General features: G+C 41.0%; 5 protein-coding genes across 7 annotated transcripts; 2 read left to right on the forward strand and 3 right to left on the reverse strand.

Moving 5' to 3' along the window:
* Positions 1-18,344: 18,344 nt before the first annotated feature.
* Positions 18,345-77,863, reverse strand: WDR27 (WD repeat domain 27). Its single transcript, XM_057406973.1, has 24 exons — positions 77,447-77,863; positions 76,430-76,571; positions 74,441-74,565; positions 73,866-73,979; positions 73,226-73,277; positions 72,070-72,140; positions 71,059-71,173; positions 69,552-69,684; positions 67,342-67,445; positions 66,803-66,870; positions 65,715-65,848; positions 64,678-64,754; positions 59,817-59,895; positions 59,227-59,298; positions 58,401-58,504; positions 57,949-58,038; positions 54,723-54,844; positions 53,992-54,125; positions 49,857-49,954; positions 49,430-49,551; positions 42,172-42,269; positions 30,642-30,744; positions 18,785-18,883; positions 18,345-18,687 (listed from the first exon to the last, which is right to left on the reverse strand). Exons 1-24 carry the CDS (start codon positions 77,627-77,629, stop codon positions 18,628-18,630), a joined length of 2,499 nt encoding a protein of 832 aa, XP_057262956.1. The 5' UTR covers positions 77,630-77,863; the 3' UTR covers positions 18,345-18,627.
* Positions 77,864-81,015: 3,152 nt separating this feature from the next.
* CUNH6orf120 (chromosome unknown C6orf120 homolog) lies at positions 81,016-84,375 on the forward strand. The gene is made up of 2 exons (XM_057406972.1): positions 81,016-81,169; positions 82,546-84,375. The coding sequence occupies exon 2, from the start codon at positions 82,598-82,600 to the stop codon at positions 83,153-83,155; it is 558 nt and encodes a 185-aa protein (XP_057262955.1). The 5' UTR covers positions 81,016-81,169; positions 82,546-82,597; the 3' UTR covers positions 83,156-84,375.
* A 97-nt stretch (positions 84,376-84,472) lies between these two features.
* PHF10 (PHD finger protein 10) lies at positions 84,473-103,423 on the reverse strand. 3 transcript variants are annotated; one of them, XM_057406968.1, is made up of 12 exons: positions 102,764-103,423; positions 100,092-100,198; positions 99,415-99,545; positions 98,590-98,673; positions 97,064-97,197; positions 96,800-96,949; positions 95,499-95,608; positions 93,821-93,974; positions 91,275-91,430; positions 86,445-86,553; positions 85,973-86,161; positions 84,473-84,561 (listed from the first exon to the last, which is right to left on the reverse strand). In XM_057406968.1, the coding sequence occupies exons 1-12, from the start codon at positions 103,406-103,408 to the stop codon at positions 84,476-84,478; spliced, it is 2,055 nt and encodes a 684-aa protein (XP_057262951.1). In that variant the 5' UTR covers positions 103,409-103,423; the 3' UTR covers positions 84,473-84,475. The 3 variants fall into 3 exon arrangements, with proteins under 3 accessions (XP_057262951.1, XP_057262953.1, XP_057262952.1); XM_057406970.1 differs by having other exon boundaries at positions 98,590-98,667; positions 102,764-102,942; XM_057406969.1 differs by lacking the exon at positions 91,275-91,430.
* Positions 103,424-104,664: 1,241 nt separating this feature from the next.
* Positions 104,665-112,187, reverse strand: DYNLT2 (dynein light chain Tctex-type 2). The gene is made up of 4 exons (XM_057406974.1): positions 112,116-112,187; positions 107,747-107,950; positions 106,160-106,318; positions 104,665-104,828 (listed from the first exon to the last, which is right to left on the reverse strand). Exons 1-4 carry the CDS (start codon positions 112,146-112,148, stop codon positions 104,718-104,720), a joined length of 507 nt encoding a protein of 168 aa, XP_057262957.1. The 5' UTR covers positions 112,149-112,187; the 3' UTR covers positions 104,665-104,717.
* Positions 112,188-113,209: 1,022 nt separating this feature from the next.
* Positions 113,210-128,890, forward strand: ERMARD (ER membrane associated RNA degradation). The gene is made up of 18 exons (XM_057406975.1): positions 113,210-113,303; positions 113,621-113,789; positions 114,984-115,123; positions 115,635-115,736; positions 116,217-116,306; positions 117,399-117,496; positions 118,080-118,216; positions 120,073-120,187; positions 120,708-120,810; positions 121,251-121,280; positions 121,802-121,870; positions 122,173-122,343; positions 123,218-123,301; positions 124,090-124,169; positions 124,980-125,108; positions 126,576-126,785; positions 127,713-127,826; positions 128,481-128,890. The coding sequence occupies exons 2-18, from the start codon at positions 113,621-113,623 to the stop codon at positions 128,638-128,640; spliced, it is 2,001 nt and encodes a 666-aa protein (XP_057262958.1). The 5' UTR covers positions 113,210-113,303; the 3' UTR covers positions 128,641-128,890.
* Positions 128,891-288,358: the final 159,468 nt, after the last annotated feature.

Consider the following 288,358-nt stretch of genomic DNA (forward strand, 5'->3'; position numbering starts at 1 on the left):
TACATCAGCTATAATAATATGCGTTTCTTGTCTCAAAAAAATAGCCTAAAATAAGCATTCAACACAAATTGCTAATGTTAAACAGAGATTAAGTTTCTTTGGAACTTGGAATATTTAGCTTCAGGAATGCCGAATGTGGGTCTAATGTGAAATTCCAGTACTTACAGTTGCCCACACATTGACCATAGAATCCCTTTATAGCACAAGGACAAACTATAACAAGGCAGGGTAAGCAATCTCTGGATTTTCTTTAACTACATGCTATGGCAGGAAACTTTCTTACTCAAGCAGACACACAACGGATGCTCATGAAGTCATTTCTTTAAAAATACATTCTTACCTTGTTGCAAACTCTCTGTCTCATTCGTTGGAAGTTTAGAAAATTCCCTAGTGGGTTGGTCCCAAAGAAATACATCCTTAAAACATGTCAGGAATTCACTCAAAATAGGTAATTTTGCCTTTTTTTTTTTTAATTTTTTGTGGCTCCCTTTGTTTTCTCTCTCCTGTTACTCCTTCTTTATCCACATGCAATTCACTCTCATCAGCCTATTTCCATCTCTCTTCTCTCCAGCTCCACTCCTGACTCAGGATCCATGCAGTTTCTAAAGGGCACAGTTTCCTTGCAGATCAAATGCTGTGCAGAAGCCTAGATGGTGACTATATTTCGGGCAATCTCACTGCCCTGTCAAAGCTTTTCATGTCTGCAACTCTTGACATAAAGCAATTTCTTGAGACATGGACAACTTACCAGTTTTCCATTATTACAATTTTTACAAAGAAAGTTGTTAAATAGAAACCAGAAGTGATGGAGGTAACAGGTTGGTTTTGTTGCAAATACTTTAATGATTGATCTTGTTCTGTCACTTGTTATAAGCAAAGAACAAAAGTACAGACTGTTGATAACATCAAACTACCATTCATTACTCATTCTAAGCACCCAAAGTCCATTAAAATGAGATAGAGACATATGAGCCATTCTGCAGATGCTTCACTTTCTGAAAAATTAGTTAGCGTGATATCCCTTAAAAATCCACAGGTGAATTGAATCAAAGCAAAGTAGTGTGCGGGGTTGTCCAGCAGAGCCAACAGATAATCACAGACTATTTGAAATGGTGATAGAGCAGCTCAGTTAAGGACACAGAGAAATCAAAAAGAGCTGCCAACAGTTCTGCAAGATTTAATTATCCCCGGCCTGTTCACCTCAGCACGGTATCAGATCATATATGGGATCTAGCTGTGTAAAAATATTTTTTCAGCTGTAATGACAGGAAAAGATTGCTGCCTAAATTAAATTTCCATTTAGAAGTGTTCAAGAACATGTAAAAGCACAAACAGGTCATTAATTTGCTTTCATTTTCTGCAATCCCAGAAAGATTTCTCTGTCATTACCAATCAGGAAAAAAAACAAAACAAAACCAAACAAACAAACAAAGAAAAAAACAAAACAAAACAAAACAAAACAAAAAAAAAAAAAGAAAGGTTTTCATTATGCCCAAATAATTAATTTACTTTTAAAAAATACCTGCATTTCTTAAATAGCATGAAGGAATAAATGTCTTCAGTGACAACTGACAATATTTATAGCACCATAGTTATAAGCAGGCTGTAATGGCAGCCACAAACAGAAACATAGAATAGTTAGGGTTGGAAAAGACCTTAAGATCATCAAGTTCCAACTCCCCTACCATGGGCAGGGACACCTCACACTAAACCATGTCACCCAAGAGTGTTCAGCCTGGCCTTGAACACTGCCAGGGATGAAGCATTTACCACTTCTTTGGGCAACCCATTCCAGTGCCTCACCACCCTCACAGTAAAGAACTTCTTCCTAATATCCAATCTAAACTTCCCCTGTTTAAGTTTTAACCCGTTACCCCTTGTCCTATCACTACAGTCCCTAATGAAGAGTCCCTCCCCAGCATCCCTATAGGCCCCCTTCAGATACTGGAAGGCTGCTATGAGGTCTCCATGCAGCCTTCTCTTCTCCAGGCTCAACAGCCCCAACTTCCTCAGCCTATCTTCATACGGGAGGTGCTCCAGTCCCCTGATCACCCTCGTGGCCCTTCTCTGGCCTTGTTCCAACAGTTCCATGTCCCTTTTATGTTGAGGGCACCAGAACTGCACACAATACTCTAAGTGAGGTCTCACAAGAGCAGAGTAGAGGGGCAGGATCACCTCCTTCGACCTGCTGGTCATGCTCCTTTTGATGCGGCCCAGGATACGGTTGGCTTCCACACAATCGAGGAACCTCCTGGATTGCTTAGTCCAGGCCATGTCATCCCTCCAACAGATATCAGGGCGGTTGAAGTACCCCATGAGGACAAGGGACTGTGAGCCTGAGGCTGCTCCTATCTGTCTATAGAGTGCTTCATCCACGCAGTCCTCCTGACTGGGTGGTCTGTAGCAGACCTCCACAGTAATGTCCCCCATTGCAGTTCTCCCTTTGACCCTGACCCACAAGCTCTCTGTTGACTGATCACCTGTGCTCAGACAGAGTTCCATACTCTCTAGCCAATCACTGACATAAATAGCACTCCCCCTCCCCGTCTGTCAGGCCTGTCTTTCCTAAAGAGCCTATAACCTTCCATTCCAACACTCCAGCCATAGGAGCCATCCCACCATGTTTCATAAATAGCATACTTAACATAAATAGCAACTTCCTTGCCCCATCTGCCTGGCCTGTCTTTCCTAAAAAGCCTATAACCTTCCATTCCAACACTCCAGTCTTATTTACTCACATTCCAAACGACAGCAATGTGAATTCAAAAATGAAAAAGGGATAGTTTATTCTGTCATAAACACTAATATGCAGAGAAGTGACCATACCATTCAAGAAATCAGCTGTGAAATTAACCTGTTGTTAATTTATTTGGTTTCAGGTTCACATGAGGAATTTTGAAAACAAAAGACACCAAGAGCCAATTCTTCTGAAATCACCAGGCAAACTTGAAGTGAATTCAAAATGCTGTCAAATGCACTTGCAAAATCAATTATCAGTGTTTATCTTGGAATAACCTTCATGTTTCTAGCCTAATTAGGTATGGATTTCTAAACAGCAAGATGACAAAGAACCCTAATTACAGCTAAAAGAAAGACTTCAGTAGTCTGTTTCTATTTTCGTATTATCAGAGTAGTAGAGGGATAAGAACAGAGACATAGCGCAGATTTCAGAAACTAGTCTGATTCATATGCTTGCATAACTAACCATAAAATTACCAATAGCTCATTCTGAGCTGTCCTTAATGCTGTTTTCTGTGACAGAATTAACTAATACTAATGCAGTGTAGTTTATTGTTTCTTTCTTTGTGATCCTTTTTTCTCCCCACAAAATTAAGCAGCTTAAAGGCTCATGTCAGGTTTGTTGTACATGTGAAACATGATGCAGCAGACAACTGCAACTGTCTCTTCTCCTAAGCCAATGAAAGACACTTCATGAAAATACTAGATCCTTGTTATGATTTTAGTCTCTATTTCATGCTGCTGAAGTATTCATATTTTTCAAGACAGACAAGAACAAGCACAGAAAACGTGCAAATAAGAAGTCTTTTTGCTCACATTAAAAATACTGAAACTTTTTTCTTGAGAGCTGAGAAGAAAAACAGGTGTTATTAATTTGCCCAAAAAGCAAAAAAAAAGTCAGAAATTAATAAACAACTGATGTGCTAAAATGAAAACATTCACAAAACTCTAGTATGATTCAACCTTAATAGCTGTTTATAGCAACATGCTTCTTCTGTTTTTATTTCGTTTCACTTAGCATAATTGTTTTTTATTATTGGAGGATTGACATTTTACAAAAAGACATGAGACTACTACAGTTTATGCGGAATAAACATACATTACTCAGACTGCTGGAATGAAAAAAAATAAAAAATGCTACTTTGCTGATTTGTCATTGCTGAATTTTACAGTTTACCATCTCTGACATAAATATGTTGATATAAACCACTGAGAATGGATAAATACACTGACATATGGGCAACCGATAGAAGAATTGAAACAATTAACAGTAGCACCACTGATTTTTTAAACAAAAGGAACTGTACTACTGGAGGTAGTATCATTCTTAAGAAACAGTCAGCAAAAAGAAACTGCTCTAACAACAAGGCAATCAAAGTGATTCACTCCCATACTAAGCAAACAATTCAAATCAACATTTCCCTACAGAAGTCTGGCACACAAATTCCCTTCAGCTTCAAGGTCTGGAAAAGTTCTGTAGCTTGACAAGAAAGAAGCACAAGGGTGCAACTGTATACAGTATTAAGAAGCAAAACTGTATTCTTTCAGAAGAGTGTCACTATGATAATTAATGCAAAGAGTTTATCTATTTTACAGATATTACAAAGTGTGTAATCAGATGTTCTGATCTTTCACTATCTTACCACAATCCAGTAATTATGCCTGCCTCTCTAGTTATAAATTCAGATTTGCAAACTCTGATTTTCTTCACTGAAAAATAAAAATACAGTTAAACACAGCATGCCCTGAGACTGTGACCTATAAGACCATTTCATACGGAGTTATTATGTACGCAGAATCTCCTTTTCCACATTTTCTATAACGTTTCTCTCCTTCCCAGTGGAGTGGCTGTCACAAGGTCAGCCATGCTTAGGAGAATAAATGGAGAACACATCTATGACCAGAAAGCGTTACTCCCATTCTAAGCAGTGTATTCCTGAAACTGTCCCTCCCAGGAAACCCTTGGACCACCCATGATACATGCTATTGAGAGCTATTTGTTGTTGACGGACTCTCCCAGACCGCCAGTGTATTATGACCACCCATTGTGGGTTTGCTTGAGGAATGCAATTCAGGCCATTCAACAAAACTGGGAAGAGTCTCCATGAGTTAAGCTAAAGGACTAAAAGCTCAAACCCCGAATAAAAGATCTAACAAATTAATAAATGATAGCTAAAATATGACAATCCCATCTTCAAAAGGATCTTAAAAAAGCACTCAGAAGCCTGAATCACTTGAGCATCTTTATGTCATGTGACTTAGTCTTTCAGCCAACATGTGTAGTAGATGTCTTGCACTCTTACGTATAAAATCCTGGAACAGTACAAAAGCCTCTGATACATTAATATGGATTGTATGTTCTTGCAACCTACTTATATTTCCAGACTGCAATATTACTACTGATAAGGTGTCTCTTTATCCATATGAATAGTTGTCTCATGAGTATGTCATGAATATTGGCATATGACCTATTCTAGCTATAAACCAAAATACTGTCCCTACCATGCACTGAATAAATCTCAGTCACTTTTGATGTTCTGTTAGTTTTAATTGTAGCAGTATTTATTTTTACTTTTAAATCGTTCCAATTTTTAGTCTAGGAATTTGTAAGGTAGAAGCATAGTGGAAATGTAAATGGAACAAGAGGATGCACAGTGGATATGGTTTGAATATTGACCATTAATGACCTGTAACTTAAGTTTAGCTCTTAGGTAGCCCTTCATTCTAGGTCTTGAATATAATTCTGATAGACCCTCTCATTTGTTCTTCTCTTGAACTGTGAGGCCATACTTTGTAGTCATCAGGCACAAAAGAGCAAACAGTAAATCAAGTAATGTCAGAGAAACGGTATACATGTCTAAGTTGAAAGGCACTTTGAAACTAGTATACACTATTCTACTAAATTAAAGTAAATGCATTTCATATATGCTTTTTATACTCTGCTCACTGGCATCACTTCTTTCAAATCACTGCCCATCAAAACTCCTAAAATAACTCAGTGGAACAGGAAGTGCTTACAGAAGTGGAAGCTTAAAAGCTATGACTGTTTTTCAGTTCAGCTGTAAGCACTGTAACAGGTGGGCCAGCTGTAGTGGTGTCAGTCAAATGGATTCGAGACCTGATATCATATAGATAGTTACAAAACTATTTAATGAAATATATAAAAATCTCTTGTTTCTTTACAATTTCCCATATAGTGCAATAGATTAAAGAAAATCATCTCTTCTCTAATACAAGTCTGAATTAGTCTTTACTAATATTAGTCTTTACTAATATTAGTCTTTACTAATACAAGTCTGAATTAGGCAATTAAGCAAATATATTAACATTTGTTTTCCTTATCTTGGTCCTCGAGAATCAAAAAAAAAGTCTCTTCCTCCAGACTCCATCATGGTCTGTTTTGTTTGCATCTCTTTTTTGAAGAGGCCAAAAATGCTAGCTCTAGTCCAGGGCTCCTTTGCATGCACACAGGAGATAATATGGCTCATTTCACTGTATAAAATTCCCTCACACTGATCAGTTTTTATTGGTTATATAATAGTCATATTTTCATGAAATGTTAATAGCGATTTGCCTTTTAAAATAACCTATCTGAAAGAAATATTTCTGCCATTCTAACACACCCTGTAGTTCTTAATTCGCAACCTCATCATTCCATCTGAATGACTTAGATAACAACTGGTTTTATTAAAAAAGTACTGTTTCCTTTTTTTAGAGGTTTTGTTTTACTCTGGGTGGTACTCACTTATTCTCTGTGGCTGAGAGTTTTATAAAGTATTTATGTGCCTGGATGATATAGCCTGGGACCCAAAATATATTTTATTTCTGAATTATTCCTCCCCATATCTATCTACTGACAGAAAGTTAATTTTATTTTTGGGTATTCCACCTTTTCCTCAGGAAAATATTTGCAGATCATAGCAAATTCAAAAGCCAAACCATGGTCTTAATTGACATACTGCATATTTAAACATTTTCAAGAGAAAGGGATATTCTGTTGTAAAATAATAAAGGCATATAACTGACACTTACAGAAAGTGGAGTCATACTTATTCCATACAGACCTTTGTAACACTTACAGGAACCTTGAAATAATGCATTTCATTTTCAAGATGGGCCTTATTATTTACAAGATGTTCTGAAACCTCTGTTTCTGTATCTAAAGTAAAAGTAACAGGAGCTGTTAAAGTCATGAGATAGCAATGCTTGCATAACACTTGGTAAAACAGTGGGAAAACCAGCGAAACCTGCCAGATTAGCAGCTTCCCAATGGAGAGTATATCATATTCTGCAGTGCAAACAAAACATTTTGAAGTTGAGTCATTCATAGACAGAATTTGTTCCAACCTTCAAATATAGAGTAAATCTGACATTTGGAAAGAGAATGCACTGAGAAGTGAAAAACACTTCACTCAATAAGTATCATAACTGCATGCACACATTATTGATGGAAGAACCTCAAAAGTTCGATTTCTGAGCAGATGCCAGCTAGCTAGCTAGAATTTGTTCAAAACTTTCAGATCTAATATAGATTACAAGGAAAACAAAGTGGTAGTGTGTGTTCATACTTCATACTAAAAATCCAATATTCTGCCACACAGAGAAGGAATTTTGGAAATCCTCATGAATTTTGAAAGTAATCACAGTTTGGGTGTCCTTTATTAGGTTTTTTTTTAACCTTAGGATGAGTTCTAATAGATATTTAACTAAAATAGCAAAATGAAAAGGTTATTTTTCCCAAATAGCACCTTTTTTTGCAAGTATTATTACTTGTCAGTAGGTAAATTACATATGATAGGTGTTTATAGGCATCTATCGTTATCATTGTGTTCCTCTAGACTTTTGAACTGCTTTGTAAGCGAAACCAAAAAAGATATTTCTTAATTTTGTATCCGACTTCATAGTAAAAAGGCCCTGAAAATAAAATGGAAGCAATGCAATTTTTAGTTAGAATCACAGGAGAAAATGTCACGTGCTCCAGATGCAACAGAATGCTGCCAGATGTAGTGTGATATTTGGTTTACAGTACAATTGCTTGGAAGTTCTCAAGATTCATCTGATGGCTCTATATCTACTACTTTTAAGAAATTCTAAAACAAATATTAACACTTGAAAAAGTAACCTTCATGTCATATTCTTCATAAATTTGTAAGAACTGTAATCTTACTTTATGCCTTCTCTTAGAATGACAGCTCTGAGATTTATTTCCTTTTCCTTATTGTATTATTAATTATATTTGGATCTATATATATATTTTTTTAAAATCTCTACTATAGCAAAGTTAGCTAAAATCTGATAACTGGAATCAGCTGTTGCTTTTCACTACTGCAGGCTTTTCAACCCTAGTTCAGTTCAAATTCAACCTGGGCAGCTCAATTCTGATTATTCTGTTCTACAAAGGCTCCTCTACTACACTCCTCATCACATCTCAAAACCAGAATTTTGATTGTAAAAAACATAATCTGCACTGGCACATGCTACATTTTAATGTAAACTAAATGAGTGAAGAACAACCGGTGACTTTGCAGGGCTACTGCTGAGACAGAGCTAGTAAAGTCTAATGGACTCAAGCTGCCTCCATGTGATCAGTATCTGTACCAGAATCCCTGGCCTATAATAAGTGTCCATATTACATAAACTTTTTCATTGCCTGCAGTATGCCAGACCTTATAGAACTAAAAGAAGAAACTGGTGTGGAATAGCTGCCTTTCAAAACTTTTGAACTGCAGTAGATGCATGATAACAATTCTCTCTATGAGGTCCATCACTTATACTGGATAATATGCTGTTAGCATATGAATCATTTTACTTTTAACATTTTTACTAGCAAAGGATGTTTCATATCGATAGTAGAAGTATTTTCACCTTACCTGTGAGGCTTACAAGTGTTAAAATAAATCCAGAAAATTCCAGTGTTCTGAAAGGTCCCTTTTAATTTTTCTCAAATGCTTAAAAGGAGACAAAAGCCAAACCACAGACCAACAGAAAACTCAAAGGTGACAAAACCAGAACTGCATGATGAAAGATCTAGTGTTCCCAAAGTTAAAGCATGTTATTAATGGCATTGTCCAAATGCCTCTTAAACACTGACAGGTTGGGACATCGATCAGTTCTCCAGGAAGCCTGTTCCAATGTTTGACTACTGTCTCTTTAGTGAAATGTCTCCTCACATCAAGTCCAAACCTCCCCTGACGGATGAAGCTTTGAGCCATTCACACATGTCCTGTCACTGGATACAAGGGAGAAGAGGTCAGAACTGTGTCCACATCCCCATCTCAGGAAGTTGTAGAGAGCAATGAGGTCATCCCTCAGCCTCTTTTCCCACACTTGACAAACCCAAAGGCCTTAGCCACTCCTCGTAGGAGATGAGCTTAAATGAAAGTCATGAATGTTGAAGTCCCATATGTGGATCTATGGTAAGGTATGGCATGGTAAGATACGGTATGGTATGTCAGTTGGAAAATGATCTATTTCTTTCAGGTAAGGCTCTTGACTGACTAAGCAACTAGCTGGATTGAATACAGCTACAGTTCTGTAAAAAAACTTGTCACAGGGTGTCTCAGCTACTATGATATTCTAGACGAAGTAGATATATTGCATCTGAATTATGAAAAAGCTTAGATGAACCAATCCCCTCAGATTACAATGCCAGTATTTTAATGCATGAATTAATGTAATCATTAAGCATCTCAAATACCACTCTTTAGAAACACAGTGGCTAGGAACAATGGTGATTCCAGCTGCTGAATTTTTCTACGGGGTAGGAAAAAGGATCACAGGATCCCCTTCCCAGCCTTCTCCAGTTCACACTGCAAGCCTGAAAGGAAGAAGGCAAAGGAGAAGTCCCCACAGCTGCCAGATCAGCTCACAGGGGTAAACTTGTTAGGGAGTGCAGAACCAAGCACGTATGAGCCTGCTGTACTTTATGCAGTGAACTGGAAAAAAGAGGCACAAAAGGTAGCTTTAAAGAATTTTTGCTTCCCTCCTTCCCCTCACTATGCTGTACACAGTTCACATACAGCTAGGAGCTGGGCCAAAATGCTTGGTGTGGCTATCATACTCCTTCTGACAGCTGGAATCATTCTATGTTGCTATTTTAATTTGAGACAGAAGAAGTTGTGTCTGTTTTTCTTTTCATATTTAATCTGTTAGCTAAGACTCTTCCCTTTCCAAAAGCTCATTTAGAATGCAGTTCATTCCATATTTTCTTTCCCTTATATTTTAACTAATTGTATATTTAATGGCTGAACTCTGCTTTTTATACATCCTCTATACATTTACATCATAATTGCCAAGCATTTTGGCCCTAAGTTTCTTAAAGACCGTGTAAAAAGGAAGAATCTTCTTGGAATGCGAGTACTTGAATTTTATCTAAGTGGGAAAGTGAAACCTACTCCAGAATGGCTTTTAGTATCAGCAAATGTCCAACTGCATTCTATGAATGTTGAGCAAGAGAAACGCATGATAGACACTTTTCAAGATGGCAAAAAAAAGAAATGAGATACTGTAAGGACACCTTCTTAGAGGGCTACGTGAGATAATTAAATTCTAATTTATACTTCTATATAAAAGGCATAACTGAACAAACTCCTAGTGATTTGTCCTTTATCTCTTCCCATTTGGCAAACCTTCCTCACTTTAGCTTCTCAGGACAGAAGAGGAGACTGTATTCAAAATTCAAAGTACACAACATATATTTCTACATGCCCCTTCATAGAGCATGCTCACTTATCCCTTTCAATAGCGTATTACTGGCTCCTGGAAGACAGTTGTGTAGTGTGTGAAGGGAGTAAGAGAGGTTTATTTTGTCTGGCAGTTCTCTTCATGCCCTTTGAAAAAGCATTTTTTTTTCTGAGGCATTGAATACACTGATTTGCAGAACTGTTAATTCAAGAGCAACCTCTTCTAGCTCTCAGGAAGTCTGAAAACCAGGCCACGGGCATCTCAGTTTTCAGAAAAAAAGGCTTAACTAAAAGTGCAGAAAATACAGTTCGCAACCTTGCAGCTATCTTCTCTCTGCAGAGCCTTCAATCCCTCCCTCTAGTCACTCTCGTGATCTCTTCATTATCATCACTTCTCTCCCCACACATGATCTTTCCATCCAGTTCTTACATAGTTAGTCTCCGCCATTTGCTCTTCACTCTCATTTTCTATCATCTGATGATTTCCAAGAAGCTGTCTGTTCTCCAAATTATCCCTATGACTACAGTTAGTGCCTTTCCTTCCTACTCCCAGCCAATACTTTCTTTTCAGTCCACAGGGGACCCCCGCCCTTCATGTGTAGATACTTAGTAAACAGAATTTACATTAAACAGCTGAGTAATCAACTGTTTAGTACCACCCCTTTCAACCTAGTAGTACCATTCAATAAAGTATACCCTTGTAAGAAATGCAGTAAAGATTTTATAACAAACCTGCTATGAATTGAGAAGCATGCCACTGCAAGATTAATCTAAAATCATGTGGTGTACAGCTGTTATTTGTTGGCGACACACTTAGAATGGCCAGAGTATCCCATGATTAAGCTGAATTATAATATCCCTTTTACTTTACAGAAGGCTTTTTCTTTCTTTTGTAAAAATCTGCCATCCTTCTTCAGAGTTGTCATACGTATTGACAAGAATTTCTTTGGTACAAACAATTTTTTCCACTAAACATCAATTCCTATATTAATTGGCACACAGCACCACAGGGTTTTCTTAGAAACTGCAGAAGAAATGATCTTCCTGCTATAAGTAGAGATATACATGTGCAGTGAGGAGCTCTGATTCTGAATTCTCAGGGATTGGAATAAATTCAGTAGGACTATCTGTTGTGTGACATCAATAGGTTCTCCACAGGCTTGACCACTGTCATAGCAAGAGTATGATACAACCCAAAGCCCTACACTGTTTTCCATCAAAGCAGCTTTTAAGAAAGCTTGGCAAGGGCCAAGATTTCCAAATGTAACCAGTGACTCAAACACAGCAGCTAAATGAGGCACTGTAAGAAACCAAGTCCACTTTGAGAATCTCTCAAAGGTGAGTAAAGATGAAGCCCCTCTGTTCCCAGAAGCCACATAGGGTAGGATTAAATTTAGGATAAAAGACAAACTATACCTCTGTGCTTTGCCTGAATTTCTAAATTCATTTAGCTGTTGAAAGTTGAAAGGTTATGCAATTCTCTAGATTTGAAGACTATCTCACAGGTTATTAACAAGTTACAGCCTTGTAAACCACACAGTGGCATCAGTGAGTGACTGCTAATGATTTTTTTAAAAGTCCTGTCTTACATAAAAAAACCCAAAGGTCTCACTCACTGTCATAATGATTTATTTGCTCACAAGCACTCAGCATGCTGTTACCTTTTGCAGAGATCTTTTTTACTGCAGTGCTTGGTCCAGGGAATCCAACTTCTCCCTCTGATAAGTCTTATTTATGAGAATTATAAGAATAAGAAAGGGCACATGAATCTGCCTTAGACTGCATTATGTTAGTATCTTAGTACCATTTACAAGTTGATCAAACTGGAACAGCCTTTAGCCCATGAAAATTAAGATAAATTGTATTAAGTTCCATCTCAGGTGTTTTTTTGTTTACAATTAATACCAAGATAATAAATCTGCACATTTGAGGATAAATGAAGTATATTGAACATGATGGTGAATGAAAACAGAATGTTAATAAAATTAAGGCAGACTGTGATTTCAGTAAATTGGATAGAAAAATTAAACTTATATGTTCATTAAATTTAAGATATGTGTACTCCAAATCCTTGTTTAATTCCCTGAGGTTACACAAATGAGAGTACAAAATCTGGCTAAAAGACAAGGAAATACATTCGGAAACCTCAGAAAGCATGCATATGAGGTCAGCAGCAGGCTTTTTTTCTTTTTAATGCAGCTGTCTTCTTTGGCTGGACATAGGTAAAGGAAATAATTTCTCAGCAGACACAAGCTGCAGCACAGCCTTTGGCTGTGACGGTCTGCATACAAAGCCTGCATTACTGCACACTACTGCTCATAAAGACAACTGATGAAATTTCTTCCTCAGCACCTTAAAGTAGTACATAGAAAGAGAACAGGTTTGTGAAATAAGTGAAGAGTTGAAAACTCGATGTTAAGAAGCATAAGGATGTGCTAAAAAACCACTAGTCTCTCTCTTTTGCAGTCTGCTCTGTTTTGTCATTTAATTTGAATCACACTCTGCACTTGAAGATTCTCAGCCAAGCCAGCTGAGTGACTGCATATACAGCAACAGACAATCAAAAGAATTAAGTCAAACATGCTAGCTTAAACTGCTATAGTTGCAAGCATGCTTTATTTAACATGTAACCTACATTTTCATAGGAGTACAAACCCTTAAGATGGCAGCACAGCAAATACTTGAAGGTCTCTACAGTAGAAAGTCCTAAAGTAAAAAAAAAAAAGAGTAGGTTTGGGAATTCTTGTACTCAAGAATAATTAACAACTCAACAGTCCATTTCTGATGAAAAAAACCCACATCTTTGCTTCTTCTTTATCAATAATTCCTGAGCAGGACATTACTGCATTTAGAGAACTATGTTTCATTAACTGTATATTATGTATTATGTAAATTAACTGTAGCTGTTTAACATGCATAGTAGAGGTATATTGAGTTCCAGCTCAGGAAATCTGTGAATTTTCTCAAATTCCAGGAAAGTATGTTTTCTGAGATGAATAGTAACCTACTTGCAAAAGCCTATTACTTCTGAAGATATTTAAAATCCTAAAGAAAGTAATCTGTCTTCAGAGTTTTAGCAGGTGTCCTTTTCCACAGATACGCTTACACCCCTAGCCTCAGTTCCTAACTTTCTGAGGCTTCAGAAAACCCATTCTAGCCTTTATATATGTGGATCTTTTTATTTTCTGAGACAGTACAAGAGGATCTCTGCCCATTGGCTGCTACAGAGTTGACAGATTTTTGTTTAAGTGAGGTATTAACTCTGATCCTGACTGCTTTTCTCAGACTTCATCTCAAGCCTTTTCATTGCTACCTCGCTGCTTTCTTGTTCCTTATGAGAGCACTCACACACTCCTGAAGTTTTTCTGACATGACAACAGCTTCCCCTCAGATGTCCAAGCTAGCTTTATTTTCCATCTTCTACTTGTTTCATGAATATATAGGTTGCTCAATCCAAAGGTAGTAAATAAGACAAAGGTATTTTACCAAGTAAGTTTTCAACAAGTATCTATAGAAAACTTTTTAAAACCAGATTCTTGAAAGTTATTCTCATCTTCAAGCAGAATTAATTTTTTTTAAAATACATTTCAGAAAAGCAAAAGAAAAAATTGAATTTTAAGAATCTGATAGCATTTTCTGGCCTTTGAATTTGATCTTATGGAATAGAAGATCAGAAAAGCTGATAGCTGGCTCCTTATTCCTCTCAGAGATAAAATTACAGGAGAGATAAAACCAAAAATTATGAAACTACATTTACAACTAGCTTTGATGTACTTATGGATTATGAGAGGGAGTAATTGGGATCGGCTGGGACAAACAGTAGGGTCAAAAGAACCATGCGAAAGAGATTTCCTAACTTCTGTGATACCATATTAGAGGTCAAACCGGTCACAAGTTTTAAATCCACATGATCTAGTCTGTGACAAGATGGCCCTGAATCCTAAGGAAGAATATCATGCTGGAAAAAATGTGCTCTACACAGGAATCAGGAGAGACTAATACAATACTAAAGCCAAAACTCAGCAAATTAAAGTCTGAAAAAGAGTTTTCCACATCACTACAAAAGCTACCTCCATTGTGGAAAATCTTACGATTAAGTGAACCATCAATGGTGAACCAAAATTGCAACAGAATGGAGTTTTCATACAAGTTGATTTAAAGTGAAATCTCCAGATGTGACCCCCAGGAAAAATATACTTTGTTAGGAGCTAGTAAAAGGTGATAACTCATATTTCCAGACACATCCAAAACCACCTGTAGCCAACTCTGACTAAGCTGTGGTTTTAGTGTGAAATCGTATTACTATCTACCTGAGACCCACAAGCAAACATCCTGACTGGGAACACGAAATATGTCCCTCTTCAAGCAGGTCAGCAGAAAATCAGTATGAAATTTTCAGTGGCTCCCACGCAAATCTAGTCTGTGAGAGTTTCCAGATCTCTACTATTCATTTAACTTTCTCCAGCTGCCAAGTAATACACATGTGGTGAATTAGTATCTAATCTAAATGTGCCACAATATAATAACACCTAAAACTACTGTTATTTGAAATAGCTGTACTTCTAAACATAAAATCAGACTTATAAATCAATACAAAATAGATATATTCTATTGAGTATAAATTTTCATTAATAACTACCACACATGTAAATTAGATATTTTATGCATAAACAAGCCACTAGCTGAGCGTACATGGTAATCACAAGATGTTAATATTTACTACACAGCAATTTTAAATTGTCATGTCTCCAGTAACAAGAGATTTATGGAGCTTGTATATATAGCACAGAGAATAATTCAATTTGCAGGAATAACATGAAACCTTATCATCCAGTCTGCTCGAAGGTGAACACTGAACTCAGACCAGGTTGCTGAGGACTTTGTATATTTTAGTCTAGTTTTGATCTGTGGAGTTTTTTTAATCTTGAAGCTATCTCTCGGGATATCAGTTGGATGGTTACATCATACTGTCAGATATTTACTTCCTTTAAATCTATAGACAAAGAGAATAGAACAGATCTTCCATATTTCATATAATGCAAATTATATTTTTGATTATTTTTCATCAAATGCCCTTCAACGACTTATCGAGCATGTGTTTAAATACCTGCATACTTCAAACAGGAAACCTTCTGAGGACTTGAGGAAATGGTCTCATTCAATCTTCCACTCAAAATAAGGTCAATGCTGAACTCAGATCAGATTGCTCAGGGCTTGCTCTATTTAAGTGTAGTTTCTGGTGGGTTTTCTTTCCCTCTCTCAAAGCTACATCTGAGTGTATCAATATGGTGGTAGCAATTGCATACTGAATCTAAAGTTGTGATTCTGTCATAAAACATTAAATTCCAGCACATTATACTGGCTCAGAGTTTGGAGCTTTTTTCTTCTTCTCTGCATTTTTTAAAATTATTTTTCTTAAGCAGCTACTGATGAGGGTAATAATATGCAAGAGTGTACTTGGGCAGTTTTGCCACACAGTGTTCACTCAGCTTGTACAAAGATGAAACCAATACTCAACTACAAGCCACCAAAACCCAGCTGATGACAGTAGTATCCCCATTTGTTTTTATCTTGCTTCAAAAATATTTCAAAGAAAGATGATTTATTGTTCCCATATTTGGAAGATAAGACTCCCACCCTATTTTAACTTAGATTGACTCAAATGTATTATAGTTATCACAATTAAACACTATAATACCCCTTAATGCATTTTCCCTAAAATAGATTGAATTTCAATTAATATTTTTGATAAGATAAATGCTTTGTGCTATGTAAGTTTTGGACAATAAGTGAAAATGAGGAAGTGACAATGAGAATAATGAAACAGATAAATCATCTTGAAAATAAATCTAAGATAATTGCAAAGCTTCTATCTTATTTCTCTTGTCCAGCTTTCATAGCAACCATTTGATAAATCATTCCAGAGTATTATATGATGAAAGCAACAATGCCCCCCATCAGTTAAAAAAAATTGTTATTATACCCATCCAGGTTTTTTCCCTTTTCTTGAAGAACACTTATGCAAGTGAGAGTTATAATAATGGCTGGAACAAACTACCTCATGGACAGGTGCTGGGCAAGCAACCACTGAACTGGAGTTCTGCCAGTACACCTCACTCTTGGCTGGATCTTTCCACAGCAGAAAGCTTAACCGTAATGTTTGAATTTCACTCCTCAGCCACTTCCCTTTTTTCACCCCTTACTTCTTCCCTGCCAGTGTCTCCCATTGAATGTAATGGGGCTTTGTGCAGAGGTTATTCAGAATCCAATATAATTCTTGGTCATATTCATTCAAACTTTGGATGAAACAGGAACAGTGTCAACTTTAAACCCCTCACTAGTGGTAGGTATAAAAATCTTCTAGTTTTGGAAACTCTGGTTGCCTAATGAAGTCTTTCTTTCAAGTCATGGCATTATTCTTCACTGATTTAATAGAAGTTTTCTTCCTTTCCACTCCACAAGCTTACCATTTCTTAGCTTCTATTCCTAACTTCATGCTACATCCTATGTTGGAAAGTCCAGGTGATTTTTCTTCTTTTTTTTTTTTTTTTGTGGTTCTGCAACTCCCCAAAAGTACTTATTTAGAAAACATTTAGGAGTACTTATTATACAGATTGACTTGATTAATGGAATTTACAATGCAACTGTAACCCTTCTAAGGAGCAGTTTCTGCACATTCCTTGCTTTTTAGTAAAGTCTTCCTACTAGCATCAGCTTCAAAATCTTCCCCCAAACCATATCTACAGGGAAATTTGTCAGCTGCTTCAAATCCACAGCTCTTGCTTCCCAGGAAAGCTCTTCAAGAAAAGGGTTTCTGGTCCTTGAACTTCAAATTTGGCTCTTAACCAAACTGACTCTACTTCATACAGTTCAGTATTATGGGCTTTGAGCCCCAAGGAACACTTTGCATTTAGACCAGTATGGCTTGTAACCACAGCCACTGTTTACTTTATACCACTTATGGATTCTACCCACCTGATCAACAACTTATTTGCCTGAACATAGTTACTTCAAAGTCTTGATTCACAGCATTATTGCAATTGAGCCTCTAGGCTTTTAACAGTTAAACTTTAATAAGATATTTTCCACTAAAATGCATTACAACAGCTGGACCACAGATCAGGATGCTGCAAGACTACAGATAGCTCTATTACTTGGTATATAATATAACATATTTTTTGCAGAACTCCTTCCAGTGTTAAACCTCAAACTAATTTTTATCTGGGTGCAAAATTTAATAAACTATACCATTTGGTTGAACATAGCATTGCTGAATCCAAAGAACAGAAATTCATAATGCTCACTACAAGATAGCAATTAACAGTTTCTCAGTTCAAACAACACATCGTACACAAGCAATAAAGCTTCCAGCAATTCTAAAATCACAGGAATGCTAGCATCTTTATTTACAAATGAAAGGAGATATGTAAATGTGACAATATTCCCGCATGTAAAGAAATTATGATTCCTCCATAAACATTTTTTGATAGTAACCAGTACAGCCAGTGTTGAGGATGTAAAGAGCTACTGTACACTCTTTTGTATGCAATGACCACTCTTGTCTTTTTAAAATAAGAAGTATAGAAAGCATCAATCCTTCAATGTATTTTCATGTTTCAATGAATGAAAACAAAGAGGGTAAGTCTATAGGATTCAAAACAATATGCAAAAAATTCATGCTGTGGGGAAGCTATTGTTCCAAGAGAAAACATATATACGCAGAAGTCTGTTTTCTACTGCTGCACTATAATTAAACCGTTACATTGAAATACAATGCTGTTAACACAGTTTAGTATTAATGATCAATAAAAAATATGAACTGTCATTGCCTAATACCTAACTTCTTTGGAGTACTTCTTACTTATGATATCTGAAAGGCTCAAAACACAACAGCGTTCAAAACATTGTGATAAAGTTATTACATTATTTATTCTGACATGGCATAATTTAAAATAACATTGCTTTTTAAATCTTTCAGGCCTTTGAGTAACTACAGCACGCCTAAGCCCCTTGCTATTTCCCTGCCCCTACTTACTTCTCTCTTATACTTTCTGAATTAATAGTCCAGTCAGGTAATTTGAGGCAGATGTACATTTTCCCAACATTCAACAAGTACAGTTGTGCAACAGTTCCCATGCCAGAATTCTTCTTTGTAGGCACTTAGTCAAAGCATTTGTCTCTGTAGCATGCAGCATTTTGTATGAGTTTATAATTGACACAATAACCACAGTGGAAGTAGATGAACAACCCCTACAGCCACACAGCACTTTGGCAGGTGAATAAAAGAGTAGTAAAAAGCAAGCTTATAGTGAAGATTTTGCATATTTTAATTACAAATAGGGGGAAAAAAAGCAATGACTTACCTGTGGAGACGAGGGACTAAAAGTCACATTGATAACAGATTCTGTGTGTCCACCCAGTTTATGTGAAAAAGTGCTTGAACGCATTTCATATATGTAAGCCTAAAAAAAACAGTAAAATTGTATTCACATTTAAAAAAAAAAAAAAAAACCACAAAATATTTTGGAAGAAAGAAGTTATAGTATATGAAGACTAAAGATTCAGCCTACAGAGAAGTTAGAAAAATTTCGTAATAGCTAAACAGATAGAAAAGTCACCAACATCTTAAAACTGATTTCTATAATTCAGGATAATTTAGCAAATGCTTAAGTTCAATCAAAAAAAAAAATATTTAGAGAGAGTAACACAATCTTTTCCCCTTAAATAACAAAACATTAGTTACATTTCACATAGGCAGGTAAAATGACCCTTTAAAAGTGTATTTTAAAGGGTGTCCTTCAGAATTTAAACCATTTATTTTAAGTAGAAATATGTATAATCTAAACCCAAGGTTTAGAAACCTTAGTTTCTAAATTAAAAAACTCTTAAGTTTGTTGTTACACTAAAGAATATTTTTCAGTCTCTACACAGGTCTTTGCAGTTTTTAATTAAACAGTATTGAATTCAATAACAAGTCAATAATATTACAAGTGATGTGGATATCAAAAATGAGAAAAAGCATACTCTCTGCTTTTCTCCTTGAAGGAGAAAGGGAAAAGTACTTTCCAAGGAGTAAATTAATTTCAAAGCAAAATAATTATATTCTTTAATGAAAAAGTACTAATGCAAAACTGCATTAAGAAACGAATCCAGAATTCAGTGGAAGTCATAGACATACTGATGAAAATGGCTGCATTGTGGTATTAAATTAGCATTATCATACATAAATAAAACAGAAAATTATTCAAAATAAATCCTGTAGTATAAGTCCTCCACATAAGAAACACTTGAGAGAGTCATATACAGGCACATAAGATTGTTTTAGACTATGCCTTATCTAGTAAAAATAACAATTATTTGCAGGATACAGTCAGTATGCATACACAAGGCATAGCAAAAAAGACACAAATGTAGATGCAGACTTACTTTGTACATTCTAAATAAAATGTGCCTCTCAAAATAACATATTGTAAAGCATGCAAAAAATAGTCAAATACAACAATCCAAACTTTTCAGTCACAACAAAAAAAAATAAAATATTCCCTTGTCTTTACTAAATCTCTGCAGTTAAGACTATGAACATGGAATTAGGAGCACAGCCTAACATATATTAACCCAAACTGCATAGACACTGTAACAACAATATATCACTCTGTGACATTTTTTCATTGATACCACCCTTAACTTAGTCATCATTCAGAACCAAGGCAGCTGAGCTTCCCATAGCAGATGGCAAACTGCTACAAGATGTGTGTCCCAAAAACCTGTGGACTCAATAGACAGTCTTCCCAATTTATTAAAAGATTCATGGACCAGTGTAGGTCCTGAAAAACACTTAATGCCTCACTCGGAAAACAAATCTTATCAGTCAACTCCAAAGATTATCTAGTCCAAGCCAGCACTGAAAAAGCACTGGATAGTCCTCAGCGTCAAATATTCCATTCGTGACTATATTGACTGAGAGGTAAACCAACAGGCCAACTGTAAATCTACTTAATTGCATTCAGTTTATATACCTCACATATGCTGGATTCAGTCCAGGGTATAAAATTAAAGACAACTACTGGCATAAATGAAGTACTTAAAAACAGACAGAAACATAGGTATCCCTTTTTAACCTCTTGATTTTATGTAGCATTCCACAATTCCCAGTAATGTGTTAAAATCATTGAGTCCTTCCTAAAAGGATACAGCAAATGCTTGGTAATTGAAATTCTCCCTTAAAAAGTAAGACCCTCCTCCCTACTTTTCAGACGTCTCAGGAAACTGGTCATAATAATGAGTATTTGATTGCTAGTAATAAGAAAGCAGATTTTTTTTTATGTTTGTTTTAAAGCATACGGCCCCACCACAATGCCATGACTTATACCATCTGGGACATGATCAGTTCACAAGGGAACAGATAGGAAAGGGGAACCCCAACAAGATAAAAGTGATAGATATGATGCCACAAAGAAAACCATTCTGCTGTGTTTCTACGACATGAAATTATTTTTCCTGATGGAAAGTACAGAATTAAAAAGAACTGAATGAGGAAAATACTGGAGATAATTGAATCAACTCCAAAATTTATAGATTTATGAAACTCCTATTGCAAACAATTACTTCCATTCATAAGCTAATTACTCTGCAATTGCAAGTTGTTTGAATGCCTGAATCGGTTCTTCTGCATATACTAAGACCAGTCTTTCGCAAACAGGTATAGGCACCAGACAGCACTGTGCTGTCTATCGCACATCATCTTTTCCCTTTCTGACCCCAAACTGCCCTACATTTACTTTTCAATCCTACTTTCCTCCCTCCCTTTCATATAATTAGGCACAAAGAAGAGGGAAAGTCAAGGACAGCAGGAGTCAAAGCACCAAATGCTCAGAATTACAGATCTACAATGCCTTCCAACAATTTCTGAGCTAAGAAGAAACATGGCTTCATGTTTTAACCAAGGGAACATACCACAGAGAGACATCGTTAGTGAAGCTGAAATTTTTCCATCCTAATCTAGTGGCTTATAGACCTTTGCCAAACTTATCCAATAAAAATTAATTTTCCATTCCAGGTTCTCAGTTTAATTTTGGGAATACATTCATTTTTGGCTTAATCTCTATGTCCCCATTCCTCTCTGTAAAGTAGATGTGATAATATTTCAATGTTGGGTTGGTTTTTTTTTTTCAAGACAAATCCAATGCTTGTGAAACCCAGGTATTCTAGTAATTTATGCTCTTCCACACAGTTTCTAAATCAACCATTTGGCTCATACATTTCTTTCAAAAATAGCTATGCAGCAGTTGTGCAGCTTCAATAGAATCTAGCAAGCATGTATTCAGTTGTCTAAAAGAGATGACATCTAATCACACCTCTCAACCTAAAAAGCACTGAAGGTCTTACAGAAATTATTTCAAGGCCTGAGCTGGAGGGTTGACTGGGATGCAGCACTCTTGTGAGTCATCACATTGTGTAACAAGATTCACTTAGACAGAAAAATAATGACAAGCAAGTACTGAGAGATGCCCACCTGTAGCTAACCACTGAAGCATTCATCAGCTAGACAAAACACAGAACATGAGTGGGAACACAACTTTCCCTTGTACTTTATTCATACAATTCTATCCTAACAGAACTAGTGTTAAGCTTCTTTCTGATACTGAATTTCTAGCCCTATAAACATGAAATATTTAGGGTTGGCGGTTCAGCTTAACAAAAAAAAAAAAAAGTGGTAGATTCCCTAACATCCCAGAATAGTTTATTATGTAGTGGCAGCTATCATCTTCTCTTCCACTTACGGTAGCTTTAAGGAAAGTATAGCAAATATTTTAAATTGGAGAAATCTTGATGTGTAACACAATAAAATGTGATTAAAAGAAAAATATCACCATTAAAAAGTATATAAAAACAGATTCTATTTAAGTAACTCTGGTCACAGATGTTTAAGCTAGCCAGTGATAGTCTTAAACTCTGAGAATAAAAGTCAACTTGGAGCAAGATTGAAAATAAACTTTTCAGTAAATTTATTTTTAACTTCAATTAAAAAAAAAGGAAATTGTATTTTAACAGAAATTACATTCAGGTATTCATAAAAAGTGGAATAACTCCAGTATAAACATTCTCTTACTGTAGCCTGCCATCATTCTAGTTTTACTACATTTTGAAGTCATTCAAACTGGTTTTCTATTCTATACTTACGAGATATTTTTTTTTAGCATATTCTTCTCTACAGAAAAAAACTTAAAGAACAGTAAGTGGATTATAAATGATACCATAACACTAGCCAAAGAAGAAAAAAAAATTAAAGTTGAAAATATAAATTCAATGACAGAGGAAGAACAGATTTTCAGCAAACCAGATGTAATAAAAAAGAAAGCAAAACAGTCTAGGAAGTACTCAGCAATCCCCAAAACACATATGTGCACATAATCTGTTATAGGCTTTAGCCAAAGTCAATCCCTTTTTTTTATATTAAGACCAATTTCTTGTAATAAAAATACTGCTTCAGTAGATATTGGCATTTCCTTTCCATTTCTGTCCAAGGGTCAGCCAAAAGTAAAAATCGTTTACCTGTACCAATAGCTTCCAAACAAGTTTCCTGCACCTATAACCACGTACATATTTCTGTTTCTTTTCTCTTGAAGTTTGAAGAAAATTTGGAGTAGTCAGTTTTCATTAACCCACAGTGTAAGAGCATATTTAGCACCTTACACATACATACAAACTTGTGCTTTCTTCTTTAAGTTTGTAGCAAGAGACAAGGAAAAAGGGTGAAGATCCCTTCTTAAGGGGAAGGATTGATATCAACATGGAAAACTACTTAATTGTACTGCACTGGTAGAGAGACTATGCTATATAAATTGACTCTTTATCTGCAGAGTTTCACTAGACATTTTTTCCACTGTTTCTTATACTCTGTCTTCAAACGAAACTTGTCCCCATCTGTTCCCACAGCACCCTAGTCCAATCTATTGCCATATGCATTTGAGTCAAACTACTTGTACTCCTACTCCCTCCTGGGAAGGGAAAGAAAGGGAAGGAAATCACAGAACCATAGAATCATAGTATGGTTCGGGTTGGAAAGGATCTTAAGATCATCTATTTCCAACTCCCTTGCCAAGGGCAGGGACACCTCACCCTAGACCATGCTGCCAAAGACTGTCCAACCTGGCATTCAACACCGCCAGGGATGGAGCATTTACCACTTCTTTGGGCAACCTGTTCCAGTGCCTCACTACACTCACAGTAAAGAACTTCTTCCTTATATCTAACCTGAACTTCCGCTGTTTAAGTTTAAACCCATTACTCCCTTGTCTTAAATCAAGCAAAGAGAAATACTGAAAGCATAACAGAAAAATTCTCCTTTTTATCAGCTCTTGCACAGGGACCAGAAAAGCAACAGCAGTTTCAAGAAAAGACATTTATAATTGCTTTGGCTTTAAACTGCAGCACATATTTTACAAACAAATCACAAAAAAAAAAAAAGAAAAAAAAAAGAAAAAAGAAAAAGAAAAAAAGAGACACTGGTATCCAGGACACTTAATTGGACTTTACAAAAATAAAGCTTTTTTTTAGTTCAGTAGTTTTGCATGGATTGGCCAGCCATCCCTTTCCTATGATTATTTTTACTAATATTTCAAATGAGCTACAGAAGATGGAGGCTTTAAAACCTCTTGATAGAAAAATAATTAATCTTACTTACACTTTTATGAAAGATATCTGGATTCACTAATAAGGTATTAGTCTCCATTACTTCCATTAATGCCAGCAAACCTGATGCACATTCCCACACTACATGATATAATTGTTTGGCTTGCACTCCACCACCATCCCCTGTTTACACTGGGGCACATCTCCCACTGAACCATGTATTTTTCCTCAATCTCATGCTGAAAAAGCACCTGAACTACTAACACTAAAACAAAAAATAACAATCAGCCTAAAGCAGACACCCAGCATGGAAAGTTTCAGCCCAAAATGTTCTCAATTATAAGCAACTGAAAACAGAATTATAGTGGAAAGTGTTAGACTACGGTAACCATAGGCATCAGTGCCAAACCCACACATAATAAAACAGATTTCACAAGTATCCTAAGTGCTGATTAACTTTCTTTAGTCCCAGGACATCTTATACACTTGCCACATGGTAGCATGGAAAGTCTATTCAACCCTGTCACCAAAATGTTGAGCACAGTATGCCCTCTGAAAGGCCCTTCCCCTTCTAAATGCCTCTTGTAGAGGCTGTCTTTGTGGTAGTCACAGGAAGCTGCCCACTATACTAAGATCCAAGTTTCCATCTGAGTTCTTTCGACATACCTACAAAAGGAGTAAGTGAAAATTAATAATGCTCTTTATTATTAAGAAGTTAATATTATCAAGATTGGTCATCTTTCAATTTGCAGGGGTTACTTTTCAATTGTATCAGTGTGCTGGTAGTTATAGTTAAAGGAGTTTGAATTTTCCTCACTAAAAAAATGATTACATAAACCAATCTAAACCATATCTCTGTAAGCCACCCTTTTTAGAAGCTTCCAATTTATATTTTTCCTTATTTTACTTTCTATTTAATTAGTCAATTTCAAAGCCTCATGTATAAGACCAACTTTACTTATCTGCCTGTGGAATTTGTGTAGCACCAAACACTGTTGTATTTAGGTTCCTTTTACTTTTACAACATACTTAGGTTTGGCAGAGTGCAGAATTATTACCTGAAGATTTTGTTCTAAGAACATAGAAAATTTCACTTATCATTACAAAGCAGCATGGTTGGATCACACCCGCTCTGGCCATGCCTCTTTCTGACTGCTGCTGAGATTCTTCTCTATTAACTGAACCAATAATTACATTCCCTGCTTACATGCCAGTGTTGACTGGCAGAAATACTGCAAGATTTACATGATGCAGAGGATCTTCATTCAGATCTTCAGGTATAATAGGAAATCTCATTAGCTTTACAAAGGATTACCCCATCTTAATAAATTTGCAAGCACAATGCAATCAACTTGTAGGTTTATAGGGATATGTACCAATGACACAAAATTCAGCAGCAGTCAAATTTGTGGAGTAGGAGGTATACATATAGAAAACACAAGCCCTCTGGGTATAACTCTATACATATCCGCTTTTGGCACTTCAGTGCTACATGCATTCCAAATGAAATTTGGGTATTTATATCTACTTTGGGTTCCTGTTATGCTTACGTTTGAATATGGGGTATTTTTCAGTAAAGTTATTTTTCTTTAGCAAAAAAGGCTAAGTTCTCATGCTTTCACTCAGCTCTCTAATTACCAAAATTAAAGGTTAACACAGTAACACACTGCAGCCTCATAAAATTCAGTTTAACAGGCCACTAGAAAAAAAAATGTTCTGTAGTGGTTAAATATGCACACATCTATAGCCAGCAGAAAATCCTCCCATAATCTCAACTGCCAGTCTGTTTTCTTGGTGGTCACTTCAGAGGTGCAGAGGCTTAGATAAAGCAATAGTCTGATCCAATCAAGAAGCAAACAAGAACAACTGATGTGCTCAAGCTCACATAATATCATGGTTCATAAAATAATCTCCCAAGGCTAAGATCTGCAATCATCTTTAAAGTTATACCCAAGAGACAACCAAGTAACAGCACTCTGTAAAGTCATGACTGTATTAATAAGAAATCAATATTTATTTCTTCCCTCCTAGGATAATAGGTCTAAGAGACAATCACACTACCAAAGAATCCAAGAAACTGGAGTTCAAGAGTAACACAAAGTTGTATTCTCGTTTGGAAAGGGATAGATTTTCTCCAGCTGGCAGAGAGGTAGTTGCAGTATCTATCATTCGTTCTCTGCCATGGTTTTCCTTCTGCCAAGCAATGTCAGTCATGGTCTTTCCACAGTAAACATTACCAGTGTTATCTTCTCCAGATGTTTTCCCTTAAAGAGTATCTTAGTTAAACAATATGGACATATGAAATAAAACTTGAGCAATATATCATTGGGATACCAAAGACACTGTAAACCAAAACACCCCAAATAGTCCCCGACACTGCTTCATACAGTACATTGTGTTCTGCAAGCCTTCTGGTTTGAAGGATAGACCAGACAATATATACTACGCAACACCACTATCAGACATTTCTAGAAGTAATTTCCCAGTAAAGAAGCTATCCTCATAGTTTTCAAACCCTGTATTAAAGTCAACACTACAGCATACTCTACTGTATCAAAGATACCTAATTTAAATATCAATGATACCTCCAAATACTCTCAAGAATAATGAACTACTATTAAACTACTTCAAGTTATAGAGCTCCTTTCACTACGGCTTCTCAAAGCCAAAACATATGTGGCTCAGTAAAGTAGATGACGAGTTTGACAGACAGCAGCGCTGAATTTTGAATGCATTTGTGATTGACAAAATAAGAAATAATATATTTAAAGATAGTTATCCTGATGTAAGAATCAATAAAAATAAAACTAAGAGTTCTATTATACGTATTTTTCTTGTCCTTATAAGTTATTTTCCTAATCCAAGAGGGAAAATAATAAAGATATTATGCTATTTGAGACAATGAATAATGAGACAACTAAATAAATATATCGTAGCAAAATATTAAAATATATTGCTCAGTAGGACTGACACTCTATTTGGAATATCAGCCTCTGTAACTAACAGTTCTAACAGTTTGTATTATGGCAGATGCAGAATCCTGTATCTGAAAACAACTGAGTCTGCAAGCACTATCAGGCCCAGGTTTGCACCCAGCCAGAACTCACAGGTTTGCAGAATTCTTTGGATCTGTCCTCTGATCAGTATGTTTTCAGCATCACTTGTATAATGGAAATTTACTCTAAAACCAGTTTTGTCCAGATGTTAACATTCAGGGATTAACATGTGGTTAGAACTCTAGCGTTATGTATAAGCATCAAATTGCCTTATCCTGCCTCCCGTTACTTCTTTCAGTGCTGATGCCCTCTGGAGAAGACTTCATCTTACTCTCTCTAGATTTGTTGCCCTCACAGTTAGAAAGCATAAATTTAATCCTGGATTTAGAATGTGCTTCAAAGACAGCGTTTTAGACAAGATCCTTTACTTTGATATAAAGCATAAATAAAATGGAAGACGATTGCATACATTACCTGTTATGGTGAAAAATGTCTGGGTTTGCAATATGCGTCAGTCAGTGTGAACTGTAAGCCCAGGTCTGAGATTTGACATGGACAGTTTTATGTTAGCAAATTCCATTTCAGCACTAGGATCAAACATGCCCCTTAAAGACTACAGTTCAAAGAGAGCTAGCAAGAATAAATTTGTAAACAACTAAAGAGCCAAATCTTGATTTCTGAACTCCCTGCTTTATTTTCTGGAAACTTGGAATTTAATCAGAGAACCCTAAGGTCTTCAGAAACAGAAATGAAGAACCTAATTAGATGTGAAGCAAACCAGCTAACTAGTACTACATGGAGCACAGGAAAAGTTTAGCAATTTCTATTTTTAAAGGTAGCATTTAACATCCTCCAGATATTTTTGTCCTTTTAAGACTAAGATTGCTTTGGCCAACAAATGTTTAGGTAAACATAATTGTACAGAGCCCAGGAAAATAGAAATCTAAATCAAATCAGAGTATTTGTCCAGTATCCTTAATGCTATTGTCTGATAAACAGAAACCTCACACTGCCTTTTTGCACAATGGTTAGAAATTAAAATATTATGTGCATTCATTTAAGAAAATGTCACCCATGTCATTTGCAACCTTAGGCTATTTAAGATAAAGAGAAGATATTAGAAGTGTTGACTTTCTGTGTTTTCTAATCACAATGAATTATGGAAAGGGTAATCACAGTTCAAAGCCAGGATACTGCAGGTACCTGCCTTGATCACACTGTCAGGACCTACACGTGTCTTGACAAAGGTTCTCTTAAAGAAGTTGCAGTAATCAGTTAGGGGAACACTTCCAACATGTGAATTACAATATGTACAAATCTCATACTAACACACACAAAAGCAGTTCAAATAAAAACAAGCAGCTGCTTCAGCCACAGAGAAGTTGTACCAAGTTGTTCTCATATAAAATAGGTCACCTACTTTGTAAGTAGAGAAAAAGGCAGACAGAATTTGCATCTCTTTGTTTACAATAGCATATTTCAGTTTTCTAATTCTATGCCCTGTGGAAATACGGTTTTGACTTTTATATTAATCAGTGCAGCCAAAATATTCCCCTCCGTCAAACACTTCAAATATTTTGAAATAAAAAAGGCAGTTTAAGATTAATGTCTCTCAATTATATTCCAATTCTGCCTCCTTAGTTGTAAATTCAATCACATTTGTTAATCACAGGGTTCAAGCATTGCACTTGATAAATTAATCTCTGAGATGATTGAAGATGCAGTTGCTGGTCAGTGGAAAGATACGTAATGTATTTCCAGAATGCATTATTTTGAGGCAACACTTTGCATCCACACTGCTGAAGTTTTGTGCAGCTTTTTGAATTCCAGTGGACATTCACTCATAAAATACAATCTGCAAAAATATGTGGCTTCTTGATGCTCTTAAAACAGTTCCAGTTGCACATCAGTCCATCTGTAAGGATATTATTAGTTTAGCAATGTGAATGAACTATTCAGTGCCATGTTCAATTTTCTTTTTCAATAGGAAACACAAAAGTACATCCAGTCTCAATATTTCAAAGAGAAGCCTCTGAAAAATGCCCTCAAACTGTATTATGTCCTAACAGTACAGATGTAGCAAGAGTCTGAAACTTGACTCCATTTTCCTAAGGGGACAACAACAAGAACAATGAAAGAGCTTTACAGACATACGATGAAAATTATGCAAAATTCCAACCGAAGAGCCATACTAAAAAGTGTTGACTGGCACAGCGCCCACCAGGGACCACATGCCAACTGGAGCAGGATGCAGTCCAGATATTCAGCTTCCTTTGACAAGCAGCCAAGTGCCAAGAAATTTGGAGTAATGGCAAAATCAAGTTTTATGCCTTCCTTTTCTTGAATCAGCAGTAATTCCAAATGACTTTAATGCAAAAGAGGAGACAGAAGGTCTTGTGACTGCACCTCTTTATACTAATCAAAATCAACTTTAATTAGCAATCTCAACTAAATATATTTATATCATATGTCATGAGCTGAGATCAATATTAGATGCATTTTGTTTCGCAAACAAAGCAACAAGTCTTTCTTTTGTATTGCAAGCTACATTTTGAAATGCAAATTACCAAAAACTTGAAAAAAGAAATTTATCATGGAAATGTCAAGAACACATTAGGTATTGCCAAACCTCTAGCAATATGCCAATAAAATCTCTAATCTTCACATGATCGGAGCCAGTATTTCAAAACTAGCCACAACAATAAATTCCTCTTGTTCTGAATTTGAAGTTGACCAAAAAACGCTGTGTCATGGTCCTGGTGAGTCACCAAGAAATACGTAGAGGTTAAATAGCTTTCCTACCTAGTTGTTTTGGAAGGATGTGTTTACAGTGAAACCAACCCTAACCTAGTTTCAAAGGCATATATTACAAGCTAGAAGTCATCTACCTCTTAGAAAACACCAAGAAACTGAGGCAACAATGCAGGACTTACTGAATTAAAAATAAGTGCATAGTCAAAAAGGTAGCAACACACATTTACTCAGGACTTTTCACTAAGTGTAATAATTTAAATACAGCTGACACTGAATGAGAAGAGAACCTGTCTGAGGAGGAAACACACACACAAAATTACACCATGAATTATCAAAAGTTCTAATTACAGTTGAATGACTTTTTATTTTGTATTCAGCTGATGGGTTCATACAAAACAAGTAATTAAAGATTCATCATGCTGCATTTGGTAGCTTAAGTAAAATAATGTGTAGTTGATACATAGTTCCTAGTGGTCAGATATGTACACACTACATAAAGCTGTGCTACAGAGGTATCATTCCCATCTTTGATAGCACGTGACAATTCAGAGTCAAAAAACTATGAAAACATTCAGAAACAAACTTTTAACAATTACTTTGAACACTAAGATTTGGTTGTTCAGGGATTTTTTTCAGGCAAAATAATGAACATACATTATGTATATCTGTATACCTGCTAATCATGCATAACTGCTACATAAAAATTAAAGATATGAAAGTATAATAGACCTGTTTTGCATCAAGCTGAATCCTAGAAACATGCATAAAAAGACTCCTTTGCGTACAGTAGGAGTAGTTCCTATGATTTAAGAGGAAAATAAGGAGAAACATTACTTACATATTTGTCATCTGATCCACTGGCTATAAACCGTCCACAAGGAGACACTGCAATTCCACATGGATAGCAGCGGCTACTGTGCCCTTCAAAACGACGTTCACACCTTCAGAGAAATTTCAGTCTTATTAAAACCAGCGGAAAACTAGCTCCTTTACTGCCATTTTCATGAAATGCTGCTGAAGTGTCATCTATTTCTCTTAGTCTACAAACTTACCGGAGCAAATCCACCACTTAAATTCTAAATATCTGTGCAGTAGGATTTTGTCAAAACTGAAAGTCATTAAAGAATATTAACAACTAAAAAGAAAACAAACACACAAAATTGCCACAGGTAAATGCCCAAAAACATACTTGGGCATTGTTTAGTTTACAAAGATCGAAGAATCATTCCTATTTAAAAATGAGAAGCTGCGATGCCTACCACTAAGTTACTGTTAGTTAGCCATCACAGCAGGGAAAGCCAAACTCCCCTGCATTAAAGGTAAGGTGCTGTGAAAGCCAGTCTGCCCTGTGACACTTCAGAAATCTCCCTTGAGTAATTTATAATACCAAATGAAAATCCAGTATGTGGAATCATAACATAGATAATTACTGTTTGCTTTTCTTATACCCAAATCTGGATATTTAATCTGTGCTACTCTATTTACATTCCTACTCCATGTACTAATTTATCTTGTAAATTCAAGAAAGACAATATCCAAATGACAATCAAACTGATAAGTCTAGCTATCTTCCCTACAGCTGTAGATAACTTCTTACCTATCTGTGTTAATATAGTCTAAAGGAAAGAATGCATTTAAATTTAATACAAAGAATTAATTTCCTACTTTACATGTTAACATTGCAAGGCACTATTGTAGAATGAGTTCTTGATAGCTGAGCACACTTGGAACATTTAAAAAGAATGTTTTTAATGAAATGAAGATTAATATCTAAAAAAAAATCCATGGTTGTAAAGATAACCTGGTAGCCACTACAAAACTAAGGAAAAAAGTAGTGTTTAAGAGTTGCTTCTATGTTAAAAGACATTTTAATAAAAGTTTCAACCCCATTCAGAATTATTGTTTACATGTGAATAACTCCTTTCAGAGCTTTATTTCTGTAGCCATGAGGTATTATTTCAAAAGAGGCATAATAAACTGTTTTCTTCTTTTGCCTTTATTATGAATGTTATCAACTTCACCATAATGCAGCTGTTACACATTCTTTTTTTTTTATGCATGCTAGGTCCAGGAACAAATCTGGAAGAGTAAGATCTCCTGCCAACACCTGCGATACACAATTTTTCCTGGCCAGTGAAATCACAGTTGCTGTGTTAATGTGATTGACTGAACCCATATGCAGGAATCTCTAAATCTTTATACCACGTCGTTCTGTTTTAGACACACATGTATATGTAAGAATGCACTGAATACCAAGTTGATTTTGTTCACCCAGGTGAAACAGGCATACTTCAACAAAAACATCACTTTATGACTGATCCAATGGCTATCATGCAGTAAAACATAAAAAAAAGACACATCATTTTACAGAGTCTAACTTTGAACCTTCACAGATAGTACACATTAATTTCTGTATAACAAAACTACTGATACTAATGGACAATTTCAGTATACAGTAACTGGACCTTTCATCTCAGACTAGTTCTACACTAAAACTGTTGAAGAAAACACTACAGTTCAGAGAAGTAATTTCTAAAGACTGTCAATTACTGTGACTAAGGTGTAAAAGTATTCTTTAACTTCAGTTTGCACATAGCTCTGCAAGAATATTCAGAGACTTTGACTAATCGATGGCCACATTCGGGTCATTGAATAACCTACTTCAATTCAAGCTTCCTGTTGACACTAAATGAGGATATTAGCTACCTCAGTCTCTTCTCAAATGCAGCAGTCTAACATATACAACCCCAAATTTTAGGCAGTTTATGACAAGCCACATATTTGATTTATACTTTCAAAAAACTTTTTTTTTTCTTGACGATAATCTAAAAGAAAACATAAAGGGTAAGACACGCTTCTCACACCTCATTCTTCTCACAACACAATCATAATGATTGAGGTTTGAAGGCACCTCTGGAGGTCACCTTATCCAGCCCCCCTCCCCACCTAGACTGTTACTGAGGACCATGTCTGGACGAGTTTTGAATATCTCCAAGGTACAAAACTCAACAACCTCACTGGGCAACCTGTGCCAGTGCTCAGTCACTGGAAATGGTTTTCAGAATTAGTTGTTCCATCACCTTCCCAGGGACCAAAACGAAACTGACCAGTCTCTACTTCCATGGGATCTTCTTCTTGGCCTTTCTGAAGATAGGATTAACATCTACTTTCTTTCAGTCTTCAGATACCTCTCCTGACTACCGTGATCTTTCAGAGACAATTGAGAGTGGCCTCACAATGACAGCAGCCATCAATGAGCTGAAGGTTGGCTTTAAAGAAAACAGACTTAGCTCTTTTCAGCAGTGCCCAGTGACAGGACAAGAGGCAATGGAAAAAATTGAAATACAGGAGATTCAGTCTTATCAGGAAACACTTTATTACTGTGAGGGTGACTGAGCACTGGCACAGGTTACCCAAGAGAGATCACAGAATCTCTATCCTTAGAGATATTCAAGGGCCATCTGGATGCAACGGCAGACAACTAGCTGTAGGGAACCCTGCTTGAGCAGGGAAGTTAGACAATACCTCCAAAGGTACCTTCCAACCATCATCATTACATAATTCTGTGACTAAGCAGCAAAGGTATTATTGTAACTTTGGGCAATCCTTTCAAACTATTTAGGCAGAAATAAAAACAAAGCATGACGTGTTGCACCTGTCAGCTGTTCCCCTTTGTGGTCTGATTTGACATTGCAAGATTTTGCCCTCAGGCTCCCACCAAATATTCACTGCATACAGTAGATCTCTCCCACAACTTAGCCTCAATCATGTTTTTTTATTGTCTCTGCCAGTCTCAGTTGCACTGTTTGTGAACCAGAGTACCACCCCAAGAGAAAGTTCTTGTCAGTGTCGCTGCTCACTGTCACATGTGGAAAACTTTCATAGAAATGTTTGAAGGAAAAGTTTCTTTTTAATCTTATACTTGTACCATTCAAGGGCATCCCACGAAAGAAATTTCCTCATAAGAAAAATAAACAAAATTCATATATCCTCTGTCCCTCCTGAATATGCCTTCAGGATGACCATTAAGTAGAGCTCTGGCCAAACAGGACTAGTCCTCAGTGTTTAAGACCTTGGTCTCAAGGCCTGTAAAAGCTAACTTCCTCAATGAGGTGTTTCTTCTTCACAGAATGGTCGCCTAATAAATCACTGCAAACAACTTCTTTTCACAGGAATCTGACTCCTCCACATTTCTGACCAATAACTCAATTACTCCACCTAGAAATAGATGCATAAGAACTAACAGGATTCCAGTGCTTTCACTGATCATTTCTCTGCTATACTACAGCAACATAAAACAATGTCTGGGTGACAGAACAGTGTCACTTTTCCTTGTGCTAGTATGGTCGTAGTAATAACTAACATCCTGGATTCTATTTTCTTAATTGTTTTACTGTTCAACTTTTCCATTACAATCAGGATGTAAGTATTACAACTACAGCCCCACCTCCTCAAAACCCCGCTTTAAAAAGGCATTTAAAAAATTGATTCCAATTAAACTTTCCACAGAATCAAGCAGAAACTTTGTTATGCAATTAACTTCAGATATCTCCAGACAATGGAAAAAAGTGGATAAAATATCTCAGAATAAATAGATATTCTGCATATAATTTTAGCTTATTCTAGGAGTTCTCATTTCAATCTTCTTTTTTTTTTTTCCCCTGTTATTTTTTAAGTAGCAACAGGTGGTGATTGAACTGATTTTGGATTTTGTAAGCTTTACATAGCCAACTGGCATGATGTCCAGCCTCCTAAGAATGCTTCTCTGGTTAAAGCTTTTCAGGGGTTACCATGACAAACATGTGGTAATTGCATGGGACAGCAAACAGCCAAGTTTTCCCTATGTTCTCCATTGTATAGCTCCATTCCACATTCCAAAATATGTATCTTTTTATGTTGCAAACAAGTTGTAGAATATTAGAAAAAAAAAAATGTTTTCTGTCTTTTTAAGAAAAAGATACTGGAATGGTGTAGACTTTATAAAATACTCTCACAAATAAGTCTATTTCATTCTACTTGCTGCATTAAAAACCATAACTTGACAGCAAACCAAATTTTTTTTTCAACCAGTTTTCCTTGTATTCTACTGCTTTGTCTTAGTGTTCTGGTAATTGTTCATTGACCATTCAGTACTAAAAGATCCACTGAGGCTCTATGAAATCCAAGTAGAACTTTACAGCTGTAGAAGCTTTGTGAAATGTACATGTTTAATTTTAAACACACAGCAACCTTTCACGTAGGAGCTCAGCATGTTTTCGCCAATGGCATGCATCAGGTACTGCATGTTCTCCACCCTATATACTTTCATGCATCCCCAGTTCCAAAATTGGAGGAACTCCAGCCACTACTTTCTCCCTTTTTACCCTCAGAATCCACATAACAAGACTGAAAGCTCCAGGAAAAAAAAAAGAGATGACAAATCATGGGATCCTCATGTTCAGAAGAGACCAAGAAGTAATCAAATTCTGAGTATGTATATATGCATATCTAAGGATGATGTCAAGCAGTTAGTTCACAGTGGAGACACAAACTGGAAAGTATCTGAAAATTTAAGGGCCACTCACTCAAACTGCATGTCTGACCCTATGGCTCTCAAAGGGTAATTCTTAGAAAACGTATGAGATAAGCTCCATGCGGCTGCAGGAATTCTACTAAAATATGTGGCCAGGGAAGTTTATGATCTAGTTGCACAAGATGATAATGCTAGTTGGAGATTTTACCTTAATGCCTGAAACCATCTATATATGACTGGCAAATCTTCTCAGAGTCTGAGAGAGGGTAAAATTGATTTTCCCTGGGATCATGCATCAAAGCACTATCATGCATCTAAGTTTCTGCAGAAGAAATTCACTATGTCCAAGTAGCCCAATGTTTTTTAGGTATCTTTCCTGTGGCCCAGTAAGCTGCCTTTTTTGCAGAAAGAGATGAGGAATGGTTATTTCAGCAGTAATCAGCATTAGGGCAGCTGAACTTCTATTCCTCAACTGTTCAGACCATGCATCAGAGGGAGGCTGCTTCTGCCACCAAAGGTAATAGTATGGTGGCGGTTGGGAGCTCCTCCCAGCAATTTGTCCCTGCCAATCCCATTACTTACACCAGCAGTCTAGCAGCTTTCACATCTACCTTCCCGCACCTACTGTAGTAGCAGCTCAGACCTCTAAATTGAGCAGTAAGAACTTTTCCCTGCTCTCCCCACCTCTCAGTAGATGACAAGCACATCTGACAGCATGTCTCATGTCTTCTTCCTAAATTTATTTCCAGTTTCATAGAAACATAGAATGGTTTGGGTTGGAAGGGACCTGAAACAGCATCCCGTTTCAACCCCCCTGCCATGGGCAGGGACACCTAACACTAGACCACCAGCTTCTCTGGTCAACCAGTTGGCAGTGCCTCACAGCCCTCACAGAAAAGAATTTCTTGTTAGTATCTATTCTGAATCTTCCCTCTTTCAGTTTAAAACCATTGCCCCTGCCCTAACAGTATGTGTCCTTGTAAAAAGTCACTCTCCAGCTTTCTTATACACCTCCTTAAGGTACTGGAAAGCTGCTCTAAGGTCTCCCCTGAATCTTCTTTCATACTGCTTTCTTACTTAAGATTATATCTGTTCTCCCAGCAAGTTTCCTATTTTTGTATTTCCGTTGGAAGTAGAGAAGACCAAATGTTAATTTCATAGAATCACAATGTCATGTTAAGGTTGAGGTTGCTAGGCAGCTCTGGAGGTCGTCCTGATCTAATTTCCCTGCTCACATAGAGCCAGTGTTGCTTCACCAATGCTAAGGAGAGGGGGACCATCACCTCCTTCAGTCTGCTGTCAACATTCCTTCAATGCAGCCCAGAGCATCCTCAGCCTTCTTTGCCACAAAGGCACATTTCTGACTCATGTTCATCTTGGTGTCTTTTTCTGCAGAGCTGCTTTCCAGCTATTCAATCCCCACCCCCAAGCATATACTGGTGCCTGGGGATTTCACTTTTTGCCAAGGGGACTTTGCACTTCCCCTTGCTGAACACACGAGGCACCTGTCAGCCCATTTCTCCAGAGTGTTGAGGTCCTAGATCACAGCACAACCCTCCAGTGTATCAGAAACTCCTCCCAGTTTTGTGTCACCATAAAACTTCTTACTCTCTGCCCCATCATCCAGATACTTAATGAAGATGTCAAACAGGATTGTTTGGAACCAGTACTGATCCCAGAGGTACACTGCTAAATACTGGCCTCCAATTAGACTTCATGCCACTGATCAACCCTCCTCAATGTCTGCTCATCCAACCCATACTTCATCAGCTTCAACATGAGGATGTTATGGAAGACTGTGAAAGCCTTATTGAAGTCACAGTAGACAATACCCACTGCTCTCCCCTCATCTACACAGCCAGTAATTTCATCATAGATGTTTATCTCATTGGTCAAGCATGACCAATGAAAATAATTTTCAGAATTAAAATTGGTGAATGAAGTTAATTTTACAGACCTATGCACCTTATGTGAGAAATAAATATAATGGTGAATATGCATGTCAGAATGGAGCAAAAGCAGGGCTGCTACAAGAGGGAAAATGAATGAGAAGCCGGTGGTGGTCATGGCACAGTTTTGTCACTGACCAGGGCACTGTCTGACCATATCTAAATAAGGTGAGCAGAGTAGCATACTGATAACAAGGTCCACCGACAGTCCCAGAAAAAAACAACGTGACAAACCAGGTCCAGGGGCATCCTGGGAGTCCATTCAGGTGTAGCAGGAGGTGAAGGCAGATACAGGGCTGAAGGCAAGATTGCAGCATGGGTCCACTGAAGACAGAATTCAAGGCAAACTACCAGCAAGATAGGTCAATGTCCATACAGAAAACAAGGCCAGAGGCAGGACCTGAGACAGGTACACAGCATAGTTCAGAAAAGGACTAAAAGTCCAGGCCCAAGCTTAAAAAGAGTGCCTGAACCACAGAACAGAGAGTGCATGTGTGGGGTTTCAGGGCTGATCAGGGCACTTAGGACCCAGTAGTGCACTCAGGGCTCTTAGAGTGCAGTCTGTAGCATCAGTAAAGATATATCCGAAAACCTGAGACCAACGAGGCCATACAATGTCAAAAGAAGGATGAAGCTTGACTGCACCATGACTTCAGCTGCATTTTACTGATGAGCAAGGAAGGTCCACATCAGTGCCTAAAAGCTTTACAGAAAACCTGAAATTTGCCTTGGAGAAGAAAAACTTCCATTACTTCACATACAAGAACATCTCTTAGGAAAGTGGCTCTTTGGAATGAATCATGCAAGGGAAACAGCAAGCTACGGCAGAAATCTGGACAGCTGTTTTTTCTCAATATCAGTCAGTCATGAAGAGGAGGCTATTCATGTAACTTTACCAGCAAAGGTGAGCTGGTGCTATAACTAGGTGTTTAGTCAGCATTCTAAATGTCTTTATCAATGTGAAGAGGACAACACATTGAATTTATAATTTCCTTTAACATAATTAATGAAGGAAACTTCCTTTCTCCTAGATGTTTTAATATACTGAATTATCTGATCAACAAGTGGGAGGAAATGAGAAACTAGAAGGATCCAGACAGAATTAAAACCTGTCATGTGAAATTTAACTGACATACGAACATATTACATCAGCTAGTATTTAGTCTAGTCTGTCATTTTACGTTCTTATGGGTTTACTGTGTAAGGGAATGGACTTTTCCTAATTCCCAAATTTCTACGCTCTTTCTATGCCTTGGTTTTACAGAAATAGGATGCTGAAATATCTGTCTCTCATTGTCCTACATGTTAATGAACATATTCAATATAAACAGGGAGTACTGGCAGATGAGGAGGCTTAGTGTACTGGAATTTTCTGATGTGTCTAGTCTGGGTGATCTGTAGACTCACCAACTTGTGCCATTCCAATCCAGACTTTCTCAAAAGACTAAAATTAATTGGTGGAGATAACCGGTACAGATCCCTATGAATCATTGTTAGATTCCAGACTTCAGAAGTTGTGATGTTTCTAAAAGACATTCAATAGACGGACAGCAGACAGAGGTAGAACAGTAAAGTTTCTTGCACATTATGGACAATTAAGAGTCTACTGCATCTTCTGTATGATTCATCATACAGAACACAAACTCCTTCAAAACATGTAAGCATGCATCAAGCTTTTGTACCTCCCAAAAACTAAATGTTTGTCAGGCTCTTTCTTGGTAATCCTGAAGATGGTAACTGTAATGATCTTCTCATTCAGTTTCCCATTGCACCTCAGTCTAACTCCTGTGTTCTGCTTCCACTTTGGACCCCAGAGAAAGTATTTTCCTTTGTTCTCCAAGTAGCTATTCTTTTAGACAATCTACTTAAATTCTTCTTCACAATTTCTTGGAATCTGATCAAAGGTCATTATCTTACCCTAATGTATTTATTCATGAAGCCTCACAGTTTATTATCCTAACCTGGAAGAAAAGTAGTCACCCTTCTTCTTCCAAAAAGATCTATTCTCCTTGGTTCTTTATTCATAAGTGTGCATTGTAGATTGTCTAGATCTTTTCTTAGCTGCAGTTACAAACGAGGAGAATGCAAGAGAAGTATAAAAACATTTGAAATATTGAGATGAACTTTTATAAATTCATGCATTTCAAAGCAAATGAAGCAGAAGTCTGAGTAAATCCAAAAGCCACTAGCAGTGTCCAAGATTCCCTCATTTATTGGCAAGATGACCTGGCTGCATGAGATTGGCTGACAAGATCAGAAAGCTAAAACATCTTTTCTTGTACCACCTCCAGAGGAGCCCATAAGATTTTCTGGCATTCTCTGAAGAAATCCTGGAATGCCTCCAGATCATGAATAGTGAAAGAGAGAGACAGATCCATAGCTTTATCCAGTAAGGGTGATGAAAATGGAAGTTGCAAAATACTCTCACCAACTTATACATATAGAAAGAAAAAAAAAGTTAAATTATTTCCACTGGGGAAAAAAAAAGTAGGTTGATAACACAGACCGAGTGGAAAAAATCTTGCAGAACTCAGAGAAAACAAAAAAAAAAAGAAAAAAATCAATATATTCAAAACCTCTAAAGCCACAGGCCAGGATAACAAGTCTGAAGATTTACTCTAAGCAAAGATCAGAAAAGAACCTGAGAGTCCTGCTGTGATTCCTGAGCCAATTAAGAGAACAGGAACACATGTCAGAAGAATAAAAAAAAGCAGCCATCATCAATGAAATTAAATAAAGAAACAACTAAAGAGTCCCAGGAAACTCAGCAGTATTACTCTGAAAATTATTTCCCATGCTTTCAACTGCAGCTTTCTAGAGCACCATGCTGGAGATTTTTTCCCCCTATTTAATCAGAATTTTGTACTTTACAGAATTATTAAATACAGTAACAATGAATTGAAATCATGAAGTGCAACAAGCAAATTAAAACAAAAAGCAAAACAATTTTCACTGTGGATGTTTAGGGCAAATATTTAGAACAAAAATCAACAAACAATAAAGTTGAGATCTTGCAGTTAGTGTTATTAGCCACAACACTGCAAACAGTATAAATGAGAAGGTGGACTTACCTTTGCTATATTTCAAGAACACTGGACAAACATTTCGCTAAACAAACCCTATTCTGGCAAACCCAAAGCAGAAACAAAAAGAGGTCATTCCAGAAGGACCATTCAAAACACAGCAATGGCTGATGCACCAACTTTACAAATCAACAGCTTTAAGAGATTAAAGGTACTGGCCCACCATAAGATTGTATAGGAACTAATCTCCCCTTTAAGCACCCAACAGTGCAAGGGATGGACTAGATTTGATTGGACAAGACTATGAACAAAGAAAAAAAAAAGAAAGAAACTGTACAGTAACTGTACAGTAGACCTAACACTTCAGGGGAGACTCATTCCAAGTTCAGATAGATCTTTCCAAACTCAGCCATTTCAATTTTATTTATGTGTAAAACACCTGGTGAACACATTAGGAAAAAGTGAACAGTTTTCTTCCTTCTGAGAACTCAAGAATAGATTTTAAAATGCAGAAGATTTGATCTCTGTTCTGAATAATGAGTGAAAATTTTGGTTTTAAATATTTATCTTTTTTTTTCCTGAAAGGTGAAGTGAAAGGGAAAAGTAATCATTTGTTTTCATCATTTCTTCTCCACAACAGTTACTACCACTGCGTAATGTGTAACAAACACACACATATACATAATACTTAACACCCTTGAAATATATGTCATTAAGGACTTGAACTACTTCTTTGAAGTTTGGCTAATAGAACTCAGGGGACATTGGAATACACCAACTTTGCCAAATTAAATATAGAGCAATAACATACATAAATTATTCCTCTCTTCCCAGGACATACTCATATAATTGATTGCCCAGATTTTACACTTTAACTATTTTACCATTCACCTGCTCTACTTATATTAACATTTAGAAACAAAGAGAAAGATAAGTGATCTGTGAAAAGCTTTCTACTTTTTCATTACTCTTCAGCAACACAGTTTGAGTGGCTTATTAGAAAAACATAAAAAGGTAACAGATTCCAACCCCAGCAGTCTCTAGTTTCAATACTTTTTGACATTCAGTGCAGGTAATACAGCAATGTTTTTGGCAAGAACATATATGCCCCCTATAAATTTAATGTATTCTTTCCACAGAAAGAGGGAAATACATGAAATACTCATTAAGCATTTCCTAAATAGAAAATTCAGTACTAAAAAAAAAAAAAAAAAGTTACATCTTTCAATAAACTTATGCATACATACACACAAATCAAATATAAAATTATTCTTTAAAATATAAACATTCCCCTATCCAAACCCCTTTGCTTTTAAACAAAATTCTTTCAGCTTCTTCAACAGGGATTACCCAAGTATTTCCTTTCCTGACCAACGTTCCCTTCCCACCACTATCTCTCTTTGTCCCACGGCTTTCCCAAGTACAACACTGAAACGTTTTTGGCAAGTGTAGCATTTTATTCTGAGTTTATGATAATGTATTATGCAAATTCATTGCACTACATACATAATTTCTCATTTCATACAATTACTTTTGTATTTTAAAAGCTGGATCATAAATTTTACCTCCTCTAGCAGTAATGAAATGCCATCAGCATTCAGTTCAAAATACTATTTTATATATACAATTAGATGTACAAAGGTAGGTAAACATGGGTGATAAATCTTGAACATTTAGTGGTACAAAACTAACCACTACTGAGGAAGCAGCATTTTATCTGGTCTGTTGAAATTAGTAAATTCCAATTAGCCTTTAATTTTCTTTTATAAAGACCTGACTGTAGATTTTATTCCACATCCAAATTGCTACTGGTATATCACAGCAAGTACGACAATTCTGAATATAGCATGGAGTTTTATTCCAAGGTATCTAATTCAGCCTTACCTCAGAGTTCTTAAATCCCATAGTTTGATGCCATCACCTGCAGCTGTGGTCATGAAGAGATTATAAGCTTCGGGTTGTTGAGTACTGAAGGATGACCCCTGTAAAATATGAAGTCAGCTTCAGATAACTATTCTTGTGGCACTAAATATATATAGAATTAAAGAATCGTAGAATACCTCAAGTTGGAAGGGACCCACAGGGATCAACAAGTCCAACTCCGTGCTCCTCACAAGACTACCTAAAACTAAACCATTTGACTACAAGCATCATCCAGACACTCCTTGAACTCTTATAGGCTCGGTGCTGTGACCACTTCCTGGAGAGTCTGTTCCAGTGACCAAGCACTGTCTCAGTGAAGAATTTAGTCTATTTAAAAAACAAACAAAAGCTGTTTGTTAGACTATGTGTAAAAAAGCTTGTCTGCCCACACATAAAGGAGTGCAGAGGCAAGCTAGCATGTGGAGAAACCTCCATAATGCAGTCAGAGAAATGGAGCACTGCCTTGACTCTTTGACTGCCTCAACTCTTTGACTGCCTCGACTCTTTGCAGTGTTGTCCCAGGACAGCCATGTGAGCCCTTTGGTCCAGGAGTGACACCCACCATGATGAGTCAACGGGAGAGGCTCTCCAGGTCATCTCACAAACTGATGGGGATTACTACCTATTGGGGTATGGGATCCTTTATAGGATGCACGGGAAGATAATTTTGTGATTGCACAAGACAATCATAGAATCATAGAATCAGAATAGTTAGGGTTGGAAAGGACCTTAAGATCATGTAGTTCCAACCCCCCTGCCATGGGGAGGGACACCTCACACTAAACCATGCCACCCAAGGCTTCGTCCAACCTGGCCTTGAACACTGCCAGGGATAGAGCATTCACAACCTCCCTGGGCAACCCATTCCAGTGCCTCACCACCCTAACAGGAAAGAATTTCCTCCTTATATCTAATCTAAACTTCCCCTGTTTAAGTTTTAACCCATTACCCTTTGTCCTGTCACTACAGTGCCTAATGAAGAGTCCCTCCCCAGCATCCCTATAGGCCCCATTCAGGTACTGGAAGGCTGCTATGAGGTCTCCACGCAGCCTTCTCTTCTCCAGGCTAAACAGCCCCAACTTCCTCAGCCTGTCTTCACATGGGAGGTGCTCCAGTCCCCTGATCATCCTTGTGGCCCTCCTCTGGGCTTGTTCCAACAGTTCCATGTCCTTCTTATGTTGAGGACACCAGAACTGCACACAGTACTACACGTGAGGTCTCACAAGAGCAGAGTAGAGGGGCAGGATCACCTCCTTCGACCTGCTGGTCACGCTCCTTTTGATGCAACCCAGGATACGGTTGGCTTTCTGGGCTGCAAGCGCATTCATTTAAGGCAGGAAATAAGGGCAGGAAAAGAGGGAGGGATCAAACAGTAGTCTAACAGTTAATTATAAGCCATGTTTAACCTTGGCATAAGTGGGCATATTTTCATTGACTTCAGTAGCAATTTCATTCATTCATAACAGGACTGATTTTGGCTTTGTACCTTTAAATAATTAAATTCAGCCTATATTTAAAACTCTGCTTTTTTAACATCCATGTTGGCAAATCCTGTGGCCTTTTCACTGGCTACAAACTTGTTTCTCCAGGGAACTAAATATAAACAGTTAAAACTCCTTCTTTCCTTTCCCCACTGTTCACATTCTTGTTCTGGCTGAATACACCACAGAAACCTCAAGGCCATTTCCCGCAATCAGTGCTTCATTGCCAGGAATCTTCTATTTGTTATGAAAACTGGCATATAACTGGAAAATGCTTTAGTATTTAGTCAATAGAATTCCCCAAATGGCAAAACAAAGTGGCATACTCAGCATTAAAAAGACTATAGGAGCTTTCATTTATTTTGCTTTAAGTGGGTTTCCTTTCTAAACTGAGGATTACCACAGCCTGCTCTAACAGATGAACTAAAATGTACCATATTTCCCAACAAAGTCTATATAATTTCACATTAGCTGTATCTGTTAAAAAAAGAAAAAAAGGAAAAAAGAGTAATTGTAAAAGAGAAAGACAGTAGTTGTCCAAAGGATAGTACCCATTAAAAGTTACAGAACACCTTTTTTTGCTTTTGTAACTTTTCCTCACCATCCCTTTCTTCACTCAGCCATGACCTCAGAGTCCAATACAAAAAGTTCTAAACATACATACACGTTCACTTCATGAACTAGTTGGAAATCACTGTTTGAATTTGATTCCATCAAATTTGAGTCTATCAATACAACAGTGTCAACACTGTTGACATACAGCAGTGTCAACACCAGCCTGTCACTGAAAAGTGGGAGATTTCCACCAGTTGCCTCAGGCTAGAGAGGAACAATAAACCTCTTTCCCCCAGCTGCTAAGTACCCAGAGAAGTAAGCTATTACATGAACCTGCAGCAGTATCACCACCACATCTCCACAGGACCATGTATTTAGCCCACTTTCCCAATGAAATTATGCGTATGCAAGTGTACTGTCTGCTGATTCCCATCCAGAACTTTTTTAACCTGCTTCACTATTTAAAACCAACCTGACAGAGGGATAATGGTCTTACGATGTTTCCACAATATACATATAATTAGCAGACAAGTTAAAACCAGCACAGCCATTAAGAAAAGGGATTTTCTTTGACAAGTCATTAACCAGCCAACATAAGAATAATTTAGAACAGGCATGGAGTATGGCATGCCTCTCAGTCAGCTAGCAATAAGGACAGCACAAGAAGATAAGGCTGTGATAGGGGAGAGTCTTTAGGGAACACAGGGAACAAAACTGAAAGTGCATGTGGTGGGAGCTGAAGGTTATAAAGAACACAACAGTAAAGTTTCTGTGGTGGATTTGGAAGGCGATATTTGAGAAAGCAGGCTTTAGAAAGAATGCTCAGTTTTATTACTGCTGCAAGAACCTGCACACAAAGACAGACAAGCTTTGTATCATCATCATATGGTATGCCCTATATTTCAGGGGAAATTGGTGCCAAAAAGTTTTTTAAGGAAACTAAAATACACTGAGGTTTAGAATAATGAACATTAATATGCTTAATTAGATTAAGATTATAGATGTTTTAAGCAAGCAGTATAAGGCCTGAAGTTCTGCAAGGAATTTAATTGAGTAAACTCTAATCATACGTGGAGGTTCAAGAACTAGGCATGTTTTTTGTGGTTTCCTCTGATGGACTTCGATAAACTAAATTGCATTATTGTAATTCCAGGATTAAGGGTTCTTCATATATCAAATCCTAAATAACTGTACTAATCTAAATTAAATGTCAAATGGAAAGTAATGTGCCACATGTAATACAAATATATAGACAAAAATCTGGTGGTAAGCATACTACCCAGAACAACTTCTTCCCAAGGTGAAGATTTTGTTGCTACAATTTTGCCCAGTTTTCTCTTTTCCTTTTACTGACTTATTTTGTCCAGTACTTTAGATTTGTCACAGCCCCATATACGTAGATCTAAAATGGCCTTTTTATAAGTTTCAGAATATCTATTTCTCATCAGAGAGATGCTTGCTGCATTCTTGCTCTGATTTCCCTTCCCTTATGTTGACAAAATAACAAAAATTCACAACACAAAATACTGTTCTGTAGAATATAAGCAAAGACCCGAGGAAAACATAATCAAGTCAATGAAAACTATAGATGGAAAGGTAAAGTGTGAAAATGTTTATATATCCTTGGCAGACATATATATATATATAGAGTGTATATAGAGAGACATACATTACTTTCAACCACTGCTGTAATTTAAGGTTTTCAAATTAAGCAGGCTGGTATTAAGACCTTTGGCTATTCCTACAGTTAACAGAGATAAAGAAGGAAAGATAAAGCACAGCAATGTATACTTTCCATCATGATGTGATGTTAGTGTGCAGATATATTTTCATTGTATTCATTACTCTTCATCTCACGATAAACATGTAACAACACAGCAGAGCTTCTTGTGCAAATGTGGAAACTACTGATTTTTAAGATTTACCAGCTAAGACTTTTTTCTTACATTTCCGTCTGCTCTGAGTCACAGTAACAACTATTTTCCTCCAGCTTCCATGCAATTTTTATAATTTGTTTTCAGCATTATACTGTTGAATTTTTTGTTTCTGAAATAAACCTTTGCATTCAAAGCTGGGTGTAAAATGAGACTTTCTAATTGTGCTACTGCCTTTAATTTAAAGATGCTTAGAATTATTCTTTATACTAAAGCAGAAATCTCAACCTTCTGGGAGTGAGCTTTACTGATGCTGCTCTCTTCGCCTCCCTGCATCCTTCTCCTCATGGCCATTACCTCTTTAAACTTAGTTTCTTCCAGTCCCTGCATATGTGTCCTCTGGACCCTTGCAAGATACTGAGGTTCAAGGAGGTGAGAAGGGAAGATGTAATAAGGAGCTCTGGAACAACAGTAATTAACGTGTGCTTATGACTGGAACAGTATGGGGCAGGGGTAGTGGGGGAAAGATTTTACTAGAGTGAGGGAATTAAGTATGAGAAGTAGCAGAAAGGAAAGAGGTTTTAAGAGGTGAAGACTCAGTTGCAGAAACAAAGCACCTGTAATGATATAGAGAGATACAGCCTAGCTTCAACTGGTGAAACAGGTGTGGAGATGCAAACTGGCCAAGCGACACAGAATCAGAGGTGCAGGCTTCAGCCATATGTTGGTTGCTCTGGAGCTCCAGCAAATTGTAAAGAAGCTTGAGGCAGTACAGTCATCCCAGAGGCTGCCAATGAGAAAGGGAGAAGAGCGACAAGATAGAAGACAAGCTGGAAGCCCCATCTGGTTGCTGCCACTGTTCTTGTCTCCAGCAAAGGAGAAGAGTCAGTAAGAATGGGCAGAACCACTGCCAGGTTGACACAGCTGAAAAGAACCATCGCAGCAATTTGCTAGCCTACAACAGCAAACACTCCATGTACCTATTTTACAAATGTACACTGTATAGCTATGTACTCTATGTTCATCGGCAATATATCACAAAGTGATAACAAGAACAGAAATTATTTTGCATAATTCAAGCTTCAAGTAAGGGACAAGTATTCATCAACTCTACTTATATCTGTACATAGGCTGCAGATTTAATATCTCAGGCAAGGATACAGTCTGATTTTACAACCTTTTTACAGTTAGGAAGATTTAAAACATTCCTTTGTGATAAGCTAAGCCATAGCAAGTGATTCAGCAGGGTGGTTTATCATCTTCAGCATTCCATTACTGGATACAGGCTTCATCACATCATTGTAACTGCCACTGCAACAAGGGATGTGCTACTAAATGTAAAGTGATGGTTTGGACTACCTATGGTCATGGCACAGTGTGGGTGAACTCAATTATTTTAGCCAGCATAATTTGCACAGATTTAACGAAGGGCAACTATACTGCAGATTTTGACAAAGCAAGACAGGAATTACACACAGCCATTAAAACAGGTGTCCCACCTCATCATCTTCTAAGAGATATACTTTATAATAGTTCAGCCAAATCTTTAATATGTGTATATATATATGTATACATATGCATATATATACATATTTGCAATATTCCTGCTAAACTATTATGGAAGAAGATTCAGAATACTGCTTATTATATATCAGACAATGCTGTAAAGAGAGCTCATTCAAAATTATACAATAAACTTATCAAGTAGATATTGACAGTTCTTGCAAATAATCCCTAAAATAGACCAAAAGACAGTTTAAAATTGAATTCATTACATTGCAAGTTACATAGACTTGCTTACAGCTGCTGCTGTCCAAAACCAGAAAAAACAAGAATGTCCTGCTCTTCACCTTTTTCCAGAATACCCTATGTATTTAATCATTTGCTAACAAGTTTTTCCCACACTTAATCAGAACATATCTTCCTTAGTGTTTTACAAGACCTTCTAAATAGATTTTCCTTTTTTTATTTATTTAAAGAATATATCTGATCATCCCGACTTACTACTGCCCAGGTAGCATCAAAAAGCAGTCTTGGAACATGGGGACTAATTTTAATGAATCTAAACCAGAAAATGCACTGCAAGAATATACATATGGCAACCATCAATGAGCATTCAGTCCACAAGGCAAAACTAGGGCTATTCAAAAGGAAAGCCTTCATAAATTTTGTTGTGTAGGCACTGGATCTTCAGCATCAACTGCTTCACTCCACAGATTTACTTCTATTGCACTATCCTTCATGACTACCTAGCCTTAGACTCCAATATGTTTCACACTTCAAACAGAATGTAATTTATACACAGCATTCTGCATATTTTTCAAGGTCTATAAAATTTGTAGGGTATTTTCTTAATGTAAATTCACTGGCTTATATTTATGCTAACAGATATAAACTATACAACTGTAACAAAACGGTGTGTAATTTTCCTATTGACTTATCTAAAGTATTAATTTCATATAACAAAAAATAGAGAACCTTGATCTATAATATTCACAAAATTGTCAGTTTTCTTTGCTATACCACATACCTCTAGGCTTTTTCCCAAGTGAATACTTGCCCACAGCTTTAAAGTTTTTCTTGATTAAATAACCTGAAGACACTAAGCTGACCAAGCAAAAAGAAAAGCCAGAAACTTAAGCCTATGTGTTACAAACAGTACTGAAATAGTTAGCAAAAATTTAAGTGTTTTACCAGATCACAGTTCCCAGGAAAACCCACAAAAGTTCTACAAAAGTAGTAATAAGGAATTCTTTTAAACCCACAGAAGCAAGGACTTTCTAAATGGGGATGAGGAGCCATATTCAACCAAACCTAACGCAGTAGGCTTTCCAGCATGTATGGTACCATGAGACCCCCAAACATTCAAATTAATCTTCAAGCAAGAGAAAACAAAAAAAGAGCAAGGATGAGGGATTTTAAGTCATCTGTTTTGGTGCAGTAGTAAGCAATTTTTTTTTTTTTGGTTGCTGTTTCTGAAGTTTCAGAGTAAACCAGATGACTTCAGATTCAACTTTAGAGGAGAAAAATTACATTAGGAAAAGTTCCCACTGAACTACAGTATTATAGTCAAGTAAAGCCAAGGGCAATATACAATCCCCTGATAGCAAGCTTGTTCATTTATTTTCACTGCTCCCTGCTTTCCATTAGACATCAAATGATATCTGGGTGCCTTCATCACACAGACTTATAACCTTGCCCATCCTTCGAACATATAAATACTCTATTACTATCAACAATATTTTTAGCCTCCAATTTCTTCTTTGATGGAGTTGTGGTACTACAAATAAAATTCAATAAAGTATATACCTTATTTTGACAGATCTGATGAACTGATCTAGTATGAACTTCTGGTATCGCTGCTGCACTGCAGCCTGCATTGAGGTCAAAAACTTCCAGTGCTCGGTTGCTACCGGCTGTAAGTACAATATCTGTACAGTTCTCTGTGTTAAAGTTAATCTGATCTAAAGGTACAAAGGCACAGATAGACAACAAGACAGACATACAGGTATCAAGAGCCCGTTGTATTTACTGCTTTATGAATAGCATCAAAAATTTTACAGTCCAAAAATATTTATGTCCAGTTCTGAATTTCAATACCACAAAAAAAAAGCAGCATTTTTACTCTGATAGAAAAACAGTAGTAAAGAACCAAATTGCAATTACTTTAACTGAAGTTATTTCCATGTAATTAAGTCCAAAGAACTATAAAGAATATAAGAAATATAAAGGATACAAGAGTAGAATTCATTTACTGCTGAAAGGCTGGTGATCTCCATTGTTGAAGCCATGGGAAATGTCTGTACCAATTTGCAAACACTTCTCTGTTTATATCTGCAAAAAATATCCAGTGACTGCTAGTGTTAATGAAATAAGTCATGATTTGTGGCCACCAGTAAACTCCTATTGGAATCACAAAGCAAATCAAGATGCTCTCCTTCATTATTAAAAATAAAAGCCATAAACCTTTTGACTTGTTGCTGAACTATATTAAAAACTTGGGAACAAAACTCATTTGGATGAAAAGAAACACGATATTCATATACATTAGATAGATCTTCCGTCAACGTGAAACACTGAAATAATCATGTATGTATATTGAATCTTAAATACACCAGTTTCAGTTACATAAAAAGAATCACTTCATCTTCTGGAATGTTTAGAATTTATCATAACTGAAAAACTATTCTCTCTCTTACACCAAGGAGAAGAGTGGATGTCATTCAATGACCCTCTAAAATGAATCTTATATATAGCAAAAGATAAGCACCAGAAAATCTAAAGCAGTTAGAGATGGTTGCCGTTAGAATCTTGTTAGAATTTGTCTTATGACTTAGGTACTTCTTATCTAGTTTCTCATAAAAAGCAAAGAGCGTTTCAGTTCTTTGATCTAAATGCTAAAGCTCTAAGGAACCAAGCTCAGAATATTTTTGTTATTATACTGCCAAATCAGGTTTGTGTAGCCCAATTATGAAAAAAGTTTAAACTGGCCTAAAGTGGCTTGCATGAAAATAATTATTTTCTTAAACATTAACTTTCCAGAAGTACCTGAAATAATCACTCCCCTATGTATGATTAGCATGCTACATTTTAAACCCACTTAGCATGGCCTTTGCTCTATCCATCTATAATATGCTCTATTATAGTTTCCCATTTAATCAGCGTAGGGATTTTCTCATTACTTCCCTTGCTGTATGTATAATCACTACAACTAGCTGCTAAATATAAATGACTTTTAAAGGCATTATTTCTGTGAATGGAACACATTTTCCCCTTTTCAAACTCCTTTCAATTTGCTCATGCTGATCTTTAAAAGAACATATAAAACTAAAAATGAGATAACCCAAATATGCTTTGTTCCGCACATATTCATACGTGAATTAAAAATAATTAAGAAACAAACAAAAGATAAACAGCACATTATATTTCATAACAGCATGCACAACTACTGATGAGTATGGAAATTCAATAGTTAGTAATTTTGGAGAATGTAATAATAACTTAGGTTGTGGATAGTTTTCAGATTAATCGTAGAAACAGAAGTCAGGGCATCTGTATCCTATCCCCAGGACTGCAATAAATCTCCTCTATGGCATTTGTAAATAAGGATATATTTAAATACGGCAATAAGAAATATAACATTTTTTTTTCTTTTTTTCCACTTCTCAGTTTACCTTTAAAACTGAATCAATATTTAACCATTTTATTAAGTCGTTGTGATGCTTTAGTTAATTAGTTCTTTGAAAACTCTGCACAGAGAAACAGTGATTTCTCATTGTACTGTCTTCACCTCTGAAATACAGTAGCAATCTATTGGTTAGCCAGACTACACTGCCATGCCCTTCTAATTAAGGGTATAAAGCATGCTTTTGGGTTAGAAGTAGCATCTTCTTGAATTAGTTCCATTCAAACATTCTTCCAAACTTGACTCAGAAGGCAGAATGACAAGAGCTGTGAGGAAAAAAAGAAGGAATGCTGCAGTGTTCCATAAAACAAATGCTGGGAAATTAACTCAATTCACAAGAAAATGTCAAAGCAAATTAACCTTTAATACCTTTTTTATAGATAGATATACATAAGGCCTCAAACTATTTTGTGGATTTGTTGTAATGCCTACAATTGTGTGTTTGGTATTTTGGTATTACACTAACATCTCAGAGTATAAATGCACTTTTTTGAGGTAGTGTTAATAACATCAAGAAATACTGACAGCATGACAACAAAATTCTGCCATAAGCACAACCCTGCATACATACTTTGACAGCTTTAAACCAAGATTCTATATGGTCCTAACAAAGAAACTGGAACAACACAGAACACAGTACAAGTTCACTGCCCAAGTCCTTGGAAAACTGCTTGAGTGGATTCTACAATTACATCAAGTTCCATACTACTTTAAGTTTCTGAACTAACTAGCTTAAAGGTGGTTTAGACAAGTCTCCCATAACAGTAAATGCAGCATGGATTTTCCTCAGGTTCCTGGATACCTTCTCCTGGGAGGCATAGGTATTTGTTAATAAATAAATAAATAAGATACCTAGAGCCAGCACATTATATACTGCAATATCAGCTCCTTACTGAACCCTAAGCCCACACAAATACAAGGAAAAAATAAATTAACTAAATCTTAAATCTGAAAATCATTCTGATCTGAAAGATCAGAATATGGTTTTCCATCTTCTTTTTCTAAGTTCTTCCACAATCGCTTCTATAAATTTTAAGACTTATGAATGGTATGAGAGAAGCAATTGCCTGCTTCAGTTTCCAAATATTACTTGTCTGCACTATGAATAGATTTCTAGCAAAACTGGGAAAAGGAATCACTTTTCTACCCTTTCAGGTTCCTCCTGTACTGTTACACTTTGGGTTTCAGGGTTTGGGTTTGGGGTTTGTTTTGGTTTTTTTTTTCATTTTATTCTGTTAGTTTTACCCTCCTAATGTAATGTATATACTATAAAATCAAAGCAGAAAATTATCTATTTCTTAGTATTTATATTCTATCCTATTTGCTATATTCCCATTCCAAATAGAGCATATGGCTAAAATAAGAGCAACGACACCTCCTTCTATTAAGGATTTTGACCAGAAATGTAAGGTGAAGAATCACAAGTGAGAGTGGATTAACTGAAAAACCAAGCAGGTGCCTGAAAACCACAATTAGTTAGCCATTTTGAAGAATTTTTAAAAATAATTTAGATCATAATCTATTAGCTACTTTTTCAAATAAGAAGGAATTTCTGTTCTTTAAGAAGTATATATTAAAGGAGAGAGATAATTTGCCATTTTTTCTCCTTTTGTTTTATTGATAAGCATTTAACATTTCAGTGGTTGTACCTACCAGGTTCATACCTCAGTCCAGGAAAGCACTCTTATTCAAAAATGTACTTAACGCTGCGCTTAGTATGGTTTTCTGTACACTGGCCAAACTACCAAGGATATAGGCCAGTTTTTCCATCTAAGGCTGCAGCACAGTTATTTTTAATATCATGAACAGACAGAACACACCATTCACAATACTAATAGACTTCAGTGTCGCAACCTTAATTCTGTTTGTCCTTCCAGTCAAAATCTGAGGTCATAATATCAGGCAAATATCTCTTTGAGGTGTTTTTAAATGTTACTGTATTTAAACATACACATGTGTATATATATTTGAACGTAATAAAGTCTCATGTACACAAATACTGCTGAAAACCAGCAAGAGCAAATTAAGAGAAACTTAGTAAAAGGATACAAGGAGAATTTTAGCTCCAGTTAAAAACTAAAACATAGAACATATATCAGACATTCAATAAAAGAACTGATTTCAAGTGGGAAAGAAGGAACAGGACAGTAATAGGAAAAAGTGTATGAACTGTGACTCATAATCAAGAAATACAGGGACAAAATAGGATAATAAGTAATTTGATGCAACGGTTGGAAAGTCAGTGAAAATTATAAAAAAGTGATTACTTCCATTTTACAGAGAAGGAAGAAAAGTGTCAGAGCATGTTGGTGTCTCTGAAGGAAAATGTATATACAATATTCCCACAAGAGAAAGTTTTGCAACAGCTACTCAAACATAACTTCAGACATTAATTCACACTGGGACGTAAACAGGCAAAAGGTAAAGCTCAGAAGTTCCCAAATGGTAACACTAATAGTAAAATAGTATTTGCAGCAGTTAAGCTATGCACTATAAAAAAAAAATACTATATGTTTTTTCTATTATGCCAGAACAAATATGTTTTTACAATTGGCTTTTACTATTTGGTTGAGGTTTTTTTCCTTCTTTAATATTCTTGCCCCCAAGCCAATCTCACCACACACAAAATCCCAGATCAAACAGTACAAGTACTTTCACTAGTTTGTTAATGAAAAATTGTACTCGCCTTTTGAGGTCATCCTTGGTTGTGTCTGGATGGAAACTTAATACATGAAATTCAGCTCCACAACACAGCAATATAAATGCATCTATAAAATAAAACTGTGCAAAGCGTACAGTCTTATGGAACTTTTCTTTACCCTGAAATGTGAAGAAAATTATTAAGATTGGATTCTAAGATAATTAATATTTTTCCTGAGATTCCTACTGTTAAGGCATAGTTTCCCTGTTTATCCTGATCATATGCCAGGAGGTTAACCTATTGTGTAGTGGCACTTCCTATTTCTGAGATGTTAATCTCAAAGTTTTCATTCTACTTAAATTAGTTGGCAGTAAATTCAATAGTATCTGTAGTTTATTGAATCTAACACAGTCTAGCTTCACACTCAACTTCCATTTGAATTGGGGAGTAGATTACACAGTCAAGTAGAGATGAGCCAATGAATGTAGAATAAACAGAGAAGAAAATAAACCCAGAACTTCCAGACATGTCCTCTAGTTTTGTCCACCAAGGTTGGTTTCTCATTTTCATAAATTAGCATGATAAAAGCTCAATTTGAAGCCATAAGGATCACCTGGATTGTAGTATCAGTTGGAATCACCACCATTCAGTAGCTCTGAAAATGAGGCTGCATGTTTCTTCTACAGAGCTGTTAAAATGGAAGTAGATGAAAGTGCAAAACAGTGCCCTTTTAATAAAGTGCCCTATGAACCAAACCATACAAAGTTTCTCATTACCAGAATTAAGGCAGGTTCATTACTGCAGACTGACCAGACTCTTAAAGTTCTGTCTTCTGATGCAGAAACTAACCACTTCTTGTCATGACTCCAGCCAACAGAGTTAACAGCACCATCATGACCTAATAAAAATAATAATGGAAATGTCATAAAGGTTGTTTCTTCTGTTTATATGTTTTTCCAGATTTAATTACATTGTTTTAATATAATTATACACAATATTAAAACACATTTTAAATACAGGCTTCAAATGGTTGGATTAAAACTGGTAACAGTAAACCAGGTATTGATTTTTTTTTTCCACCAAAAATCATGGAAAAAATCTCTCTCATTAATAATCAGACAATGATAATTCTGACATTTTCCGAAGTTATTTGAAGAGCATTTCCAAGAAACATCCGTGATGTACGATTTAAGCAAAGATACAATATTACTTGAACAGAGAAAGCGGGTATTATATTATGATGAAATTTTATATTAAACATGATCTGGAAACAAGAACTTGCAAATACTTGCAATACTTTATTTTATTCATCAGGCTTTTACTACTGAGTTATCTGTTTTTAAAAAAAAACACAAAATGAACATGCCACAACAGGTTCTGCAGGATTGCCTCATTAGATTAAAAAAAAAAACAGAAATATAACTGCCTGTTTAAAATCATATTTTAAAATATTATAATCTCCAGTTAATAGCAAAAAGCTTCTGCAACAGACTTTTCCCCTTTGGTGTCACACAGTTAAAAACAAGATTAGAAACTTTCAAAGGAAGAACTTCAAAAGCCAGAAACATCATCGAGAAGCTAAAATTATTAATGTGATATAAAATTATGCTGATAAAAAAGGCTAAGAAGAACAACATACGTTAAACATGTTTAACAAACTTTGGCCCATGTTATTCAAATTTGTCCAGATGAAGTCTGATGAATTTCACCTAGCCTTAAAGCATTCAAAGTTCTTATGCTGCCCTCTTGTGCACATTTTCTCTTTAGTCAACTGAAGTTTTATATTGCTTTAAATTACAGGAAGGCTAATCAATTTATCTCAGCAATTAAGATCATCTGCGGTAATACATATCTATAAAAATGCTTATAAACAAGTTTTTTTTTAATTCCCAGTTACGGAAGTGCTGTAGAATTTTCAACAGGAAACTACACAGGTGCTTGGTAAATACATATGTAAGTACTATACTTCTTTTATTCTCAACAAAAGCATTTATTTGGAAGCTTTGGTTTTGTAAAACCATTTGGAAGCCTTGAATTACCTGCATAAAAAAAAAAAAAAGAAAGAAAACAAAAAAACAGGAACATCAACAAAAAAACCTTACTAAAATACACAAAACAATAACACAAAAAGGGGTAAGGAACATGAGAAACTTCAGGAAAATCTGAGATTTGGAAAATGGAAGAGCCATGCAAAAAAAAAAAGGCTTAAGAATCTCTACACTCTAGGCCCCCCAAACCCAAAGCACGTAGAGGGAGATAACTGCATGCCGGCTGGCTTGCAAGAGGCCAGTAAGCTTCCAAATAGGCATTTCTCAGGGTCCCCAGTGCTGAAGCACACTGAGAAGGACAGCAGCTGCCTTTGTAGAAAGACTTCTTCAAAAAGGCCATGCTGACTGCAACTCTTTTAAAGCTGGTCAGCATTACCTGCACTTCACTATAAGGCACACACACTTGAAGAGCCAACAGTGAACAGGAATGCAAAACTACTTAAAACTGTAACTGAGCACTTCACAGAACAAAACTGGATAGATCAGGCTTATAGCAAAACTGCTGCTGTTATACCACTGCTCTAAGGTGCACTATAAAAATGATTTTCAATAAACGGCTATATTCAGATATCAATGCTGCCTCAAAACCAATTTTTTTTTTAGAGTACATATCAGCTATTTCTTGAAAAAGGAAAGTTTTACATTACCACTGATTGCAGCTCTGAATAAGAGTAATGCATTCTCATTTTTAATGAACAGAAAATACATTTATTATGACACTTCAAAACCAAAAGTATCTGAAGTAGAAAATAGGTGATTTCATGATAATTTGAACTATACAGAACGACATGAATGACATAAGCATGTAACTGGTGGTTTGCAGTTCCTACTGCCCTACAGAACACTATCTGACATAAGCATGCAACTGATGGTTTGCATTTCCTACTGCCCTACAGAACACTATCTAACAGTGTCACATTTACGTGGCTTTTGAAAAAAACTGTATGCACAGGTTGTACTCTTATGCTACCTAAAAAGGACAAATTAGAATTTGGCTTACACCAAATTTATGTTCTACTTCATGTTCAGAGTAGCACTGCTACAAACAAAACGACAAAGTTCTTGAAAATGATTTACATTTTAGTTTCTTCAGATTACTTAAAAAGACGTATTAATAATCTGAAGAAACAAAAAAAAATTCTTTGGGCACGACTGTTAATCTGTTGTGTGCCACTGCTGTAGTATTATTTTTACAGATGCTTGTAACAAGTAAGGGAAGGAAATACAGAATTTTTGATCTCTTTTGGTTTATTGCATTTTTTTTAAAATCCTGATCTTCTTCAGAATAATGTTCAATATATTCAAGATATATGGGGTCCCTTCAGATAAAATTACTGCTTTTGTTCCAATAAAACCTCACAACACTATTCCTGTGTGTTGTTTATATAAAATTGCACCATGAATTTGCTCAAATTAGTCTGTGATACATAAGAAAGAATAACTTCAAATAGTCTAATTCTATATTTGTTAAGGTCTGCTAGTAAATTATAGGCATCTTCCATTATGAAATTACACAGGAAGTTCATTTAATTGGATTGAGATAAAACCGTAAGATTTACTGTTCTTAAAAATTTAACAGTTCTTGCAGAAATTTAGAATTAATTTTTAAGGCTCATTTGCAATGCTAACTAATGCAATATACACAAGAATTACCATTACAACTGCCTTTATTATTTCTATTTAATTATTGTCATATACATATGCAAGCCAGATCGCATACATTGTGATAGATTATTATTTACCTCCTAAAAAATAAGAAAACCTAGTAGGCAGTTTAATTCTAGAACAAAATTAACCAATCACAGAAATTACTTCTACATCTTGAATCAGCACTATCCCCTCTCCCTTGTTCTTCTCAGGGTGATATAAATGAAAACTTTTGGTTACTATGCTATTTTAGGTTAAACTTGATCATATTAAATAATTTATTAAATAATATAGTTCATAACTCTACCTGAAAAAACATTATATGTATCAGTGAGATTGGAACTGAAGATCAGCACACTTTTGTCAGCCAGGCCGCAAGCCAGCATCTCTCCATCCCCTGTAAAGAAGAGTGTCTGATGATTTACGTTTGAAAGCAAAAGACCTAATATGCTGTTTCTTTTATAATAAAAGTCACACATCAACAAAATACAGAACAGATACTTATTTCATACATTTAATACTTATTTTGTATGGACATCACAAACTCATGTTACAGAATTTGGTAGGAATTTGTACACAATTAATTTATTGTCCTGGCATATTCTGAAAATAGTTATCCATCACACGGGATAATTTCACTTTTCACCAAAAAAAGGCTAAAAAATTTAAGTGCCATGGTCCTAATAAACCATGTCAAACAATTACTTGTTTTCTTTCTGCACACTGACAGAATTGTACATTTTATAAACCTGTACATACCAGAATACTGAATGGAACAAATTGGGGTTGGTTTACAGGTTACAGATATCTCTTTCTCATACTTGATTGGAGGACAACTTTCCAATGGATATTCGTTATTTTTACTTCAAAGAAGGAAAAAAGACAAAGAGAATAAAAATATTAAGATATCTAAACCCAGAACACTTTCATTTCACTTACAAAATAAATGTGCTTTGGGTGTTATTCTAAGCATCTTTATATAAATATTTCCAGGGAAAAATATGTTAAATCCAACATAAGAGGCAGGGCTAATTTTAAATCATCATAATTAAATTACTCCTGTTATGAATTCATGAGAATAAGAATTAACATAGATTGGTACATAAAACCGCTTAATTTTCATATCTATCTAATAAAAGTATTTAAAGAATGCAAACTCTACCTTGTTGTGACAAAAAGCAATTTGAAAATATCTTCATATGTAAAAATAAGAATTACATTGATCATTTAATCAAGATACTGAAAGAACACCACACAAAAAATACTAAGTAGCTTAACCTGTCATAAAATACCACAAACCAACCTTGAAATTATCTGAAGTGCTTATCTAATATGTGCAAGGATTATAAAAACTTAGTTTTAAGATATGGAGCAGTTTTTAACACACTAACAGGTTGCTGTTTCTTTTTTTAAGAGCATAATGATGGCACTAATTATTCTTTACATGTATATTTGTAGTACATAGATCAAAGTCTTTATATAATGCTAAAGAGAAATAAAAAGTTCCAATGGGACCTTCCAACAGACTTGTATTTATCCTCATTTTAATTTTTTCCTCCTCTAATGGAATTGTTAAATAATCTACCGTTTACAACTGGTCTTCCACTTCGATAGCCTATTTTTCTTCAGATTATTAACAGGGGAAAACATGGTCATCCTAGAAAAAAATGAACACAGATTCTCCTATATGAAATATGAAACACTGCACGAGAGAAACAGTTTATTTCAAACAAAAACCAATCCTGCTTCATTCTTACTATTCATGTCTACATGCAGTGTCAGTAATTAAGATAATGTACTCATTGATGACAACATAACTTTCTAAAGATCTAATGCTCACACTTGCACCTAAGTTTTGTTTTCTGCATGTTATTTGTCGAATAATTCATTCTGAAGGTCAAAATCCATTGACATAAAGTTCTCAGATACTTCTTTCTGCAAGCTGAAGGAACAAGAGTTTAATTATGTGAAAGAGACAGAACACCTAATACAGCTATTGAAAGGAGGTTGAACACCGGCCAGAAGCTGTGAATTTTTTTTTTACAACATACTTTTTAAATTGTTTGATAACATATCTGCTTTTCATGAGTGATTAATTTTACAGTCACTAGACTACGTGTCTTTAACGTGACAAAACATCACACACCAATAAAACATAGTAATGCATCTACTCACCATGGTGCGGCTGTATAACCTGATGACTTAATTTTATTATGGAAAACTAATGGCTGATCTTTCACTGTCCTTTTCGTTCCTACAGTAAAATAATTTAATTTACATTAAAATGAGGGGGGTTTAACATCATTTTTTTACAGTTATGTAGATAAGCTAGTACAGTAGAAATATCTGATGTCTCCTTACGTTACAAAACATTTATTATCAGTCACTCTAAAATAAAGATTACTGAGGAAAGAAATATGAACTGTTACACTGCATAATAGTTCTCCTCCAATAATATCAATGAGAAAGAACTTCTTTAAACTTTGAATTAACAAGAATATAATTCTGTGGAACTTTTTTCATCATTCTGTCACAAATGTGTTTTCTCAAGGCCTACTTTATGCTTTGACTTTATACACACTACCCATACTGTATTCAGACCTTATACTTGGAATATGGGATTGGTAAAAGATCATTAAAATACTGTCAGTGGGTACACATAGATGCCTGAGGTTTTATGTGACTTAAGTCATTAATAATGTCTGCATTCACACTACTGTACTAAGAAGCCTGAAGGACAGCCTCTAGCCCAAAACTAATTATGAGTACTTCACACCAGCACAGTGGATGAAATGGTTCATAAACTCCGAGAGTTCGAAGACAATCTCACTCCTTCCATCATCTCAGCTGTGAAAAAACTGTCCCAGGACCTCGACAAATTGAGGGACGATGTATCTGATTTATCCAGCTCCTCATGTGTACCAACACGCGTCTCAGCTATTAACAAAAGACGTCCTATTGTTCAAGAGAGGAGATACAGAAGGTATACGCCACGGGGTACCCTATGGTTTTACCTGCTGGATCACGGAGAAGACATGGCAAAGTGGGATGGAAAACCTACTTCAGCTTTGGAGGAACAGGTGAGTGAACTGAAGAGGGGAGCAAGGGCCAAGACTGATCGTCCCATGAGAGCTACGGCTTCAGTCTCTGGTGAGCAGTTTCCCAGATGGAGTGGAAGAGCTGATTTTACTCCAGCTCCTGTGATAACGAAGAATAATCCCTTTCAACACGACTTAAGTGTCCAATGCTGTGACGACCATTAGAGGGGCCCTGCCTCCAGCCAGGTGGAGGTAGGGGACAATCGGATTTACTGGACTGTGTGGATCAGATGGCCTGGCACATCAGTCCCACAGAAGTATAAGGCTCTAGTAGATACCGGTGCACAGTGTACCCTGATGCCATCAAGCTGTCAAGGGGTGGAACCCATCTATATTTCTGGAGTAACAGGAGGATCCCAAGAGTTGACTGTGCTGGAGGCTGAAATCAGCCTGACTGAGAGGGAGTGGCAAAAGCGCCCTATTGTGACTGGTCCAGAGGCTCCATGCATCCTCGGCATAGACTACCTCAAGAGAGGGTACTTCAAAGACCCAAAAGGGTACCGGTGGGCTTTTGGTATTGCTGCTTTGGAGACTGAGGAAATTGAGCAGCTGTCCACCTTGCCTGGTCTCTCAGAAGATCCCTCTGCTGTGGGGTTGCTGAAAGTTGAAGAACAACAAGTGCCAATTGCGACCACAACAGTGCACCGGCGGCAATATCGCACCAACCGAGACTCCCTGATTCCCATCCATCAGCTGATCCGTAGACTGGAGAGTCAGGGGGTGATCAGCAGGACCCGCTCACCCTTCAATAGCCCCATATGGCCAGTGCGAAAGTCTAATGGAGAATGGAGACTAACAGTAGACTATCGTGGCCTGAATGAAGTCACACCACCATTGAGTGCTGCCGTACCGGACATGCTAGAACTTCAGTATGAACTAGAGTCAAAGGCAGCCAAGTGGTATGCCACGATTGATATTGCCAATGCATTTTTCTCCATTCCTTTGGCAGCAGAGTGCAGGCCACAGTTTGCTTTTACTTGGAGGGGTGTCCAGTTCACTTGGAACCGACTGCCCCAGGGGTGGAAACACAGCCCTACCATTTGCCATGGACTGATCCAGACTGCACTGGAACAGGGGCAAGCTCCAGAACACCTGCAATACATTGATGACATTATTGTGTGGGGCGATACAGCGGAAGAAGTCTTTGAGAAAGGGAGGAAAATAATCCAAATCCTGCTGAAAGCCGGTTTTGCCATAAAATGGAGTAAGGTCAAGGGACCTGCACAGGAGATTCAATTTTGGGGAATAAAATGGCAAGATGGACGTAGACAGATCCCCACAGATGTGATCAACAAGATAACAGCAATGTCTCCACCAACTAATAAGAAAGAAACGCAAGCTTTCTTGGGTGCAGTGGGGTTCTGGAGAATGCACATCCCAAATTACAGTTCGATTGTAAGCCCTCTCTATCATGTGACCCGGAAGAAGAATGATTTTAAATGGGGCCCTGAGCAGCAACAAGCCTTTGAGCAAATTAAACGCGAGATAGTTCATGCAGTAGCCCTTGGACCAGTCCGGACCGGGCCAGATGTAAAAAATGTGCTGTACACTGCAGCTGGGGAGAACGGTCCTACCTGGAGCCTCTGGCAGAAAGCTCCAGGGGAGACTCGAGGTCGACCCCTCGGCTTTTGGAGTCGGGGATACAAAGGATCTGAGGCCAGCTATACCCCAACTGAGAAAGAGATACTGGCAGCCTATGAAGGGGTTCGAGCTGCTTCGGAAGTGATTGGCACTGAAGCACAGCTCCTCCTGGCACCCCGGCTGCCCGTGCTGGGCTGGATGTTCAAAGGCAGGGTCTCCTCTACACATCATGCAACTGATGCTACATGGAGTAAATGGGCTGCACTAATTACACAACGAACTCGAATAGGAAATCCCAGTCGTCCAGGCATTCTAGAAGTCATCATGGACTGGCCAGAGGGCAAAGATTTCGGAATGTCACCAGAGGAGGAGGTGGTGCGTGCTGAAGAGGCCCCACCATATAATAAACTGTCAGAAAGTGAAAAGCAGTATGCCTTGTTTACTGATGGTTCTTGCCGTATTGTGGGAAAGCATCGGAGATGGAAGGCAGCTGTATGGAGTCCTGGATGACAAGTTGCAGAAACTGCTGAAGGAGAGGGTGAATCGAGTCAATTTGCCGAGGTGAAAGCCATCCAGCTGGCCCTGGACATTGCTGAACGAGAAAAGTGGCCAGTACTTTATCTCTATACTGACCATAGGACTTCCTCAGAACACCTAATCTATCTGAGAATGAGGTCTCAACATGGGTAGTACAGGTGTCAGTGCTGGGTGTCCAAAGCAGACAAATTCTGTAGATGCATTCTTGGAAAATCATACAACATTAAAGATAAAACCTTTGACATTTTAATAGGTCCAACAAGTGGAATTAGTGTAGTAAAAATCAATTATTTCTACATGTCTACAGCTGCCAGTATTTTTACACCTCTCCTAAAGAAACAGTGATGAAGATAGTTATTTTGTAAGTACTTTTTGGACTTTGCTTAACTATTGCTAAGCAAACAAGCTACAGGTGTTTCAACAGCAACTGGAAGTCAGATTTTTATTTTTTTTTTAAACAGGAGGACAATGAGGCCAAAATTAACTTCCTAAACTTGCAGGTATTGACAAAAGACTATTCAGGACAATAAAATTAACCATAAAAGGTAATCAAAGTCAAGAAAAAAACAACAAATTATAAGGAATAGAGTGCATGCCATGGAAAAAGAAATGAAAAAAAAATGAAAGAAATGACTTATGAAAAATCTAAACATTCTACACCTTAACTCATTTAAAAACCACATAAAGTTCTTAAAGTATTATTTTTTAAATAAGTAAAATACCTTACTACCATCATTTTCACTACAATTATATATGTATGTGTCGTGCTCAGGGACCTGGATATACTTGGTGGGTAATGCGGGAAGATGGGGAAGTCCGATGTATACCTCAAGGGGATTTGATTTTAGGGGAAAACAGCCAGTGAACTCAATTGTATGCCGTTGCCTGCTGTGTAATGCTTTTATAGCCCATCAACTAGATGTCTCCAGGTCACCAGCGACTGGCCCTGACTTCCCTCCAGCCATCATCCCAACAGAGAATGAACTTGGAACATCATGGACCGAATGGACTCGGCAGCATTATAGGGATTGGTCCATGCACTAAGAAAATGATTTTTTTCCTCTTGGTCTGTATGTATATGGATGTATATATGTGGGAGAGCGATGGTGTATTGAAAATGTGGAATCTGAGCACAACGTGAATGGTATGGAATAAGGGGTGGATAATGTCCTGGGTTCAGCAGTAGCAGTCATGTTTTTTTTTCCTTTGTGTTAACTGGTGCAGTGCTGTGTTTTGACTTCTAGTTTGAGAACAGTGTTGGTGAAGCCGATGTTGTCGGTTGTTGCTAAGTGATGTTTACCCTGACCAAGGACTCTGTGAGGCTCATGCTCTGCCAGGGAGGAGGGGAGGCTGTGAGGAAGCAGAGACGGGGCATGACGTGCTGTGGTATGGAATACCTCCCCGGCTAGCCCGGGTCAGGCTCCCCGTCTCTGCTTCCTCACAGCTTCCCCTCCTCCCTGGCAGAGCATGAGCCTCACAGAGTCCTTGGTCAGGGTAAACATCACTTAGCAACAACCGAAAACATCGGCTTCACCAACACTGTTCTCAAACTAGAAGTCAAAACACAGCACTGCACCAGTTAACACAAAGGAAAAAAAAACATGACTGCTACTGCTGAACCCAGGACAGTATGCTATGAAACACTGCTAGAAGTATAAAATTCTTCCGACTAAAATAAAAATATAATGCAAGATATATTTAAAACAGAAATCAATATACTAGTTGTATTAGGCACCAGCCAGATGTGACTCAGTTGTTTTTAATTAAAAAAAAAAAAAATATAACTGTATTAATTAATTTCAAGATTGGTTTATACTTACCAAGTTTTTTACTAGAAGGTTCTTTCATGTTTTTCTTTAAACCTTTACACAATGGAGAACTTTTCAGTAAAGAACACCTGAGTTATAAAACCAAGCACAAAAAAACAATCAACATAATGAACAAAAGCATCATATTAGGAAAAGGTGCCAAAAATTATTTTTAGTTATTTGTGTGCTTGCGTGTATGTATATGTGTGGTACCAGTGAGATATCATAAATATAGATAAGACAGTGTATTAGTTATCAGCTCAGATATCCAGCAGCACAGGCAAGCCTTGGCCCCAAGTAGATTCATAGACCATTGCATTTACATGTTAAATCCCATTTCTGTGACTATTACCTGATGATTTTACTATAAGTACTGAAATCCACACTTCAATCACAGAAAACTTAGGGTTGGAAAGGACCTTATAGTTCCAACCCCCCCACCGTGGGCAGGGACACCTCTCATTAAATCATGTCACCCAAGGCTTTGTCCAACCTGGCCTTGAACACCACCAGGGATGGAGCATTCACAGCTTCCTTGGGCAGCCCATTCCAGTGCATCACCACCCTAACAGTAAAGAATGTCTTCCTCATATCCAATCTAAACTTCCCCTATTTAAGTTTTAACCCATTACCCCTTGTCCTATCACTACAGTCCCTAACGAAGACTCCCTCCCCAGCATTTGTTTTCCTGACAATGAAGTGCATCAGATGGTTTTGTACAGTGCTATCTGTTGGCAAGATTTTATTTTACTTCTTTTTCTGTCATGCCTTAGTTGCATTGAGTGGGAGAAGTCACAGAATGGTTGAAATTGCAAGGCATCCATGAAATGGATGGTCATCTTGCCCAACTGCCCTGCTCAAGCAAGGATACCTGGAGTCAATTGCCAAGCACCGTGTCCAAATGAGTTTTGAATTTCTCCAAGGAGGGAGACAACACAACCTCTCTAGGCAACCTGTCTGTGCAAGTGCTCAGTCACCCTCACAGTAAAAAAGCGTTAAAAAAAAAGTAAAAAAAAAAAAAAAAAAAAAGGCATTTAGTTATTTTGTACCTGGCAATAACTGATAGACTCTTCTCATTTCCACATGGGAGAAAAGCCCTCTGCTGAGTTCTCACCAATGCAGTAAGGTTAACTTCCAACACAGCAATCATATCTTCGAACATTGATGTGACCAAGCATAAAACCTGCACCAATTACGCCATCAGATCTATTTAATTCATAATTGAAGCTTCAACACTGTATGGATGTGTATGAATTATATGGAGTATTTATAATGAAAAATTAAATCACTTTGTCACTTATGAAAATTAGCAAAAAAATCCACGAGTTTAATCTTGCAGAGCATTAAAGAGCAGGAAGTCCTTCAAAATATGCTTATGTTGCTTAAATATGTGCCTTATATCTGGAAGTCACAGAAATTCCAAAATGTTCCACAATAGAGATATTTCTGCAGTAAGAGTTGTGAGAAAAGCAGCAAACGTTGAAGAAAGATTGCATTCAGAGACATGCCAAGAACATGGTAAGAGCCGAATTTCAAACAAAATCCATCTTTAAAAAAAAACACTGGTATGCTAAATATGTAGAAAGGCCTAGATTGAGCTCAGTTCTATAGGAAAACTCAGTTCTACAGGAAAACATCAAAAATGGACTAATCAGACAAGAATGCCTTTCAATTCCTTAAAAGCACTTTTAGTGACTTTTCACAAACATTTTTCACAACTCAAATAGTTTTCACAGATTTTTTGGAAGGATTCAAAAGTAGTTCATCCTAATATTTGTTTGAACAGGGTGTAACAGTGCTTATATCTTTTTTCTCCCCCTAAAAGATTGCCTCTGCTTCCCCAGTGGTCATTCTTGAAATTCAAGGTACACACCAAACACTATAAAAAACAATACACCTTTTGCTTATTAATCACTTTGGACAGTACACAAATTATGACAGCTTTAAATCTACGCAGCTATTGAAAATAGCAGATCCCATAAAGAAGAATCAACCCTCTCCAGAGAAGCTACTGTGTAATTCACATCAAGAAAAAGAAACGTGTACATCAATCTGCAAACAAAATGCATAAGTGGTAATTACTGAAAATGAATAGAAATGTAAACATTCATTAAATAGATATTTATTGTATACTCACCTTTCCATTAACTGACTTCCTTGTTAATGAACATGATCTGACAAATCGAATGCTGAGGTCACTGAAATCTTTATCAAAAAGAACATAGTGCTATAAAACTGTATTTGCATTTCAAAAGAAAAAGCTATCATCTCTAAGAGTGGAAAAAAAAAATTACTCACACCGATTTTACACCATTATAATTCACCATCTTCAGTGTACATCCTGCTAGCTTACTTATACATTATAAAGTGGTAGAATAACATTCCTTGTGCTTAACACTCATGAACTGCAAAATTGAAATAAAAATTCATTGCTAGCCAGTACCAAAATCTAGTGCCAACACATCTTCTGAGACAAGTCAGCAATGCCAGAAAAACACAGAAATTAATTAGAATGAACATTTAGGGAAAAGAAAACAAAAACCAACCAAACACAAAACCCACACACAGTTTCTACCGTATTCTGCTATTTTGCAAACCAAATTGTTATACTATTTGTATCAGGTAACAAAGCAAAGCAATCACATTATGGTATGGTCAGATACCTTATAATCATACCTTTGTAAGATAAAAAAGCTTCTAATTCAAAGTTTGCCAAATTAAGTATTAACAAGCCAGTGGAGCTTCCTATCCAAAAGTACCTAGTATTCAGGGCTGAACACCTGTTAAGAAAGGAGGGAAAAAAAAAATAAATCTAAGTATGATGATGAAGCTTTCCTTATTACCATATAGGACACAGCAATTGCTTTTTTTTATTACTTGTTACCTAGTCCCAATAAAACACCAATAAACACCAAAAAGGGATTTTAAATTTACAGCATTTTTATGAAATCTGTAGCACAAAGTAAAATCTTTCAATCAAAACTGACGAAGCTTTGAAAACTAAAAACAGGACACAATCATTGATTTTATGAAAGTGCTCGTGGCAAGTCTAAACCAGCATAGGAAATACTTTTCAAAAAATACTGTGGTTTGTAACAGCTGGGAGGTACTGTAAAAGCATTCTATATACAGAGAGTAAATTCAAACAAAGAGGTAAGTCCATATCTATTCTTACTTTCACCACCTGTAACATGAACATGTAAAAAATGGTGAAATTTAAAGTGTCTTTGTACATAGTTAAAGTACTAGAGAAAAAACAGCACAAACTAAGGGGGAAAAACAAACCAGGCAAGCCTGGAACATCTGTCTCAGTCTCTGCTTAGTGGCAGTAGTACTGCTGTTAAGTAATGAAACCCAGTCTTCACAAACACCAGAGTAAACCAACCGGTTACAATTTCAGTCAACACCCTCACAGAAAAAAAATGTTATCAAGCAGAAGATGATTATTACAAAATAACAGTTGTCCTTCTCAAAACTCAAAAATGTTTTGATGCCACAGTAAATAAAAATTGACATCAACATTTTAATAGATTTTCCAAACAAGAGTGAGTAAACTTATTAGTTTGATTTCTAAAGTCAGACCACAAGAGCAGAATCAAGGGTATGAAAAAATAATCAAGCTGAAACTTGGCATGAAAAGACTCACCACAGTGGCTTTTTTCTTTTCTTTTTTTTTCCCCCCTTATACAAAAAAAGGGAAGAGAAACAGTCGGATACTTTATAAAGCAGACTGGGAAAGAGTTTCAGTTCTGGTCTGTGATACTTTTATGTGCTTCATATAGTTTTATTTGTGGTTTATGTTACTTTCATGCACGGTGGTAACAGACTGATTTAATTTGTGAATCCTTTGAATTATTTCAAAGTGGCATTATAAAGTTATTATAAACAATGATATCAAGTGATAGATACAGGAAGTTGATCTCACACCCACTTTACAATAATGAAAGGCTGCGATGAAATTACTCAATGTCAAAAAGTTTATAGAAGACACATAATTTTTTGGACATCAGTGTTGCAAAAATATTTCATTGTTGCATTTCATTTCAGGCAGAAAAAGTGGTAAATCAGGGATTGTTCAGTTGTCCAGAAGAATCTGAGCCACCTGCTAAAACCAATACATGGTAATTTTAAAAGTGAACAGAAAAATATTATAAAAACAGAAACATAAAACCAGAAGACAATGGAACTCAATTAATAATAAGATTTTTATTGTCATGGTTGTTTATAAGCAGAACAAAACCTCCAACTGTGATGCAATAACTGAAAGGGTAAATAGTCCTTAGATGTACAATGCTAGGCAGCACCAGGTGGGTATTGGAAATTGATGTTATCTGAACTCAGAAAATTATTTCAATTAACGTATTACCAGGGGTCAATTTCAGGCAACCATGTCCAGAAAAAAAGCATTGAAAAAGAAACGAGACTGAGTCTGCCAAAAGTTTGCCTAGAACAGGTTATGTAATTTAGAAGTTATTTACATTTAGAAAGCAAACAGGCACAGGCACACAGTGACTGCATCCGACATATTTCCATGGGAATGCAAACTAAAATAAATTTGGCTTTTTAATTCTAACGGGCTTCTTCATTATTTTTTAATTGTTATTTCCCTGATCAACTGGCATCAATAGATGCTAAAACGGATATTCCCAATGCCATTTTTATAAAATTACTTTGCAAACAAGAAACCAGTTTTAACTGTGTATCACTTTGTGTATATTATCTCCCCAAACCAGACCACCAAAACTTGCAGATCACTAAAAATATTCTTTTATTCTTCCTATTGCATGTTTAAAAGAGAAAGCTGCAATGAAAATAATCCAAGAACCAATGGGAATTCCTAGGAATAGATTCCATCCAAGTATTTGGTGGTATTTTAAGGGACTTACATGTTCTCTTCATTATGGAAACACACCAAAAAGTCACAGTGTTCAATTAAGAGGATAGGTAATGATGTTTCCACTGATCCTTCTGGTCTCATGGGTTTTGCTCTGCAAAGCTTGGAAGTATTTTGCCCTTCACCTAAGAAATATAATCAACACTAGCTATCAAAAAACAATGGACTAAGGGAAAGAGTTAGGATTTAATAGAGAATTTGAAGGAATAAAGTACTATAAATAAATATAGCACTATAAATATAAAAATAAATTACTATAAAGGAATAAGGTAGCACGAACTAACTCCACACTCCAGAAGTTTCTATTTCAACAGACTGATATAGCCTAAGACAGCCCTCTTGAAATATCCTCATTACTATGCTTTTTTTAGTACAGTCTTCTTTCAAATACCTAGAGATACAAATCTAAAGAGCCTACTTATGTACCAAAAAGCAGTTGGCAAAATTCAGATGTGTCCATCTCAAAAAGCCATATTCTAACAACCCTTAAATATGCTGGGCAACTTTCCACTTAGTCTGAAAACTCCCTTGACCCTAAAGTTATAACATAATCCAAAACCAAGTTGGAAAGTCACCACTATTTTCATCCTCCCAAGAAGTCTCCATCGATTATGCATACGCAGTTAAAACCTAGGAATGACTAGCACTGAATTCATCATTAGACACAGCCACTATATCACTCTCTTTCAAACATCCAAATATGAAAGTGCCATCCATATATTTTAAATAATCACAAGAAATGTAGCAGTCTTTCTCATTAGATCAGGACCTTAGAATTGTTGAAGCTGGACCGCTAAGAACGCAACAGTCATTGAATCCAGAAAAAGAGCAAGCAAGGAAAACCAGATCTCCCTTTCCCTAAAGAAAGCTTCCTCTTGCTTGCCTTTCAGAGGACCTGATCTCACTTCATGTGGGGTGCAGGTAGTCTGAATGCCTCATTTGGGAACATGAAATCACCTTGCTGAGGTGACCAAATGCAGTCTTTTGTAAGTACTCTGCATTATACCACCGGAAATACCACAGCCAGAGAAATATCATACCATGGAGGCGTTAGTATGGATTTAAACAAAAAAAAAAAAAAAAAAAGAAAAGAAAAGGAAAGTTTCCTAGAAGTATCAAATGTAGCTGAGAAATGGTATCCCACTTAGACAACAGATTAATTTTTAGGCACCCATTCTGTTCTCACTAAAGTCTTGGTCAATTAATTCAGTAAAAACCAAATACTTTATAGTTCACATCCTGCAATGTTTTATAAGCAGATGCATTACCCAAGATTTTATTACACACATACAAGCTTAATTCTTTCCAGATATGTCATATAATTCTTTCCAGATACGCGAATACCCCACTTCACATCAGCTTCAGTAAGAATTCCATGCCACAGTCTGAGACTCATAACTATCACTTATAAAAAATTCTCGTTGTATGAAAAGCATACAGTCAGTAGCCAATAACAACTAGACTATACCATAAACAGCATTCTAAAAGCAATGTGCTACCTATTTCTTTTCCAGATTTCAATATTTCAGTATAGAATTTCTCTTGCTTTTTCTTTAAGTTGATATGTGTTACACAACGGTAATTATGATCACTGATTAAACTGAAGATCCAAAGCTGCAAAAAAAAAGAAAAAGCAATTGCAATAACCTTTTGACAGTAAACATAAAGCTTACATGAATACAAACTAAAGGTCAGATATAAAACTATACATGTAACTGTTGAATTTTTGTATCTGTAAGCTGAACTTGGATGAAAAATTCAATTATATGCATTTTTAAGATTATTAAAGAAGATATTCAATATTAGCAGAAGCAGTCATTATAAAGCTCATTATATGAGCTGCACATCTAATTCCCATATTTATGTCTTTGGAAAAAAAAAGCCTCACAGGCTATTTTCCACATTAAAAAGAACAAGTAATCTGCATGTAATTGTTCACTGAATAATGTACAACAATATTTCATTTATACCTCTCTGATTTTAGGCAGCACTATAGTTAAATCTTTAACTTCCTTCACAATTCACTGAACAATAACACTGAAGGAAAGTAACTGGAAAATCTTATGTAAATATATTCTTAACATTAAATTAAAGAGCAGGTAAAATGCATATTCATATTTATCACATTTTTATTAGAATTTCAACATGCAGAAATCATAGTCTCTTCCATTTACTGTCATGTGTTTCATTCCTTAGCTAGAACAGAAGAATCCTATTTTTCACCTTTTTGATTTTGAAACAGATATATTTATAGCCTGTCAGTGTACTCTTCTTATATAAACACTGACTGTGCTCTTAAACACTTTCCTGGTTTTCAGAAGAAAGTTTCCATTTTGTAATAGAAGTCTTATATGCCATTTATGGTTTGTGCTCAAAGCATTGAATTATACCTAAAAAAGTAACTGTTGTAACAATTCAAAACAAATATGCAGATTATGAAGCTTTTTTATAGACAGATACATTAACAGTAGATGACTATTTTGACAGAGACTTTTCTGGGTAATTCTCACCTGTCCCTCAGAACATCCAGTGATAATTTGTTTATTTTCTTCATCAACCAGCAGACTTAGCAAAGGAAATGCTGGTTCAAAAAAAGATGATAGAATTATTTCCAGAGTAGACACAAATCAGATATGCAACTCAAATTGAATCCTCCTGTTTATAAAAATGAGTAGAAAAAAAACTCTTACTGCAATTCCTATGGTTGCACAATACTTTGTCCGGCTAAGGGCTTTCCATTCACAGGTCTACAGTCTGCTTTCCACCCACACTGCCACAGCAGTGATTTTCTGCAACCTTTCACCCATGCTGCTGTGGTATGGTTTTCAGAGCCCCATGTGGCAGCTTTCATTCCCCTGCTGTTCCTCTCAAGGCCTCCACCTGCAAACCCTGATTGCAGTTGGGGCAGGTTTTCAAGGGAAGCAACTGCCACAGCCAACCAGGGTAGAATCCCCCCTTCTTCCTCTCCTTTCCTACCATGTGGTGTTAGCTTTTAGTTTACATGAGACAGCTCAATAATACATATGCACAAAGCTTAACAACCAGTCTCCTCACAGCTCATGCCCCAGAATGTGCTCCAATAACCACTAGCAGCACCACAATCAGGCACAATCAAAGGCGAGTTGGCTCAAATCCCATTGAAAACTACATGTTTCTTATGTGGAAAGTACTATTGGAGGATGAAGTCCTGCTGCACTGGAAACAATGCTTGTCCTCCTCCTCCTCTTATCTTGCCACAAAAGTAGCTTTCACCTTTAAAGTCAACATATGCCATCAGCTGCAGACACTGCTAATAGATCTACATATGACATAGTATTTCTTTCTATGTCATATATAAGACTGAAAGAAAACAAGCACATAGTACTCAGAGAGCAGAACTGTACCTACAAATAGACAGCTTCATTTGCTTATCTCAGTAAAATGGCAACAGCTACATGCACACCCTGTACAAAAAGAGCTGTTTATAAAAGTATACTAAATCTACCCAGAAGTACACATTAAAGGAAAATATATTTACTACTGGCTTTAAAGGATATGTTTACTACTACCTAGTCTACTAGAATTATTTTCACTAAATCATCTAAATACTTCTATAATAATTGTGTGTTATTGTTTAGGGAAAACAATTTTTTGCTATGAAAAAGCATATATAAAAATAAAACTTACCTGTTAATACTCCTGACTGATGTATTAACTGGCCGGTGGCATAGTCCCACACCTTTAGGAAAAAAAAATATATAGTCAACTACTTAGATCCTTAAGGAAAACAAACTTCAAAGGCCATCGTGTGGTGAAAACGGAAAAATGCAGCCACTAAAGGTGATGCAACACGGTAAGGGCTTCTTTCAGCATTTTTTAATAACTACAAAGAGATTTGCTTAATTGCTAAGTATCTACAGTGGAAAAGGTGAAACTCACCTGGTAAGGATACACAAAGTACTTAGAATACTTATCATCTTTGCTTAGGTGACTTAAGCTAAATCAATGAAAATACACACTTGAACTGGTTCTAAATTTCACACAGGGACCTTGCATAATGTCATAGTTTTCATACTGAGCTCAGGAATAACAGCTATAGACACATATAAGTCAGATTTCTTTATTAACAAGACAAAGTGATGAATTCTGTGCTTAATAGTCAATTAAGACAGCCAAATAAAACCAAATTTTTCCTCTTGTTACCTCTACGAGCCTTCCTCTCCACAAATACTTTCACTACATTATTATAGTTATCACAGCTGCGATTGAAAAAGTCACAGCCAGACAGTCCCTGCTCTTTTAAAGTGCAACTATGCAATTTCCTTACCTTAAAGGTTCTGTCTTCTGACACTGATATAAGCATACTTTTCTCCCATGTACAAAACTCAGCAGCAGTCACTGGAGCCAGGTGGCCATCCAGTTCAGCTAGTATAGCTTCCTTCTGTGATAAGTCAAAACAAAAAGAGATTATATTTCAAACTAAAAATTAGAATTAGTTAAACATTTTAATAATTAATAACAGTTGCTAAGAATTGTGAGATTTGGATACAAAATATTATATCAATAAGATTTTTCTTTTGAAACTGCAGCCCTGTATATTATCCTGTGAGAAAACCACACATTTACATTTTCTTCTTCAGAATGAATGATATAGGAGTAACTTTTCAGATCTCCTCAGAATGTTTTCTTCTTGTAAGTTACTGCAACACAAATTCAATTTTTTAATCTAGTCTTCTACCTGGTGTATGATGCATTATGAAGCATTAGTTCATACTTATTGTCATCTATATGAGAAAAAATGAATGCTTTTGCTTAATTATGCTAATATTTCCGTATCATGATTTTATTTGAAAGTAAGTTTAAAAAATACCAGCACCATATCGACAAAGAATGGAGTCTCACCTTTGCACTTAACATGCAGATCTGATTTCCAGCACATACTGCCACTTGTTGATCATCCAGACTAAATCTTACATGAAGTACCGTTCCCAGAAGAGTTCCAATAACAACTCCTTGAGGTGTTAATCCTGCAGCAATTTCATTGTTAGGGAGACTCACTGAAATATAAAACTCTAGTGCAGTGAGATTCTTAGAAACTTTTGCCTAACCACAGTGCTACCCCAGTGTGTGTCAGGAAGCTCTACCGAACAAACCACAGCTTTATTGTACCAGACTATTGGAAAGCAAAGCACAGTACTATGTACCAGTAAGATTCCTCCGTTTGCCCTGTTGCCTGGACATGACGTGGTACTCTTTGAAACACTAATAAAAAGTGTGCCTATCAAATCATACTTCCATGGAAGATTGCCAGGGACAGGACTTTTGGAGTAGGGTTATATGCCCAAGGAACCTGATAGTACCATGTTCATTTTAAAGGCAAGAAATCCTGACCGGCATCATCATATAAAATGACTGAAGCCCAGGAAAACAGGCATTTGAAAAATACTTCTTCCAGTACAATATCCCAGACATTCAGCTATCAAGCAAGGGAGACTTTCCTTTTCCTGGTTTTAATTCTTCTGTGCGCTGAAAGAGGAAGTACACCACTAAATATCATTACAGACTCAGATGGTAAGACTAGTTTTGAGAACAGGCTCATGTTTCATCCCTCTCTTCATAGTTTCATTCTGGTCATCTCACTTCTTCAAACAGCCTGGTTTCTGCAGTTCCCAGTTTTAGGATGCTACCTTTAAGAGTGTGAAAAGGTTTCAGACATCTCATTAAATTTCAGGATTTCACAGGCAACAAATTAACTAGGATACAGGCACAACAACTATAGGTGTCCTTTTATAGGTTTTATTCTAGATGCTATGGAGTGCTTCTACAGCTGATTAATAAGTCAAGATATAGCAGGATGGAGAGATGGATCAAACACCTCGATACAGTTGTTAAGAATATGGTCAGAGAAAACATGCCAAGATTGTGTAGAACACAGTCTGGGGAAAGAAAGCCTGTAGATAGAAAAAAAGAAAAAGAAGCAAGCCAGAAGCAGAGAATCTGGCTTTCAAAAGTCTTCGTGCTAAAACTACATGACTCCTTTTCTTTGTTTTTCAGCATTCCCCTACTTTCCAAACAATTTAAGCTTGAAGAGGGGTTAGAACTGATCCTTAGAATCTAACTCCATTGGCTGAGGCTCCAAACCAAGCCAGTAGTTAGGACACTAGAACTTCGGCTTCCTTTGTTTAATGCCATCACAGCTCTCTTTCATGCATGCACTCTGCTCCCAGATCCCTGCATTGCTCACACACACACACCAGTGTTCCAGAGAGAGGCAGAACGAGAGACAAAGCAGAATGTAAAACACTAGTTCTATAGATATTCCAGAAAAGGCAGCATTCGGTTATTCTGGCATTTTATGTTCAGTTACGCAGTGCTACTGTGATTAATTTTTTTTCCCGTCCGTGTTCTTCCACAGTGGCAGAACTCCCTCCCGTTTCCCCGCCTGTCTCCAGCGATCGTCTACTCCTGCCCAGCACCTCGGCCAGCTCCCGGGGTCGCCCCGGCCGTGCACGGCGTCCACCGCAGGGCTGCACGGCCCAGCGGCCGCGAGGGGTGACCCCGGCAGTTCCAGAAGGTACAGTGAGCAGGCTAGCTGGGCCGCTGCCCTGATGGCGCTTGGAACTGCCGGAGAGAAGCAGCAGAGAAGTAAGCACTCTTTATTGGTGCTGGGGCTGCTGAACCTGAGTGGCTAACACCTGCTCCTCAGAAATAACCATCTCTTTATACAAGTAGTACTGGAAGAAAGGGTGGTACTGGGGGGTCATCTTATAACGTGGCCATTGCTCAGAGACTGGCTGGGCCTTGGTCTGTTTGTAGGAGGTGGTGAGTTATTGCTTTTGCACTTCTTTTTTATATATACAACATGTATAGATTATATAAACAGTACTCTACCTTCTTGCACCTTCTGTGTGCATTCATCAAGATTCCACACTATCACACGTTCACGAGATGCAGAGCAGACAAGAAGGGGGTTGGTTTTACTTCCAAATGACAATGCAGAAATTGGGTAATGATGTCCTGACAAAAGTAATGGCTGACAAATGTACATAAAGAAGAGTTAAATGAGTCACCTCAAACAAAGGTTATGACAAAATTACAAATGGATCATGTACATGCAATTAACAAGACAACAACTATTTTTCTTTATTGTTTCAAAACCACTTAATCAGCTGCAGTGTACAGGGTTTGGCTGGGATGGGGCTCACTTTCTTCATAGCAGCTTGCATGGTGCAGTGCTTTGGATTTTGTAATGAAACCCAGTGATAACCTGAAACAGAGTTTTGGCTGTTGCACAGCATGAAGACTTTATGAAGGCTTTCTCTTTTCCCACTCTGTCCCAGCCCCAAACTGCCCCAGCAAATAGGAGGGAGGGAGGGAAAACAGCTTTAACAGCTTACCCAAACTGGCAAAGGGATAATCCCTATGATATGATGTTGTGCTCAGCAATAAAACTGGGGTATTGGATAAAGAAGGTGTTGGGGACAGGAGGGAGTGTGTCTTCTAAGGTGGCCATTGCTTGAAACTTGTATGGGGATTGGTCTGCTTGTAGGAACTGGTGAGTGACTGCCTTTGTATCACTTTTTCCCTCTTTCCTTCACTCGTTAAACTAGCTTCCGTAGTTTATCATGGGGGCCCATGACTTCTCACTTCTGCCTATCTGGTTCTCCCTCCAAGCCTGCTGGGAAGGAGTGAGCCTGAGACTGGCTGGTAGTTTAGCTGCCAGACACCACAGTTTACATTATTCTCATCACGGAAACAAAGCTTTATAACAAAAGCTAGTCTCTTTACAGCACTAGAGTCAAACCCTCACTCCTACACTGCCCTCAGATATTTTTATACCTTCCTTAAGAGGTATAAACAGCCACCTTCTGAAATAGCAGCCTGTGGAGGGATGTGGTTTGGGTTTACCTGAGCAGTCACTGTATTCCAGACGCATAACTCATTTTGATTCAAAGGGAAAGCGCAGTGATGGTGACTACACGCCAGCTGAACGAGGGACTCTGACAGTTCGGACCTAAACAACTGTTTTTCGCAGACAACGTCAGGATCGCAGCTTCCTCCAGAAGCACATCCGTCCCAGTCGCTTTCCATCCTACGGCGGGGCACCGGATTCGCCTCACCGGCTGTGTCCTGATCCCCTAGTAGCGGCACCCTTACACGGGGAGGCGGAGGGGCCCGCCCGGCTCCGCGCCCCGCCGACAGCACAACACGGGCTCCGCTTCACCGGCCCCGCCGCACAACAGCCGGCCCGTAACCAGGGCAGCGGCTCCGCCGACGGGTCGCCGAGCGGGACAAAACCTCCCTCGCCCGCAGACCGCGATGGGCCCAGGCGGCCGCCTCCCTCGGGGACCTCTAGCCCATCTGCGGCACCGGGCAAAGTCCCCTTGCCTGGGCCAACTGTCCTTTTTACAAGGACATGTAGGGATAGGACAAGGGGGAACGGCTTTAAACTGACAGAAGGAAGATTTATATTAGACATTAGGAATAAATTCTTCATTGTGAGGGTAGTGGGGCACTGGCACAGGTTGCCCAGAGAACCTGTGGCTGCCCCATCCCTGGCAGTGCTCAAGGCCAGGTTGGATGGGGTTTTGAGCAATCTGGTCTAGTGGAAGGTGTCGCTGCCCGAGGCAGGGGGCGTGGAACTGGATAAACTTTAAAGTCCCTTCCAACCCAAACCATTCTGTGGTTCTTTGTTACAGTGGGCACAGCATGGACCAGCTCATGACAGTGTGTGAAGCATCACTGAGAAGAAAAACAAACCTCTTGCTCTCACCAAGTTTGTGGGTGATGGGAAGCAGTCACCAAGGGGGTGGGCAGGGCTGGCAGTCAGAGGGACTCATCAGGCATGAGAAATTGCTAACAAAAATCTCATGGAGTCCAACAATAGTAAATGCAGAGTCCTGCATCTGGCACAGGGTAGACCATGCAGGAGGGCAAGCTGAAGGCTGTCTGTCTGGGAAGAAGCTCTCCAGAAAATGATCCAAAGATCCTGCTGGACAAGCTGAATATGAGTCATCTCTGCACCCTTGCAGCAGAGGCAGCCAGCTGCATCCTTCAGCCTGGAGAAGAGACCTTACTGGTCCCTACCTAATGGGAGGATGCAGGGAAGCTGGAGCTAGACTCTTTTCAGAGGCAATCAGTGGTAAGACAAGCTGGAACCTGGGAAAATCCAATTAGATGTCAGGAATTTTTATTTACTTATTTATTTTAAATACCATGAGGGTGGTTGAATATTCAAACAAGTTTCTAAAGAGAGGTGGTGGATCTCTAAACCTGGAGTTGTCCAAGAGTCACATGGACATGGCCTTGAGCAACCTGATTTAATTAGACCTGTTCTGAACAGGAAGTTGGAGAAGTCTGAAAGTCCCCTTCATCCCAAGTTATGATTCTATGATCAAGATTTTGATCCACCAACTTAAACCATTTTGGTGCAGGTCAATCTGCAGACTCAGCATCCACCTCAACTGCATTTCAAACAGATACTTTCTACAGGAATGTCTTTCTTGTAACTGTCTGTAATTAACAGTACAAGCATTTTTGCACTGTATGACCACCTAATTTATATTATCATTGACAATACAACCCCCTTTTATTAGTTTTGCCTGGAGAAAGTACCTATCCAAATTCTCTTTCACGTGTCCTTGTGAATTTGGATAAAACCACCATACTGAGCACTGGCCACAAAGCAGTAACTCAGTGTACTGCATAGGACAGTATTTCTTTTCTGAACTGTAACTCATGGATAAGAATACTAGTGAAAAAAATTCACTGTAATTTGCTGATGACAGTTTCCATGACTGATACAGTCATGAATGTGTCATGACAGTTTAGGTATCAGTATAGAAAAATAAACACCAGTAGAGAAAAAAAGGTGTTGTTCAGACAGGGAAACAACCCTTAGGAGTAAAGAACTTGTTCTGAAACATGGTGTGCCTTTGTCCATAACTGTTTCTAGGCAGTTTAGCATGTTTCTCCCCAGTTCTTTTCACTATGGTTTATTTTCATGTTAAAAGTATTGTAGCTACAACAACCCCCTGTCCATAACAACTAGGGAACTAGTAAGATCAAAAAAAGTATTTGAGACCTTGGTCTGATTTCTTGACTGATCAAACAGGGGTTAGAATACCAGCTCCTTTCCTGCAGCTGGACCCTCAGCCAGCAGCATCAACCTCATGGAGACAGATTCAGACAGGTGCAAATCATCAGTGATTTTTGCTTTCCAATAGATGCTGTTACTTCTCAGTGGCTAAAACACCACTCATCCAAGAATGACAAGAAGCAGATTTCTGCCCTTTTGGCACAAGGTGACAGCTGCATGTGAATACTAGTGATAGTGTGAGCGTGCAGTGAGAAATTTATATCACACGCCCATAAAGCACACTTCCTGCCACATCCCTTTTCTGTGCAACAGGATGCTCAAAGATCTTGGCTCCGGCATGTTCCCTCAGCTCGGCTATCCATCCATTTCTGATTGAACTGACAGACATGTGAAAAAAGGGTCATTTTAGCCAAACAGCAGTTCACTATCATAGCAGTTTTTTCTATCATAGCATATTTCTATTGGTCTCAATATTCTTCAAAGCTCTCTAACTTCATAAACACTAGGTAACACATCCTATCAAATCATACGTCAAACTAACAGGCTGCATAAACTTGCCAAATGTAGATTCTGTTACATCTGAGTTTTATTAAATCAATTTAAATCTTTCAAACAGGCTTATCAACTGCTTAGTACACACTGAAATATTAAACCTGGTAAATTTCATTATTTAAAGTTGTTCTATCACTGGTTACTTAGGTAAAGAGACCAGCCATCTCTTCACTCCGTCCCCCCTTCAGGTAGCTCTAGAGAATAATAAGGTCGCCCCTGAGCCTTCTCTTCTTCAGCTCTCCCCAGCTGCCTCAGCCGGTCCTCATAAGACTTGTGCACCAGGCCCTCCACCAGCTTCGTTGCCCTCCCTGGACCTGCTCCACCAACTCTATGTCTGTCTTGCGGTGAGGGTGAGCACAGTATCTGAGGTGCAGCCTCCCCAATACAAAGTACGGGGGATGGTCATTACCCTAGTCCTGCCACAGCCCACCGACCCAGCCTGCCCAGACTCCTCTGCAGAGCCTTCCAACCGCCGCACTCCGCCACAGCTCCGCACCGAGGGGGCGCAGCAGCATCCCTGCGGCCCGCGGCCCCGCCGGCTCTGTGGGCGCGTATGTGTGCACCGGGTAGTGCGCGTTGCCGTGGGGACGCCCCCCGCCGTCCGCTCTCGCGATAGCTGGGAGAGGTGGGAACGCTCCTCCCCGCCCCTTCGGGGAGGTAGGGCGGGCTGGGGCTGGAGTGCTCGGCGGTGCGGGCTGAGCGCCGGGCCTCGTTGGTCTGTGAGGGGGGGCGGTGCGGAGGCCTTGTCCCGTCCGTCTCCAGCCAGCCTCCTCCGCTGGTAGCCGCCCTTGCGGGGCCGGGCTCGGCTCCGGGGTGTGCAGGGGCCGGCCGGCGCCTCGGGGGCCGCCTCAGTGCCAGCCCGCCCCGGGGAGGGGCTCTTCCGCGGCGCCCCGGCCGCGCTGTGCTGCCGCACGTCCGCGGAGCCCGCTGCTGTGCCTCGCCGCGGCCTCGCCGTGCCGGAGCCCCTCGGCCGGTCAGAGGTGAGCCGTGCCCCAGCTGTCTGTCGGCGGAGGGTGGCGGGGGTCAGCGGGGCGGGCAGCTCTCCAAACCGCGGCCCTTCGCAGGTGCTGTTGCACTCCGGAGCGGCGCCTGGTGTCCTTCGGTAACTTCATCGTTCGCCGCTCAGGAGCGGAGCCGTGCGTCTCCCCGCGCGGGTACCTCACCGTCGCTTCGGTTTGAAAGTGGCCGAGGGTCAGTCCCCCGATATGGGGAGGCAGAAGAGTGTTTTTTAATGTCGCTGTTGAGGGTGTTGTGTCGTCTGGGCAAGTTCTGCGAATGCTGTGAGGATTGCTTTTATGCCGTCTGTGCTCAATTGTGGCCTTGTATAGAGGCCTCCGGGGCAGCAAATGCGGAGCTAAAGAAATACTCTCAGCTTTTTCCCTTGTTGTGTTTAGCTGTAAAACCTCTTAAGGTTTAAGTGACATCGCAGTGGAAGCAGTTTGTTTCGATGCCAGCAGGGTACAAAACAGGCTTGCAGCTTTCATGTTTGACACTGTAGTGTCCTAATGGAAGGAATGAAGGGATGAGAAGCTTCCTCTTAAACCTGGAAGTGTGTATGTCTACGTGTGGCTGTTGGACTTGAGTGTGACCGCATGTCACAGTCAAGTACACAGTCAGCTGTGTACTTTGGAAGCTGTCAGAAGGGTTCACAAGTTGCGTCTGAACAGTTGCATTAAGTTTCTGCTGCAAAGAGCTGAGTGCTTGTGCGGCAACAGGATCTCTAGGAAACTCCTCTTTTCACGGGTAATATGCCAAGTTTAGTCCTAGAAACAATCACACAGTAGCATCATATCTGAATGTGTTAATTCAGTAGATAACTCGGTTTTATTTCTAATTCCATTCCCGGTGCAAGTCAGAGTACGTATTGCTTCTTGTGTGTGCCCAGGTTTACACCTTTACTGCCCTTGGAAGTTAAGATGAGTGGATGGGGGAACAAATAGGATCCTCTGAACACCTGAACAGGTTGAACTTCTTCAAGCATACAACAGCATTCTTTTTAACTGCTTTTTTTTTTTAAACAGGCTAAAATCATTATTGGGTTTCATCTCAGTCAAATGTATCAGCTATGCAGGTAGAATAAAACTAATGGCCCTGTGTCAGTCCTGGATGATAAAACATCTACCTGCTTGATTAATTCCTGTTTAACTTCATTAAGAAATTCAGGCCACTTTAATCCAACAGAGCTCTGAATCTTAGCAATGAGGTTTTCTTACTAAAACCAGAAAAGTTAATGAACATACTTAATTAAAGTTGCTTAACTGTGTGTGGACTAGAGAACTTATAAAAATTACCAAGTTAAATTTGATTCCTTCCAAGAAGGGTATATACTGAAATCTGAATTATGTTTTGTATTCAGAAGGAGGAGACAAGAACAGGAGAAAGGAAGAGTCTGAATATAGCTCCAGACCATGGCGGCACGCTGGAAAAGAATCCTGATGATTTTTGTAGCAGCTCAAGTACTCGTTGTGGTAAATGCCTTCGAGGAAGAGGATGTACCTGAAGAATGGGTCCTTCTCCATGTTGTTCAGGGTCAGATTGGAGCAGGCAACTACAGCTATTTGAGACTAAATCATGAGGGAAAGATCGTGCTTCAGATGCGGAGTTTAAAAGGTGATGCAGACTTGTACGTATCTGACATGACACTTCACCCCAGCTTTGACGAGTACGAGTTACAGTCTGTAACCTGTGGCCAGGATGTTGTCCACGTACCGGCGCACTTCCGCCGCCCAGTGGGAATAGGGATTTATGGCCACCCCTCTCACTTGGAGAGCGAGTTTGAAATGAAAGTGTACTATGATCGGACAGTTGTACAGTACCCATCTGGTGAGGCTTCTTACAACCCTGAGGAGATGGAGGCCAACCAGAAATACTCACAGTCTACAGAAGATGAGTCTCAGGACGAGGAGTCTGTTTTCTGGACTATACTGATTGGAATCTTGAAATTAATACTTGAAATTCTTTTTTAAATTGACGCACACTGGGCTAAGTCACATTTCAGCCTGTGAAATTGAACATGAATGACTTGCTGTGATATTTAATACACTTTGTAATGGTTCCTGAAGAGGTATTCAGGTTATTTTTCCTAAACCATAAAGGAAGTGGGGGAAAAAGCCATATTTAATTTTATATTGTAAATCCTCCCTCCCCTATACATAAAATGAGCAGTGAGTACAGTATTTGCAGTGTTCTTCAGAGATCAGGGCTTAAAAACAAATGTACAGTTGGGATCTTGTTAACTTTGAACAGGTGCTTAGGAAAATCAACTCTGATTCAGTATTTTCTATTCTTTTTATAAAGAAAAGTAAAATTAAGTGCTGTACTTCAGGGCCACTCTCAATCTAGTGCATGGTTAAAAATAAAATCTACTTCTGAGCAAGGATCTCCAGTATAATTAGCAATGAGGCTTGAGTACATTGAAGCTGAGGAGCCGAGGGCGAAGGGAGGAAAAACCTCTCAATCGTCTAGGGGGATAGATGATCTGTATTTTGCCTGCTTGTGCTCTACATCATGCCAAGCAGAGATCTGTCCAGTCACTCATCACTTCTGCAAAGCCACCACCCAAACTGAATGCGTGTCACTTCTCTGCTGTCACTGTGAGCTGTCAGCTGTTGTTGTCAGTAGGGTGGTTTTGTTCCTCCTTAAAAGCGATGCACTGTAAGGTATCTTGAACTTGGGAGGTGTTTTCTTACACCTCCCCTGATAGCTTGTTGTGATTGATTGTTTGGTTTTCTTTTTTTAGAACATCTTTATGAATAAGTCATGAGCTTGCAAAGAAAACTTCTGCTGAGTGTGCAGTCGGCTGTAAGAAGGTCAGGCTGTGCCCACTCTTTGTTGAAAATCGGTTTTGCCAGGAATAGTTTTTGCCTTGGTTGAGTCTTTCAGAATAACCAGTTGCTATGCAAATAGTGGGTATTGAAGTTGCTCTGTAATTTTCTCTTCACAGAGCTTACTGATGAGTGCACTGAGATAAACAAGTACATTACTATAACTTTATGCAAACGGTGCATGTACAATTTAAATTTCATTACCAAAAGCCTTCTCTTTTTGAGTGGGAATTTGATTTGTCTGTCTCTATCCAGACATCCGACAGGATGGGATTAGTGATTTGTATCACAAAAAAAAGTCATTATATAGACAAAATTAAGAGTTTATTTGGTAAAAAGCTAAAAAAAAAAAAAACACAACACCAAAAAGAAGTGGTATTGTTCCTCTTAGAGTGGTTGGTTAAATAGCACCAAAGTATTACTTCAGTTTGTGCAGTTTTGGACAGCAAGGTTTTGGGGGTTTTAGCCCTCCTTGCTGGTTTTCCCCCTTCTTCCTCCTCTTCTTGGTACGGGAGAGTCTTTCTGACAACAATCACAAATCCAGCGACCTAAGAAAAGAAAGTTATCAATTATTGGGAAACTTTGTTACTCACCCGCCTAGTTATGCACCTTTCACCACTCTTTATCAGTGCTCATCTGTTGGCAGTACTTCCTTCAGTGTAAACAGCCAGTGCTTTGCTTTGAAATGCAAACACCTTTGGAGAAGGTGCTGAAAGCAGTGTGTGCAGTGTGCCCTCCCTTGTGGATTCTTGATGTGCAACAACTGGCTACACCGATCTGTGGACCTCAGGAAGCTCCAGCACTGCTAAGGAGGTGGATTATTAGGAAAGAACCTGATGAACGATGCTTCGCGTTTGTGGATTGTTTTGACGTGAATGACCCATGGCCCAAGGTGAATGAACAGCAGCTGGGGAGCATTGCTCTCCTGCTGCAGGTATGCGGTCCTGTTCCTCAAACCAGTGCCTGTTATTTGAGCGCAGTCAGGCAGCAGAGACAACTGCTGGCAGGGCTTCATTACTAGACCTTGTACTGAAAATTACTGACCCTCAAAAAAGGGTTGAGCAAAGAGCAGAAGTATTTAACTGTTTGTATTACAGCAGCTGCAATCATAAGGGCTGCTTTGGTAATTTCATTGTCTAGCAGGCGTATAATCTGTTTCGTTTAGATTCTGTCCTTACGTCAGCCTGAAATGGGCCACAGAACCTATACTAAGGTGACAGCTAGTGCCAGTGCTTCCCAAAATGGGAATGTACCACATATTTGGAGCACTGTACTTACAGGGGATTCTGTTGCTGCACAACTCACAGCCACTGTGCACTTATTCATGAATTTACTTACCATAGATTTAGTATTACACAAAAAGCAACAGTACCACCAGTTATTTTCTTTACACTGCCTTGAGCTGGCTAGCTGATAACAAATGACCAAGTAATTTTAAGGTACAGGCTGCCTGACATCTAGGTACTGCATTCCAGCTTTGATGTTTAAGAAAAAAAGGAAGGAATGGGTTTAAAAAGATGTTTACAAATACTAAATTGAGTGTACTTTTTAATTTAGAAACTGACGTGATAGCACAAACACTTTGTTAATGTGAAAGCTATACTTCAGCAATATGCAGCAATACAGCCTTTTTACAGGTTTCTTTTATGAAGAGAGGTAATTATTCTCAGTATTCTGTGGATTTGGGGGAAAAAAAACCCTAGTTCTGAGTGAGTCTGTTTGGATTCTGTTGTACAAGCCAATTCTATTTCCTATACAGGAATGGCCAGGTTAAACTGCACAACCAAATATACCAAAATAAAGCTTATTAAAAAAAATTGTATCCTATGGTGTGCTTTCCTACAGCACTTCTCACTCCTACTGTTCACGTTTGTTTTAAACTATTCTTTCAAAAGCAAAGTGTATATTAACTCTGACAGAGAAAGCCCAGAACTCCAAGAAGGTGGGAACAATTATTACCTGAAGGGATGGCATGAAGTCCCACACAGAAAGTGTGGTAACCACGGTCACATACATCACAGAACATCATTTCTTCTTCATGGTGAGGTTGCCCGCATATAATGCATGTTTTACACTCCATACATTGCCAAGGGTAAGTCTTAATCATAGCAACAAGCTCCGGGGTCATATCAAGGCAAGAAGGGTGGCCTAGATTAAAACCAGTATTATTACTTCTATGTCTGAAATGAAATTTAAAATTAGTTAGAATGTTTGCTTTTACAGAAGCTGAATCTTGGCTCACCTCCTGGTGAGATCCCACAGCACACCCAATGTGCTGGTGCATGTAATGTTAAACAGATGGAGTCTTTAACGAAGGACAGAAAAGGCAGCTGAACCGTTGAAACGCAAGCCTAGTACACTAAGTATTTCCACAAACAGATCTGACAAACAGACTCCCTTAGGAATCCACTTAGTGTATGCAGATACTTACCGCTGTTGTCACACTGGGAGCAATGTATAAGAGCTTCAGCTTTTCCTTTCTTGTTGGACTCCTTACCCTTCAGACAAATCCCACATATAGCATTTGGAATGACCTTTGGCTGGAAGGGTAGAAGAGGGCTATAAATTCGTTCCACAAGAATTGACAGATTTAACAGGAAATGTCATAGAACTCCTTAACTCTTAAAATCAATTAAATATCTGTTAGGGTGTGTGAAACTTAAAACAGGACAATCATTGACAAGCAGAGGCACTGAAAAAAAATGCAGGTTAACTACGTAAGATTTTGCATTTGGCACATGTGGCAACTTATACGTAGATCAGATTGGAGCAAAAGCATGTACCTGCTGCTTCCTATGAATTCATCAGCTAACATTCTCCTCAGTGTAAATAAACTGTGACAGAGGATGAAATTGTCAGTCATTTTTTTTCCAATAGAGGATACTCCTGCAGATTTCCCATTTATGGAGGAAATAAAATTTTCCATTTGCAATACATCTGTCCCTGAATATACAAAAATAATTACAAAATCAGTAAACTTTATTTTTCTTTAATTTCAAAATACCTGGTTAGCTCTGCTGCACACAGCTGCCTGTTTTACCATTCTATCTCGTATCCAGCCATAACTGTGGTTAAGAAACACAGCCTTGTATTTAACTAGTTTTACATTCATCATCTGTCTAAATTATCACCTGGAGTGTATCTGGGTTCCTGAGATCCATTTAGAAGGTAAGAGAAATAGCAGGCTGCTACAGTGAGCAACAGCTGTGTACATATTCTGTGTGCCAACCCAAGAGATACACCAGTGGGAGTTTAAAATCCCAATGAGGACAAGGCAGGAGTAAGGCATTGCAAGTTTCTGAAACGTTTCAGTAGTTCTGTTGTTCAGCTCTGCCCCTACATGAGATCAATGAGAAATGTTTAAAATTAACACTGTACTCACTGGTGTTAAACAGTGGTGTTAAAACCCAATGTTGCTGCAAAGATGTAGCTAACAGAGTTCAAGGCACAACCTGGTCTCAAAGGAGCTAAACGGCTTGTCAGTAACCAAGAGTTCCAGTCAACTACTAACCATGTGTGGGAAGATGAATGAGGTTTAATTTTAAAATAAATTTTAGAAGCAAAACCAAATAACTATGTGCGTATCTATATATATATTCATATATATACATATATAAAATCAGTGAGATCTTCTGCACTACAACTTATCTGAGTGTGCCTATATCCCCAGACAGTTTTTCTAGCACCTAGCAAGATAATTAGCATCTTGACTCATGTTTAGAGCAGTCACTTTGAGTTCTCGGAAGTTTTCATCCTGCTTCTGAAGTTAAAACATGGCTACAGTGTGCTTCAAATTGTCTGAAGCAGTTTATTTACGAAACCAGCACAACACACCAGATGTTTATAGGTGACTTCCTTCAAAAGATGACAGAGGCATTTATGCAGACTTTTTTTGCTTATTTATTTTAAAAAAGCAGAGTCAACCTGTTTTATACATAATTATAATAAAACAATAAGAAAAGTCTAACATTCACAAATGTCTCTACAAAATAATAAATATAATGAAAGCAATACTACACAAACTCCTTTATGGTTTACTATGTGTCCTACATGTATACCTTTATACCCTGCTCCTCACAACAAAAGTGGCACATGCTTAAACCTTGTCAGTGTTGCAGCATTTACCCTTCCATTGATTAGGCTAAATTCTAATTTTATTGTGTTTTTATCTATTTCTAAGTAAACCAAGCCTTTCTAGAATATCAAGTGCACTTTTCTAATCAGACTTCTAGTTTGTCACGGATTTATATCTGACTGCCTTTAATACACAGCAGCGTACTCCCTGGTAATCAGGAAAGCTAAAGTGAGTTGCTTTTCAGTCACTGTTAACCTGCGTTAAGTGTATGTGGAGTCAACACTCTGATACACAGAACTCCCAAGTTAGACACTAATATAGATGCATTTACCAACAGTGCTTCCATCTAGGTCTTACTTCACTAAATTGTGTTCATTAGAAATTGTGCATGTTGGGGGGGTGAGAATCACAGCCTATTAACAATAAAGTTTCAACAGAATGGAAGTATTTTTACAAAAACGAAAAAATTTAAAAGAATGCAAGACTATTCACATTTCAAATCAGTTCAAGTTCTACCACCATAAATGGCTTTTAGAAACACTATGAACAAAGTCTATAAAATCCAGATGCGAAGTTACAATATCCCATCTGATTAAACTTTGCTTTCTACATCCTCATCTCATTGGGATAAGGAATGGAGAGGGAATGAATGCAGAGTCAAAGTGACCACTGCCTGCTCTGTAAGTTTTTGCTTCCATGATGCTGTGCTGCAGCTCTCAAAGTAAGCATTCCGACTACACCACTTTTAGAAGGTCCTATTCAGAATGCAAAGCGTTCCATTTTCATATATAGTGACCTGAAACAGAATTGTTGTAAAATATAGTTTCTAAATACATTTCAGTTTTATGTGCAAAATATCTCCTGTACTTTCAACAGTACCCTGTGTGTGCAATTGTAGTAGCAAGTACTGCAGCAACAAAGACTCGCTACCTGTAACATGATAAAAATGTAAAACATGCTAGCCGTTCTTTGTTAAAGAACTGACAATAAAAATGCCTCTGTATAAAATACATTATTCTTTTACTCAAAAATAACTCAGTGGAAATGTGTGAATTCTATAATACTTATAAACGTGGCTATAACTATACATTTGCATGTTGATGCCATAGCAATTATCCTTCAATTTTAACTACATGTAATGAAAAATTACTGTCCTACAAAAATAGTCAAATATTAGAGAACAATACAGAAGTATTACAAAGATTTAGAGTTCATAGGGATGACATTTTAAATGAGTTAAGCCTTCAGCTCAAAGTGCCTTAACATTTAGACATGTTTGGTGTATCAGTATCTGGTGCTTTTATGACTAACAAACAAAAAACTTTGTGTTTTACCAGTTAAAACAGCTCACGTGATTGGGATTACTGAAAGCATTCAAACGTTCCCACAAACAAGAAAGCCAATTCTCTCACCCTCCCAAAACAACATCACCACCTCTGACTTACCAACAGCCTGATGGCTGCTGCGGGTCAGGCATGCCACAGTGCAAGATGTGGCACTGTACATTTACAGTAACACCTTGTTACTGTAACACTAATACAGCCACTGATTTTAAACCAATAAGCAACTGCTACCAGATCACATTTTCAAAATGCAATGCTGTATGCTACCATTGCTCTTCTACAATTAGAAGTTCAGAACCTTACAGGAAGCTCTGCTCCACCAGTTCTCTCTCTGTGCTTTCCTAATGTCAATTAAACACACTGGACTAATCAAGCACTCTGACATCTCACAGCTAAGTGAAACTTCTGTAACAAACCAGTGGCACACAGTCTCTAATGTCAAGTTAAACAAAGCTAAAAAATAATTTCAAGCTCCATCTTTGGATTTCATGTTCATGGGAATATTGGTATGCACTGTGTCTACAACAATTTGGAAAGTCACATATAAAAAAATATACATATGGTACCACAGTCTAAATCTCCATTTTCACATATTTCTGAGTAAGTTCTGGGAAAGAGAAAACACAGCTGGTGCTTTCTCTTGTACAGATATCCTATGTGGAGAAAATTTATCAGAGCTGTCCAATTCTTGCTGGAAATTAGCTTCTTAACGTAAGTGACAGTTTACTTCAACTGGTAAATACAGACAGTAAATATTTATGAACATCAAATGCAAGCCATCAACACCTTGCTTTTGCTAAGACAGTTTCTCCATATGCATGATCCTTTCCCTGACAAAGGTGTTCATTGTCTCATAACCTCTCTTAACAAGCACTCCTGATTGCTAAATACTAAACCCTATCTTAATGTAGTGTTTTAGCTCTTACAAGTTTAGTCCTGCTCCCATGTAAGTCAACAGAAAATTCTCATTCCTTTCAGTGGAACCAAACTAGGCACTAATGTGCTTTGAAAGTGTTACATTATATTCATACATTACATATATTCAGGTCCTCCCTTAATATGCAGAAAAACAACACATAAATAATGCATGTCAATTCCCACTTCCTCTGAAAATTATTATTTTATCTTAATTTTTGAAATTATTATACAATAATACTGAAGATTTGGGCCCTACGTTTGGCAACCACCTCTTGACAGCTGAAATGTCTTAACATCCTCACCAAGTCTTTAGCTTGGATATAAGCATATTGCCCACAAACGTTTCTACATAGTGTGAACTACATAAAAAGCTATTTTCCATATACTGTTAAAGTGGTTATGTAGTGTTGCCTATACAACTGTAGTAAGCTTCTTGCCTTCCATGCTATACATAGCAACATCTCAGGATGAAAGGCTGTATTTAAAAGGAACATCGTAACAATATGTTCAGCCACATAGCTGCACTTTACAGCACTGATCTCTTGGTATGCTGCCATACTAAATAGTAGAAAAAAATATGATGGATACTGAATGGTAGTTTTGAACTGGCAAGTAATTTTGACTGTTACGTTAAGGCAGACAGAAAGATGCAGAGTTCCAGTGATAAAACCGCAATGAATTTTTCTGATGTTACTGCCTGGGAATCTGAGAAATACACAGAAACAGAGGCCACTGTATAGCTAGGGTAAAGGAAAGGCCCACATGAAATAAAAGTAAAAAGGAAGTAAGGAAGCAAACAGGTGGAGCGCACAAGAGAGCAGCTAGCGAAGTACAGCAAGCAGAAGTTCCATATTATTTTAAAAACGTGTATTTCAGGGAGAGGCTGGTCAGTAAAGAAGTTCCATCAGGGGCTTTTTTCTTCTACCTTGTACCCAGGAACTGATTTGGACAATACAGAACGTTTGGAACCATCTTTTCTTGGAGTAGCACTTTTGTCTCTTGTTTTTTGTCTTCCCTGAAAAGAATCCTCCTGGTTCTCTGTGGCGCAATCACCTTCAGATACATTGCCAGACGAATTGTCCTATAATAAAAATACCATAGCTATTTTTTTTATTTTTTGGATAGACAGACAAGTCCTCCTTTGCCCCTTAGAGCCAACTAAGGTAAGAGAAGGATACATCTTTCCTTCTGCAAAAGCACAGGGTACATTATAATCTAGAACACCTTTGCTTATAACCTTCATTATCTATTTTTTCTTATGCTGAGAGACTGGCATCAGCAGTACCAGTCATGTTTTCCAGTTGGTCTTGATAACAGAGTGGGAGCACATTAGTATAGTTCTTTGAACCGTTTTCCTTTAAAAGTCAGCAAGAAAACAACTGTATGTGAGATACCGTTTTCAATGTAAAGGGCCAGCAAAAAGTTAAAAGTGCCCTTGCCATGCATTTAAGTGTACTAAAAAATAGCACTGCTTTGAATTAAACATGTGAAGGTTTTTTCTGCCACCCTCATCTACTATTTTCACCAGGAGCAATCTAAATATTTAATTTGGATTGCAGCAGAACAGTGCCATCAAAGGCAAAACACAATAGAATTTATGAATATATGCTGCAGTTAAAGCTTTTTTGCTGTCGTCGTTTTGAGGAATGAGGAGGCAAGAAAGAGGGGCTTGAAAGAGGTTCAAAGAAGGTAAAAGATCAATGTAAGCATAATTAATAGCAGCAGCACAAGATTTTTTTCAGAAAAGCGTTAACAAAGGCCTCCAAGAAGCTCCAGAAGAAAGCAATATAATTAATAACATTGATTACAATAAAAACCAAGAGGCCAAATAACAATGGTACCCTACAGTAAAAAGCACTCTATATAAACATAACAGTAGTCAGCCTATGTCCCAGAGCTTAAAATCAAAACAGACAAAAGAGACACAGGGCAAAGGGAGGAGTATAATACAAAAGTAAGCGAACTCTGTGGCAGGAAGAAGTGGTATGTTTCATCATTATTTTAGGGGGTTATTTATGACAGGCCTGTTAAAACACTACAGAACAGGCAAACTGCCACCTGACTCCAACAATGGGGAGGGTGAAAGGAAAAAGCATAAAGCATATTGTAGGACTCACCAGAGAGATCTGAGGAATGGTAGGGAGCCCAAAACTGAGGCCTGACAGCTGCCCACTTCTGTGTTCAACAGATATTTTTCCCAAACAGTATGCCCCAATGACTAGCAAAGAACCCCTGCTCCCATAGTCAAACCACACTCCACAGGAATCTCATTTCAAATTTTCCCTATGCTTTTCCAACACAAGCACATTTTCCCTTCTGCACTATCACCAAAAACTGTGAGTTTCTTTGAAAAATGAGAACACAGTCTGTGTGGTCCAGTTACTATTCTTTACCACTAGGGGAATGGAAGTTAAAGGAAAAGGGAACTAGGAAGAAATGGTTAAAGACCAACTGTAAAAAAGCTGGAATGTAATGAAATAAAAATTTTGAGTTGACATTTAGCTTGCTAAGTTTGTATGATCCTTTCTCCACAAAATGCAAGCAGAAAGGGTGTATTAATACTGATCTCACTTTTGTTAGCCTACAAGCAGACCATTTCTTTTTCAGTTACGAGTATCTTATGAATATTCAAACAAAATAAACGTTTATATGGCAAAATTTAGCACTAAATACACCCACCATCTAAAATGTTTGTGAACTGAACCAGAAACTGTTCAATGCACCCGTGACTTTATGTTCTATTTCTCTTAAAACTAGGGTTAACTTTCTGGAAAATGGTTTTCACCAACATACTAACTGTACCGACAGACCAATGGTTCAGTTGTACTCAGACAGCTCATCTGAAGCTCAGCTGCTCTTAAGCATTTAAAACACTGCCAAGGTATGCATGTGAAAGTTTCCCTTAACTTCCAGCAACAGTTAATTCGGCATTTGCATACACAGAGAGAATACAAGCATCTTTTTAAAGATGTGTTGTAAAGCAAAAAAACTAGTGCTTTTCACCTTGTTTTTGAATTGGAATAAAGTATCTGTTTCTGTATTGAATACTTCCTGCTTCTACTTCACAAGAAGAAAAATTCCTCAGACTTTAGCGACAGATTCTGGGGGACTTGAATAGCAAAATATACTGTGGCCTGAACTACAAGGCTCATTCCCCTCAGAAATGCCAGCAACTTCCCACTGAGGAAAAAGGCATAGCAGAGCTGGAGTTGGGAAGGCTTTTCAAGATTTCTTTAAAAAGAACAGAGAAAGGGCCTGAAATTTCAAGTATCTGTTCAATTTACTTTAAAACGGATCAAAACAGAAAGCTGGAGAGCAATGTTACAAAAATAAAAAGAAGCACTAAAAACAGGGAGTACACTTTTAATTTATGATTCTCCTTCATTTTGCAAATGTTAAAGATTCTACTGAACCTAACAAAAGTGAAGGGAAAGGATTTTCCTGTTGAAGAATACTTTCAATTTGTCTCACCGAATTGCCTTTGGTTTTCCGTTTCTCATCCCCTCGTCCTTCTTCTGCATCATCTGAATCTCCATCACTGTCTAACGCAGGCAGCTCTGGATCCAAAGGAGGTTCGTAAAGAGCTGTGTTTAATGGCAAGTAACGAAGTTCATCTGGAGAGTATCTAAAGTTAATAGACAAATTTAATTCATGTGTACTTTATACATTAATGTTACGTCACACAGCGTACAAGGACTTCAATGAAAAAGAGCAAGAAAAGCTCCCTTTTTTGTAGGGAAGCATGTAAAAACATGCAATTCTGAAAACAAAGGAAACATTAATTTCTCCTTCCAAACGTGGTACCCTATAGTACTTGTCTTCTTTGTATAGCAGGTATTTTTGGAATGCAGGAAGAGTATCTCTGCAATATTCCAAACCTACATAATCATAAAAGGCCACAGACGACCTAAAAATTTTTAACCAATCCATATTTCTATGCCCAACAATACACTTTATTTATAAATGTAGTGTCCATATAGCACATGCACAACAGTTCTAGCACAGGGCACATGAACAGCTAGGGTCCAAAGCAAAGGAGGTAAAGAATACAGCTATACATCCAAGTTCCTTGATTACTGAAGGAGAATAAAAAGTGCATATAAAAATACAATTTCAGAAGACTGAAGACCTAATCACATTGCTTATAACCAGATACAGTTTAACAGGTGTAACATACTTCTTTTTTTAACCTGAGATACTAAGAAAAAATTGAAAGTCCTCTTATTATTAAGGACAGACATTGTAAGGAATAGGATATTATTTTAATGCATATTTTGAAAAGTTGTGTCCTTCATTAACAAGGATAAGCAGATCCACTTGCAGCTTGTGTGAAATAAGTAAGATATTTAATCTTTAATTCAGAATTAAATTCAAACTCTTTAATTCAATTAATTTAATAAAATGTAAGTCCTTCAGAATGTCCTGTAACATGCAAATTTGTGGTGGTCTGTATGCACACACACTGGAATAAGCAAGGCATTTACAGATAAAGAGTTTCTCTCAAGAAAACCGTGCAGGTACAGGATGAGTACTGTCTCTGTTGTATGGATGGTAAGACTTAGGGAACAATTTTCAAATCAGTGAGTATTTCTCAAATGGGATCATACCACTGGAAAAGTCTTAAATTTGTGTAGACAGTCAGGTCCGCATTTTTCGCAAAATACAAGATCCAACTAGTGATACCCTTCTCACCCACTTACATTAAACTCAGCCCACAAGAACAATCAGGGTGTTTTTTTTTTAATTAAGAATTTTGTAAAGAAGGACAGCAAGACTGTCACACAGAAAACACAATTACAAGCCAGCATTACAAAATTCTGACATAGTAACATTAACCGTAGCACTCATGCAGATGATCAGTAAACACATGAGGGTGGCAAAAATGAAATCAGTGCCTCCTCTTACCACAGTAAAATCTGAGTAGGCCACATTCCAGGCACTGCAACACATCAGCAGGGATATACCCCTTGCAACTAGCACTGTTTTGTTGACAGTTCTTGTCACACTATGCATCTCTTAGACTAGCAAGTGTCTCAAACATAAAAATTCAAAACCTCACAGGAAATACATTCAAATGTTTTCTATTTACTAGATGCAGAGAAAACAGATCAGTGCAACAGAATCAGCAGTTAGGATTCTTTTAAAATACCTTTTGTAGTACTCCTGGAACTGGCCGGGTATGAGAGCCACTGGATAAGGACTAACCTTTGTTCTCTCTGTAGGTAAGATTTTATATTTTCCTTGAGGCACCTGGATAATCTGTATTGTTTAAGACAAAACAAAGACATTTTTGTTTCACACACAAACTTTTGAGCCTTCTTCACCATCTTGCCCCCAAACATTTTTTAACTAGTCAGTTTTATTGAATTGCAACAGCTACCCAAGCTCTCCCATGGGAAATTAATTCATTAAAATGGTTAGAGATCCCACTCACAAAATAGTACCACAGTTTAAATCCAATCACTGAGTATCTAGTGAACTGAAAAATTATCAGTTAAGACTACTTCTAATAATATATTACATAAAATAGTTTGAAAATTAAAATTTGAATTGAAATTGAAACAATACAATTGAATTTCAATACAATTGAAACTGTAAACATTACTTTTGTGACTGGCATCTTTAGCATGAATTAACATTGTTGGTCCATACTGGCAGCAAGCAGCAAGAACACATCCATCTAATTCTGAAACCAGATTGCAGCATTAAAAAAATACCACTAATAATAAAAATATATGGAAAGGAGAAGCCTACACAGACGTCTTCTTTCCCTTAGAAAGAAATTAACTATCCACTATCTTGTCTCTAACATGGGTCAGTACCAAAAAAACATAATAGACTGACATGTAACAATTTGCACTGAGAAGATTTTCACTGTCTTCACATGAGCAGGACAGTCCTGCTTCAAAATGGCAGCTAATTTTTTTTTAAACAGGGCACTGAAACATTAAATCTATCTAATACAAAAATCATATAGCACCTAACAAAAACAAAGGCATAATATTGCAGACTCTTAGGGCATATATAGTTTACTTTTTTTCCTAGGTATTGTTTAGGCAAAATTTTGAAGGTATTCCAAAACAGAATTAGCCATTCATACGAATAGATAAAATAGTAACAGAAGCTTCTTAGTTACCTAAGCCTCCCTCTTTAAGTTTTGTACTACCAGTAGATGACAACAAAGTTACACTGAAACTTTTAAAGCTTCCCAAGACAAATGTTTTCAGGTTAAAAGAAAAATATAAAAACTTCACATTAAATGTACTTGAAATTATTGCTTTTAGCTGTATTACCCATTTAACAGCAAAGCTGTTTAAGTCCCTACATGACTGAAATAAGACTAATCAAAACCCTTGACAATAACAGTTAAAAATGGTATGAAAACCAACTTAACCTTAAACAAGCAAGGAGACACCTATTAAGATTGATAAGAAATTTAAATCTGCCTACATGTGTCTGTAAATCAAAATAGGCTCTACGTTCTTCCATCCGCTCCCGGTTTAAATTGCTGTTGAATTCCGCAGCTTTCTTGGCAGCTTTTTTAATGTATTCTGGAACTTTGCTGGCTTCTACTTTCTGTGTGTTCTGCTGCTGCATTTGCTGGAATAAAAACAATTTTATCAATTCACATATATTTCACTATCAGCCTGAGAACAGCCTTTTCTTACACTGCACATGTTACAGATCTAGTTAATTTATATGCTAGCTACTTACAGAGTACTCTTTATAATGATCTGTTATTCGCTGACGCTCTTTCTCTTGCAGTATAACAGAATACTCAGCATGTTTGGCAGGATATTCTTTAATCATAAGGTCAATTACTTCATCACTACGCAAAGCTGTTAGACCTAAAATAGATAAAAGCAATAATGATGCTATCTGGCAAAACTATCTGTAGGTTATTTATATCTCACAATGATCAGCTTAACTTTTTGAGCAGCTAGAAACAACAACCTGCTGTGCACAGTACTTCTCTCTCTCTAAAGTAGAAGTGAACTTGTGCCATTTAGCTCTCAAGGCTGATTAGGGGTTTGCTTCTACCCAATGAGTCAAGACTCATTTGTTCCTTACAGTTACAGACCCCTGAACACTGACTCAGACAGCTACTGAATTCCTGTGTGAGGCAGAACCTTAGTTCTAAGCGGGACCTGGTGAAATGGAACATAGCTTTCATTTCCAATATTGGTGAAATCTTAAGTTTCATTAACTTGCAGAACCTTAACTGAAATTAAGAGGTTTAGATAATCTCTACATACAAATCAAGGAAGAATCAGTGTGAGGGTAATTCAGAGCAGCAAACCACACACAGACTTCTGACTCCAAAGTAAATCATTTGAAGTTCAGAAAGCAAAATGCCTCAGTTTGCAGCTACAATGCACAACTCCTTTAAAGGTTCAAACACAACTATTCTCTCATCATTAACTATAGAATGGAGGATGACTTATGTTACTACCACCAATTATAAATATAACCTTAAAAAAATAGGGATAGTTAACTCAGCACACATCTCTACTGAATATACGAGGCAGGATACAGCATTTTACTTCTATTGATAAAGATCAGACACTGTTCTTTCACACATGTTTAAGTTAAAGAAAAAAAATAATGAAGAGGGCTGGCAGAAGAGACATAAAGGTGGTATTCCAAAGACTGTCAGTATATAAAATGACACTGCATTTACACAGACCCATGAATTACAGAAAAAAGATGTGACAGGCACCATTCAATCTCTAACATGCTCCAAGGCATGTGTACTAGCAGAGGAAGAAGAAAATACTTCAAGCTCTTTCAATATATGCCAAATCAATGGGATCATTCAATTTCAAGTACATTAAAGTGCTTTAATACACACCCTTCTAACTTCAAACATATAAACTGTACCATGTAAGATACACTAATATTTGCTGGGTTCCAACTAACTCAACAAAACAAGACTGATGCACTTTTCAATTTGAAAAATTAATGGTGTTCTCTTTTCTAGAAAAAGGTTCTAGAAGTTAATTTCCAACACAGAAGGGATTTTTCTTAGTAATTAAAATAGATCCAAAACTTATTTCTTATAATAAGATTGGAACCCTGATACCCTGTGGCCAATTCATGCAAATTAATAATAATTCAGTTTTCATTTCAAAATTTGTTTTCATTTAAGAGTGATGCAATTCTTTACCAAACTGAATCACATTTTCAGTGTGTCATATTTTTAATACGCTAAGAAGGAATCTAACAATTTGTTTTCTTACCTAGTGTGCACTGAGTCTCTGTGATAACATTTAGTTCTCTGAGGTAGAGTTTCTCCTTGTGAGATAGATCTCGTCTTTCTAAATCTCCAAAGAAAACAAAAGAGAACAGTAAAAATGTATGAAGGTACTCAAACTCACCCATAAGCAGGGTCAAAGTATTTTGACAATTTTATTTCTAGGCCATGAAAGTCTGTATTATATTACTATTTCTACAAACATGTAAATCTTGTAAATTAATCTTAAATTAAGCTTGTACTGTAGGGACATGGTCAATTTTTCTGAGTACCCTGCCCGTTGTTATGATTTCAAGAAATACCAAAGAAACCTGACCCATGAGCTCAGACACGAAAAACATTATCAAGTACTGACAGTATTTTTTCTTTTAATATGCCTCTTAGAAATAAGCTCCATGACAGAAGTACCAGATTTGACAATTCTGAATAATGAAGGCTCAAATCCTAGAATGTCCCCATCTAACTGTTGCCACAATTCAGAAAACAGAGATATAGCTATGTAGTAAGAAATCACCAAAGGATTACTTAAAAATGAAACTGAGGTCAGTTTTCAAAAGACACTTGCTGATTTAACCCCCAAATCAGACTTGTTTACAGATTTTCAGCTGCAATACCAAGAAATCTTAAATTATTTGGAAAACCATGGGATACATTTTCAATATGCCAGTAACAAATTATAAAATAGAAATACCAATATAAATAATTCAGGGTCTTTTTAATCAGTTGGCTCATGCTACATAGTCAAAGAGACACAGATTACATCCAAAATACACAAAGATTTTTTTAGAAGAAAAGCTTCAAAAATAAATACCTGGGTATTTTCTTTTAAAGGAAGTCACACCCAAATATTCACTGACTTGCTCCTGAAGCATATAGTATTCTCCTGTTTCATCTGGTGGCCACTTGTACTCTATCAAGTTTTCAGCAGGAAAATAGCTGTATCTAAGAGCAATGTAAGAACAAATCAAAGAATCCTTAAGAGGGCCACTTGTATTTCTAGAAATTCAGTAACTTATATTTATATGAAGTTGGACAAGCACTTTAGGACACTGCATCCTGTTCATCCACTTCAAAGTCACTTTGTTACACCCCACTTCACATGTATTTCTCCAAACCCGCATTCATCAATATGCTGAGGGACAGAATACAAAGGGATACCCATGATAGCAGACAGAAGACCAGGAAAAGCAGCTACTCAAGTGTCAAAATTAAGTTTAAAAATTATGTTATGTTTTAAAACATGTAAGCTGTGCCTCTGATTGTAAATTAGATGCAGCACATTCTGTGCTGTTTTACAATAAAATTTCTTAAAATATGCTGGGAGAAAAATACAGCTGGCTACTCACAGGACACTGCCTCAATTCAGAAAGATGTATGAAGAACAAGGGCAAGCAAAGGAGGAAGAACTAATTCTTATGCATATCAAACAATACAGTAAGACTAGCAATAAAAAAGTAGGAATTCTTAAAAAAAATTAAAAAATATTACCCAAGGTCTTGGCTAGAAGTTTCACAGCTCCGAGAACTGTCCCCTGAGCCCATGCGTCGTCTTTTGGACGGCTGGCTGCCATCATTGGAATTTTCTTCTGTGTCATCCTACAATGAAAATAAAGATGAACATTAAAGGAATTTAGAGTAATCAGCAGATAATGTAAAACATCAGAAAAAATTGTGAGGCAATCCAGATTTTAAATATACCTGAACTACCAAGCTACTGAATAACGCTCTTCACTAACAACTCATAGGACAGTTTATGTAGCAAATTATTCTTAGCTATGAACTACCTGTATGACACAGGGTGGCACAGAAGGAGGATTTGGTAGTTTCTCACCTGTGGTGTAGGTGGAGCACTGAACAGACAGAGCTGTAGCTCTGACAACCAAGTTCACTGCTCTTGATGTAAACTACCTTGGCATTAGCACAGCCAGACAGCTGTAGACACAGCATACTTCCCTCACTTATGATTGTTAGAGACAAGACCGATTCACCTAATCAGACTAGCTCACAAAAGCAAGGGCAGAGCAAAACCACCAAGCCTTTGCTGAGAGCTGATACTCACAAAATCAAGGAAAATATTATGGAGGCACAGTTAAAATTAAAGGACTAGTACACAGTTCACAAAAAGATATGATTACAGCAAGCAGCAAAGACTTGTCTTTTGTGAGGAAACTATAAATAACAAAAAAAAAAAGTTGTATTGCAACAGATATAGAAGCTATTACAGGCAAACATTTAGAATTTAACTTACAGATGTCACTACTCAGATTTCATGAGATCTATATAAAGAAAGAATAAAATGACAACAAAACAAGGAGTTCTGTAAAATCAAGCAGACCAGGATTCAGTTGATGATTCTGTGTTTTTTACTGCTTTATTATCCAATAACGCTATACAACTCCTACCTACATTATCAATTCTCAAAGCATTTAGTGACTATAATTAAGAAACAGAAGGCAGAAGTGTTCAAGTGAATCACTGGTTGTAACCAGTAGTAGAGCCAAGAACAAGATAGCTCTCTAGGTAATCGAAACTCTGAGTGGAGCGCTATGGAAGAGTCACATTTTGTACCTTCTGAGAAAAGTTTAAGAAAGAATTAACATACCAGAAATAAATGGATGAAGCCAAACTATACACACTTATTAAGTAACAATTATTAGGTCTACCTTAGCTAATGTCTTCATTCTAGTACATTTTACATACTACTTGAAATATAACTTAAAAAGATTACAGCAAAAGAGAATATATTACTTTTGATAAGTACATTTCAAAGTACTATAACCAAGACAGGACCCAGGCTTTTGTTTCCTGTATTTTTAGTTTATTTAATGTTTTTCGCATTTTTTCTTTCTTGTGGACTAGCAATAATGCATTTCATAAGTATCTTTCATACAACAAAAAAAACTGAAACACAACTTAATAAAGCTATACTTAAATAATCAGGTAAGTAGCATCTCCCCCAGCATCACTACTAGCACTATTTCCCAATATTGTTGGGAATACCTTGTATAAACCCAACCAGACAAACCAAGCAGCCATCTTCAATTAAAACAGTATAGCACCACGGTAACTTGTGACACAGCTATGCCTCATCAGTAGTTCATACCTACTTCCCCCACAGAACATGAATGTATGCCTAACGTTTTCAACCGAGATAAAAACTTGAGCAGGGCCAAAGCCAAGTTTTGCTATACCAAAGCTACCGAGAAACTTCAAAACATCTTTAAAAGACAGAACTCGACAATAAAGAGGAAGTGCCTCACATCAGTTTCTGCTTTTGCTTTGAAATTTTATTAAATCCAGTACTGTTAAAAATGTGTACATCCACACCACAGGGAACAGCAGTGTCCTCCATTTCCACTTTCGGTTTCTCATTCGCTGAAAACGTCAGCAAACTCTATCACACAGGCTCACAAATTAAAACGCTCCCGGAAATGAGGCAGCTTCTTGCAGAGGACTTTGCAGAAAGAAGTGAAAACATTTGCACTGCGGTCTAAGAAACACACACTGTACTTCAACCACTGCTACTGTAAACAAGATTAGTAATGAGGGAAGGTCTGTGACTTTCTTAGCATCGAAAGTCAAACATTGGTAAAAAAGGCCTCTTCTTCCCCTGAAAGCGCATGTTTCTGTTAGTCCTTACAAAACAAGGTTACATTACGCATTCCTGGTACGCCTATCAATTACAAGATCTACGTAACGATGCCTTATTATGCAATGGGAAAGCCTGAATGACCAAGATGTCTTTCAAAAAGTAACTGCCCACCCGCACCCGAGCAGCAAGTGCTCGGCGCCACAAACCCTACCGCTGCCTGGAAAGCGCGGGTGCGACTCCGCGGGCCTGCACACGGGAGCCTGCCACTAGACACAAACTTTGCTGGGCGCCGCACCCGGGAAGGCGCCTCAGGACTTTGAGCGAGGCTCCGGGCACCCAGCGGGGCCTTCCCCCCACCAGCCTGGATCCAAAGCGCAAGTTCGGAGCGGAGGCCGCCAACCCGCCGCCCAGATCCCCTGGGAGGCGTGAGGTGAACCCAAGGAGGGGGTCACGGAGTTCGCGCGAGGGTAATGGGGCGCAGCCCAGGCCTCCCGCCGAAGCGGATGCTACACCACAGCCCCAGGCCTCCGCGCCGAGCCCGCAGACCCGCGGCCGCCACATGCTCTCACCTTGAGGGACTGTGCGCCTGGCGTAGCCGGGTCGCTGTCGCAAAGGCGCGGGGACAGGACGGCCGCCATGACCGCCGCGGGGCCCGCCGGCGGCTGAGCGAGGAGAAGCGCCGCCGCCCCGCGCCCCGGCCTCGCGCCGCGCCCGGCTCCGCCCCCCCTTCCCCTGCGGGGGGTGGCAACGGCCCCTACCGGCCAGCTCGCGCACGAGCGCGACGGCTCTCGCAGCTCCTGCTCCGCCCCCCTCCGGGCGGCCCGCGGCGACCCCGGCCCGCGCCGCCGGACCGGCAGCCGGCCCGGGCCAACGCCGCCGCGCGGGCCCAGCGCCGGGGCGCCGCCGCCCGTGATGCTGATGGTGGTGGTGCTGCTGCTGCTGCCGCCGCCGCCTCCGCCGCTGCCGCGCCCTCCTCCTCCTCCTGCCGCCGCTCGGGCGGCCGCGCGGCCCGGCCGCGAGCGCGGAGCCGAGCCGCCCCGGTATCGCTTGGGCAGCAGCGCGGGGCGAAGGGGCAGCATCCCCCCGCGATGGTGAGCGCCAGGCGCCGCTGCTGACCGGCACGGGAGCTGGCAAGCGGCAGGGCTGGGCTGCTCCGCCGCCAGGCTCCCGTCTCCGGGAACGTCAGCCGGGGACGAGCTACGTTTGTGAACCATCAGCCCCCGCAGGAGGGGGGCACGGGGGGCGGGGGGCGCGCTCGCCCCTGCGAGGAAGGCGCTCGCAGCCGGCCCCGCCGCTGCGCGGAAGCGCCGAACCAGCTGCGCGCCGGGCGGCGCCTCGTCCCGCTCCCGCCGCAGTGGCGGGGCGAAGGCGGAGCACGGACACCACCACCTCCCACCCGCCAGCAAAGACCCCCGTCCTGTCGCCGCCGCCTATTGCGCGCGCACGCGCCGGGCACCGTGGCCGCGCACGGGCCCCCGCTCCGACGAACAAAGCGCGAAGCCGCTCCCCAGCCGCAGCCCCCACGGGCTCTCTTCGCCCACCCAGCGAAACACCGCCCGCACCTCGGGCCGGTCCCCCTCCCATCGCTTTCTGCCCATATGCGGCCAAACCCGAGCAGGCCAAGGGACACTCAGAAGCACCACAGCCCACTGGTGCTCGAACACGCTCACTTGCGGCTGCCCACAATACAAGGGATGTGGAAAAGGCAGTGGCGCTCTGCTTCCACGCACGGCCGTTCCAAAGCAGATGTCTGCACACCGAACATAACTGCCAAAGTCTTACTTTTCAAAATACGGTCACCGCTATCGTTGCCCATTAAGGCCCAGTTATCAATAACCTTGACACTGACACCACCATCCTGCCATTGCCATCAGAAGCCACTAGACCAAAACGATCAAATCCGCCTGATTAAGCACTCAGCCACCAGCCCCAACGCAGCTGACGCTCGACATGAAGGGAACATCAGGGAAGTTCAAACATCAGCGAAGCTGCTGACTGAACTCACACTTCATGCGAGGCAAACGACTGGAAATGTCCATAAATTTTTTGGGTGCGAAGCATACCTGCCCTCCTGGCCAGGCTTCTACACAGACTGGCATTTTACCATAGGTACAAGTAGGAAAAGACTGAACGCTGGGCTTTTTTTTACAAGGAGAATGTTTTTAAGAATAGCAATACCTGCCATTTATTGTAAACTTTCATTATCAATCCTAGGCATGCAACAGACAAGCAACATTAAAAATCTGGCAAAGTTTGGTCTCCAAGCAGCTACCAAGCTGCTTCAACTTCCACAGCAGAGCATTCCAGCAGTTGAAGCTCATAGGTACAGAATAATACACATTTCAAAACTTTTTCTTTCATTTGTTGGGTTGTGTTTTTTTTAACACAGAAAAATGAGCAAAATTATCTCAACTGTATGTCAATTTCAACAAACTAAGAGCACTAGGGCAAAAAACTAGTGCTAAAATAATGACATTCTGGAAAATTTTTAATATACCAAAACCAGGTGTGGCTTTTAGAGTATTACTCGTAATAACAAGCCACTACCAAAGCCAGTGCAAAAAATGTGTTAGTTTCATATTCAACTGAAACCCAAGTGTCTCTCTGAACATCCCAGACCCATCTGCTGGCAACCTAAGGGAAAGAAAAGAAAAAGTTATTTGTGAAACTCTATACTGCACAGATTTTGTATGTCTCTATAGAACACACAGCATTATAGACAAGTAGTAACTGCAAAATCACAGAATAAACAGGTCCTATTCAATGTTAAAATACATATTCTCGCTCACACCCCAAAAGATCCAAAAATCTCTACACCAAAACTTCAATTCTCTCATGTTCTCTTGTTGGTACTTTAGCGTACTGTAACAGCACCCCTTCAAAAGCCAGGTAAATAGACATCAGTTTGCGGAACATGTAACAAAGAAGTCACTTCTCCCACTCTTCCACCTCCAGCTTACTGCAGTCCATCTCAGACCATTCACTGGGCTCTCAGCTTTTTTGATGAAACTGTTTTCAAAGCTAAAAGGTGTGAATTGGCTTCTGGAATAAACACATCCTTGGGAGAAAAAAAACACAAAAAACAAACAAAACAACTTGAACCTATCCTACAGCTCCTCAGTCAAAGGACAACTTCAGGGCAGCATGCCATGAGACAGTACCAGAAAAGTGGGTAGGTCCTCTTGTCCTAATGCTGCTGGCTTGTTGAAAAAGCAGCCCTCCCCCCGACTGGCTTTGGTACTGAAGATGACAACCCTTAGGAGACTGTTTCTTGTAACCCACTAAAACCACGTATAGTCTCATCAGGTTTCATCAGGTTCAAGAGCTGATGTCAAAACACTCCTAAATAAAAGTGCTCTGAAACTCAGCAAGATACCTAAAGGTGTTCCGAATGTCAGCAGGAGCTTGCAATACATGCACATTTATATACAAACATAGGAATATCTAGTATACTTTTCTTTTGGGTGTGCCAAGTTCAGATCACTAATGTCAATTTATAGTTCCAGGAGCATGTCTGGTGGCAGCTACAGTTGAAACAGTTCCTATCCCTTTCTTTGTCACCCCTTCCTTTCCATATCACCTCAAGCTGCAGCCACACAGCATTTTGTGCTGAACGTGACAACCCAAGTGGAGATCAAAACACACTGAAAAAAGAAATTCACTGCAGTTGTGCAATTCCACTGGCACAGCACACAGTGGAAATAACTGCTTGATGGGGAAGAGCAGCATGGGCTGCTTACCACTGTTGCCAGTCTCAGATTACACCTTCCACAAGGGTTAAGCAGAACTGCAGCAGCACTTTCAACTGTCCCCCGGCCTACTGCTCCACATAAAGAACCCAAAGGCTCCAAGACCACCTCGAACTAATAAAGCTGCTGAATGTGGATGAATGCCTAGGAGTTAACAACAATTCTAAAAATTATTTTCAGTTTGCAAGAGGTAGTATGAGTAATATGTTTGCTCACTTCCATTGCCTGATTTGCCTTTTCCACAATTAGTACTGATACCACATATTTATAGCGATCAAAGTTCAATTCCTTCACAGCCTTTAATATTTCTTCTGAGATCGAAGCACACAAGGTGAGACTAGAAGCTCCATCATATTTGTCTTGTTGAAGTTTACTCTATCAAAAACAATTTTGAAAAATCTTAAGTTTTTCATCCTGGTAGTCTTTTGCTGAAGAACTTTTAGAGTCATTTCTGTTACAAGAGCATTAGAAGAACTAATGAGTACAACAATCAATATAGACAGTGCTCTCAAACAGCAAAGGCTGCACTATTTTTACTCTTAAATGTTTTACCTATTTCTTGAAAGTGACAAACACAGCCAGCCAATTTCTATTTATCAAACAGGAGTGTATTTTCCATTAGTTGAACTTGGTTCACTGGAAAACAGCACTACAAATACCTATTCCAAATATCCGAGGTATGTCTTCCAGACAGCAGAATTACAGGAGTTCGGTTTATCTATTTAAGTTATCACTAACAGCTACATATCTCAAGATATTATGTTGTCCTCCGCCACCAGTGTGGTGAACAACCAAGGACAACCTGGAGCTTCAGCAGGGAGGAACATCTTTGTGTTTGCCACATTTCTGTTTTTCTCTTTTACTCATGAAAAGGCAGAAGGCTGAAGCTAAACAGAATTTCACAGCAATTTTTGTAGGCTCCTAGAAGGACATAGGGTGGAAGGGTTCCCTGGAGGTACTTAGGCCAGCCTCCTGCTCAAAACAAAATTGTCACAAACCTCGCTCAGGCCCCTCTTAATGTATCCTTTCAATATATAAATGGGCCTTATAAGGAGGATAGAGAAGACTTTGCACCTGCACCTCCAGTGACTGGACAAGGAACAATGGTTTTAACCTGAAAGAGGGTAGCTTGAGATTGGATATAAGGAAGAAATTTTTTACAATGAGGGTGGTGAGACACGGAAAGAGGTTTTCTGGAGAAGATGTGGATGCCCCATCACTAGAAGTGTTCAAGGGCAGGCAGGATATGGCAGCCTGGTCTAGTGGAAAGTGTCCTTGCCCATAGCAGGAGAGTTGGGACTGGATGATCTTTAAGGTCCCTTCCAACCCAAACCGTTCTATGATGGTTCTATAACAGATTGTTCTCCTTCATTGTCGCTTAATTTTTGTACACGGCAGTCAGACTGTCAAGGACACCAAGTATATTTTGTGGTCATGTGACAGTAGTATAACTAATTGAAGGAGTACAATCCCACAAATTCAAGGTGAGGATCTTTTGATAGCTCGATGCAGATTAGTGTACTCTTAACTTTGCTACAGCTCAATTTGATTTAGAAATGGCTAAGAGTTTAAGAAGCTTCAGCTCCATCTTAATAGCATGTGCTCACACCGTGGTGACCTTGCAGAGGGCCACCTGCACTTAGCAAAACAGAGTGCATTCATTCTACATTTGTGTGCAAAAACCCAAAGTCTGCAGATTTATCATACGTCTAAGATTATGCAACTTACACCGTCCATTAATATAGTCTTTGCAAAACACACTACTTTTGCAATAAAATCAGATAATTAAATTAAATACTATACCATTAGTACTGCTTGAGCTTTGTTTCTTACTAAGTAATCCTGAACTCTATTGTACGGATCCAGCCTGTAAGTATTAGCATATCTTATCTTTGCCTTATTAGCTTTGGATGCTAGCTTAGATTTTGCTGGATCACTAGCTTGCTCTTCTTCCACTGGAGCCAGACCTGAAACTTCATAATAAGACTGTGCCCTTTTTCCTTTCACCTGTGAAAAATAATAAAAAAAATCTACTTCACATGTCAATATTTTAGCATGTAACATTTTAAATAATACTTTATGATTTACAGTTAAGAGGAAAAAAGCACCACAATTTGTCTAGGAACATGTGACAAAGCAGAAAAGCTAGAAAATGGGTATCACCTTCTGGCTGTTTTGACACTACTGTTTTGACTGAAAAAAAGAGAACAGTAGTTAATTTCTGCCTAAATTTGACTTCTTCTTAACCAAAACCCAAATTAAGTTTGAATTTAAACTCAATCAGACACATCATACTAGCACTCTGAATCCACTCCACTTCCAAAGTAGAACCACATAGACATTAACATGTGTCCAAAACTGTAAACCACAACTTCTAGATTTTCATTCAAAAAGGCTACACAAAACATATGCTCAATTAATTTACTATGTAATTTCATTCTTGTCCTCATTCCTTATGAAGCTACCAAACAAATGCGTCCTGTTTTAATGATTTAATTTCTCATTAATAAAAATAAAGGGGGGAGGGAATTATGCTCCAATTTGTGAGCTTTGTAATTGCTTGGAACTTAAAAAACAGAGCAGTTCTTTTTATTTGTCATCAGAACTCTGAAGAGCCATGTTTTCTTCCCATTCAGCTTGTATATGATCATTCTCTTCAACAAACATAATAAAATTTGGCGCTCTGTGAATGCAAGCTGCAAGTCTGATGATGCACACAAAAGTTGTCACCTCCTGTCCTCCACGGCTGGCTTAAAACAGAACTGTAAAAGGATAACAAAACAGGAGAGGAAAGCACATGGAACCTATGAGATCACAACAGATGCTACAGACTGTGGTCTTCCATACCTTCTGCCTCCCAACTAACTGCTTTCAAGTTCTGCTAACTCTTCAGTCTCTCGCTCCATTACCTGACTACAGCTGGAACTTAGGTGAGAGAAAATCATCAGTTCCTTTTCAGAAGAGCAGAAAAGAGCACAAAGGTGATAAAATATCACAGTGTAACGCTTACACTAAGACGTATAATAAAACAATCATACACTTATGGATAATATAAGAGTCTGGTGAAAAGATTCACTGCTCAGGGGCTCACAAGCCCTTCAGTCAGAGGAGTTTGAGAATAAGGGAAGCAATGCAGTTTCTTCTCTATGAGATCACATACATGCTGTCATGTACCCTGTCAACACTGTGGACATTACCTACATCTGTCCTTTAGTTCCTTACCATTAGATAGCTGTTGAAAACTAGGGATATTGCACTAGGGCTGCCATACTGGCTGCAGGTGTTTGTTGATACCATGCCAACAATGCAAACTCCAAATAGTACTTACACTACACTAAAAATGCAAGGAACAAACACATATGCACTTAGGTTGTGCATACTTGTTATCCTCTAACTGAAACTCAGATCTACAAAGACTACAACTCCTACTTGCTCATCCTAACAGAATAAAAACCACCTCAAGTTTGCCAGCTGAGCTGCTCAAATGAGCATCCCAATCCATGTCAGTGGAAATGAACCTGTGAAAAACGTCGCAATGCAAACGGCAATTCTTTGCTAACATGGTTCAGCATAAGTCACAACACCTTCAGGTTGTACCAGTACAGACAGAAGAAAATTCATGTCTATAGCACATTACTTCTAACAATGCTGTTACTTACAAGTTTAACTGCTACTATTAGTGATAAGAGTCTTCCTAATCATTTGCTCATGTGCAAGAAGCAATTTATTAGAGACAACCAAAAACATTACTGATACCTCTACACAAATGGCTTGTAAATAAACTTACCTCTTTATTTCACAATATGGTGATTCAAAGTTTCAGCACAACATAACGATTACCTTTCTATATATTTGCATCCCTTGTGAAAGGATTTACATTTGACACTGTCCATCATATTTGAAAAATCATGACAGTCAGGTGAAGTTCCTGACAACTGGAAAAAGGGAAATAAAACCCCCATTTTCAAGAAGGGGAAAATGGATGACCCAGGGAACTACAGACCAGTCAATCTCACCTCTGTGCCTGGCAAAATCTTGGAGCAGATTCTCCTGGAAGGCATGCTAAGGCACATGAAAAACAACAGGGTGCTTGGTGACAGCCAACATAGCTTCACTAAGGGGAAATCCTGCCTGACCAATTTGGTGGCCTTCTATGATGGGGCTATGGAACTGATGGACAGGGGTAGAGCAGTTGATGTCATCTACCTGGACTTGTGCAAAGCGTTCGACACTGTCCTGCACAACATCCTTGTCTCTAAATTGGAGAGACATCAATCTGATGGATGGACCGCTCAGTGGATAAAGAACTGGCTGGATGGCTGCACGCAAAGAGTTGTGGTCAATGGCTCAATGTCCAGCTGGAGACCAGTAACGAGTGGTGTCCCTCAGGGATCAGTGTTGGAACCAGTCTTTTCAACATCTTTGTCAGTGACATGGAGAGTGGGATTGAAAGTGCCCTCAGGAAGTTTGCCGATGACACCAAGCTGTGTGGTTCGGTTGATATGCTGGAGGGAAGGAATGCCATCCAGAGGGACCTTGACACACTTGTGAGGTGGACAGATGCCAACCTCATGAAGTTTAACCATGCCAAGTGCAAGGTCCTACACCTGGGTTGGAGCAATCCCAGGCACAGCTACAGGTTGGGCAGAGAAGAGATTCAGATTTCTGTGGAGAAAGACTTGGGGGGTGTTGGTCGATGAGAAAATGAACATGAGCTGGCTTCAGTGTGAGCTCGCAGCCCAGAAAGCCAACCATATCCTGGGCTGCATCAAAAGGAGTGTGACCAGCAGGTCAAAGAAGGTGATCCTGCCCCTCTATTCTGCTCTCCTGAGACCTCACTTGGAGTACTGTCTGTAGTTCTGGTGTCCTCAACATAAAAAGGACATGGAACTGTTGGAACAAGTCCAGAGGAGGACCATGAGGATGATCAGGAGGCTGGAACACCTCCTGTATGAGGATAGGCTGAGAAAGTTGGGGCTGTTCAGCCTGGAGAAGAGAAGGTTGCGTGGAGACCTCATAGCAGCCTTCCAGTATCTGAAGGGGGCCTACAATGATGCTGGAGAGGGACTCTTCATTAGGGGCTGTAGTGACAGGACAAGGGGTAATGGGTTAAATATTAAACAGGGTAAGTTTAGATTGGGTATTAGGAAGAAGTTCTTTACTGTAAGGGTGATGAGACACTGGAATGGGTTGCCCAGGGAGGTTGTGAGTGCTCCACCCCTGGCAGTGTTCAAGGCCAGGCTGGACAGAGCCTTGAGTGGCATGGTTTAGTGTGAGGTGTCCCTGCCCATGGCAGGGGGGTTGGAACTAGATGATTTTAAGGTCCTTTCCGACCCTAACTATTCTATGATTCTATGATTGTACAAAATCCTGTTCTTATGTAACTGTATGCTACTAGATAGGCTTAACCTTGGACACACAGAAATAAGCATACCAAGGTAACAAAGCTTTTGTTATTTGAAAGAAATGCCGCTTGGTGACAAGTCTGTTTTAACTATCAGTTGCTTTATAATGAAAGAAATAGTTCTTGGTTATTTCTTCAAAAGAGGGCACACTTCCTAAACTAGAGAACCTAAAGTACCACCCTAAGCTGGAAAGACTGCACCACTAAAGGGAGGCTCACTCTTGCCTTCTTTTTACCTTCACAAGCTTTTAATAACTTTGCCTGCCAATGCATGAGGCAGCATGGCAACTGCAAGGTTGACATGAACATGCCATTTGACCAAGTGGAAAGGGGACAAGCTATCCCAAACCTGGTATAAACCAGATGGCAGTAGCATTTCTGGTACAAGTTTGAACAAGATCACACTCACCTTTTAAGCACACACCAAGCCCCACATTCTCCCACTGCATCGGCCCTCCTAAGGGCCCAAGCCCCATCACTCCCTCCTTCCACCGGCAGCTGAAGCGCTCCAGGCCAAGCCAGCGCCCCTGCCTCACAGAGCACCACAACGGACCGGGAGGACACGAGCCACCGCAGCACACCCAGCCCGCGCTCGGGCCACACGACGGGCGCGCGGTCCGGCCGTTGAGGCCGTTACCGCTGCCCTCACACCCGTTTCCCTTCCCACACAGCTGGTATACCGCAGCCGCCAGCGGCTTAACCCGCCGGGGCTGCCAGGCGGCCGCTCATGCTGCTTTTATCCACCAAGCCCTGTAAGCCCTGTCGCACCGGAACGTCGAGCTTCTGAGCCTTGGAGCCCATCTCTGGTCCTTGCGGCAAACAGCGCCGCTTCCCCCGAGGGGAGGCAAAGCGAAGACCTACGCCGCCTCGCCTCGCCTTTCCTCTCTTCTCTCCTCCCGCTCCCGCCGACGTGCCGCCAAATACACCCACCTGCGTCCGCCGCAGCGTGGGCCAACCCTCTGCCAAGGCGGGGCACTTCCCGCGCGAGCCAGGCGTGACGCCGCGCGCTAGCCCTGCGTCGTGACGTAGAGCGGTAGCGTCAAGCAGTAGCGGAGGTAACAGCGCTATGGCGGGGTGAGCTCTGTGAGCGGGAGAGGGCGGCTCGGGGGCTTTCGGCCCCGGATTGCTGCCGGCCTGGGGAACGTGCGGGTGCTGCGGGAGGGGCGTGTCAGCCGCAGGTGGAACCGGGGCTTGGTCACGCTCCCTGCAAATGGCAGCTGCCTGCTCCGTATCGGGTCTGTTCTAGGCAGTAAAGGGCGGCGGTGATCATGTTTTGCATCCTGTCTTTGACAGTGAAATGGGGAGCGGGGCTCAGAGTAGGGCGGAGAGCTGAATTATATGTTGTGTGAACGTTATAGGTATTTTTTTTTCAGTAGTAGATAGGATACTCCTGATGGCAGCCAATGTCAGTTCCTGGTACGAGCTGTCATACCTACTCTGTGCTGTTACCCACGTATATCTATAGTGTCTCCTTAACGCCGTGAATTCAGAAATCGTGTACTGTCATGAGGGTCAATTCCACCACCTAATTAAAGAGGGAAAAAAAAAAGTTTAATGGGGTCTTTTTATATTCGTTGTGATACTTCATTTTCAAACCATTTCTGTCTATTTTTTCTGTTTAATTAATGAGTTTAATTAGGTTTTGGTGGGGGTTTTTTTGTTGTTTTTTTTTTTACCAAATCAGAAGGGTTTTCCTCCTTTTTAGCATAAGTATTTCTATCTTTGCAAATTCTTTAATTTAAATGTGTACTTCTCTATCCGTCTTTCTGTTTAGACTAATGTGCAAATAACATTTATGTTTAGGTTGTTCTACCAGTTCATGTAGAATTCACGTCATTTTCCTCTCTCCCCTCCCTCTTTTCCCCCACTGATTTTGCTATTCATAACGACTGAAGGTCTTGGTTTTACTTGAAGTAGCATAATTTTCTCTGCAAACTCAGAAACTATACAGAACAGGTATATGTAAACTGGGATCTTTTGCTTCAGTCTATCTTGGTATCAGTTCAGTAGATCAGACATTCAGAAACATACCATCCTGGTGTTATGCAAGTAGAGCAGCTCTTCCCCTCAATTTTCCACAAGGTGGTTCTGCTCAGAGTTCCTTTCATTATATGCACAGATGCAAGTTGCATTGTTAACCTTAACAGCTTGCATACAGATGCTGTATTGGTATATGTATGTCTGTGCTTACGGGTATGCTTTAATGATAATTTTGTTTCATATACTTTCTTAATTGCAAAGGCTCTTTATTTTTCTGTGTGTGTGTGTTGTAGATGGCGTTGTCAGACTCAGTCACTACATGTCTTTCTCTACCTGTGCATTATCTGATTTGCAAAGTTGGATTTGAGAAGAAAGACACCTATGATATTAATAATATTTTATCTGAAAATGGCGAAGTACGTTGGCAAGCTGTTACAGAGCATGTGTGTTACCTTGAATCAGGTTGGTGATACATGAATGCAGAATCTCAGTACAGTTCATAGCAATCCTAGCTTGGTTATAACATTTTATCACAGTACAGCATTAGATTTGCTGCAGATTAGAATACATACAGTTCATATCTACAAGCAGCTTTAAATTTTTCATCCACATTTGGTATTTGGTTATTGCTGGCTCCAAAGATTCATGTAATCTGTGCTACATAAGTAGCTGCTCCTTTGCTTTCTCATTCATCTTGGTTCTCAACTTCTTGTGCCTGTACATAAAGGGTTCAGTTCATGAAGGGTTCAGTTCTGCTTCTCTCCTGCCTTGTCATTGCTTTCTTCTGTGTTCTTTATATCTTTTTTCCTTTTTTTTTTTTCAGTAAATCTAAAACACGCTGGTGCCATCAGTATTCCTGCTATTGCTTAGGCTCTTTTTTGTTTCCCCAACTTTAGCTTGTCCAGAAGTACAAGCTTCTGTACTTCTGGTTCTCCTTCTGTTTGTAGAACATTTATAATTAGTCTGTTAATTGTTTTAATCAAAAGTATTTATGCCCTGATGAACTAACTGAATTTTAATTTGCCAAATTGCATCATACAACCTCTATTACTTATTTCCAGAAATGATACATACTTCTGCCTCAAGCAGTATCTTTCAGTAAATCAGAAGAATTTCTTTTCCTATAAAAATGTCCCACCAAAGAGGAGCAGTTGATACCACTCTGTAAGGTATCATATCCATCTGCACTCTTTAAAGGGTATAGGTGGTGCAAGTTGACTGATCCCTCTGAGCCTGCACTAGCTTCCATCTTGATGTGGAATTTATGTGCACTAGTAGGTTCTTCCCATTTCAACAAAATCAGAACGTAATAACCCTCTTCCATTAAGTTTTGGGGTTTTTTGTTTTGTTGTGGTGGGTTTTTTTTTGTTTGGTTTTTGGTTGGTTGTTTTTTTTGGTGGTGTTTTGGGTTTCAGTTGGTTTGGTTTTGGTTTGCTTTTTTGGTGAAGGTACTTGATCTTACCTGGTTGCACACTACACTTTTCTGTATCTTATCTATTTTGGATAGTAAATTGTATTGTATTAATTGTGCTAAAATAGTTTGGGTAAAATTCTTTGTCATAAATATGCACACAAGGTTTTACTCCCTGTGAGTTTTAAAATATTGGATCTTTGGCAGGTTTGGTACTCTAATCACCTTCTGTTTTTCAATTTAAGATCAAAGTGTGGATTATATCAAAAGTATACGATCATTAGGACCTGTATGTGAATCTGTTTATTTGCACTTCAAATCTCTGACCAAGGAGCAATTTGTAATTCAGTATGCATTGTGGTTCCACTGGACAAACTGCACAGAGGTATGGCTATTTCTGTTTACAATTTGTATTTTGGTATATGAACCCTTTGGGGAAGTTTAATTTCAGAACACAGAAGAGATATCAATGTACAAAAATACTTAGAATTTGTAACTGATTGTCATTCTTTATACATACTTGCTTCTAATTTTCCTGACTTTCTAATTAGGTTTTAAATCAGAGAACATGAGGTGCTAGGCCTATTCTAACCTAAGATGGTAGGAATTTATTTTTCTAATAATCTGTGTTTAGTACCAAGTTTTACCATTTAAAATTATTGTTGATAATTTTCATAGATGTAAGGCACTAGATGCATTGTGACCGAAAATACAAGAGGTTCTCTGGGGAAGTTTCTTTCCAGGCATCTACATTTTCATGTTGTTGGGATGGTTTTCTTTCTACATTTATATAGCAACTATAACAGAGGAATATTTAATTTTCTCTACGCTTTTGACCATTTGATTGTTCCTTCTGACTGTTTAACACAGCATTCTTCCTCTTCCCCATCATACAGTTATTTCTTGAAATATTTGATGTTCTACAATATACACAAACTACAGAAGTTGCTCTTGGATTAATGAAGCTAACATCATGCCTGGAACGAGCCTTGGGTGATGTAAGTGCCAGCATGAGAAGCCTGTCCCAGGTTTGGGTTTACAAGAAGAGAGTAAGCTCTTACATTTAATTGCATGTTGAGAAAGTGAGGTGACACTGTACTATGGTAGTACACTAGTAGCCCAGTTGCATTTTAAGTTGGACACATGTTACTTTCTGGATCCAGTTTTGCTAATGGAAACATCTGGGACTCCTTTACCTGTGCTGTTAGAGTTGCTTGTGTGAGTTTGATTTAAAAAGAGCAAAGTTTGCTCAATCAGTGTATGTATGGTGGGTCCTTATTGAGCCAACTTACTTAAGTGAAACAGGGAGCAGCATACCTTTCACAGAAGATCTGATGGTGTAGTAACTTCTGTGAGGCAAGGCAGCAGCATGTAGCATGGGTGAAGTAGTCAAGTTGTGTATTTGAAATACAGAGAAGTATACTGAATTACTTATGTTATCTGATTTGCTTTTGTTTGTTTGTTTTATTTTTTAATAGGTGTATTTACTGATTGGTAAAGATTGCCCTTTCCTTCTAAGAGACTTGCTTGCTTCTGAGCAGCTTGCAGTTGTCTTTGGACAAGCTGTAGTAAGTGCATAGTTTTGAAATGAGTAATAAGTGTTGAACTGGTTTTCTTCTTGCCAAATGGCAGATTTCCAAGAACAGCCTTTGCTTTCACTGAAGATGAGTTTACAAATTCTGTAAAATATTGGAAAAACTTTCATTTTATATAGGTTACAGTCTGGGGATATATGGGAAAAATAGTGACTATTGTAATTTGAAATATTTTATAGCCAAGATAATAAGTTCTTTCTTGCTTTTCTACATGAAAAAACCCTGTGTGTGTAAAATGTCACGTATCTGTCAAGGAGGTGAGCATGCTGCAGAGTTGTCTGCCTCTTTCTGAGTTGCATAGCTTTAAAATACACATCTTGCACTGTTTCTGACAAGCTGTGTTCCCCTTCACCATCACTGTAGTAAGATGCTTTGTAAGGTTTACAACACTAAAATTTTTTGAAATAGAGGAAATTAGTTTCTTCATCCTCATGTGCAAAAGCATAATAATAAGAATAAAATATTGAATTTACAGCCTGTGTAAGCAGAGTAGATGGTCTTTCGCATACAGTTTTGCAAACGTAAATTCTTTGTTAGGACAAAATATTGAATATGAACTGTCGAAGCTTTTATTGTTAGCCACTCTATTATTGTTATAAGGATTATTTATTAAATTTCGATAGAATGTGGAATAGGTCAATTCTTACAGTTAGAAAATAAAATTTCCCTTTTTGATTGATAGTGATCTAAGGATACAGCTTTGAACACAAATTCTGTATTTTTGTTAATTTGTGTTAAATTGTAGTGGATTTACACTACAAGAAGTAAGACCTAACCTTGATCTTATTTGTTTTTGTGCAATAACTGTTTGGAATGTCTAATAATTAGTTTTGTTCTTCCTGTGTTATATTCGGTAGCATGTACAATTAAGCTGAAAGATTGTCTTTCAGAGAACACTGGGAATTGCAAGTAAAGAGTTGCTGTTACTGTGACAAGCTGTGGCCAGTTATCTTGACAGTAGACATTGTAGTTTCTCAGTAACTTCTGAAATTTTCTGTGAGGGAAAGAGGCAGGTGATAAATAACAGATTTCTTCATGCAGTAACTACTTTGCTTTTTTAATCAGATGAACGTACTAAGGGTATTCATTGGATCTCCATATGGTCTGAATCTTCGTAATGTTTTGTGGCATGGGTTTGCATCCCCAAAAGAAATTCCTGCAAAGTAAGTCACCAAAAAGAACCTTATTTTCTTACCAGTCAGACTTGAGAGTGCTCAAAAAGCCATTAGGAAAACGTACTGCTTGTACTGAAAAAGAAAAAAAAAGTCCTAAGGCCTCTGGCAGCATCCTGACTCTTTTCCGTTGCTGCTGCTGCTTCATTTGAGGAGAGATTTCCATAGAATACTTCAGCTGTTATAAAGTTGGTCAGTTTTAGGTCCAGTGTATTTTTTATTAACAGGAAAAACAAGAAAGCTGAAAGTCTTTTATTGAAACCTAGTTCATTGTCTGTTGGAGCAGTCAGGCATAACTCAGAATGAAAGGCAGAGGAATGGGAGAGGAGGAGCAACAGTCAACCAGCATAGAATACAGTGATGCTTTATTCCTAATTCTGCATAGTTTTATCATGTTTGTGAATGCAGTTGTATTAACGGCCCCTACTCAAAAGAGATGGGGAACCCAGGTTTTGGATGGCCTTTGAAAGATAAAAAGAAAACCCCAAACTTTATCCTCAACCCAGAAATGTTGATTCTTTATAAAAGATTCAGTTTTATAGGCTTTTCTAATATATTATGGTATTCTCCCTAGATATTGTGCTATGCTGCTTTTTTTAACTGCAGGATTGGGTCAGTTGTTACAGACGTATCTTCTACAAAATAAATGCATTTTAGTACATCGACCTTATGTGATCTTCGTTAGCTTAGAGGAGCTTGATATATTTCCAGGCAAGTATTGAACCATTAGCAAGTTTTTGTCATACTATATTTGCTATTCTTTCATTTTCCAAAAGTACAGTTGAAAATAATGCATTTTTCTCTGTCCTAAGATTGAATGTTAAAGATACCTCTACCTATATACACTGGCATAAGATGAGTAGTCATACAAGTAGTATTCTGCTCTCTTCAGACCTCACTTAGAGTATTGTGCAGTTCTGGTGTCCTTAGCATAGAAAGGACATGGAGCTGTTGGAGCAAGTCCAGAGGAGGGCCATGAGGATGATCAGGGGACTGGAGCACCTCCCATATGAAGACAGACTGAGAAAGTTGGGGCTGTCCAGCCTGGAGAAGAGAAGGCTGCATGGAGACCTCATAACAGCTTTCCAGTATCTGAAGGGGGCCTATAGGGATGCTGGGGATGGACTTTTCATTAGGGACTGGAGCGATAGGACAAGGGGTAACGGGTTAAAACTTAAACAGAGGAAGTTTAGATTGGATATAAGGAGGAAGTTTTTTACTGTAAGGGTGCTGAGGCACTGGAATGGGTTGCCAAGGAAGTTGTGAATGCTCCATCCCTGGCGGTGTTCAAGGCCAGGTTGGAAGGAGCCTTGAGTGACATGGTTTAGTGTGAGGTGTCCTTGCCCATGGCAGGGGGCTTGGAACTAGATGATCTTAAGGTCCTTTCCAGCCCCAACTATTCTATGATTCTGTGAAACTTTTTTAATATGTAGGCAGTTCCACTGACTATTGAATAAAAAAATACTACATTCTAAAATAATTGTAACAATTTGAAATGTGTAGCGTTACTGCTTTTGAAAGACTTCAACTGTATATTCCAGGTTTTTGGTGATGAGAGTCTTTTTCATGTAACAGTCATCTAATTTGCCTTTATAAAATCTAATTCTTTCCAAAATCAGTGGGTTCTAGCTGCAAGGGTCCCAGCAGGAGTGCCCTGCATTTTACTGGGAAGGTAGTGGTGAAACAGAGTAAAGAATGGTGACACATCTTCAGTATACTGATGTTTTTTTCAGGGAAGAAATTGAAGTGTCAGATTAAGATCTCACCTCTCTGGCTACTGACCTTTTTTGGTTTATTCCTACTATTTTTAAACCAGTAAGAGCATATGAGGAATCTTGGTGTCAGTGATTGTCATGACACAGTTTGTGCTATGTCATTGATTTACCAGTGGCCTGTCTGCTCACACAACTGAGATAGGGCTTTTGGGAACCAAATCGATCTGATAACATTCCAGTCATCATGTAGTATAAGTCCTACAGCTGTTGATATGCTTTGAAACAGCACCTACTGTAATAAAGTTGCAGTTGCCATTTTAAGCTTTCTTTTGGATAAGATATTTAAAATGTGCATTCGTGTGAGTTTCATTATATTACGTTATATTGAAGTGCAAAGTGTGAATTTGTTATGCCAGCACAGAAAATTGGTAAAGTAGGAACAATGTTCATGTTCAAATGTTCGTACTACTGTACTGATTCTGGCTGAATTAAAATGATTAATACATATTGCACTTTTAAAAAGTATTTGAAGTAGGTAGAGAACAAGTAATTTAACACAAGCTTCGTCCAGTTGCTGTGTAGTCTTTTAATGTCAGTAAAAAGCAGCCATGACTTTTTAACTAGTTTTACTCTGTAATTCTACATTATCGCTAAAAATGCAATCTTATAAACTCAGATCCTCATCTGAAATGTGACTACCCTTGTACTTGCATAGTTAAAATAAACTGGGTAGCTTTCAAGTCTCCCTTTACAAATGCTGAGATTATCTTACATTTTCAGTGAAATACTAAGAATTAATTAGTAAACCATAGATTGTATGTAGTTTTTCAATGTTGGTTTGCTAACTTGCAGATCTTAATCATGAAGCAGTTTCCATAGCTGAAGAGCTAGTAAACCTGTCCAGTTTTGTATTAAAAACAATGATACCATTTTGGATGGCTGCTTTAACAGCTTTCAAGCAAAGCAGGTAACAGGTTTGGTTGTTTTGGTGTTTTCTTTTTAATAGAATGTAAAAATAATATATTCTATATTTAAAGAATAATAGCAGCATTTTTAGATAGCAGAGCTTTTTGCTAAATCTGTTGCTTAACAATATCTAGTTATGCATTGTGGTGGTCTCAGAAAGTTTGTAGACTTTATTTTATGTCAATTAGGATTATAAACTATATTTGAAACCTAAAAAGAACTACAGCAGATGTAGCAAAAACCTGGAATTTTACAAAACAAGTGGAGACAAATCTTCAATTGTTAACATTTTGTTTTCCTCACTCATGCTCCACTTTCTTGTAAGTTATTCTCATCTCTGAGCTGGCTTGAATTTGGTGGTCAGATTCTCTTGGGCACAGCTTGTCATTTATTGTTTGTTTATAAAGTACTGGTCTGGGTTGTTTGGCCTGAGAGTATAAGCCTGAGATGGCTTTAATTTCCATTAGGATTGTATTTATAAGGGAGGAAAACCTCTTTGGCTATGTCTGTTATTTTTTCAGGTATGCTGACTGTGTGATTCTCTTACTTCCTCAGCTGGAAGTTGGACTTAGATTGCTTTTCACTACAACCAATAAATGTCCAAATCGATTGCTAACAGCTGAGGTAAAATTTCTGTCTAAAGTCAATTTTGTTTCAGTGCTTAAAAATATATGCAAAATAGATAGTCTAGAAGTATAATGTCTAAACATTTACAGATTCTCCCCCAAAATTTTTTCAGTAAGTTGTGGAACATTATTTACAAGTTTCCAGTGGAGTTCATGAATGCCTCTTATGGTTTTTGTAAAAGTATCTACCAGTAAAAGAGGTCTGAAAAGGCACTTGAAGGTTAGTGTTCATAAAAAGTAATTTAGGATGGAAAGTAGATCATGTTACATATATTTTAAGAAACTTGGCACAAAATCCAGAAGTCCCTTTTGTAATTTAATTTATTTGCAATTCATGTACTTTTGGTATCTCATGCAAATGAACAAATATAAGCTTGGTATACGTGTCTAGTTAATTGTTTTCATTTGAAAATCAAATAATACTGTCTTTTATTCCAGTCTTCTGCTCTCTACACCACTTTCGATGAGGTATGTGTGAAGTTTTTTTATTTTTTTTTCTCAATATAGATCAATGTCAGAATTTAAGCACATGTATGTTTCCCATTACTGGAGAGCAGAAGGCACTTTCTTGTGTTGCATAAGACATTATTTCTAATTTTTTTTCCCAAACAGAAGACGATGGACAGAAAACATGTAAAATCTGAAATTTCCAGATGATACCAAAAATAATAGAAATTTTAATAAACAGAGTTAGTTTAATTTCTTCTGAATATTTTTATCTTTAATTTCTTCATCTCGCAGAAACATTCTGTCATGTTTCCTAATTTCAGTTACTCAAAATAAATGTAAATAAGCACTGCAAGCAGAAATCTTCAATTTTACAACTATCTTGATTTATCTCAAATAATCTGTCACTAATAATTAGGCAACTTGGTTCTTGTGTGGTGGAAATAGTTCCTTAAAATTAGGGAAACCAGTTAACTTGGTGTTTCCTCTTTGAGTGTTTGGCTTTCAGTAATAGGCTTCTATTCAAATTACACTTTTTCTAGATGCTAGCAAAGCATTTGGATAATGAAGAAGTCAACCAGCTCCCCGCAGTTCTTGAGGAGCCGGCCATGGCAAGTATTTTAAAAGTTTATGCTTTGCTTTTTTGTTGTTTGGTTGGGGTTTCGGTTGGTTTTGGTTTTGTTTTTTTATTATTGGTTGGTTGGTTGGAGGTTTTTTGTTTGGTTTTGTTGGGTTTTTCTTCCCCCCCCTTTTTTTTTTTAATACAAGTATATTTTGCATTGTTTTCTCTATCTAAATGCTCCTTTCCTATAGACATGATCGCATACTTACCTTTCAGAGGTATTTTATATACTGAATGTATTCAGTTTGAATACACATGGAATAGAGTTCTATACACTTGGTGTTTCTACAGGAATTTCTTTGGGATTTCTTGAGCCACCAGGAGGGTCCACGTATAAGAGATCGTTTAAGCCATGGAGAGATCAATCTAGAAGCATTTCCCAGAGAAGTAGCTAATCAGATAGTTGCATTTGCAATTACTCTTCTCTGCAGATTCTCAGATGAGGATATGTTTGCTTTTAAGGTAGGATCAATATGTTCTCAGAAGATTTTTTTTTCATTTGCTTTGGATGCCAAGTCAATTTCAGAATATCTTATGACTGAATCTTTCCTGACAGCAATTTTTCATGGAAATGAGGTATTCCTCCACATAAAGATTATGAAAGTATGTTTTTTTTTCTAGTTTTGTAGTGAAATAAGTACAGGCAGTTTTCCTAAAGATTACCTTTTCTCACTGTAGCCTAATTTGTTTGCTTAAACACTCCTGATTCGTATGGTTGATCCAAAAGTTTTAGTGATTCCACTTAATTTTATTTGTGAAATTGTATCAATACCTAGCCTGTTCATATGCTGAATTATCTGGAAGTTTTTTAGAACAGCTGTAGCTCAGCCATGGAGGTATGTAATATTTGAGATTTTTTTTGTCTCAGAGACACTATATAATGGCATGGAGGTGTGATTTGTATCGATCTACATGCTCTGAATTTGTGAACACCTTTTGTCTAGCAGTGCATGTTTCTGAACATTAGCAATTATTATATATTTTCACCCCAGTGAAATACACCAATATCATACACCAACCTGTGAGATAAATCTTCCATTTATTAGTTGCAGCTCTTGTTAGTGTAACAAGATATATTGCATGCTGCTGATTAGAGGAGTACTTGGTTGCTTTTCTGTCAGCTGCTGTCAGGTTTCATAGTTAAAATGTGTCAAAGAAATTAAGCTTTAAACACTCACTGTGCTGATTACTGCTTTCAGCCCTCAGACATTTGGAAGTCTTTATTGACTTCAGTACTATAGGTGGCTTGCATAAAATTAAATATAGACCATGGTCTGTGTATGATTAGGACAGTTTAAAGAAACCTTTGTGTATTGTGTGTGATTTTGTAAATCAGGAACACATGGTCATAAAACCACTGATGAAGTGTGCAAGTTGCTACTGTTCTCGATTTCATCCAATTTCCCGACTCAAGAAACAGGTATGTACTTCCAACTGTGAAAGCATTTCAGTCCTTAAAATTTCTAATCCTTAAGAATGGTCCAGTTGTTGTCTTCTTGCTTTGATTCTAGCAACAAGTTAAAATCTTACATATTTTTTGTAATGTTATCTTTCAGAATTTACAGTTGCTAAAATGAAATGTAATTAAGCACACTACTGTGGATGCAATTGATGCTGTGTTTGTGTATAGATCACTGAATAGTTTTATTCTTGCCTGAATATTTGCTGTTCTGTAGTTTTCTTAATTTCCTTGTGCTTTCTTATATCAAGAGCACTCTGTTTGGTAATGTTGCTGGTCATCTTGGATTATGCTATGACTAATGTTTTTAGTGTGTGAAAGCCAGCTGATTAAGATTCTGTCACTGGAGCAAAATCTGCTTTCAAGTGATGTGACGGTTCTCTGCCGATCACTCTATGAGTTATTGAACTGCTTGAATATATTCCTCTAGTGAATTGAGATTGCAGTAAGCATACTTTGTGCTTTTAATTTTTGACAGCATTCAAACTGAATTTTACAAAATCTATGGGAAGAAGCAGTAGTAATCAGTTTATTCAGATGATGTTTTAGCATAAAAGTGTACATCAAGACATTTTGACCTAACATGATCCTTAACAAGTGATGTCAGTTTACACAGTTATGACTACTGAGCAAGTACCTTACTGCCTGTTGCGTTTTTTTCTAAAAATGCCACTAAGGAAAATAAAATATATTGTCCTGGCTGTCAAAGGCTATACTTTACATAACATTTTTCATGATATATTTTTAAGGTACTGGAATGTATGAAGAGCATTCACTTATGGCCTGAATTGCCAACAGTGCCTGAAGAGCATGTTCAGACAATTAAAGGGTATGTATATGCAAAAACAAAAAAAAAAGATAATTGTCAAGGTAGTGATGAAGAATGGGATTTGAGATGGTGAAATGTCTCTTCAAATACTTTACTAGGAAGGTAATAGATACCACAGGGGTTGTGAGAAGACCCCTTTGCTCTTTTTAGCTTAAGCCGTGCTATACGCATCAGTACAGATACTATACAATCAACAGTATGCTATCTTGAAGGAAATGAGAAGACATCTGAAACATACAAAGGTGTTAGTGAGTCCATATTCTATTTCTGAAAAGATGCTGAGGAGTCTCTTAGGAAGTGAAACTAAAACTTAAGTTTCACAATTTAAAAAAAAAAAGGTGTGCCAGATGTAAAACAGAAAACAATTGCCGATTCTGAAAAGGACTTGGTAACCTCATCAGTGAAAGACTTTACATGAGGTATTACTCATAAAAGGAATTTAATATTCTCTTCTTATTTGAAAAAGAGGAAGTCAAGAGTAATATCACTGGAGGAAATTATATTTGTTTATAGCTGAGAGAAGAAAATTCAGTGTGTCTACCACATACTCAATATGCTGCAGGATTTTGATGAATGGAGTGTTAAGAGGGCTGAGGGCTTCAAAAGAATGCTGAGACTGAAAAAAAGTTGGATATATTTGGAGAAACAAAATCATGCTCATAAGGTAGAGGGAAAAGAATCACAATATCAGAGAGTGGGTACTGAATATAACTCTGTCCCCAGAATCTGCATTTTGATCTATGCCATTTGAGAAATAATGAGTACTACAGTTTTATAATCTCAAATTATTTTTTTTCTTTTTTTTTTAAGATTGGAAGGAAATACAGAGGCTAGTGCTTTAATTTTTATAATATCTGAAATTCTATCTCAGTTGCAAGAATACATGCCCCAGAATTGCTGTAGTTCAGATGATCCAATCAATAATGTCCTAACAGAGAGGTGAGTTTCACATCGTACTGATTCCCACTGTCAGCTTCTCCACACATCCCAACACAAGTGCTCTCAAACCTGAGTTACTCATTGACTTTTTTTAGAATAGTGCTTGAAATACTGCATGTTGCTGCTGATTTAATCTGAATGTTTTCAGAATGCAGCTGAGCATCATCTTCAAAATGAAAATTGTAGATTTGGGACATCATTACAGTAGAGATTTTACTTGGAAATCTGCATGAGAAAAATGACCATTGTTCTTCCAGACTGGGGAAGCAATATGCCTTAAATATTTATATACTGACTATATTTAGTTGGTTTTACTCTGTTTTGTGTGCTAAAACTGCATCGGAAATCGATTTTAATGTACTTGGTGTCACAGCTGTGTGTGGCATTTAAAATAGTATGTAGCTACATAATTCTATTCTTACATGCTTTAGTATCAAGATTCTGAAATAGAAGATATCTTGTTATACTCTTGTCAGACTTGGAGGTATGTTAGTTCCAATTATATCTGACTTGGAATAATGATCAAAACACTTTTAGTTGTCACTCTTACAGAAGTCTTAAGAGGCCTGTGACTGAATAAATAGATTGGAACAAAACTCCTCCTAATCAAACCTGTTAGGCATGGATAGGATAGTGCAAGGAAGACTTTATCTGTTACTTTACGTAACATAGCATGTGTGCCTTCTGTTTTCTATCTACCGTTCTGCACTTTATTTACGAAAAAGAAGCCCAATTACTAAAGTATTAAACTGTTTATAGAGTTTTCTCCCTTTATCACTTTTAGTCATTAATGTTTTGCTGTCTCAGAGATAATTTGATCATGAGGGAGATTAAGAGACATTTCTTTAAGAACAGAGTATTTAAAGTGACGTGTGACACATTAGGTTAGCAGATCAGAATATGACAGCAGAAAGATAATTGAGTGCTTCAACAAAGCATATTCTGGTGTGGTGTTGATTAAAACAATAGCTCCACCACCTGCATTTTGCGAAATGTGAAATCTGCTTCTTGTTCTTCACAAAAGAAAGACCACACACTAATGGGAGGACTAATTAATGCCATTTGTTTGAATGAGTTTTATTATGGTAGATGTTAATTCATTGTGAATTGAATTATGGTGGGAGGCTTCAACCCCAACGACCCTACTGCGATTTGATGTGTTCAGTATATCATTTCAGCCAGGCAGTTTTGTTTACTGTGGTCATATTTCTTTGATCTGAAATGGGAAACGTATTTATCACCAGAAGTTGTGTATTTAATATTAAGTAAAGCGATAGAGAACACAATCACTACCCCTACTAATAGATACAGATACTTGTGTTTTTTCAGTCATGAGGTAGCAGTAACCTGATTGCGGGTTTTCTGAGTTAAAACATGACTAATCAAACCACACCGAATCTGAAATGTACCTCATGTTAAATCCAGCTAACAAAAGATTGAAATTAACAATTCCTTCCTGTTTTGGAGGCTGTTGACTGAACTCTGTGATACACGTATTTGCACACTTTATTCTCCGAGACCTGTTCTGGAAATACTGGTGGTACTCCGTAAAATAAGCACACAGTGCCATCAAGTGTCGGAACAAGTTATTGCCAGCACAGAGTTGAGATACAAACAGTGGGTGAGCAAGACTCTACGTTCTCGGCAGAGGCATAACTATCTACGAATGTTGAGCAGGTTGGCTGTTGGTTTTTCTTTACTTCGTGGTTAGGTTTATGAGAAAGTGGCTGCTTGCTGCTGTTGCTAGCTTTCAGTGCTTTGTCTTAGAAGTTTAACGTCAACGGTGCTTATGTGCTCTTGTTAACCATTTCAGAGTAAAGTGTCAACCCAGATGTCTGTTTTGTAGTAGTACTGAGATGAAACCAAAATCTCAGATTGGAGAATAATTCGTGGATGTTTTTAGCATTGCTAGATTATTTTACTGTAAATTATAAGTTTTCAAATAAAAGTATAAATGCTACAGTGTAATTCTTCAGTTGCTAGTTTTTCCTATTTAAGCATATAAATGCCATTCAAATTTTATCTGAATGTAATAGGTTAAACTGCTTTCAAGACCATGCCTACTTTATTTCTGCTTTTTATCTTTATGCCTGGGTCAGCATCTTTATAGATACGAGTTTTTTTAGTATTCCATTAATTTTGTTCCTATTCAGAAGTATTTTTCAGGGATTTATGAATCTACTTTAAAAACTGGGAAAATCGTTAATATTGTGTTCTTGGTCAGGTTATGTTCCTAAAAGTGTTAAACATCTTATTTAAGAAGCATAGCTTAAACTGACAACTTGTGGTACATATTTGCGCATCAGTTGACTTCCACTTTGTTATCTGTGGATTAATAGGTGCTGGTGAGGTTTCCTTTGGAATCTTAACTATATGTGTTACTCTTTTTTTTTCCTCTTTTTGAGGCTTCATCATTTATAGTCTTTAATTATAGTATTGATATTTGCTCTGCTTTTTACAGAAGGACTTTTCGTAGTCGTCTCCCCCCTTGTCTCCCACATTATCCAGCTACTTAGGATGGAAGCAGAAGAATTTATTATAGTAATGAATTGTATTTAGTTTGGAGTTAGTTTGTTTATTTTAAAATATTTTTCTTATTTCTAGCATTAAATTTTTGTCTCCAGTGTTGCGGCTCATCTTAGTGTTGATGACTCTGGAACTAGTCAACATTCACTTGGTTTGTAAGAAGAATCCTTCAGATTATCAGCAGTATCTAAAGTGAGTATATAAGTTTACTTTATGAAAACAGGAAATTTTACACATTCCTTTTTGATCTGTAATACAAATTATGTAGAGAAAGAAAAGGAACAGCATGACTTTAAGTACATTATCAACCTTCTTGTCATTATAGTCATCATCATACCTCAGACAATGTTCACTCAAGAACTAAAATAACTGAAAATATATGGTGCAGTTATTCACATTTTTAATTTTTACTAGACTCTTCCTTAGTATAGATAGAGAAAAATCACTCAAAAAAAATATTTTAATATATAAAAGCCATATTTAAAATTTTTTAGTCCTTGTGTGTCAATTCACAGCTGGTTGGATGCCATAGGCTTTGTGAAACATTTGCTGAGAAAGGAAAGGAAGCCACTTGGGGAAAATTCTATTACACATTTTATCACTGCATTCTTTCTATGGCAGTGTTCAGTTGCAGTTCTGAAAATTATGACTTGGTACTGTGGGAATGAGGGAGTGGTTCTCTTCTAGAAGTAGAAGAAATCTTTAATGTATTCACCATCCTGAGGGGGATTTGGAAATTTGGAAACATTAGCCGCTTTCCATTAGGCATTGAGATAGTTTTCTTTATTTTATTTTTCCTTTTAAATCCTTTCTTGAGTTTTTATTCTTTTGTCTTATTTCTTGTAGGTTTTTGAAGTCAGTGTTGCAGTATACTGAGAACTTGGTGACATACACCAGCCCCGACAAAAACAAGTGGGATGAAACCCTGGAGCTTACAAACAAGACTTTGATAAAAATCAAGAGAATCAGTGACAGAAAGCTAATGTTAATGCAGCTAGCTACATAATGGCTTTAAAGTTATTTGGACATTGTTATATCTTAAAAATTATGGAGTCCTCAAGTTTGATGAGTCTAATTCAAAGTCAGACATCATGAGTCACTGTCAAAGTTTGGATGCAAAATTTACTCTTTTTATTTGAAGGTGACTGTTGAGACTGGAGTTGTTATGATCAAGCTTCTGAAGAACAGACTGTTTGCTAAATCCAGTGATAAAGATTTACTGAACTAAATCAGGATGATGCAAGTTCTACTTTATGTGTTTTGTAGCTTGGACTTTTGTTGTTTGGTTGTTTTCTTGTCATTTTCTATTGTTATTGTATTTTTCAACTGAAAATATTGAAGAAGAGGGTGTGAATCAAAGCTCTGGAAAATTTTAAATGCAAAAAGTAATTTTTTACTTTAAAATATACTGGAAATTATGTTAGACACTGGCAAACAGGTTAAGAAATGATGAACATTTAGCAGAAGGTAGTGTTCATTGGCAGCTGTGCTGCTTGTTAGTTCAAAACAGAATCGGATCTTGCACTGAGGTAGGGCTGATAACGTAGTAACCAGCTGTTGATGTACTAGGATTTAAAGGAGACAGGGTGGAATAACTTTTGCACAATATGTGTTTCTTTAATTTCATCTGCTCTTCCCCAATAAATATCTAGTTAGTTAGTAAATAATCTCCTTCAGAATAAATGAGCACTTGTACGTAGTCACAGTCACAAATGTATTATGGTTCAAAAAGTTACCGTCTTGTTGCACACAACATCAATTTGAATAACTTGTTTTTTCAAAATAAATTCTTCCCCTTTCTCATCTCCAAAGAGTAGAATTTCAGAGGAATGCAGCAGTTGAAGAACAGATTCACGAAAGATCCCCGATCTCTATCCATTTGCTTTCTCCTGAGGAGAGTAAAACCAGAGGGTAATGTCTGGAGAATGTTTGGCTATACAAAGGATCACAGATTCAAGTTACTTTTTAATAAGATTCTTTGCAGTGTTTCTTGACTGGAAATTACAGTGAGAGAATTACTAGTTTGGTTTATTTGGTGTGGGAGATGGAGAAAATCATATTGCTTCCTTTATGTTAATTTTGCAACGTATTATGTGTATTTGGAATCAACTATTGTCACTTTCCATGAGTTTTTTTCTGTTACTGTGGAAATATATGATGTGAAGAAGTGTGAACTAGCTAAGAAAGATAAAAACTAGGAATAGAGAATAATGAATTAAACGCAGCGTATGAGCAACAGTCTGAAATTTCAGCTCTTTTTAAAGTCTGAGTTGGCAAATCCTCATTATATTTTTGAAAGCTTATTTTGTACCCATTGACTGCTCAGACATGTTAACATCTGCTAAGTGTAGGTTGGTAGGGACATTTATGACGACACTTGCTTTGATGGTGGTAAATGTTGTAAGGCAAAAAATTTATTTAAGTTTTACATATTTATTGTAGGAAAGAGATCAAGAAATCCAAACACAGAGTCATGGTTTAAAAGTACATTAACAGCTGACCTGCTCTCTCCTTTTGGATGTATATTTATGTACTGAAAAGCACCTTATAGACCACAGATGTATATTTTCAGCAATATAAGTTGTCCTATATGTAAACTTTGCTAAAATGATCTTGCATGTTGTTCTCTTCATATGCTTTTACTTAAGATGGAGCACCTTGATAGTTTCTCTTTTATTAATTAGCGCCATGGATGGGATTTGCTGCTTTAAATCTGCAGTAAGAAATGTGATGGACCTGGCAATTTTGTCAATGATGCTTTTCCAGTTTGTTTTCCTACCTTTGAAGCTCTCTGATGGGAATGCTTCTACCATCTCTTGAACAAATCTGGAGCAGGCTGAGACAATCCGATTTATTCTGACTTAATGCTGTCATTTACCAGTAGAGCTACATGCAGGGCTTATAGTTTCTCCCTGGTGTTAAAAGACTTGCAGAATAGAGCTGCAGAATAAGTGTATATTCTACAAAGCATGCTAAAGAACAAATTGCAAGAGACATGGTAAAGATCATAGGGTTTGTCCTTTATCAGTTACTTGAACTGACTTCTTCAGTTTAAACCATGGCAGGTAATCTTTGCCATCTGTTTGGAGTCAATTTGAGTTTTAAGATATTAGAAAGAATCTTGACTGTGAACACTCAGTATTCCTAAGAGCAAAAGAAGCTTGTAATAAGCAAGGGCATCCAGTGGGTACACGCATGAGTAATGCTGACAAAACACATCATGTTTAAATGCAAGTGTTCTGACTTCTTTTTGTCCTAATCAGAATAAATTCTGGAGCTGAGCTGTCCAGAACCGTGTAGTCATCCATTAGCCATTCAAGTAGCTGTTCAGCCTTTTTTCAAAATTCAGTCTTTCCTGCAGTTTTCGCTGCCCACGGCAGAGGGTTTGAACTATATGATCTTAAGGTCCTTTCCAATCCAAATCATTCTATGGTTCTATGATTCTAATTTCAAATACCTAGAATTGTACCAAAGAATGTTTTCTTACAAGGTGTTCTTTCATCTAAGTGTTACTTGCAGTTGTTTTAGTCATTGGCTTTCTGCATAGATGTAGAATCTACAGCATCCTCCAAGGAAGGTTGTTGAAATATTTTGTTTACCTGGATAATGCTGATGGAGTAAAGATTCTTCAGTTGTTTCTTCTGAGTTCAGTTAATCGATTTATATGTGTGTCCATATGTATTAATTAAAAATAGCTGATATTTGTTTCTCATACTTCATGATCTTACAAGCTAATGTTAGACATCCCAAGTCAAAGAATTTGTGACAAAAGTTTTAAAAACGTGTCATAAAGAAAAATCAGGTATCCATCTTTTTTTACTAAATCATTGGAATTTCTTTGTCTCTTCTTGAATATCCTGGTTAGATGAGAAGAGGAGCATCTGTAATCATACTAGCTTTTCAGTAGGGAGGTGCAGTTCCCCTGCCTGCCTTACACCTCAAGGGGAGTTTTCAGGTGAGAGATTGTATGAAATAATAATAAATAGAATACTCTTAATTCAAGTTGGAATGGATATAGTTTTCAAGTAAGAGTAGTGAGTTTTGGTACCTTCTACAAATCATAAAGATGAAGTTTGCTGAGATGGGCACTGCACAAATACAATGAAACATCAGTTATGGTAGGCATCTGGCTTGTCCATGATTCTCTCAGTCATTCTCTACTTGGTGCTCTCCATGATGATGATAGGAGGGGTTACAAACAGAAGCATGTGTTCTTATACAGCTGTAACACAAGCAGCTAGAAGTACTTGCAACTTTTTTTGAGGTTGTCATCACTATTGCATTATACAGAAACATGTAATAGATAGAGCAACAAATTTGATCTGTTTTTTATCTTTTAGTATCTTTTAATATCTCTATACTAGCTCTTTTCAAGCAGCCTGATAGTCTTTGAAATGAACACATGGTGGCAGTGTTTGGTAATTCAAAAATAGCATTGCATCCTGACATATTTCTTACCTCTTAGAATGTGTATGAAGAAATCAAGTTTTTGTCTGATTTCATCATCTTTGTTATATGTGTCTTTAATTGTGGCCACTGCTTCTGGTGCTTTCTCTCCTCATTTGTTTCAGATCCCTTGAAATCAAACACCTGACAAAGTTTTGCAAACAGCGTTTTTATAATTAGATAGAGGTTCATCACATTCACTGCATTATTTGCTGAAGAGTTTTCAGCTTTTCCAAAAATTCATCAACTGTCCCTTTCCTCATAGAGAAGAGAGTGGATTTCATAAATAAGCTTATTTTTGCGCATTACTGTTTATTACAAAACATATGCAGGTATTGATAACTCGAGATTGTCCTTTGCTAATTGATGTGATATCATGAAAAATCTTATCTCAAAAGCAAAATACATCTTTGAACAAAAATAATAATTGTCAAGGAATGTGTTTATTGGGAAAATTGCTCTGAGGTCTTAGCCTTATTGCTGTGTTAATGATTTTTCAGTCTGTTAAAACTGAAATGTGCTATTCATATGCCACCCTATGAAGAAGATATTAGTTGAGCATTGCTTGTTGGGTGGCCTTTGAAAACCTTGTCCACAGTAGCACTTTCAAACCATGCAGAGGGGTTGCAGTTAAAAAGGATTTTCTTTCACATTAAGTAATTTTTGTACACTGTGAAATCTTGTGTAGGAATGTTGGAACATCCCCAGCAGAGCTTGTTTTTGCCTTACACTGCAATAATGCATCTGGTCCATGTATGGTGTCTCACCTTTTTTTCATAAATTGGTCTGCAGATGCAGAGCAGATTGCTGGCTGGCATAAACTATTCCTTTCCCATCTTCATCAGTGCAGATCCTTTACTCCACTAAGGATCTGCCCCATGCTGTTTGGGTTTCCCTTGAAGTCTATTGGTTCCTATCTGTGCTGCTTTTTCAGGCTTGCATATTTTCAGGGAACTGGAAGAAAGAGCTATGTATTTCAGATAAAATTTCTGTATAGCAAAGCCTAATTAATTTAGTGGTTTACTTCACAGGGAACTGAGGATCATGTGTGGGGCTTAACAGCTCTATACCAAATACTTGATGCTTAAATATTTTCGTGTTTCAGAAAGGACTTCACCTAGAGTAGAAATCAGTTTTCTTTTTGAGGCTTTCTCAGGAGCAATACTGTAGGTTAAGTCACCTGATTTTTGTTTTTTAAAAATCTTCAAGGATAAATAAAGATCTGTTATTTAAGAAGCCTTTTAAGTCATATAGGTTTTCAGATAGAAATTGACTGAAATGAAAATGCCCTTTGTATGCCTTCCCTGGGCCCCAGGCAATAGGATGTAAATATGGGTAGTGAATACTGCGTGAGATCAAACTGGCATTTTTTTCTGAAGGTGAGAATCCAAGACAATATATACAATTAAAGCCTACCAAAAGGAGTCCGTGCCTTCTGGCATTCTCCACTGAATACCTTCTCTGTTCCTCTCCCATGTATATGCATCTCACAGTTTCTCTAAAAAAAAAAAAAAGAAAAAAGAAAAGCATAGTAGAACCAGCCAGTGCCAGTTTGTTTTCCATGTTTTCTTTTCTGTGTAAGGGATTAGTTGTAGTAACAGATTTCATGTGCCAGAAAGTGGGTGAACATTAACTATTTTGTCATGCACTGATCCTTCCCACAGCCCTGCAAAATTTGAAATGCAGGAACGGTTATTCATTAACATTTCTTTGTGTCTACAGGAAGTACATTTACTATGTAAACATGTTTTATATAGAACATACAGCTGTTTTGAACAAGCACTCAATGAGACATAAGAGTACAGTGCCTACACTGCCACTTCAGAAACTCTGAGATACCACAGCATTGTGTTTTGGAAGAGTGAACACACAAAGACACTGCCTGGAAAACTGAATGCTGAAAGTTTCTTTTAAAGCCAAAAATCTTTCCTTTAATTGGTTTGATTTTTTTTTTTTTTTTTTTTCTCTGAAATGTCTGCACACTGAACTATTGACATGCAGTCAATATTTTGAAGTGGGGTGGCTGGGGGTGTGTTTCTCAAGTTCCTTTTGCTGATTTTAGTAGAGAACTCATTAGAACAGGAAAATTCAAGCACCATCACATAGTCCATTTTTTAACAGACTGTGGAGTGTATTGTCATGAGTAGAAAAATGTGAGGTGTGGGGAAAATGTGCCTAGAATAGCTAGAATCATGGGCCTCTTGTCCTGAGAATGTGAGTTTCTAATTTGGGAAGAGCTTTACTGGTAATGCTACTTCCTTCTCTAATAGGTAGAATTGTATCTGATACATCTTTCTGCAAGCAATTCCACTAGCTAAGCTCCACCTTAAGTGCCTTTTCTGGAGTGGACGTTTTCTGATAAAAGCAAGGAATGTTTTTGCTTCCCAGAAATGGCAGTCAAGCAGAATGTCTTGGATGGGCTGAAACCCCTTCAGAGCTGTCAGATGGTGCATTTACCAAGGTGCTTCTCAATCAGGCTGTACTCTATAGGCTTTCCCATGTGAAGTTTACCATTCTTAAGGACCACAGGACTGAGTAGCATGATGAGCTGTGGAGAGGGGTCATGAACAGCATACCAAGCCCTTGGACAGCTCTCTCCTCACAAGGGTGTAGATACTGTGGTATTGAGCTAGCCAGCATTTGGACCACGGGCTGGTATACTGTGGTTTTGTGTTTGGCCTTTAGCTTAGATAATTCTTGCTCAGAAAAGCCCAAGATGGGAGAAGGGGGGTCTTGGCTGCCTAACGAGTCCGACGTGCACCTTCTAGGTGTAACTTCTATTAATTGTTAAGAAAGGGGAGGGGTTTAAATTGTTTTAATAGGAAAAAATAATAATACTCTTTAACCAGCAGGACAGTACAATGATAGGAGCAATCACTGTGAGAATAATGAGCTCATGAATTTTGGACCAATGGCACCAGTGCAAGAGTGGAATGTTAATTCTACACAATTGGTAAAGAAAAGGTATCCTCAAAAATAAACAAATAAATAAAAAGCTGCAGTTGACCCTTCAGGATATAATGCACTGTGTCAACATGGACTCTGCCCAAACATTGTTCTGTCGTGGAAGCAGCTGGATGCCCTGCCCTCTGGTTTATATAGCACCAAAGGGAAGGGGTAGGGAGAAATAAGGTGGGCAAAGAGGGAGGGGAAAAAGAGGCAGGAGGAAGATAAAGGAAACCCAGCTCACCTCTTCAACACCACACTGAACTGAAAATATCCTCTCAGAACTCATTTCTTGATATTTAAAGACCTGCATCAGCAGAGAAAGAGTGTCTATGTCAAAAACACAGGCTTTATTACAAGGAGGCATTTTTTCTGCTTCATTTACAAATATTTTTCTTTGGGAGGGTAGGTGGGGATGGAGAAAGCAGGGCAGCGGAGAGGATAATAGCTATTTCTGTCTCGCCTGTTATATTCAAGGTCTAATTTATCGTATTCCATGTAGCACGACGGTGTCATTTTAATGGTGTATTAACACTGAAGTCTGGAATATTTATTTGGTTGAAAAATGCATCTGATACTAAATACATCTCTGGGGAGATGTCTATGGGATGATTACTGAACTGATGGCCATCAAATTGATAGCATTTCTATGTCCTCCTGAGTCTTCTGCTGTAAAAGTGGGACAGGGTGTTTTCTGGGTAAGAATAATGGTCTCTGTGCTACCCTCAGGGGCAGATGTGGCCCAGCACCTGTGCTCTGGATCCAGGATAGACAGAGCTGCTCCACAATTATCTTCCAGTTTGCTGTTAATTTCTATTCATATTAATCAGCAGTTGCTTGACATGAGGAATCACATTGTGAGCTTTAAAGCTTTACCACACGCCATTGTTGGTTATTTATTTACAGCCTATTATTCATGCTAGAAATACTGGCCAATTTAACCTGATCTGTAATCGTCCTTCTTATTTTATTTTTTCCCTTTTTTTGTCCTTTTTTTTTTTGGGGGGGGGGGGGGGGGATGAAGTCTCCTATATGACTTGCATATGTATAAATCCAGGGGGAGCTTATTGCTGGGTTGGGGTTTTTTGGTTGACTATCTGTACCAGGCAATATGAGATAATGCCCAATAGAAATTCTTAGCATCCCTTACTTTAAACCAGGATAATGTACTGGAGCAAGCGAGACATTTCCAATCTCAGGAAAGGGACCCTTCCTGAGCATTACAACTGCATTTTGTTTATTATTTGCACTGTGGCTGTGATTAGATGTCCTAAGTGAGATTATAAATCACCTGAAGTGAACTAGGTCTCTCAGTTCGTGTGATGTGTGATTTCATCAGTGTGTGATGCTGTGTACAGATCAGGAGCGAACAACCATCTCTGCAAATACATCTACTTGACTCATGGAGATTAATTTATCATGGACTGTGTCAAATCTATGCCATGGATATTTTGATTAATATATTTTTTTAACATTCAAGCAAGGTACAGTCCTGTTTGTGGGAAAGACAGGATGAAGGGAGCCCTGCATCCCTGCATCTGCAGCACGATGATCTATAGCTGTGGCTTCTGCACTCATAGCAAACAGGGTGTGAGCATGAGTGCGTTGGCCATGTAGGTTGGTGGGCCTGTGATGGTGGGGATTCACTTGCCAACACCCTTGCTGAATGGCAGGGATTGCAGCTGTTAGCAATCAAGAGGAAGCTATCATTTCCTTTTGACTTTTACAAACTGTCCTAATAGAAGTTCTATTTATTCAGGTGTTTTTATACAAATTTTCCAAAGATCCTGAATTTGACCTTTGTATATGTAGTTTCCCCTCCAATTAGTGAAAAGCATTTAGAAATGTCAAGGATGGGACTAGAAGGGGCCTCCTAGGTGCTTTATGCTCTTGTTACAGCCAACCAGACTGCACACTCTCTTTTGAGCTATATCAAATACCAGAAATAATTTGTCTCCTACTCTCCTGTTTACTGTAGTGCTACATCAGAACCTTGTTCAGGTTGCTTAGAAACCCTCTTCTAGTATCCAGGTTTTTTCACGGCCTATTTATATTCATTTGTTCTTGTGCCAGCATTGTCCCCTATTTGGGTAGCTCTTCTTTCTATCTGTTGTTTACACATCACTTTGATGTATTTACAATAAGAAACCATATAGTTTCTCAATCTTTATACTTTTAGGCTAAGCAAGTCCAGATTTTTTAGTGTCCACTAATAAAATAGGTTTGTTATTTCCTGGATATACCCAGTAGCCTTTCCTTGCACCTGTTCTGGTTTCAGTTCCTCATCCATGGGACCAGTCTTGCACTGCCATCTAACATAACAGCAGAAATACCCACCTGCCTGCCTGCAATGGCTTTACTTCATGTGCTACACACTAGGACCACATCTGCCTTTGCAGCATCTCCTGTTGATGTGTCCTGGTTGTTCTATGATGATCTAACAAATAAAGGTCCTTTTTCTCTTTGTTTTCCTTAAGTAAGCATGCAGAGTTTGGTTTTTTGTTCTAGAAAAATGCCATGCACTTATTTAGATCTTCCTTGCTCCTTCTTCATTTGAAATACTTCTTAAAAAATGTTGCCACTGGTCTTACAGCTTCCCATGACGCTTTTTTTTTTAGGTTCCTACCCAGTCCCTTTCTTAGTTTACAGGTTTTCAGGATGCAGTGACTTCCTTCCCATTATCCATCCTACCTTTGCTTCCACCTTTTACATTGCCCTTCCCCACAATGCCTGATGGTGAAGCCTTCATGCAGATTTCAGGTCACGCTAGAATATCTGTGATGTCTCTAACTTCCGAAGAGCCTCATTTTCTGTGGTTTTCATTATATTTATTGCCTGATTTATTTTTATTTTTTTTCCTTTACTTTGTTGGGTAAGGTTGAGGTGAGATAAACTGGAATAATTTCAATTTGGTTGAGGCTCTGAAGAAGTCACATGAGAGATGAAAGTGTGCCATCAAATTTCCAGCATTTATGTGGTTTTTTGTCACATGAGAGATGAAAGTGTGCCATCAAATTTCCAGCATTTATGTGGTTTTTTTTGCTTAATTTGGTACTCTTCTCAAGGTGATCATTCATCCACATGGGTTTGATGCTGTACATAGAGAGTTATCCCTTTGGTCAGAGGTTTGACATTTCGCATAAATTTTGTCTTGAAGATAGTTCAGGTTTCTTTGGAAATTCAGGTCAATGAGATTTTCAACTCAGTTCAGTACACAAACACATCCCACTGCATTCTCAAATTTGATTAAATTCCCAAATTTAATTCACATCACTTTATCCCATTGGACAGAAGTACAAACAACTTTGTGTTGCTTCTTTAAAAGCCTCTAAAGCATCTTCCATTTTAGCCCAGCACCCTTCTCATGAGAACGTAATGTAAATGCAAATAGGTAATGGAGCTTGCCATGCACTGGTGCCCCAAGCCAAGGCAGGTGTTCCCATGTGAGTGAGGATATGCAGACGCGAGGCTGGGTGATAGCTCAAAGAGGGACGGACACCCACCTTTGGCTCCACACTGTTCCTACAGTGCATGTTTGAACAAGAAGCAAGAACATGCTCTGTAATGGTGTGACTGAAGTTTTACAGGGAGAGCAGGTGTGCCTGCTTGAAAGTTAAACTCTTCCCCTGTGTGATGATAAGATAAATGGTCTGAAATCTTGTGATTTAGTTAATGTTTCTGTCTTCAGCTTGCTGTGTACATAACACCCTGCTGGATAAGCTGCCCAGAATTGTGTGCCTCTGTATGCACAGAGCTATAATAGTCAGCAATATCATTCTCTCACCTGGTGTCCTTAACTAAACAGCCTTTAATCATTATACATCGTTAATATGTGTTCCTTATTGTATACAGCAGCTACCTTGTAGCTTGTAGGTACTACCCTAAAAAAAGGCTAGTATCAACATTAAAAATAAAAGGCTAGTACCAACATTAAATAATATCATTGGCTGTGACTGGAGGATCTTGTTTCACTGCTATTTCAGGCTGTTGCATTTCTCTGGAGCAGTATTTAAATTATGTCTGAATTTAGGCAAATGGTTTTTGTTCTGTTGCCTTGAGAATTAGAGTTAATCCATCTTTCTCACCAAGGGGAAATTCCTCCAGAGGCATCTTGCTCTTGTTTCACTGCTTATTGATTATCACTCCCAGTTTGCACGTTACTGGCTGTGGCGTTTCAGCTGCATTTGAATGAGCAAAAGAAAAGCCAGCTGGTGCTCTGTTGTTGGGATTTTTATATCAGCATTTTGGTTTCAAAGACATTTATCTAATCTTATTAACTGGCTTTACCAAGAGGATTTCCTCACAGACTTAAATGGGAGAAAACAAATAGGCAGTAAGGAGGGGGTGGTGGAGGATGTCTTATGTTGCTCTGCACAGAAGCAATTCTTACCTACTGGGATTAAAAATAAATCAGGTTTGCCATTGACTCAAATGCTGGCAAGTCCCTACTAATGCAAAGCTCCTGAGTTTCCCTTATGTGAATGGCCTGTAGGAAGGCAAGGCAAGGCAATGGGCTTTATCCTGCCACGCAAGTGCAGAGAAAAGGCCAGAAGGCACAACCTGCTGCAGATGGAAAGGTGGGCAATGGGCCCATGCCCACACTCAGGAAATGTGGCCAAAGGGCTGGGGGCTGCATCTGTGTCTCTGTCACCTTCCTGTGCTCCCGTTCTAGTGGGAGCTCGCTTGTTATGTGTGCAGCTTTCTGCATGTGACTAAGAGCTGCTTGTACACTGAGAGTACAAAAACTGAATGGATTCGGAGAAATTAGTTCAAATGGTGCCTACACATTTGGGATCACCAAGGTTGAGGGTAGCAATCTTGCAGCTTACAGTTCAAATTCCCACTGAGGCACACGCACAGGTCATGGCATTCATAAATTCAGAATCTTGTATGGCATAAACTAAAAAACAAGTAACGTGAATGTATAAACATACGTGGGTTTTTTATAGGGTAGTTGCTGCTAAAACAGGATTTCTACTACAAACAAAGAATCTATCTTTAGATGATCCTTTGTTAGTTTGGCAACTCTCAGCACCGCCGAACAGGGGCTGAATGCTCAGGAATTCCCTGACAAAGGGCACCCCAGAATCTGTAATATTATTCAATTATGATTTAAAGAAACTTATAGCAAGAATGACTGACTGGAGAAAGAAGTCTCTGAGAGGGGAGCAAACAGAAAGAAAGAGCATGTGTGTGAGAGAGAGCTTCATTTTCTCATGAGTAAAGTGAGGAGAATTATAGCTGTCCTTATGTTTTGTGAAGGGTGTAGTCAAGGTCCTTGGTTCTGGATATGGACTTTCTTGATTTCCTTCCTTTCTTCTCTTCTCCTCTCCTCTCTCCCGCTTTTGGTCTATACAGACTCCATATTTACATGAAAAACTTATGTTGATTCTTAAGGGATATGTTCAGATTTACATGTGTTAGCAGTGAAGGGCTCCTAACTTAAAAGCTCTGTTTGTGGTACCACTGGCAGAGAATAAAAGATGGCTTTTAGTCTTGGGCTGAGTCAAGGGCAGGGAAAATGGCATCTTCTCCTGGGAACAAAAGGGAGGTTCCAGGGGGCCACTGTCATAGAAATTCCACCTAGAGCAAGATCATCAAGAGCTACTGGCTCTTCCTGGTTCTGTATAGGCCCTGAGAATTGTCCAAGAGGAGACTGTACTGTCATGTCTGGAGGGTGTTGTGTCGTGATGCATTCCCGTCCCATGACCATCAGAGGTCTTGCCACCCCTGAGCAAGCACAAGAGTGTGTCCAATTGATCCAGAAGCACCTAAGATTAACTGCAGATAAAACCCATTCTCTCTTCTTCATTTCTGTAGGCTCAGCACCTGTCCTCATGGGGAGGCTATTGCAAAATAAGTGAGTGCATGTGAGAGGGTGAATTTAAAACAATGCTCTGAATCAGCTCCTTAAATGGATGCCTTTACACATGACAAAGAATGCCTTTTGGTCACTCCACTTAACCCATCTCCAGAACTGCCTGAATGTAGGCACCACTCAGTAGAAAATGAACACGTTCAAGGTGCGTTATTTCCCTGTGACTCTGAGCTATTTCCCTATTACAACCATGTCCTTACACGAGAACATCTTGATTCTCCGAGTCTTGCATTGTGCACACAAAGTAGAGGATTTACGTATTGTGTGAACAGATTTGTTTCCTTCTCTAGTTTAATTTAAAACACATTCAATCAAACAGGGGCCCTTTGAAAATCTGGATATTCAACTCAGTGATGGCTTTTAATTTCAAGATCCAAATCATTCTTTCCCAAGTCCCCATATCCTGAGCCCAGGCTGTCAAAAAGACCTTAACTGTACAGGATGAAGAAAGCAGCCAGTGGCTTTCTTTCTCCTGGTAAAATTGAGTTGCCTGTTGTAAGAATAAAGCTTGCATGTGCAGTAAGTGAAGCTTTTTTGGGCATCTTCCAAGGATATGATGGAGACCATACCAAATTTATACTTCACCACTGAGTAAGAAGCACAGTTTACCACCTGTGAGATATTTTTTTGTGTTTGAGATTTAATGCCAGTCCAAAGTGAGCCAAAATAGCCTCTAACCAGAATTTTCTCATAACGGGATCTAACAGCCCAGTGGCTCCAGGATCTCAGGAACGGGTCTTGTGTTTGCACTGCAACCTACAGACTACCCACCCAGCCCCTTCCAAAGCTGCATCCTTAGGGGTACTCTGGGGCTGCAGGCAGACCCGGTACAACCCTATAGAGGCACAGATCAGCTTTGCACCACATTCTAATATAGTGTTATGAACTACTTAGCAGAACGCAAGAGATGAATGTCAGAAGAAATAATAAGGACATCTGTATATCTTTGTCCTATTTTTATTTCTCATCATTCTGAAGAGTCATAAGAGGCTGAGGCTGTCTAAATCATTCAACTTCTTTTTTGAATTGGTAGCTTTCCTTCTGAATCATGCCAAGGTAGACTTGTTCTCTCTGTACTTAGAGAGTTACATGATTCAAATTAAATTCCTGCAACAAAGCATGCTTGTATTTCCTCTTTTTCATATGAAGCTTATTATTTAGTCACTGTTAAAGCAGTTTTGCATCCTTCTCCATATCAGAAACAGGTTTCTTTCCTCTACTGCTATTAATTTACCCCTGTATAGCTCTACCCTGTTGAACTCTTTCCTTGCTTAAGCAACCTGTAAGTATTCACACTGTTGGATCAGTGCACAGTTAGTAAGTATGGTCAGAGTAAGAGAATCAGTAAGTAGCTGACTCCCCAGTGGAGAAATGGTTTGGTTTCCACAGCAAAGAGGGATTCCAGTACATCACAATATTTTATAGATTGACAAGGCCATCTGATCTGCCTAGTTCCTACCATAATTCTTAAATTGCACATAGATAAATACAAAAGTGTTATCTTATGCCACCTGCAATGTTAAAACTCATTTTCCCCAGATAAAAATAGATATGTGTATGTTATACGTATAAGAATCACACCCAGTTACTGGAGATTGATGCCCATGATAAAGACTTCCCATTTCAAATTGCACTTTGAGAACTATCAGTTAATTTTTAACAAATTTAATCTAAGACCTTTTACGTTGTAGTGTCCTAGTTTCTTAATTAAAATGCCATATGGTACCAGGTGAAGTGTTTCATGGAAGAAATCTAAATCTCCTGTGTTGCTATTTCGCCCTTATTAATCAACTGTGTGGTTCAACAGCTGTTGAGCATCCTCTGTACAATACTTCTACATTTCATCATGGCAAAATACCCTCCTTCAGGCTTGAAATAACTACAGGAGTCAGAGCTTAGAGTGAATCTTCCGGGTTTGTACACAACACCTATTTCTGTTCTGAGTTTTTGTGCATGTTTAATCAATCTTGTGCAAATGTCCAGCCAAGGTGGATGTAATCCATCTGTAGGGAATTCATTCAAATCTGCCACTCACTTGGGAAACAGCCTCCACTGTTGATGGAAAGGATGGATGACTCCACTAGCAACACTTGGCAGGGATCTGTAGTTTGGAAGAAGCACAAGTTCATGACTCCTTTTTTCCCCCATGAAATATTGTACAGCATGATGACTTAGTATAGATGAATGCTTACGCACACCTCCACAGCTGGGGTATGAGCACCTGATTCAATGAATTGTTTTAATTAGTTCAGGTTCTGTGGACTTGACTATATATATAGACCATGTTTCATGTCATCTAGCAAAGAAGTAATGCCAGAGTTCAGGTCCAGCTTCACTTTCATAGAAATCTACCTTCAGTTCCAAATTAAACACCAAGTTGTTGACTCCCTGCTGAGAGTTTCTCTGTAGCCTGTGGATATCTAGAGTGCCTTTCCTTTTTTATGAATACCTGTGTCTTAGAGAGACCCCAAATTACCCTCGTTTTTCCAGGTGTGTATTCCCTCCCTTTTCCTTCCCCATGTTCCCCATTCCCAACCCTTCTGCCACGCAGATACCCCAGGAGCATGGGCTGTGGTCTCCACCAGAGGGAGCTAGGGATAAGCTGGTTCCCACCCCACAGCAGCCCTCCCCTGGGACAGGGCTACTGGAACAAGCCCTTCACACAACTGCCCATGCTTCCTTTGAGAACCTGGTTATTGCACTTGTGGTGAAGACAAAGCCTGAAAACCAGCTGGCCCAAGAATATATGGTGTTGGATCAAATGTTAACAAATAAGAACAGTAAGTCTTCCAGAATTTTTCTTGGTTGTGTCTCCCATTGCTTCTCTCTGCATCTTCATAGAGCTTTGCCTCATCATTTAACCTGTTTTTTGAAGAAATTTAAATCATTGTCCTGTCTCCTTCAGTTACTCCTCTGAAATGCAAGTTGTGAAGGCTGAGGACAACCATTTGCCATAGGGTGGGATGACAGTCATCACATATGGATGGGTTTAGAGGAACTCATTTGGTACCTGCCCTTCGGATAGTATCGTCCTTGTTTCTGAGGTTATAAACTCTTTCAGCTGTAAAGCAGAAGTAGCAATTTTAAGATGTTTGTTCAGCCAGTTTATCCTGCTGCCCACAGGTGATGCTTTCATACTCAAAGTGGCTGTGGGCTGTTATTTCTCTGGGCAGCTCTTCTCCATCATCACTGATATCTGAGCGTGAGCACTGAGAAACTTGAGCCTATTTTAGTGAAGCATTTGCTTCCTGCTCTGTATTCCCCAGCAGGTGGAAAACTACAGATCCAGCTTTCTTGGAGAAGACATGCAACACCAAGCAGCAGTTTTGCATACTAAGGGCCCATAATTTTTGCAAATGACTGGTTGCCTGAACTTGGCTTTACAGATCATTAAATAAAGATACAAGATAATGTGTGAGGACCCACCTGAAACACAAGTGCATTGTAAATGCATCTGTTTTCTTATTTTGTGTATGGTGGTGGATTTGTTGCCTTCTATATGTGAACAAAAAGAAGAAAACTGCATCTGTTTACATGTGTACTCAGAATTTGTAAGAAACCCAGATGTTAAACCACTTGCATATCCCTGCATAAATGAATAGCAAATAAGAGCAAGGTTTCTGAATTTGGGATGCCTTTTTAGTGCATGCTCTCGAAGGATTTTTCTTTTCTGAGTCTAAAGCACATTTTCTCTTGGAAAAAGAAAAAGGGGGGGGGGAATCAACATGCACCATAAATGACATCTTGTTATGGATGTAAATATTAATTATACATTGAAATTCTGGAACTGTTTTTACTAGAAGCTTGTTAGCTTGTTAATTATCATAATTATCATACAAGGGGAAAGGGAAGAGAGAGAGGGAGCCTGATTAGTGCTGGTAATTTGCCTCGTCCTCCCTGTGCTGTTGCCTTTTTATTTCTTTTTTTTTCATTTTGGAAAAATTAATCCTGTGAAATTATCACTGGGCTGTGCGTGCTCCAGGACACATCTGTAGGATGTGGAATTGTGCTGGCAGCATGCAGGCTTAATTCTGGCTTGGCACCTTTCCTGTCCTTCTCTTCTTTGCCATGTTTGAGTCTGCCACTCTTGGGCAACACCATACCGTGCACTGTTCTTCCCTCAGAATAAAACAGAAGTAAAAATAGGGACAGACACACAGTGCTCCTGAATCCTCAGGCAAATGTGGGCTGACAGAGGAATAAAAGAAAATGGTGGTGTTTTAATTACAACAGAATAAAGGGAAATTACCCCTAGGAGGCATGGTGTTTTTAGTGGATACCACTGGGAACCACAGCCATCCTTAGTGTTTTGGAATGGTCTTGGGGCAAAATTCCTCCTCTTGCTAACCTTAATAGACCTTGTTTCCTCTGCTTACACCTATATGGGTGGGGTAAAAACAGAAAGGAAAACAAAAGTCCCTTATAATATTTGCTCATAGAAGATTTTTAATTAACGCTGAGGTAGAAAACAAAAAGTGGGCTTAAATATCTATGTTTCAAAATGCAAAAATTTGCATTTCAGGTTATTTGAGGTTCCATGCTTCCTTCTGGGTTGCTGAGGATATTCAGGAAAGATCTGGAAAAAGGTGGCTGTGAATCCACCAAATCTGCAAAGAATACAGAATTAGTCAAATTCTGAACAGCCTGTGAGAAACATCAGAGGAGCCTAATCCAACAAAAGGAATGGATAACACAGTGTCAGGCAAGGTTCAGCTCTGTTCAGACAAAGTGTTACACTCTGAAGGGGAGAAAAAAATGGATGTGCTCGTATGCCTTACAGGGCTCTCAATTACCTGCAGTGGCTTGGGAAAGGCAGCTGAGTGTCACTGTGGACAGCTCAGTGATCACTTGGATGCAGAGCACAGCTATAATTTATTGGTCAGGCAAGATATTAGACTGCGAAAGGAATAGGATGGGTAATAATGTGTAAAATGCAAGCAATTAATAATGTAAGTCAATGATGTATTCACATTTGGAATAACATATGCAGGACTGGTCACCCAGTATTCCCAAGTTCCACAACCAGTCTTCACCAAAGCAAGTTCCAAGAGTTCAGAGAAAGGTGACAGGAATGGAAAAAGACATGTAAAATTTCCCACATGAGAAGAGACTGAAAATATTGCATGTTGCCTTTAAAGAAAAAAAAGGTGAAAAAGAGGGGATATGGTATAAATATTGTAAAGGTAGGTTGTCATGTACAGATTGCAGATAGAAAGCCTATTTTGGCCTGTGTTCCAATTCAGGAGCAAGAGTGGAGTGAGTGAATTGAAAAAGTAGCAATTTCAGAGCTGTTTAAGAACAGAAAAAGTTATGCACACATACCATTGGCTTTGATGCCAGCGGGCGTCAGTTGCTAAGCCTGTAGCAGCAAGTGGTTTGTCATGATAGGAGTGGGCTTGTGGAGTGAATGGCTAGTGCTAGGGACCTGCCACCCATGCTATTGTGCCCTCAGGGTATTTGCACTGCACTGGTGCCACAGCCCATCAGCAGCAACTTGTCAGTGGCACTCCTTAGGTGCATACCGTGGGTTATTTTCATCCAGTAAATGCATTAGTTGATAGAAGTGAACACTCCACACTGTGAACCAAAGTCTGGCACATAGGGACCATAGGAGAAATAATTCAAAAGAAATGTAGATGTATCTTTAGAGCCCAAGAACATACTGAGACAGAATGTGAGGCTTGACAATTATACTGTGAAAAGAATGCTAGAATTATATTAAAGAAACTTGGAAGCTGATACCTATTTCTTTTTACTTTGTTTTACTTCATCTTTAGGTTTTGAGGTTTTTTTCCAATAAGTGAGGATGTAACATTTTGGGTTAAGGACCAACGAAGACAGAGACCTCTGATGTCTCTTCATAGCCAGTCAGTTATGGCATGAAATGAAACATTCAAGACTGGTTAACATAAACGATTGGATAAGCTTGTGCATGCTTAACATGCATTTATTTATCTAACTTTCTAGGCTGTTTCTGGTGCTGCTGTTTCTTTACTCTTCTCGTCCACAGTGCAGACTCTGGAGTAGCCTTTGAAATTGCAGCAGTCATATGTTACACCAAATTCAATAGATTAATTGTTTTAAGAAACATTCTAGTGGGAGCAATGCCACATATCGAATACCCACAGCGCAACGGGTGTCTGCACGGTAGGTGGCTCTAACACATTTGAAGACAGGTTCATGGTTGCATTTCACTTAAACTCAAAAGTATGTGCAGTGACAACTCTTCCAGCCTTAGACTTACTTAACTGGAGGCAGGCATTGCTATTGTTAATGGTATCTATTCATTCCCTATTTAGGTTTTGCCTAAATAATACTCTGAACTATCTACCAACTATCAGCTACCAACCAGTAAATGAGACCAAGGAAAGGCAAGAAGTGTCTCAGCAATAATAGCCAAGCCAGCAAAATAGTTCAGTTAACAAGAAGTCTTTTCAGAGGTTTTAGACCCGTTAAAGGACTCCACCAGGAAATGAAAGGTTTCCACTTTCTGAAGAGGGTCTGGGACCTCCTGCACTGGGCAGTGCTGTGGCGACAAGGGACAGAGATGGGACATGGCTGTGCCCAAGCATCTAGGTGATAGTGAGCCCAACAGTGAGCCAGTGTTTGTGTGGCAGCGAGGGGGGCATTTTCCTTTCCATTATCCATGTCCCAGTGCATGCACAGGCACTGAGCTTGGCTGTAGGGGTGTGTGACTCTACTACCAGTGTAAATAACAGAAACTGAACCAGCCCTGTTAGCTGTAAGGTCAGGGAGGGCAAACGAAGACCACTGGACTGTTTGCTCCCCAGTGGGTGTCAGTGGTTCCCCCGCAGCCCTTTCCTGCATCCGGTGCACCCCGACAAAAGGTCTTGGGAAATTGCCCTGTGGAGACCACGGTGTGACATCTGGAAGATGCACCTATCTCTGGAGGAGAGTAGCTCTACTATAATTATTCATGTCTGATAATTAACCAGGATGTAATTAGATATAATCACCCTGACAACAGTGTGCACCTTTTTCAACAGACAAGGAGGAGGCCTTGTTGTCCACCTGTGTCTGATCAAAAGGGATAATAGAGGAGCAAGCCATTAGCGTGCACATGGTAAGAGAGCTGGGCCAGTGCTCCCATTGAAGGCCTGATAAGTGATACAGCCAGCATGGGAGAAAATAATTAATTCATGATATTTTTTAAACTATCTTTACCTTCATGATCTCAGTTGTCAGTGGCCAGCCTGTTTGAATAATGCTGCATTAAAATATATATAAACAAAAAACAAACAGAAAGCCAGAGCAGCTAAAAAAGAGGAACATTTTCCTCACTATCAGCAGGATTCAGTGAAATTATTACATCCCTTTGTTGCAGCAAACAACACAGGAACAGCTGAAATGCTTTGTATCCATCTGTGCATGGCACTTACCCAAAACCTGCTTAACACAAATGCGCCATTGCCCAAGACAAGGACCCTGTCCTCTGCTCACCCAGAAAGACCAGGGTCATGCATGGAAATTCCCAGCCCATGGAAGAAAGGCTTAAAAATGTGGTCTGGGAGTGCCATGGTGCCTGCCTGAGCCTTGCGTCGAGGGGCAGCTGAGATCCCTTTGCTTTAGCCCCAGGGTAGCTGCATGTAGAAAAGAGCAGCAGCGGGGCTGTGGGGCTGTGTCAAGGATGCCTCAACACCCAGGGCGGCATTATTGAATTGCCAGGAGCAGCTGCTTTCCCACGTGCCATCACCATCAATGGCAGCCCTCTGCCCCTGCCTACTGCTGGGGCTGTGCCACCTCCCCCAGGGCAGAAACATGAGGCTTGCCCCTTTCCCAATGGATGTTGTCCCTCCAGCTCCAGTGGAGGGCAAAACAGGGCACATGTGGTGGAGACGTTTTACAGGGCTCCTCTCAGCAGGTCCTGCTGCCAGGCTGCTCGCTGAGGCTCATGCCATGTGTCCACAGGGTCCTGAAGAAAAAGCATTTCCCAGAGGCAGATGTGCATGCACTGTGCTGTGCTAGATCACAGGCAAAAAAATCATATCAGAATGAGCCCTTTTGCAGGAGGAGATGGACCAGATCCAACCCCCAAATGCCTCTGAAGCTGGTTCCTAGATATAAAGGCTGAAGTGGACTCTGCACTTTACACAGCATGAAAGCAACATTTCTGGCCTTCTGCTTTAGGTCTTAGATTTTCCTCATGAACACTGGGTGTAACACAGGTTTTGCTCTCAGCAGCTTCGAATGATCTTTCAGGATGCCAAAATGTCACTAGTTAGCACCTGAACTAAGCTTTCTAAAAAGCAAGGTCTCCTAAAGCAGAAACTTTATCATACACTTTACACTAGAAATAACTAGAACTTACTACATTGCAGCAGAAAGTGATGCTAATTGGTTTTGTGGTCAGTTCTGTGCTACATGCTCACAGACCTCCACAAAAAAAAAGCCATGCCGGAGTCAGTCAGGGCACTGATATAATTGACGTTGGGAGACAATGAAGTCTAACCACAAGTTAGTGTCTGTTTAAACCACTCAGCCACTGCACTGTAATTCCTTTTATGTTCCCAGAACTGAACACACGTTTTAGTCAGGCTCAGTGATGATACCTGCACCTGCCCATGCTTGATTCACTGCGGACAGGACAAGTTCTGGGTAACCACCAGCTTCCTCTATCTGTGCAGGATGGCACCGAGACAAGCTGTCTAGTCAGACATCTGCCTTTTGACCAGTTAGCTCAAGGTACTCGGTCTTCCTGTATTCCCTTTGACACAAATCTTTATTTTTCTCATGTATTAATTTCATATTCATTTCCCTGTTTCCTCTGGATTTGCTGTTTTTAATTCATGGGCAAATCACATTTTTATAAGCCCAAAACAGATGTGTTGTTTTGTTGTTAAAATCTTGAAAACATTTGAAGAGACTATAAAATAGATTTTATTAATTATAACTGAAGATCCCTTACTCCTGTGGTTTCCCAGATTCACCTGCCTCTTTCCAAGCCTCCACCTTGCCTTTGCTGTCTGTCTGTGGGACTGTAACATGTACAAGTGTGGAAATGCTGCAGGCAAGTACCCACTAGAAAGAATCTCACCACATTAAGCAGAAATGTCTCTACTGGCACAATCAAAGTTTAAAATGTTGCATTTTCTAGATATTTCCCAGCATTTTACTGTGTTTTGGCTATTAGTACAGTACTGCATCCATACAAAGCAGGTACTGGAGCAATGTGGATACAGTTGAAGTCCAGATGCTTTAAAATACCATGAACAAGTGTTTTGGCAGTTTTTATGAGGTTCTTTTGAGTCAATACTTAGGAGATTGGTTTGAGCCTTTCTACCACTGCTGTGGAGGCAGCTTTGTGTGATGGGAGCAAGACAGCTGAGCCAGAGGGGAAAGCTGGGCTGTGCATGCTGGGTGCACTGCAGCAGGCACCCTGCTGTGCCAGGCCCCCCCCCCACTGCTCCCTATTCCCCCTGCCTGCCTGCTGACAGAGCCCTTCCCAGCAATTTGGGGCAGTGAGACTCACACCGCCACAGCTCCACACATAACAGCGCTGAAGGGGCCTGTAGGATCTATTTAAAGGGAAACATCAGTTTCTTTCCTTTCAGAAGCACCAAGTGGACCAGCCTAGCTTCGTCTGGTAGATCTTGTGCTTACCAGAGTCTCCAGATAGGATGCTTCACCATGCTCATAACATCTTATACTTGTAAGGCATCCTTGCAGAAGCATAACCCAGCAACTGCAGCTTTGTAGCGCCTTGGTCAGAGCACTGGAAGGGAGAGTCATTTCCACCACTACCTCAGACATTCTACAGATGCCTGCTGAAGCAGGGAAGAAAGTGAGGCCAAGGGGAGCCAGCTCAATTAGAGCAGCACCCTGGGCAGGGTGTTTGAGCTGGGTCCTCCGTACCGCCCACTGGAACGGTGCAGGTGTGTGAGCGGTGAGTGACAGGCAGAGGAGCTGGGACCTGACTACATTCAAAACCCTTCCCTGAGATTTCCCTGCTTCCTTTTTCTCTTTCTCCCCTTTCACCACGTGAAACGCACGGTGGGCTGTATATGCAAACACTGACAGATGGTGACACTCGGCTCCAGCTCAGGCAGATTAGAAAGGGAACTCACTGTTCAAGGGACCAATTACCACTCTGTCCCCTCGGGGAAGAGCATATCAGATGTTTACTGGGGGTTAATAATAAATGAATTGAAAAAAAAATTGCTCTTCGAACACCATATTCTGTGTATTCATGTCAGCAGGTTGTAATTAGCTAATTAAATGCTTGGACTGACAGAACGGCCCCAGTGGGGGTTGCAACACCGCAGACCGCTCCTGAAATATGAGCAGGAAACATCTTGGAATATGTAGGCAGGAGAACAGTTAACACCACACATTTAATGGGACACTTCTTCCTGCAAAGGTTACTGGGAGAGCTGGGACTCTTGGTTACTTGGACAAGCCCTGCGTCTGCAGAGCTCACTGCCAAAAAAGCTGTGGACAGAGGGAAGGGGGCATGCAAGATAAGGAAACAAGCGGTCACAGGCTCTGGGCAGCAAGCAGCCATGGAAGGAAAAATAGGATAAAGCTTTTGAAACAAGTATACAAGTCAAAATGAGTATCAACTAGCTGATAACCCACGGCTCCTCCTTAAAAGGATAAACTGCTCTGCGGTGGTGGGAGAGCTACCAGGAGGCACAGTCTACTATAAATATAGGTGTCCAACCATGTATGATTAGTTTGAGTCATCAGAACCAAAGCTACACTTAAGGAACATGAAAGGCCCACCTTTAACCTCCAGAAGCAGAGGAAATGAGAAAGGCGCATTCAACCTCTTGGCTGCCGTTCGGGTATTAGCTCATGCCGTACGCCCCTGCCCTCACTGCTGGCCCTCGGAGATGAGAGTGTTTTGTACCACTGGCATGTCACCACTGCTTGTTTGCTTTCCTGGCTCCTTAGTAGCAGCGGGGTTGGGTTCATGAACAGCAAGGCACCTGGCACGCTACACAAATAGGGAAGGAAAATCCATGCCAAATTACAGCACGAATAATGCATCCGCCTGGTATGAATCAAAGGAGGCGTTTGCAGCACTGGCAGTGAAAATGATTGTGTGTCAGGATTTTTCAAGCCCTAAGTTTCTTTGGTACCACTTTCTAGACACTGCTTTGGAAGTAAAAAAAAAACACTTACAAGGAAGCAGCCTGGAAGTGTGCAAGCAGCAGGAATCTGAGCTCACTCTCAGCGGCCACATTTCGATTGTGCAAAACAACCTGTAGCATTGTGTGCTTGGACCTGCAGCCTGCCAGCATGCTGTAGACACGTAAGTTGGTGCATATCCACCCCACGGTCCTGATTGGGTTTTGCTGCAACTGGAGTTTGCCCTCTTCCCTTCCCTCCCCAGCCCCATTCTGCTCCCAGCACAGCTTGGCTGGACAAGGAGGGCTACCGAAACTCTTGAAGTTTTGAGCAATGATTTCTCAGAGATGAAAGGCTATGAGGATGAAAAGGGTGAGAAACATATGAAAGATGCATCCAAGATGTAAACATGAGATAACTACAGAACATGAGAAATCCGAGGGAAACATTGCCACTTTACACCTTTCATTCATTACTGCATCAGAATTTCAGGGTACACAAGGCTGTTCATTTGAAAAGCATTTTTGGATGTGCATTAGAACATATACCAAGGCAAAGAGCCAGCAGATTGGGGCTGCATGCTTGGTGATGTTGGTGTGTGCAGGACTCGAAGAGGACCACACTCTGCCAAACCCTGTGTGTGTGAGGGGTTGCCTGCTGTAGATAGGAGGTGTCAACTGACTTCCAAAATCAGGAATGCTCTGATGAACTCAGGAGGTCTAACCAAACTTTTCTTTGTTGCAGCTGTGATGTTTTCCTCATGCCCCTGCTAGTGCTCTGTGCTCTGTGCTGTAAACATGCCCACCCAAAGAGCTTGAGAGAGGATGGCTGTGATGCATTGCTGTCAGACTGGGATGTATGTTTGCCCTATGAAAGCTTGTTGATCTTCCCCCCTTCCCGAAATGCTTATTATGACTGCAAAACAAAATCACTGCTGTCCCTGTCCCGTGCCCTCCCAGGGGTGTCCATCCAGCCTCAGGGGTCAGTTTGGTAGGGCAGCTGCAAGAATAACCAGTTTTCTTCTCCTCCTGCCCCTGCATGTGAGGAAATAAGGTAGGTTACTTTGCCTATGATTTGGTTTTTAAGTGTTTCTGTTTGATGAGCCAGCTTCACAAAACTGCAGTCATTCAGGCTCCTTTAAGGGCTTTCTAGCACCGACTTGTTGGGCAGATTATGGAAATAGCCTATTTCATAGTATTTTGGCCAGCTGGGACAAATTCAGCTCTCTTTTCTAGGCCAGTAACCTCATGTGTGGCAGAACGGGTGTAATTCAATCAAGTGGTGGCAAAAGCACCAGAATTTGAAGGCTGAGTGTGGGGTGTCTCCTTCATGCCAAGTGAAGCCTCGTCCATGGGCAGCCTTTGATGCTGGATGCTCAGAGGCAGTGGGGTTTGAGCAAGAGGCACCTTCATGGAGATGCCCATAAGAAGGCCTGGCAGGGCCAGATGTGGATTTGTAATAATCTTCCCAGGCTTTCTCTTCCATTACCCAAAACCTGTGGAAAAGCACCTGTCCAGAGCTGCCTCTAAGCGTGCCCTGCCTGGGGTGTGCAGCACGTCTACAGCTGCACAGGCCTGGCAGGATGCTCTGGTCCCCAGTAAAGCTAACAGACCTGAAATGTGTGACATGAGGACAGCCAGTCACCCAGCTGGTGACTGCTTTATGAGTGGCTCATGAAGTGTCTCTACCAGAATAACAGAGCTGGCTCTTGGGTTTCAGTTCCCTGTGTACTCAGAGTCAGAACAACCTCAAACAGCCCTTTGCACCTTCTGCTGCAGAGTTTGGGGTGAATATCTAAAATCCTCCAGGAGGATCTTTACACCATCAGGACAAGTGATGAGCAGGGAATAGAGAGCTTTAACTGCCTATGTGGCTGCTCACGCCCTGCCCATTGCCCATTGCCACACTCAACCCTGCTGAGATACTCTGCGATGATGTCCTTTGGTTTCTGACTTCCTAGTCAGGCTAGGTTTGTTTTTCTGAATGAGTAGCACTGTTCTCACATACGTATGGGCTCAGGACCTCAAGAAACACTTTGCAAAGCATTTTTAGACTCACACTTCCTCCTGCAAACACACTATACCTACTTCTATACCTGTTCCAATGAGGCAACCAATGCCTAAAGTTCAGCATTCTGCTAAGAGCTTTCCCAGATCCTGGCCATATAGCTCGACTCTTTGCAGAAACGATTTATAAGTACAGATATACATTGTCATGACTGGGATTACAAGGACTAAGATATTTTCTATGCAAATATGCATCAGTGAATGTGCTGCTTATCATGCCCACTGAGCCCAGCTCATGTTGCCTGTGAGGATAGAAGGAAAGCATGCAGCACCCTCCATAGGCAAGGAAACACTGGTGAAACTGCTGGCTCCTTGTTACTGAGCTGTGAGTAGCTAGTACAGTCCTGCTCAACAATAATATTCCAGAACTGAGTCATCTGACAACATCAACTATGCTTGTAACTGCCATATCAAATAACCACATGTATTTATTATTTACCAGCACAAGCCTTATTTCATTACAAGATGTTAATGAGGTCCCTGTTTTAATGGCAGCCATGCAGCTAATGAGAAGGATACTGCCCTTTGCCAATGGCTTTGATTTCTTCACTGGCTTTTGAGCAACTGCATATCCTGTCCACAAAGGACAAGCAGCAGGATCATGGGGCCTGCTTCAAGCACGTCTGCTGGCACCTCATTTTAGCAGAGTACAAGGAAATGGGAGGCTGTGTGGGGGCCAGTGGCCAAGGAGGAGGTGAAGGGGCACAAGGTGCCACCCATGCACATGTCAAAGAGTGACCTGCCACCTCATAGAGTGATGCTCACCCAGCAGCCCCCAGCCTGTGTGGGGGGAATCTGTGTGTCACGCTGCCCATCACTGACAGCCATGGGGTTGTGGGGGGTACCACTGGCTGTCGGCAGCATGGCTGCCCCACACAGACCCCATACAGGCAGCACTCACCGGGACTTGCGATTGGCAGATTGTTTTGGAGAAACACGTATCTCCTCTACCACCACTGCCCCACACAGACACAGCCACGTGAGGCATTGGTCCTGGCTACCTGATGAGGAAGTGATGCTGGGAAGCCAGTCTCCCCTGCTCATCCAGGCTGCATCAGAGGGATGCTCTCAGGGCCCCTCTTGCTGGCAGGATGCTTTCCAATGCAAACTGGAGGCTTTAAGCAAGCCAACAGAAACTCTTGGTAAAATTTTGGGTGAACCCGGATGAGCAGTTGTGGCGGCTGAGCCTGTGCTGTGAGTGCAGTCCTGCACTCACCTGTTCCCCTGTGCCAGCAGTGCAGTTGCTTTCCCTGCCCACATGTCCCATTCACGGGCAGGCGATGCAGGGGCCCTGGGCCACCCAGCTCCCACCCCTCATCCCCAAAGCGGGAAAAAGGGGCAACCTAGTGATGCATTCCCTTCACTGCCTTCCTGCCCTGGCTTGCCTCCCCAGCGTGCTGGCAAGGGATAGGGTGCAGGATGAGACCACGCTTGGTGCAGGCACAGGGCGGCTGGGCTCATCCCGTCCCTCTCTCTTGTCCCTCTCTTGGGAAGACCAGGCGACAGATGCAAGGCAGGCACCAAGATTGGAGGCTCCCATTATTTTGGCCTTGGGCACTTTAGGAGCGGTGGCCGCTGTGAGAGTCACCCAGCGTTTGGCCAGATCCCCGATGGCTTTGCACATTCCTTTTCTTTCCCTGAATGAATGGTCTAATCTGGCTGGAGGGCATTGCAAGGCCCAATAGCCAGTTTGCTGCACCTGCTCATCAGGGATTGAAACACCTGCCGTGGTCGGGGCTTAGCATTTAAGTGCTGCTATTTGAAGACAAATCTTGTCTTTTGTTTGTGCCTGAGCCTCCTCCCAGCTCCCCCTCCCCTTAAAAGAAAACACACGCACAGAATAGAAAAGAGAAAAATGCGGTGCTGAGTGGTTTTTCTTGGGCAGGGCTCGTTTTTCCTCTCATTTCTCACAGATGCAACCCTTGCTTTCCATGTTAGGTGCATCGCTGGGAAACGTTACTCACTCGGCCAAAGAGAAGCATGAGCACTTTCGTTTTTTGCTCACAGCTGCTTAAAAGGTCTGTGCTGATGTTAAAACGTGAGTGTTGGGTGGTTACACTCTGAAGCGCTGCTGTATTGTCCTGGTACAGGCAATAAATGCTGTGCGTGCAATATACTGATGCTCTTAATTAGAACAGATGTTCTGCTTCTACACAGCCTCCTATCTACATTTGACCTTTAAATGTTTTCAGGTTGTTTTCTTGTGACAACAAACAAATATTATTGACTCAATAGCTAATGTGATATTTACTTAATGGGGAATTAGAAGGAAGTTGTATCATTTGTGCCAGTAAATCAGGAAGTAAAGAAAACAGATTTTGTACAAGCAATGTGATTTCTTTACTTTTTTTTTTTAATTAATTTGTGTATTTGGGTGACTTAAGGCACTTGGGCCGTGTAAGAAAGCCTTGTTTTTTTAAGGTTTGTTAATGGAGAGGCTAGAAAGATATAAAATGCAGTAAAAGTTTTGGGCAGGAACCAGATGATGCATCTCCAAAGTTAATAGAAAGCAAAAAAAAGTTTGTATTGGCTCTCAAAGGATGCGCTCTTGAACCAAGTTCTTTAACTCTTTTATCAGTGATCTGAAAGAAAACTAAAAGCCATGTTGTCTACAAAGACTGGCAGAGAGCAAAGTTTGTAAAGGAGGAAAGTAAGGAGCAGCAGGCTTCAGGGAAGGGAACTGGGCAGAGCTACAAGCCTGAGTACAAAATGGGGAAACGTGTCTATGTAACAGAAAGGGTTTCCCACCCTGCCCAAGAGCCTCCCTGGGGAAAGGAAACCTGGCAATGCATCAGACCTCAGTCTGCCAAAGTCTAACAAAATCTACAGCAAGAAGCTGAAATGAGGCAGATGCAAGCTACAGGGTAGGTTTGTAACAGAGGATAATGAACCACTGGAATTACTTACTGAGTGACGGATTCCCTATTACTGGACACTTTTAAATCACATCTTAATTTCCCCATATGATCACTCGCTCCCCCCAAAAAGGAGATGCTTTACTTGAATCAGAGGACTTTTACATGCTGTATTACAGGGAAAATCAGGCAGGATGACCACAGTGGTTCTGGCTTTATAACTTACGAATATGTTTGATTACAATTTAAACAGAAACCAAAGCCATGACAATCTCTAGCTTATTTCAGTTTCATTTATCAAAAAAATATTTGTGGGATTGTTAAAGAGTATGGAGGGAGGGCTAGTTCAAAGGTGTTTCTGGGGCAATTTTAACATCATGTTAAATGAATAAGCAGAGAATTTATGTCCAGAATAAGAAGAAGCTTGTTCATTCAGTGATAATCAGCCTAAAAAGCTCTATACATTGGGGGCAAAATAATCAAATAGTTATTTTTCTGAGAACAGTTCCTAATAAAAGAAGAGCAGGAGATACCGTATTCATCTGCACAGTAAGCCAAACTTGCTTTAGGGCACAGATTGACTACTAGAAGGTTTAAGAAGAAATTTCTTCTGCAGGTAGCTTAGTAAGGGTGATATGTGCTCCATTAATGCCTTGAGAGGCAGGAGAAACCCACTTCAGTGTGCTGGGAGCTTAACCTAAGCGTGCTTCATGAAAGACACCAGGAGTTTTATTAAGAATTTCAATCAGCTGAGTCCTCATACAGTTTTATATAGTGGTGCCCTTGATTCCTTTGTCATCCTGGTATTTTTCATGGCTAAGGGATGAGGGACTGCCCACTGGGAGCAAGGTTTGGGTTGGAGCTTTCTGTTGTTGTCTTTGCCTGGAGCACCTAGCAGGAGGCCGCTGTCAGAGGTATGATGTTGGCTCTGATGTGATCTGGCACAGGCTTCACTGTTACGAATTCCCTTGGCTGTTGCCTCTCAGAAGCTATACCAGCAAAAACATAAAACAAAACACAGATCAGAGACAACTCTACTTACATGTCCTTAGTGGTACAGAGGGAATATCTTCATTATTTTTGCCTCTGAGAGTAATCATACAGGACTGTTGTCCTTTCCAATTGCCTGTGAATTTAAAATAGTACTGTCTCATAGAAAATAATTCAAAGGAAAAGAAATTTCGTGTTGTTCTACCTAGAAGTGCTTGTGTCTTTGTCTTCCACATGGTGCAACTCTCCCCTTTCCAGCAGCACGGCACTAGGTTGTGTTCTACATACACACAACTCACAGAACAGCCCATAGCACCAGACTGGCACCTCACCAACACCAGCACGAATTTCCAGTGTTACTCAGGTGTGAATTCGAGTTACAATTTATTTATTACAGTGTGAGCCTCAGACCACATTGATTCTCAATTAACAGCTACAAAAAAAACAGCAAGGAAAAGTCCCAGTGGCTTAGAAACAGAGGATGTTACTCATGTAATGTACCATAGAGAGTTAATGTTTACAGTGCAGCAAAGCCACTGCAGGTGTGTTGCTTAATGAGGTGCTAATTGGGCAGGTGCAGATAAATAGGGGACAGGTGGGCTCCCAGTCTTGGGGAGGGTGATGCTGTAGGTGAAGAAGTTTGATTTGGTTTTGTTTGTGGCATTATCCTCACATAGTCAGCAGAACACAAGGTTGTTGGCTGTAGTAATAAGGAAAGAGGCCTGAATGCTGGAGGAGTGTATTGGGTAGTGAAGGTTTGAGGAGGTAAGGTGGCAAGGCAGAGAATAGGGGTGCCAGAGAGTTCCAGGCTTGTCAAGGAACAGAAGTGAGTTATTTGTGGGGATCTTGAAAATAATGTAAGGTAGAGCTGTTTGGCTGTCGGAGGATGTTTTGGGGATGTGCAGTGACAACATTCTACACAGAGATATCTGTAATGAGAACATTCTAGACAGAGATATCTGTAATACCAAATTAACTGGTGTTTCTTTCCTGTAACGGAAAAGTGCTTAAGAGAAACATGGTAGAAAAGAGGGTGTGCTTAGAAAATGGGAGAAGAAAGGGACATACTCCCTGTGCTCTTTCCACAGCTAGAGAAGGAGAACCCCTGTAATATTCTCTGCTTAACTGTGTATCTCTTGAAGTTCCTTACTTCTTAGAGGTGAAGGCTATTGGCAAGAAAAGATGAGTGAGTGGACTGTGACACAGTCTGTTACAATGGGTGCTTCAGGAGAGAGAGAGATGAGTGCAATCACTGTCAAGTACAAAGCTTTTCTGTGCTTTGTACTGGTGCAATCCCATTCACATCCATACTTCCTTGCTAGAAGGATCACTGGTGGACTACAGTGGCTTTTTGGTTGTTGTTTTTTTTTTTTGGCTAAAGAAGCAATGTGTAATTAGTTTTTCTCCACCATGCTCCCTCCCTGCCAAAGCAAACTTGTCAATAAAAGTCTGATGTTCAGATGCAAAAAAGATGCACATTTAATTAAATATGAAGCTGATTTGTGAGAATAAAACATGTGGAGAAGCCACTAAAGGGTATCACACAGAGTGTAAAGAGCAAAAAGCAAATGTTTGAGGAAAAGGAACAGTGTGGATGTTGTGATTTCAAGCCACAAACATTGTAAGAGTGAAGAAAATGGTAAAGTAAGCAATTTCTGGATAGTTAAAAAATATCTGCTAGCCGTAAATTAAGGCCTGAGAAAAAGCTCCATGAAACTTGAGAGCATCGTGCTTGGGACATACGTATGGAGGAGAAAATCTGGTGGATGAGGTCCTGTGGGACTCTGTGCGTGCTGGGTATTACGAGAGGGCTCAGTTTTCAAACCTTCGTTAGTTTTACTAAACAAACACGTGTTCTTGTTAAGCGTTTTTCCCGAGGTGACAACTATTGACAGTACATCTTCCTGAAGCATATGACAGCTATCAAACGAACAGCTGACAGTTTGTAAAGTTTTCATTATTCTCTAGTTGCTGAAGAAGCTCGAGGGTGCAACGGGAAACATAGAATCCGTGCTCAAACATCAGGATTGTCTATTCAATGGAAGCATGAGTTTGGGGCCTGCTGCTAAACAGCAATCTGGGGGGATACATACGCTCTGCGAAAACTGTGTGCATCATGTCATAAAAGCTAACGTGAGGAGTCATGTTCACTTGAGCTTGTTGGCTTTTCACACACTTTTCATCTCATGATACTAGAGACAGACAATGCTGACTGGGGGAAAAGAATAGGTTGCCGATTTCTCTACAGTCTTCAAATGTGCAACCGTAAGGCTCTGTGTGGAGGCTACTGTTGTTGTGAAACGTGTGTAGTCCAAGTGTTGCTCTGACACAGTTTCATTAGGCTGAAATCAGTACAACATGTACACAATGGTGATGAAAATAAAGGCGGATTTCTTATTCTGGGAGAATTGTATAAAACATCTGAAAAGTGATAAAACTTAAAATCCTCCTCAGAAATGAGAGAAATCATAAAGCAGTCCATGGTAAAATATAAACTTGTTAATAGAGATGTTATTTACAAAACCTAAATGCTAACAGCCGCTATGTTCATCTACAGGCGGAGCACCTTAACAAAATGAGAGTCAACAGCATTGCTGTGTGAAAATACATTTCCCTAATGTTGAGACAAACTTGTCTTCTGAGGAAAGCAGAATGCAAAGAGTGGCATTGAAACATTTTCTCTTTGGTCACATCAGCAAAAAAAAATGCTTTTTTTTTGAGCAGTGAAACATGCTGAATTATTTAGTTAACTTACTGTCTTTTATAATCAATCGTCTAAGCTGATACAAAGCCATGGGAATTCTTCCTTTTTGTTTCTTTTCAGGCTGCAAATAAGAGCTGAAGATAAACAGCCTCTAAATTGCCTCTTACTAAGCACAAACAATTACACTAAGGTAGAAAAATAGCAGTGTATGCATGAACGTAGTTTAATTTAATGCAGTACATGATGAGATATATAATTATCAAAGATGGCTGTCTCAACACCATTTTCATTTACAACAAAAAATTGTACATTTTGTTGTTTACTAAAATACAGTACTGATGAAAAACAACAATAACCCAAATACGTGAACTCTGGCTGTTTGTTTTCATCAATTGTTAATAACTGCCACTATTCCTGACTGCTGCTTTCTTAATCGGCAGGGAAATAAGAATCTTATGTTGAAAACCCAAACAGATTTCCTATTTCTTTGCAGGTCTCTTTCAGAGACACCCACAGGAATGGGTGGCTGTAAGGACCTCTGGGACCCCTGGCTTCTGGCAGGGGATGGCTTCTACTCCACTGAGACCATGGGCTTGCCTGACCCTGTGCTTAAATACTGTTAAGGAGGATTTTGTCTCTCAAGCTACCCTGCTCCAATGGTGTAACCAATGACATTACCAAACCAAAGCACCTATTACACCTTTTTAATTATTATGTTTTCATAGAATCAGAATTAGCAAGGTTGGAAAAGACCTTTAAGATCAAGTCCAACCTTTACCCCAGGACTGCCAAGCCCAACACTAAGGGCCTCATCTGCACTTTTTGAAGACTTCCAGGGACGGTGATTCCACCACTTCCCTGGGCAGCCTGTTCCAATGCCTGATCACCCTTTAGGTGAAGAAACATTTCCTAATAACCAACCTAAACCTCCCCTGGCACAGCTTGAGGCTGTTACCTCTTGTCCTTTTCCCTCTGCATTACTTGTATCTCCTTTGTTACTTCATACTGCAGTTAATCTTGTCACACTGCCAGAGGAGATGAGAAATAGCTGATCATACTAATTAAAACAACATCCTTTTATATACTGGGATATGTTCTCCTTATAGCCTGTTTCCCTCCTCCCTGTCAAGGCAGACCTGTTTTCTGCCAGCCTCTTCTTGCGGCCTTTCATGGTTTTTCAACCTCAGTTTGTTGGTCTGTCTTCTATTACCTGCCTTCAGAGCCCAAAGCCAGGCTCAGAACCCTAGCTGAGACTTCAGAAGCATCTGAAATATATATTTTCAATGGCTATCATAGGGCAAGTGTGTTGACCAGTTGAAGATGTGTTTTGTTCACTTTCTGAGAAAAAATCCTGAAAAGTGACCTCAGTTCGAGGTGCACTGTAACTACCATGTGTTTTCAGCAATACTACTGTTCACCTAGTCTGTGCACTTGTAAGTTCTTTTCTATTTCCAACAGACAATACGACAAGACCATTATGGGAGAGACCTACGTTTTTGATCGTATGAGCTGAAGCTGGCTGACTCTCACCCCCTCTTACTCTCCATGTTTTGTGTCCTGATTTACAATGACACCAGTAGCAACGGCTTACCAGGGCTCTGGTGTTACTGGGAAATCAGGGTTGCCGCACAGGACAGGCTGTGTGCCTGGCCTGTGGCCATGGTTTCCAGCTCTTGCTGACAACTCAGTGCTGCAGAAGCTGTAAGATGTGGAAAGCCTCAGCTGCCCCACAGCACTGAAGAGGGGTGCCAGGGATGAGCCCTGCTCCTCCCTGACTTGAGCCCATGTCCTGGAACCTGAAGACTGTGTGCACAGCAGGCACTCGGCTGGGCTGTTCCTGTAATACTTGGCTTTCTCCTCATTGTGTTGCTGTGTGCTGTTTGCCTCTGTTCAAAGCCAGTGCTAAGGCATGGCCAGCCTGTTCCCACAAAGGTAGCTGCATCTCCAAGTGCAGAGAAGCCACTTTTTTCTCTCATACTGCACCATAGACATGATGCACTGTGGTAAAAAGCGGATATAACCACAACAGACTTTTTTTATTGTGGTCCATAGACTAAACCACAGCTATGAGTAGTTTTGTTGCAAGTACTGCAGTTGCCAGGCAGGAGATGATGTTGCAATGCTGCGCTTGCACTTCTGCCGCCTCACTCGAGCCTTTTAGGTACATATTGCCTCACTTCCATGAGTGTGTCTTGCTACGCGTTCCTGGGCATCATTGTGCCGCACCTGTGGTTACTGCAGGAATTTCAGTGGCAGCTCTGTGCCACCCAGGCTGTCCTGTTGGAGCAATGGCACGGTGTTTCAAGGCTGGGAAGAAGCACTGGCTGCGGTTTCAGCCTGCTCAGGTATCCCGGAGGCACCCCATCGTGTGTACCAACAGACAAGGTGAGCTAGTGCTGAGGACCCAACCTCTACCATGCATGCTGAGGACCCAACCTCTGGGACTGCTCTCTGGTGCAAACTGAAGTGTGGTAAGCAGGGACTACCACAAAATTTGCTTCAGAATTGCACTCCAGATCTGAACTGAAACACAAATATGAAAGTATCTTAGATGGGTACTGTTACACATTTGCTTTGTCAAGGAGAAGCTGAATCTCAGAGAGACAGCTGGGAAATCTGACTCATTACAGCTACCTTGCAGACGTTATTAGGTATTAGGAATGTGCTCCAACACCACCCAATAGTAAATGCACTTTAAGAAACACTGACAGCGACCAGCCACACAGCAGGTAATGGGGAGTACTGGAGTTTTGGACAAGGCCAGTGGAAAAACAAGTGTCTCATCTGGGGGAAAAACACGACATGGATGAACCATAAATGAAATGCCAACCCCACTGTCAGTTTCAGTCAGAGAGTGATTACAGGCTAAATTATGTGTCTCATGAATACTTTTATTTGCCAGAACTATTAATGTTTGCCTGCAAAATGAACCCTAAAATGCAATTGTTGCTTGGAGTGTCAACATCAACTGTCAGTTTGGGATTCACCTGCTTCCTTCAGGGCAGAAGCTTGTGCTCCCTTAAGGAGTTACTTCCAAAAATAATGCAAACATTTTATATGCTTGTCTTCAGGATTAATGTGTTTGCCTGTTTGGGTGCAAGAAGCTTCTAACAAACTCAGTTTCTGGGAAATATCAGTGGCAAGCCTAAGGTGCGGTGTTTATCTTCTCAACAGACTGACTTGCACCCAAACAACAATGTCAATGCTGCCTTAAAGTGGCAGAGCATTTGCAGTTATGAACAAGTTATTTTAAAAGAAAGTGCATTTCACTGACTATCGAGCTAGAACAGAACAGACTTTTTTATATCGTTCACTACCAAAGGTGATACTGCTGATTTTGCTGCCATAGAAACAGAGAAAACTTTCCTTTCTGCTCAACCATACATAAAATTATATTTCTCATTTCAGATGCTGTTTTCCTCCAGGTTCAGACACACTGCCTTCTCCATTCGTTCTTCCTTCCTGCCTAAACCAGCATAACACATAGTGTTTGTTGACTCAGCAGGAACCACAGTGTCACCACCAGCCCAAGCCCCCATATGAGGAACTGGCAGCAAAGGCCTGATGGACTCCAGGGTAAGATGCAAAATGTACAACCAGGCTCTTTGTTTGCCTATTACTTAGGCAGCATCAAACCCCTCCTGGGCATCAGCAGCCCCAGAGTAGGTCCTGCAGCCCTGGGCAGCTAGGAGATGCTGATACTTGTCAGCTGAGGGTCTTCATTCTTGTAGTGAATCCTGAACACGCAAAGCTTTTTGTCACCAGTTTGTCATGTATTAGAGTAAATGGATAAACAGGATCTCTTCCCACTGGCCTCTCAGGAAATCATTGTAGATGAATGTGCCAGGTAGCATGAAGGGATATCCCTGTACTCTTGTGTTGGGGTACTCACAAGCTTACCCTCACCCTCGGTGCCCACCTGCTAATACACACCTAGTGAACATCAGGGATGCACCCACAGAAATACCTGGCCTGCAGCAGGGACTGATGCCCCTCAGTATTGTCACTGGTCCTACAGCCTGAGCTTAAGTCCCACAAAGCCTAAGTGGAAAGCAGGTCCGTGTTGTGCCATGGGCTGTACCAACAGGGAACAAAAGGACCATCCCTCCCCCAGAAAAAACCTGAAACTCTAACAAGTAGCAGCTTACAGGGGCAGAGAGTCAAGAGCCAAAGGTGAGCTGAGTGCCCCCTCTGCCTCCACCTAAAAGGCTTGCTGAATAATGTTGCAATATGAGGCCAGGGACTGGGAAAGGAACAGCTCCTCGGGGTCTCCAGCAGCTCTCTGCATGGCAACTTTCATAAAGATAAGGTTTAATACTAAAAGGCAAACAAAGAAGCTGGAACTGTGTCTCACTTTCTGTATTTCGTGATTGAAAGCTTAAACATTATGACTGCGATATTTGCCAAACACAGGTCTCAGTTTGGGTAGGTTTTTTCGTGTTCTGCAAAGTAAAATATCTGGAATCTGGTAATCTTGCACTGACAACTAATTTTAAAAGCTATACTTACATGTTAGTTTAGAATCCTTCTGTTCTATTTAAACTTATAGATAGTGCCATTTTAAACAGAAAATTGGGCAAAGCAGCAGCAGGAGACTTGGTCTGATTGCTGTGCACGTTTAAAAGAAAATGCTGTGTATGTTTAACAGAAAAAACACACTTAGGCATCGTGACATTCAGTTTTTAAGAAACCCAGTTTAATTATATTTTCCCTAATTAAGGATTTCATTATAGGGGATCACATGATTTAATTATATCAATACCCCAAAGACCTGATTGTGAACATAAAATGTGGATTAAAAAGATGCCTCATCATTTAATTACCTGCTAGATTGGAACAGATCCATGTTGTAGGTCAAAAGGGACATAAAATGCAGGCTTCTGCCTCCCTCTTTGTTGTGTGTGAAGGGCTCTGTGCATGGGGAGAGAGGGAGGGGAGGAGTGCTCTTGTGTGTGTAATGCGAGTGCTAATTACCTGTGAGCAGTTTTCTAAGCATTTATTGAGACAGACAGATATAGTTTAATTTTTTCTTTATTTATTTATTTTAAAAATTTGGTGAAGTCAGTGGTGGAGTTGAGCTGCCTATTGCAGCTTACAGTCTAGTGGATGCTTCAGTATTTCTTCTCAATATATAAGGTCTTATCTTTCAGAGGGAAGTTGTCAAGGAGTGGAAAATCTTAGTCTGGGGGTTTAGACCCTCCTGAAGTGAGCAGATGGGTACCTGCAGCTGTAGCAGTGACTGGGGCTGTTTGGGTACCAAAGCTAGATAAGGTCTTCTGACTATAAGGCAGCTTCCTTGAAACTACTGCTGAAAGCTGATGCTGATATGTCCCTGGTTCTTTCTATGGCTTTTCTAAAGGCACCAGGAGGATAAAGAACTGGATGGTCTAGTCATTTAGGGCTATTCCCAACCAAGACACCCTGACACCTCGCCATAGGAATGAGCAAGGCCTGCACCCCACAGAGGAGGCCAGCACCTACCTATGGACATTGCCACCCTATCCTTCTGACCTGGACACAGCCACCCCATCCCTCCTCCTCCTCTTGGGTTTGGCCACCCCACCCTGCCAGCCCCATGGGCAGACCCTGGAGGAGGCTTTGTGCACACACTGGGACAATGTGCCTGAGCGATGTGAAGCATCAAGTGGCACAGTGTTATGGGATGGAGACCTGTTTCTTTTACTTTGATTTGATCTTCTTTTCCTAAGCAGGGAAATGCCCCAGTGACAGCATCACTGCAGATGGCATCACAAAGCCCCGGCTGGCACCAGCAGAGTTGGCACAGTCAGATTATCATGTTTGAGTTTGTATCTATCATTTTTTTCCCTGCTTTGCTGTGCTAACAGCATTTCTATTACCATGTAAGCCTCAGTCAGCATTGTCAAAAGGACAGAGACCAACATAAAAACTAAACTTCATTATCACTGGCAAAAAAACCTGGGTTGCACAAAAAGCTGAATGATGCCAGTCTATCTTTTTTTCCCTCCCTCCCTCTCCCTCTCTCATCTGGGCTTAAAGGGAGGCTGGAATTGAAGTCACAGGGTCTCCAGGGCAGTATTGCGGAGCAGTGCTGCTTAACGGGGCAGCTGGTGGAGAGAGCCGAGCACATGTTTCCTTTGCAGTTTTCATCTTCATACTTCACAGGGCCCAGGAACTGATTGATGGAATCCTTTTTTTTTAACATAGCTTTCTTGAGGCCTAGAGCCTGCCTCTCTCAGCCACACTGAACATATGTCCACATATTCCCTTGGGCAGTATTTAAATGTGTGCATCCATGTGGCTGTATTTGTTTAGTGTGTGCTCCCACTGATCTAATGGGACCTTTCCCATGACCCATTGCTTCCCTAAGTTTGCCACTTGCTGCTGTCAGGCGAGAGAGGCTTTAGCTTGGATGGCTGTAGATGTAAATGAATGGGATTTCTTTCCCCCCCTTTCAGTCCTTTCGACTGAACCCTCTTGCTGATGGATCATCTAATGCAGTCTAGTTGAGAACCCTTCCTCATGCTGTTAAAAAAAGCCAAACCTAAACAGACCCCATCTGTTACAATCCTATGTTGATTTATGTGAATGCAAAATTTGTCGGGCTGCTTTCTGCTTGTTAATAAGCCATCCTCTGAGAACAACATTCATCCCTGGAAAATGCCCGGTATTACTTGCTGCAGTGGGTACCTGTAATGCTAAACTTTCCTGAGAACAAGGAAAGCAGTAGTTGTTCATAGCACACGCTGCAGTTAGAGCAGTCACCTTTCAGTTCTGCATGGTATTTAATTTCCCTGAGGAAGGCAGCTCAGTGAGACCCGATCAGAATAAAACTATCTTTAAGACATTTCCATCATACACAACCTGATTGAGAATCCCAATACTGCTCAGAGGAAGAGACTAGGAGCAGATTATTTACATTCCAATTATTGCAGCTTCATGCAGAAGCCTGATCATATCATACCTTTGCTCTTTCTTTTTCAGCTAAGAGCTTGAAGAATTCCATGTGACACAGGTAAACGAATTGTTCAAATGGATGCAGAAACCATGTCTGGCTCTATAGAGCTGACAAAGTGCAAAACTATGTATCTTCCACACTTGGACACGTTTAAGGCTGTGCCAGGAAACACTGTAATGTATACAAAAAATATCTACAGTGTAAATCAAAGAAAAAGGAGATGAATTATATTGTCTGAAAGAGTTCCTGTTCAAAAGTGGAGCTTTCCTGTCCAGCATCATCCTGCCCTTCATCTTTTTAGCGGAAGTCAAACATCAGAGGGCTGAGGGCTGAGAGCTGAGATGAACTGCCCTCATACACCTGCCAAGCTGCATGTCAGGTGCCCACAGCGTTGCACCATGCCAAATCCTGCTTGAGGTGAGGCTAAGAGCAAACCTTCCATTTCTGTGCCATGGGCATGGGCTGGGTTCCCTCTTCCACCACTCTCTGCATGGGTTGTTCTTACAGCCAAGAGCAGAGTATGGGAATTCACTCTGGACATGCTAATGTGAACTGTGGACCTAGACTCAGCTATGTCTTTTAACTCGACATAGATTGAGGATACAATCAGCTGAAGAACAGGAATGAATATACAAAATGCAGAGTGTTTGTTAAATGTTGTATTTTTTATCAAGTAAAGAACAGTTTTACCAGCAATATCAGTAGGAAATGTGTCAGGGACTGAGAAACAAGACACGACAACTCAAACATCCTAAGACTAAACTGACTTTTTTGTAGGAGAATTATTTACTAAACAAGAGGACTGCAGCTATATTCCCACACATGGGGCTGACTTCCCGGCACAGCCTTACAACCCTGACCTCCTTCAGCCTGAGCTCATACCTCTCCATGGGACTTGATACGATGGCAGCCTGACCTGAAAACGGTATGAAAAAGTAGCTGCAGCCTGTTAAAAAATGGTTCTAGTAACACACTTCTGAATGGATCACACTAAACTCAAAGTTAGTAGAACCTTTGCAGGCTATTGAAATCAATGGAGCAGCTACTAACAGCCTGAAGTCTCCTGGCCTTTTGCTGTGTATCTGTTACTTGCCCTCTTCAGTTTTGCTGTTCCACTTTCCTACCACTCTCCAGAATTACAAGATGACTGTATACCTTCTCTGCTCTCCTCTTTCATCCTCATTCCCCCAGACTGCCCACACTGCTCACCCCGTACCTGTTTCCTTTCTAGTCTCCTCTGTTTTAATTCCTTCCTTACTAACATTCTATCTAACAGCATCTGCTCCCACCGCTGTTCCCACAGAGAAGGGCTGATCGGGCAATGCCTTGTGTCAGCCCATTCCTGAGGACCAGTTCTCCATTCTCTCCCAAGCTGTGCATCCCCATGTACACGCAATGCTGCTGAGTCACAAAAGTAATGACATTAGGGTTTGGGATTCTTGGTTGCCTCTATAACACTAAATTAAATAACTCAGGGTGCAGGTCCACTGAAACGCAACCACCTACACTGGTAAATATCTAGTGTGTCTCATGGCCAGCACCTTGCCAGTGTCCAGCCAGGAGTGACAGACAAATCCCAGGCACAGCCCACGTCTTGGCTAGGGGACACAGGCCATTCCTAACAGGCAGTTCATATGCAACAAGCACGTTTGGCAGTTAGAGAGTTTAGGTGCATGTGCTTAACTACACTGCATTAGCTAGCCTCAGGATCAAAGAATGGGCCCTAGCACTGTTGATGGCTAATATAGTGCAGCAATTTGTAGCTCATAGTTTGTCAGGCCTGTGCATTAGCAACGTGCATTGTTCAGGTCCGGCACAATCTGCAAAAAGAGAAAGGACAGCATGCAGGTACACTTTTCATAGAGGTTTTCCCCAAAGCAGTCATTCATTTCTCACCAGTGCAGTCACCCAATTCTCACCAATGCAGTCACGTTGCCTCCTGCAGGAAGGTTTTAAAAAGCTTTGCACAGCAAGACTCCGCTGAGCAAATGCTGAATGCAGCCGCTGTATCCAAAGTGCCTTTAATAGTTGAGATGATGAGCACGATTAAAACATCATAATATCAATTTCTAGCACACTCTATATTTATAATGTCATGGTCTGACTTTTGTATCTCTTTTAATGGCAAAAATTCAGAGGAAGCACAGTCACTGCCAAAAGCCTGAGTAACAAAAGCCATCAGGTTACCTCAGGGGCTGACAAATGACAACATGTTATTATACATATGGTAAGTCCCACTGTAGAGATGCTGTCATGTGATCTTGTGCTGGGATATTAATCACTGGTGGTTTTGTCACTCTGAAAAGGAAGCATAAAGTGATGGATTAGCTTATTTATGCCTCCCAAGGAAATCTTTCTTTTCAAGTTGATTTTTAGTCTTACTTTCTTTAATCTACTGAACAGTGCACCTGCTGGAAAACACTCTGGGAGTGGGTGACCAGGGCAGCATTCTGATTTTGCTAGGCTTTAATGGTTTGGTTTGTTGGGTTTTATTTAATTCCTTGTTTCTAGGATACTGGCCCCCAGGAGTTCAGCAGGCACTGTTGTACACACAGGGTACCCACCACCACATTGCTGTCTTCAAGGCTTTGAGACTGGCTGGAGATGCCAGTTAGTACGTGCGCTTTTGAAAGTAATAGAAAGCTTTAGAGGCACATTCCAAATACAGCTATAATGTCCTCATGAGGTAGGAAGAAAAGTTCTGCAGACTATAACTGGCCAAAGAAACAAAGCAGGGTCTCCTGCTAGATGTAAACCTTCCCCTTAGAATGTGATGAGTTCGTAACATGAAAAAGGAAACAGACTTAAACCCCTCAGCATGTGCCATAGTGATTTCTTCTGTCAAAATGACATCATAAAATGAGGGAAATTAATTACTAATTTCATCAGCACTTTTATCCTTGTTGGTTAAATCTGAATGTTTGCTTTAAAGATAGCTAGTTGGCTACCTAAACTTTATTGTCTAAAAGCTGACTAGTTAGGTAAAACCTGTCTCCTACCAGCCCATGTTGGTTGTGTTAATGACAGTAATAAAGTTACAGCTCTTGCTTCTATCTGTTTTAGATAAACCATTCCATTATCTTACACTGGGTTATCCAGTTTAGATTTTTAATATGAAAGTAGCATGAAGATCTTTCCCAGTGCATCAGATTGGGTCCTGTGCATCAAGATTTATTTACAAAAATCAGAATAAATGAAGTGATCCTGGGCCACTCCTTTGACAACTCTTGAATCTGTCTGGGTTTCTACCTGTAGTATCCACCACTGAATATCTTTCTTAATCATTCTTGCAACAGAAAATATTTCTGGTTTATAACTTCACATAAGAAAGACCTCTGGCTTTTTACCAAAATAATTTGTTTTCTAATAACATAAGTTGATGAAAAATGACGCAATTAAAGTTCTGAATTTTGATAAGGGGCATTCTTAATTGCTAGGATCAGGAAGGAGAAAATATGTTTTCAGCAACTAGAGAAGCAGCTACCTTTTGCAGTCTAAATGATGCTCGCTTCCTCATCTTTGCACCAAAGTACTTTGTGAGCCTTTTAGTTTGTTAAACAAACTAAATGAATCAACACCATATGCACTGGGGATGCAGCAGTGCTGCGGGCGCTGCAGGACCTGATTCTGAAATGAAAAACTGACCTGGTTGTGAGCACCTGCACTCCAGACCCGAAGCCCCCAGCTGCAAGCCACTGGGAGCACTCCTGGTCTTACAGCCCCTGTGTCAGCCTTGTCTTTCACACAGAGTGTGCTAACTCTAATGTTTTTTTCAGTACCACATGTCAATCATCTATCATTAGATGATGGGCTATGTTTAGATGATAGACTCATCTTTACTGATCCATTAAAAATGTGATTTCATCACAGTTTTTTGGTTGTTCCTGGATGCATTTCTTTCAGACTCTTAAATTCATCCAGACCCAGTAATTTTTTCATCAGTTGATATTGTGAAATCTGTTCTATAGAGCTAGACACAACTGGGATGCAGAAGCACAGGGATCTGTCAGTGCTGCTGGACTGTACAGTCTCTGGCTGGGGGGTCTCTAACTCTACCATGTTTATTTCCTGCAATCATTTCTGTGCAATGGTGGCCCAGACCAGAAATAACCCATTTTTAGACAATTGCTTTGATGCTGAGTGGAATTTACGTTTCCTCAAGTCCATTTCTTTCTGGTCCATTTCAGGAATTGAATGTCCTTTGTCAGTAGCTGCTATAACCCCATCATTCCCTGCCCACAGCCGTGTCCCCATTTCCTGATGAGTTTTCCAGTCATTTTGGCAGCCTTGATTTTTCTTAGATTTACCATTGCTGCTTCTGTCTAAACTGAGAAGGGACTCAGAAACACTATCAGGTTGCTGTAGGGCAGGATAAGACCCAACTGCCAATATCACATCCTGGTTTCATCAGAAAGTGGCTTGTTAAGAGTTGTGAATTGCTCAGGACCCTGAAGTAAGTCACAGTAGAGCACTACAATTTATTTCAGATGCAACTTATGTGATCTTTTGGCTTTCTCTAAGGAAACAGTTATTTCTGACACAGAAAAAGCCTGCTTTTCCTTTGGTAGTGGATAATTTTGCTGTGTTCTTGCAATGTGAAATAAGAAGTACCATGGTAGTGTTGAACATAATAGAGCAAGCAAAGCACCTCCTCTGTGCTTGAAGGTCTCAGCTGGTGTGCTGTGTCCAGGCTGGGGCACCACACTTCAAGAGGGATGTGAACCAAATAGAAACAACCCAGAGAATAATGATGAGAGAGCTCAAAAACATAACCTATGAGGGAAGGCTGAAAACACTGAGGTTGTTTAGAGTAAAGAGAGGATTAAGAGGAGATGTAATAACATGAATGCAGTTATGTAACTGGATGCTGCAAAGAGGAAGAAATTAAATTCTTCTCTATATTGACTGTGGTCAGGACAAGAAAAATGGGATGTAGTGGAGGACTGCAGACGGATTCAGCCTTGGCTTTCTGGTGGAGTGTTGGGCTGAATTTGCAGGAGACAGCCTGAGCAGTGGGGAAAGGGGAGTATGCACGGCTTGGATTGTCCCTCACTGGGGCAGTCCACACCTGTAAAAGTAACATGTTCAGCCCGGAGCAGAGAAGGAGCCTGAGGCTGGAAGGAATGATGACAATCAGGCCAGCTGTAGGGAGAAACAAAATGTTTGTTTGGACAATTTGCATCTGTTGCTTTTCTTAACCGGATAAGAGAGTACACTATGTAATATACACACACCAGCCTCACTTACCGACAGAGACTTAAAATATTTATATCATGCACAAACAATGCCAAGGAACTCCCCTACAAATGCAGCGATTTAATAAACACAGTACTGCAATGTAGCATTTATCTTTATTATATATAATCAGCTGTTGCTTTTACTTGGGTAGAAATAATGTCAAACTGAGCCAAGGTAAGACAGGAAGGTTGGAAGGTTCCCATTTCCCCAGTTCCAGACATACACACCTTTTTGGCTTTTTCAAATGTATGTGGAGTTTAAGACTGTGTGAGGCACAGCTAAGCAATTTCTGCTCCAGCCCCACAAAGAACTGTGCATCTCACAGCCCTAGTGTGGTCTTCCTTAGCAGATAGCTTCTCTCCTCTGCATCCCTCAATCAGTTGCTGGAATAAACATCTTCCATAACACCACTGAACAAACAGGTATGTATCTAGGCAAAGGTCAGCAGGGTATCTTGCTGAAAACACAGGTTACCTCTACATTAAGATCTTTCTTCTAGACAACAGGTACCAGGCCTCAGACAAACCCAACCCAGGACTCACAATTCACTACCACATACCGTACAACATTAAAAAAAAAAGTGAAGGTGTTACACTGTGACTTTTGTGACTTTAAGGACAGTTAGTTCCTAATCACATGCTAAAAATATATATATCATTTAAGGAATGATTAACAGAATGAACTATCTATTTCAGATTATTTTTCTCCCTGAACAAAATGCTATTAGTATATTTGCATTCAACACTATCCTGCATGATATCCTTGTCCCTAAATTGGAGAGACATCAATTTGATAGGTGGACCACTCAGTGGATAAAGAACTGGGTGGATGGATGCACACAAAGAGTTGTGGTCAATGGCTCAATGTCCAGCTGGAGACCAGTAACGAGTGGTGTCCCTCAGGGATCGGTGTTGGGACCGGTCGTGTTTAACATCTTTGTCGCTGACATGGACAGTGGGATTGAGTGCACCCTCAGCAAGTTTGCCAATGACACCAAGCTGTTGGTTCGGTTGATACCCTGGAGGGAAGGAATGCCATCCAGAGGGACCTTGACACGCTTGTGAGGTGGGCTGATGCCAACCTCATGAAGTTTAACCATGCCAAGTGCAAGGTCCTACACCTGGGTTGGAGCAATCCCAGGCACAGCTACAGGTTGGGCAGAGAAGAGATTCAGAGCAGCCCTGTGGAGAAGGACTTGGGGGTGTTGGTTGATGAGAAAATGAACATGAGCCGGTTTCAGTGTGTGCTTGCAGCCCAGAAAGCCAACCGTATCCTGGGCTGCATCAAAAGGAGCGTGACCAGCAGGTCGAATGAGGTGATCCTGCCCCTCTACTCTGCTATTGTGAGACCTCACCTGGAGTATTGTGTGCAGTTCTGGTGTCCTCAACATGCAAAGGACATGGAACTGTTGGAACAAGTCCAGAGAAGGGCCATGAGGATGATCAGGGGACTGGAGCACCTCCCGTATGAAGATAGGCTGAGAAAGTTGGGGCTGTTCAGCCTGGAGAAGAGAAGGCTGCGTGGAGACCTCATAGCAGCCTTCCAGTATCTGAAGGGGGCCTATAGGGATGCTGGGGAGGGACTCCTCATTAGGGACTGTAGTGATCGGACAAGGGGTAACGGGTTAAAACTTAAACAGGGTAAGTTTAGATTGGATATTAGGAAGAAGTTCTTTACTGTAAGGGTGATGGAATAGGTTGCCCAGGGAGGTTGTGAATGCTCCATCCCTGACAGTGTTCAAGGCCAGGTTGGACAGAGCCTTGGGTGACATGGTTTAGTGTGAGGTGTCCCTGCCCATAGCAGGGGGGTTGGAACTAGATGATCTTAAGGTCCTTTCCAACCCTAACTAGTCTATGATTCTATGATGTCTACACACACACACACACACACACACACACACCCCAAACAGGAGATCTGAAATGATAGCATTTGTCAAAGGTATTTGTATTCTCTATAATAAAGTACATACAATGGTGAGTATGACCTAGACTGAAGCTTCTTTTTTTTTTCCTTTTTCTGTAGCAGTAGTTCTGTGGTCTTCTACATTCACGTAAAATAGGGAATTGCCCTGAAGAGCATTTTGTCAAGAAACCACAGTTTTTAAATGAAGCTTTGCTTCTGAAGAAAGAGCTTCACAAATTGCTCAAGGTCAGAGTAGAAGTTGGCCCATTCTGTGCAGACTTGTGAAAACATGATGCCAGCAGACTCTGAGAGTGGTACAAACAGAAGATGCAAATGGATGTAAATACACAAACATTACACATAAGGAAAACTTACTCCCTGGGCAGTGTGAAGACAGAGCTGTGGACATTAGCAGATTTTGTCCCACATGACTTTAACCCAGCTCACAGTAAATGCAGTGGCCCCTCTCCATCAGGTCCCCAACACCTCCGTACCCACCCCAGCTAAGCCCCACATTGATATACCCAAGTTACACTGGCCTGCACACTCTTCAGTGCTTTTAAGTCAGGGTTGGTTTGTTTTTTGTCCTTCTGTTTGAATGTTCACCTAGACAGCAGGAACCTGGTTTATGTCAAAGTGTAGATAAAGTTGCCTAAATGGACATCCCCAGGAAAGGCTAAATAATGCTGAATGTTCCACAAGTATAGGCGCCAGAGTAATCTCATCACAAATTAACTTAATTGAAAGCAGAGTAGCCTCCTCCTGAAGAGTCGTTTACTTGCTCTTACATGCTCAGTTGGGAAAGTACCTGGCTGTGGTGTCTTCCAGTGATGGGACAATGAGATCTCTGAAGGAAGAGATAGTTTGAACAGTACATGGATTACCTGAAGTTACAAAACACTCAGGAATAGGTGAGCTTCTCAAGGAGACCCCTAACAAGTACTGTCTTAGGTTCCCAGACAAAGGTCATAAGTGGTCTATCAGGCTTCTCTGATTATTCTGTAACAGCACCTATACGTCACCTGGATCTGGAAGTTTTATGACTATGGAGTATGAAATATGCCCTAAGTAACACCTTTAGACAAGTGTCAGGATGGCTTATGCAGGCGTGCTGACAGCGTGGGGCTAATTGTGCTTTATGGAGCACAGCACTGGAGTAGTCCCTTCATCATTAGGCAGGAGGGAGCATACACCCGGGTTTTCTTCCAGAGTAGATTCTACAGGGGCAGGGATGAGAGAATGATGCATGTGGTATGGTGGGGGGGGACGGACTGCAGAGGAACCTGCACCGCTCTGCAAATATGGGTCTCCTGAGGTTTATGATGCTCCTCAAAGAGGCTGCTGGCAGCAATGTGGAAGCATCAATACTACAACACCAAACTTTCTGTAAAGCCTGGGTACTGTTCAGCAGTGGAGGAGGTACAGGATTCCCTGTTTAAGGATTTCTGTTTCACCACCAACATCCTGATACCTGCAAAATCCTACTCCTGGCACATGCTCCGATGGGCTTTGGGGCATCCCGTGGGTCAGGGATGGACAACAAGAAATCCCTTTCTCTGCAAGGCTTAAGACCAAAGCTGGACAGCTTAACCAAGGCAAATCAAGGGTCACTGAACCAGAGGAGACTCATCCTCTAGCTCACCAGGGGAACAGCTGAGAAGCACCTCCATAACCATCACCCTTGGTCGCAGGCAGGACAGTGGGAGTTGATAGGGCAGTCCTGGGACATGTCCTTGCTGATACAGGGCTTTAACCCCCAGTGGCAGCCATAAATAAATACCCAATTCCTCAGTTGCCCTAGCAGATGGGCACAATTGTCTGATAGACACTCATGCCATGGGGATGAACGTGTGGTGAGAAGAGGCATGGCCACTGCTTCATGGAGCAGTGATTCCACAGAAGGGGTGACTTTAAAGCCAGGATACTGTGCAGGTGCTCCCAGGTGCTGGCTAACTCTTGAAGACAAATGAATAAGCCATCTCCTCTCTGCTTTGTGCCCACAGGCATTAAAGTGGTAGTGCTGCAGTGGAGCTGTAGCTCCTTAAATCCGTGCTTTCATCATAGAAGTCAAAGACACCTAGAATAAAATATAGAGAAAGGAGTGCTGTCGAGCTGCAGGATGGAGGAAAAGGATGCGAAGGCAGCTGAAGGTGCAGCACTAGCAGAGACAGCTGCTCAAAAGTTTGGTACCCCCAAGGCATATTCACACAGCAGCAGAACACAGGCTGGAAATTGCCCCCCCCAAAAGCCTTCATTTGCTGCTTTAATGTCATGTCCCAGCAAAATGTGGGCTGTGCCTCATCAAGGCAGAAATGTGTTTCTTCCTCCTTTCTTATTTTGATGTATTTCACTTCCATATAATGTCCAGAGGGATCATTTAGCCTGTTCAAATGCCTTATTGAGGAAGGACTGCATTGTTCTTCCAGTCTTCGTGCTGCAATGGAATGTGCCTCTTCCTGTGCAACCCTGTGCATGGCCAGCCCGTGATAAAGCAGAGGTGTCTTTTCTCTCATCATTTCATCTTGCCTTCGCGTTTCTCTTCCCAGCTTCATTTGGCCAAATACTAATTTGTGTTTATAACTAGAAGCAGTTCCCTCACCTCCCCTTTGACGCTTAATTGAAGGGAAACTGAGCAACAGGTGGATCTCAGGAAATATCATTAGTCTATTTCAATTGTTTTTGGCACTTCTTTGAAAGAAAAGATCAGCTCAATGCAACTGGCTATCCGCTGTTTCCAGGCTAATTACTGCAGGACCCAAGTGAGGAGAATACTAGAACACATCTAATTTAAAGAAGATGAGCTGTTCATCCAACTTGGTATTATTTACAGGCTTAGAGTTACACAAGTAGTTAAGGACTTCGATGAAGCTGAGCCATATATCCAAACTCATAAAGGAAAATTAATCCCTCGGGTATTGCAGAGCATAGAAATACCGTTCGTGCACATAACACAGCCAACCATGAACCAGTGTGTTCATGTTTATATAAGGACTTCCTTTTAACCTATTCTTTTGTTCACAGAGAATAGAAACAGTGTACAATGACAAAAGTATTGTTGTATGTTTGATTTTGAGAGGTGCTTGTTAATGGAGCCTGCAACTGGTAAAGAAAATCTAACCAGGGAGACTTCTACTTCAGTTCCTCAGCTCGCAAAGCTAAAAAGTCACAGAGAAGGAGGAAGGATGCTGAAGAAAACAAGCAGCATGATCCTGTAGCGTGTGGTTATTCCAGTAATTCCCAGTAGGACAAAAGTGGCAAAAGCTCACAGTGTGCTCCTTCTATCACTTTGTAGACAAAGCTCCAATTTCTTCTATTTTTAAAACCAGAACCCCAGGGGAATATTTCCCTGCTGAAAATCAGCCAAATGCATTAACAAAGTGCTCCACCTGTTACAAGAATGCAGGCAAAGGGCTGGATGATGGCAGCTCCCACTTGATGGCCAGCAATCAGGGTATTCCTTACATGTGATATACAGAGATTACTGACCAGCTGAAAATCTGATCTTCCCATGTGCTTTGTAGTTCAAGGCTTGAACAACTAGGCAAGTCAGGGGAATAGGGAGGTAATAGCATGTTTTTAATTTCAAGTGTAGGACAGTAAGTACACAAAACTTAAGAATGCAGAAAGTCCTTTAAATTTTACTGGCTTAGTGATACTGAGCTCTCATCATCATCTTCTGAAATGTAGCTGATTCTTGTTACTCTCCACTGAGAAACTGGGAAGCTCAACACACAAATCTTCTGACATTCAATGGGTCATGGTCTGCAGTAGGAGTAATCAGAGGGTGTTGACAACAGCAGGACAAGAAATGGTACAACAAAAACACACACACACTCGAGTACAAAAGTTAAGAAAGCAAAAGACAATGAAATCATGATTAAACGAGCATTTCTTCCCTTGACTGGGGAACAGGGATGCAAGTAGAAAAGCTATGCCTTTTCAGAGATGCCTCTAAGGGTTTATAACTGAAAAAATCCCCCTTTTTTAAAGATGTATTTAGAAAGCAAAACCATTCCCTTTTTTGTGAATGATCTGTTTTACAGGGCTTAAAAATATGTCAAGGTTTGCTGCAGTAAATCCTCCTCATGCTGTAACTGAGTAATGTAAGCAACTTGGGTTGTCGTTTAAACAATTCCCAGTGTGTGGCATGGCCAGTGCAGTTTGAAATGCCTCTGTCTATCTAAACAGAAACAGATGTTTGAACAGCAGAGCTGTGCAGAAGTCATTCTTCAAACAGTAGATTAAAACATCTGTCAGGGCCATTGGATGGGACCAGACAAGCAGCAGCACTATCAGCTGGGCCTGCCAGTCACATCTACCTCACCCTGGAGGTGGAAGGGAGAGGATGGGGGGATTTAGTCTGGTCTCTGCCTTATTTTGCAGTGCTTCTCCAGCCATTCAAAAGATTACAGACCTGTCTGTGTGGAACAATCTCAACTTCTCTCAGCATTGCCTCCTGTAATTGAGGTCTTCTAGGTTTTCACTTTTCCTGTTGATGCCTTTTTCTTCTAGTGCTGGCAGCCGGTATGAAAGCTGTGAAGTGTTGATGACATGCCAGGTTACAGCATTTTACAGTTATTTCCATCTGTCCTTCACGTTTCATCATTAGACCAGTTTAGTGGCGTTGCAAGCGAATTCTTCAGGCCTCATTGGGTCAAATCTATGACAGCCGTCTAATCTCCTGCAATGCGCCCGCAGGAGCTGTGCCACAGGCAGGGTATTAATTTCCAGCTAAGCAAGAGTCCAAACCTAACCCTTGGATTAACACCTCTTTTGCACTCATCCCCAGCTCAAAATCAGAGCCAAGAGACTGATACAGAGTCAAGAAATGGTTCCAGTGTTTTTGGTGAATCTAGTCAAAACTCTGGATCCAAACAGCCTCTGAAGGTTACCATTTTTATAGCCTGGATCTGAAATCTGAGTCTTGAATCCACCCTCTGTTTCCAGCCCAGATTTATTCCTACTTCTTGCTTTAGCATCCAGAAGAATAAGCGGGGGCAGCCCTGCACTCCAGGCTGCTCATTTTGGGGTGGAGCTACTATGCCTGCATTCCCAGCCCCTTCTTCTTTCAAGGAAGCTCCTGCCCTACACACCCGAATTAAGGCTGAGGCCAGGTCTGCCACCCTTGGCTCCACGGGCAGTCCTTGTGGAGACCTTCACCACTTTGAGGGGACCATTGCTGGGGCAGGCAGCATGGGGTGCCCTGTGAACCAGTGGGGCTCTCCCTTCCCTGCAGGCAAGCTGCTCTCATCTCGTTTGTCCCCTAGCAGCCATTAATTGTGGGCTGTAGCGGCAGCAGATTACCTCACGACAGCCTGGCAGATGCGCTCTCCCTGAATAAATAAACTCATTTATATGGCTGTAATGACTGTTGCTTCTGTGCTCTCATCATGAAAACTCCAGCCTATCTACAGCAGTTTATAAACAAAGCTGCTTTGCCTTTATGGAAAAGCAATTTGTGGCTGAGGAGCCTCGGCAGTGACTCGTGCCAAATAGAGCTGAGGCCATTTCTTGGGGAACAGGTGTCCACATCATTAAAGCCAACACCCCCCTTGGCATTAATTGCTGTCCCTGTTGGCACACTGAGGAAAGAGACTGTGGTTTGTCTGGGCCACGGAGACCAGCTTCCCCGCTCCCTCCTTAAGGTAGCCGCTCTGCCTCCGGCTTTTCCAAGGCAGGGAGAAAGCCCTGACCCCATCGCTCAAATGGTATGTGGTGGATGGACCTTGCTCCCAAGCAGCCTGGGCAGGAAGCACCAGGAAAAGGTCACTGGCATGGACTGTTGAAACAGCAGTGTTCACAGGGGCGAGAGAAGGAAACCGTTTATTGGATGGAGAGAGCTCATTAACTTTCTCCTTCCTCCCTGTATTTATTTTAACTGTCTCGTTACTTCCCTCTCTTCTCCTTTGTTTCTTCCCTTGCTTTGTTCCATGTTACGCTATTATTTCAAAAGGAAAAAAATCTTCACCCTGTACTTTCTTATCCTATTCTCAGCTTTAGAGTAACAAACTGCAACCACACAATACACCGTGACCCAAAAGGCAGCAAAGCATAGGTGTACACCCTGCAGACACAGAGGGCTGCGGATCAAAACTCTCAATTAGGTGGGTTTCTCTCTCATCCATCTGAATCCTTGGAGGTGAGCCCGTCTCTCTTGCCTGTCCCCTCTCCTGGGGACTTTCCTCCAGCTCTGTGGCACAAATAGCTGTGTGAGACATAAGCACAGAGAGAAGTGGGAAGCTTGAAATTAATCTTCCCCACAGACGGTCGTGGTGGTTAGCACCACACACATGGTGCATGCCCTGGGGAGCAGCCATGCCGCAGAGCTGCCGTGTGGTTGCAGTGACTTCACCCCGTTAATTATGGCAAGGCAGGAACACACTGGTAGCATTTAGGGGGTTTAGGTTATATCCACACTACAAAGTAAACAGGCTGTAAGTGATGTTTTAGTTTAAAACCAAAGACAGGATGACTGGCTTGTTTAAACGCACTGGTAGCCTTGAGTTAGGGAATTTTTGATGCAGGTGGAAGCTGGGTTAAAGTAAGCCAGGGTTCGTCCTGAAACACGTTTCTCCTCCAAGAGGAGGCATGGGTTATTCTCAGATCCACATTAAGCCAGAGAAATGAATGTTTGCACATTGGACATTGCTGCTCCAACAAACTCGTCCATGAGTGTGAGGCCTGGGGAATGTGACCATGAAGACATAGGAGCAGCATGGAGCCTTTCTGGGGCTGGAGCAAGGACAGCCATCCTCGGCAGCTGCTGGCTATCCATCCGCGTTGCACCATCCCTGTCCACGCAGCCCCTGCCCAGTCATTAACCATGCTCTGCTGTTTGTCAGCCCACCTCTGCTCTGCACGGCAGCTGCTCAGAGCAAGGATACCCTGCCGGCTCTGCCCACAGTCTCCTCCCTGACCTTGCCCACAGGCTGCAGCCATGGCCCATGATGACTGTTTGTGCAGCTGCCTAAAGCATCAGGGAAAGTTGTTTCCCTCTCCCCACTGTTCCTGTTCAGTGCTGGATGGGGCTAGCACTGCCACGGGCTGGCAGCAAGCCCAGCAGCACCAGTGTACCCACCCAGGGCGAGCTTGCACCAGACCCCCTTGCCAACTCTTTGGGATTGCTAAGGGGCACAGAGGAAAAGAGTTAAGGACTGAAAGAGTTTTCAGGGACAAACCTGGTAGAGCAGTATTTTGCCTTCCGTTAGCTCTTGCGGTTTTACTCTCTGCAGAGTTAATTACAAATCAGTTTAATTGTTCTCTCGCTTGATAACTTTCTAATCTCTCAGAGACTTGCTTCACAGCAGGCTGTAAGGTTATATTTTATCACTTCTCTTTCCATTAACCCCACCGTGTTAGTCTGTGGTCTGTTTCCTCCTTCTCCCCCCAAATGTTAACAATTGACTTGTTTAAAACCAACTTCAGCAATGGCTCCATTGAGAACCTTCCCTCTGCTCCCCACCAGCCTCAACGGCTGTCACTCTGCTGGGTCACAAGCAGCGTGGCACCTTCCCTCACCATCACACCACCAGACAAGGCAGAAAAACCGTGCAGTGGCGCATGAGTGTGCAGGGAGGTGAACAACAGGAACAAAAAAATCACTCTGAGGAATGTGTGTGCTGCCTAAAGGAAGAAAAAAAAAAGGAGAAGAAAAAAACAAAACCCCTGGCAACTTGAAAGAAAATTATAAAAACACCCCCAGTCTGCCAGGAATTCAACCTTGGATGCCTTCCTACAGCCATCACTGAATGGCATTTTCCCATCACCTCTCCCTTTATGATCGGACTGTTCAGTGTAGTACTAACAGTAGCTGCCTCTTTTGGTGCTGCTACAGCCCTACTGGATGTCATGCAGAGGTGGGAGGAGAGAAAGTGCTTGGGTCATTTTTTTCCCCTTCCTGGTTTGCACTTGGGTTTAAAAACATGCAGATAACACTTGCAGGATATAAAGGGCCTGGGATTGCTGCAGGCACCCCCAGGTACAGTTCACTTTACTTCCAACAAGAAATGCTAGCATCTGTATGTAAGAAACACTCACGTTTCTGTATGAAAACAAATGCGGCAGTTCTTCCACAAGGTCCTCAAACACAGCGCTGAATCACTGCTCATTGTTTTGGACCATGCTGGCAGCTCACTGACTGCTCCATGATTTTGAACATATTTGAACTTAACTTTTCATGCTAGCAAAAAAATTTTCCTCTAAACTTCATTCACCACAACGTTTCTTCCTTGGAAGATTTGGTTGGGTCACTTGGAGGGAGAAATCAGGTGCGCTGAAAGTACGGTATTTTGAAAACCTTTTGGTTCAACTTTTTGAACAGAACTATTTTCTGGCTTATGCTTTTGTCTCTAATATGATCTGTCTTATATGGTGTGTAGAAGGTAAGTATAGGCAGGGCAAAACGGAGAGCCATGAATCTCCTGTCCACGTTGCCATCGCAAAACATTTGTGCAAAAGAAGCTGTGGGTCTGATGCAGAAATTAATATGAAAACTTTTAGCTCCGAAGAGCTCTGTCAGATTTCTTATTAAATAATTGCAATGAACCCTTCAGTTTTCCTTGTCTATGAATCTGAAGACATTTTGCTGGTTGGCAATTGTATACGTACATAGGCTGCAGTAGCTTGTCGATGCCTTTTTCTTTTAAAAGTAGTATGTTATTTTAATCCATGCTTTTCAGTCAAGTAAGTAATTTAAATGGGCACATGCCTTAGGGCATGCCAGATCAAAACTGTCACACGCTTTCGGGAAATCTGGAACCAGGTCCCAGCCTCATAAGTCATCATGATAATTGTAAAGGATAAAAAACAGACTACTGACATAATCACTCCTGAAATTTGTAACTATGTTTGGATCTGAACTCAGAGTTTTTCAACAGCATTAGACGGCTTGTTTTCCAGAGAGGCATTTCTGAAAATCAGGCCTGAAATCAAACACCAATTTGATAGACAGACACCACTCACCCCCCACCACCCATGTTTTCTGAAAATCTTAATTTCTGCTTCATTATCAAAACATCAGGGAAGAAGCATTTGCCAACTTCCTTATGAACAAAACACTTCATAATAGAAACAATTGTTTTCTTTGGTGTCAGCTGTACTTTTTAGAGTGATGTTTTGCTTTTTCTGAGGACTACAAGCTTTTGGAGAAAATGACTGTGTGGTTAGTAAACCATGAGCGCCTTCAAAGTCTGTGGAAGGCACTGAATTAAATTGAAAAACTTTTCTTCCATCGTCAAATAATGCAGAAGGATTGGTTACTTACCAGCTTGTACCTAACTTTTATATCACATCGAGTAGAGGTATCCAGTATGCCTTAGACCGCATCTGTGTTTTCACACCTTGGAGACAGTCCCCCAATCCGGGTGCACCAAACCCACCTTTTGCAGCACCTGACCTACCTAATGACTCTTCTGTGGTTGAGATTCGGGCAGTAGCTATCCTCCTCTGTCAGGTTACTTTTGCCATCATGCCCCCTGCAGAGCTGGAAGTGGGCAAGACACCAGGGCACATTGTGTTTGCTGCGTGTTGAACAGTGGCTCTAATGGGAAAATACAGATTAATTCAACACGTACTGTAAACTACTCGTATGTCTAGTCAATCTAATGGACTAATATTGCATGGATTTGTTCACAAAGTGTTTTGGGGCATTTTGGTTGGTCTCTGGTGACAGCTTCAGTGACTATGAAGATGGAAACCTCAGTTTGCAGTTCTTGTTATTGTTCCAGATCAGACCATGCTGTATAACAATAGTTACTGGAAGAGTTACTTCTGGGAGCAGAGTGAGTTATTTTCTATGTTGCTGAACTCGGCTTCACTTCATCCTGTAAACTAGAACCTCTTTGGAAAAAACACCATGTAGTGTCCAAAGTGCCCTCTACTTACCATTCATGCAAGATGAAAACGTAGTAACACATTTATTTGCTAAAGGATGAATCTCTTTATTTCACATTTAAAACTCTAATTCCCGTCCTAGGTGAGGGACCAGTTTTCAGTGAAATGCATTATTCTTTAGCATAATCTAGCTGCTAGTAAAAAAATGGTAGTGGATGAAAAATCAAATCCAAGGGAAACTTCTGACATGAGGAATGTGGAACTGAGGTGAAGAATACTTGGAAAGAGAAGGTGAGGATGCAGACAGTTGCAGACACCTGGGACACTGACCATCAACCACACTTTTATCATTCAGTTTGGACTAAGTGATGATTATAGTTGTTCTGCATTCCAAAGGAATGTATCAATGATCTGCATGCGGCAGTGCACAGCCGAAACTACTGTCTGACATCCCAGACTTCCAGATGTTAGAATTTTCTGTGCAGCCTTTATGCTATCCTGTGATTAAATAACAGAGAAATCAGCAAGGCCTTATCAGCCACAGCACCTACCTTGAGCTCCGGTGGGAATGATTGAGGGAAAGAGTCTGAAAAAAAAGGTTCCAAAAATGTACTTTCGCAGAACTGTTTTCTGGGAAAACTGTCTATTTTGGGCTGACTGGCCAATGCAAATGTCAGGGAATAAATATTCCTCATGGTGAATATCTAGCCAAGAGCATTTTTGTACTTTCAACTTTTTTTTTGTGAATAGTATTTATTTTTTCTGGCCACCTCTATTAAAAAGTAGTGGTGTAAGTCCAGAATAACTCTGTAAGTGTCTACTGAGATATACACAGACTTAGACCTAAAGTAGCAAAATTGGCATGGTGCTGAGGGAGACAGACAGTGCAGCCCTAAGATGTTGAAATTGCATGCCCCCCAGTAGCCTCCAGAAACAAAAACTTCATTTGCTTTTCATTTCCAGTACATACAGTGCAAAGTCAGCCCTGGCTCCTGACTTCACCACCTATCTCATGGCAAGGCCTGTGAAAAACAGTTGTGTTAACATGAAGCCATTCTTCTGATGGGTTGCAGGGTGTTTAACTCCACTCTCCCCAGCCTTCAGGGGCTCCCCCCCGGAGATTTGCTGTGCCCTGTTGTGGTGTGTCCCTCCAGGGGAATCTCTGTTTTAGTAGCTGCTGAAATGATCCCTCTCTACATTTTCTAGCCTATAGACAATTTTGAGGGTGGCAGCTTTATATTGGCAAGGGAGGAGTACAAAGCTCACTTGGTGCCTATGTAGTTTCCTCAGTTGTGACTGTGGAGGGTGAGAAGGAGGCAGAAAAGTTTTGCCTTCCTTTGCCATTTGTCATGATAAGTTTTACTTGTCTTCGAGGATTACGAACTGAGGGTTGCCTCCTCTCTTTTTGCTTCACATGTGGCTGCTTTTAGCCAGGTTTGGTTGTGAGCTGATTCCTTTGTAAGTACCGTGTGATGCACAAAAGCCTAAAGGGGAAAGAAAAAATCCCCACCCACTCTAAGACAGTCTATTGAACTTTGTTTTCCAATTACCTAACAAATTGCTGACTAAGGACAGGATAGGGCGGTGGAAATATAAGACCTAAAGGCACTGTACATTCCTCATCTGTAATGACCAGAAAAAGTGGGTGTTTGTTGGTGGTTTTAGCCAATTTGCAATTTATCTTGGTTTTAGCCCAAGCAGGCTTGAAACCAAGACAAACATTCTTTGATGTAACTAATTGTGACTAAGACCGTTTGCATAAAGGTTTCACAGTTAGGATAGGAAGAGGAAAAAGACCTTGAAAGCATTCCAGTGGAAAAGTCATGTGCACCAGGCTTTCGGCTGCACCAATGGCGCCCAACAGCCCATTGTTTTAGTTGCGGCTTAAATTAATACCTGACAGCAAAGGAATTAAAGCCCTGCTGAAGTCATGTATTCATTTATTCTTATGGTTTTTTTTCCAGTCCTGTTTGTACAGTGATAGCTTCAGGTGAAGAACTAATAGGAAAAATCCCTTTCCCCTGTTTCTATTCCCACTCCCTTCCAAAAATATATGCAATAATCTAACTTAAAAAGTGTTCCCAAATATATTAGCCAGACCAGGCTAGCCTCACAAATTAATGAAACTTCACATTGTTGATGAGGCTAGAAAGAGTCTAAGGACCACAAGAGATCCAGAAGTTGCTCAATTCACATACAGTGCCTGATTTTTCTTGCTGTGGGTCTCACTCTCCTGAGGCTATATCAAAAACAAAATCAATGGTCCCAACTGGACTTAGCAGTGAGATGTGCCTTTTGAGGATAGCAGAGGTTCCTCTTTACAAGCTGCCCTTGTCCCACAGTGTGGAGAGACAGGATCTAAGGTCAGTGAGGAAAAGCAAACCTTAGACATTCTAGCCTGAACAACTCTGAAGATACAACAAAGGTTTACCTGCATGAATGTGATTCATAACTTACCTCTGTGGGTGTCCATATCTGTGGCAAGAGCGTCAGGTTTAGATTCTGATTCTCCTTTCTCATCCAACCCATCGTCTCTATACTACATCATCATAACTAATGAAAGTTGCACCAAAGGATTTATTTTTGTGTCTTAAGATCAAGAACGCAGTAGCAGATTGTCATTCTGCTTGTCACGGTAGCACATTTGTTGCTAATAATCCATTATGGTTTATTTCTCAGTCTTTCAAACACAGACTCATCTGAATTCCCACTAGGGACTGTGGCTTGTACAGTTTCATAAGCAATTTCTGTACTAGGTACTGCAATATTGTTTTCAAATTGGCCTGAAAATTTACCAGCCCAGGCATCAAATCTGCTTATTTGACCTTTATACTTAACGATAGTGAAAATATCCAGTGATATTTTACTCTCCTTCCAAAATACCCTCTCCTCCAGGCCTCTGTTTGAGTCACAATTTGCAAGACAACAACTCTAATTTCTGTAAGAAAGTATCCATATGTACCTGCTACTGCATTAAGCTTGCAAAATTAAATTAAAGACTTGAAAAATCAAAATATTAACAGCTTGAACCTCATTCACACTGTTTAGAGGTGGCACCCTTTGTAAGGAACAGGTGGTATTCTGTCTACAAGACAGAAATGATTCTTAACTCGATTGCAAAATTCTGCATTTGCATTTGCAGCAAAAGATTTGAGTCTTGAAGGGTGTGTTCTTCTTTCTGATTTCTTCCATATCCTATGTAGTGATCTGATTTTGAATTCCATTCAGAAATTCCTTCTCTTTGCCTTCTTCATGGAGATTTACAGATAAACGAATTACTTTCTCGGGTAGTGGCTTGTTAACCAGACTGCAGTGCAAGGAGGCTGTGTAACAGGATATCCAGATCTCCACATTCTCATTTCTTAAGTCTTTCAGAAATAAGCCCATAACAGGCTCAGTGATTAGTTCAGGAAAATTTCTCTGGAAATCAGTAGATGGCTAATATATACACTGTGTCCTCTAAGTCAACGAGAGTGATGACTGAGGAAGAGTTATATTAACAGCACTGAACATTAATTAAATCCAAGGGATTTTCTAGGTGCTACTGTTCTTGTAACATTCTCAGCAAATTCTAAAAAGCTGCTAGTTTTTGGAATAATGCCTTTATAGATTAATGCTGCTGGTTAATAAGAGCTGTTTTTTATGGTGAAAATCACACAACTGCTGGGTCTAAAGGCTTCTTTGGGACTGAAAGCTTTCTGTACAGAAAGTTGTTGTTGGGAAACAAGGGGCTGGTGTGTTACTGTAAAGGATAGGTTGTAAAAGGGATGCTTAAAAGGGGCCCAATATGGTTTGGACAGCAGCCAAGGTCTTGCATAACAGGATGCCTCATAAAAGAAAGGCTTAGAGGGGTATGGTTAAAAGACAGACGTTTCTTTTGAGCAGAGATGTGCCAACGGGAGGATCACTGACAAATCTTTGTTCACTATTATGTGTGTGTATAATTAAAAAATGTTGGTGTTTGCAGCCGTTCCCAGATGATGTTGACTGGTTTAGAGAATCATAGTTAAAAAAAAAAAAGATAGGATAAGAAACAACAAATGCAGATCAGACAGAAGTATTTTTCTGTGGGTAAACTGGTCAGATTTTAATGTCCTTCAAGGAGCAGAAATAGGAATGCCCTCGAACGTTGTGATCAGGAGCACACCATTCAAAGCCAGACATGATTACAAACCTGGGGCAAATGTCTTGCAAAGGCACATGGCAGCATGATATCAAACCCTGGGTAGTCAGATAGGAGTTTAAGGGCAGCCATTTTCATCTAACAGGCAAGCCAGGAAACTGCTACATTGGTAGCAGAGATTGCATTGAAAGCTAAGGAAAATTATCTTTGTAATGACAACAGAGGGGAACTTTCAACTCCAGCCTAATTGCCTGGCAAGCATTTGCATATTCCTGCTTTACATTTAGAATCCACTAGTAGTATTTCAGAGGAAGCTGTGTAAAAGCACCATTTCTGGCTCCTTTCCATTTCTAGAGGCAATACTTAGTGTTGTTCTCCAGAAACCACCCAACGCTGACCATTAGCCCTAGCAACAGGGCTCAGGAGCTGAAGGATGATCACCTCAGTGGAAATGTTAATACAGCCTCTTTATGATTTCTTCCCACCATGATTATAATGCTTAGTCCTGAATCTACTGCTGGTGTTAGTGGAATATATTCGAGCTTCCTCCAATACCTTAAAGGAACAGGTTCCCTTCCAAAGCCCTGTTCAGGTCTTTCAGTAGCTCCAGAACCAGGATCAAAACACTAGCCCTGTATAAGAGCCATAAAGCAGGGCTCTTTTCCCTTGGCAGCTATGGTATAAGCTGCTTCCCGAGCATCCCAAACCTTTTAGTCAATACATGCTTTGATATATCTAGCTGGAAAATGCCTATACTTGGCAAAGATGGTTCTCTGAGACAGGTTTGGTCACCAGCCTTTCCTCTTGTGTCTGCTGCTGGAGATGAGCAGCCACAGTTCATTACAGCAGTTTATACACACAGGAGGGGTGGTTTTATTGCTAGTTTTCACCAAGAATAAAATACTGATTATGAAAATACAATTGCCTTCTGTAAAGATTCCTGTTCCCTGAGTTTTAGAAACAGCCTGAAAGGGTGGGGCTCTTGGGATTTCACTCAGATCACAAATAAAACCTCTGCAGCTGCTACTATTACAAGGATGATGGGTTAAAAGAAGAAATAGAATAGGCTACGTGGCACATACACTTTTTCCAATATAAAACATAGGTGTTACATAAAACCCCCAGGAGATTCCAGATCAAGTGCCTGACCTCTCCCAGTATCCAGGACACTAGCCACAAGCTCTGTGGTTAAATTCTTCACTGATCAGGAATAAACACATATGTGAGTACAGATAGCTGAGACATGGCTTGCTCTCTCTATCAAAGAAACAATGTTTTTAACTCTCTCTCAAAGTAGTTAAGGAGACATAGCAGTTTCACATCCTTCCTTCAGCCTCAATCTGGGACATCTTATGACTTGTATTTTTCAAGCCAAAGGAGCCTGGTGAGCAACATAGGCAGTGGCATTGCCATTTTCCATCACATTTCCTTCCTAATACAGAAGGTGGGACAAATGACCGTGTAATGTGGCTGCAGGCTGACTATTTCCTCATTCACTGGCCAGAACTTGGGGGGAGACCCCTGTGAAGAAGCTGGGAATGGGCAAAGTGCTTGAGAAGAGCAACACCAGCAGCAAATGTCCCTACAGTCAGCTCCTGAGCTATGCCTCCCAGTACTGTGGAAACCCTCTGCTCCCTCCAAATTACTGAGCATTTTTTGACATCACTCTCAAGGAGCATGTTAAAAACTCATCAACATTGTGTTTACTTAGCTCTCTGAGAAGTCAGCTTTGAGTCTAATAAAAAAAAAATCATCATATACATTCAAGGTTCATCCTCAGCACGGTTCTTCTGCACTTCAGTGCAGTGAAGGCCTTCCCCAGGACGATTCCTCTCTCAGATGTAGTGTTGCAAATATAAACCAAGTAGGTGTTCTTTCAGCATCTTGCTTTGCATTTACACTGTCAAGAATGAGACAATTAGTTGATGTGTCCTCAGTTCCCAGTGTGTTGTCATGAAATAAAAATATAATTGCAATTTTGCAATAGCACATTTTTTTGCATGTGCGCTACATCCTTCATCAAAGGAAAGGAAAAGGTAGGGCCACTGCTTTAGATTGAGGTGATAAGTTTCCTGAGGTGCTGCAAAGAAGCAGGAAGAAATCAGATGGGTTATTGCCCTCTGGTGCCCATTTGATATTGTGGTTCTGGTTCTAAAAGCAAAAAAGGTTCCTCTGAGCTCCAGGAAGTAGTGGCAGCCCTTTGGTAGAGTAAATCAGTATTTAACAAGTAATGAAAAATATTCTCCATATGCTGCGTGATCAAGAACAACATGAATCCAGTATTTTAAGCACTGTCTTATTTAATATATTTCTGTTTAACTATGGAAATGCTTAGAAAACTAATTGCTTAGATATAAGCACAGAATGCAAAACACACTTTCTGTACACACAACAGGTCCGAAATGGTGTGCTCCCATGCAGTAGTTTGTGGGGTGATGTTTTTTTTTACTGAACAGCCAACCCTGTGATAAACTGATGTAATAACAATATGTGATGCACAGAAAAGGTTTACTGGGCCACTGAAGAGAGAAGGAAAAAGCCTGATAGCTGAGTAGTCAGATCTGATAGAAAGATTGAGAGCCTGATAGCCTCCAATAAACACTTTCAGACCTAGTTATGAGTCCTCTTCAGTTAGACATCTAAACACAGATCTAAACCAGGCCTGGATTCACACAGCCTAATAACCCACCTTGTGTAAAGTAATTGCACACTGCAATTACTCCACCTTTAATACATTGGGGCCTGAAGCTAATCTTACTGATGTCTCATTTCAGTGAATGCAATAGGTTCAAATCCCAGATTAAAAAAAAATTAAACAAAACAAACCCAAACAACAAAACAAAACACAAAAGTGGAACTTATAATGAATAACAAGAGGAGAAGAAGTTTATGTCAGCAGAATCAGAGATTAAACTGTTATCACTCAATATATCTGCCAATGTTTTGATGTAAGCATGCTATTGTATACCACTAGTTTCATTCCACAAGAGACATTGAAAATAGAACAAAATCAAAACTTGCCCCAACACAGAACATACCTAAAATTCTGGCATCACTATATGCTTCTTTTTTGCTTTTTATGTATATATTCGTGTATAGTTTGGAAAGTAACCATAGCATATTCTAGCAGAAGTCAGACAGGTCAATCTCTGTGAATTCAAGATAAAGCTGCGTGCCTTGAAAAAAGAGCCAGTTCTGGAGAGCAGGCTTGAGATAAACAGCCATCTGAAAAATAATAGATTTGCCTGACATTGTTGTGTCCAGTAAATCATAACAAAACTTCAGAATACTGGAGAAAGGCCAGGAATTGGTGACTTACATTATTGTTTTATTATCACATTTTGGAAAGGTAGAACTAATAACGTTGTTTACTTTAACTAATAGTAACTAATCCTTAACTCATGGCTGCCCAAAATTATCCTGCTTCAGACCACAATGTCCCTTCTTTCCAGCTATGCTAGGAAAAAGGCCTGCCAGCTGTGTCAAAGGGAAAGTGAGCTGGGGTAGAAGAGAAACAGCATTTAGGAGGGCAACATGCACCTGCCTGGGCGGCATTTCAAGCTCACACATCTTAGCCTTTTTCCTGTAATGGAGTGATTCCTGTAGAAGTTTTTGCCTTGCTAAAGATGAATATAAATAATGCTGCAAGGAAAACAAGAAAAGGAAAGTCTTTTCTTAGCTGTATTTCAGAACCTTTTCTATTATAGAGCTGTGTTTCCCAAAAGCTTTTTCCCAATGTGTGTGTGGTGAACACATGCAAAATCTGCAGTGGTTAATGTGAAATGATGAGCACACATGCAGGAGCAACATACAAACTTCACTTGTACTGATTCCTGTGGCAGAGGCAGGCAAAGACTTCCTGTGGCTTCTGGTTTGCTTGCTCAGTTTCTCCGCAGGCATTGAGCAGCCTGGAGAGTGGGCCATTGTGTGCATTTGGTGCATATGCAAGTGATACGGAAAGCAGAGCTTTGGACAGATATGGTGTCCATGTGGAAGGCCTCCAACTGGTTACTTCTGTTGTCAAACCACTCCCAATTCGACCACCTTCAAGAAATAACTCCATAAAAGGCAACCAAGGCATCCTGCTGGGGTGTGTGCATGTCCTGCCACAGCAGACACCTACTTGGAAGGATTCAGACCATTCACGTAACACTGACTGGGGTGCTAGTGGGACCTCTGCATCTCTTGGGTAACCCCAAGTTGCCCCCTATGGTTAAATATACCTTCCCCACAACAAATATCAGAGAAGAAAACTATTCTCTTGAATCCATTGCATAACGGGAAAAAGAAGAGTGACTAATTTTCGAGTGCTGATATTAGCGTGTATCTGAACTTCTAACAAGCAGACTGTAAATAGGTCTAGTAGGCTTGTATCTAAACTCCTAATGAGCAGACTATAAATATTTGCTTAGAGTATCTTGCTTTGCAGGGGTAGACAAAACTCTCTGTAAACCGCTTAATTTTTACATACATTTGTTCCAGTATCTTGTTTTAAAACATTTTCATCAAAGAGATACTAGAAGGGTTTGAAGGAAGCTGTTAGTTCACAGGGTCAAAATTCAGAGGTGAGCTATGCGTTAACTCTCTGAAGCTCAGATCTCGACAGAGCTGTTAACAGCTGCTCTCACTGTGCAGAAGAAGCTCTGCAAACAAGCAGTACTGAACCCTGTACACCTTCCTCACTAATGGGATATGGACCAGCATGAACACAGACACAGTTAGGACAGGGTTCTGTGAAGAACAAGATAGTTCTGCCCATTTCATCATCAAACTCGTACCAAACTAAGCCTTTTAGAAAGTTCCCATTTGACACATTTGACACTGTTTTACTGGAATACTCTCTCATTTTGAGCCCTCTATGCTTCTGCTTTTGACTTGATGACAGAGCATCAAATGCCAGGAATAAAAGGGTTATTCTCAAAAAATTTCCAACCTCAGAGAATCGTTTTGGAAATCTCACAAAACATTCTTGTGAGAGTCCTGGCTTGCACAATTCAAGCAGATTGTAATTTATGTTAATTCAATGAAGTAAATGTGTTTGTGTCAGCTTAATGTTTGCGAGAAAGAAGAAGGTAGTGTGTGTTGGACTTAATGATCTTAAGTGTCTTTTCCAAACTAAATAATTCTATGTGCTTTCCCAGATAAAACTTTGGAGTGATGTTACCTGGCTTTCCAGCGGGCAATGACTCAGTTCTGGGCTTCTTTCTTCTTTAGAAACTTGGCCCTTTTCAAGGCAATTCATTTCCCTGGAGCCCTTTACTAAAGGTGGACCTGACCTCAGAACAGCAGAAATCTCAGACCACAACTATAGAAAACTTACTTTGCTATCTGCACAGCCCCAGATTCCACACTAAAATTACTTGCCTTGCACACCATTTCGTTCAACAAGTGTGGATATGATTTTTCTCCAGCTTAGGGGATCACAGGACCCTCTCAGTGAGAGACTTCAGCCACTTCTTTACTCCTGTTGAATATCCCTATACAGAAGATGGGCACAAACATTTAGCAGGGCCTGTTCCAACAGGGCAAGGGGTAATGGGTTTAAACTAAAAAAGGGAGATGTAAGCAAGAATTTTTTTATAATGAAGGTAGTGAAACACTGGAACAGGTTGCACAGTGAGGTGGTAGATGTCTCATCCCTGGAGTTAATTGGTACAGCCAATGACTCAAAGGGAGCTAATGTGATTTTCACAGCTGAACATTTGGCACATTGTGCCAAATTAATGTTATAGTCTTCATGTAAGTGGGCTAAAGGCCATGCCTGAGTCTCCTCTGGAGTGCTGCAGGCTGTGAAGAATGAGATGCTCTGACCACAGTCGCTGTGAAGAGCCCAAAGCCTCTGGTAGAGATGAATGTCCTGCAGCAATAGGGGTATACAGCAGCATCATATGGAGGTAAGCACTCACAACAGGCTTGACTACAGTTTTCCTGAAGCAGTGGTGGGGTATGAGTGACTCAGCCACACACTGTTATATGCATTGCTAGTGGCAAACAAAATCATGTCTGTACAAAAGTAGAGCCCTGTGTAAGTAGCAGTGTTCCTTGAACAGGCTCTCATTGAAATGAACTGAGAAAACAAGCCTTTATTCAGGAGAATAAGAGGGTAGCTGGTATATTGAAATCCTACTTTTTAAGTCTTTGGGTAAAAAACAAACAAGTTAAGTTGGGCTACGTAGACCCTTAGTCCAACAAGTCCATCTTTCAGGGGTTTCACTTGAAGCGAGTGGTAGATTTTCACTCTCTACCCCAAAATGTTCTCCTTGTGCTTTTGTCAAGCGCAGGAGTCAAGCCTGCAACACTCTTACAAGACACAGTCATTTCAACACACTTCCCAATAAGGTGTTACTTGCAATAGGTAGAGAAGCTATTTACAAGATCTTTGTGTGCACTCTCTGCAGCTCTATTTCCACAAGATGAAAGAAAATCTCACTGAGATATCCTGTAGAATTTCCTGCTCCTTTGACTTGGTAGCGAAGGTCAGTGGCCCCCAGGATGGTGTGCCTCAGGCTGGTCCCATTTCTAGAACGATGCTGGTGTGAGGGGTGGCCTGAGATGAGAGGTGAGACATTGTCCTGCTCCTTCCTTTGCACTTCAGACTCCTTACACCTCTCTGGCTACCACCAGGACTCCCTGCTGGGAAAAGCACCATTATGGGTACACAGGATAAAACTTCTCTTGGGTACATCCACACTTAGAGATTTTTAAGGCAAAATGCAGAAGATTTATTTAAAATTCCACAAGTACTCCCTGTTCTTTACAGTGTGCGTGCTTGTGTGTATATTCACCTGCACAAATGTTTTGCTTCTTCATAGGCCATGGTTGAAGATATTTACATGCTGAAACTGTTGATATCATCTGATCCCATGAGGCATGTATGGCTCTCTGAAGATTTCTGCCCCAGTACAAGTAAGAATGCCTATTTTTTCGATACGCTACTTGCAGATAAAAGTAAAACTGGAAACGAAGGACTTTCCAGGCAAAGATTCAATGTTTGGCACCCAGGCATTTCAGATGTACTTTTATAGATGGAGACTGAGATGTGTAACCCGATGCAAATGAAAGTCTTAGGAATGGAAACTCCAGACATATCACACACACTGACTAGGTATTAGTGCTTATTACATACTGAAAGATTGGTAGTAGCAATGATATGGCAAAAGGGGATTACACTGAGATGCAGTGGCACAGCATTGGCCCAAAAGGATTTCCAAATATTTCACAGAAAATTTGACAGTTCAGCAAATACCACACACAAAAAAATAGACACTACTGAAAGTCTCTGTTGTCGTCTTCAACTTTGAATTTGCTTCTGTGTGTTTGGCTGACAGTAAGATAAACGCTTCCGCCTTGATGCTCCAAATCTCTACTTCATGCAGCTGATTTAAAATGAAAGTGTTCCTGTGAAGAACTGAGAGTGATTTGGACTAATTTTATTTACTGTGATGGAAAATTAGGAAATAAACCCAGAGTTATTTAATTTAGAAGGTTAGCTATTTTAATCTGCTGATGCAGAATCCTTTTGTGGGCAAAAAACAGGCACAGAGATATAGTAAGGAGAACAACTCTGTAGCCTAGCTTTTCTATGTTTCATACGCTTAGTGATGTGGTAGAAGTGGTTGGGATTTACAGCACTAATGAGAGGCAGGTTAAAGCATGATTAGGTGGTCTCTGTCACAATCATTCAGAAATGAGATGTGGGTATAGCCTAAGGACACCTATAGGTCAAGCACTCTTCACTGGGCTGCATTTTGGATCATGTAATGGAATGATACCTGATTGCCCCAAGAAAAGACCCCTGCACGCTGGAAAAATGACACATCAGACTCAAGACCCTCCTTGCAGAATTTGGAGGAGAATTTTCATTCAAGTGATTACCCCTCAAACAAGGTACTTGCTGAAGCAGATTAGTCTCTAGTGAGGTTAAAAGATACACCTGCTTAACAACAAAGCAGAACTTGATCATCTTAATAAAAAATGAAAAGGCAATAGAAGACAGGTTGACCTGATTGACTACTTCCATGTAAATACTCTCATTATGTGCACTAGAAGACAACTATAAAGCAACAGAAGGAGATAAAATGACCTTTTTCAGATGAAGCTTGGAAAAAGATGAGAAGTCAGCATGATTATGCAAAGGATACAAGGTATGTCCTAGTGCTACTTTTCACTACCAGCTGACTGGTTGTATGAGGAGACATGATATGGCAGGCTGAGAAGGCAGGCAAGGATGTTTGCGCAGCCTCCAGTTTCAGAACAGAAGAATGACCATATCAGAGAAGGCCAGATGTCTATTTTCTCAGCCTCTACTAATCTACACCTTTAAGATTTTCAGATGCAAAGCCACTATTTTTGTGTTCAAGCTCTCAGGTGTGAATATATTCCTACAAGAGGGGGTCTTTAAAAAATATCTGACAGAGTTGGGAGGAATTTGGCCTGTCTTGTGCTCCTAAGCTGACTGATCATGCTGAAACCCTAGCTGTCTGCTCAGCCCCAAAAGGGAGCTAGAATATCTGCACCAACTCTGTACCTTTCCTTTTCCAGGGAGTGTGAGGGTCCATTGAGTGGGGTAAGTTAACCATTGACTCCGCTGCAAACACTCTGGTTGCTTTTGTTGATATAAGCCATTGTGACAGAGGTTTTGGTGTGAAAGCGATTACTGGATGCAGAGCTCTCTCATGCCAGGCATTCTTATTGGTGTCTGGGTAATGCTGGACTTGAGAATCAATTAGTCACTGAATCTGTCCTGAATTACAATTATATTCAGTGACTAATTGTGTGTGCTTTGGTCATCCTTCCTCTCCATTAATGTGTTCCTGCTAATTAAGGACCCTGAGAAGATCTCTTTCAGTCTATTATATGGATGCAGGTGGGAAGGAAGGTGCTTGTGCAGTAGTGAAGGGAGAGGGAGTTAAGGGAGTTTGTAGCACGGCTAATTTTTACCATTTGTTTAATCTGTTACTAAGGGTCATTTGTCAAACTGTGGCTGCTGTTCCTGCCCCTCCTTCTCTTGTTCAGAGTAATGAACAGCCTGGGAAAAAATTATCCCTCTTCCAAAGGATCAGCAAAGAGGAAGAGTTGATGATAATGGTCCTGAGAAGTGAGGGAGTTGTGCATGGATCACTTCCCAGGACTTAAAGGCTGGCTGTGCACTCTGCACCCAGGAAATGAGCTTAATCAACACTTGCTCATAAGGACAGTGAAAAGATCCTCATGATGATGGTGAGACTGGGGCTTTTTGCTGTTTGTTTTCTGAGGCAAGCAGTTGAGCATCAACACCCAGGCAATATGGTGAGTGGCTGTCTCCACAAGGCTGTGTCCGAAATTGGTGGGAGAATTACTCCTCCAAGGAATGAGGACTTGGGCCTTGTATTGTTTGATACAAAACTGGCTTGCCAGTCAGCCAAGGGACAGAAGCAAGGCAAAGAAAGTGACGACACTGCATCAAAACTGTGGGTGACATTCTTATGGTAGAAACTTCAAGTGGTGTGGAATGTGGTCTGTGGGACCTTTTCTCTTGGTGAGAAAATGAATGAACTTTACAGCCAGAAGTTTGATGGTAAAGTAAATGGCGGTGTATGAGATATTTGAGGCTTAGTAGCCTGTCCAGCAGTTTTGAACAAGCTGGAAAACATCTTTGTAAATTCAATTTGACCAACACAGTTTAGCTCTAATTGTTTTATCTGTGCAAGCAAACAGGTCCATCATTTTTGAAAAAATGGAGTGACATTGCCTGTGGCTGGATAAGGGATATCTCACATTAAATATCAGTAGTCAAACTTTGCTTTTTAGAAGTTCTTTCATTTTTGTCTGGTGCATTTTCAATTGACACAGCAGAAGTTATTGCAGTGTTCTTTATGTATAACAAACCAGTGTATGTGATTAAGGAGCTTTTACGTGGTAGGCTAAAAATCAAGTTGGGAAATAGAACAAGGACTTCAGCAATGATGTGGCATCTGTAATAGGAAGTACTCTTCAAAGAGGGGAATTTGTATCAGTATGCCAGTGAAAGGATCAGAGCTCTCCTATGGTCCTGCAGATCCTTGTAAGGATTGCAGTCAGGTGTTCAGTTTAATAATCAACGGTAGTTTAATTAACTAAAGATCAGTTATTTAGCTGTTGGAATGATTGTCTCTCAGTGTGTCTGGCTTTGTGATAACAAGGTGTGCTTGGGGAGGTCTTGACTTTTAATGTATACAAAATGTGGGGTATTTTTCTTTAAATATCTTCTAAACATAGAAAATAAGGGAGTGTTAACTGATAGAAACATAAAGGGTGACTTTCTGAGCATGCTACTCTGGTTCTCTGGTACCACAAGGGGGACCTAGGTAGGTTCAGTCTGTTGACTAAATTCTTAGTACCCTGAATTTCCAGGAAAGAAATCCGACTGAGGCACGTTGTGCCATCACCCTTCTTGCTTTGCCCTCTTCTGCTGGCCTCATGCTCCTTGTTGATGTAAAATAGGATACAAGGAAGCAGGAGAAAGAGGTTATTCACCTGAATATCAACCTGACATGGAAGTAGTCCCAAGCCTCTCTGCTTAGCCACAGCAACAGGCTGAATCCTCTTATTCCCTTTCAGGAACTAGTTAAACTGCTTCTTAAAAGCGCTTTGGTATTGTTTCTGCATTTCTTCTGTTAGGTTCTTCCTTCCCTCATTGTTTGGATTATTGGCAACCTGCTTCTACTTTTCATAATTTTATTCATGGACAGTTAGCTTTTGTTTGTTCATGTGCCAAGGTTACGTATCAGCTTAAATGGCTCTTTTCACCTCCCTCAGGTTTACTCCTCCTTCATGTATTCACACTCACAGTCACATCCCTTGACATCCATTGTTTTGCCAAGTAAAAATAGCTTATTTCTTCAGCTCTCTTGTAAAATTAATTTTTTTGTAAGAATACCAAGTTACAGAGTAACAGTCATAGATAATTGCTTGCTCTTGCAGTCAGAGCTAACCACAGAATTTTCCTGTGCTAAAAAATGAGTTAGAGCACACTTTGGCTCATAACCAAGGCCAGTATTCTGAAACACAGAGACTTAAGTTCTTATCTCTGGCAAGGCATGTAAGTAAATGGTCTCATACTAATGTGATGAGCACTTCTACTGCCGATTGACTTCAATGTGTAAATAAATTTCTTAACTAACCTCTTGAAATGCTAAGCATAAGCACCTGTATCGGATAATGTTGCCCTAATTGCTGGTATTTTTATTGTATCTCATTAAATCCACAATATCTGTTCAGAAATATCCACATGTCATTGAAGTTCTTACAGTCCTGGCACCTGTCTGGAGTAAATAAATGTTATTTCTCTCTCCGTATGTACTAACTGAAATCAAAGAGGATGTTATCAATTCCTCAGGGTCAGAGGAAGTTGGAGGAAGGCACGGGCAATGACCAGCCAAAGGTTCAGACCCCTGCCCCCTCTAGTGATCTTGCTCTATCCCATGTGAAATTAGAAAAGGAAGATCAGAAAAGTAGTCTGAATGTTTTGGTAGGCGGTTACTGATTAAGAGGTGTGGTGATGAGGTTATGTTTAAGATTGCTTTTCCCTCTTTGTTTCTGTACCTGTTTTATCCAGATAAAACATTTGAACACTGGATATGCTTTGGAGGGTACAGCTTAGCCTTTCTTTGATTTTTGTCAGGCTGTACACCAAAGGAAAAGGAAATGTCCATCTTTCTTGTCTCATTAATCATCTTGGTTTTCATCACTTTCAGTAATGGACATTGGACTAGCGGTTCTCTGGGAAAGAAATTACCTTTGTTTAATTTTGTCTGTAAATGGCCTACTGCAATCCTTCTTTGTGATTCTTAAGTCTTCCCCTCTATAAATAATATCGGGGTGCAATGTCCTACATTTTCAATCATGGTTTCTTAACTTCCTTCCTGTCAGTGTCTTTCCCTAATCCTTTCTTCCTTTTTAATAATTTTTAATGAGTAAGATCAGAATGGACTTGCCCTTTGCTTGCTGAAATGCTATGGCTTCAGCTTCTTCAATCTGCTTTTACATTTTGGATTAATCTATTATGTTAACAGGAACTCCTGAAATTACCCATATTCATTTACCGATTTAGATTTACTGTGAATGCCCCGCATTGCGTTCTGTGAACACTGGTCTTAGTCTATCAGTCCTGGCTTCTCCAGTTACGCCGGCAAAAATGTAAAAAAATTCTTAATTTATTGCACAGTTTTTAGGTTGTCTTTGAAGTGGCTTCTTCTCAAATTTCAGAGAATGCAACGGAAATCAGGTACATTTAAACAAAAGATTTCAAGTGATGGCAAGTCCTTAAAACTGGATTAAGAATTACATGTCAGACCTTATTAGTTGTAACTGTATAATTTTGCTAAGGTCCGACTTCTTATTTGCTTTGGCTGCTAAGTCTTGAGATATGAAACGCCTATTCATGGCACAGACTTCTATCTCTCCAAAGCTTTTTCTGCAAAAATTCTTTCTCTTCCTGTTAGTCCCCATTCTCCTTCTTAGGAGGCATATTTTGTGCCTCCTAAGGAAATATGTCTTTTTCATATCTGACCATTGTTTACAGCTTTTTCTTGTGTTGACTTGAATGTTGACTTGTTACAGAAGTTAATAATAGAGAAAGATAACATATGGGCTCTTTTGTTGAACTCGTTTGTTGTAGTTTAATAAGGACAGAAGGCCAAATATTCAGCTGAGGTTACTTGCTCCATTTCTGCTGACTTACAAGAGACCCCAAAATCTATGCTGAGTTTGTCTGTGTTACTCTTGTATAGAAGAATATTACACCCACCAGAAATGTTGCAGCATGTAGTGGGACTCGAAGTGCTACTTGAAGATAGATGGCTATGAATTGATCCTGAATATTCAAGAGAGTGGTTAGAGATAAGTGCTTTGGTTCCCCATAGTCTTCTTTACACCCTTGGCATGGCAGAGTGATGATGATGTCTAAGCACCTTCTCGCCTTCTGGAAGTGTTGCTCTGCACTGGATCTACCCACACATCCATCTTTCTTTCCTTATGCCCATATTCTCACCAGTAGGCAAGCAGGCCCTGGGGCCACTGACATGCTGATGGCTAGATCTGTACATGCTTGAGCTGAGAAGCCAGGATGTGGACTCTGCCAGCTTCTTCCACTCCCTATTTAGAGCTAACCCTTCCAGTATTGCATACTTCCACAGCCGTATGACAGCTGGTCAAAGAAAGGTTTGGAAAGAGCTGGTAATTATAACTAGAACCTTGAAAGAAATTTGAGAAAGCAGTAGAACAAGCTTGAAAGTTAAAGCCACAATAAAGAGGCCTTGGCATAAGACAGGAAGACGTCCACAAGCAGTCTGAAAGACACACAGTAGGCTTGGGAGTCCTCTGTCAGAGAGTTGTGTGTTTTCAGGCCACAGATTTCATTGGACTCAGTTGTGCTGCTGTTTTATTTGAATTCCAGACTAAGAAACCTAAATTCAAATGCTCACCCAGAAATTTTAATTTGGCTCTTTCATACAATATCCGTGTCACTCACGGGGCAATGGAAAGAGTGAAAAGGGAGTTAATAGTCAAGAAATTCATTAAAAGAAAGTAAATAGGAGTCCTAAAGTGTTTGTGACACCCCAGCCTGCCAGGGATTACAGTATCACAGTATGCTAGAGATTGGAAGGGACCTCGAAAGATCATCTAGTCCAATCCCCCTGCCAGAGCAGGAACACCTAGATAATGTTACACAGGAATGCGTCCAGGCGGGTTTTGAACGTCTCCAGGGAAGGAGACTCCACAACCTCCCTGGGCAGCCTGTTCCAGTGTTCTGTCACCCTCACTGAGAAGAAGTTTCTTCTCAAGTTTAAGTGGAACCTCTTGTGTTCCAGTTTGTACCCATTACCCCTTGTCCTATCATTGTTTGCCACTGAGTAGAGCCTGGCTCCGTCCTCGTGACACTCCCCCTTTATATATTTATAGACACTGATAAGGTCACCCCTCAGTCTCCTCTTCTCCAAACTATAGAGACCCAGCTCCCTCAGTCTTTCCTCATAAGGGAGATGCTCCACCCCCCTAATCATCTTTGTTGCCCTGCGCTGGACTCTCTCCAGCAGCTCCCTGTCCTTCTTGAACTGAGGGGCCCAGAACTGGACACAATATTCCAGATGGGGTCTCACCAGGGCAGAGTAGAGGGGAAGGAGGACCTCTCTCGACCTACTAACCACCGCCCTTCTAATACACCCCAGGATGCCATTGGCCTTCTTAGCCACAAGGGCACAGTGTTGGCTCATGGTCATCCTGTCGTCTCACTAGGACCCCCAGGTCCCTCTCCCCTACACTGCTCTCTAACAGGTCGTTTCCCAACCTATACTGGAACCTGGGGTTGTTCCTGCCCAGATGCAGGACTCTACACTTTCCCTTGTTATATTTCATCAAGTTATTCCCTGCCCAACTCTCCAGCCTGTCCAGGTCTCGCTGGATGGCAGCACAGCCTTCTGGCGTGTCAGCCACTCCTCCCAGCTTAGTGTCATCAGCAAACTTGCTGATAGTACACTCAATTCCCTCATCTAAATCGTTGATGAATATATTAAATAATACCGGTCCCAGTACTGACCCTTGAGGCACTCCACTAGTCACAGGCCTCCAACTAGACTCAGCCCCATAGACTACAACTCTCTGGCTTCTCTCCTTCAGCCAGTTCGCAGTCCACCTCACTACCTGATCATCCAGTCCACACTTCCTCAATTTAGCTGTGAGGATGCTGTGGGAGACTGTGTCAAATGCTTTGCTGAAGTCAAGGTAGACCACATCCACCGCTCTGCCATCATCCATCCACCGTGTTATTTCCTCATAAAAGGCTAAGGGATTGATCAAACATGATTTCCCCCTGGTGAAGCCATGTTGACTGCCCCTCATAACCCTCTTATCCTTGATATGCCTTAAGATGGCACCAAGGATAAGGCGTTCCATCACTTTCGCAGGGATGGAGGTGAGGCTGACCGGTCTATAGTTACCCGGGTCCTCCTTCTTGCCCTTTTTGAAGACTGGAGTGATATTTGCTTTCCTCCAGTCCTCAGGCACCTCTCCCGTTTCCCAAGACTTGGTAAAGATGATGGAGAGTGGTCTAGCAATGACTTCCGCCAGTTCCCCCAGCACCCGCGGGTGCATCCCATCTGGACCCATGGATTTATGGATGTCCAGATTGCTCAACTGGTCTCTAACCCATTCCTCATCGACTAAGGCAAACCGCTCCGTCGACCTGACTTCATCTAAGGTCTCAGGGGTACAGGGCTCTTCAGGACTGCCTGCAGCAGTGTAGACAGAGACAAAGAAGGCATTCAGTAACTCTGCCATCTCTGTATCTTCTGTCACCAGGGCACCCATCCCGTTCATCAGTGGGCCTACATTGCCTCTGGTGTTAGTTTTGTCTGCCATGTATTTGAAAAAGCTCTTTTTGATTCTTGGACAATTTGTTTAGAAATATGTCTGCTGCTAATTTAACAGCCTGAACTTTTTCCCCATGCCCTACATTTTGGTGCGAGGGTTCACGCATGTGCATAGTTTTCAATCAGATTTTAATGTTTCATGTGCCACTCTGAAGTCTACTTTTAAAAGAAGGTGTTTGTCCCTGTTTGTTTGCCCTCTGACCCATGGAGAGGTCTGACCCACAAACCCTTGCTCCCTATGGTGCATTTCTCAGCAGAAGAAATGGAGCAGCAGGTTTTCTGGGCCTGGCATTGCTCTGTTCAAATAAAACAAAAGTCCAGTTATGGAACACGTAGGAAGCAGGTCAAGCTTTTAATCTTGCCAGAGAGCAGAGGGCTGAGCAAAGCATCTATAAGTCATTAAATCTTCAATTTTCTGCCTTTCCTTGAGGCTTCCTTTCATTCCCCTTGGGACTTCCAGGGAAATCAGACTCCCTTCAAATGGTTCATACACTTGAAGCAGAAAAACTGCTACAGGAAATGGAACAAACACCTGGAATAAATCCTCCCCTCGGCCAGGTAAAACTCGCTGAGAGCCATAATTCTCACTGCAAGGAGGCTTCTCAGTGGCATGGAAAAAAGCAAGGCAAAGCCAGCACCTTTGCCTGTGTCACAACTGTGGTGCCCCAGGGTGCAACACCTCCTACAGCAGCCTCCACTTCTCCCTGAGGTGTCTGTCCATCACCTACCTGGTGGCTGTAGCTGTCAGAGACACATCTAAGCAAACTTTATGCCCCCTGAGCACTGCAGCACAGCCACACCAGGAGGCAGCTCACCTCCCTGCACATTTACACTTGCTCCCACCCGCCACATTAGCTATTTTGGCCATAACAAACAAGATGGCAGTCACAGATGAAGAGTAGCCCACTTGCAATATGGTCTTGGAGACTGCTGCTCTGCCTTGACCTGCCAGACCAAGCCCCTTTGCACCCTTGGCCAGCCTCTGCTGCTGCTCGTCAGCAATCCCATGGGGATCAGGTCCAAGAGAGGAAGGAGCTGAGTCACCAGTGAAGGGAGAGTGAAAGAAGCCCAAATGATCAAGTAGGCTAGAAACCCTCTTGCTTGCAGTGCAGAGCTGGTAAGGGCCGTGCTGGTTGAAACAAAGCATTGTCATCTCCTCCTGCATCTGCCCTATTAGAATGTGCTGTACCTCGTAGCTCTTAATCAGAGAGGGTACAGTCTTCTGCCAAGCAACTGCATGATACCAATGCTCTGTTATTAAAACAAAAATACCCTGCATTTTGGAGTGTGCATGTAGAGAAGGAAGACTGCTCTGTTACTGTGCGTGCAGGAGATTTGGCTGGGAGAAACCCCGTTTTTGGGCCTTCAGTGTTTCATTTTAGGACACAAGTTTCACTTCCTGAGGTCTTTACATTCTCTGGGATCTCCTCTTCCTTTTGCTGCTTTTTGGCAGGCACCATCTTTGCTTCTGCTTTTTGAGTTCATTGTCGACTTGGCTTTTAATCCTCTGTTTATTCCTCTGCCTTCTATAAGGAGACTTCAGTTACACCTTGGACTGCATAAGCAATCCTGTGTTGAGAAACTTACCTCTCTGTCCTCACTTGTTCATTTGTATTGTACTCAACATTTCTGCCTGTTCCTTCACCCTCCCATCTGGCCATGCAGAGCCAGAACTACAGGCATTGAGTGCTCTCCTTTACAATACAATACTCCATTTGCCTCTCTCACTGATGTTAACTTCCCTGTCACCTCCTTTTGCATCTCCACTGTCAGATTTTATTTCTCTCTCTCCTGACTTTTCATCACCCTTGCTTATTGCTGGAAACTGATGAGCATTTTCTTCCTTTCCAACACTTTATTTGTTTTTCTTCCTGTGCTTCCTGCAATGTCCTTTGCCCAGGCATTTATTAACTCTTCTTTGCTCTTTGCCGATTTCTGCTATCTGCTCTGGAAGGACTTCACACAGACTGCCTCTAACAGCACCATCTCTCCCTTTTTCTCATACGCATCACTCCGCATCTGAATCTCCCATATTCTCACTGACACCCCAGGGATAAGGTCAAGTCTCTTTTGCCTCTCTCTTTGAAGCTCCACACAGCTCCCCTCTAGCCAACTTCCTTGATTTTGCTTTGTCTCATTCCTTGTCCCATTTGAATACTTCAGGGCTGGTTTCTCATGGCTGTCCTGATGCGCATTGCATTCTTCAACACCTAATATACTTAAAGAGCCTTCAGAATTAATGTATTCAAATTTCTTTTTGGTCTTAAGTCTTGGAAGCTTACCTTCAAAGGGAAGTCTGGTATCCCTGCTTCTTAATATTGCTTCAGGAGAGGGAGCTTTAGGGAGCATGTACCTATAAGAAAACATAGAATATAGTGCCACTTACATTGTAAATGCCAAACATTCAAAACCACAGCTTCCCCATATTGGAGGTCCATACCATTTTAGTTTTGCCTCAGACACTGGGTAAGAACATGGTTAAACCTCCACTTCGTACCCACTTTGTGCTGCTAATTATTCATATGAGAAACACTGCTGTGCTTCCCATAGCTTCACTCCAGATGCTAGCATAGCCATCTCCATTGCTCTCGCAGGGAAAGGGGCCCCACTCTGGTACAGATAACAGTTGCTGTTTCTTAATGGCAAATACTATTCAGCTAAACCAGAAGACTGAGGAAAAGCAGTTTTAGGTTCACTTCCTAGATAAGAAAGAAAATTCCTTCCTGTTACTGATTCCATAAAGGAGAGTGAGCTAACCTGCAGAGTCTGATAAAGTCAGCCCTCTATTTCAGCTCTGGCTGTGGGCTATGTTAGCACAGACAGGCAGCTCACAAGGGTTTAATGCAAGAGACATAGAAGAAAGAAAATGATTTGGTTCTCTCACTCCCCTGAAGGGAACTGTCTTTGTTTTCCAGTACGGAGACTGCAGTGATACTCTTCATGATCCCCTGCAAAAACTGTAATTCATAACATGCTGGGTAAGCCACTTGGGAGCAAAAGCATCAAAGATTTCAGGCTTTCCTGGCCAGCCCCAAGGTCTTTTTTATCACTGACCGGTGTTCCCACAGCCATAGATTTTTATCACGAAGGTGGTGGAGACCATGGTTTGTTTCTCTACTGGCACAGCACAGTGCTCCCCGTTAGCTGGGCATGCAGACCAGGGTGGCTCCTGATGCTTTGTCTGCCTGGCTGTGCTGGTGTGTACAGGTTGAAGGTCTGGGTTTGATAAAGAACTACAATATTAACTCATGCCTATACCTGCAAGATTGTGGGCATAAATGTTACTCTGAGCATCCTCCTGGGTCCCCAAGGGTCTCACAACATACCTATTTTTGGAAAGCATGCATTCTGCCCCCTTGCTGTCACTGATGCTTGTGTCAGTGTTTGGTTTACTTTGTTTTCAGCTTAATAACTGACAAATCCTGCAGTGGCAGCTGGGCCAATTCGCCATGCACCCAGGCAGCAAGGGGGATGCTGCTGAGCAGCAGTTCATTGCTGTCATGGTGATGGTTTGTTTGAGAGGCAATGACAAGTGGTACAAGAGTGGGAAATGTGTTTTCCAGATATCTAGATTTAACCCCTTTCCCTTCTTTTTCTTTCAGGTTTTTTTTTCCTTATAGGTAAGCTTTGTACGTCAATACACACAAACTCAAAATGCAGCGAGTAACCTTGTTCACCAGCCTTTACACAGACAAACCCTCAGGTCATTCTTTTTTAAGTACTTTTTTCTTTCACAAAGATGAAGGGAAAATGTTCCCATGTATGGGTTTTGCAGGAAATGGGAAGTGGGTGCCAGCGACCAGGGCTGTGACCTGTCAGACCTCGACATCTAATGTAACGCGATCTTGTGGTGTTTGGGAGAAAAAACGGAAGAGAAGTCTGGCCCTGGGACTGCAAATCACAGGCTGTGATGACAAGAGGGGGCCTAATAAAACTCAGCACCCTTCACTCTTAAATGAAATGACTGCGGAGGGTGAGTGGGGAAAGGATAATTTACTGCCTAGAGATATCCTGGGGTATCACTTTCCTAGAAATGCCTTTCACTGGCCTGTAGAGCTTCAGTGATGGAAAATGTGAAAACAGCTTTGAGCAGTTAAGGTCTTTATTTGAATTAATTATAACATCTATAATAAGATTTAAGCAGTGGAGGATGGGGAAAAGAAGGCCTTGGATTGCCCCGACCCTGTTTTGTCACATCATCCCCCTCCTGCCACCTTCCTGAAGGGTTTTGGTGCTGCCAGAAAGGAAAAGCTGGGATGTCCAGGTGGCTCAGATGACATGGATGGCATAAGTATAAGATGCTGAGAAAACATGTCATTCCTCTAGGTCTCCTCTGACCACTCATTTCAGACTTTGTGTTGTGGAAGCCACAGGAGTGAGTGAATTTTACTGAACAATGCTGCTATTTGTTGGCAAGTTGGTCTGCTTTTGCAATGACTGTAATCAAAATTAATTGGCTTTAAGATATGCACCTGCAGAGATGGATACTTCCTAAATGAACTCATTTGATAGGAATGGGTGCAAAGTCCAAGAGCAGCTTGGTATGCCAGGGCATACCAGGACCCAGGATGCTGCTGGCTTGCTCTTGGAGGAGTTGTTTGATCACTTCCATTTTCATTGTTTCATTTTGTTGGGTTTTGGAAGTTTCTACTATAATTTAAAAAAAAAAAACAAACTCACAGTAATAGACAAACTTTGGGAGAAAATCTGCTGATATAGGCAAATATTGTACTTAGATGTACTGACGTCACTTTGTAGCTGGAAAAGCAAGTTACAAGCCACAAAATCATGAGTCCCCACACAAGACTGTGCAAAATTCTTTCTAGCTGAGCTGGAAATAGATTTTTTTTTCCGGAGGATTTTGATAGCTCTACATCTAGAATATTTGTAATTAAATTAAATATAAGGGAAGATGGAAAGTAAAATTAATTAAGAGTTGTTTTGTTTGTTTGATCTTACTAGACATTTAAGCTCAATTCTTATTGAATCTTTAAGCGGAGATTCTGGTTTGTTTAATCTATTTGTCTGCTCCTTATTATATTTCTGGTAGGGTGAGCACCAAAGAATAAATGAAAGATAATGAAATAAACAGAGCCAAGTGTGGCTGTGCCCTAGAGCTGTCCTATCTCAATATAGGAGTCTGTGTTTCATCTCTGCAAAGCAGAGATCGCAGGACTCAGCTGGCACCAATAAAGAGGTGTCACACTGGGAGAGAGAGCTGTCGCTCTGTTAGGCTCCTGTCTGCCCCCAGCCCCCAGTGTAGGGGCGAGGGTGGAGAATTCCATCTCTGTGGATCATTTACATCCTGGATGTATCCAGTATAAACCCACTCACCGCATCCCATTGAAGTGAAGCTGCAGAGCTTGTTTGCATGCCTCAAGAATAAAACCTGGCTAGTCTCAGGGCTGTGTTTGATACAGCATGCAGGACAGCTGTTAAAAACACAACTGGTTTCTAAAGCACCTGTTAAAATCTACCTTCAGCAAGATATAGCACCACTGCTGCTTCATCTCCCACATGGTTGCCCCTCTATTCCTCCTCCTCACTCCCCTCTGCAGTGCCCTATGAGTCCATTCCCAGCCCTCCCTGGACCTGCATTCAAGTCAGCATGAGCCAGGTAGTCCAGATGGTAGGAAATATCTATCTATTCATACATCTCACAGTCACATGGAAGTAGGAATGTTGCTTATCCCCTCACCTATCCTCTTGTGACAATTGGCACTTGATTGGGTTGCTTCTGCTTCCTATGCTCGGCAGTCTCTGCTGTTAGGAAAGCCTGAGGAATGGGAAAGTTGAGGTGTCCACCGAGCTATGCTGGTCCCTGACAGGGCTTCCCTCTGCACTCCTCATGGTTCACAAAACAAGATGCCTCAGCTTGTATGGCTGTTCAAGGTATCTTTACACTGTGCCTAAGCAGATCCAAGTGTAGCTTTCTGTGCACAGTTTAGCCAAGGCAAAGTGTTGTGGACTTTTCCTTCAAATCCAGATTGAGGGAAAAGTTTTGAGGACTTTCACACTCTAAAAATGTTCATCTCAAACTGAGTCAAAGCTTTCAAAATGACACCTTTGTGGATTTTGTTCTCCATATTAAATATGGATCTTGTAGTTTTTTGTGCTGCTGCAGTCTAAAAAGAGTATTTTCTTTCAACGTCATGCACATTAATTCTTAATATATCTTTTTTCCCCACAAAATTCCTGAGAAGTAGCAGCAGAGTGTGTTACACGCATTTCAAAAATGGAAAAATGGATGCCATCTGGTCCACTATAGCCTTGAACCAGCACTGTAGTTATCATAATAACTTTCCCATCCCCCATTTAAATTAGTTACACGTAAAGAAAATCCTACTTCTCCCCAAATGAAAAGCACATTAATTTTATCCAAAAGCCACCCTCACATCTGATATCCCCCTGATACTAGCAAAAAAAGAACAGAGACATAACTTTTGTCTGTTGTCTTGTTTACTAATAGGGGGTATTCAGGGTTAGGGGAATCATGGATATCTAAATAGAGAGAAGAAAGCAACAAGGTTAAAGAATACATTTTCAGCATACCAAAAAGTAAAAGGCAATAGGAAACTGACCTGGCAAATGCTTACTCATGGAGTGAATGTGATCAGGGTGGGAGGCAGCTTGGAAGAGTCCCCATGAAAAACCAGAATTTCCTTCAGTGGATACTGCCCTTGTTGCAATTGATACGTTAAGAGAAAGTATTTCAGTGTAGCTAGCAGTGAGTGAATAGAGATTCATATTCTCAGAGGATGAGCACCTAAGTATGTGCCTAACAGGACACTGAATTATTCAAACATCTCCTAAATCTGTGATATTATACTAGAAATCACATGGGCCCAGGTTCTTTTACAAGACCTTCAGCACATCCTGTTTTGGACCTGGAAAACAGCCCCTCACACAAGCTTTTTGCTTTCCACTTCTGGCTGTAATACAAAAGGGTAGCAGCCACTTTATGTCTGAACTAAAAATAGACTGGACCAAAGCAGAAGTCCTCGGCAGTTTGTGTTGATCAGCTGGGTTGGTGCTGTTGGTGATTTCTGGAACAGAAGTTTCTATTTCATAATATATTAATATGAATCTTCTTTGAAAATTAGCAGGATTCTTCCTGTCTACTATATTATTAACATTAATATTTAGTGTTGAAAGTGCTCTTTGGAAGTGTTATTATTATATTTTTTCAAGCACTTAATCCCATACATTGCATAGGGGAATGTATCTCTCCATCTGGATATCTGTGCTCTACAGTGGAAATACCAGAGCTGCTCAGAAATGCAAAGCACCTGCAGCTCTTTTCAAGGGGTGGTATCCAACTGTTGCCAGGGTGGAGTTAATATCTAGTTAAACATTAACCCAGGGCTTGGTTCCATCATTTTATAATGTGTAACCTGCTGCAAGTAAATGATAAACTGTTCTGGGTGCAGCCCTGATTGCCAAATACTTATATTTCATGTTGTTACTATTCAGAGGAAAAGCAAATAACTCTCATTTGAAAACAGGTAAACAGAAAAGATGCTGCATACTGGTTTCTTGCTCTCCTGAAAAGGCAAGAAGATAGTCATTGCACTGGAAACTCTATTGGCCAGTTCAAGATTTTATATATGTTTTTAAGACAACAGTACAAGGTGACATAAAGCCACATGCTGTTGGAGGACAGAGCCTGTAAGACACTGCCTCTCATTCCTTAAATCATACCAGTCTTTCCCCTTCTCATCCTTCTCCCTGCTTGCTCCCCAGCCCCCAGTGTGAAGTGTTAAAAACTTGAGGACAGAGCCTAGAGCTGTCTGCAGGTGGGGCTGGCCAACCCAAAGTGCCAGGCTCCCAAACCCACCACCTATCTCTCCTGCCCGCAGAGCAGCCAAGCACGCTGTGTGCTACTGGGTTCCCACACCACACTGCACTGGGAAGAGTCCATGCGTGTTTGGACTTGATGCGTTAGTCCATCAAATGTGCTATGCTATGATGCACTGTGGTAACTCTGACATCCTACAGTCTCACTGAGGTCCTGAATTGGTGGAGGCAGAGGGCAAAGGAAGCCTGGCTTCTGATTGTCCTCTTGAGTTAAAAAAAAACGTAATGAGATTCAGGAAAAGGTTGAATACAGAGAGAAGGCATTTTGCAGTTATGCTGACCAGGACAGATGCTGCAATAACCATTAATCTCCATGTTCCAGTCTGGAAGCTCATCATGTGCTGAAGTCACTGTCTGGCCTCCCTGAGCCCTGTGCAATCGTCACCCGTGTTCATCATCTGAGGTGAGAGGGGAGGGAGTCACCTTCCTCTGAAGCATCCGGCACCAGCTCCTGTCAGCAGCAGGATGCTGGCTGCAGTGGACATGGATGTGCTCCAGCATGGCAGCAGTTACACACCCTCCTCTGAGTTAAATCAGGAGATGCAGCCAGATGTCACCTCTAGCCAGGTTTACCCCTTTCACTTGCACACATGCCACACTTACCAACACACATCACCTTCCCCAGCCCCTGAAAAGTCCCATCTTTAGGCAGTTTCTTCCCAACCTGGGGGCTCTACCCTGCTTCCTGCAGTCATCAGTGTGTATTTGTTGCCATTATATCCCACGAGTTTGTGATCTTCAGTATTCAGAGACTTCAAGATGCAAGGTCAGGCAAGAGGATGTAGCAGCTGCAGAAAATAGTACGCGATTCAGCACTGCTGACAGGTGCTTGCTTTCTCACCTAAATCTGAAATTACTTCATCACTCTTTAATATGAAGAGGTCTTACGCATTTCATTATTAGCGTTCTTCCTTCTTTTCCTCTGTGTGTGTGTGTGTGTGCACATTTCAGTTGTCCTCTCCCACCCCTGTTCCTCTCTCTACCTCACATCAGTGTACACTGCACACTTCCTGTGGCACTTTTATAAGCTGCCAGAAGGGAAGTGACCTGGTTACACGTCCAGCTCTACAAGCTGCCTCAGCAATGCTTTTCCTCCTTCTCTGCAGCAGCCCTGGGCAAGCAGAATGTCCTCAGCCTGTCAGCGCATTTGAAGGGTATGGTCTGCACCCTGAAGGTGCAGGGAGGGTATGGTCTGCACTACAGCTCACCACCACGGTTCACAGAGCTGACATCGGCACTCAGTGACTTGTGACAACCCCGTTACAAAGCATGTGGTCACTGACTTCAGGCAGAAGCCATGGGATAGGGTTATATTATTATTACTACCGAGACTGTTGTTATTGCAGTAAGTATGAGCTGCTGACAGTAGCTGCCTCTCTGGAAATAACTCATCAATCATGAGAGCTGCCCACAGGAGGAGCCGCCCAGAGCCCTGATCCGGCAGCACTTACGCAGCAGGATGCCCGTGTTATCAGTGAGGAAATCCACACGCTTGACTCTACATACGCAAGTGTCCTCACTAGTTCCTGAAGGCAGCAAAAAGAGAAAGTTCTACCCATCCTCATTCAGTTTGCTGCAGAAGGATGTTCTTGTTTGTTTCTGCCCTTCTAAATAGTGAGTCAACTTGCCTCACTGAGATTCAAACTGACCCTCCAGCAGTCCCTCTCAAACATCATTTTCTTTATTATATCTCTTTTATTTTCAAATGTTTTGGGTATATAAATACCTGTAATAAGCTATATTCCCGGATCCTTATGGTTACATGTGAAACCAAAGACTTTAATGTAACATTTAAGATTTTAGGAGATTTCTTGCCACCACCCTGGTATCTTGGATGTTAGAAAAATAAAAGCTTATCATCCAGTCTGTTCTTTTGAATGATGTGCAGTTTTGCTTCCATGACCAGTCTAGGTCTAACCACCTAGAGTTTAATAGAGCATCACTTGGGAAGACTGCCTGATACAGTAAAAATACAATGATCATTCTTTCTGGATTTGTACCTAATTTTTCCACTATTCTATTTTATTTCCAAGCCTTCCAAAATTCTTATCCTTTTTTTTTTTCCAGATTTATAGCATGGAGCTATGCAAATGCATTTCAGGGAAGTCCAACTTAAGAATTCAGAGATAAAATAGGGAAAGCTGTATGATTATCCTATTTTTATAAGGTCCTTGTTCCATGTTAGAAGAAAAGTAGTTCCAAATATTGCTTGTAGGTCTATGAAATGCTTACAGAAGCCGACTCGCTTTGAGCAACTACAAATGATAGAATACCTCTTAACTGACAACAGATCCAGAAGGCTTCTGGGACTGGATGCTACATGGGTAGCATCAGCACGGTGCCACCAGTGAAAGCAGAGACACTTCACATAGCTTCAGGATTCACTGGAGAAAGTGTATAAAGCTCAATACAGATGGTAAAGTATAAAGCAACCTCATTTCCTCAGGCAAAGGGAAATGCCAATGAAAATTATCTGCCTGTGAGGAGGAACAAGATAAGAAAGAGGAGCGTTTTCTAGAAGCGCATTAAATATTTCACTCCCAAGTAAAATACAGGAATATGAACAAGCATATGGTTATGAAATCAAGTATCAAAATTTCTACTTAAGACCTGTAGATACAATCCAAACCTGAATGTAGACAGATGGAGTCTTTCTGGGTCAACAGGCTCTGCAGGCAATTTATGGGGAAAGGACGCTGGAGCATCCCTGATCACTTGTGCAGCTGCATGGGTTCACTGCTATGTATCCATGCATGCACAGTGGTGCCTCACAGCTGGTCAGAATGTTGCATGCCAATCCCTGGCTCCACTGAGAGAAAATCCCACCTCTGCTGGCATACAGCCCAAGCCAGAGATTTGTTGCCATACAGATTGTTGCCTTAGAATTAACTTCCCTCCCTTCTCCCTGCCCTCTTGGCTAACATGTCCTCTCAAAAGAGCTGATTTCCCTGAATGTCCCATTTGGGAGCAAAGCCTTTAGCATGTTCACAGTGTGGGGTGTGCTGAACATGTTGGTGCTGTGAGGCATGTGCCCGTTTCTCTGTGACTGTGGGAAGGAAGGGGGAGCGAGAAGGTGCTAGCAAGCAAAGAAGGACGTTTTGTGTTGGGAAGCAGATACACATTATAACTTGAGATGTGTTGAGTTTGCTATTAATTCCTTTCTAAGAGAGGCGGCTGTCTGCACACATTTGCCTGGTGTGACTTGCTCTTTTGGCCATGGGTTTACGGAGTGACTTTGAAAAGCATAAGATCTTTCTGTTTCCTGAGCAGGAGTGAAGCACAGTACTGCCCACCTGCTTCTCTGCCACTACTAGCTTTTGAATTGAAAGCAGAAAGAAGAAATGGAGATTATCAGGCCAGGCACTGGATGGAAGTGTCCACCTTGGGCCACAGATCACGATGGACAGCAGCCTGCCCCCGTCCCATGCCACCTGCCCTTGTGTCTGCCCAAGCCCCTTCCCCTGTCCCCCAAAACCACACTTCTTCTGTCTTATTTACAGTCCTTGAGGACAGAGGCTTTGTCCTGTGGTCTGTAATAAAGCTGGGTTTATTGTTCTTTCTCAGTTCTGCATTACAGTCTTCTCTGACTCCTTGGCAGCCACACTCAATTCCCTAGGGGCCTTTGCCCGTTATATTGGAAGTTTACAAGCTAGTATCATTTTTTTCTTTCTTTTAAACAAGGTAGATGCTATCTACTGACTACAGACATTGCTATAGTCCTCTCTAAATACCGTCAAGTCATTATTTCCAGCAGTAATGCACATCTAGTTAATTCACTTTGATATCGCTTTTTCAGTGTGAAGGCTATTTTGTGTAGTAAACGTTACAAATGTCGTTGTTACCCTTGATGATTAAATCCACACATCATTCAACTCAGCTCTTCCTTTCAGTGGTTTGACTTTCCATGGCTATGTTTTCCTTTTCTTGGCATCTATGTCCTATCAGTGACTGAGCTCAGTGGGAATGGGAGGTGCTGGCTGACCTATAGCACAAAGAGCTCACTTGGTCTGCAGATTGTCGCTATTGAAGTGACTATAAATATCCTTTCGAAGTTTCTCAGTTTGCCACACACTATGGTTTCCTTGGCTTGAACCTGCAGAGTATATGATCCCATATTTGAGATGATACTAGAAAAAGTGGACAAGATGTATTTTTATATATATATATATATTAGACCCTTTAATTAACATAAGATCTTTTTTGGAGAAGTAATAATGAGACTGACAAGCAAGTAGAATTTTTGAGATTGTAAAGAGCTTTATTTAGGGACTTGGATTTCTCCCAGCTGGATACTTCCAGCATCCTTTCCCAAGCAACTTCTAATTAATTAGAGTTCCCCATTACAACTAGTTCTGGAGCCATGCTTAACTTTGGCAGTTGCTAACAGATTCATCTATGTGATTTTCCTTGCTAGCAGCAATATTAGCCTTCTGCTGTGGCTGTGCCTGGTACTTTTCACCATCAGCCACCATTTAGATACTTTCCTCACTGAGCTGAGTATGCGGCTCCATGGAGGCAGTTACAAATGAAGTCTGGTTCCATAGGATCACAGAGTGCTTTAGGTGGGAAGAGATGTTTGAAGGTCTCTACTCCAACTGCCTGGGCCAAGCAGGGCTTACTTGAAGGCCAGACCAAGCCCACAGGGTATCTAGCTGAGTTTCGAAACCCTCTGTGGATGGACAGCACACAGCATCCATGCTTGCCCGCTCCGTCTATGAATTGTTTTTCCTACAGATCTGTTTGTCATGATTGTTTGAAACTGGTGACTAGGAATGTATCAGCTGCAAACAAAGCTTTCCAAGTGCTTGGGGCCAGGATAAGGCCTTCATAGCACCACCACTCTCTCTCTTGGCTTCTCTGAAGCCTGCTGGAGGCTGAGCTCACTTTTCCATCAAATCACTTATGGGATTCACATGCTGGGTCTCCCTTAGGCTGTACACTGTTGTGGATGAACCTTATTGTCACAGTCACCTTTGTTATTTTACCTCTCTGCTAAATTTTGTCCTGGTAGAACAGTGGCTTCACAGACTACTAAAGGCACACACACATCTGTATGTACACACACAGCAAAAGACTGCTGGCAAGACATCTCGGTATCCCCAATTGCAGCAGCAGAGTCCTGTCACCAGGTGAGATAATTTCACTCAGGGCAGCATAGAGATGGTTTGATGCCTGTAGGCCACTGACAAACAAAACCCCAGGAAGAGTGGGGCAGGGGACACCCCTTGGAGCCCAGCCTGGTCCCTGCTGATGCAAGCAGCAGTGCATGTCATGAAAAGCTGTCTGTTTAGTGCAGCTCCCAGCTTGCCCCTGGAAGAGAGGGGAGCAGAAAAACATCTTTTCACTCACCTTGCTCACCTGTGCAGGGAAAACACCTGGGTGCAGGGGTCTGCCCTTGTCACCAAACCACAGGTAGCAGGTAGGCTGAGCACTGCTGAGGAAAGGAGACATTTTTCTGCTCAGTAGAGCAAAACCAGGGCACAAACTAGCTCTCTGCAAGCAGAGACAGGCACTGAATTCATTGGATAATCTGCTGCAAATTATTTGCCTAGCTCTATTAATTAATGTTTGTGAAGCATTTGGAGGGTTAAATGCCCTTGAGCCGTTGTTCACCTAAGCTTTGCCCCCAAAACTGACATCAATGAAAAATCCTTAATGGAGGTGGTAGCAGCAGCAGCAGCAGCACTGAATTTTCAAACCCTCCTAAGGCAAGAAAACATTATTTTCCCTTCATTTTATGGTCTGTTGAATCTTCTGTTTTTCTTCTCGTATAGCAGGAATAATGTTTGTGGCCTTGGAGTATTCTTGTGGTTCTCCAAATGCCTCAGATTTAATTTGGCATCTTTCACACACAAAAAATTTATTGCCTCGTATACTCCTTCGTTGTGAATATTGTCCCTTCCCCAGTTCTGTGGAGGGGTCCTGGAGCCTAACAATTGTCCCATGGAGTTGTTTCTCAGCTGGTGAGGAGCCCTGACTTGTGCCTTGGCAGGCAGGGATCACACAAGAAGACAGTCCCTGATGGGGAGAAGAGGTCAGCCCGGACCTTTAACATTGGCCTGAGCTCCAATCACCCATCTCAGAAAACAAATAAGAAAACATAATAAGATGCACACAGGCTCTTTGTTGCCAAGTCCAAAACCCAACATATAAGAATAAGCTTTGTGAACAGGGAGGTCTGCACAGTGAAAGGCACTCTAGGGCAGGCGGCAGGGACCGGAATTGTTCTGGCTGATGGTGCTCACTCTCTGGCTGGGGACCAGCAGAATAGCCTGGGGTCAGGTCTTCGTGTTTTGGGTACCAGCTCTCCAAATAGAGTGTGCTTGTATTGTACAAAAACAATAACAAAAGACATCCAGGCTGTTCCAGATGCAGGGGCTACTGCCTGTCACCCTGATGGACTGAGATTCAGATCCCTGAATTCAATTTCCCTCTGTAGAACAGCTGCAGCAGCTTTCTGTCATGTGGCACAAGACTGTCTGATACAGGTCACTGACATATCTGTATCAATTTTGGCACATACCTGAAGATACTGCAGGTTTTTTATATTTTAGCTTATTATGTGCCTGAAATTAAGGGAGCCACACAACTCTTCAAGTGTTTCGCATTAGGCGATTCCATTTGGGCAGCTTGCGAAGAGGAGTAACTGAGATGATTCTATTTCCAGATTGGGATCAGGTCAGATAACTATCACCTCCATTCCTCTGCCTGACCTGTAATTTCCAACCCCACCGTCAGTTCTTGCAGTGACAGGCAGTGTCCTTCACATGTTGCTGAGCCATGTGAAACATCAGGGGAAAGGCTTCCTGCAACCGACTGGATTTCCATTTCCAGGTGCAGTACCCGGCACTGAGGATGCAGTAGGGCACGCCACACCTCGCCTTTCCTAAGCTCCCCGCCAAGGTTGCTGCTGCCAAACTCTGTGCTCTCATCGGATGCGTGAAGGGAAAGCTGTCCTCTTCCTGACCTCCAGCCACATGGGCACTAACTGCAACCAAGGGCTGTACCTGGAGGTGCAAGTGTTCATCCAGCATGCAGTGAGCAAAGCCCAGGATCTGTACTGTCCACTGCTGGCCCCAGGCTGGGAGTGAAGGAGGCTATCCCTGGAGAGACCATCCATCTCTGTGGGTTAGGCAGGCCATTTACTGCTGCTGCTGTTCATGTCTCATCTGGGTGAAGAGCAAAGGGTGCACCTGGGAGGTAATCATGTTAACCAAGACATGTCCTGTCTTGGAGGCAAATTACAGGTGTGCAAGTGAGAAAGTAAAATAGTGGCTATGGATAGAGCTAATGACCAGTAATCTCTCCAGAAGTCACTAAACAGAGCATCAGTCCTGTACTGGTGGAAAACTGCAGTGGGGGTTTCTGTCTCCGTGTAGATCCTATGCTTTACAGAAGACTCAGCTGAGCTATTTCTTGCCTCAAGGGCACCAAGTTCAGCTGTGGACCAGCACTGCTCTGAGGCTGGGCTGAGGTCTGACCCAGGAGGTACAGTGGTATGCACAGTGGGTGCATCCACACACCACATTTGCTTTGTGTTGTGACTCAGGACATTTATCACAGGCAGCTGTTGCCAGATGGCTTGTGTTACCACAATGGATCACTGCAGAAGGCTACTTCTGATGGGAGCATCAGAAGAAGACACACCAGAAACAGCATCTCAGAAGCTGATGTAGCCACTCTGCTTCATGGATCTTCATTTATATTACATGAAAAATGCCCCTTCCACCAACTACCTCCTTTAAAGGTCCATCTTCCAGTACCCTCTTTGTGCTGTAGACTTATGCAGTCAGAAATGTGCTTTCCCACCACTTCTGCCTTTTCGCTTTGCTCCGCAGGTCCAGAATGGCCAGCATCAGCTGAGATGTGCAGGTGAAGTATAGCAGAGTCACCTCAGGGCTGAAGGGGCGCAGCCTGTGATCCATCAGGCTCAGCAGCAGCAGTGTCACAGCTATATCCGCCCTCTAACCTGGCAGTATTCTCACCTGGGCACCATGAGCCCTAACAACCCAGGCAGAAGCTCCAGCCCTCCTCTTCCCTAAGCAAACACAACTACAAAAGAGAGCAGCCTGAATCTCCCCTCCTCTGCACACAAGGGTGGCGAGTGTGTACGTGTGTGTGTGTGTTAGCTCAAGAAAGGGATGGATTAATTATGTGATGATGGGAGAGAGAATGCTCTCAGGGCTCTGGGCCTGCCCCCTACCAGATTTTACTGGCATTTTCTGCACATTTCTATTAGCTCAGTGGGCACAGCTTGTATGCAAACAAGTACAATAAAGCTCAGTTATTGTTTGGTATGATGGGAGCCTGGGAGTCTTTCTTTTTTTTTCTTCTTTTTCACAAGCATTGTTTCTATTTGTCATTAAGGCTCACTTTCTAATCTATCTTTGTAGGAGGTTGGTCTGGTTTGATATTGTCATTTACATGCAGCCAGAGCTCTCTGGCCTGAAGAGGCATTTAAGGCCAACTGAGGTTTTTTGTGTTTTCTCTTTTGTTTTTCTTTTTCTTTTCAGACAAGACAACCAGAAAAGACAGGGAAGAAAAGCGCTTGCAAAGAAAGACAAACATATAATTAGCAAAAGTAAATACATCATTATTTGATGGTTTTCATGCATGTGACTGTTTCAACTGCTCATGAATTTTTTCATCCAGATTGTAAAATGTTCATATTTATATGTTACTCAGAAAAAGATGTGATGCCCTGGAGAAGCTAATTCTTGGTTTGTAGATTGTTTACAAGCTGTCAATTGCAATTTGAATATATTTGCAATTCATAGGGCTGATAAATAACGTAAGTCACATGGCATAGTTTCTGCTCCTAACCTGTAGTACATCCCTGTGTAAGTAACACCAAGGTAGGCAAGCATTTGTCTCCCCATCTGCCTCTCAAATCACACATTTAATGGAGCAAGCAAACATAATACCCAAGAGTACCTCTGGGATGTCGTAATAGTATTCTGCCCTGCCCGACTCCCTGGAAAGCTCTGATCTCATGGCATTGTGTGCAGCCACCTTTTGCTGAGTCCTTTCTCAGTTACAGCTCACACATGAGCAGGACGAGTATTCTGTATGCTTTATCTATATGGCACCTAGCACGCTGTGGGACAGCCAGCCAGAAAGGGACAAAAGGATAACTACGCCATAGTGACTACATGTTTGCCTGGGTGTGGATGACTGAGAACTCGGGGCGCTCTGGTTCATTATTCCAGACATGTGGGGGTGACTCTGTTCTCTGCGGGATGATTAATGAATACAATTATCAACACAATACAATCTGCAAATTGTATTTTACGATAAAAATACTTCCGGCTCCTATTTCTTCTTTTTATTTTTCTCCATATTTGAAGTGAACTTTTGCAAGTGCTTTCATAAAAGAAGAGACAATCTCTGAATATTTCTAGGTAGTGAGGTTGTAATTTCAAGAAGTGTGACTGCCTTTCATTTTTCTCCTTGGTATAAATTTTGTTTGATGGAACTGACCCCATTACTCACAGGGAATTATGCTAGAAAGTCCTTTCATTTCATCTCCTGGTGGAAACAAAATGCTGTCTCTTGTTCTTCTCCTAAAAACATGGCTACTAAATTGCGTTGTGGGTGGCTTGCATGGTCATAAATATATGTAGCCATTCTGAGCATCATAAATCAGTATTTTCAAATGGACATATTTCCCTGCCTTTACAATAGCTTAAGGTGATTCTCTGTCTTCACAATTTTTCCTGATTTTGAATACAAATCTCTTCTCCACAGTTTACCCACATTGCTTCCTATACCCTTGCACTATAAAACAAAAATTATACCCTTTTAAGGCTTCTCAGCCGTTACTGGGTGTCCCCCCATTTTGTCTGATCTTTCCTGCTAGATGACATTTCTCTCCAAGATTGTCCTTGTTTTTTCTAGACTGTTTTTAGATGGTTCCCGTCTTTCTTCAAGTCTAGTCCACAAGACTCAACTGTATCAGTTAGGACCCGGATAGATTGGAACTGTATCTTAATGTATCTCATATGTAATTGTCAACTTTATCTGTTCCTGTTAAGAAATTTTATATTTACACATACATGACGCTACCAAATAATTTTTGTTTGTGGTGCGCTGTATACAGTGTCTGTAGCTATAGAAATGTTTTCTCTCAGCTTGAGCAGATGATTCCTTTCAAATGACAGTTCCTTGTCTTTGTGTTTACTAAACTGCATTTATTTTTTCAGATTATTTAGCCAATTTCTTAAGGCCAGTTTTAGGACAAACTGACAGAGGAGATTGATAGATTTTTTGGGTACATGTATGGATCGTATAGTTTTTTGTTGCTCTCATTAATTTTCCCTGGTTGGATTTGCTGGCCTGTATGTGGTCTTGCGCATCAATCAGGTTAAGACAAGCTGGGGAGGTCGTGATCTGGGGGTACCCTGGAGACACCCTCCCTGTCAAAAGGAGGGGACATCCCACCTGTCAAAAGGGTGGGATGGCAAAGAGCAAAGACAGCTGAAGCCAAGGGTCTCTGGGCACAGAAAGCGAGGGTGGGAGAGGAGCTACCCAAATCCTGAAGCTGACAAACTCTCTAAAATGGGAGACATTCCTGTCACAAGAAGAATGAATTACTGCAATTTGTGATGCCAAATCACTTGCTTTAATAAGTGTTCTGTGTGGACACAGACTATTTTTACAATAAGTAACCAGTTTGATACAATATCTCCATGCAGACCATCCCCAAGTCTTTCCCACTCTCATGTGAAGCTCTTTGAACTGTGTCAACCCACTATTAGAATTTGCCATGTGTACAGTGTCAATTGTTACCCTGAGGAATGGGATGGATGAGGACATGCTTAGATAGTAATGCTTTAAATTAAGATTCCTGAATATGCCTCTGATGTACAGAGGTTAATTAAGAAGCTATTGTGAGCTGAATTAATACCATTTGCTTATTGAAAACATAAGTCATGAGAATTAACAACAAAGTCATAAATATATTTCCCTAAGGGCCAGATCCTTCAGCTCTTCCTCATTTGAGTAATCCTTACTCATGTGAGTAGTCCCATTGAATTAATTGAGACTACATGAGCTCATTTATCTATGACTACGAAGTGCCATAGTTGAGTCTCACACAAGCATTAATCTAAAATGAATGTGTTTTTAATGATAAATTTATACTTAGATGGACTATAATGGTTGTTTACATCCAAACCTTGCTTTAATAAGGCTGGTTTAGCCTGCCAAGTAAATAAATCCAGCTTTTAATTAATAATCAAGTGACAGAGAAACAATGATTACAGATTAAAAGCAGAATTCTGACATAGACAAAAAACAAGTGTGAGGTTTCGTTAGGTCCATTACAACATATGCTTTTTTTCTGATAGCTGAATGGAAAGCTGGTACATTTTCACCACTGAATTGAGTATCATGATCTGAGCTAGTTCTGAGTGTGCTCCAGAACCAAAAGCAAGAAAGCCATGTGGATGAGAGAGATGGATGCTTAACCAGCAGGGTGACAACCCATCTCATCCTGCTGTTCCAACCCAAGATACACATACTATGGAGTATTGCACTCTGCCGTGTAAAAATGTGAACTCCCACCCTCCTAGATCAGGGTTCTTCTGATGCTCTGCTGCAGCACCTTTATATTGTAGACATGCTAAGAGTCAGTGAACACCCCTAAAGCATATTCTGACAGCAACAAAGTTGTACTCTTCCTCTGGTGTTGTGAACAGGAAGAGATCACTCTGTTGCGGCTGTTTTATCCTGAGCCTGCTGGCCAGCATTGAACCATAGAATATTGAGTGTTTGGGAAGTAACAGAGGTCTCAGTCTTCTACAAGGTCACCTTAGACCAAGCTGCCTCCATTTGTTCCCTTGACAAAAAGCCTCAATGTAGACACTTCCAAATGGTGCAAAAAGAGATGCTGTTCCCTCCCCTGTGGATTGAGTCATGCATGAGATGCGACCATCGCTCCCAGTCAGAGGCCAGAGCTTAGTGACTCCTAAGCAGAAGAGCAGTTGTGGCATCACCTGATCCTAAAAAGTCCCATGCAACCTCTCTTGCTGGGGCCAGACGCAGCACAGTTTCCTTTGTACCTCTAGTTGCAGATGTGCGTGACTTTAGTGGAGACTCTTTTGGTAAGAAAAAGTAGTGGGAGTTTCTTTTTCCAGACTTTAGCCTAGTCTGTTTGGTGGAGAAGCAGAAAAGAACCTACTGGGGGTGCTGACAGAAACAGTTCAAGTGGATGCCAATATCCAGAAGGTTTTGCTTCCTTCAACCCCCCCCCCCCCCCCGAATTTATCTGCATTTTCCCAAATTTCACATTATACTCTTCCTGGCTCCCCTTTTCAGTGCTTAAGAACTGCCCAAGGATGCACAGGGAAAGGTTGTCCTTGCATCATGTCCTCCAGACTAGAAGGAAGCACTATAATGAGTGTTTTCAGAGACTCTCCCTTCTTCAAGACTTCTAGCTCAGGGTAGAGTTTTTTGGAAGATGAAGGAGCTGTACAGAATAATACTAATGCCTCATTTAAAGACTAAAAGAAACCAAAGCAAACCAACCTCAAACCTTTAGCAATTTAACTACTTGAAATTGATATTAATGCACACTTTGGCAATTGATTTTCCACACTGGGAAATTAAATATAATTTATCGCTGCACATTTTGATTCTCTGATGTCCTTTAAATCCCTGGAATCCATGTCAAGCACCAAAGGGATACAAACTCAATTATAACTAAAAGCTAAGCAATTCCTGCAGTGATTTATAATCATCTGTGATAAAAGGGAAGGTTGTGATCTGGGAGAGACCACTTACTATTGGGCCTTTGTCACAATTATGTACTCATCTCCACTAGTTACTTACATTGCAAACACTTTCTTTCAGAGGTACATAATAAAAATAACAATTTAATATAGCTAATTAAATAATAACAGTAATAAAAGCTTCCTCACTGGCCTTGGAAGCTCTGTTATGGTCTAGGATTTGGTATTTACTTTGAAGAGCATAATTTTCATTCTTTTCTTTTTCCAACTGAAGTCAGCTGTCACTTAGGAAAATCTGGACATATGGAGAGCGTAGCCTGCCTAGTCCAGCCTTTCCCTGGGTTCCAATGTCTGTTTCCACAGTGGCAGGGAGAGGAGCGAGGATGTGGGTGCTGCTGTGTGGTCCAGGGCTATGTCTGATGATGGAGCCCCACGCATGCACAGCAGAGGGAGCAGGGACACACACATCTTCCACTTCTAGTGGAGAAGCAGAAAGGAAAGGAAGGGGCAGAAAGAATGGATGGGGGGGTGATGATATCAAAAGAAGGAGGAAAAAAACATGGGAGGAGAATAATGAGTCAGAGAGGCTTTGTATTCTACTTTTACAAGGAAAACGGTCATACAACAAGGCAAGACAGACCATAAATGCTGGCATTTGCATTTCATCTGTGAGTTTAGTGCTAAGCAAAGGGTCTACTGGAGAAGCTGGACTGTCAGGAAATAATGCGGGAGCTGGGGTGTTTTTCTGCACAGCTCTGGAGCCCTTTTAGTGCCCTCCTAGGGTTTGCACCTCCTTCTGGAAGCTGACAAGGTAGAAGTTAATGACAGCAGTTAACACGTTAGATCGCCAGGTCATGCTGCCTTTGCTCCCCCTTCAACCCCCTTCACAGCAAGTAAACAGACAGGGCTTTAGACTGGAAACGTGTTCTCTGGTACTTCCGCAACACAAACAGTGCAGTAATGGAAAAACAGTCTGTTTATCCTCAGAGTGTTAGCAGATGGCAGATCCTTCCCGCTCCCTCTCTGCTGCAAACCAAGCTCCCCAGTGAGTCCCCAAGGCCATTGCTGGATGCAGACATTCTCCAAAGCCCCTCAGTGAGGTGTGCACAGCACACAAGTGAAGGTGAATCCCACACACTTCTCAGGGGCTTGTGCGGAAGCATTGACTATAAGGGAAAGGCTGCACAGGGATTACCTGTAGGTACACGCGTTCTAGCTAGAGTATTGCGCAGATGGAACATGCTGCTGCAAAAAAGGAGCACTCTAGACTTCCTTTACAGTAAGCCAGCACCAGACATGTCCTTACCCTGTTCCAAGTGCCCCACAAGGCAGGGGGCAAATGGAGGAGCTCATAACTCCTCTGTGGGCCCCCATATCCCAGCTGGCACCAAATGCCCACCCAGGGACCACAGTTAGCACAGCCAGTCTCCCCTACTACACAACAGGCAGCTCCATTTCAGATGTTTCTGAGAAGAGAGAGACAAGAGAAGAGGTGGTCATGGCCTTCCCCACACCCCTTTGCTGCATCTCTAGAGCCCACAGGAGCATGGCCTCTTCCCAACCCAGCTGTGTTGGCTGCAAACCCCTCCCTGGACACATGCTGCCCCCCTCTTGTCAGAGGCTACAGCCTACTTCTTAGCTAGGCTGTTTGTGGGACCACTTCTCCACCCAGTGCATTCAAAATGCTGGTTTCCGAGGCTTCAGTCATAACCAGGATAATCTGTGTTAGACAGGGTTCACACTACCCCCAGCTGAGAGCTCTGAGATGCCACGGTGAGATTCATGTCACCCCACCCCACACATCTTCCTCCCTGTAAGGCCACGGTTTCCCAAAACTAGATAACTGACACAGCCACAAGCAGGGCTCAAAAAGCATCTGGGACAGGCTGGGGAGGGTAATCAGAGAACACGTGCTAGATGGATGCCTGAGCTAACCTAATCCAGGACTGCAACAGGATCTGATTCTGTCCTCTGCAAGTTATATCACTTATAATTTTGTTACACCTCTATTTTTCCTCCGTATATACGTAAGGCTTAGGTCCACAGCCAATGCAGACACACTGTTGATTTTGTCTGTGGATCCACAGCAAGGTAAGAATGAACTACCACAATAGGAGGATTACTACCCTGCTGGAAGCCTTGACACTCAAATATCCACAGGGATCACTGACTGCCTGCTCCTTGCTCTCTGACAGAGACTTGAGCACCTCCTTGGCAGGAGTTCTGGGAGGGCATGGTAAGGTGAGAGCTGCCGTCTGTGCTTGCAAAGTGCTGTTCTGTGCTCTGAATGCAGTCACATCACCTCCCTCCAGACATCACATCTTCCTCCAAGAGTAGTCACTCCTTTTACAGTCAAAGGAGGGAAACATGCATTTCTACAAGGTGACTCATCTAACCTACTTTAGACACTTCCTTTAGGAAAAGGTGGGTTGCACTGTGGCTCTTGGCACAGAAAGTAGGTACCTGGTTGTGTTGCAGACAATACAGCTCTGCACACTTTGCTAGCTGTCCTGAATCAGGCATCAAAAAACAGTGAATACTTCAGAAAGGTTGTTCTAAATTTTTCTCCAGCTGTGCTGTTGTGCAAAGGTCATCAGTATTAGCAAAGTTCTTGGGTAGTACAGTTTGCAAACAGCAGTACCTAGAAGGAGACTAATTTCTCTGTATTCAGACCAGAGCTTGGATGTCATCAGCCACATAAGACCCTTGGCTCTAAGATGAACAGTGGCCATAAGAAGGAATACTGGCTAGCTTCCATTTGCTGTCACATCTTCAGGGCTGCAGTCACTAGTGTATGGTAGGGAATCAGCTTGAATTCTGTGCAGGGGGGGTGACGGGTGCATTTCCTTACCTTCTCTGGTAGATATACATTCAGAATCATCAGCCAGCAACAGAGCTGTCTGGGATACATAACAGCCTCTTCACCTTTGGAGCAGTACAATCTGACGTCCATGTGTCCCCAGGCAGCCCGGAGACAGAGGAATACCCAGTTACATCTGGATGCCCTCTTTGCAACTCCCCTCATGCTGAAGCTACCAAAGCCTCTGAGAGGCAGTTGTACCTCAGTCAGTATGGATGGCACTGTTTTAATCAAAGCTAATTTAGATTTCTGCTTTGAGACATGTCCAAAGATATACACACATTTGAAAAACACCTGAAATGTTAAAATATTCAGCTAGCTTCTAGCTGCTGCAAAGAACCCACAGCCTCTGCCCAGGCTATCTTGCTGCTGCTCATCAGCACTAGTTTCTTTTAGCACCATCCTTCTTCCTCAAAAGTTACTGATGGTAGGAATAGCCTCTGAGAAGCAGCAGTCAAGACAATAAGAAAGGTAATGCCACTGGCCATGCAGAGTTGAGAAAAAAGGGCAGCAATAGAGACACACTTCCAGCTACCCCTCACACTGTTGTTTCAGCCATGACAATTTGTCTTTGCACCTCTGCTTCCCTCTCTGCCTGCAGCTGGGATGGGCACATCCCTCATTCCTGTGGCTGCCTTCCTGATAAATGGCCTTATGTTGCTCTTCAGAGATATTGTGGAAAGAAGAGTGAACGAAATGAAACCGATGCCAAGCCCACCTATGCGGTTTACTTAATCCTAACAAGTCACAACAGAATTTGGGGGCTGCATCTTACTCAAGAGGAAGTGATGGCTCCTGAAAAACATGTCTATTTCTTCAGGGGGTTTATTTGCTTTTCACTGTCAAAGTCACAATTACTCATTCGGATGACAGCAGCACTGTATCACCCCTCAGTAATGCAGGTATGCAACTTCCTCTTTACTGCTTAGAGGGCATCTTGTCCCGCTCTTGGCTCCCTACAGCACATCTGACTGCTGCAACGAGTCTGCATCTCTTCTCTGTCTCACCACCCTGTCAAAGGAAAGCAGCATAAGATCCCTCGCAGGTGTATTTTAGATGTGTAATACTGATACGCTTCATAAAACATATCAGCACATTTCAAAAGTTTTGTATAAAATTTAAGTCCATGAGTCAAACCAGGGAGTGGAAAGTGTCCCACATGCCAGACAAGAGCCAGCACAAATCTGAAAGCCATTGAAGGAAATGGGCAGAAGCCAGTGACACAAAGGAGCTGGTTTTCCCCTGTCCTGTCAGGGATTCCAAAGCTTGTGAAACCCTGAGCTCCAGCAGGAAACAGAGGGGAGAGTGCTTGGTGTGCAGTTGAAGGGGAGTGGTATATGAGTGCGTGTCATTTTCACGGCATTCAGGTTCACTCTGACCTTCCTGTGGAGCTTCAGTACCAGCCTGACTCAAACAATTTATGGCAGAGCTTAAACTCCCTTCAAGGTCTCTCAGATCATGAGGTAACTCTGTGAGTGGGTTTGAGAGCACTGAAAAAGTAAAACCTGCCTTCCCTCCACCTGGCATACACATGCCCTGATGGCCATCAACTTTCTAGCTGCACATGGTAGGGTCTGGCTCTCATGTTACTTCACAGTTACGGTCTCTAACCTCACTTCTTAAGCAGAGTGCGAAGGGGAGGTCACAAAGGATTTATTGAGTTTCCTGGCTCCAGAAGGAACCAGAAGATGCTTGAAGACGAGGCAGGCCTCAGCTTGCTATGCAGAAGCTGCAGACTTGAGGCATTTCATCTGCTTTACCATAGTGAGGCTTCCACTGGGAAGCTGCTGTACCCAGATGTCGGTGTCCTCTTTAACTGCAAACCTGCAACAAATGCCAGCTGCATTGCCTCCAAGTCAGGAGTTTCATCAGCTTGTCTGTCACTGTATGGTGCAGGTGAAGCATCAGCCTCATTGCTGGCACTAACTGGGCTATTTATTCCACTGCATCAGTTTGTTCAGCTGAGTATAGCATACAATATAGTGAAGGATCCTGTGTTTCCTTGCTAAACTCCCAAAATCATGTCAAACACTAGAGGAGACAGAGAACACCAGCAGTAGCACACTTCACAGGGGGTCTCCTGGGGGAGTAGAGGCATAAAATAACATGAAGAATAGTTCAAATCACTAAAAGCATTTGCATCAATGAGGTTGGGGTTTTTGGCAAACCTGTGAATGACAAGAGCAAACTAGAATTAGGTCAGCAGTAGAAGTCCTTTGGATTTTTCCCTAAAAATCCAAAGAAATCTCTTTCCTTTAAGGCCATCAAAGATGAGCAACTTACAGGAGCCAAGGCTGTGTGGGTGATCAAAGCTCTGTGGACATCCACATTTAGCACAGGGAAGAATGTGATACCAAGACAAATTCAGACTAGGAGACAAGTGGCTGTAAAACATACAAAGGTGATTGCTAATTAAAGAGATTTCCCTTGCCCCTTTGCAGTAACTCATGTGGATGAGCCCTACAGATTCATTTCACAGAATCACGCAGAACAACTGAAAGTAGGAAGGGACTCCTGGAGACTGTTGGGAGCTTCTTGGTCATCCATGCAGGCCTCCTGCCACATTTTCTTGGTTTTCTGCACATTATCATGGACCATTCCTGATCCTGGAGGAGATGATTTCCTGGACCCCTCTTCTCTCTAGGGCCGTCTTCCATGAGATTCTCCCAAGAAGATCCCTGAAGAGGCAGAAGTCTGCTCTCCTAAAGCCCAGGGTGATGATCCTGCTTTTTGTCTTCTTCCTTCCCCTACAGAATCACAAACTCCACCATCCCCTGATCACTGCAGTCAAGGCTGCTACAAACCTTCATATCTCCATCCGTTTCTTCCTTTTTTGCAGGTATAAGCTCCATCTCCTCTTGTCATCTCCTGAGTCACCTGTGTCAGAAAGTTGTCATCAATGCGCACCAGAAACATCATGATTCTTGAGTACTGCTGTACTGTCACCCAGCTTTGAGGTAGATGATTATCTATGCAACTGTAGAGAAAACACAGTTGTAAGAGCATCAAGAAAAGTTATAGATATACAGATCAGTGAGCTAAGATTAAATGTTTCCAAAGTTCAAGGGAACCTGATGAACTTACACTGTACCTACATAGAGTCAAGAGATCTTGAAATACAAACAAGCTGAAATAGGAATCAGAATTGTTTTTAAGGAAAAAGTAAAGTAGTGAGGCTGGTGACTATCTTCAAAGTTTATTTTAGTTCTCATTAATTCAATATAGATTTTGTGATAAGAATGTTGAAAGGACCAGTATCTGAAACCTTCAACACTATTAAAGACTGGAATACAAGCATGAGTGCATTCACTAGATTAAGGCCCTCGACTCTAACAGAAGCTGGGGAAGCAAAATAGCAGAGTTGCTTATCTCCTGAGTGTTAATCAATCTGTAGCACCTTTGAGAAACAAACAAACACAGCAATTCTCATTTTAAAGTTTAATTCCTCTTTCTTCATGTTTAAGGAAAAAGAGGTAGGGAAACTGGATGACTTGCAAGAACAGGTATTAGCATGTGAGAGTTATTGGCACCTCATTCAAGGCTCATCTCAGATCACACTCCTCTCTGTGTAGGTTTCCAGAAACCCAATTATACCTGGCAGAGATGATAGTTTTTAAAATCTGATTACAATAGAAGGAATGTGGTACAGTGGATGCATTTTCTTAAGCCATTTGACACCTTGCCTCATAAAACTAACCACAGAAGTGAAATTCAAGCCTAGATGAACCTCCCAAAAATCTGATCATTGCCTGGATGCAAACAGCAAGTAACCAGAAACAACGACGTCCTGAGCTGGGGATGGGTCCAGCGGGGTGTCACCAGGACTGGCTGGGATAAACAGTGTGTTACATCTGCAGGTTATATTCAGTCTGTGGTGACGCAAACATCAGTGAAAGCAGAGGAGAAAAAACAGAGGTGAACTGGAAGAATTTGAAATGTGTGAAGTGCATAATGAAACAGAATCCAAATTGCATTAAATACACACTGAACTTTTAGAGGAGCAGGTATTGAATAAAAGAGACACAAAAAGCAGAAACATCAGCAGGACCTAGTAATCACTTAACAGCAGTAAGTGACAGATCTCGCTTGGTCCATACAAAAATCTCTGCTCCAGAGGATTCATGCTCAAGTCATTAACCATTAATCAGACAGTAAAACCATTATATTTTGGCAGCACAAAAGAATGACAAACAAAACTTAAATTATATGTTTTGTATGCAGAAGACCCATAGAGTCATAGAGTTAGGCAGAGGGGAAGATGAGGATCCATTCCTGTGCAGTGTGCTTAAAGACACAGCTAACATCCATCTTCAAGTATAAATTCAAAAATGGAATAATCCATATGGGCACAGGAAGGATTAAAGCAGTATGTTATGAAACTGAGTGAAATCAAGTATTTGTGATGAAAATCAGGCAAAATGTTCTAACATTGGACCCTGTGGCACTGCTAAAAAGATTGTCATGGGCTTTTTCAGTCAGAAAAAGCATGCTTCTACAGGAAGGACACTCAGGGAGGTTTCTTTATATGGTTAAATATGCATTATGCATTTCTCTCCCATAGGCTGGACTGAGAGAGAAACTCGCTCCTCACAACTGAGTAGAAGATGGATGCCCCAGAAAGCATAGGATTTTATAATCATCTAGAGAGTAGCCAGCAGCCAGCAAGGCGAGTTATCGGTGGAAAATGAAGGGCATCTTTTATGTACTTTCAAGAGGAACAGGCTGCCATGACAGCGGTGAATTGTGATCACCTCTGTGGAAGCCATCATCCCCCAATGAGGAAGGCAAGGGAGCAGCTCCAGGGGTCAGAGGCAGGTGCTCTATTTGCAAGTGCCCTCCACTTGAGCTCACAGGGATGGCAGAGCTCATCCTTCATGTGTTATCTTCACTCAAAGAGGGCTGGTGTGGCTGGGGGAGCTGCAAGAACATCCAGTTAGCAACAGGCAACAACATGAAACCCTGGTGATAGCTAGGCAAGACATGGCAAAGAGGGGAGGGGAAGCAGCTTCACATCAAAGCCTTGCCTCCGTCACTGGGACCATAGCAGGCACTGGAGCTAAAATGTAGACCAGCAGAAGGAACTGGTTGTCAAGCCTGACAGATGGCCAACAAACTAATATTGAATGCACACATGAAAAGCAGCCATAAACCAGCATTACAACAGTTGTGAACCTGAAGCCTATCTCATTTTTCCCACCCACTTTTCCAAACAGCTTTCTTCTTCCCATTGCCTTTCTGAAATGAACAGTGCTCAGAGTGTTTTGTTGCTGGTGTTTATCTGGAAGAATGACATCATGGGTTTCCTTTTCCCAAACCTTCCTTCCCAACAAAGGACAGCAAAACCAGTATTTGATACAGAGACAGGCACAATTGCAGCCTGGTGCCTTTCATCATACAAGTGACCAAACACCAAAGCTCATTAACACAAGGTGACTACCAGAAATATTTTCATCCTAAAAGTTTCTTATTAACAGAAAGACCGGTGAGTAAATTCCACATACTTCACAGTAGCAGAAATGTGGCTTTATCACTACACTTCCTTCCTGCAATCCAAAGCCCAGGACGCAGGTGAAGGCATTTTAGGAGCAGCTAGGTGAACTTGTGGACTTACAGAGCTGGGTGATTAACCTAGCAGTAATGTGCCTGTGAAGGAAGAAAAATCTTTATTCCAAAACACTGCTGGAGGCTCTGCAGGCTCTACCTTGCCATGAACTTCTGTTAGTTACATGTAAACACCTTGCTTTCTTCATTGACCCTCTACAGAAACCCAGCCTTAAGGGTTTAGTATTAGACCAGCTCTGAGCATGACTGCAACAGGAGAAAACATGCACAAGAGAGACCAGAAAGGTGTCAGAAGACAGGATTCAGGATTTGAATGGCATGTTAAATTTCACACTGGCATTTTGTACATCCTTACCAGGATGTACAAAAATCTCTGCTCCAGAGGATTCATACTCAAGTCATTAACCAGCTCTCAAACTTGCTCCAACTCCAATTTGCCAATTCTTCAACTAATGCTGTGTTTGGCTTCCCCTTCACAGTATCACAGTATCACAGTATGTTAGAGATTGGAAGGGACCGCGAAAGATCATCTAGTCCAATCCCCCTGCCGGAGCAGGAACACCTAGATAATGTTACACAGAAATGTGTCCAGGCGGGTTTTGAATGTCTCCAGGGAAGGAGACTCCACAACCTCCCTGGGCAGCCTGTTCCAGTGTTCCGTCACCCTCACTGAGAAGAAGTTTCTTCTCAAGTTTAAGTGGAACCTCTTGTGTTCCAGTTTGTACCCATTACCCCTTGTCCTATCATTGTTTGCCACCGAGTAGAGCCTGGCTCCGTCCTCGTGACACTCCCCCTTTATATATTTATAGACACTTATAAGGTCACCCCTCAGTCTCCTCTTCTCCAAACTATAGAGACCCAGCTCCCTCAGTCTTTCCTCATAAGGGAGATGTTCCACTCCCCTAATCATCTTCGTTGCCCTGCGCTGGACTCTCTCCAGCAGCTCCCTGTCCTTCTTGAACTGAGGGGCCCAGAACTGGACACAATACTCCAGATGTGGTCTCACCAGGGCAGAGTAGAGGGGAAGGAGGACCTCTCTCGACCTACTAACCACCCCCTTCTAATACACCCCAGGATGCCATTGGCCTTCTTAGCCACAAGGGCACAGTGTTGGCTCATGGTCATCCTGTCGTCCACTAGGACCCCCAGGTCCCTCTCCCCTACACTGCTCTCTAACAGGTTGTTCCCCAACCTATACTGGAACCTGGGGTTGTTCCTGCCCAGATGCAGGACTCTACACTTTCCCTTGTTATATTTCATCAAGTTATTCCCTGCCCAACTCTCCAGCCTGTCCAGGTCTCGCTGGATGGCAGCACAGCCTTCTGGCGTGTCAGCCACTCCTCCCAGCTTAGTGTCATCAGCAAACTTGCTGATAGTACACTCAATTCCCTCATCTAAATCGTTGATGAATATATTAAATAATACCGGTCCCAGTACTGACCCTTGAGGCACTCCACTAGTTACAGGCCTCCAACTAGACTCAGCCCCATAGACTACAACTCTCTGGCTTCTCTCCTTCAGCCAGTTCGCAGTCCACCTCACTACCTGATCATCCAGTCCACACTTCCTCATTTTAGCCGTGAGGATGCTGTGGGAGACTGTGTCAAATGCTTTGCTGAAGTCAAGGTAGACCACATCCACCGCTCTGCCATCATCCATCCACCGTGTTATTTCCTCATAAAAGGCTAAGAGATTGGTCAAACATGATTTCCCCCTGGTGAAGCCATGTTGACTGCCCCTCATAACCTTCTTATCCTTGATATGCCTTAAGATGGTACCAAGGATAAGGTGTTCCATCACTTTCCCAGGGATGGAGGTGAGGCTGACCGGCCTATAGTTACCCGGGTCCTCCTTCTTGCCCTTTTTGAAGACTGGAGTGACATTTGCTTTCCTCCAGTCCTCAGGCACCTCTCCCGTTTCCCAAGACTTGGTAAAGATGATGGAGAGTGGTCTAGCAATGACTTCCGCCAGTTCCCCCAGCACCTGCGGGTGCATCCCATCTGGACCCATGGATTTATGGATGTCCAGATTGCTCAACTGGTCTCTAACCCATTCCTCATCGACTAAGGCAAACCGCTCCGTCGACCTGACTTCATCTAAGGTCTCAGGGGTACAGGGCTCTTCAGGACTGCCCGCAGCAGAGTAGACAGAGACAAAGAAGGCATTCAGTAATTCTGCCATCTCTTTATCTTCTGTCACCAGGGCACCCATCTCGTTCATCAGTGGGCCTACATTGCCTCTGGTGTTAGTTTTGTCTGCCATGTATTTAAAAAAGCTCTTTTTGCTGTCCTTGACCCTTCTTGCCAGGTTTAATTCTAAGGATGCCTTAGTCCTCCTAGCTGCCTTCCTACATCCTCTAGCAGCAGCCTTATATTCCTCCCAAGTGGCCAGCCCCTCCTTCCATGACCTGTAAACTCTCCTCTTCCACTTGAGCATACCCAGCAATTCCCTATTTAGCCACGCAGGTCTCTTGGCCCTCTTCCTTGACTTCCTACGTGTCGGGATGCTCCGATCTTGAGCACGGAAAAAGCAGTCCTTGAATGTCAACCAACTATCTTGGGCCCCTTTACCTTCAAGCAGCCCTGCCCATGGGATTTCCCCTAGCAATTGCTTGAAAAGGCCAAAGTTTGCCCTGCTAAAGTCCAGGGTTGCAGTTCTACTTGGTATTCTACTAACCCTGCCACACAAGATCCTGAACTCCACCATCTCGTGGTCGTTGCAACCAAGGCAGCCCTCAACCCTTACTGCTTCGACCAGATCCTCCTTGTTAGTGAGGATGAGATCCAGCAGCGCTCCTCTCCTGGTCGGCTCATCCACCATTTGCAGGAGGAAGTTATCATCCATACACTGGAGGAACCTCCTGGACTGCGGCTGGGTTGCCGAGTGGTCCTTCCAGCAAACATCAGGGAAGTTAAAATCCCCCACGACGACCACGGCCTGTGACTGTGAGGCCGCTCTCAGCTGCCTGTAGAAGGCCTCGTCAACTTCCTCACCCTGATCCGGTGGTCTGTAACAGACACCTACAACAGTATCCCCCCTGCCAGCCTGCCCCTTAATTCTCACCCACAGACTCTCAACTCGCTCATCATCTGTCCCTGGACAGAACTCGGTGCACTGTAGTTCCTCCCACACATAAAGAGCAACCCCACCACCCCGCCTGGCTGGCCTGTCTTTTCTGAAAAGGACATAGCCTTCCATGACTATATTCCAGTCATGTGAGCTGTCCCACCACGTCTCTGTAATTGCCACCAGATCATAATCTCCTGACTTAACACAGGTTTCCAACTCCTGCTTATTTCCCATGCTGCGCGCATTGGTGTACAGGCATTTCAGGGAGCGAGCTGAGCACACCGATTTCACCCTAGGATTGTAGGAGGCCTCCCAGTCTTCATTAATTCTGGAGCGCTGCCCCACTGGGGCAAGCCCAGCTACAAGCCCATCCCCCTTCGAATCTAGTTTAAAGCTCTCCAAATGAGCCCTGCTAATTCGTGCCCCAGCATCCTTTTCCCTCTGTGAGACAAACCTTTCTCACTTGTCATTGTCCAGACTGGTGCCCTATAAAACCAGCCGTTATCAAAGAATCCAAAGCCCTGCCTGTAGCACCAGTCTCGAAGCCAATTGTTCATGAACTGAATCTTCCCATTCCTTCCCACATCAGTGGAAGATGGAAGGAGAGAGGAGAAGATCACTTGAGCCCCAGACTCTTTCACCATCCGCCCTCAAACTTATGTTAAAAATACTCAGCTCCTCCCTCCTTTTGTATGGAATCTGGCTGGGATTCTTTGAAACTCCCTCTACCTTCCCTTTCAGCCTTGCCTGAACTTTCATAAAGTAAAAACATATTTGCACAAGGGCTTAATTTGACAACAAAGGATTTTGCTGTTAAATTTACTTTGGGAACTGGTCCCAGTCATCACTGCAAAAAAAATGTGGTTGGACATTCATTTTATGGGGTTTTGATTCTTGTGGGTGTTTTGTTTTGCTTTGAATTGTTGAAATATGGCTGTTTCAGTGGTGGGTTCTGCCCATTTCAGCTAGGTGAGTAACGGAGGGAAGTCAAGGTGTTTCCCTTCCTCAATTCCTCTGTGCTGGAGCTGGGGTGAAAGAAGCTGAGCTCCAGGCTTGTGGGAGGCTGAGAGTGCTGGCATGTAGCATCCCACCTGCCTGCAATTAGAAGAGACCACCATTTGTTTCTTGGATTTGTTACACCAGTAACAAGAAAGACAAATCAATTAATCCAGCCTTAGCAGGGTGACATTAAACAATATAACTATTGATTAAACCTCATTTTTCATTGTACATTTTAGCCTAAAGTCACAGTCTTGTAACAAAAACTTACCACAAAGCAGGGACCAAAAATGTTTTTTCTTTTGTAATGTTCTAAGACTGCACTAAATTATGTTTCTGAAACTGAAATCATGAATGTGAGTTTGCATGTGAGACTTTGCCTGTTAAAGCATGGGTTTAACCTGGTCCTCTGCTTTTGTATTTCTGCATCGTGTAAGAAAATGGAATGTAAGAAAGGAACTTCTAGAAAGAGACATTGACAAATATGCAACAACCATTGCAGGAGCAGCAATATGTTTTCTTGCAAAAATTCAGTGAGTGCTGACTTCAGATCAGGGTCCTGAAGCAAACAGCCTTCATGTATGACTGCTCATTTACCAAGCACATGCTTTAACCAAGCTACCTTGAAGTGGTCAGGGGAACACAGAGGAGGTGTCCGGTTCATAGGCAACTTTATCAAAGTGTATTCCTGTAGCTGAGGTGCTGAGAAGTCTGGAGAATGTCAAGAGAAGACAGTTTCACATCTGTTGGACAGAGTTTGGAAGAGACATGGGCTCTCTGGCAGTAGGGGCAGACCTGTTCTAACATGTCCTTACCCACAAAGATAACGACAATGGGAAGAGGGCCCTTGAAATAGATGGAAACTCCACTAGACTCACTGATGAGCTGTGCAGCCTGGGCTAAGGAAGGCAACAAAATAGGAAATAAGCGTAGTTTTGTGAGTGCTTACACACCCTGAAGCTGAGCTAACCTTTCTAAATAATTTTTCCCCTGATCCACCGGATTTTTTTTGAGATGGAGTCGTATGCATCTCGCTCCAGATACATGAAGATGCTTCTTTAAAACTAAAGAATCCCAAACTTCTGCAAAATTCTATGCAGAAATTATTTCAGCTGTAACTGTAAAGAGTTATATGTATTAAACAGCTGCGGCTAGGATTATTCTAAAACTTGACATTTTGCTGTATAAAGATGCTTTTATTTAAATTCTTCATAAGCTAAATAATAGCAATATTTGAAATTATATCTGTAGACAATTAGAGATGGGGCAGGACAGATGATGATCATGATTAAAGCCTAGTTTAAGTGTTATTTCTAAATTTTCAGTGGGGAGTTATATAATTGTAAGGATTATAATTTTAACATTGAATCGGGAAAACAAGATCTAGCCTCTAAAAGTGTCTAGGATGAGCAACAAATTTATTTTGCATGGATCATGAAAACTGGCAATATTTGCCATAGAATTTGCTGAAGTTTGTGTGGAATTTCCATTTACTTGAGGTGAACTATTAAGTATATGACCTGAAAAATAATAAATATTATCTATAAGAAGAAAATCTTCAAAAAGTATTTAGGTCCTAAGAAAGAAGGAAATAATTAAAAAACTGGGAAAAATATGCAAAAGCAGCAGAATTATCATCAGTTGTGGTTAATACACGCCTTTCATACAGACCCTTGACCATGACAGGAAATTAAATATTGTTGTTTTTTAAGATTCACCTACAGTTAAATCACACATCTTGGAAGAAACAGAACTTTGCGTCACACCAACAACGCATTAGTTCCTCTTTCACTGAGAAAACAATTATGGACATGATTAAGAGTGTACTTTTTTCCTTTGTTATTACTGTTGTCTTATATTAAGGTTATTTGAAGTTTGCTTTATACATCTGAAAGGCAAATAATTCACTGAATCCTTGGTTATTTTCTAAGCAGAATAAGCTGCCTTAGAAATATTTGGAAGTATGGGACAAACAGAACGTACTCTTGGAAGGGCATTTTTTTTTTGCCTCAGTAGCCTCAGCTGAGAAGTTGATGCCAACTTCAAGGTATACACCAAGTCAATAGAAACAAATTGGTGGAAATTTATTTCCAAAGAGAAGTGTGAGTATTTCCTTACAGTTAATCACCCAGCTTGTGCCTGAAGGAATACAATAAAATATGCAAAAGACAGATAAGTTATCACTTGATCTCCATGATCATTTGCCAACATTTTAGTTTTCTTCCTCCACCAGAAAAAAGAATCATGACCATATGGGACTATATGGGATATTTAATTTCATCAGTCTTGAATTTATGTAAATTCTGAGTCCTTCAAGTCTCAGGTGCTCATCCATGTAGTGAAAGAATCTTAAAATATTGTTGAACTATTGAGCTACTTTTTCTACAGTGGAATCTAGTTGGAAATTTTAAGTTCTGTAAGGATAATGTATAATGAAGACCAAAAGAATGACTAAATTGTATGTAGGGGTCTTCTACATTATGACAAAAGTTATTTCTAAATAAATGCTTAAATTTAGAACAAAGGTCTGTTTATAACATGACACTTTCATCCAAAGATAAACTACAAGTAAGCATTGCTGGCAATGTCAGTGGTCATTAAAGTAACGCCCTTCTAAAAGCACGTTACACCAAAGCAGAAAAACAGGAAAGGAATTTTGCTCGATAGCATCCCATCTTCTTTGACCTTTCAATTTCAAAGACAAAATTGTCTTACCTTGCTTCAGGGTTTTTTGTGTTGAAAGAATGCCTACTTTCTGGACCATTTTAAATATTAGTAAGCTGAGAATTGCAGAATGTAGTGGGGCTTATCTGGATCAGGAGAAATATTAGATACCAGGATATTTAATAAAGTGTTTGTGCACACTTCAGAGGACAAATATTAGAAAATGATCCAATATTTTATCTTCAAATTGTCATTACCTCATATTCATTAAGCCTGTGGTATTTACTGTGTTTATTCTTATCTCAAATATACTAATGAAAGAATATATCCCTTGTGTAAACAAGGCTTAAATACATCAAGATAGATTGCAAAATATTGAGATTGCCAGGGTTTTGTTTCATATTGAGGCTAACTTGAAGTGGGGACAGTAAGCATTTCATGAACTGATTTAAAACCAAAAGATATCTTTAAGATACTCAAATATATGATAGCCAATACTTTAAATAATAAATTTGTGCTCACATAAATAATCTTTTAGATTCAGCAGCTGTAGAAAAAATGCATGCCATGCCGTGCTGAGAGGAATGGCATTTCTTTAAATGTCCCTGGAAACATTGTCTTTGTTTTTCATGAGGATTTCTCTTATTGTCATGTATAAAAGATGGTACTCACAACTATTTCAGCTTCTTAAGAAAAGCAGCCCTTGCTTCTTCCACCGGTCCATGTAATACAGAAGTAGGTACCCTGTCCTATTAACAGTAACATGGCTAACAACTTTTGACTTAGCATAATATAACACTGTTTTCTGAACCCACATCATAGGGTAGCGCAAAATTGCCATGAGGCATATAATAGTCAATTTTTCTTGAACACATCTAGATGTTCTATAATTTATCATCAGGAATCCTCGGATTAATTTTACAGTGTCTCAGATACCCATGTGTGATTTTTGGTTGGGTTTTCTGCAAGATGAGTATGCACCGTATGCTTCCCTCTTTTGTCATTTCACAGGCAGTAACCAATTGAAAATAAAGGGGATTCCTAAAACCATGGAGCCTCAAACCAGGAGGACACAGCCATGGCAGTGGCAGGCTGGAGAGTTGTGCCACATGTGTTGGGCCAGTGCTGAGTTGTGAGTATAGGAAAAGACATTCAGGTAAGAGAATGGCACCAAAACATGCCATTTCTCCTGGAATAACTTTATGTGGTCTAGCTGGAATGTGAGGGAGTCAGTCCTGAGCTGTGCTTTGCCTCAGCCTCACAAACTGTTTCCTGTAAAAGTAATGAAACTGCTTCTTTTCTTTTAGCAGTCTGTCACAGTTGCAAGCTCTGGCTCCACCAAAGAATGTAATAGACAAGCAAATGACAGTGAATGTTTTATTATTCTTGTGGTCTCAGTCATACAAGGGATCTTATCAATTGCAGCACTCTTTGGCTCCTTTGGTGCTCCAAAGGGGTTTACCCCAGGTCAACCAACACACGGTCCATAATTACTTGTAGCACCTCCTTTTCTCTCAACAACATATTGCTCAAGATCTCTATGTAGAAAAGGCTGTTCTAACTGTTCTCCAGCCAGATGTCTCTAACTGGACTCCTTCTCAGTACAGCTGGTCCCCAGTAGCCAGCAGATGCTGCTACTGAGCAGCAGAAAGGCCAACGCACCCCTTTCATCCAAAGCTGAAAATAACTTGAAGCTTCCATATAGCTGTGTCTACATGGAGGGAAAAAAAAACATCCCCAAACGCCAAACTTGAGTTACCTGCGATTAGAGGTGCATAAAGGGAGCGGGGAATCCTGAACCCATTGAGGTATGAGGAAGCTGAATGAACAGCAAAGTAGATCTTGGAGCAGAAAATTCTCTCCAGTATTAGAAATTTTCTGACAGTCTGAGGCTTTAAAATTCATTACATCACATTGGTGCTAGACCACCGACTCCAGCTAATATCCCTCAGCTTTACATCAGTGTACAATCAGTACATTTAAGTCTATCCGATTTTCAAAACCAAATGCTTGTTTAGGCATTTGGTCAGCATTTCAGGCACTGTTTCAAGTAATGCCCTAGAGCAGTCTATGAAGGACCCATCTGTAAATTGTGCCACTCAGACAGGGAACTGCACCAAGAAATTACAGTCACTATACATACCATCTTTTCTCGTAGAGTATGCTGTAAGGGACACTCAAGGAAGTAAATGCAGAGGGACTTTCTTAACTTTTACTCTTCCGGAGTCTTTATTGCTTCTTGTTAGCAATGATAATGATGATTTGCAAAACAAATTGATCTTGTTTCCAGCTGGGAGGGTCGCAGCTCAGAGGCTGTGCAGGTGGCTGCACCAGGGGAATTTCCAGCTGCCGTGGAAGGGGTCAATACCATAAGATGACATCTTTATAAAGGGAAGTGACTGTGCAGACTCAATGGCTTCAGTGTGAACCTTGCCTTATTTTGCAAATACAGTGTCAGGAGTGGCGAGGGGAGGAGAGGTGAAGTTTCCTAGGGATTTTTTTGTTTGTTTGTTTTCTATTGCTTATTTCTGCTAAAAGCCATTGATCTGGCATTTTTTGAGAAGGAACAGGAAACTGACACTGCAATGCAAAAATATTCCTGGAAAATCGAAACTTCAAAATGTAGCTCCACTTTTTTTTTTTTCCTTCACATTAATTCATTCAAAAATTCCCCCAAGACTCCCTCAGGGGAGTAAAACACCTGAGTAAAAAACAGTCTCATTATCTAATTGCATTGCTGCTTAACCACTTGTCAGCTCTCAGGATGACGTTCCTGCTTCCTTATTAGGCCTGTCACTGATGTATGGATTCAGAGGAGAAAGTATCTCATTTAACAAGAAACTTTGGGTAACTTTGGACTAGGAAGCTCATGTGTGGACAGAAATCACTTCCATATCACTTGCTCTGTCTCCCAGCTAAAGTCTTACTTTGTGAAAACTCTGCTCCAGACATGCAATATCATTCTGCTTGAAAGTCTGATCCTGCTCCTGAATCATAGAATCACAGATCATTTAGTTTGGAAAAGACCTTTGAGATCGTCAAGTCCAACTGTTAACATAACATTAAGTCCACCACTGAACCATGTCCTTAACCACCACATCTACATTTCTTTCGAATACCTCTAGGGATGGTGACTCCACTTCTCTGGGCAGCCTGTGTCGATGCTTGACAACAATTTTAGTGAAAAAATGCTTCCTAATATCCAATCTAGAACCGCTAGTGCAACTTGAGGCCATTTCCTCTTGTCCTATTGCTTGTTACATGGCAGAAGAGACTGCCACACAACTCACTACAACCTCCTTTCAGGTAACTGTAGAGAGTGATAAGGTCTCCCCTGTGCCTCCTTTTCTCCAGGCTAAACAACCACAGTTCTGCAGCTGCTCCTTATAAGACTTGTGCTTTTCACCAGCTTTGTTGCCCTTCTTTGGACCTGGTCAATATCTGCATTGCAGTGAGGGGACCAGAACTGAACACAGCATTTGAGGTACGGCCTCACCAGTGCCAAATACAGGGGGATCATCACTTCCTTAGTCTTGCTGGCCACATTTTTTATGATAAAAGCCAGGATGCTTTTGGCCACCCGGGCACACTACAGGCTCATATTCAGCTGCTGGTTGACCAGTATCCCCAGGTTCGTTTCCTCTGGGCAGATCTCCAGCCACTCTTCCCCAAGCCTGTAGTGTTAGATGGGGTTGTTGTTGTGACTCAAGTGCAGAACCTGGTACTCAGCCTTGTTGAACCTCATACAGTTGGCCTCAACCTATTGATCCAGCCTGTCCAAATCTCTATGTAGAGCCTTCCTACCGTCCAGCAGATCAACACTTTTACCCAAATTGGTGTCATCTGCAAAGTTACTGAGGGTGAACTTGACCTCCCCATCCAGATCGTTGATAAAGATATTAAAGGGAACTGGCCCCAGCACTGAGCCCTGGGGAACATCACTTGTGACTGGCTACCAACTGGATTTAACTCCACACACCACCACCCTTTGGGGTCAGCCACCCAGCCAGTCTTACCCAGCAAACAGTACATGCATCCAGGACACAAGCAGCCAGTTTCTCCAGAAGACGGCTGTGGGTAATAGTGCCAAAGGCTTTACTGAAATCTACATGGACAACATCCACAGCCTTTCCCTTATCCACTAAGCAGGCCACCTTGTCATAGAAGGAGATCAGGTTAGTCAAGAAGGACTTGGCTTGCATAAACCCATGCTGACTAGGCCTACTTGCCTGGTTGTCCTGTATGTGCCACTTGATGTCACTTGAGCTGATCTGCTCCATAGCCTTCCCCAGGACAGAGGTCAGACTGACAGCCCTGTAGTTCCCCACATCCTCCTTCTAGCCCTTCTGTACATGGGCATTACACTTGCTAACTTCCAGTCAACTGAGACCTCACCACTTAACCAGGACTGCTGATACACGATTGAAAGTGGCTTAGTGAGCACTTCTGCCAGATCCCTCAGTATGCTTGGGTGGATTCTATCTGGTGGTGCAGCAGGTCACTAGCCATTCCCCATTGGATTACAGGAGCTTCATCCTGCTCCCCGTCCCTGTCTTCCAGTTCAGGGGCCTGGATACCCAGAGAAAACTTGGTTTTACTATTACAGACTGAGGTACTAAGGTGGCATTAAGGACCTCAGCCTTTTTCTCATCCTTTGTCACTGCGTTCCCTCCTGCATTCAATAAGATGGAGATCCTCCTTAGCCTTCCTTTTGTTGTTAATGTATTTATAGAAACATTTTTTATTGTCTTATGAAGCTCCTTTTTGGAGCTAATGGGAAAAAAAAAATTGGCAGAGTTGGTTTTGAGTTGTCTTTTTCCATCAGGAAATGGCAAAATTTAAAGTTTTCCTGCAAAAATAACCCTTTCCTTATCCTCCTGAAATAACCTGTCTCCTGTGGGACTGCCAGTCCACAAGATACAAGAAATATGGGTAATAGGTCATATCTCATCTGGTATCTGCAGCAAGTCTTAATGGGAGTGTCATTTCCAGCCACAGGTTTAATAGAGATACTGTCCATTTTTTAAATAAATGACCTTGCTTATTTTATTGTTAAATGTTGTAGCCTGATTCTAGAGAGGCCAAACAAGAAACAAAAATAAATAGGATTCATAATTTGTAAAAAATTTATCTATCATCTTCACTGTTTAGACATGATTAGAGAGATTATTATCTCTCTGACAAGCTTATTTGCTAAAGAAGTGTATTGATACCCTGCTTGAATTGTTGGATAAACTAAAACCCAACAGATACACGTATTCAGAGAAAAACTAAGACACATTGCATCATGAAATATTGCAACACTTACAACACCATTACCAACAATGTTAAAAGCATAACATTTACCTTCAATATCTCATTATTTTTTCTAATTCAGTCAAGGCTTGAGACAATGGCCTAGTGAAATCCTACAGAAAAAGAACAAGGATTGCTGATGCCATGTCTCCATGGCAGCACAGCTAATTTGGCAGGACAACCAAGCACACAGAAAGAAAAAAGAGGTTATTTACAAAGATATCTTTGATAAAAGGGGCTTTGGGAACAGGAAAATGGTCCAGGGGAAAAAAAAAAAAAAAAAGAAAGTCACAAAAATGTTCCAAACCTTTAAATTAAATTCCTTAAATGAGTGAGAGAAAATAAATTGAAGAAAAAATTTCTTGAGTCAGTAATCACAGTGAGTTTCATCTTTGTTTGTTGTTGTACAATGCCATAAACCACCCTGAATGGCCCAGAATAACATTAGTGGTTCTGTGTATTGTAACCACTTCAATCAAGGCCTTTTGTTTTGAATCACCTGCCTTGCCTGCATTGAAGCCCTTTTTATAGCCCAGTTGCAGCACAGAGATCTAATTTAGCTCCACATACAAAAAGGAGCAAGGAAGAAAAATATACTCATCTCTTACTGCTCCTTGCTTGAATCGACAAGAGAACAACTGGGACAGCAAATGGAGTGAAATGCTTTAGAGAATATTTTAAAATTCCTCAGCCTACATTCCCCAAACAATCTGTAAATGTTATGGTTATAGCATTCCCAGAGGATGCAGATGCCCAGATAGACACAGGTGAATTGGTGGCCTCAGGCAGTGGGCATGCATCCCATGCTCCCATGGAGAGGAAAGGGAGAAGGGGAAACTGTGAGGAGACCTCACCGTGAAGCACACATAGCAAGGGGCATAAATCTGTTATTAACTCCCATGGAGAGCTGAAGGGCAGAAGCGCCTTGTACGCGGCGAGAAGAAGCAGACAGGCCAACCCAATATGGGTGATAAGCAACTTCTACTTTATTTGTGACACAGTTCACACATATATAGGAGTGGTATTCAGCCACTCCTTCTTGGCACAACAGTATTGGTTAGCCCCACACAGCTTCCTCCACATTCTCCTCCCAGGTCCGGTCTCCGGTTACCTGTGGGGGCCACCCCCTGCCTTGCTCGCACAGTCCTCCAGAACTCTATGGTTCTGCTCTTAGAGTCATTCTGCAATGATTCCCCCCTTTTTCTTTGTGCAAGCAAGGCATTATGGGTTATTCTGTTCACCTGTTTTATCACACAACTATAAGCAAGTCTAATAGCTACGATGATTAACCTAACAATGATACATAAGTGCAATACTTTAAACAGCAGTGTTTGACTCAACCTGTAATGCCCCGTGAAGACAACCATCTAGTTATTCTTAGGATATTGCTCATTTACTACTGCTGGGTAAGCTGAGCCAGGGTTCTCAGCTGTGCGTGCATCGAATTAGCATAATCAGAGAGACTCATACAACACATTCCATCAAACTCTTCACATCCATGTCCCTGTTTGGGCGCCATTTGTAAGCGGCGAGGAGAAGCAGACAGGCCAACCCAATATGGGTGATAATCAACTTCTAGTTTATTTGTGACGCAGTTCACACATATATAGGAGTGGTATTCAGCCACTCCTTCTTGGCATAACAGTATTGGTTAGCCCCCACAGCTTCCTCCACATTCTCCTCCCATGTCCGGTCTCCGGTTACCTGTGGGGGCCACCCCCTGCCTTGCTTGCACAGTCCTCCAGAACTCTATGGTTCTGCTCTTAGAGTCATTCTGCAACAGCGCCTCAGAGTATTCAGTATGGTTAGTCTTCTCTAGCAGGAGGCTCACTTGAGACTGCAGGCAATGGGCTGAGACCCTGCCCAGGGCTATGCTACAAGCTGTTTTCAGTTGCCTTCTATGTTTTGCCTGTAAAAATAGCTTTGTGCAAAGGCCCATAGCGATTAGTAAAGCAGCAGAGCAGCCTTTCTGTTAAATATAAACCCTGGGAGACAACAAAGTGCTGGTCTCATGTTGTGAGACCTCAGACCAAGGGATGCACCATATCTTGCTTTTAGCTTGCCTGAGATAAAGGTGATTTTTTTCTCCCATCAGTTGCCTGGCAGGGAGTTGGTCTCAGCCAGAGGCTGAGCACCCTGGGCTTTTGATCCACACAAAGACTGTATGTGGGAGCCCAAAGTCCCAGGCTGGCCAAGGCCCCCTTATAATGCCATCAGCTAAAGCCTGCAACATCTAACCAGGCAACTGTCTTTCCAGCATAAGGTTATGCCCAACATGTGCTAGGGCCATGTCTTTTAGTAACACAGGTACAATTCTTTCAGGTTTGTGTCCTTGTTGCTACAGAAAGTAAATGTGACATTGCTCTAAAGGCAGTGTGATTGTAGTGCCTACTCTACAGATACACATATAAATGCAGAGCTGAAGAGAGTGAAAATAATCATACAAGTGTGTGTGTATGTGCATGAACCCTTCAGGTTCAGGGTAAAAATTAGCTAAACAGAAATATAACCTTCAAAATATACACTCATGCAACATAAGCATGAGATCCCGTTCATGGAACCCTCTGAGCATCCTTGCCTTGATTGAACCTCTCACCTGGAAGAAATTATTTTCCATCTATAAACAAAGTGTTTTCCAAGTCACTTATCTAGATCTCCTGATTAATTTCAAGTGTGATATTACCACTTAATAAAATCCCACTGGTTTTCAGTCTGCTTGCTACTTTCTATTGTGAATGATTAATACATTGGAAAATTAATTTGCAGATGAAAGAAAAGAGCAGCCTGTGGAAGTTGAATAATGACCTTATTTTAAGAATTTCCCTTGAGTAACCCCCACTGTTACCTCTTACACAAAGGGAGGAAAAAATTATACACATACATCTTCAATGTCTTTTCTGAATGCTGATGAAATGATTAGTGTTTTGGAGAAGTCTGTGCAGGTGAAACAGCAGCAGCAGGAGTAGCAGCCAGTGATATGAGCTAGAGACTGCGGTGTGGGAGCTGCTGTTCTGCAGCTCAGAAAGAGAGAAAATAGCAAACTAGATTATAATTAATAACCTAGAAGCAAATTAAGATAACATGGATCCAGTTTTGGAAACAAATGAGCTTAACAAGTTTAGAAAACACAGCATTCTTCCTGAGGTGGAAGCAATTACTCATTGCAAGTTGGTACCTTATGGCTTACCCAACAAACAGGTGATAATGTTTGATACTTAGTTGCTGAGGAGATCAAAGAGGTCTTATCACTGCATTTCACAAGGGGGAGCCTTTCTGCTTTAGTAAATTAATTCCCTGGGTCCTCTCCTACACCCCTAGTACCAGGCTGTCCTGATGTTGCACTTGGATTTTGTTGGGTGTTCTTTAGCCATGCCTGATTATCTACAAAAGCCTTTCTGCTGAAAGCCAGCAGAAGGCAACTCTTTCTCTGTGGGATATGAGTGCTGGCCTGGGTGTGAGATAACCACTAGTGCCTGCTTCAAGAACAGATTTCACACAAGTCTTTAGGCAATTTGTTTTGTTTGTCACCCTGCTGTTTAGAACTTGTATAAATACTGCAGAAACGACATTAAATGTAATGTAATAAATGTTTTGTTTTAGCAGTAACCAGTGGTTTTATTTCAGTTTCTTGATAAAAATGCAGATTTCATGGGTCAGAAGGCTTGAAAAGTCACATAGGTCTTAATACGCTATCGCCTGTGAATGGGCACATAACTATTGACCTTCCAAGGAACAGCCATGAGTCATCTTCAGTAATCCTTGCACAGGGAAAGGGGACAACCCTCCTTTCTGCTCCTTTTTATGTCCTGCCCAAAGACAAGGAAGAGTCAGGATCCATGTGTGCAGGAAATGAAAAGATTGCTACCTCTATGAACCACCTCAAAAACACTACAGTCGCTTTCCCAAGTTCCCCTGAGCTTGCCTTGATATTTCATAGACTGCAACAAGGATACATGGCTCTCTCCAAAGGCAACATTTCCAGGTGTGCCATGCATGGTAGGAAGCCTGCTGTGGATGTTGTTGCCTTCCGGACTAGGTTGCCTTGAACTTTTGAATTACTGTGATTTGTCCTCAGGGTGGGCAAAGAACTGCACACCCAAGCCTGGCCTGCCACCAAGAAAGATCCCATGGCATTTTTTCTTACAATGAAAGATAGTTGGATTTTGTGTTTCAGATGATTCCTCCTTTAATATCTGCAAATGAAAACTGGAGGCCAAAGACTTGACTTTATAACTGGACTTTTCTTCTGCTCCATTCTTTGTCATTTCGTGATTCAGCTTTTCTGTCATTTTTTTTCCTATATACTTTGATATTGATACCTTGACAATATGATTTGCTTGATGGGGGCATATGTTTATTTCAGAGACAATGCTAAAAAGTGAACACAATCTCAGCTACAGTGATTTGGGACACATTTTCAGTTTACAGACAAATAATTTCAAATTGGATTTCTAAAGTGTAGCTTCAGATGGTCTGCAAATACAAGATATGCAGTTGTAAGGGTGGTGAGGCACTGGAATGGGTTGCCCAAGGAAGTTGTGAATGCTCCATTCCTGGCAGTGTTCAAGGCCAGGTTGGACAGAGCCTTACATGACATGGCTCAGTGTGAGGTGTCCCTGCCCAGGGCAGGGTTGGTCCTTTCGAACCCTAACTATTCTATGATTCTCTGATTCTATATGTAAACTGAGGGCTACAGAAAGTCTGTATGAATGAATGAAAGCAGAAGTCAATAAACATATTCCCTTGACATGCTGTCTTACTCCATAAAGATATCTCCCCTTTTCCTAAAATGGTAAGTCTGGCTGCCAAATTAAACAACCTGTTGGTCCTATAACCTGCATCTGGTAGGTTATTGCTCTCCATGCTGTTGACGATGTCAGACTGACATCTTCATCAGGATTCGTTTCTAAACACTAATGCACCACAGAAAGAATATGAAAAGTTAATGAATGAGACAAAAGGGATGATGTTTGAGCTACCAGAAAAAGATTCAGTAGGCTCTAACCATTCTATGATTCTACGATATAGATTGGATTTCAGGCTTTGTCATGGGTTTCCCACAAAATCCTAAGGAAAAATTCGTCCATGGAAATGGCAATTAAAATAAGGCCAGGGCTTACTCAAGTACTGGCCCACAATTGTCTACACTGTGTAATCATTAACACATTCTTTCTCATGGCTTTGGCCCATGCCAGCTTGATTTTCCCCAGACAATGTCAATGCATGGTTCAGAAGACAGCATGTGCCAGGGTCTGCCCCAGTGGGTAGCTTGGAGTTCCCCCTTCCCACTCACCGTGGGGGAGTGTTTAGCCATGTGGACACAAACCGCACCATGACTGGCCTGAAGGGCCGTAGAATAGGCCCTCTCCTATTTTATTTACTTGTATAGATGTAGTCTTCTTTCCTGCTTCCCTTTGTCTGCCCTATTTAGACTGTAAATTCTTTGGAAGGAAGCAACCTTTTAATATGTATTTGAATGACGCCCGAGACAATGAGATGCCAGCCTTTGCTGGAGGTTGTCTTTGCTACTGAAAGGCCTATTAAAGGGGAAAAAAAAAAGAGGAAAAAAAAATAAATAAGGAAGACTATTCAGCTCTTGAAACAGCTCTCAGTTTTTCTTCTTTTTAATCCATCCATGTCAACAGCATATCTTCATCCTACAGCAGGGCTTTACAGCTGCCAGAATTTGCAGTCTCAGTACTGCAGCACGTGTTAACTCTCCCAGGAACATGCATTTTGTCTGAATGTGTTGCAACAGGGACTGAGAAGAAAGGAAGTTGTCCCTGGTGATCTACCACCACCACCAGGAGAATCCTCATGGCTCAGTCTCTCCACTATCTTACACCATGTAGTTCTCACGGTGCTCTTGGTGGTGGCCTCACACTGCCAGCAGCCAAAAAGATCTGCATGCAGAGAAAAGCCTAAAGGCCTTTGCTTACTACCAGACTGCTTCTGTTGCTGACCTCAGGTCAGGACAGCACATAGTGTCTTAGTAGAAAAGCAGTATTAAAAAAGGGCAATTGCCTTGAATTGCCTGTCATATTGCTTCTTAGCCAACCTCAGAAACAGTTCATCAAGACATTCACTTGGACAATAGAGAAATTAAAAATATAGAGAAAAGGATTCTATCACTAATGAAAGACAAACAGTAGGTCAAGACTGGCCTTTTCCAATCCTGTTCTTAACTAGACTGATTTTTAGCATCACTGTTATTGACTATCTTCCCTCAAATTCACTGGTCTCAGGACAATGACTTAGACTCCCTGTTACTCAAGTGCCTTGCTAGAGAGGCAAAGGGAAAAACCCATTCATTGCCCATTCCTCATAGATCTGGCTTTCCCAAACATAGATCTCTAGAGGCAGGACCAATCTCTAGAAGTGTCTTTCATCCTGAAGAGAAGGCAAGACATTACAAATGTCATCCTTTATATACCCACCCTGCCTAGGAGACAGCCCATTGCCAACTCTCCACAGTACATGTGCACGAGGGTGATAGGTACAGCCTTCAGGTAGCATGGCAACAAGGGAACAAAGGCCACCCCAAAGGAATACAAGGGCTAGAAGCCTTGCTGGGCAGAAAGAAGCAGCAGCTGTATGTCATGTGCGGAGGAGCAGTACTTGTTGCCCAGCATAGATGTGGGAGAAGTTTCCCACAGCACCTCAGAGTAGGTATGGTCAGGGGTCTTCTGCTCTCACCAGGACCTCTGATGTACTCTCAGAATGATCTCACGGGACAGTGCAGGCCTGGCTTTGAAGAACCTGAAAGACTTGTTTGCATTTTTAACCAGAACTGCCAATCCACCTGGATATCGCTCATCTCTTACAGAGCATCTATCAGCTCCAGATCAGAGAGTTCCTTGTCACTGCCTATTAGATTGCTTTTCTGTTTTCATTAATCACATTAAAATGTCAAACTTCCACCCTGTTTGCAAACTCTCTGCTGCACAAATCAGTTTATCTGCAGAGAATCTCCCCCCGTCACATAATGGCAAAGCGAAAGCAAACAGCCTGTACTTTTTACCTCAGATGCTGTTCTTCCATACTTGTACTTGGCTGAATAAATCCTGAGTTGCCCTAGGAGATTTCGAAAGGAGTCTGAAGATTTGTGTATAACTCCTGATGTTCAGATTGCTTTGATATGTTTCCCAAACAAAATAATGCTCTCAGAGTGAGATAGTTTACCCAATAGGTGCCAGCAAGTTTTAAGTAATGCAGCACTATTACTTTCTATAGGCTATGATATATCTGATGCTCTTCAGATGAACTTGTTTAGGAGCTCCAGGGTCAATCACACAAAATGCAAATTCCCATGAGAAGCTCCAAGCTCTGCAATAGCAGATCCTGAGAACAATCTTTGCACGTTAAATAGTACTTAAACAAAGTCTAATATCTAATTCCAGCACAGCAGCAATCGAGTGACAACCAGTGCTCATGAAAAGGCTGCGCTTTCTTGTTGAGCAATGCTATGCTGGATCACACTGGGAGACCGATGAATTATGGCACTGAGCCATATTAACCTCTCCCTCTAAACATTTTTGTGGAAGGGAAACTCCAGCATGTTTCAGCATGTCAACACCTAATGTAGTTTTAAAAGCAAATCCAGGGCACCTGTAGTCATAAAAGGGAAACTCAAATTCCTGGCAGCTGGGGATGGTCAGCTATGCATAAGTGCACACTGTTTTTCCCCATACTGAGGCATTCCAGCCCTTTTCTCCTGCTCTGTGCTATGGCCTCTCTGCTCCACAGACTGTACCTGATCGTCATTACTTCAAGAGATCTGGTGTACTAGACTCTTACTCCACTTTTTAACTGTTGCTGTCAATGTCTTAGCAAGATCTCATTTACCCGTTGTTGTCTTCAGGCACTTCTTCATGCACACTGCTTCTTCTTGCCCTATGCCCCACTGTTATATGAGGAAGTGTTACATCTTTCCCATTGTACCTCTTATTTGCAGCCTGATAAGCTCCCCTGGAAAACAAGTTTGCAGGGAAAATGGCAAAGCTGTTTTCTCTGGGGCAACATGGACTTAACGGGAGCTGAGAATGCCTCACGATGCCCTCAAGGCCTCGTGTCCTGGACATCTTTGCCATGGAGCTTATGAGAGCAGACTAGTCATAGGAGTGATAACAGTAAGGAAACTCTTGGGCTTTCAAGATGTCATCTGAGGGTGGCTCAAGGGTTAGGCAGCTCTTTGGCTGGTGGACGTGGATCATTCCACAAACCTGCCAGCATCACACAACCCTTGCTACGGCCATGAGTACACAGACTCCTTTCTTACCACTCCCTCCAGCCTCTGCTTTCCTTAGCAAACACAACCATTGCCCACAATACATCTACAAACACAAAGCATGTGACTACAAAAAAACAATTATCCACCTGGGAGACAAAAAAAAAAAGAAAAAAAAAATGGTTTTTGCATACATTCACAATTCTGTTTCTGTTCTTGCTTGAAACTGATGGCCAGGCCCTGCCAAAGTATGAAATCCACAGATTAACACGGAGAAAATATTTTATTCCTTTCCTTTTATTTTATTTTATTTTTAATTACCTGGGATACTTTGTTGCTGGCATCTGTTTGAAACAATTCTCTCAAGCATGTAACCATAGGCAGCCTTTCTGACTGCCTGCACATTAGGGTGATTAAGGAAGAAACAAACACAGGGCATATTTCATATCTCTTCTTTCCTATCTTTCTTTACTTTACTGCAAGCAACTTTTTTTGTAATTCACTCTGTGACCTTTTGGACACTCTAGTAAATAAGCAGCCAGGATAAAATACCATATGGCTTGAAGTGCTTTACCTTGCAGTTCTGAATACATTTCAGGTGGATGAGATCCTATTTCTTCAGTGGTGAATAAAGAGCTTCATTTACTCCACTGGCTGCAGCTTCCCATTGTATCTGCATTCATTTCATTCATTTTGTCTCATCCTCCCACACACATTATACACACTGGGGATGACCTGAGCACATGCTAATCCTGTTGGCCTCAGGTGGAGCTGCTAAACTATTTCCACTTTGGTGTTAATGTGCCAAATGGCTCCAGTTGCAACTAAATCCCAAGCTATGCTCCACCATGCTGATGGAACAGCAGCATCCTCAGGCTGGGGACATAGGCCAGGACCTACTTGTTCATGGAGCATGTGAAAGGTACACCAGACTACAGCCACAGAGAATATGTTATTTTCTGCTCAGGTCTCTATAGCAGCCGTCCTGTGGCATGAGAACAGCATGCCATGATCAAAGACAGTGTCTCGCCAAACAGACTGCACACACTGTTGCTTATGCTAAGATGTTTGACAGGTTGTTGTACCGTATCAAGCTTGTGCCATTGCCTGGGTTTGCAGAGCTCTGAATTGTGCTGTTAGTCTATTTGGGGAAGTATGGTGATTTTGGAGGCTATAGCTTAGTGTCAGTCCTTGCTGAAGAACAAGCTATTTATGGTATTACTTAACGATTTTATACCCAGAAAAAAGAACCTCTTAATAGCATAAGATGCACTTGGCACTCCTAACTCTTGTTTAACTTTGCATTACTCTCATACTCTCTCTGTTCACAGCACAATTTACTGCTAAGGTTCCTCTCCACATCCCACATCAAATCTTGCCTCCATCTGATCTTAATTTCACCTAACTTTATTAATCTGGGCTAAAACTTTTGTGTGTTCTGTATGTCTGTCTTACCTTGTACAGAATATTTACTTTTCTGTTCAAGACATTTTTAACCAACTCACCAGTTTCTAAGAAGCAGTCTAGGAATATTGGTTTGTTCATTTTATGAGCAAAAAAAAAGACAATCTTTCATTTGAAAAGATTGACTACCTTGAGTTGGAGCTGAAACTTCAGATCGAAGACAGAGGATAGAGAGGTAAGTAGTTTGTTAGTAATCCCCATGAAAACACTGCCCAAAGTTGGTTGCCTCTTAGCAAAGCAGCAATTTAATTCCTAACAGAGATTTCTTCAGTCTTAGTGGTTATGTTCCCCAAAGACCCTGACTACACCAGCTCAACCCAGGGAAGCTCAGCTGCAGGCAGAGCAAGACCTTTCACATCAACTGCAGTTTGAGCACTTGAAATAAAAATGAAGAAAGAAAACTTTTTCTGTCTATCCTCCAAACAACCTAACTGCTGGATCCAGCCTGCCTAGAGAACACTAATTTGTCATCAAACAGGATAAAAATTAGACCTGGGGTATAAATTGAACTAAGGACTGTAGGAAAGGGTGAGGAGACTAGCATGGGTAGACATTGGTAAGGAAAGTAGAGCATTCAGAGACTAGCTGGGACAAGGAGCCACGGCTGGGTGAGACCTAGTGCTGCAGAAGGGAAAATAAAGCTTCATTCTCTACCAGTAATGGCTAATAACATGTCTTCACAGATGTACTTACTACGTGCTCCCAAACTCCTAGTAGATTGTTCAGGACTTCTCCTGGGCCATAGGGGATACCACTGCTGAACAGTGAGAAATCCTTCTCTCTGCCCTTGGCCCATTATGAGGCCTCTCCCTCCAGGGCTCTGTTAAATGCTGCAAGATCAGAAGCCAAGGCTACCTGGAGTCAACGATTGCTGGCATGTATCAGCCCACCTATAGTCTGGAAACAATTCCCTATGGCAGGCAGGAATCATGTGAAAATCATTATGCTTGCAAGACTTCCAGAATAATTTCTGCTATAGTTCTCATGTCTCTATAATGATCTGTAAAATCCTACCTTTATTCTCTTCTGTTCTTCATGAGCCATTTTCTTGCAGGTTTGCTTAGATATTTGACAAAAAAGATATTCTACCCAATTAAAAAAGACACATATATATAAATCAATCAGAACAGCCTCTAGGGCTCATTCAAGAAGAACACACCTGAGAGACCTTGACTCAGTTTTTAATGGCCAGGCTTTCCAGTGTGCTTTCCCAGTAATAGGGTATACAGTGCTGTGGTTTCAGAGCAGCTGGCAGCAAAGGCAAGCTCTTCCATACAGACACACAGCAATAATTACTTTAAAGTTATGCAGCAGTGACTACAGACATGACAACTGTTATCTTAGATAAACTGTCGTGATATTTGTTAATTTCAGATCAAAATATGTGACAATAAGAATTTCTGGATGAGTCATATGGAGGTGAAAGACGTTGGTCTTATCTCAAAGTCTTTTACACATTGTTAAATCTGTCTTAAAACTGTGCTAAAACTTTGCACACTATTAAAAACTGTGTCCCAGTAACACCTTTAATAAACCCCACAAAAGGGTAAACTTCAGAGCCTTCCTTCAGTACAATGATATTTAACTAGACAACAATCATACTGAGCCTATTAAAAATGTCTTCTGTTTTTTCTGGTAAGTCTGACACCTGTTGTATATATGGGAAAACATTTCTCACAAACATTGGATTTTACAGCCATGTGAGACCTTGGTTAAAACTGGCATGGATGCTCTGATGCCAGGAAATAGCATTTCCCTGAAAGCAGTTGAGATGGAAAGGGACCTCTGGAGATCATCTAGTCCAGTGTCCACGCTCAAGCAGGGTCAGCTAAGGCAGGTCACCCAGGACTGTGTTCAGTCAGGTTTTGAATATTTCTAACCCTAAAGACTCCATAAACTGTCTGGGCAAGCTGTACCAGTGCTCGATCACCCTCACAGTAAAAGTGTTTCCTGATGTTCAGATGGGACCTGCAATTCCGTTTGTGCCCATTGCCTCTGGTCCTGTCACTGAGCACCACTGAGGAAAGTCTGGCTCCATCTTCTTTACCACATGCATCAGATATTTATATATACTAATGAAATCCCCCCAAACCTTCTGTTTTTCAGGCTGAGCAGTTCCAGTTCTCTCAGCATTTCATAAAATCTTAATATCATATAATGGTTTGGGTTGGAAGGGACCTTAAAGATCTTCTAGTTCCAACCCCCTCCCATGTGCATTTCCTAATCTGTCAGATGCTTGACATCCATAACCATCTTAATGGAACTTCACTGCTCTCACTCCGGTGTGTTCATGTATCTCTTGTACTGGAAAGTTCAGATTTGAACCCAGCACTCCAAGTGTGGCCTCACCACTACTGAGGAGAAAGGAAGGATTGCCCCCCTTGACATGCTGGTAGCATTCTGCATCTTCAGTTGTCATAAAAGAAATCATTGAGAGTTACCACTATTACTCTAACTGAAGGGGAGCTATAAGGATGCTGGGGAGGGACTCTTCATTAGGGACTGTAGTGATAGGACAAGGCTTAACGGGTTCAAACTTAAATAGGGGAATTTTAGATTGGATATAAGGAAGAAATTCTTTACTGTAAGGGTGGTGAGGCACTGGGATGGGTTCCCCGAAGACATGATAAATGCTCCATCCCTGGCAGTGTTCAAGGCCAGGTTGGACAGAGCCTTGGGTGACATGGTTTAGTAGGAGGTGACCCTGCCCATGGCAGGGGGGTTGGTACTCGATGATCTTAAGGTCCTTTCCAACCCTATTCTACAATTCTATGGTTCTATGATAACATTGCAGCTAGCATGTTATCCTGTGCCATAGACTGGCAGTCTGCAGTTTGGCCCATATCCTAGAGGAGAATGTATGTAATGGGTGTGCTTAGTAGCCTTCATTTAAACGTGCTTGTCGAATACATACATGGTACAGTGTAAAGACACCATCAACATGAGTTGTGAGGAGCTGGGGGAACTGAGAATGAAAAATACTTTTGTCATAGTGTTCTTGGATTCAGTCCCTGGACATTTTTAGGGAGTTTTTTCTGCTATGGTCTCTGCCAGCCTGCAGATATGACAAGGCAATACTTTTCCTCTCCTCATCTTTCCTCTTTGGATGACCCAGGTGAGGGATGCTGTCAACAAGAGCTGATGAAAAAACCTTCTGTGACCCAGAAAGAAAAAACATAGTAGAACAGAGAAAGGTTCTCCGATCATAGAAAAAGCGGTTTTCCTTACATGCACTTCTTTATGAAGAGTTTTTGTTTATGGGCTGCTGATGGAGGGACAAACAATCACATCTCCCTAAATCAGTCAGAAAACACAAGTGGGCAGGATCTGGCAGTGAGGCAGTCTTCTTTCTGAAACCAGAGAGGAAAGTATGGCATTTCAGAAAGGATTCGCTCTGATTTTCATCAGCAGATATTTTCATCTTCCTCTGGGTGCCCAGCAGCTCTGGACTTTGGGAAGGGCAGAAAGGAGGACTGATGTAGCGAATGCTAGCACCAGTGCCCAGAGGTGGGACATGCTGTGTGGTAGCGCAAAGCAGGCAGCAAGAGGGGAGATCTCATGATTTTGCCAACAGAGGGCAATGGTGGCCCTGGGCTGGCTGCCCAGGATGGCACACGGTGGAGGTATCACTGTGCACCCACCAGGAATATGGCTGTCAAAACAGGGTGGTTCAGTCACCTCTCTCTCTCTCTAGCATAAAAAAAAAAGGCTTCTTGGAAACGCAGACATGAGGAAAACCATATTACCCTGACACAGAACTGCACCTATTGATGTTCAAGCTGAATTTGAGCACATAACTAGCATGTGCCACCTCCAATCAGTAGCATGTAACACTTTCATTCTCCTGCGTGTAACTGGTAGGGCATAGGACTGGTGAAGATTGCATCAGCTTGGCAAAGCCTCCAGGAGATGGGATGTTCTACCATCCAGCTGCACAGCAGGGTCACCCCAGGAAGCCACCCAACCACCACCTACCCAGTGCACAAATTCCCATGTGAGCTTTCTACCAGATAGTTATATCCCAGAATGCCACATGAGCCTGGCAATGGGAATTCTCAGGTATTTGCTTATCATAGGGCTGATGTCAGAGGGTTTAGTACAGTTCAGTACTTTTTGGATGTTGTGGTGTAACCCCAGCCAACAACTAAGTACCACGCAGCCACTAGCTCACTCTTCTTACGCCAAATGACTTGCTTAGTATCCCTTGCAAACCATGGAGCTAAGGGTTGGCACAGGAGAGACACAAGCTCAGAGTGTCAAACCCTCTCCCCTGCCCTCAGCAGAGCTTGGAGCTTCTCATGGGAAGAACAATCAAACACCTCCGTCTTTGTCAGGCCCTTCAACCAGCAGCCACCATGTGAGCCATGGGCCTTGTTACCACTTGTTGTCAGCTTCATGGCTGCCCAGTTGCACCACCTGAGTCCAAAAGCAACAGGACTTTCTTTTGGCATAAGGAATGAAGGAAAATGGTAACTGGGAGAATGAAGATACCAGCATGCTGGTGAATATTTCAGATGAGACGTGTCTTTAAAAGCAGCTGTGAAGCCAGAGGTGGATGACAAAACCATCAAATGCCACTGAAATCAATCTCCTTACTGGGCCTGGCACCCTGGCACAGGAGTAAATTTCAGAGGCCATGGAAAGACTTAAAGTCTAGAAAAGAAGAGAGACTCCATCACTCTGTACCATGCAAGTGAGAGGACTCCAGTCCCTGGCTCTGTAAAGATGAAGCAACCAGAGTGGAATACTTTTCCAGAAGAAGCTTTCTGGTATGATGACTAAGGTGCAGTACAGATAGGTATCCTGGTGACTCTTCCCAGCTTTGATTCAGATTTGGGTGTAACAGTGTGATTGAGTACGAGGAAATAATGTTCCTCTGTGGAACACTTTTCATTCTATTGATATTAAAATCCAAGAACTGCAATTAGGATCCACCTCAGAGAAATCTTTTACATATGTTGCCCACATAAGCCAGCATGGTAACATCCTGTTATTCTGCACTGTTATTTCAGGTGATAGAGTAATAGCAACTGGAGGATTGATTATTTAAAAATGATTGACACCTCTTTTCCCCTTCTCCCCTGCTTTACATTTTCTATCTGTACTTCCCTAGCCTTAAAAAGCGGAGCTGTCTGAAGAAGCTTCCCCACTTTATATTTACCCATGGAGACAGCTGAGCCACAGAGCAGAACTCATGCCCCCTTCCAATCCATCCGAAACAGTCCATTAAGCAAAGGGATTTCCTCTGCCTTCAGGCCAGTTCAGACTTTGCTGTCAGGGCACCCACACCATAACCTGTCATGGTAAACTAGCTCTTACCATTTCTGTAGATGCTCTCTGGTGAAGATTGGTGCCATACATACCTGCACAGTGCCATAACGCAAATGGGGTTTTATGCTTTCTCCATAGGACTAGATCCAGCCTCTTGTCCTGTTAATATTTGCATTATTCATTTCCTGCAATAACCAAAAGAGCAGAGACTGGTGGATCTAGCCACTTCATTTAACTCTGTGAGTAGAAAGATGTTTGATATAGAGAACCTTGATACTTCTGGTTTTGCTACTTTATAAAAACGTTTGTGGTCCCAAATCCATACTATGAGCACCAAAACTGTGGGGTACATTTGTGTGCCTTCCTCACTGAACAGGGAAGCCATCTCCAAATGATGGGAGTGGGCACCTTCTGTTTACGTGGCTGGCAGAGCTGGGATTTCTGAGGGACAGAGCCCTACCTCAGATGGAAATTACCTGGAATACTGAGTTATGTGTGGAGGCTGCAAAACTTGTCCCCTGTCACCAAACAAACAAAATGACTCACGATCTAGGCATTATACAGCTGGCTTCTCGGAGGGCTGCTTTTAGGGCACAAGTCGCATTATAAGACACTGAGATCACAGGATTGGAGCCTGAGGTCTATCGCATGAAGTCTCCTAGATGAGACCATGAAGTTGCGTAAATCAGGGGCACTCCACTGTGTACTGTTTCCTGGACTCACAGAGCACCTCTGGTCCCTAAACTGTCCCTTCTGTCTTTACTGGGAGGACAAAAAGAAAAGAGGACTCTGGAAACCAGCATGCTTTTGAAATGGAAGTACCCAAACCAGCTGCTCAGACAATACTTCCTGTGCAGCTGGGCATCACATACACCATGAGAGTAGAGGAAGGATGATCTTCCCTGAATTTGGCTTTTTTTTTGTGAATAGGGGATTTCTTCCAGCCTAAGAGACTCTAGAAAGGTGATTGCTGCAGCTACATCTACTCCACAGTGTAAAACAGGCCAGAGACTCTCCTCTACTCCTGAGACACATTTCCAGGGCTGAATTGCTGAAACTTCTGGTCACTCTCCAACTCCCCCCCCCAACTGCTTTGGACAGGTGGCCACATCCAAACTATTCCCTGGGAACAGCTTTTGTTAGATATCATCCTGGGAGAATGGTAGCTTACACACTTGGAAAGTATGTGGGAACCCATGGAGTCAGACCTTCCACACATGCCCTGCCCCTGTTTGCTGGAGTAGGCACAGGCTGGGGCTCTTTGCTCTCCCAGCCTCAAGACTAGCAAAGACATCATGTGCCTTAGTCAGGCAGTTTACTCTGGGCCCTCCAGTAGACTTCCAGACCTGGCATAGGCATCCTAAGTCCAAAAGAGCAATGCAGTAGTTGTTCAGCTACATGAAGATTACCCCAATATCTCTCCATGCCCAAAAGGCATAGGGCTGGCAGTTTCACTCAGGTGGACGGACCACCCGTAATCCCACAGCCCTCCTATATGCAGCTTTATGCCCTGATGTATTTTAATGAAAGAAGGAATAAAAAAGTAATTAAGTAAATTTCTCATCTCTGTCCCAACATCTGAAACTCCCAAGAAACAATTTTCCTAAAGAAAAAATATGCATAAAAGGTTATAAGCCTTTAAATCTGAGTTTTGACTGTAAGGACACCAAAAGACAGCCAGGCTCAAACTGTTGGGAAGCCCTGTAGCCTTTAGAGAAAACAGCACAAAGCTCACATTCCCTCTACTGTACCCGAGCTGCCTTTTGACACTGTTTTCGGGAACTTGCCAGCTCATTTTCTTACGTGTTTGTGAGACATCAACAGCCTCAAATTACAACAGTCTGAACAGCCCAGTAAATATTTACACAAACCTGCTGGTGATGGTTTGAGCTGACATGCGTTACCTTTTGTGTTGGGGGGAGGCTATATTTACAGCCAACCAGCTAATGAACATGATCCCAGCCATGGTTTAATACAGATGGCTCTTTCAGCATTTGCGGCTTTCAAGTTACAGGGAGCACAAACTTCAATAGCCTTCGTTAGAAGGCTCCGTCTCAGCTCTCTCTGTTTTGTTTACAACCAGTCTCTCTTTGTACAGTCAGGGGTTGACTAACATTCAGCTGTTTGCATCCAGCAATGCGTTTGTGTAGGACGGGGCTTGTTTCTCATCTTTTTTTTTCTTTCCTTCTTTTTTTTTTCTTTATTTTCTTTTCTTTTTTCTTTTTTTCTTTAACACTGATGGTTTTGATTTTGTGTTTACAATACAGGCAATTTTTGCAATGAAGATTTATTTTTGCTTGAGTGGCATTTCTCCAGGCTGTCTCACAGAGACCTCCCTCTGTGGAAAGAGGGAGGAAGCAGCACCCATCCATGAGGCATGGCTTTGAGATGTGGGACTTGGTGGAGGGCAGGGTCCAGCCATTGCTTAGACCAGTCACCCACCCTTTCCGAGGGCTACCCCTCAGATATGCCTTTTATCAGCATCCAGGTCTCACCAGCAGCTCTGGCTGGATTCCAGGCTGCCTAAAGGAAGATGACAGAGGAGCATGTATTTATGTTATTGATAGTTATTGTAACAGTACAGGTTTTATATTGTAACAGTACAGGTTTTATATTTTCTTTATTAGCCATCATCTAAACCACTAGCTGAAGATTCTTCTGTTTTTTACAGATCCACATCAAAGACACATTGCAGATAAATGAGATGGAAAACTAGGAGAGTGAGGAAAATAATGAAGGAAATTTAGACTCTTATTCTGACAAATAATCTGCTATGGTTGGTGATGGTGGAAGCACAGGAAACCTTTTCTTCTCTGACATCACACCTATAAAACTACAGACTATAAGAAATTCACTGAATCAAGACTACCTGTACTCAAAGAGTCAGCAATGCCCAGTAGCAGGCAAGGTTGACAAATTTTCTGTGTTTGAGATAAACTAATTTTAGACGAGAACACACAATGCCACCGTATCAGACCTACACTCCTTTAGAAGTAAATGTAGATGAGGAATTCTGACTGATGTGACATAAGAGAAAAATTTCTTTAATCTTGCAAGGATATTATGTGCTGATGGAATCCAATGTGGCAGACAAAATCCCACCAAACCAGATAAAAGTCAGTTTTCAAACCATAGCGTTCATATGGACACCTCTCTTGACAGTAAATCTCGAATAAGCTTCGAATATCCGTTTGATCCAAATATCTCTCCTGGGGCAGAACAAAGGTACTAGCATCCTAAAGATATGGTATCTGGCCTTTGTAAGTTTGGGAATGTAAGTTCCCTCACAAGTTTTGTGAAAATACAACAAGTAGATAGCTTGAGCAGATCTGTGATCAGATATAGCTGATCTGGACTCATTAACGGAAAAGACAGTCTTCCCTGCAGGAGAAGAAATGGCCAATTCTTAAATGAGTGGCTGTTCTTCACCTCCAAACCAGGAAGCTCTTCACATTTAAAATATCATCATTTCATTGGTATCATGGAGTGGGAGCACCTGGTTTTGCCAGTGGTGGAGCAGGAGCCCATAATGTTGACAACTGGTTTCCAGTTCTGGAGAAAAGACATAGAAAAGGCAGGTGACACAGAGGCTGGAGTAGGAACGATTATTTCTGATAAAGGTCAGGTCTGTTCTTTTAAGCTCCTCACTGGACCAGACTCCAACATCTATACTGAGCTTTTTGCTCCATCAGATCTCTTCCCAGGATGATTACATAGGATGAGTATTACAGCTCATGGAAGCTGCATCATTTAGTTAATAACTGCAGAGAAGAAAAGCCTTGGAAACAACAGAACTGTTTAGTAGTTTTTTGACAAAACATTTGTTACCAGAACAGTTTGTCAAGAGCTGTTCACAGCATAACATAGCTGCTGGAATATATCCTAAAGCTAAATTTTTGAGGTGAAATCTTTATAAATTCATATATTTCAAGTGAAAGAACTGGGGTTTAATATCCTGGTAAATTTACAGAAAGGAAAAGTAAAATCTTACCAAATGTTGTAAGGAAACAATTGGTCCCAAACAGAGTTGGTTATTTTTTCCCATCTTTGCTTGCTCACAAATGTTCATCTTCATGTTTTCATTTACCTTGGCCAGGAAACAACAATCTTGAGATCTCTCATGGAATAAGAAGCATAACTTTTGGCCAGGCCTCCTATAGCTACATGTGTCTACATACAAGACTGCTTGCTTCACAATTCCCTCTGCCCTTTGTGTATTATTTGTCTGCTTCAATTATAAAGCCTCTAAGCCTCTAGGATAGACAACTTATGCTGTGTACATCTGCCTGACACCTGCCACACTCTTTTCCTTGCCGCTGGATGTTATTCCTTAACAGTAATTATTCAATGAGACATGAGAATGAAGTATCTCTGAAAAGAAAGTATGTGGTCCTGGCAGACCATGTCATTATGCTCACTTCTGTTTGCCAAAAGGAATCGATTGCTGTTTTTGGAAGGGAGGTGGTGATTGTGGCTGCTCATCTGAATTTAGGATGGATGTAGGGATATCCTGGAAGCAGGTTTCAAAATGTTTTTGTCCGGTGAGACATTGGCACGGATGGGTGCTATGGAAAGAAGAGAAGTGATGCAGCAAGGAGACAGGACTGCACTCACTCTACTGTGGTTTTTTCCCTTTGGTTGATGGTGCAACTGGATGAGAACTTTCCACTGTGCTTGGTTTGCTCAGATTTTGCTTTTCTGAAGAAATGTCCCATTTTGTGAAATCTCTAACTTGCTGACTCTCTCCCACCTCTGGGATTCTACCAGAGGGTGTCTGAACACTCCATATGAGACAACACCCTCCCCTAGGTTCTCTATGCCATGGATTGCTTGTTGGCCACCCAGGTAGTATAGGGCATGTGTTCATCCAAACTGTACCCAGACATGCCACTCAGATGTATTGATTTGAGAATTACTGAAGGAACCCCTTGTGAACTGAAAAGTCCCCTCTCCATCTTTGGGAAGAGCCCTATGTCACCAGGCAAGCAGTTCCTGGCATGAGACTTAGGAATTTCCTGGTTTGGGACAATTCTAATACATCGTTCTGATGACATTGGACTCAATGCAATAGGCCTTCAGGCATCTTGGAAAGTGGTCAAATATCATAAATGAGATAAGACATCTTCTTCAAGCACCTGTGCAAGGACCAACCTCAGCCAACGTAGGTCTGTTATGGAAGTCATAAGCCATTTCTCCTGCTGTTCAAGTGTTGCTGTGGAGGGACCATGACCCAGAGTTGCTGCACTAGTCTGTTAGCCAGGTCTGGCAGAAGAAAATGGAAAGGAATCAGAGCTTAAAGCAGCCCTAAGAGCAGTACTGAGCCAGGCCAAAGCCCAGTCTGTCCCACATGATAGAAAGCACAAAGGCCTGGAGACTGAGCATCACACCTTTTCCACAGAATTTAATGTTTGTGCAGAGGTTCAGCACATTATAAACTTGTGGAGTAATCTAGGGTGGAAGAATTCTGATTATTTGACTAAAACAAAATATAACTCATGTATAATCAATGCATTGACACAAAGATAAAACTCAGGCAAAGGCAGAGCAGGATGTTAATATGAGTTTATTCTATAAACAGAGTGGCATCAGTTAAAATGCAAGGATATTTTGGCATGTGTTTTTGTTCCTCTACATAATCTTCCTCTACAGAATCTGGACAGAACTGCTACAAATTTTTTACCAACTCTTTAACTCATCTTCCTCACCATATACAAAACAAGCCACTGAAGAGGGAATGTACTGAACCACAGCAATGACAATTCTGCTTTGGCTGAGCTGAAATGGACAACATGCCTGTCCCAGATGGCTTCAAAAAGAATATGTTCTGATTAAGGAGCGGTGGGAACATTTTCCAAGGACATTTGGGTGCCTTTTATAGATTTATAAGGCAGATGCTGCTCCTTAAAAGCATCTGCCTCCCAGACCTCTTTTTCCCCCTGTAGTCAGTCATACAGTAGGGATTAAACTTCTGTGAAATGGTGTCTCCCTCATGCTAAGCCCAGTTTTACCACCTTCACAATGAGCGATACTCTTGCTGAAGAGATTAAAGAGGAGGGGCATGACTCCTCACCCCACAGAGGATCTGGGAATGGGGGGATACCAGGGAAGAGTGCGATCTGGTGGGCAGGATTCTCCTGTAGTTATAAACTGTACCTAGGGGCCATGTACTGATGGGAGAGGGACTACTGTCCCTGGTAGTGTTCAAGGCCAGGTTGGACAGAGCCTTGGGTGACATGGTTTAGTGTGAGGTGTCCCTGCCCATGGCAGGGGGGTTGGAACTTGATGATCTTAGGGTCCTTTCCAACCCTAACTGTTCTATGATTCTATGATTCTACTCAAAGTTCCCTACCACGGTAGCAGACTGCTGTTTCACATTATATAAGATCCATCATCTTCTGTATCTGACTGGGCTGCGTCCTTAGTTTGAGGTTAAGTAACTATCCATCTAGCCAACTACCTAGCTATTGAAATGTGTGGGTATTAAATGTCACTGCAGAGTGTCTGGAGAAAGGTCTGCTGCACATCAGCAAGTACCCTGCTGAGACCACTTCCTGCATGCAGACCATAAGACTGAAGTTGTTCCCCAGATGCTGTTTAGTACACTGGCCTTGAGGGAGCCTCTAAGCAAAGATGGAAAGCTAAGTCATCCTCTCATGAATACACTTAACTCATGTATAGCACAGTACATCTGTAGCTGCTCAAAGCACGTAAATATTGCTGTCTCTGGTTTTTTTTTGGACACATCAAGTTTTTGATGTCTGGGGATTTACATTACAGTGCAAAGCAGTGTGGATCATCCAGGGGTCCAAGATAACTAGCAATGCCTCATGAGCCCTGCAGGATCAAGGTGAAGTGGAAACCAGCTTCTAGCCACAGGATAAACAGCAATGCAACTCCACATTGTACAGCCCAGAGCAGCTCCCAGATCTCTCACTTGTGGTGGAAGAGCAAGGTTTGGGTCCTTCTTGATGCCAGAGCAGAGCTTAGGGTAGAATATGTCAAGTGAGAAAATGTCTCATCACCGGGATGACCAAGGGACTGGTGAGCAATGTGAAGCAATCACAGGAGTAAGCACCACAGCACACTTGAGTTAAGGTGGTAGGAACCAAAGACCGAAGAGTGCAGGTTCACAGAGATCAGTTTGGAAGATGGGCTAAAGATTTCCCATCCTGCCCATCAAGGCACATTACCTTCCCATTTGTGTGCTTCAACTGGGGAAGCACAGTTTGCAGGTCCCATCATTTTCACTGCAGTATGCACCAGACTTTCATCTCCAGAACGTGGCTGTGATTGCTGAGACTACTGAGAACTCGACACTCGGTGATGACAGCTTCCCGCGGGCACTTGTCAGGCACAGGCACATTGTTGTGTATTTATGGACACAAGTGTGGGTCTTGGCTCAAGACGTACCCAGAACTGCTGTGTTGGGGAGGCAAAGTGCTTGGCAGAGTGCATCGGGGAGACTGAAATAGTATCTGTTGGTGCCCACATTCTTCCTGGCTGGGGTGATTTAGCAATCACTCCTGTTCTGAACATTAGGCACACTCACAGACCCTTGGATTTCAATTAGACACTGGGAGTGTCGATTCTTTCAAAAGAAGAAAATGCTGTAAATATAATAGTCTTTCTGCTCTAAAAGTCGCACAGAAAACCATGCAAGCATCTGTATTGAATCTGCACATCAGTCTGACAGACTGATTAAAACAAAAATAAAATAAAACCCTAAAATAAATACCATTGCTTTGCCTGAAAAATATTAATATGATCAAAGTGTGGATGTTTAAGTCAAGTGCAGGAATCAAATGGTACCAAATTCCAGAGTATAATTGGCAGCTTGGGATGATCCAGCTTTACTTCTCCAGGAAAACTTTGTTCCTTTCCCAGTACCACTACCCAAACAGCAGAAAAAGATGTGCAGCTCCTCTCAGTGCTTCTTTGCTCAGCAAGAGAGAAAATTTATCTGTTTGATCCTGCCTCAGAGCTACTGGGCTCATTCCCACTTCTACAGACACCTCCCCTGTGAGTTTACGTATTCCAGTTGCGCTCCACAGCTGCAGGGAATGGCGCCCCACCACGGTGCAATGACACGTTTCGGAGAGGCTGCATCCCATTCAGGAGCAGCAGGGCTGATTATGCCACACAGATGCTGCTTTAGCACTCCCTGTGCCATGTGGTACCATCTCCAGTTTATCTGTGCTACATACACAACACAGGTCATAGGGGTGTTACTCAGAATAAGGCACAGCTCCACAGGAGAGCAAACTGATGACCTTGCCCTGAACACCACAGTTTTCTACTTCTAAAAACCAAGTGTGTTTATACTTTCATGTCCCAAGGTGGTTCTGGAACATTTTCTGAGTTAGTTGTTGGCTTTGAATGGGTCATTTCTTAATGGTCCATTTTATAAATATATATATTTTATATATATACACACACACCTATGGGAGCTCCAGCCAAGGTTGGTCATAGCTTGCAATGGCTACCCACGAGACATGGCACAACTCTCTTCCCAGAAAAATATTCCCTGCCTCTCCCAGCTTTTCATCATTTTCTTATTACCAACACTCACACATGCACAAATTCCAGTTAAAGATGATCATTCACCTTTCAAACTACAGGGAAGCAGTACTTCTGAAAACTGGCACCTTCAAGACAGTGGTGGGTGCTGTGGTGGAACACTTTGCAGCTACCTGTGGTGGTGCTTGGTAGATGGGGAAAGCCTGAGGCCATACTCAGCCTGCTGTGCCATCTGGAGGCTTCTTCCTCCTGTGCAAGGCAAATGTTTTTTTGGGTTGTTTTTTTTTCTTTTGTCCTTTTTCTTTCTTTTGGAGTGGGGGAGGCTGTGGGAATGTCTTCTGCAGTTTTTTCCTTCATAGTTGAATTCGCCACATTTGAAGCAAGAAAGTAATTTTCTTTTGCAGTTCCACTTCTTACAGCTATATCCCAGCCTTATCCCCACAGCCTTCCCAAGCATTGTTCTTTCACTGGCACCTCCTAGGTTAAGACAACTTCCAAGGAGCTGACCTCAAAATGTGACTGCAAGGAGGTTACTACTTTTCTCTCTGCTCCTTTCAGTCTCACCTCTCCATTAAAAGCAACCATAAACTACTTGGGGCAGGAATGCACTCCTATTCTTTGCACAGCATTGGGCAACGTAGGCATAGGGCCAGGGCCTCCTGGGACAGCTGTCTGTAAAGTGACAAAAATAATGGAGGTTTCGCTACCAGGGCAAGAGTTTTGCCCTCAGCAATTTGGGTCTCACACCTAGTGTTGTGGTGCCCAGCTCAGAGCTGTGGATGAAGCAGTTAATCTATGTCCTGCTGAAGACAAGAGGACTGTTGCCACAGATGGCAGAAGCAGCAGAAGCTTGCTGAGTCCAGGGGATTCCCTTCCCTTCCTGAATCTCCCTCCCCTCCTTTGTCCAGGCAGCAGCAATGCATTTTTATGAATTGGAAAAGTCCCAAGGCAGCCCAGTCTCCATCCCTTGCTGTCCCTGTGGGTCAGTGTATGGTACGGAGGAGGAAGGAGGCCACAGAGGGGAGGGCACTGTGGGCTGCCCATACACGAAGTGATGCAAATTTCCGTCCTCTTGGGGCTCACCCAAAGGAACTGCCCAAATCGGGAAGTTGGGCAATGCATGGAAATGCACTTCCCCTCTTTCCATGCTTCTGAATAGAGTTGTCACAACTTTTCAGTTATTTAAAGCCCTTCATTTTCTCCCTGCCTTGTCCAACGCACCCTGTCTACTCCAGGGGAAGGACAGCAAGGTGTGTGGGAACTCTGCAAATGGAATAGGCTGAATGCAGGAAATTCAGCCATCCCTCTCTGAGGGATGCAGAGAGCAGAGAACTGAGCCCCCAGGAGCTGCTCAGGACCCTTCCTACATCATGGCTGCTATTCACAGTAAGCTACTCTTACCAGGCACAGTCAATGGCTAGAGTGAACTGTTTCACACCGACTTCTAACATTTGTCTTCTATCTGCCCTGGAAGAAGAGCAATCTTTTTCCCCAGTGCCTGCAGGAGCAAGAATAGGGAGGAGTCTGGTCAGAGCTACAGAAACCCACATTCAAATTCCTGTGCTGCTGGGTCTGGGGAAAAGTTTTTTCCTGACTGCAGAAATCAAGGATTTGTACCTGGACTTCCCGCTACCACCAGCAGCATTGTAACTGACCACAAACAAATGAAACGAGAGGCTCCCCTATCCTCCCTGCCACCACCACTGTCAGTGTCACATTGCTTCATGGATGGGAAAATTCCCATCTGAAGGTATTTGACAGATGAGGAAAGGAGAGAGATTGAAAAGAGAAAGCTAAACCTGAGCCTTCATAGTTGTGCCATGCTGGATGCCTCTTCCCAGAGGACTAGGGGACAAGATGGTTCTACTCCTGGGAGAGGGCCACGAACAGAAAACTAGCAGGAGAAATAGACTGCTTTCAAGAGCATCAGCTGGCAGGGTTGAAAAATGAACACAGATCTTGTGTCTCTCAAAACCTCTGGGAACCTTTCCTACCTCTCCCCAGACCTCAGCCCCTGCCTTCCAGAACATCCCAAGCAAACAACTGAGCTTTCCTGTGCAGTGAGTCACGGGATGGAGCACAATAGGGAACGCAAAGCAGTAGATTAGGAAATGTTTCATGCAAGATGGGGGAGGAGGAAAGCAGGGCAAAAGTGAGTGGAAGGTAGAGAGAAAATCATCGAGTAGTAAAGAAAAAAGCTGGCTCAACTGGAGAGAGAACACAAGAACCTGTACAGCAATAACAGAGAGCAACAGAAATGCAACAAAGGGTTGAGGTGTCTTCATGTCAATGAAGTGACAGAGAACAGTGGGAGAGCAGCAGTAAAATTGTGTGAGCACAGAGTGAAGGCACTCAGTGCAGATACAGAGTGGGGAAGGGCTGGTTAGATGAGCCCTTGCCAGGACAGCACAGCAGTTTGCTGTCTGGTGTGAAGGACCATGCAGCTTCCTTGGTAGTGAGTTGGCTGAGCAATACCTGCAGCAAGGATGAGTATTTTCTCTGAATGCTTCCAAAAGGAGTGACTTCACTTCAGGCAGTGATGAATGCTGTCTAAGGGAATCAGAACCATGAGAAACGGAACTGTATGCAGCAAAGAAGTCAAAGCACCCCACATGAAGCTAGCTCTCCTTTACCATGTGCATTACACAGTTATTTACACCTGTTCAAAGGGGAGCAAATATTACTAAACTCAGACAGCACTTGGAACTTGTCACATTTTATTTACATCACGCATCCATTTTGAGCTGGCACAGATGACAACCTCAGAGGGTGCACAATGGAGGATTAGAAGATCCCTGCTGGTTCCCAAAGTTGAGTGTCCTCAGGATGAGAGTTCTCCAGACATACCTGCACACGAGAGAGGGACTTTTCATGAAGTTGGGAAAAGCAATGACCCATTTAACACGAACTTGGTGTTGGCCAAGCAAGCAGCAAGCTGGCCGATGTGCCATTCTGCCCAGCACTGCTGTCTTATCCTCCCAAATCATGTTTGCCATGTTGTGTGTGTCTGTGTGCTTTAGCTGCCTGACATGTCTGGTTTCCAACAGCTAGGCCTTCAGCCACAGCAAATCATCACTGCTTTGCTGAAATCCAAGGGCCTACAAAGCTATTCCAGCTCACCCAGGACATGGCCTCTGGAGTGCAAACTGCTGAAAGGAAGAGTTGTTTTTGTTCCATATCTGTATCCTGATTAGTACACTCTGACCTGACCCTTGACTCGGTCTCTAAATGCAGCTGAAGTACAAATAATAGTGCTGTTGGACTGGTTATCAGCAGTTCACTTAGGGATGCACAAAAGTCTTCTGGACTTTGCCCTTTTGCTTTAAAACAAATGTGAGTCAAGCAGGGATCACCGATAACTACAGTATTGCTGCTACTGTGCTAATGTACAGCGCTGTAATGCAGCTGCAGTCACTCTGGCACCATGATAGAAAATCAACCCCAAGCAATTCCAGTCACACCACGCAAAAAAAGTGGCAAAATAAACCTGAGGAAAACAACACCTTGTAGAAGTTAAGAATAAGAAATAATTACAGTCCAGCTGAGTAAACCCTAAAAAAAAAAAAAAAATACCCAAATAAATTCAAAACCACAATTTGTTGAATTTTAGCAAGTGATTGTGTTTGTGGATTTCAGCTTTTAAGACCAGATTTGCTGCATGTTTTTTATGCCCACTTTGTACCAAGGTAGGTCCAGTGACACACAGGGAGCTGCTGTCAGCTCACACCAGGACAGCTCAAGTAGAGACCATATGCTTCTGGATCACCCAGCATGGTGCTGGCTTTTGCATCCATACAGCAGTACACCAGGAATCAACAAGTGTGTAAAACTAGGGCTGTGGATGGTGAATCTGGCAGTAAGAGGTGAACAACCTCAACTCACCCCTGTTTGGCCCTGCTGCAGCACTTGGAGCCATTCTTTCGTTGCCCTCAGGGCCACAGGCTGCTCCTCAGCAAACCTCCACTCAACCCTGACTGGGAATTTTCAGTCCTTTGTGCTAAGACCTGGTTCCTTCACTGCTGTTTGGTGACTACGAGCTTTCCACAAGGCCCAAATGGAGGAAAAGGAGAGAAGATCCCAAGAAGAACCGTTTTAAATCGATAAATCTGGCTCCGTATTGCTCTGAGTGAAGGTATTTGTGGTTCAAGGCCATCTCTAATTCCCTTACAAATACGTGACACAATCTGATGAGTCTTTTATGTTGAACACTCGTCTAAGGGCTTTCATTTAATGGCTTTTCTTTCCCGCTCACAGCTCCTTCTCATCTCTACAGCTTTTCCCTGTGCAGTGCCAGAGCCATAAAGATCTTACTATAAAGGGGCCCCCCAGCCTTTATCTTGCATATCACGACACCATGATTCAAATGTTACAGCACTGCAACACAAATGTAACATCAATGTACATCCCATAACAGGCCCTAATCCGTCCCAGATTTGGTTCAGTGCTCACTTGCTCAGATCTCCATGGACCACACATCGTGTGCCACTGTTTGTATTCAGCATAAACGAAGCATCAGCGTGGAAATCCCATCAGAACAACAGCAGTATGGTCAGATCAAGAAGAGCTAGCAGGAAGCCACTCTGCCTCTTTCCAGAAGACTTGCCAATGAGCGCATTTTGTACACAGAGAACCTACCTCCTAGGCACTGGATCTTGGTTGGGAAACGCATTGGCTGCACCTCCAGGCCAGTCCAAGCACATGGTACAATGGTGGCTCTGCCCCCAGCTGCCACCAGGGGATGCCAAGCCTTGTGTCGGGTGGCCAGGTCATGTCCACCAGCCTCAGCAGTTCTCACAGCTTTGGCCTGAGCTGACCCTGTTGCTGCTTCAGCCACTGCAAGCCCTGGGCTGGACCTGCCAAGCAGCAGCGGGAGCCTTGAGGCCCAGTGCTGCCTTCCCAGGTGCCTGAGAGACACCCTTTATTCATCTGCCATCTGAGCCCCTTTTCCAAACTGTGCGGCTTGCTAAATGGCTCTTTGACAGGGTAAGAAAATCAGGGCAAGAAAATCAGGGCTGTTCAGCCTGGAGAAAGAGAAGCTGCATGGAGACCCCCTAGCAGCATTTCAGTATCTGGAGGGGGCCTACAAGAATGCTGGAGAGGGACTCTTCATTAGGGACTGTAGCAATAGGACAAGGGGTAATGCATTTAGACAAACAGGGGAAGTTTGGGTTAGATGCAAGGAAGAAGTTCTTTACTGTGAGGGTGGTGAGACACTGGAACAGGTTGCCCGAGGAAGTTGTGAATGGCCTATTCCTGGCAGTGTTCAAGGCCAAGTTGGACAGGGCCTTGAGCAACCTGGCTTAGTGGGAGGTGTCCCTGCCTGTGGCAGGGGCACTGGGACTAGGTTTTCTTAAGGTCCTTTCCAATCTTGACCATTCTATGATTCTATGATTCTATGACATGAGTGAACTGAGAGTCTAATTCAGGTCAACTCTTTTTTGTTATTAGCTTTTTTGTTAATTGTAAGGAAACCAGTAACAGTCAGGACATCTCCTTTCTGCATTCTTACTTGCTGTTCATTATATTGGGAAAGACCCTCATTCTGTGCAAAATATTACAAAGACAAGATGAACATCAGGTCTATATTAATATTTAAATCAACGAGTATTACAGAGCAAGGAAATAAAATGAAAAAACAAAACAATAAACCCTCCAAGCCATCTTGATCACAGCTGCTATGAAAGCCACTCAGCAGTGCTGGAAAACTTCCTCCCATCCAAGTATTGATCACTGGAAATAATCCCTGCTCATGACATTCAGTTTTGAAAGGCCAAATGCTTTGAAAATACAATAGAATGAACATTCTTTAATTCTTTTCTTCTTCCCCCTTTTGGGTTAAATGGAGTTTGACAGATTTTTCTTTTTTTTATTTAAGCAACATAAAGTCCACAGTATAGTTATATGTTGTAATATATGGTTATATATGTGGTGCCCCCCTGCCCATTTAGTACTCAGGCAATTATACAATATTACTAAGATAAATCTAGGACAACCATATTATTCTCCTGTGGCTTTGAGATGACACTCAAATGTGGTTTGCTCCATCTAACAACATGCAACAACATGCTGAATCAGGGAGACATGTTATTGTTATGAATAAGAAATTGTGTTGTGAAAATGCCTCCTGGAGATGCCCTTTCCTTCCTGCTAGTTTCTTGCATACTACGCACTTATATAACTCCTTGTCTTAAAACATTCTATGTGTGATCCTGAAGGCCCAAAATCTCTGGGGCAAACACGGGCTTGCAATGTTGATTTTGCAAACATCATGCAAAGCTGGCAGGTTGGTATGTTTTTCGCGCAAAACTAGATTATTTTATCTAATTAGAGTTTATCTAATGTCAGAGTAACTACATTTTATTCAAAGCTTAGCTGTCTGTGTGGTAAGCTTATTTGCCATGTTTAAACATGAAGTTCACTTGTGAACAATTCATAGTGAGATCTGCACAGTGAATGATTGCACACTTCTGTGAATAAGACTTTGAGCATGGGCTATAAGAGGGGAAGAACTTTATGGAGAAAAAGCCATGAAATCTCTCAGTCTATCAACTAGGTACCACTGCCTGGGACACCGCACAAGGCAAACTGCCTGCTGCAGAGGCTGTAAAGGCTGAAGAGAGAGCTTGTGGGCCACCAGGAACATCTGGTATGTCATTTAGCATCAGCATTTGGGATTGCCAAATGTTACTGTGCGTATACAATTGCCTGTGGAGAAGGAAGAGAGCCAAATGTTCATGGCTAATTCCACCTTCTGGTTGTCCTCTACCTTTCACATTGTTGTGTCTTTTGCATTCATTACCTGTTTGACAGCTTTAGGTCCTCTTGCCTGTGACTTGGTTTCTTAGAGAAATTTAAATTCTTAACCTCTTTGGAACAGAAATTTTGTTTTTCAGAGATTAATCTCAAAACACCATACCTTGCTAAAGGTGCTAATCTGACTAGTTCAGCTACCCAGATGCAGAAATTTCAGTTCCCTTGGCCACCATGCACACCTAGAAGAGCAGTAGAGCTAAAAGCTGGATGGCTGGCTCGTAAGGGCTGAGGCCACTGACTCCAGAGTGAGCATTTCCTTTGGTGATGTCTGTGCTTCTCTTGGCAACACAAGCAGAGCCCTTGACTACAGCAGTCATATCACTAAGTCCAAGTGATAGCAGTTTCTGATCAAGAAACATTGAAGCTCTCTCCACCAGCTTTCTTCAAAGGGAAGTGCCTCTGCTTATTTTTCAGATATGGGTTTTTGATGAGCCCTTGAGAAGCACGTATATGAAATTAGGTATATGAAATCCTTTGATTTCCTTTCAAAGTCTCCTGCCAATTTTAGGTTTCATCGTCCTCCTTTTCCCTCTAGCAGATGCATTAATCTCTCTTCCTGCAACCCTATGAGGACCAACACTCATTTTCCAAAACTGTACTTCAGCCCCAGATGGGCTTTAACGCTATCTAAGTAATTGGGACACCAGTTCACTAGCTCAAAAATAATTATTTTGTGCTCCACAAAAATTAAAAACTTTAATTTTCTGAGAAAATTAAAACAAAGCTGTCTTTAGGCTATGGGCAATGGGGGTAGCCCGTTGAATGGTATGGAAACTGTTGAAGGAAAGCATTGTTTCCAACAGAAAACTCAAATGTCTCCTTTCAAAAGATCACAGGGATCTATTCTATGACAAATATGTGCAGATTAATTGAATTCAAGTTCAAGAATAGCTCCAGACTCCACCTCCCAGCACAGCCATCTCCATGGCTATTTTCCTGTCATCTGAAATCTTTTGCTCTGGGTCATGCAATCCACACTGAAGAATGTGTTGATACACACTGGGTGGAGATACAAGTGTTTTGCTGTAATTCGCTCCCCAGCTCTGTGATTTACTGCCTGCATCAACCCTCTGTCTCTCTGAGGGCTCTCAGCCTGATCTTGTTGCTGCAGACTGGGCAACTCCCTGTCTCTTCTCTGCCGCCAGTTTGGTTCCTTATTCTGTTTTCCCATTGGTTTGAGGCTGTAGGTACTAGACCTAGGGAGCAGGTATGGAGAAAGTATAGGCTCTGCAATCGTAAAGGTGCTAAAGGTCTCCCTTGAGCTTCTCAAGCCCGCATGTCAGAAAAAAGGGCCATCTGTGGGTTTGGGCACATATTGAGTTCAGGCCCTGATTCCTTTCTGCATGGAGGTTTTTATCTAACCTGGTGCAATAAATAACTGTCAGATTAAGCATGGCCATGCAAATGTTACTGTACTGGCATTGTAAAAGCTCCCTTTCATGTGGGCATGCTCTGAAACAAGGCAGTCCTTCCCTAGCCCTCAGTTATGCTCAGACCTGTTCTAATCACCCTGTTTTAGATGTGCAGCTTGCTGTGAAAGACAAATGACTGCAGCTATTAAATCCCGTCTTTTTGTGAGTGTGCCCGGTGGTAATATTGTAATGGATATTACATTACAGACAGGAGGGTGCTTTGCTGGGGACCGAGGTCTGGGCAAGGACAGACACTCTCATTGATAGCACCATGCACCCAGAATCTGCAGTTCAGCCTTGCCCACCTTTCAAACAGGTCTGCAAGGCAGTACAGGTATGCAAGCTGGGGCTCCCCAGTGCTCATGTCATACCATGTTGAAAGGGAGCCCTGGAAAGAGCCAAGAGGTACCCAAAAGCTGGAACAACCCTTTGGTTCATTGAGCTGAGTCATGGTGCAGCTGGTGGGCAAAGACAGGGAGGGATGCACACACAAACACACCCCTTCCTCCCCACAGTGTATCCATCACTACCCTGGGAGGGTTTGGATATGGCCCGCACTGAAGGCTGGGGAGCCAGGCTGGATGAGGTATACAGGAGGTACAGCGGTGCTTTAAGCAGCATCTGAACCACATTTTGAGCAGTAGCTGCTGCCCTGTGAATGCAGATTACATTGTGACTGCTTCACTCTGCCCAAGCGAGAGCCTTGGCAGGCACCCAGGGGCATGTGCAGGCTGGGTGTGCAAAGCTGCTGAAAGGATCAGGATACCTAGTTGCCATTACATCTGTTCCAGTTGTTGCTGAAGAGGTTTTTCTTTCTGAAAAGGAGGCTTCTGTATTGACAAAGGGTTCACAGAAATTCTTGAGCAAGAATAAATAAATACTGCCAGAACTGTAAATTAAAGGTGATAATTGGAAGTGATATATTGGAGCATGCATGCCACATGGCTGCTTGCTCAACTGCTCTGCATTCACACAGTTCAACATCCTTGACTCTGTTAGGAAACAAAAAAAAAAAAAGATAAAATGCTTTTAAATCCCCATTCTCAGCCCCCTGCCTGAAGCTTGGATGCTGCCTGTTTCAAGGTGATAATCACAACACAGTCAAAGTAAACCAAAGGGCAGCCACTGCAGCGGGTGAGTGCCTCATTCCCAGGCACACTGAACCACAGGCTCTCCCCACACAACATCCCACCAGGCACTGAGAGCACCCTCACAGAGCCTGAGCCCCTTCTGCCCCCACTGCCAGGGCTGCAGCCGATGTACGCAACACACGTGCATTCCTCTTGGGTTCACCACAGGGACTCATATTTAATCTGAGGAAGTCCTTGGCCTCTGGCTGTCGTGAGTGTCAAGGTTGCTACTGCCACAGAGATGGATGCAGATGAGCAATCTCTGATGGGGCTGAATAAATAAAATAATGGGAGTCTAGTATCCGAAAACAACATAAGGAAAATAAATACAGGCTATCTTTTATAAAGGTCATGGCTTTGCAATAAGGCTGTCTCCAGAATGGCTGTATGGACCTTAGTAAGCATTCAATAGGGTTTGGAAAAGAAATAAATCATTTTTGGCCCACTATAGGTTGAATGGGTGTAAATCTGGACATGGCAAATCTTTCCGTGTTATAGAGCCACTATCCAGAAGTTCACAGGGTTGAATATGCATTGACCACTAGCAGGTTTCATTTGTAAACTACTTGAAGGCAGAGTTTAACAGTTATGTTTATTTATACACCAAATGAGAATCCGTCTTTTGCCTGACTTCTCTGCAGAGAATAGTTTGATATTAAAAAAAGCAATATACTTCACTTCTTTAGAAGAGGGACTGTTTATACACACAATGAAAGAGATAATGCAAATGCTTAGCAAAACAGATGGACAGATATCAGCAAAAGATAATAGCAGAGATTATAGATGAAAACTATGAAAAATATTAATTAGATCATTTTCTCAACAAAAGACATCAAATGTACCAATATGGGGAGTGTATGGAGGTAATCATTTGCACTGTGATATGATCAGAAAGGGATTAGGGCTTCACTGTGTCAGTGCTGCAAATGCCTATCTTTGTGAAGCAGCTTCAGATCTGCTAATGAGAGGAGCTGTGCAGTGATAAATGGCACTATGTGCTTGCAAGGTTATTGTTACCTCAAGGTCACCGTTGTCACTTCCCTCTCACTGTTACTATGAAAGCTCTTGCTATTAGAACTTAATCACATTAATAAAGAGGGAGCTTGCTAACACACAAATGTATCTTAGAGACCCTTTGCAGGGGTAAAGCCAGGATTAAGATTTTAACTTTACAAGATGTTGTCTGTAAATACCATGGCAATCATGCACAGCTCTGGCTCCCCTTAAAAATTTGTCACTGAATGGCTGCATGTTTCACACCTGTGGCAGAGCATCTTGGAGATGATTTCTCTTGAAGATGCCATGCCATCTATGCTGATCTCTGTCTGCTCTTGATATCTAGCTGGCAGGTCACAGGGGCTTTGTGCTGTCCCCAGTTAGGTGAGCTGTTCAGAGGTGAGCATACCTGCAGGCACCATGGGGCTCACACTTGGCCAGGTGCATGGGGATGCTCAATGACTCAGCCACAGCCACTGCTACTCCAGAGCCAGAAAACCCAGGTGGATCCGATGGACACACTGCTGTTAGAGGACTGCTCTCTGTGCTTCCAGCATGTTCTCCTGATTCCTGTTTTTCTGCTGGCAAAATTTCCAGCTCCTTTTTTCCTGGGTCACCACACATTTGACTGTTTCCTGAGACATGTGGATCAGATCCTGCCATGGTTATACCAAACCAGATAGTGCTGGAGTAAAAAGGGTACAGCAAGAATCTGCAGCCCAATGCTGGAGAAAGCCTGTGCTCTGCCTGGAATGAAAGCATTGAGAGCCTTCAAAAAATTGCAACTAATTAAAATTTACTGTTAGTTGACAATTTGACAGATACTGACACATGGATCTCAAATTAGGAAGTTATTTTCAGTCGTTTGTGTATTTGAATGCAGGGGCTGCATTCTCCATGTCATATGCTAACTTGAAAATCTGATTAATTGAATGATAGTAATTGAGTCTGGAAAATGAAGGCATTTATCAACAAATATCAAGTATTTATTGTTGCACAAAGGCAATACAAAGACAGCTATGCATTAATGATCAATATTCTAGCCATACTTTTTGTACTGAAATGGACTACAAAATGCTCTTTTTCTCTTAGTGTGCTTACGCTGTCACAACAAGCAGTTTGGAGTGGCCAGACATATTTTACTGGAATTCAAAGTCATAAAATTGCATAACATGAAAATCAGAGCCTGTGGACCAAAATTCTGCTCATGAAAATTGTAGCTGCTGACTGAAATCAGGTGAGAATTTGGTCCTCTCTAAACAGCAGGACAGAGGAGATATTGCTGCCTGGTGGTTGCTGCAGATGTGAGTACAAATAGCTCTCACACATCTGGGGCATGTATCTTGCATTCTTGCCTATTCTTGTGAAAAAGGAGCCCTTTCATAAAAGCACAGATCTGGAGGCCTTCATGGCATCAATTACCTTTGTGGTTCTTTAATTCTGAAGGCAGGAAGAGGCGTTCCCCAGCTGCCTGGCTGCTCCCTGTTGGTAAGGAGCAATCCAGCACAACCTCTCCAGAGCCAAGGATGCTTACAGGCTCAGAACAAACCAAATCACATGAAGGTAAGGGAGTGAGAAATAAATTGTTTTGCTGAAAACTGTTCTAAATCTGGGGACCCTTGGCTTCCCTTCACCACTACCACACATGCAACAAAACAGACACCAAAATTCAGTACCCATTCTCATTCCCTCCGCTCTGCTGCCAGTGACCTCTGTCCAGAACTTGCAAGGATTTTGTCGTATTTTTCCAGAAAAGAAAACAAACAGTAGTCTTCAATTTTCTCTATGTCATAAAAAGCAAAAAGGTTTTTTGATAACCATTGCTAGTTTAAAATCTTGAGGTGCTTTTTGTTCAATTAAAAAACGGATGCAGAGATAGGTAGAAGACATTGCAGAAAAAATACGTGTTGTCTGCAGCTCTCCTTCAGATGTGCACAGCATCAATACTTGAGTATCAGAGCTCTCAAAAACAGAAAGTTGTATGTATCACACTGCAGCAAATGGGTATAGAGGGAAAGGAAAGGGAAGACAGAATGGCAACCGCTGTGCAGGTTTGTAGCAAAGTGTTTGTGGCCAGTCCTTAAAGAACCTCTGCACAAAAGGTTTCATGGCAGCATCTCTTCTGTGTACATGAGAGAGGAAAAGTGTTTTAAAAATATGGAAATCAAATGCAGTGGAGACCACTAGGCCTTTAGGTGGGCACATCATGTAGATATCAAAACATTGCTACTTAATATTTAAAATTAGTTACATGGTAACAGCAGAATTTATGAGTGATACAGTCAGCTGCCAGTGTGCATAGACCTGTATTGATTAAAATAATATATAAAATTCACTATGGTTGTGCAGTCTTACCCCTGGGGATTAATAATCATGTGAGAGGCACTGATGGCTCAAGGTGCAGTCAAAGACCATTAACCCCACTTTGTCATTAATCCCCAGAAAATGTCCAGTACCAAGGTCATTATTGCTGCTATAAGCTCTAAATGAGAAATAACATAGGTGTATGGATTTTTTGTTATAGCTGATGCAGACTCAATTGGTGTGTGCAAAGCATGACCCAAGCATTAAGAGCCTGTCCTGCACAGAAGCCTCTCAGGTCTGCTTGAACCATTTCTCAGCATTTCACTTTGCCTTTAATTAACTGCATGCTTCATCCTGGTTTCTTTATTTGTGTCATGACCGAGTTAAAGGAACATTTGTTAACAGCAGCCAAAACCTAAAAAAAATTTCTTACAGTATTGAAGGTGAGATACATTTTCAGTATGCTTTTGAATGAAAAATCTGTTGAAATCTCCTCAGTTTATTTTTCAGATGCCTATGGCTCAATTTAGACGCTCTTCTGTTTGCTTTGCATCACAAAGAGGTGCGTATTTTGCTAGCAGGAAGGATAGGGTAGTCACAGCGTGCTAGCAAAATATACACCTCTTTAACAGGGAAGGCTAAATTTAAGAAACAACGGATGTTTTTTACCAAGGCAGGATATAAGCAAACAAGCAGAAAAATGGTTCAAAACCAACTACAAATATTAAAGAGGATGTAACAGATTCCACAGCATTCTTAGCAGATTATCTCAAGAGAAAAGATGAAGCTTGTACTTACAGCTGTGTGCATGCCTGTGTTTGTCTGTGGAGTACATTTAATGTACACATACGAACAATATTCTATGGAGGTTTCCTTAGTAACTGCACAGCTAAAGCTTTATTCAGATTTTAGACAAGCATTTACATCTTTTTGTTAATGATGCAAACAAATACTGACTGACACCAAAAATCATCATTTATTCCTGCACTAAATTTGGTTTTCTACAAGATGTGACATAATCTAGGTGTAAGCCTCTAATTTAGGTTCACATGTCAAAGGATTTTACTCTTTTTTAAAGATCAGGGTGAGAGTAATGTTTATATTTCATATTTCATGTTTTGTTTACTGTAAGAGAGGAACTGGATCCTTTATTTTGGATTGCATGCACACATCAGTAGAATGCCCCATGATGTCTGCAGAGGGAGGGAGGCAGATATTTATCATAAATGTCTGACTGTCCTGCTTGCCCAGCTGTTTGTACTTGCATTATTGTGAGGAGCTGGAAAGACCACTGCTCTCCAGAATTGAATGCCTGACTTCCCTGGGTGCTTCACTGATCAGAAAAATTATTATCAACAGTCCTTGTCATATTAGAAGGGAACACCAAGGGGGAAAAAGCTACTATTCAAGGGGCTGTTCTGGGGTGCCTTTAATTCCTTCAATGCTAAGAATACACTTTAAAAATTTCAATAACCACAGATGTGAGAAAATCTCCAACATGTTACAGAATTAAAATTAGAATTGCAAACAAAAAGAAAGGAACTAGAGGAGTAGGCTCCATCAACTGAATGTCACTAAGGTCAAAGCCAAGTGCCCTCCTGAGGGTGCCGGGGGTCTCAGTGTGCCCAGCAGCAGTGCTGGAGAAGAGGGCTAGGAGCAGTAGGCAGCCCACAAGCCAAGCATGAGTTGGAAAGATAGTGGCACCACAAGAAGAGTGGGTCTTGCTCAGGGGAACATCATGTATATGATCACCATCTACCACATGGCACAGCAGAGGCCACAACTGGAGCAACAACACTTTGCAGAAGGTGGAGACAATGTGGAAAGAATGCAGGGGAACAAGTCAGAAGGTAAAAGTTTTGCAAACCCAAGCCAATTTCCAACTTAGATTTAATATTTATAGACATTTTTGAATGGTAAGTGTATACCAGGAGACTTGGATTTTTTTATCTCTTACACTAGCATCTTTTTTAAGTAGAGATCACCACCTGTCAAGACCAATTTTCCTTTGGGCTGTTCCCAGAGCAGGAAAGTGGACTTCACAACTTCTTGCGGTCCTTCAAGTCCTGCTCCCCTGCAGCTCCCTGACTTCATGACAGCAAACCAAAAACTTCGAGAGTGACAGATGCAGACTGGTGGCTGTATCAGTGCAAGCCATCTAGACATAAGCTGCAAACAGAGGTAAGACAAAACAGTTTGGTCTGTGGTCCATGTTTGCAGGCTTACAAGTTTTCTCTAGACAGTTTTCATTCTGTGCCCCTTTCCCATTGCCTTAAATATTGTGTTTCTTATGGTAGCTGATGATGGTTTTGTTTAAACTATCACAGTTATTACTGCAGTGAATAAAAAAATAATTCATCTATAATAGTTGCCAGTGTCTTTCATGGAATTGTGACAAATACGCATGTGGTCCAGTTATCATGTGTCTGCTTTCGTTTCAGTATATCATATTCAAGGGCTTGGACAGACATATCTTGGTGTCTGCCAGAAAATTATCCCCTTCTAGTTAAACAGTACAAGACAGTTTGGCATCTCAAGAGAACAGCTTTCTAAATAGGCTTTAGATGAGGACTACTTTAAAAAAAAATAAATTTGACCTTCCTAAAATCAAAGCGAGATGCTAGGGTCACAAATGCACTTCGTATGTGGGAATGCAATTAATTTAACATGTATCTTACATATATGTCAGGGAAATAACTAATTCATCATTTTTAGTGGCCTATCTGCTCTCCCCCAGGATTAAGATTTGGTTACTTCCCTTGCAAATAAGATCTTGGCACCTTAAAAAATCCTGCATCTTACCTCAACCATGTATAGTTGTTACTACTTTTAATATTACTAACATATATTACCCTGGGGAAATAACATACTGAGATAAGACACCAGTTACCCAACACACACCAGGTGCAGAAATCAAACCACAAACATCAAGAGGTGTTTGAGTGATGTCTATGGCATCTGTTGGAGAAAGAGAAAGTGGATGATTTTGTCACTGTCACTGTTACCTGACCTCAGATCTTCCCCTGTGCATCAGACAATAGGTACACAGAGACTGTGCTATTTACTGCTATATCTGCTATATACTGCTATATCTGGCAGAACTGGGGTGAAAAGCAGAGCTATTTGTGTGGTGAAAATGTTCCAGATATAAGTCCTGCCTGCAGCCACACAGAGTAGCCATCTCGGTTCTGCTTGCAGTCCTTCTGCAGCTGAAACTTCAGCAGTTCAGAGAGGCAAGATAATGTGCCTTAGTAACTCTGCTAGCCTTTGGGCCAGGTAAGGACAGCATTAGGAAATCCCACCCCGTTTACTTAAATGCTTCTATCACCTTTTGCTACACTGCAGCTGGCACAAGCCTGATGATGAGTCTGCTCTGCAGACTCTGAGGCCAGTTTGCTCTGCTGACCTGCTGCAGGCAGGCAGCCTCGCACTCTCAACCCTGGCTACAGGATGAGTCGGAGACCCAGGGGAGACAGCAGAAGCATCCCCTCTGACTTCTGGGGTGCAGTCTGGGATTCATGAACAGAAAAAAAAACAAACAAACAAAAAAAAAGTCCGTCAGGAGCCACTGGTTGAAGGTAGTTCCTGAGCAGGGTTCCAAGGCTCTGGTCCTGGGAAAGCACTGGCATTGAGCTCTCCCAAATGACTGTCTCACTTCAATTCAAATACCGGCTTTCTATTCAGCAAAGTTCTTATACAGTTGGACCTTGATTTATTTGGTTGGGTTATTTGCCTGAAAGGAATAATCTCACATCTTCTAACAGTTGTGATTTGTCTGCTTCGTTGATTAAAACACCTCTTTTCCGCTATTTTCTCTCCAGTCACACACCCCACCCCCACTAATTAAATAGCTTCAACCCTCACAGCCTTAAGACTTCAATGGCTCAATAACATCCCGAGTCAATGTGTTGCAAAGCTGCTTTTTAATTCATTCTTCATGCAAATGATATACAATTAGACCTGGTTAATCTGCATTCCTTCTGCAAGCACTATTGTTAATAGGATTGAAAAAAAAAAAAAGCTTCAGCTTAACAAATCAATGGCACATAGAGACTATCAGATCAGTTACTCCTTAAACCTTTTGGATGGCCAGACATATGGGGGAAGCAAGCAATGATTATAACAAGGCCTTGCGAGAGTACTTTGCGATGCTTGGGATGTCTGACTTCAGAAGCTTTCCACCCTGTTTTTTTTCCCAGCACTGCTTGTCTCCTTGGGTCAGGAGAGGGGAGGGGGGATCCCAGAGGAAAAGGTCAGACCTTTAGGACCTTTGTTAGGGGCTGCCAGGAGCCTGGGGATACCCAAAGTGGTTTTTTTTTCTAATTTGAGCTGAATTTTTCAACAAGGGCCAAGTCCTTAGGACAGATTTTTACCTGTTCATAAAGATCATTGATAAGACAGAGGTAAAAAACACAGTCTTTGCTCAGGCACACCAAGTTATCATGGACGGCGGCTGCTTTCTGTCTTGCTAGAAAAATTATGGATACGCTGACAGACATTTCCAAGTTCCACTTCCACCTCAGGTGTCTTGATAAGCCTCTCAAAAGGGAAAACGTCTTTCTTCTGGCCCTTGACCCATGGTGAAACATGGATGCCTGGGGTCTCCAGGCACACACTCTGCCTTCCTCAGGAGGCAGGAGAGGATTGAATGTCCTTTTCTTGCAGGTAAGGTGCATGAGGAAGGGCTACCTGTGAGGAAAGATGCCCCCAGTGGTCTCACAGCCCTTTGGTAGCCTGCAAAGTGGCAGGGTTGGACAAGTATTGCCAAGGTAGGAAGGCTCCCAGGGCAGGAGTAAGTTCACTCTCACATACCTGTTATTGCCTTTCCCTTCAGCATTGAGGTGCCCATTGTTTGTGCAATGTATCACATCAATAAAGCTGAGGAATTAAAATTCTCCATCCACAAGACATCCGCAAAGCAAGGTACTCAGACTTCTCTGTGCTGAATCTCTCCTTTCATTCAGATTTGGCCCCCCAGTCAATAAGGGCACCAACTGTGATGAGGGCCCCAGTCCATCTGGAACTATTCATTTGGGTCACCAGATGATATGGACTTTCAATCCCTGCCAAACTTGTCCTGATTTGCACAAGGGACCAGATGCAAAAAGGCTCTGTATCCCAAGACAAATCCCCTCTTGTCACAACCATATCACATACACTCTCAGGCATCTCACACTGGGATACTGCAACCTTCTGCAGCCAGAAAATATTATCCTTCATTATGCATATACCTTCCAGTACAAACACAACAACTATTGATGTGCCTTGACAGCTCTCCACTCTTTCCTTCTCCCCTGATGTGACACTGAGCAATAAGAAGCAGACTCTCTGGGAAAAGTTTGCATGAAAAGTGATAACATGAAAATATGTCAGCATTCCTCAAAAGCATTCAGGCAGCGTCAGTCAACAGAACGCCTGAAGGCTTAGAAAAAGCACGCAGCACTCCTCAGACCTCACAGCCTGGCAACTGCATCTCAATCACACAGGGAAGCAGTCGCCTCACAGGACCTGGCTGGTTTCCTCTTTCCAGCCAGGAAGTATGCAAGAGAGAGGGACTAACAGGGCATTTCTGGTGCCATTAGAAGGGAAAATTCCTGGCATATTTCTTTAGCTTTTTGCCAGCCTTCGGACGCAGGAGAGTCTCATTCCACCCCTCATGGCTGCCAGCAGCGGTCCTGCATGCATCCTGCTGAGGCAGGGCAGGCTCCCTCTGAATGGAGGCAGAGCTGTCCAATCCCAGCAGAGCTGACCCCTCTCACCTACCCTCACCCACAGCTCATAAAGCTGATTGTCTTCATCCTCTCAGCCTGGAAAATGTACGGACTAAATGGACAAGACAAACAGGCAGAAGACATAGCGATGGTGGGTTTTGTAAGAGCTCCAGTGAGAAAACGATAGAGTAACTCTCCATCCTCCAGCACCAGTATCATCATGTTACCACATGACATTAACACTACTTCTTAATAGACTTCAGGGTTTCCTCACTCTTCCCTGCCATCCCTTCAGCCAATCTCTCACTTCCTTTCACTATCCATTCCATATTTATTTGCAAGAAATGCTTGGTGATTCAGTGGGTGTTTTACATCTCCATGGTGTGGCTAAACTGTCCTGGAGGGTTGCTGTTTTAAAGTTAGCTGTGGTGGATTTACAGTGTCCTTGGGCACAGCATCTGGCATTACAACATCCACTAGCGCAACTCACTCCAGGCTTCTGCCATTGTGTTAAAATTATAATGAAATTATAATGAAATCATGACTAGCAGAATCTGTGAACCCAACAGTGTCCTGTTCGTACACAGCCTTGCACTCCCCTTTGGAGCCAGGAGTGTGCTAATGACAATTGTATCCAAGCAGATGCTGTACTAACTAGTCCTCTCCAGATCACAAAGGTCCTGCTCTAATTACAAAAGTTAAGTGCAGACTCCAAGCAACTTCACTGAATAACCCTCATTTTCCCCGGTGAAAATGGCTGCAGGATTTGGCCAAGAAGTCCCTTTTTGTTCTTCTCATTGCAGCCACAAAGCAGATGCTCCAGAATTTCAATCCTCATAGCAAAGTAGTGATGTCTGAGGACATATTAAAAGAGGCCAAACTACCTGAACAACACTAATGCAGAGCTCAGGGAGGGGTTTCCTTGCAACCCAGAGGTACCCAGGTTATGGAGGTGCTTATATCCTTTTGGGTACTTGGAGATATACCAGTATTTTTGAAGCTGACAGCTCTCTCCTGCTGCTTCAGGGCAGAAGGAACTCTGTTTGCTTTACCAAAACTATTTCTGCAGAGATGTCCCCAGCAGCAAGGGAGAGGGGCCTCCCCTCACCACATTATTACAGTCAGTGAGAAGTGTGGTCTAGCTGGATGTTGAAGCACCTCTATCCCCTCTAGGTGGAAAGAAAGGAAAATCCCTCCAAAGAATCTATGCTCTTTTAATCCGTGACTGTTAGAGGTGATGCTACCGCTTCTCTCTCTTGATGGATAATGCCAGATAAGCATTTCAATTAAGATAACTGAAATGAATCACATCACCAAAGGAGAAGCACTGAGTCTAATAGCAAGAGAAAAATAAGTGTAGAATAAACAACGGTCCAGTGTTGATCAAAAACTGAACAGAGACTCATTTGAAATAGGGAGCTTCTATTTCATAAACTGTTCTAATTATCA

The sequence above is a fragment of the Pezoporus wallicus genome, unplaced genomic scaffold, assembly GCF_028554395.1.
Source record: "Pezoporus wallicus isolate ANWC-B61680 ecotype Strahan unplaced genomic scaffold, APGP_CSIRO_Pwel_v1 scaffold_6362, whole genome shotgun sequence".
Lineage (NCBI taxonomy): Eukaryota > Metazoa > Chordata > Aves > Psittaciformes > Psittacidae > Pezoporus > Pezoporus wallicus.

What these genes read in the sequence shown, in the direction of transcription:
- WDR27 (XM_057406973.1), bottom strand. Translation starts at nt 77,629, where the DNA reads ATGGAAAGCGACTGGGACGGATGTGCTTCTGGAGGAAGCTGCGATCCT. An exon ending in TCAGTCAGGAGTATTAACAG is followed by an intron (nt 72,141 to 73,225) that starts GTAAGTTTTATT and finishes TTTTTGAACCAG; the next exon opens with CATTTCCTTTGCTAAGTCTG. An exon ending in ACCTTCTAGTAAAAAACTTG is followed by an intron (nt 59,896 to 64,677) that starts GTAAGTATAAAC and finishes ATTTTACTGTAG; the next exon opens with GAACGAAAAGGACAGTGAAA.
- CUNH6orf120 (XM_057406972.1), top strand. Translation starts at nt 82,598, where the DNA reads ATGGCGGCACGCTGGAAAAGAATCCTGATGATTTTTGTAGCAGCTCAA.
- PHF10 (XM_057406968.1), bottom strand. Translation starts at nt 103,408, where the DNA reads ATGGTTCACAAACGTAGCTCGTCCCCGGCTGACGTTCCCGGAGACGGG. An exon ending in CAGGCGCACAGTCCCTCAAG is followed by an intron (nt 100,199 to 102,763) that starts GTGAGAGCATGT and finishes TTTTCATTGTAG; the next exon opens with GATGACACAGAAGAAAATTC. An exon ending in GGAAAACCAAAGGCAATTCG is followed by an intron (nt 91,431 to 93,820) that starts GTGAGACAAATT and finishes TTTTTATTATAG; the next exon opens with GACAATTCGTCTGGCAATGT.
- DYNLT2 (XM_057406974.1), bottom strand. Translation starts at nt 112,148, where the DNA reads ATGGGCTCCAAGGCTCAGAAGCTCGACGTTCCG. An exon ending in AAGCTCAAGCAGTACTAATG is followed by an intron (nt 106,319 to 107,746) that starts GTATAGTATTTA and finishes TGTTTTTGATAG; the next exon opens with AGTAAACTTCAACAAGACAA. An exon ending in AGGCAAATCAGGCAATGGAA is followed by an intron (nt 104,829 to 106,159) that starts GTGAGCAAACAT and finishes TCTTTCCCTTAG; the next exon opens with GTTGCCAGCAGATGGGTCTG.
- ERMARD (XM_057406975.1), top strand. Translation starts at nt 113,621, where the DNA reads ATGGCGTTGTCAGACTCAGTCACTACATGTCTTTCTCTACCTGTGCAT. An exon ending in TGTGTGTTACCTTGAATCAG is followed by an intron (nt 113,790 to 114,983) that starts GTTGGTGATACA and finishes TTTCAATTTAAG; the next exon opens with ATCAAAGTGTGGATTATATC. An exon ending in TGGAACGAGCCTTGGGTGAT is followed by an intron (nt 115,737 to 116,216) that starts GTAAGTGCCAGC and finishes ATTTTTTAATAG; the next exon opens with GTGTATTTACTGATTGGTAA.